At 36.2% G+C, this 208,509-nt stretch overlaps 3 protein-coding genes across 4 annotated transcripts; 1 reads left to right on the plus strand and 2 right to left on the minus strand.

Moving 5' to 3' along the window:
* Window positions 1–656: 656 nt before the first annotated feature.
* Window positions 657–51,799, minus strand: lmgA (anaphase promoting complex subunit lemming A). Its single transcript, XM_090400365.1, has 3 exons — window positions 51,608–51,799; window positions 33,048–33,167; window positions 657–883 (listed from the first exon to the last, which is right to left on the minus strand). The coding sequence occupies exons 1-3, from the start codon at window positions 51,624–51,626 to the stop codon at window positions 768–770; spliced, it is 255 nt and encodes an 84-aa protein (XP_090256491.1). The 5' UTR covers window positions 51,627–51,799; the 3' UTR covers window positions 657–767.
* Window positions 51,800–52,149: 350 nt separating this feature from the next.
* Window positions 52,150–192,222, plus strand: Hsp83 (Heat shock protein 83). Of its 2 annotated transcripts, XM_090400362.1 has the most exons (8): window positions 52,150–52,284; window positions 59,407–59,565; window positions 62,378–62,744; window positions 63,388–63,990; window positions 64,107–64,297; window positions 64,862–65,278; window positions 69,549–69,773; window positions 71,086–71,426. In XM_090400362.1, the coding sequence occupies exons 2-8, from the start codon at window positions 59,407–59,409 to the stop codon at window positions 71,296–71,298; spliced, it is 2,175 nt and encodes a 724-aa protein (XP_090256488.1). In that variant the 5' UTR covers window positions 52,150–52,284; the 3' UTR covers window positions 71,299–71,426. The 2 variants fall into 2 exon arrangements, with proteins under 2 accessions (XP_090256488.1, XP_090256489.1); XM_090400363.1 differs by lacking the exons at window positions 69,549–69,773; window positions 71,086–71,426 and adding an exon at window positions 189,950–192,222.
* Gnmt (Glycine N-methyltransferase) lies at window positions 71,418–173,522 on the minus strand. The gene is made up of 5 exons (XM_090400364.1): window positions 173,193–173,522; window positions 169,037–169,164; window positions 142,091–142,344; window positions 96,960–97,123; window positions 71,418–71,761 (listed from the first exon to the last, which is right to left on the minus strand). Exons 1-5 carry the CDS (start codon window positions 173,396–173,398, stop codon window positions 71,596–71,598), a joined length of 918 nt encoding a protein of 305 aa, XP_090256490.1. The 5' UTR covers window positions 173,399–173,522; the 3' UTR covers window positions 71,418–71,595.
* Window positions 192,223–208,509: the final 16,287 nt, after the last annotated feature.

Genomic DNA, 208,509 nt, shown 5'->3' on the forward strand with positions numbered 1-208,509 from the left:
ATGCTATTAATAGTACAAATCAGGTACAAATTTTAGTACCTGATCTCAAAAGATAATCAACCACTTGGAAACTGCAGCCAGATCAGTAAAATCCTAATAAATGATGAAAACAATTTCTTTCTGAAGATATTCTTGGAAGTAACACCATAGCCAGATCATGCTGAAGTTCAGGCTCAGCACACCAGTTATTCTTGCTTTAAGAAAATCACTTTGCAATGAGTATTTTATTCTTTTCAAAATTTACTTCAACCATATATTTGTCTGATAATTACATTTTTGATATCAAATTTTATTTTGTAACCTCACAGGGAAATCTCTCTCACACATACAAGTGTGCATGCCTGACTTCCCTCACATCTATCACATAAGGGAAGCCAATGACAATTTATGATCCGATATGCAGAATTTCCCATTATACAAGAATTTTAAAGAATGCGTTACTTCTTCATATCAAGATATAACTGTACATTAAACTCTAAAATTTTTATATTTATTCTTTCTTATTAAATACTGAATTATAGTGAAATAGGAGTATATTCAACCGACACAAGTTTAAATTTGGAACATCTTTTGTGAAAAATTATGAAGTTAAAAATATATTACAAAACAAAACAGTTTCATATCTTCATTAAAAATCTGTACATCTAAAAAAAAAAAAAATTGCAGATATCATTTATTTATACATTAATTATATACAGCAATATGATGAAAATAATGTCTATAAATTCTTCTTGATTTTATACATATATAAACAAAATTTCTTCCTTTTATTCTTTGAATTTCCATTCTTGTCTACACATAGGACAAAGCTGATGAACTTGTTGAGAATTCAGCCATTTCATAATACAGTGTATATGAAAACAATGAGAACACTGACCCCAAACTGAAGAGAAATAGGAAAAAAATTACAATAATATGATTAATATTTAGAATAATCAGGACACAATAATAATAGTGGATATATTTTCAAAACAGGATAAAACATATTTTAATTATAATATTTAAGTGTGATCAATTAAAGTTAATTCAGTGCAATATCCAGTGCATTTCTACACTTTTCATATGTTTCCTTCTCTCTCTAACAGTGATAATATTGATATTTTTTCAAATATATCATAATTTTCTGATATATAAATTTTATCTATCTCTTGCATTGTCAACATACACATCAACAAAACATGTAAATGTTGATGGTGCACACACAAAATTCTGAAGTCTAAAACCTAAAAAACAGAGTATTAGGTAATCATCTGCACTATTTCTTTTGTACATATTATGATATTCAGCCTCCATAGCTCAGTCGGTATAGAGAAGCCCTTTGGTTGGAAAGACCTGGGTTCGATTCCCATCCAAGACGTGAGGAACCTTTATCTGGTCTCTTTTGACTAAAGGTGAGTTAGCCTGTCTCATACGGAGGCAGAGGGTTTTTTACCCAGAAACTCGGGTTTTTCGTCCCTCAGAACAGGCAAACCTGTCCCGTGAACACACACGGATTACAGTCATGAATACTTACGACAATATCCGGAAGAGATAGGGTCCTCACCATATGTCGTTACACATGTAGTTAACCATGAATCACATCATGTAGTCAACCTCCTAGATAGGAGATGGCACGTGAATGGATAGATTATGATATTCCAACAGAAATTGTAAACATTAATAGTATCCTATCAAATATTTTCTTCAGAATCTATTATTTCTCAGGTCCTGGAGTTGATCTTTTTTTTTTTTTTTCATTCTCTAAAGCTGGTTTCAGGACTGTCACAAAAGGCTGAAAGGAACTCACTAATGATGTCATCAAAAAATCAATTTAAGATATCTATTTATATTTTCACAATTGCTTCAGAATACAAGAGTATACATGGATTTGAAACAGCATGTAAACGCTCCTCTTTGATCCTTAAAAAAGATTAAAGCAGAGCAGTCTTCAGAGATGAACTGTAGACTCAAATATGCAAATATTACTCAAGAAAGATGAAAGATTTTGAAAACAAGCATCAAAATTTTGGAGACTCAGTGGCAGACAGCATTAAATGATTCAGCCAGAGAAACATGCAGTGAAGTTACCTCCAAGAATAGAAAAATCACAACCCTGTAGTAGGCAAACCCAACAAGTTAAAGATAGTCATGGTAAAGAAGAAAACATACTGAAAGTTCTTCACAAGTAAGTCAGCAAGTGCTCTGAGAAACATCTCACAAAGATGGCAAAATTATTATTACTAACACCAGATCTCTATGGAGCCAAAAGACTCATTGTGTAAGGTATTCCATCATGTGCATTCCTTCAATCTGTCCTCATAATTCCATATCCCAAAGACTAGTTAACCTTAGTCTTCTCTGGACCCTTTTCAATATATCCTCATCACTATGATAACTAGGGGAAATCTGTGCACAAATAATCCATATAAGGCCTCATACAATGGGAGCAGAGTCTCTTTATTTCTGAAAGTCAGGGTCCTCCACATCATTGCCATAATCTGATGTGATGCCTTCACAACTTGTGCAACATGACTTCTGAACTTCAGATCCTTGTCCAGCACCACTCCAAAGTCTCTTGTCTCCTGAACTTCATCCAAAATTTCCCCAGCAAATGCATACTTTACAACCTATTCTTGCCTACGAAATTCCAAACCTAACACTTTACAACATTGAATTGACAGTTCCATACTGCTGCCCATTTACACAATCTATTCAAGTCCCCTGAAAGGCCATAACATCTGCTTGATTGCGCCTCACTCTTCCTAGTTTTTCATTATCTACAAACAGTTATATATCACCAGTATCTCAATACTTATTAAAAGTATTGAGACTGATTCAAGACTTGTTAAAAAATCTTGAAACAGGTAGGCCAAGACTGATGATATCTCCCTGGATCACTGCCTTATTGACATCTAGCTTAATAACTTCTCATATACCTCTTGCTTACTCATTCAACGTTAAATCTTGTGTCATTTCATTTTCTGCACTTGAGCTTCTGATTTCACACTGAAGATTTAATGCCCTGATAAAGAGCTCACTGAATACCTTGACTACATCCTCTGCAGCAGTTACCAATCTTTCACATTCATCCATTAACACCATCTTTCATAATAATAATTCTTCTTTTAAATTGCCACAAATCAAAAAAATTTCTGAGGGTTTTCTTAGCCTGATCTGCTAATTTCTGCTCATAAATCTTTGCTGTTCAACTTACAACTAAGTCACTCTCCTGGCCTACTCTTTATACTCTTTGAGCAACTGATTATTAGCATTATCCATCTTGTGCTATCTCCAAAGTGCCTTATTCTTCCAGATTCCATGCTTAATCATCTCATTCATCCATTTTCCACCTACCTGATTCAGCCTTTTGACCACTGCAATACATTCACACAATGATACTGTTATATATTTCTTGTCAGTTCCAAGCAGCATTTATTTCCTTTCAACTCCTCATTCCATGCTATAGCTCCAAGATGTCTCCTAAGTGTCATCAACAGCCTTGTACTTACTCCTCACAGAAGTCTTCATATGGCTAGCTACAACCCAGGTGATCACTGGTTTTGAAGACACTGAAAAAGCTTAGAAATAGAGGAAAGAGTACTGTAACAAGAATCTGAGATGATAAGAGTGACATAAAAACTGAAAATAAAGATATCTTAGATTCTGGAGCAATTACTGTGAAATTTCTTTCTTTCAAGGTTACAACATTCATTTGTTAGAATTTATGGAGACACAAAAACACATACGCTAAAGCAATTCCTTTACTTACGATTAAGAAAATAACACTCAACATTTGGACCTCTATATAGGTTATCAGGAAAACATACATATGAACAAGACAGGAGCTGCATTAGGTACTACATACAAGTGTGCTAAATCTGTTTCGGTAATTGTTTATACTAGCCTGACCTCTGGTGAGAAAAAATATATAAATAAAATTAAATAATTAAATACATTTATTTATTTATTTTTACGGAAGTATAATAATATATAGAGGATAAAAAAAATTAATTACATTAAAACTACATCAAATGCATCTCTAGTCCTGTGATCTTACAGTTGTCTTGTGTTGGGGTTCAAGAATTATATTCTTGGTTTAATCCTTTATACAAGTACAAGCAAACAATGTTTGCATGTGAAGTATCTTCATGACTGGGCTACTTGTATATAGAGACTAATGACTTCACATCAATTGCTTTACTATTCCATAATGCAAAGCATACACCCTTTCTGATTTGTATAATGGTATGTGTTATGGCAATGGCCACCAGACCAATTTCAACCTTTACTGAGGTATATTTAAGTGCAGAGATAGCTCACCAAAAACTGCGAGTGAACTACAAGATCATGCTAAATCTCACTGAGTGACGACCCTTAAGGATCACTACTAAACTCATTACTCCTAACCTAAATCACTCCAGGATAGGAAGCTCAGGAGTGGTTCCACCCAATGAGAGGCAAAAACCCCACCAGGTGAGAGCCTCCCTCCCACTCTCTCTCTCTCTCTCTCCTCCCCAGGAAGCAACCTAATGACAAGCATTAATAAATGTCATCAGTAGGAGCCAGACCCAAAAGATTATAATTATTATTCAGGCCTTCATGGAGTCAAGAGACTCATTGTAGGAGGTCCTTCTTAGGAAACACAAAAGTCTATCATACCACTCATTGAACTCATTGACCGTTCTTACTCTCAACACTCTCTCAGGCAATGAATTCCACAATTCAACCACCCTCCCCACAAAGAAACCACTCCTCACCCTCTTGCTCACAGTTTCCTTTCGTAACTTCCAGGGATGGCCTCTTGTCATCACTCCTTCCCGCTGTTCCACCAAACAAAAGAACTCCCCAATGTTCACCCTGTAAATGCCTCTCAACAGTTTAAAAGTCTCAATCATAATCTCTCCTTCTATTCTACAAACTCTGCAGTCCACATTCCTTCAGCTGATCCTCATAACTGATATTGTATAGTCTTGAAACCATCTTTATCATCTGCCTCTGTACCCTTTTCACAGTTAATTTATCCCCTTCAAATCCTGGGGACCAAATATGAGAACAATAGTCCAAGTGTGGTCTGATCAGCGTCTTATACAATGGCATGATAACTCTTTTATCTCTGCAGGTCAGTGTCCTTCTCAGTATTGCAGCAATCCTCTGGGTTACCTTCACCACCTTTGCAATATGCTCCCTGAATTTCAGTTTTCTATCAATCATCACCCCCAGATCTCTTGTCTCAACTACTTCCTCCAGTACAGCTCCTCCAATCAAGTATGCAGCCTCCCATCGATGTAATCCCAAACTTCAAGACTTTACATTTTGCTGCATTAAACCAACATACCCATTCATTTGCCCATCTGTCTAGTTTATTCAAATCCTCTTGCAGGGCTACCACATCTACACTATTACTGATGATCTTTCCCAGCTTCACATCATCTGTAAACAACTGAATATCTCCTTGCAATCCATACACAATGTCCTTAATATAAAGTTGAACAATACAGGTCCCAGCACTGAGCCCTGTGGAACCCCCACCTGTAATCTTCTGCTTCCTTGATATTGCCCCACCATACACAACTCTCTGATACCTATCAGAAGCCAATCTTGAATCCAGTTGACTAATCCAACATTTAAACCCATGTGCTGCAACTTAAATATCAGCTTACCATGTGGCACCCTGTCAAATTCCTTTGCAAAATCCAAAAAAATGGCAACATATGCCTTTCCCAATCTAATGTTCTTGTCACTTTATTATAAAAGGCAATCATATTACTAAAGCAAGAGCACCCCTTAACAAATCAATGTTGATTCTCACAGATAACATTACCCTTGTCTGCCGAACGCTGTATATAGTCCTGCACTAATTTTTCCAAGACCTTAACAACTACTGATGATACAAAAACTGGTCTATAATTAGACACTTCCTGTCTGCTATCACCCTTATGCAATGGCACATCTTACTTTCCTTCCATTCCTTGGGTACCTTTCCTGTAGCCAGACTTTCATTGAAAAGCTAGGTCAGCGGAGCTGTCAGTTCTTTAGTACATTTTCTCAAAACCCATGGTGAAATACCATCCAGTCTTCCACAGCTTTACTGACCTGAGTACTCAGTATTTGGAACACTCTCTCCTCTTGCACCTCTAAACCTGCCCTATCCCTCTAATATTAAAACCTTCTTCTCCAGGATGAAATATTCCAACAAAGTGCTCATTGAACAACTCCATTATGTCCTCTGCATCAGTCACTCTATTCCCATTTTTATCTTGCAGTGTCATTCATCCACAATCGTTTCTCCTCCTACTAGCCACATAGCTAAAAATTTCCCTAGGATTTTCTTTGGATCTTAGTGCCAATCTATTCTCATATTCCAGTTTCACCTTCCTCACCATATTAGTCACTCTCCTGGCCTGTGTTTTATATTCTTCATGAATCTGCTCTTCACCCCTCTCCTTATATCTCTTTTTCACCTACAGTTACTGTTTGTCATCCACTTTACACCAAACTGTGTCCTCTTCTTCACTCGTGGAATACGGTTTACTATTGCTGCTAATAAATATTCCTTCACAATTTCCCAAGCACTAATGATATCCTAGCCTTCCAATTCTGCCCTCCATGGAACTGCCTCAAGTTGATATCTAAGACTATTATATTCACTTGCCTTATAATTCCACATAAGTTCCCTTTTCTTTGATACTTCTGCATGTCTATTCATCTTCCAAGTCAGAATCACATGGTCACTCTCTCTCCAACTGGTGGGAGAAATGTCATCTCAGTTATTATCAGCTCTTCTGATGCTATGACCAAATTCAAAACTTTTGAACCTCTTGTTCCCTCTATTACATGTTGCCTAAGACATTTATCCCTCAAGAATTCTAAAAATTCCATTCCTGTATTACTACATGCATTTGCCTCTTCCCAGCTTATACTGCTGTAGTTAAAATCTCCCATAACAATCATTCTTCTTGCATTTGCCAAGCTGAACTGCCTAAACATCTCCTGCTCTCCACCTTTCGTGCTTCTTGGTTTGTAGCAACACCCTACTAAATATCCTGTCTTGGCCACTTCTACATCACAGCATATGATTTCAAAACCATTAGTGTCAATGCCTTCCAAAGCTTCCACTCTTAGAGGACATAAGTCATCACTTATCATAAGCAGTACTCCAATACCACATTTTCCTTTCCTATTCTGCCGAAAAATGCTGTATCCTGCTACTTTAATTCCTGTTATTATATTATCTTCCGTCAACCACGTCTCCGAGATCCCAATAATATTTGGCCAGGCTGATGCTAACAGATCCACCAATTCATCTCCTTTATTTCGGATACCTCTGGCATTAGTATAAATCATAAAGATGTCACTTAATTGCCATAACCACACTTTCTATCGTCCCTCCGGGCAAACACTCTTCTGGCATCTTATCTTGCATACCACAGGTCATTGAGTCTCTTACCACTCAGTTTCTTGATTGCTCACCTGAATCCCTCACTCTCTCTCTCTCTCTCTCACACACACACATACTCCCCCCCCCCTCTAACCCCTTCTCTCCTACTTATCTGCTGTCCTGGCATCATTCTCTCCTTGGTTCCAGCACTCCCTCGCATTCTTCTCATTCCCTTCCTCTGACTCTTTCATTCCCCTCTCTCCTACTGTTTCTATTCTCTCCTCTATCATTCCATAACTCTCACTCCTACTCTGATTCACCTTGCATTCATCTCTTCCATTCGGCTAATATCATCTTTCATACTTCTCATCTCATTCCTGAGACATTCCACCTCCTCTTTCAGCTCATCTATCTCTCTCTGCAAGTTAGTCATTTACTCGCCATTCATTCTCCCAATCAAGACCGTCTCCAAAAACTATAGGAATTCAAGCCTTCCACACTCCTACTGATTCTCTTATTTCGCTCGTCATTTTCTCCTATCACACTACTCATCTCCTGACATTGATTTCCCATTCCTGATGCAACTAGGTCGGTTATAAAAATAGCTAATTCATTAAATTCCTCCCATTGTCTACATCTGGTGCAGATACGCACTCCCCCCCCCCTCTCTCACCCACCACATATCCAACTCCCGGGATGCATACATACTGCAAGCACTGCATGCCACAAAAAAATCCTTTATTATGTTATGCAAAATACTGTCCTTACATGGCGGAGGACTTGGTGACACGTCATTTGTATTTGGAGCTGCGGCCGCCATCATTCACGAGGAACTACAAAACTAAACGCTAAATATATATAAACGCTATACATATAGATGCTAAATAGTGCAGACTTATCTTCTCTTCCACCGCTGATGCGTCCGACTCTGACCTCGTCTTCTCGGTAGCACAATATATAACAACGAAAATCCAAAAGCATCACCACCACTAAAGAACGCTTGTGTTACTGAGAAAAAAATGTGGTGCAATTCACAAAGGAATGCACAATATACAACATTTAAAAACACTTTTTTTTTCTTTTTTTTTTACCACCACTCAAAAGGTGTCACACTTTTTGAAAGATTTTTTCACTTGGTTATAATATGAATTAATGATGCCAAGAAATTATATTTTTGAAATTGAAAAAACTTGCAACATCTATCTCTAATCCAGAGTATTATAATAATAAAGGTGTGACACCTTTTGACTAATTGTATATGGGATATATATGAATCCTGCATTACTTGAACCTTGGTATCTCCCTGTGTGGTTGCCGGGATAAGAATAGCACCAACGTAGCTAATGCATATCGTACGAGGCGAATAAAACTGGTACCCAGGGAGGGTAATGGATGGCAATGCTGTAGTCAATGAAGTTCTAACTGAGGCTCGGCTATTGCTGTTACCCTCTTGCCATGATCAGAGCTTTATAGCTCAATAACACCTTATCCTTACACTGTCCTCTACAGACAACGGGGAATATGAAAAGCAATCCTGCTTCGCCCCTTTAAGCCAGTCCTTATAAGGACTATAAGGACCTTGGTATCTCCTCTGAGTCTGGGAAGTGGCCCTTTCCCATAAGCATAGCATTATTCATATCTGAAAGAGCATGTGCTTTGCATTAAGGGGGGATACCAATTCAATTGATGTGAAGTCATTAGTCTTTATATACAAGTAACCCAGTAAAGATACTTCACGTGCAAACAGTGTTTGCTTACACTTGAATAATAATAATAATAATAATACACTAGCATTTGCTTACACTTGGTCTTCCAGATTCTATAGGTCAAAAGTGGGTCTTCCAAATTCTGAGAATTTCTAATTCATCATTCTTGTTGAGATTAGGATGATGAGTCAGCATCTCACAAGTTTCCTTGAATTTTCTTTCAAACCAGGTTTTCGTGGGGTGTAGGGCCTTGGTACTACCTTTCCAGTTAATTCTGCGACAAGTTTGGAGTGAACGGTCTGATAGGCATGTTTTACCACAATGAAGGAATTTAACAATGTGATAATGAACTGCATTAAGCTTAAAAGAAAGTTTTCTTCAGCCAAAGTGTTCTGTATTTATGTCCTTATGGAAAAAGCCATGAGGAATGCAAAAATCTGGAACTAAAACTTCTCAAAACAATTTCTCAAAACAACATTTTGCAACTAAAATCAGAGCCATCTAAGCTACATGAATTCCGACATTTGGGATATTCTAGAGAGGTTTCCAGACTATTCGGCAAAGCATATTTAATGTATTAAAAAAACTAATAGCAAAGACAGAAATAAAGAATGAAAGCAACAGACAATCCAGATGCATTACTATGGGGAGCATCCAATCACAAACTAGCAATATAAGGTGTAACCAATGACAAACAAACAAAGTGAGGAGAGGAGCAACGAATCAAAGCCAAGGTATCAACATATCCAGTAAACATAACGATCGAGAACTCATGCTTCTGTAAAAAGGCTTAACATATGCTACTGCACTAAGGTCATTATGCATTTACTTCCAGAATTTATGGCCTGCCAAAAATATACAAAACAGCCACTCAATGACCTACCAACTCATTGAGTGGCTGCACTCAATGAGTTGGTAGGTCATTCTCCCTCCTACATAAATAAATACACACTTCATAAACAAAATTAAAAATCGCTCTCAACAACGAAGATTTATTAGTTTTGATGTAACTGCCCTTTTCACGAATGTTGCAATCAATGACACGATTCTTCTCATAAAGAACAAATTTCTGCCTGATATCATGGCCCTCTTTGCTCACGTATTTCATATGGCAAAATTATATCCCCAAAAAGGAAGGAATGGCCATGGACTCATCAATCCCCCCCCCCCCCCCAGCTAATTTTTACATGAAATACTTTGCGCAACGAGCTCTAGATTCAGGAAGTCTAAAGCCCAAAGTTTGGTTCAGATATGTTGACGATATATTCATCATTTGGTCCCAGGGTCGTCAAACATTAAATACATTCCTAAGCCACCTGAACAAATAACACAATTGTATCCAATTTATCATCGAGATTGAAAACAATAACTCTCTTTTTTAGACACACTTGTCACACATCTTTCCTTCACAGTCTACTGTAAACCTACACACACACACACTGGTCAATATATACACAATGATTCATACCACCATCCAACACAAAAACTAAGGGGTCATGAGCACCCTCAAACAGAGCCCGAACAATATGTTGCGATTAGCAGGTACTGAAGAAGGAATATGAAATTATTCACCAAACAGTTCTCAAGATTCACCGAACTGTGACATGAACAAACACTACAATAAATTACTTTGCAATGGTAAAACAGGACTATGAGACTATGCACTCCAAACTTATCACAGAATTAACTGGAAAGGCACCAAGTCCCTACACTACACAAAAACCGGTTTTGAAAGAAAATTCAAAGAAGCTTGAATTTCTTTCTTCTGCTGCTACCTCTGGAACAGTCTGCCATCTTATGTGTTTTCCAAAGAATACAATCCACATCTTTTAAAGATAAAAGTGATCAAATTCCTTCTTACCCATCCACAGTCCTAGCATACTATATGGACCAACTGCTTGTGGATGGGTTACCCATAAAAAAAAGCTTGTGAGATGATGAATCATTATCATCATTCTAATCTCAAAAAGAATGATGATGAATCAGTAATTCCAAGAATCTGGAAGACCCACCTGCAACCTATATAGCATTCAGAACATGATGGCAGAATCCCAAACACAAGAAAACCTTAAGACAACAGGACTGTAGAGTGCATATGATGTCGTTCCATTGTAAAAGATTTACACACACACATAATTATCCTCTGAATATTATTATATATTATTATACACATGTAAAAAAAAAAAAAAAAAAAATTATTTTACTTATATATTTTTTCTCACCAGAGGTCAGGCTAGTGTAAATGATTAACAAAGCAGATTTAGCATATTGTTATGTAGTATCATGTAGTTGTGTCTTGTTCATAAGTATGCTTCCCAGATGATAACCTTGATATAGAGGTCAAAATGTCTGTTATTTTTTTAATCGTAAGTAAAGTAATTGCTGTAACACGTGTTTTTGTCTCCATAAATTCTACCAAATGAATTGCTGTGAAAGAATGAAACAAGCTGTGACAGAACAGCAGTAGAAAATATTCAAGAGGAATGAAGTCAGGAGTAAATGATATTCAACCAAAGATGCTCAAATATTAGAGGAATAATTCAGAGCACATGGATGGAAGGTCAAATTTCAGATGAATGACCTGAGTAGCACTCTCATACTATCCATGTATAAAAAGAGTAAAACTGTGTAAGAATTACAGAGGCTGCTGACAGTAAGATTTATGCAACGATACTTGAGAAGAGACTAAAAAAAAAAACTTAGAGAACTCAGTGTAGAAGAACAGGAAAAATAGAAGAACATGTAGCAATGGTGTTGACAGAAAAAAATACATTTATTGTTGAGCATTAACATGTAAACAGACAAACCTACAGGTTGATTGAGACCTGAATTTGTTCAAGAGATCTTCACGACAAGAATTCACTGCATTGGAATTCAGTGAGTTCCCATGCAGTTTCTGGCCACAGCATAACTGAACCCTACTTCACCGAAGAGGATGGTGTAACCATGACCTTGAAAATGCTAATCCTATAGAAAATGCTACATCGAGAATGTGTTGGTTCTGTTCACTCAGGATTTGCATAGGATATGTGTCGTGCAAGAAACATTCCGTTTTGTGCACAGGTATTCCAACAGGACGAAGCAACCAATCACACATCATATGGTTCTAGAGCCTATTTATCAGAACTATTCCTCAGAAGCTCATTTTGAGGTTCACAGAATTCCTGTACTCTTCATGTTCTCCTAATCTCACATCACTTGATGCCTTCATTTGGTGTATGTTGAAGGAATGGGTATTCCACCATGACCCACCTTCAATACTTGATGAATTACCGTATATTATCGCGTATAATGCGAACTAGAAATTTTTGTTTGAAAACTAGCCCTAAAATGCCATGTCCACGTACAATGCGATCTGTTAATCTTGTTCCATAACATTATAAATAATACAATACGAATTAACGAAAGAAATATTTATTTAAAAACAAAATGTCAAAATACAAGATAAATTAACAAAAGAAATATTTATTTTAAAACAAAATTTGTTTTAAAATAAATATTTCTTTCGTTAATACAGTCAAAATACAATACGAATTAACAAAAGAAATATTTATTTTAAAACAAAATGTCAAAATCCTTTAAATTCTTCTTCATCTTTTGAGACGTCAAACATTTCATTTATAAATTCATCTGTAGGGATTGCGTCAGTGTAGCAGTTGTCGTCATCGTCTTCATGCTCTCCAATTTGTTGTGCATCATCCTCGCTTTCGTATGTGACGTGATCTTCGGATCCATCCATTGAATTACTTATTCCACATTTAAGAAATGAGCATTGAATCATTTCAGATGGTATCGAATCCCATGCTTCTTTAACCGAGCTGGTGACTTGGGTGATCTCAAGCTTCTGAAAATTCCCACCCTTTGTCATCTTCACCAAACCAGATGACATCCATTCTCTCCATTTTTCACGTAAGTGATCTTTAAATGGCTTATTTAAGCTGACATCAAGTGGCTGCAAAACGGAAGTTAGACCACCCGGTATGACTGCTAGGTCTGTACGTATCTCACGTGCTTTCTCTTTGCCTGCCTCTGTTAAATGTGTCCGGAACATATCAGAGACTAGCATGCTTTGTTGATGTAACAAGCTACCTGGACGTATGTCCAGGTAGCTTGTTACGTCACACTTGATCCAGCCACAATTGTACACCTTCTTCATCCATCCAACCTTTCTGATTGGCACGAACAATTACACCTGGTGGAAATTTCATATGCTTTGGAATTTTCTTCCTTTTAAATATCACTGTTGGCTTTAATTTGGTTCCATCTGCCATGCATGCTAGAACAACGGTAAAATGCGTTTTTTCATGTCCGTTGTTTTTATGAAGACACCCTTTTCACCAACTGAATTACTGTTCGATTCTCAGGCATATCAAAGTACATGGGCATCTCATCCATACTGCCAATTTGGGAAAGTTCATATCCGTGACACTTCCATAATTTTATGATAAATTTATGGAAGGACTGCACTTTTTCTTCAAGCTGCTTTGGTAACTTTGGCACAATTTTTGTTCGGTGTCGTAATGTTAATGCTTTGCGTTCCATAAATTTGTTGCACTACCCAGGCAAAGCAAGAAAAGATGAAATACTTGGTGCCCCCTTGAATTTACCATTCTTGAGTTGTAGAGCTCGAAAACGAATTGCATTTCTTGTTACTATAATGCCATCTTGTCGTTGCGTCAAAATCCATTCATTTAGCTCTTCTTCGAGTTCTGGAAAGGATGCTACATCTCCATGACGGGCACGTTTTGTTTTGGGGATTTTTTCAAGACTGTCTTTTTGCTTACGCCAAAGTCTAATATTACTCTCTGCTACACCAAATTCTCTCATAGCAACACTGTTATTATGTTCTTCTGCAAACTGCACGACACGCAATTTAAATCCTGCTTCAAAAGATGAATGAACGTTTACGTTTCTGTTGGCTCATTTTCAGGCTAGGTTTGTTTAACGAATAATATTTAAAATGAACTGCGGTTAAACCGATATACCTAATTGTGCTCTATCATTCGGCAACAGAGAGCGCATGCGCAGATACGATGCGTGCTTGGTCGCCGAATGCGAGTGGGTCCAGTAGATTTGGGTGCATAGGCATTAGGTAGTATATATTGTGTGTGCAAGTCTAATAAGATGTTATATTTTTTACTTTAAGTAGTATTTTTTACCATAATTTTTTTGCATTATACACGATAATATACGTAAGTGATAAAATAACACAATATGTCCAGCAGATGTCCCAACCGTTGTTCTCCAAGATGACAGAGAACCTTCACATGCACTATGAAATTGTCTTGAAAGACAAGGTACCCATTTCAAGCACATAATCTATCATTGTTAATGCCTTATTCGACCTGAAATAAGTGGTAGATCATAGATGATGATTTTAATTGCCTGGTGGAGGACCACCACTTGCTTATTAGAGGAACAAAGTGGGATGAAAAGAAGTTCCATGTTTCATCTATTGGAATCATTTCTAAATTATCTAACATTTAGACCACCCGAGGTAAAAATTATACACAAATCAAATTCCTGATTTGATTATGAGTATAATCAAATCAGGGAATGTACAGGATAATTATGATAGTACTACATGAAAAAAGATATACTATTACTAACTTCTGATCAATAATTTTCCTCCAAATTAATCTGTTATCTGTCAAGACTCCAATATTATCATATATTATATTTCTATCTTTTAAGGCACTTTTGACTGTATCAATCCATCTACATCTTGGTCTTCCTTTGGGTCTTTTTCCTGCCAACCTGACAAAGAACACTTGTTTTGCTAATCTTACTGCTTCAATTCTGATAAAGTGACCATACCACCTGAGATTAGATCTACTAATACAGTCCTGAATGCTAACAACAATTATTATTATTATCTGAGACCTCCAGGGAAGGCCATCGACCTCCCTCGATGAGTCCTTGACTCCAGGGAGTCTATAAATCACCCAAACCAGCTATTACCTTCCCTTAAATTCATTCACACTAGATGCACTCACTACCCCCTAAGGGTAGTGAGTGCATCTAAATTATTCCACTTGCATACTGCTCTGTGGAAGAAAAACCTAGCTCTTATCCCTTTTTGACTGTGAACAAACTTAACTTCTATGGATGCCCCCATGGAAGTTATGTTTTCCCCCACCTTCTATATAATGAAAAATTTCATCAATTGATATCCTATAACACCCATTCAAAAGTTTATAGTCCTCTATCATATCACCCCTCTTTCTCCTATTAACCAGAGTCTGCAATCCACATACTTGCAATCTGTCCTCATAATCTAAATCCCATAATCTGGATATAATCTTTGTAACTCTTCTTTGCGCCCTTTCCACAGCTCCTTTATCCTCTTGGAATCCAAGAGATCAAATCTGTGCACAATAATCCAGGTGTGGGCTTATCAAAGCCTTATAAAGAGGCAAAATGACTTCCTTATCCTTACATGTCAAGATTTGCTTCAACACCACAATTATGAGTTGTATTCGCAACTTTTGCTATGTGACCTCTGAACTTCAAATTCCTATCCACTATGCCAAGATCCCTTGCCTCTTCAGTTTCTTGTAGCATAACCCTGCTATATAATATGCTGCTGGAACTCTAATCATGCCAAAGTGCATGATTAGAGTTCCAGCAGCATATTATATTTCTGGCATTTATATTTAAGGCACTTTTGCTATCAGTTTGCTATCAGAAAATGGCTATCAGTTTAATGTTAGAACTAACATTAAACTGATAGCCATTTTCATTTGCCCAAATTTCCAGTCTATTCAAATCATTTTGTAATTGCTGAATATCACTAGTATTGCGCTGCCTATCTTTGCATCATCGGCAAACAATTGCACATCTGATGTTGGATCCTGCCTGATGTCATTAATGTATAGATTGAACAATAATAGCCCAAAGACTAAACCCCAAGGTACACCACTGGTCACCTTAAATCTGGCAGATTCACACCCACTGTATATGAACCATCCCCTGATCCAAGTCAAGAGTTTATATTCCAATCCCATATTCTCCAGTTTATGCAATAGTCTTTCGTGTGGTATCCTATCAAATATCTTAGAAAAATCCAATTTTATCATAGTGTATCCATTCCCTTTATCTAACAGCCATAACATTGTTATAAAATATGACCTTCCTTTAGTAAATTCATGCTGTTCCTTTCAGAGTATAGCTTCTTTGTCTGTCCATTTCTGTATGTGAGTTCTTACCAACTTCACAAAAATCTTTACTGCCACACCAGAGATACTGATATGTTCGTAGTTAGACACATCAGTTTTTGCATCACCCTTGTACAATGGAACTATCATACATTCCTCATACATTCCTTTCATTCCAATGGTATCATTCCTGAGCTAAGATTCAAGTTATACAAACATGTGAAAGGTGCAGACGGGCTCATATTCCATCTGTCCCTCTAGACAAATTCTTATTCATGTTAAGAATTTGTTCAGCATGTAACATCAGCTCTTCAACCTCATTTCCATGAACCTCTAACTCTTCATCCAATGTAGCAGTAGCACTGTGCACCATGTTACATGCACCTGTTTGATATATCTTAACAAAGTGAGCACTCATTAACTGAAAAATCTCATTAGTTTCCAACATTCAAGTATCAGCTGCATTCAATAAAGTTATTCTTCCACATTTTGCTTGCAGCATAATGATAAAATTCTTTTGGATTGCTTTTAGCTTGCATGGCCAATTTCTTTTTGGCCATGCCAAAAAGAAATTGGTTTAGTAACAATACTTGTTACTTTTCTGGTCTGAGCTTTATATATTTCATAACTCCTCTCACTCTTATTCTTTCACACATCATCATCTTCTTCTTGTGGATCGCTTGCTTAATAAAGTTGGACATCCATTTCACCAACCTATTTATTCTTCGAAAACTAGGGATATATTCAGACACTGCCTCATTTAAGCACTTTTTCAAAGATTCCCATGCATTGCTGACATTTTTCCCCATTCAGTAACTGATACCATGGGACCAAAGATAGTTTGGTCCCATGGTATCAGTTACTGAATGTTTCTTGGGAATACCATTTCAGTTACTGAATGAAGATTCTTGGGAATTCGATACTTCCCAAGAAGCACAGCATGATTACCACAGTGATAACGCTGTGGTAAAATAGCCATATTCTTAACAGAGACCCTTCTGACACTATGAGCAAATCCAACACTCTTTGACCCAGAGTTCTTTCTTTCACATGTTGCTTAAGAAAGTTGTCTCACAACAATTCAATAAATTCTTCTTCTTTCTTATCACGAAATTTCTCTCCTTCCCAATCAGTGTTTGGAAAATTAAAGTCACCCATAATGATAACTTATATTTTTTACCCATAAGTCTAAATTGGCAATGCATTTCTTTGTCCTCCTGCAACTGAGCCACCAGGTCTGTAGCAACACCAGATAGACTCAAACTCACCAATACATGGGACATTGTTACCATCATTGTATTGTTAAATTGTCGATGCATTTTTTTGTCCCCCTGCAACTGAGCCACCAGGTCTGTCACAACACCAGATAGACTCAAACTCACCAATACATGGGACATTGTTACCATCATTGTTTTCTTGTGTTTCTACCCTAACTGGACTTAAGTCATCTGATATCATTAGTAGCACTCCTCCTCCTCTCCTATCTCTTCTATCATTCCTAAAAATAGTATGCCCATTACACTTGATCCCATTTACCATATCCGATTCTGATAGCCAGGTTTCAATAATGCCAACAATCTTAGGCCACATCGTATTCAATAAAGCAACAAACTCAATCCCTTTATTTCTAATACTCCTCACATTTGTGTATACCCATAATAAATTAACACCTAGCATATTCTTATAATTAGATATGCAATCTATTTGGTCTTGTCTAGAATTTTCTCTTTTCCCTCCACAGACATGCTTAAAAGGTCTAAAGCATATTTTTCCACCCCTTTACCACATACATAACCATGTTCGAAGATATTCATATCTTTATGACGTTTGCATACCATTGCTGAACTTTCACATACATTTTTACCATTCCTCCCTTGATGATCTAGTTTTCCTGACTCTCTGCATTAGAAATTACCAAGAAGTAATTTCTCCAGGCTTCTGATGCAAAATGAACTCAAGTGCAGGCCATCCTTCTTATACAAGTCTTTTCTACCATCAAACACCCCCCCACCACCAACACACCTAAAAACTCATATCCATATCTTCTACACAACCTGTGCGTGAAATCATTTGCTATCATCGCCCTCCTTAACTCAGTGCTGTCATAAAATGGCAAAAATTATATTCACATTATATATATTTGTCTGTGAATCTGTTGTGAAAATGTATAGTTATATAAAAATATGAGCACAAACATGAACTGAATGTCAAACACACACAGGCCAACTGTTGAAATGTTTGTCGCTACTATTTAATTCATTCTTCTATTGCAGTGTCATCATACATCTGCAAGAAGCCTTTTCTTGTTAGAAATTGAAATCTAAAAGTAGGATATCTAACCATCATCCTCACTTTTTATTTGCAAATTCATGTTAGGTATTCATCTTTGAAGTAATTTCAGACCAAGTCCCAGAACACTGCCAATTTCTCTCTCTCCTTCAATGATCAAGGTTGTTGTTGTTGTTGTCTTGTCTTTTGAAGAGTCTTAGATGTTTCAGTGTGCTCCTTGTGCTGCTTTGGCTATGTCTATGATTTTGTTTGTATAGAGCTGTTGTTCAGGATTAGGATCTATTTCTTACAAGGCTGCTGTAATTGCTGGACAGGTAAAGATGTGAGTGGGTGTCAGTTCAGTATTGGGACAGTTGTTGCAGTTTCTATATGTTCTCGTATCATCTGTATTGATCTTCATTCCTCTATAATGTCCTGTTCGTAGTCTTGCTATCGTGGTGGAGGTCCTTCTGTCAGCACTGATTTCGGGAATTTGATGTTGTATCACTGATTTCAGTGGAATTAGTTTAGCTTTTGCTAGTGCATTGGCATCAGCAATAGTTATCATATGAGTTTCTTGGTTGAGTTCTCTGGCCTCTTTTGCTAATTTATCAGCTGCTTCATTGTAATCAATGCCTACACGAGAAGGAATCCATTGTAAAATGTAACTTTTACCTAAACACTTTAGTTGATTTAAGAGTTTATGGATGTCTTGTGTGAGCTTGTTATTGCCATTTTTGATTGCCTCCATAGCTGATCTCGAGTCACTGTAAATTATAATTCCTTCAGATTGTTGAGATTATGATAGATTTAAGTAGGCTTCTAGTGCTTTATTTATTGCGTAGAGTAAATAAATAATTTAAAATTATTGGAAGCGATTCTCCCAGATCCAACTTTTATTGAAAGTTTCTCACCTTTCGGGAGTAGAAGGAGAACACCAGCGCCTCCATTAATCATATTGGTGTCTGACAATCCATCGGTATAACAAATAACCTGTTTGGAGGATGAAAGAAGGTTGATAGTGTTTAGGCCTTTTTCTTTGAGCATTTCTTTTGGTTCTTTTTTTTGTACAGAGTATGGTAAGGTTTAGATTTATGGAGGTATTTGAAGGTAAAGGACTGGAAAATAGAGGTTCTTCTTTGTTTATGTGGGCATTTAGCTGATCAAGACCTATTTCTTTCCTGATAGTGTCATCATATTGTAAAGTTGATGATCTGTGAAGTCTGCATTTTTGGTTCCAATGTTCACAAGTTTTTAGGGAGATATGATCACTTTGGTAGCTTCCAATATTATTTATGAATTTTATGGTGGCAAATTTTCGTCTGTCCTCCAGCAGGTCAAGCCCACATTCCTGTTGGGCTAGTGGATGAGACTGCACCAATGATAATCTTGGATGCTTTTGCTTGTTTTTTGTCTAATGATCAAGGTATCCAAGGTCATTGAAGGAAAGAGAAACTCCTGACAAAAAACAAATTGCTGACCTTCATAGGTCAGCAATTTGTTTTTGTTTTTTTTTTTAAATTTATCACTGTCTCCTACTCAAGTCTGCACATCTTGTTTGTTTCATGAAGCCTTTTTTTTTTTTTTTTTTTTTTTTATGTGGTTCTCACCCACGAAAGGTTATTAGCAAACCAATAATATATTTCTATCATGAGTGGACTAAGGTTTGGCTATGCTAACTTCATTACTATATTCCCCTTGTTTCTCTACAGTTCTAACACCTTTTGCTCCTTCATGTCTTACTAATCTCAACTGTATCGTTCAGCATTATCATGCCACATTCACTATTTTGCTCAGTCTATATCACTTACACCATTCACACCATCACTGATGACTTTTACAAAATCATTCACCCACTTTTTCATGCCTTTCTTACCATTCAAATCATTGCTCATTCACATTATCTTTCTTTGCGATAAGACAAGAACTTGTTTTTCTCATTGCATTCTTGCTACTCACACATTTTATTATTAATTTGCTTTAGCTAATCCCTCTCCCCCTCCCACCAAATGCCAGATATGGTTGGATATTGCTACTTTTAAAGTATTCCTAAGCACATCAAATTCCATATATTCTGATCATACTTAAGGTCTTTTCCCTGCCATTTTTGCTTCAAACATGTGTTTTATTAATTTACTATCTTCCATTCTGTTTAAGTGGTCCTACCATTCTAAAGAATACTATGATCATCCTATAATTATTGAATACTAAATAATATCAAGTTCTTTTCCAACATCTTCATATTAACATGAGTTCTGCATTGATGTAATATGTTCAATCTTCCCATTTCATTCAAAATTCTAATATATGCAGCCTCCAGTCTCTGATCAACTGTTTTATTTCTAACCTCACTCTCAATCCATGTTAAAACTGAGTTGATCATTTACTCATATAGTGATAGCTAGCTCTTTGGGCTAATTTCTCTGTTATTTCATATAAATATCAACTGGATTCTTGCCATGGCAGTGGACTTATTCTAATATTTATTTCCATATTATTTTATCATTCTGTTCACTAACTATTATTTATTTCAAAGGCATGTCACAGAATACTACATGCAAATTATTCAAATTAGAACAAAACAAATGGGGATGGATATGAAACTGATGCAAGGACCTATGTTTGGACCACTACTATTTAATCTGTACGTTAAAATGATACAGGAAGTAATTTGACAGAAACTATGCAGTTGTTTGCTGATAATGCAAAATTGAACAGGGTAATAGTTAAGGTGATGTGGAGAGCTTGCAAGATGATTTAAACAGGCACTCAGTATGGGCAAAAGATAACAGATATCAGTTTAATGAAGAAAAATGTAAAGTTATGCATGTTGGGATAATTTGATTACAAGTTGTGTACCACATTGATGTAAATATACTCCAGGAAATTGATGAAGCCTGGGTAGTAACAGACAGAGTTGAAGTTTAAAGGTTATATTGCTACGGTTGCTAAATTAGCTCATAGGATTACTTGGTTATTGGAGAATACACTAACAAAGAGATAAGGACATTTTCATTCCGCTTTATAGGCCTTGATAGTGTTATATCTTACTGTTTATTGTTATATCTTATGTTTATTTGTCCTTTATATTTCGTTTTGTTTTGCTCAACTAATATTAACATAATTAGTCACTTCCATTAAACATACAGTCTCTAATAGTTCTTAGGCGTACTTTTAAATTAAATGATAATATACCTAAACTAGGACAAAAAAGGAGATAATCTTAAGAAAGAGTTGACTCCTCTATTCCTTCTGATGATTGATTCCCTTTTTGATACAGAGAAAATTTATTTTTAACTGCACCACTCCGCGTCTAGATATTTGCAAGCATAATATCCAGGAATCATCAATCAGTAAGTACAATATCACCCTACTTCAAGGTTTTGCAATGATGATTATTTTGCCTTGAAACATCTAACAATCGTGGTCCTATATCTTTAGTTTGGGTTCTCGCTTAGATTCGAATATTGTTATGAGTGGTGCAATGAAGCTAAGTCAGGCAAGCATATGGTTAAACTTATAACAAAACATTTATTACATTCAAGCATGAAATTTACACAAATCATGACAACATAATATCATGTCAATTGATCGAAAGTTCCAGAAATTACTTTAAAATGATGCAACTCAAGATTAACTAAGATATCTGACTCAGTTAAGTAATCTATTCAAAGAATATGCTCTACTCATAGTAATACTACATAATTCAATCTACTGGTATCAGATATTAAAACCGTACACTCTCAGCAGTCACTCTGCTTAGACATTCACATTAACATGGATCAATTTCCCTGCTCTACTACTTAGATTCCTAAAGTCCTTCAAATTTTAGTCATTACTCTAAGGAAGTCGTTATCTAATTCATAACACGTTCTCTGGGAACAAAACTAAGTTAATTCACACATTTCAAGGATTGAAATTGATCCTACACATGTTCTCTAAGAACAAACAATATACTATGACACGTTCCCTTGGAACAACTATTAAGACTCATACACATTCAGCATGAACATTCAACAAGATAATACACGTCCCTGCTATACGTTTCCATAATAGGAAGAAAAGAATTCCTTACCAGGGCAAGAAATACACTTGCCTATCATCTTAGTTCCTCTTCCTTGGTTCTCAGGACTTTCTTCCGGAGTCACTCATAAAACTAGAATCTATTCATTAGAAGGCAGTTCTTTACAGCATAATGCAGGTGGATACCGACTCCTCGTCACTTAGTTCAACATGGCCCTGTTGTGCCACATCTATTCTGGCTGGCTGGGGAGTGCATATTTCTTGGCTTTTAGAGCATCATTCTACAAGTTACCTCAGTAGCCTCTGTGAGCTTCGACACCTACAGACTGGAACCAGGAATCAGGAGCAAGAAGAGAATTTTTGGGCTCTGCCAACTGTTTTTGAACTTTGTGCCATGTTATCCTATTGGTTCCTCCTTTTCGTCAACAGCGCATGGTCCTTCGACAGCTAGCACCAAAATTGAGCACAGGTGGACGTTTTTGCTGCATCGTGCGATGATCAGCACCAAATAGGACTCTAGCGAATAACTCGACTTCTACAAGCATTACTCATTCTCTGATACACGTGTTTTGCCCTAGGCAGTTTTCCCTTGTAAGTGTATTAAGTTCCAAGTTCCCGTGCATAGTTTACATGGCATACATACAATTACTAAAAATTAGCATGAACAGTACAGCTTACAACTAGAAGTTTTTGCATATATTTTACATACATTTTACAATTCAGTGGCACACAGCAGTAGGTAAATTTACAGTATTTATTTTGATTAACAAAATTGGCCTTGGGAATGGTAGAGTATGTTAAACTCTGAATGAGATACTATTATGTTATAATTCTTCTCATTCAGAATTTAACAATAGATTCACATCTGGATTATGTGTGCTCAGGTTTGGTCAACTGGGTTTCTTGGGAATGAGTAAGTAGTGGAGAGGATCCAGAGGCACATGACAACATAATTAGTGGCCTGTGGAATGACTATGAGGATAAACTGAGGGTTTGTGAGTCAAAAGTTGGCTGACAGGAAAAAAAAGATGGGATATAACAAAAATATTTAGGTTACTTGAAGGGTTTTGTAGAACTTATACAGAAGAAATGTTTCAACGTTAGCTGCGAGTGCTTTATCTGTGAATGGATTGAAGGAGGGAATGATAGATCATGTGAATATTATGGACCAACCATGATGAGTCTCCAGGCTCCATGGAGGTGCCTATATAATAATAATATTTAATTTGTAGTCTTCAAAAAACTTTTGAAAGTGGCAGAACATTAAAAATTGTGCCTAAATAGTTAGAATGTGTAAACCTGTTTTATAGGTTTACAACCAAGAGCAACTGACATTTCCCATTTGCACAGTTTAAGCATCCCCCCCCCCCCAAGGTTCATATCAAATTTGTCACAACAATTACTTAATTTGGCAAGATTCTCAAAGACTTGCAGATTTATTTTAGAAGACAGCATCATCTGCACAGAGTCAAAACTAAGTGATGTAATCCATAAATATTATAAATAACAGTGGAGATAGTAGACAAATCTATCAATCGATGTTTTAAGTGATGATTTGCAGCTTATGTGTAAATTGTACACTGTTCTATATAACATTCAATTTACAACAAACAGATTTCACAGTCTTAATAGATTTCTCTTGATACCTTATCATATGCATTTCTGAAATAAACAAAAACTTAGATTTTTATTATAAAAGGTAGAAGTTGATAATTTTCAGCAGACAGTGTGAGACCACCATCCTGTTTACGTGACATATGAAGTGGCTTGAAAAAGTACCATGTCTATTCTCAAGATTGGAGTTCTTGAATTATCTGTTATCTCAACCACCAGAAAACAAATGTCCTACAGGTTAATTTTTTTTTCTTTCTTTCTTGTTACTGGGATTGCTAAAATATTCCTATGATTTATTGACTATTCGTTTATTAAAAAAAAAAAAAAGTTAATGGCAATCTATTTGGCCTAAACCCAGTTTGTTCTTTGACAATTTTTCATAGCTTTTTTTCATGTATGCCTGAATAGATCTTTCCTGGAATACTAAGTACGCAAATATCTCTTTTTAGTATAGGAGCCAAGCCATCTTAAATTTGCAGAGTGAAGCTTATTTATATCACAATATTTAAGCATTTCAGGATGAATATCTTGAAATGTTTAAAGATATAAACATTTCAAGTTAGAAAGAAGTTAGAAAGAGAAGTGTTCTGGTTCCATTGTATAAAGCCCTAATCAGACCACATCTGGATTATTATGCTCAGATTTGGTCACCAGGATTTGAAAGGATAAATTAACCTCGGAGAGGGTGCAAAGGCAGATAACAAAAATGATATCAGGAGTGTACAATGTTGGCTATGAGGACAGACTAAGAACATGCAGAGTTTGGTTGACAGGAAAGATGATATGATTGAGATGTTTAAACTGTTGAGAGGTTGTAACAGGATTGACATAGGGAGTTCTTTTATATGGTAAAGGAAGGAGCAAGAACAAGGGGGCCATCCCTGGAAGTGGTAAGAGAGTGAGGAATAGCTCCCCACTTCCCCGAGAGAATGGCTGGTTTGTGGAATACATTGCCTAATAGGGTAGTGAGAGCACAAACAGTTAAAGGAATGGTATGACAGACTGTGCTGCTTAAAATCGATGTCCAACGACCCCACAGAGATCCTGAATAATAATAATCTACTCCAGCTACCTTTCTACATTTCAGGTTTTTTTTTTTTTTTTTTTTTTTTTTTTTGTCACATACATACTAAGATGCAATCCTGCTTCTTTCTAGATATTTTCTATTATGGTTTTATTATCTTTATCATTAGTTTTTATATCTGCTTTATGATCTCTGATTCCTTTTGTAATCACCTGTTTCAATTATCCTCTATACTCAATATGCTGGACCAATTTAAAGATATTATTATCAAAATTTACTTAATTAAACAGGATTTTTTTGTTTCATGTTTGTTCTTTCCATGTGAATTCATGAACATTTTTATACTGGAAAATGGATGTTTTGAGCAGATATTTCATTACTATCAACCCTTTTCTCCAAATTTCCAAAAACATATGTTTGGAATTTATTATTTCCATTTTGTTCTTTAGGTCAAATGAGAACCAACTACCCCCCCCCCCTACTCTATTCTTCATATTTCCTTTTCTCATTAACAAATTCTTGTATGTCTTTCCTATCAGAAACTTCTATAAGATATATTCAAATAACTCTCCTTGTTCAGTTCCATTTTTGAAACCACTATATAAATGTTTTATTTCTTGTTTATAATGAGTTCACTTGTGGTTTTATTTTTATTTTTATTAATCCATTCTTGTTGGTAAGCTTTCATGTTCTGACCAGTGGAATGCAGTGCTCTGGAAGGCGAGGACTGGACTAGGTCAGAAACCATACTTCTTTCAGCATATATATATATATATATATATATATATAGACTTCCTCCTGGTTATCTAGCATCAACAGTCTACATTTTCTAAAAATATTATGTTTATTTCACTATACAAAATGCAGTTAACTCTCTCTGAAGAAAACTCATAGGTACAAAATTTTCAATGGAAAGTTTACTCTAGTTCACCTGGTACAGCAATGCATAAAGTATTCATATTCCTACAGGAAAACTTTTCCTTTATATATAAAGGAATATATAATATATATTTATTATACATAATCTTTATATATAATAAAGTTTATATATTATATATATATATAAATATATTTATAAATAAGATGAAGAAAATATGAGTGAATGGAATGAGATTTTGTATTATTCACTGATAACAAAGGAAAACTTATCATATTTTTCTGGCCCAAAGTTATTGGGATCACTGAGACGTGGTTGACAGAAGGGAATATAATAACAGGAATAGAAGTCCCTGGGTACAGCATTTTTCGTCAGGATAGGAGAGGAAATCGTGGTGGTGGGGTACTGCTTATGATAAGTGAAGACCTATGTCCTCTAAGAGTGGAGGCTTTGGAAGGACGTGAGACAAATGACTCTGAGAGCATATGGTGTGAAATAGAGATAGGCAAGACAGGATATTTAGTGGGGTGTTGATACAGACTCAGGAGCACAGAGGATGGGGACTAGGAGATGTTTAGACAGTTAAGTTTGGCAAGTGCAATAAGAATGATTGTTATGGGAGATTTTAACTACAGTAGTATAAATTGGAGAGAGGAAGATGCATGTAGCAATAGGGGAATGGAATTTCTAGAATTCTTGAGGGACAAATGTCTTAGGCAACATGTAACAGAGGGAACAAGAGATTCAAGAGTTTTAGATTTGGTTATAGCATCAGAAGAGTTGATAATAACTGAGATGACATCTCTCCCAGCAGTTGGAGAGAGTGACCATATGGTTTTGACTTGGAAAATGAATAGACAGGCAGGAGTATTAAAGAGACGGGAACTTATGTGGAATTATAAAGCAGGTGATTATAACAGTCTTAGAAGTCAACTTCGGGAAGTTTCATGGAGGGAGGAATTGGAAGGTCGGGATATCATTAGTGCGTGGGAAATTGTGAAAGAATATTTGTTAGCAGCAATGGTAAGTGTATACCACAAGTGAAGAAGAGGACACAATTTGGAGTCAAGTGGATGACAAACAATATTAAACAGGAATTGCATGCGAAAAAGAGGCTATGGAAGAGATTTAAGGAGACAGGAAGAGAAGATGCATGAAGAATATAAGACACAGGCCAGAAGAGTGACTAGTGTGGTAAGGAAAGCGAAACTGGAATATGAGAGGAGATTGGCGCTAAGATCCAAAGAAAATCCTAGGGAATTTTTTTTAGGTACATGGCCAGTAGTAGGAGAAATGACAGTAGGATAAAAATGGGAATAGAGTGACTGATGCAGAGGACATAGTGGAATTGTTCAATGAACACTTTATTGGAGTACTTCATCCTAGAGGAGTCAGTTTTAATGCTAGAGGGATAGGGCTGGTTTGAGGCTTACAGGTACAGGAGGAGAGTGTGTTTCAGATACCGAGTACTCTGGATGTCAGTAAAGCTTTGGGACTGGATGGTATTTCACCACAAGTTTTGAGAGAATGTGCTAGGGAACTGACAGTGCCTTTAACCTGACTTTTCAATGAAAGTCTGGCTGCAGGAAAGGTGTCCAGGAAATGGAAGTAAGGTAAGATAGTGCCATTGCATAAGAATGGTAACAGACTGGAAGTGTCTAATTATAGGCCAGTCTGTGTGTCATCAGTAGTTGTTAAGATCTTGGAGAAAGTAGTGAGGGAACGTATACAGCATTGTGCAGATGAGGGTAATGTTGTTCTCAGATTTGGTCCCAGGATTTGAAGGGGATAAATTAACTGTGGAAAGGATAAAAAGATGGTTTGAGGACTGTACAAGAATAGTTATGAGGACTGGCTGAGGGAAAATGTGGACTGCAGAGTTTGGTGGATAGAAGAAGGAGAGGTGATATGATTGAGACTTTTAAACACTGTTGAGAGGTGGTTACAGGGTGTTGACACTGGGGGAGTTCTTTTGCTTGGTTGAACAGCAGGAAGGAGTGATGATTAGAGGCCATCCCTGGAAGTTACGAAAGGAAACTGTGAGCAAGAGGGTGAGGAGTGGTTTCTTTGCGTGGAGGGTGGTTGAACTGTGGAATGCATTGCCTGATGGAGTGGTGAGAGCGAGAAAGGTCAATGAATTTAAGGAGTGGTATGATAGACTTTGTGTTTCTTAGGGGGGACCTCCCCTCGATGAATCTTGACAGACTTTATGTTTTTAGGAAGGACCTCCCACGATGAGTCTTTTGACTCCATGGAGGCCTGAATAATAAAAATAATATTTACAAAACAACTCTTGCAAATTATAAAGTTGGCAACTTAAGACGTCACTATAAAAAAAATCATTCACAATTTTTAATTCAACATCCACAATTCATGAATCAACAATTTAAGGAACTGCTGTGCACTGCCCTAACAAACTACAAGCCAGACTTTAAAAGCCTGCAAAAACTGATAAAAACTGACAAATTCAATAATTAATTCACTGTTTAATTTAAAAATATATATACCGTATATTCTGGCGTACAAGTCGACCTGGCATATAAGTCGATACTGGAATTTTTTGAGTTTTTATAGTATACTCGTAGTATAAGTTGATGCGAAAAATTTCTTTAAAAATAAAAATTATGACAGTTTTCAAGTAAAATTTTTATACCACTAGGATTATAACTTCCTTTTTAGTTCTTCCATTCTTTGTTTTAGCAAAAGATATAAAATACCTAGTTGACAAAAGAAATTTTATTTCGTATTGACCAGTTGACCAATAGTGAATTAAAGTGCAATGGCTCCTTTTAAAAGAATGAAATATGATGCAAGTTTTAAGTGCAAAGTGATTAAATCTGCAAAAGAATATACTGTGTTGCTGCACTCAGTTCAGAGTAAACAAAAAACTAGTTCACGATTGGAGAAAAAACGAAACTTTAATAATGAAAATGCCAAAAAATAAGTGCGCATTACGCAAAGGAATTTATAAGTGGCCTATTCTGGAAAATAATGTTGCGGAATGGGTTCGAGAAAATCGCCAAAATGGACTCATTATAACGAGAAATAATATTCCTTTATTTGCTTTGAAGTGCGGCAGAGCAAATAAAACGGACAGCGAAAACTTCAAAGCTGCAGTGAGTTGGTGTAGCTGGTTTATGGAAAGGAAAAATTTAGTGCTCCGAAAACCAGATACAGTAATAAAGTCTTTTAAAAAATGTGCTATATCTAACAAATTGGATGGCTCGGAAGATGATATTGTTTACAATGATGATGAAATTGATGCTAAATCTGATGGAGAAGACGAATACAATTTACACAACGACATACTGGAAGAAGTTATAGAACCAGAGTACAATGAACTTTTCATACATTCAGACAGTGAAAATTAAATTTTAATTATGTTGTTATCTACCTATTTTCTTTTGTAAATAACTAATTATATAACAATATAACATGTAAATAATTTTTTCTATAAATAAATGTGATATAAGTTGAAATATTTTTACTTATTTACCCTTTTTGTATATTGCTAATAAATTTAACAGAGTATGATACTTACTAGTTTTTTCTTGGAAAGCAATCAATTTTTGACCCGGCGTATAAGTTGACCTAAAAAATTTAGTACTTTTTTTCAATGCTGAAAAGTTGACTTATACGCCGGAATATACGGTATTTTTAATTTGCTTCATTCATTGTAAAATATAGTACGCAGCTACACAAAATAAATATATGTGAAACGTAACAGGCAATTTTTGAAATCATTGGTAAGATTACCCATCCAAAAAACTGATTACAGCTCTTGAGTCTTTAAGATTCGTGTATGTGGCTCATAGTGATATGAAGTTTGGCCACCCTGGCTATATATATATATATATATTCTCAGTATATATGAATTTGTATCATACTGGGACAAAGGCAAACAAGATTATTTATATATACAGAGTGATTCAAAAAGATAGACTCAATTTTGTAAGTCTATATATCAAACATAGAACTAGTGACAAATATGATGTAAAGTATATTTGATCTTCTTCTTCTTCTTCCTTTCCAGACTTACAGGCCAAGTGGCCTGTTTCGGACTCAAATTTGATTATACTCACAATAAAATTTATAGATGCTCAATGTGCCCCCCCCCCCTCTCTGGCCACATGTATAACATCAAGATGGTAGCTGCATTCATCTCATACCCAAAGAAGGATGTCTTGTGTCACTGTTCACCGCAGTTGTGATATAGTTTTTTAGGTCAACCAAAGTTGACCTCTTCCTCGTTGGAGGTTTAGTGTTGAAACGAAGGCGAAATGCACGCTGCACCGCAGTCACTGCCTCTGTTTTAATGAGCTCATGAACACAAAAAATTTTTGTGCTGCATAGTAGCCATTTTTCTCACAATTGACACTGCTGCACAGCTGTGTGCTAGGCAAGAGCTCTAGCAGTAGTATTTCAAACTTTAGGACCTCCTCTTTCAAATGTTATGTAGATCATTCATATATGATGTATAGTTTAGGAAATATAGCCATAAGAAATTGAATCCATCTTTTTGAATCACCTGACACACACACACACACACACATATATATATATATGTGATGTTTGTAGCAATAAAATATCAACTGATAATACTCAGATACAGGAATTCATGCTATGAAATAAACTTTAAGAGGTGGTGAAAAATATGTTGCAAATGATATATTTTGGAAAGTCATTAAAATTTCTAAGAATATGCCAGAGAACTGATTAAAAACTATTTTTTTTCTTCAATAAAATACTGGAAGTGACAACGCATGTGGCTTATAGATAAGTCTCTTGTTTTCATGAATATTAGTAATTTCAGTAATTGTTTTTGGCAGCATTTTACTTTAGACTGCAAAGTTGTGTGTATTTTCTTTACCTCAGCATCCATTCCTTTCCATGACTAGATTATTTTATTCATTCTCCTGATTCAAACTCTCTTATAGGTAAATCAGTCCTCATACACATGCAATTTACAGACAAAACATACTATTAGCAGCAGTAGATGGAGTTGTGTGCAGACACTGCTGTTGGATACACAGAGGACTGAATAGTGTGGAATGTCCTCCTGCAATGATTAATGATTACTTGGAAGTATCATGCAATAATAATCTCTACAGACCAAATAACAGAAAAATTCTTACAGGAATGAAGATCTTCATGCCAGTAATTCATCCAAAATTCCCAATCACCATCAAGCATGAGTTCGTGCCAGCAAATGTGTCAAGGCCATTTTACTGTTCAAATGGTACTCAGGCCATCTGGTCCCTAGCCAAGACTTACTTCTTTCTTTCTTAATCTTCCCCTCTTCTGCCTATTACGGTGTCAAGGTATGTATTCTTGTAACCGCAACCATACTCGAGGATAAAGTGATTAGCCCTATGCCTCCCGTAGCCAAGACACCAGGTGAAATTTCTGTCCATACATTTTTTTACCTCTTTCACATCCAGATACTACTGTTGTCACTCATGAAAGAAAAAGTGAACTACTGGCATTGTTCTCCAACTCCTGTGATGATGACCATGGCAAATCCCCCACCACCACACTACCAAGAACTGCTCAGGGCATGCTTCTCCCTATCTTCAGATCGAGTATCTTCATTTATTTCATCAGAAAGAAATCAGAAGAATCCTCAATCGCTTAGAGACACCAACACTTCATCTATCCCTGATGGTATCCCTCCTATCATGCCAGAAAGCTGGCTTCAAAATGAACATATTCTATATATTGTGTTTCAATAATTTTTAATCAACTGGTATCTACCTTACAGTAGCACAACAAGAGCATATTCAGCAATTGTAAAATTGAGAAGTGAAATAAGAGGTTTTGAATGATAGCTAGCCAGCTACTGTCTAACTCCTCTTACTTCAGTTCTCTCTAAAAATCATGGAAGTCATCAACAGTCAGCCTCACCAGCTGGAAACTCACCAGATGTATTTTGCCATTCTCAATCCAGAGCCAATCTACTTGCCATCACTGCTAATGTTTGGATACAAGCCCTAGAAAGGTTTAGAGAAACTCATGGTTACTCTTGACATTTCTACAGCATCTGATTGGCTGCACAGAGACCTGTTTAACAAACTACCATCATATAGTCTGCTTTCTACCCTTTGCAAATAGATAACCAACCAGCTAACTTTCTGGTCATTCACTTCATATCATGGTTGACAGCTCCTCTCCTCATATTTCCTCACCAGTGCTGGAGTACCCCAAGGCCCAGTACCTTCACCCACTTTCTTCCTCTTGTACATAATGATTTTTTCTCACTAACTTCAAATCTTCACCATAACTATGCTGATAATGATATTATCATTATCAGCCTTCTATAAGTAGTTTCCACATGGCTAAAATTTAAGAAAAGCTGGAATTATATACTGAAATACCTATGAGAACTAGGAGCAGTGGCGGCCTGTACATAAGCACTGTGACACTGCAGCACCCCAAGGAAAAAATGAAAAATTTAAATTTTCTTTGTGTTTATAAATAATAACAATGCTTACAACATGTTAAAGGTTACAGCTTATGTTTCAACATTGATTGAATAGTTAATAATTGGAATTGTTCGATTAACGCTTTAGATTACAAAACAAATACACTGTGATCTAATGCAGTGTCGTAATTATCACGTTCGACCAATCGCAGTCAGACTCGCCGATATTTGTTTGCGCTTGTGATTGAACATTACAAGTCATTCTGACACTGCTCGTTTGGGCAGTGTATCATATGTTTGCACGTGTTATTTCTATGAGATACGAAACTTTTATTATTGGTGTTTGTTTGTGGTGAGAGTGAAATATTTTTAATAAAGCAATATTTTAATATGTAAATTTATTTATTAATAAATTGGTTACTGATTAGGAAAAAAAGAAATTTTTTTTTTAAAATTTTGTATATGCAGCACCCACTTAAAATTTTCACTGGCTGCCACTGACTAGGAGAATACTTCTACCAGTTACATAACACAGGACTGAAAGATGAATTTAAGCAGATTTTTATTCCTGCAAATTAGAATTTTTTTTCAAGAACTTACCTAATGGACAATCATCACCTGGCATTTTGCAATCAGGACAGCAACCATCAAATGGCATTCTACAAATACCACAATTATCATCATTAGCAACCCAGCGCCATGTTGCAACACCAGCCCAACCTATTTATAAATAATACAAATGTACTTACTATTACAATGAAACAAAACATCAGTACAATTTATGAAGGCTTCATTTGTATACAGGAACAATTTAATATTCTACTTTTATAGTCATCTCGCATTTTTTTATATCTGTAAAGCTATCTGTGGTACTAGTGTACAGAGCTTATTCATGGACAGTTTGGAAGTGAGAGGCTAATTATTATTATTATTAAGAGAGACCTCCAGTGAGTCAGGAACTCATTGAGGGAAGTCATACTATTTGCATCAACTATCATACCTGTTCTTGAATTCATTCCTGCTACTTGCACACACAACATCCAACGGCAATCCATTCCAATCATGCACTACTCTATGAGGGAAAAATCTACCCCTATCCCCCTTCTCGACAGCATTCATTCTCAACTTCCATGGATGCCCTTGCACCCTTTCCCCACCATCCATAAAATGAAAAAATTCATATACTGAAATTCTGTATAACCCTTTCAGAAGTGTGTAAGTCTCAATCATGTCTCCCCCTTTCTCTAGTTTGCTAGTGTCTGCAGCCTACAAATTCTCAATTTGTCTTAATAACTTATATACCACATTCCTGATATTGTTTTTGACACTCTCTACTGTATCAGAATCACCACAAAAACCAGACCCGTGTGCAACATTCCAAGTGAGATCTTATCAAGGCCTCGTAAAGAGACAAAATAACCTCCTTATCTTTACATGTCAAGGTATGTTTCAGCATTGCCATTATTCTCTCAGTTGTATTTACAATTTTAGCTATATGATCCTTCAACTTCCTGTTACTAAAATTCCAAGATCCCTAAAGCCAGCCTCATCAGTTTCTTCAAGCATAATTCCACCAATATAATATGACATTGGATATCTAATCACACCAAAGTGCATGACTTTACATTTATTAACATTGAAATGACATCCATTTTCCAATCCCCACAATTCCAGCCTATTCAAATCATTCTGCAAATACTGCATCTCAGCAGCACTCCTGATTACCTTACCTATTGTTGCATCATCAGCAAATAGCTGTATGTTACCTGTCAAATCTTTCCCAATGTCATGCATGTACAGATTAAATAACAATGGACCAAGGACGGATCTTTGAGACACTTCACTGGTTACCTTGAATCTTGCAGATTCACACTCCTATATACCACTTTTTTGATATCTGTCAGTCAGCCATCCTCTTATCCATGCCAATAGTTTACAATCCAAATCCATATTCTCCAATGTATGCAACAGTATTCCATGCTGTATTCTGTCAAAAGTCTTAGCAAAATCCAAAAGTATCATGGTGTATCTAACTCAATGGTAACATTATTATAGAATGTCAACAAGTTGCTAAAACATGGCCTTCTCTTAGTAAACCCATGCTGTTCATTGCAAATTAGAGATTCTCTGTCAACCCTAACCAACTTTTTCAAAATCTTCACCACTATTCCTGAGATAATGATCGGTCGATAGTTGGATACATCAGTCTTTGCACCACCCTTGTGCAATGGGATTACTATACATTCTTTCCACTCCAGTGGAATCTTTCCTGTTCTCAAATTATACAGCCTGGTCAAGGGAACAGCCAGTTCACCTGAACACTATTTTATCATCTGTGCTGATATCCCATCAGTTCCTATTGCAGAATACTTATTCAGTTCATGTAACAGCTCTAGTACTTCCTCCTCATCCACGAGTTTCATCATATGGTGAAGAGGTAGTGGTGAGTTCAATGTTGCATGCACCAGGTTGATAATTTTTAGCAAAATGGCTGCTCATTAGTTGAACAATCACTTCTGTATCAGTCACCCGTATACCATTTGAATTCAGTGAAGCCAGTGCTTTTTTTCTGGAAAAAAAGGTGCCGATACTCACCATGAAGAGGTTATTTCAGCAACTTCCAGACTTTTAACATATCCTCCGATATACCCACGCTATCTCTAGATCGCGTCTTGCTTTTGGTATAAACTGCAGAATGACCTTGAAACAGCCATGAGTCCACATATTTGCTAGAGTTGAACTGAGTGAGAGGAAGTCCTACTATCCTGATGAACATCAGTGTAGGTTGTCCGTACAAGCAGAGATGACCTACTATAAGATTCATCTGAGAGAAACCCTTTCACATTCACTGGAAGATATTGCAATTGTGCCCAAAGTGTGCTTTAGAGGAAGTAGTATGTCTGGGACTTTATTTTTTTGAAGATATTCACGGAAACCACAAACTGCTTCTCTTTCATTTAAGCGACATTTGCATGCTAACTTTCTCATTTCAGCTTCACCAAATGTCAGATGCTTCCCAGGATTTTCTGGCCAATACTTGAAATCTAAAATCTTAGCACATTCAGGGAAATCAGCATCATCTCCTTCAAGCAGACGCTTTCCAACAGCTTCTTTCAGACTTTTATAGAAAGCAGATAAACTTATTGCAGGATTGTGTCTTTCATTTTTGTGGAGCTCAATCCCTTTGAACTTCATGATCTTCTGACTTCGAAGAGAAATACTGTAGTACGGACCAGGATTTTCAATTCTTTCTTCAAAATGTTGAACTGTATTCTTTATCTTCCTGTCTGCTTTGTACAAGTCAATATTGAGTTCAATTCGTGAACACAGTCGTAAATATACCATCTAATGGAATATTTATAATTTCTCTCTTGTAAATCTAGACTTAGTTCACTAAGTTCTTGAAGAGAACTTAGTGAATATAAGCCCAAATCAAGAACAAACTCACATGACGTTATTTTTCTTAAAAGGCCCTCACTAAAGAAAGCAATCTGTTTTACTTCTTCTGCTGTCTTCGTTTGCCTCCAGAAAGTGATGGATGAGGGCTTAAAATTCTTGCCAAACTGTAGAAGCAGTGCGAAAGCTAGATGCAACCCAGCGAGTGCTTAAAATTTTGCCAATTTTAAGAAGTTGAAGTTCTAGAGTCGCTGCACGTTCCTGTAGTTCCCTGGCATTCTTAGGTGAAGCATGATAAGTGACATAAAGTTTGTCCATGAAACTTTTAAAGCAATTTCTGCTTCTTCAGCCTTCCTTTTTTTTACTCATTGGCATAAAGTAACCACTTATTTTACTCATTTTGAACAATGATTGCACTGATTTAACTTGGATTAATTCAAAACTTATGTGAACACCTGCCTGTTGCAGAGTGAATATAGAACTGATAAACTGATATTGGAAGGAATCAGAAGTAAACAGAAATTCCTGTTTCCGGTTGCATGCCAACCTATGAAACAGGAAAGCAACTTACTAGTAAACCAAACAGAAAATTCAATTCGAGAACACAGTACCATTTACCAGAATATTTATAATACATTTTGCTGTTACTAAATCGCAAATTTTTAAAAACTTAAGAAAAAAAGATGCCAGAACTGTTGCCGGCCTGGTTGGCTGAGTGGTCAGCGTATCCGCTCTCCAGCCAAAAGGTTCGAATCCCGCCGTGGGCATGGATGCTTGTGATTGTCTGTGAAAGTGCTGGTGGTGGTAGTCGGTGGTAGATGGCGTTGGTGTTAGTTGGTGAAGTAGTGAGACGAAGAGTTGTAGAATAGATGCCCTCCCTCGATGAGTCTTTGGACTCCCTGGAGGTGTGATGTAATAATAATAACTGTGTACCGCCAGAAAAAAAGCACTGAGTGGAGCTATTCTTTGAAATTCATTCTTTCTTTTACTTGCAGCATAATGATAGAATTCTTTTGGGTTATCTTTAACCTTGCAGAGCCAGTTTCTTGTCATACTCAGACTTAGCTTCGATACAACACTTGTGACTCTTCTGACCTGTTGCTTATAATTATCATAACTGACATCATCCTTATGCACACGATATTCTTTCCACATCTTTTTCTTACGAATCTCTTGCTTAATTAGATTACACATCCATTTCACTTCTACTCTATTTCCAACATGATGTCCTCACAGCACATAAGCCTCAACACATGCACCCTATTTATTCTTTGAACTCTAGGGACACATTCTGATATCCCATCATTTAAATATTTTTTAAACACTTTCCACACGCACTGTCGATATCCTTCTCATCCAATAACTATTACCATGGCACACAACCCAGCAAATTATCATGGGAAATTGTTTTGAAAAAAACAGTTTAGAAAGTATGAGTAAAGAGGAAGAGAAGCTAGATCAGTTAGTTTGAACTCGGATTTCAATAGTAGTTAGCTCCCCCCCCCAGCTCCTCATCTTTTTTTTTTTTTTTATTAAATGATGATACACATGAATGGTCACAAGACCTATAACACAACAGTTCAATGCATGGGTGTGTGCAGGGAAAACAGTAATCTATTGGTATGTTACTTAAAGATTTGGAGGTTATATTTAGTAAGAAAAAACAATATGGGGGAGATTGTTCCAAAGAACAGAAGTGGGTGGGATGAAGGAAGATAATCAGAAGTTCATTCAGCATGTTTGGAGTTGGACAGTGTATATGGGTGTTGGTCTGTGCAGCTATAAAACAATTATAATAGTTGCTCTAATTGTTCTCTAGTGACCAGTTCAGCAGAGCAGTGCCCATAAAAGTACCTACTGAAAGAAAGTGACTGAAAGGAATGAATGTGTGATAGAGGGATCACCTTCTTCTGTATATCATCGAGAACTCTTAGGGATGTTTCGGGTACATCACACCAAAGATATAAATTGTTAGGAGTTGAAAGAAAGAAAAGATATTGTATGTTTGGAACAAAAAAAAAACACGAAGTTTGTTTTTTAGAGGCTGAAGAGGCTATGGATGTAATGTGTTTGTGCATATGTAATATGCACAAACATATTAAATTACACAATAACCACAGTAATTAACTTTAATGAAATGAAAGTACAGATATTCCATACTGAAAATAACAGTACTTCATCAGTGCGTAGAAACAAGCAAATCAAAGAAACGGGAATACAAGGTACATACAGCAGTCGGTGGTTTATCAATTAAAAACTGTTGCCGCATGTTAGAATTTAATATTAGTAAATAATATTATTAAAAACTATTTTTGATGGTTACATAAAATAAGAATCTCCCAAACTTTTGGAAGAGAGAGACGATCATTCCAATTCAGATTTGGCCAATGTAAAAGGGCTTTGCAACTTTCTTTGAAAAGCCATTCATATTTAAACCTGCTTCTATGGAGAAGATGAGCTTCATCCCACTGGATACTGTGTTTAGTATCAATACTATGTTGTGCCAGACCAGACTTAGAGGTTTCATGTATTCAATATAATATTGATGTTCATTAATTCTTTTTTCCACAGAACAGCCTGTCTGCCCAAAGTATGTTACATTACATTCACAAGGTATCTGATAAATGCCAGCTATTGATAGAGGTGACAGTTTGTCTTTTGTAGATGGCAACAGATGAGAAATTTTGTTGATAGGAAAATATGTAAGAATAAGATGATACTTCTTCAAACTTCTACCAATCAGTTCAGAGATGCCAGAAATATAAGGGATTGTAGAAGTTAATTATCTGCTGGATTTGATTAGGGTTGTAACCATTAAATTCCATTAACGTTTTGATATATTATCATAAGCTTTGATATATTATCAGTTCTCATAAGCTTGAGGGAGAGGAGCAACAAGAACTGTTTACAACAAGAATTTCTCACTATCAAAACATTAATGGAATTTACTGTGGTTATCGTGTAATTTACTGTTTATATCAGAACATTATCAAAAGTATGTGGGAATGAATTAGGATCTTTTTTGTGGGTAATAAGACAGGCCTTAGTTTTAAGGGCACTGAAATTCATAAAGCTGTCTTCACCCCCATTTGGTGATATTAATGAGATGAATGGTTATTGTATAGAGATTCTCTCTATAAAGAGATTGTGTTTGTGGAATGAAATATATCTCTAAGTCTCTCCTCCTTTTCCTTAACAAGCTGAAAACATTGTTCAAGATTTTTAACCTTTTTCTTGTATGCTGTTTTTTTCAAATTATCTTTTAAGGCCATGTCTAAACTGATTAAACAGCAACCATTCTAAAGAGGATCTCTCTTCAGATGAAACATTAAATTTATGAAAGAGACACCCTATTGCCTTGAATGCACTGATAAATTTTCCAAATGCTAGGCTCTAATTCTTCCACATTGGAAAATTCTGATATCAGCAAACTTTTAAATGTTGCATAACTATCAGTGTCTCTCAATAAAAGGGATGTATTTAAGTATGTCCCAATAATTTATTGCAAAGTATTATTAACAAATGGAAATCTGACCATTTTCCTAAATCTCTACTTTTATGGCAATGAAATTCATTAAGTTGTCTTCACCCTATTTGGGGATATTAATGAGATGAATATTTAAGTCAGCGGTTATGATATATCTTGAGGCTTCTATCATTTGAGTAGTACAAGGTTTTTCAAATGAGAAAGAGGAAATCGAACAAAGAGTAGAGTCATCATTTGCACTGTTAATAGGGTTTAAGGGCAAATAACAAAATAATTTGCCTGAATACTTCATGTGGAATAACAATATTATCATTATTATCTGAGAACAACAGGGAGTCAAGGACTCATCAAGGTAGGTCATACATCACCTAGACCAGCTGTCATACCTTCTCTTAAACTCATTCACACTTGATGCACTCACCACTTCAACAAGGAAACTGATCCACTTGCTTACTCCTCAGAGAGAAAAATCTAACTCTTCCCCCTTTCTTAACTGCAGACAAATGTAACTTTCATGGATACCCCCCCCCTTGTTCATATAAAAGAATTTCATCAGTCAATATTCAATTAATACCTAGTTAGAAGTTTATAGACCTCTATCATATCACCCATCTTTCACCTGCTTACCAGTCCACATACTCTCAAGCTGTCCTCATAAACTACATTCCATAATCCCAATATAATCTTTCACTCTTTCCACAGCTTCTTTAACCCCTCCTCCCCTCCAACCTAGGAAACCAAATCTGTACGCAGTAGTCCATGTGTGGTTGCTTCGAGGCCTCGTAAAGAGGCAAAAATTACTTCATTATTGTTATACGTCAATGTCTGTTTCAATGTCACAATTATCCTGTGGATTGTATTTGCAATATTTACAATGTGACCTGTGAATCAAAATACATCAAATCTATCCCACACCAGTACGAGGTATTTTGAGAAGTCATGTGGGTGATGACACCTAACCACTAGTGTGCCCTGCAAAGCTCTTAGAGACATGATCTTTATGTCTGCCGAAGTCAAGTCTTTGTAACTCTCATTACACCATACACCACGAAGTGAGATGGTCGTGTAAAATTCGATGCAGCAAAAAATTCAAGGCTCTTTGCATCGACTTTTACAGAGGTCACATCTAGAAAGCTTACCAAAATAACTTTGTTGTTTCTCTAAATATAATACTAAAAGCCTATGTATAAAGCTCAAGGGGAGTTAGCTTGCTCACTTGTATAAACTAAAGATGTCTAAAATGTTAAAGCCAAGGGCAATGCCTTTGCCATCGGAATCTTATTGATGTTAGAGCTCTGATTGAAGCGTAAGAGAAATCTTTTGTTTACAAACTCAGTTCTAAGACCACCTTCAAGGTCAGTGGAAAAAGGGGCAGCATGAATCAAACAGTGTTCCACAGTCTGGTAAAATGGATTAAAAGCACACTTAAGGGGAGAAAGAGAAGTCGGCATTAATAGAAGATCAAGAGAGTCATGCAGAAATGTTTGGGGGTCTTAAACCTTCATCCAAGATTCTGCGGAAGGATGAATATAAGGCATGGATCTTCAACCATCGAAACTGACATTTTTTCAGCTGGGACACACTGAGATCGGAAAGGGGTAAAGAGGAGAAGGAAGTCGATCCACAGCAAGATGTCCAATTCTAATGACGTTGTGATGGACAGTCGCCAGAAGCGATAAGCCATGGAGGGAGTAGCAGCGCTGGACCAGAATGCTTTGCCTCTTAGACGAATCTGCATATGCTCTGATCGTTGGACCCCTTCGCCCAAGTTTCAAGATGCTGGGAAATCGCGTTCCAGACACTGCCAACCATTTCAGATGGCGGTGCTTCGAGATTCTCTAAGGAAAAATCCAAAACCTGAGACGGAGAAGAAACTGTGAAGAAGTGCACTAAAGGGATAAAGAACTTATGCGAGTTGTTTATTACATATGATATAATAAACATACGTAAGAGAGCTTTCTTAGATGGATTGATACATTTACAGTCCTAAGATAGATATAGTCTGAGGGTATTTTATACAAGTTAATAGTTGGAATTTATAGATGTGTAGACCAGAGCATAATAATTTCCTAAGAAGTAATTGGGCTAGAAGTTTTCTTTTATTTCTGATTACAATGAATTCCAAGTTTCCTTTTGTTGCATAATTACGGAAGATTGATAAGGAAGTTTTGTTATATAATAGTTAGCTTAAACTAGAACTTATAAGTTTGTTGCAGTGATTCTTGTAAATTTATTGCATGATTGTGGGAAATTGATATTGAAGTTTTGTCATATAGAGTTTAGCCTAAACTGAAGTTAGAAGAAGCATTTTCTCATTGTAAGAGTTGTGCATTAAATCTTAGTATAAATAAACATGCTTGTTATATATTCATGGAGTGCTGCCTGATCTTTAACACGCAATGCACTGTTTCCAAATAAACTCAATCCTGTAAGTGGGAAATTAAATGATAGCTACAATAAGAAGCGCATAAAAGTCACGACTGTATATTAATCATTGAGAAGGAGTTTATGTTAGATAGAGGCCTACTGGAAGTATTATTATTTCTCATACCACGAAGAGACAACTAGTGGCGCAGTCGTTAATGAAAATAAATATCTAGTGTTCTCAGGTTTGAGAATAAAAATATGGAAGGTAGAGTAAATGAGAACATAGAGAATTGTATTAATATAGAATATGAAAGTATAAAATCTAAACACACAGAAGGAATAGGTATTGAGTAATAAGGGATAATTAAAGCTAGTAAAGAGATGGAAGGAATAGAGTTAAACAGAAATAAAGATAGAAAAGAGAACAACTACATGAAGTCTGAGGCTCAATTTTAAGCTACTGAAAACAATATAGGGATCAAGTGGTTTGCAGTCGTGGTTCCCCTTTCTTAGTTGCTAATGGATTCCCCTACTAATTATGCATGGTCCGAATTTTAACAAGTGGTAACTCAATTCTCAGAACAATCACAGACTCATGAGGTTTGAATTAAAGAAATACATTTATTTTAGACAAATACATTTATACACTTCAGTTAGAAAATTCAATTCTAAAGAACCTGAACTTCCCCCCTCTTAAATTTACATATCCAAAAAATTTTACTCTAAAATCTTATAGTATCAATCCCACACTCTTCTTTGTACAACTATATTCAGGCTCGGTTGTTAATTTCTACTAAGTTGCTCAGTTCCCATATATAGGAATAACACATATACATAGATACATTCTACAACCCTAGTGTGAAGCATATCAGACGTACTCCGTCGTGCAAAATTCACGAGACAATATTCTCTCGTATGTTCAGGCTTTATCCTCCCCAAAATTCAGTTAACATTTAAATTCAAATTTAATACAATGATAACAATGTTTCTTCTAACATAAACAGTCCGAAGCCTTGTTTCCCAGCTCAGCTTAAGCTTAGGGTGTCACTTGCTCTTTAGACGTAGATAGAATGTCCAAAGGATTACAGTCTTTAGATACAAAGCAGAAGTTGACTATATGGAGCTCCTTAACGTTCTGTTTCTTATACCCTCTTTGGTTATTATTCAACTTAATACGAAAACTTGCATCTTACCGTTCTTGCTTTTCTGGTAGTTATTGGGACTTCCTTAACTAGATTTTCGGGTTTCCTCACCATATATATATCTTATGGCGTCTGCAACATACTTCTATTCCTTTCGAAAGAGATTCACCTCTTTGCTGTTTTATACGTTGGCATGGCTAACCAACGGCTCTTTCTGGCAGCATTCCTTCGACGTGGCTACACTCGACATGGCACATACAGCAACCGGGAAAGTTGGTGCTAAGTATGGCGGCAAGCTTTGCAGCTGTCCAGGACTTCGATCAGGAACCAGGAACAGAAAAAAAGAGGCCGATTGAATTCCGTGCCGAAAGCTATATAGCTAATGTGAGCGCCCTCTCTTGGTGACTACGTCATGCACATAGCAGCGGCCGATTGGTCACCGCAGCTCCGAACTGTTTTTGACATGGCTCAATACATGTATTATCTTATATACATTTTTCAGTAATTATACATAATCTTCCTTTGTTAAATAATTCACAAACATCATCTATTTACATTATGGGTTTCTCAAAATTTACTTAATATCTACTAAAAAAATGTTTAGACATAGTTCTGAATAAATAAGATGCACATTTTCTTCTGGAGGCATAAGCATGTCCATATCCATGGCCTTTAACGTTACCTTATGTTGGGTCGGAAATAGGATGACTCATTAAAAGTGAATCATCACTTTTTCCGACACAACACCTCCTATAGGAGCTGCCAAACAGTGTGCCACCTTTTTATTAAATTACTCTGGATTTAGAGAAAGATGTTGAAAGTTTATTTTTCACTTGGTCAGGCTATAATAAATTTAGTTTAATCCTTTATCCAAGTGTGTGCAAACAAAGTTTGCACCTGAAAGTATCTTCAGAACTGGGGTAAAGTGGTACAACACCAGGCGACTCCTTGCATTATTATAGTCTGACCAAGTGAAAAATAAACTTTCAACATCTTTCTCTAAATCCAGAGGAATAAATATACTTTGCACAACATTAAAATGAATTCCAAAAAAAAAAAAAAAAAAACTGGAAATATAATAAATAATTTAATTGACTTATCTGATGAGAAAGTGAAATTTAGAAAAAACAGACTAGCAATAGATGGAATGTTTCAACAAGTTTGCTGTAACAGATTTCTCTGTTACAGCAAATAACAGAGAAATCATTAGAATACCATAAACCTTTTTACGTCTTTTATTGATTTAACTAAACCGTTTGATATAATACATCTAAAAGACACAATAACCACATTAAAAATAAGAAAAACATCACTAATTAGGAGCATATACACAAACAACAGTTCTATAATAAATACAGAATAAGTATGGACTGAAGAAATTAGAATAACCAAAAGAATAAGACAATGTGCCTCATTCACAGAACTGTTAATCCTAATTCTGAAAAAAAAAAAAAAATTATATATATATATAGAGAGAGAGAGAGAGCGAATACATACTTTTTAGTTGTACCTACATTATTATATATTAGCAAAATCTGGGCATATAAACAGGAGACACAAAGAATACAACCAAATTCTACAGTCTATAGGTACATCCAATTTCCCTGCCAGTAAATTGTCAACCATCATTCCTCTACTTTCTGTGGCATCTGTTAATACAGGAGCAGCAGCTGCACAGCATTCCTTTATTGCAAATAAAGAGATGCTGTGCAGCTGCAAACCCACCAAACTTGTTTCTCTTTTATTCTATCCATCTCTAGAAAAGCCTTTCTCATGAAGTATTCCCAAACAACTGCAACTCTTCAAAAAAAAATACATCAGTAAACTTCTATCTCAGTTCCCATCTGGACCACACACACACACACACAGTAGTGATGTGCTTATAAGTCTCTAGACCACTTAAGTATGGGATCAATATATAAAAAAAATGAAATGAAATTTATGAGAAGAACCATAAATACAAATTGTTAGACAAAAAGATATTTAAAAAAAAACTAAAAATAAAGCCAATAGGAAAAAAAAAAAAAAAAAAAAAGAAGGGAAGCTAGATAACACACAAATTAAACGGCCAATATCAACAATTAATGAAATCTAAAGCAATTAGGAAGAGAAAGCAGGATAGATCTCAAAAGAGGCTATTAAATTAAAAATGAGAACATATCATATGGTCTAAGATTCATAATTTAGCATTGGGACGAAACTGATTCATTAAGTTGCACCTTACTTAACTTGGGATGGATAAAATAATAAAAGAAATGAATAAAATGAAAAAATGTGGAATACAAATTAAAAATTAGAATAACTGAATATGCCGATGAATAATCCTACTAGCAGAAAATGAAGATGATTTACAAAGAATATTAAATACATTCCGAGGTACCGATGCTGGACCATGCCTTACTTCATGTAATATACATCTGTTATATTATCTGTAGACTGGTCTCTCCTCTTCCTCCCTTGCTTCTTTCTTTCTTCTATTCGTGCTCCTTCCCCCAAATGCTATTAGAGTATTCCAGGGGAATCTTTCCTATTTTGATGTGTCATTTCGTCTTGTGCTAACAGGACATTACCAAACACTGTAACATGATCAGGTCATCAAAAAATGGTCATACCACATCGTCTATCGCGCGGATTACCAAGGGACACGTTTGAAAAATATGTTACAGTCTCCCTTAGACACCACTCTGCTAGAGGAAACTCCACCAATGGGCCCGCTACACGTCTGGAGAGGTGTTCAGGGGCAGCGCAAAGAAATGGTTCTGCAAAAGGATAAAAATGGCAACGACAACAGTACCAGACTATGGCTTTAGGCAACTCAAACATCTTCTCTCTGACAGGGAAGGAGTTGGAACTGGTCGAGGAAGCCAAGCGCTACTGGCTAGACTTAGTCGGGTTTTCTTCGACCAAGAGGAGAGGCTCTGGAACTGTCGACTTGGATAAGGGATGGAAGCTCTACTACTCTGGTGGGAGCCTGACAATGTCTGCTTAGGCAGGTGTGGAGATACTCACAAGCCCCCGGCTGTCAGACTGTGTTGCTGAGTGAATCCTATTGGGGGACGGGTATGTGTGTTAAGGCTTCAGATGAAAAACCATGACTTGGCTGTGGTGCAAGCCTATGCACCTAATCTGGAGTCAGAATACTCTGTCTTCCTAGAGGAAGTGGATGCTGCATTTTAAAAGGTTGGCAGACATGGAATCAGTCCTGCTAATGGGTGACTTCAATGCACATGTTGGAATAGATGACCAGACGGTCATCTGTTCCAACATGTCGCCATTCCTCCTAACATGAGTTGGGAGGAACAGCGACCCTGACCTTAACGCGAATGGGTTGAAATTATTGGACTTCTGCTGTACTAACAGCTTGTCCATAATGAATACCTTTTTCCAGCACCGATTCTATTAGTATACCTGGTACAGGGATACACTAGAACAAAGGTCTCTGATTGACTTCTTTATAGTCTCAGCAGACCTATTTTCCTCAGTGTTGGACGTTTGTGTGAGGAGAGGGGCAGAACTGTCAACTGACCACCACCTTGTTGTCTGCACTTTACGGCTTCAGAAAAGATGCTACCATCAACACTGGTAGGCCTAAGCAGCTATACCGCATGAAATGGGAGGCACTGGAAAATGAGGCTGTGAGGAAGAATTTTGCAGATGACATTTCCTCCAGGTTCAAAGAGAGATTCCCAGGCATACTGCAGATGTTGAGGAGGAGTGGGAGCTGTTCAGAACAGCTGTCACTGCCTGTACATACTCATGCTATGGCAGAAAGCGGCTCAGTGTGGCAACAGTCAGTGAGAAAAGGACCACCTTGGTAGATCCAAAAAACTGTCCAGGCAAAAAAGGAGTACTACCTAACATGGCTTAGGGTCAGGTCACCTGAGAAGCGTTTCCGGTATGCTGAGGCACGAAAAGCTGCTGTTGAGGCAGTAAAGACAGCAAAGCAGAAGGCTTGGGAATCTTTTGGAGAAAGATTAGACTCATCCTATGCAAATGCAAACAAAGTATTCTAGCAGACCATCCACTGCCTTTGAGGGAGGAAATCGTGCACAGCAAGGGCAATTAAGGCCTCTGATGGTGCACTTTTAACAACTGAGAAGGATATCCTCCACAGATGGAGGGGAATACTTTGAGAGCCTTCTTAACCCGGGTGGCATAGCAGTTGTGGACAGCCAAGAGGTGCAGATCGGGGCAATGACTAGTCTCACAACAGAAGAGGTCCATTTAGCAATAAAATCGCTAAAATCGGGCAAGGCTGCTGGCGATAATGAAATTCGGCCCGAAATGCTAAAAGCCTTAAATCGAGATGGTGTTCTCTGGCTGACTCAAGTGTGTCAGGCTGCTTGGATATCTCGGTGAGCATCAAAGCAATGGCAGACAGGCATAATAATACCAGTCTTCAAGAAGGGAGACCAGAAGGATTGCAGTAACTATCTTGGCATCTCTCTGCTCAGCCTGCCAAGGAAAGTGTATGCTAGGTGCTTGGAAAGATGGTGCAGAAGCATAGTTGAGTCAAAGTTCCAGGAAGAACAATGTGGCTTTCGTTCTAGTAAAAGCACAACTGACCAAATCTTCACTTTAAGGCAAGTCTTTGAGAAATCTTAGGAATATGCCAAGAATGTCTACACATGTTTTGTGGACTTGGAGAAGGCATATGACCAGGTTCCTTGGGATAAGCTTTGGCAAGTAGTACAGGAGTATGGAGTGGATAGCCAACTATTAGCTGCCATCAAGTCCCTGTATGAATGCCCAGAGTTTTGTGTCAGGGTAAACAGCACAAAGTCTGAACCTTTCACAGTCTCCATTGGCCTCCGCCAAGGGTGTGTTCTGTCACCTCCTCCTTTTCATAATATTTATGAACTGGATTGATAGGCACAGACAAGGCAGTGAGTGTGTCAGAATTGGAAGATGTAGCATTGGATGTCTGCTTTTTGCAGATGACCTAGTTCTTCTTAGCTCTTCCACAGATGACCTCCAGCAGACCCTGGATAGGTTTGTAGCTGTTTGTGCAGATGCCAAAATAAAGATCAGTGTGGCCAAAACTGAAACATTTGTGGTCTAAAGACAACCATCCCAGTGCACTCTACATGTAAGGGAGTCCTAATGAGGCAGGTGGAGAAGTTTAAATACCTTGGGTCCATATTCACGAATGATGGAAAGTGGGATGTAGAGCTAGATACTCGAATTGGCTTAGCAAGCTCAATATTGCAGGAGCTTGGCTGTTCGGTAGTACTGAAGCGGGAGTTAAGTCAGAAGGCAAAGCTGGCTGTCTTCAATACAGTCTATGTCCCCATCCTCACCTATGGTCATGAGAGTTGGGTAATGACCAAAAGAATGCAGACACGAATCCAAGCAGCTGAAATGAGGTTCCTTCGAGGGGGTTGTGGGGCTGACAAGACTCGACAGGGTCAGAAGCTCTGCAATTCGGGAAACCCTCAATACTCAACCGCTGCTTCTCCATGTTGAGAGATCACAGTTACATTGGTATGGGCACCTGGTCAGAATGCCACAAGAGAGGTTCCCTCAGCAGGCCCTCTTTGACAAGCCAGAGAGTGGGAGGCCAAGGACTCGCTGGATAGATTATATTCAAAACCATGGGTGGACACGTTTGGGAATCCCACAAGAACACCTGAGCTTGGAGGCAGAGGATCGTGACCATTGGAAGTTCCTCTTGCAGCTGCTGTCCCCACAACCCAATTAAGAAAGGTGGGCCTTGAAGAAGTATGCATGTATTAAATACATTCAATAATGCAGCAGAAAAGAAAAATATGAAGATACCAAGAGACAAAACTAAAACCACAACAGTTCCCAGAGAACCCATACAATGAATTAGAAATCAAAGGAAAAATAATTGAACAAATTAGTAAAATAAAATATTCAGGAATAGAATTAAATATCTGGCACATGCACATACAAAATGAAGTAAAAGAACAAGCAATGAAAGCTAGTAAAGTATTTGGATATCTCAACAGCCTCATCTGGAGAAATAAGAACATAAGTAAAAAAAAACATTCAATTACTATTATTATGTACACTTCCAAGGAGTCCAAGATCTTATTGCAGGACACTCCACTCTATGCTACTTTAAACCTCCATCTATAAACCATGTCTCAATCCATCAACTACACATCATCTACCACTAATAGTATTTTTTTTTTGTCTAAATTGTATGTGTACTAGGGCCAATTTGCTTGTATGCAGCATGAAAAACCCTGCTACCTTGGTATGAGATCAGCTAACTTAGCTTAAATTGAAAAAAGCTCAGATAAAGATTTATTATTATCAACACCTGACCTCCATGGAGTCAGAGACTCATTGTGGGAGGTACTCACTGTTGCATACAATGCTCATCCAACCGCATCTTAAACTGATTCAATGTGTCCACATCCACAACACACTCAGGCAATGCATTCCACTCACCAACCTCTCTCCATGCAAAAAACCTGCTTCTCACTCCTTTGTTCACACCTTCCTTATACAGTTTCTAACAATGGCCTGTTGTTCTACTTCCCTCTCCAATTCTATGAAAAATCTCTTCCAGGTCTACCAATTTTTTCTTCGTGTGTAGAGGCTTAAGTGCTGTGAGGACATCATGTTGGAGGCTTAATGGATTTTTTTACAACACTCAAAAAGGATTAAAACAGAATTTAATACTTCCTATATTTCGTCCTAGTCACTAGGACATCTACAGGGATTACAAAAACAACTAATGTAACATGCACACAATTATCATACAATACAATAGATTTGGGAAACACTCATCACCAGAGGTCCCACCTTACATTCCAGGCCACCTATTACTGCTCTTAGAGGGCGCTCCACCTAGATAGGACTTTAGTGTCACCCACGTGGTTGGGCTTAGTATTGTATGATAATTGTGTGCATGTTACATTAGTTGTTTTTGTAATCCCTGTAGATGTCCTAGTGACTAGGACGAAATATAGGAAGTATTAAATTCTATTTTAATCCTTTTTGAGTGTTGTAAAAAAATCCATTAAGCCTCCAACATGACTATCAATTTGTCTTATGATGAGAATCGAATCCAGGTCTTTTTCAACTGAAGGATGAGTTCTTCCAACTATGGATTCTTAAGCATTACAGTGGTAGAAAGGAGTTGTTAGACCTGTACTAACATATGAAGGAACTACAAAAATTATACAAGTAAACAAATCCTATGAGATGAAAACATTAAGAAAAAACTGAAGTTGTGACAATATTAAAGAAAATCAGGAACTCATCAATCCATGGAAAACTGTAAAATACAGACAATAAATGATGAGATCAAAAAAAAAAAAAAAAATGAATATAAAAATCATAGAGAATGGCTACAGCATAACAGATGGGCAAATTAGACAAACTGGATACCAAAAGAGGAAGACCAAGGTGGAATGGTCTTGAAAACAGCAACACTATAAGAAACTAGGATTAATAGTGAATGAAGAGCGTAATGCATTTCCAGAGTAGATGGTGAATGCACCAATAATTAATGTAGAACATAAGACTTCCTGTGATAAATGTTGTAATAAATGATCAAATAATACTACACAAAATAATTAAAAACAAAATCAATAGAAGAAAAACTAAACAATTATAAACAAAAATGGATAGAACATGTAAACCAAATGGCAAACCTAAACAAATACCAAAATATAAGCCAACTGGAAAGAGAAGGCAAGGTAGACCTCAAAAAAGGATATTGGACGGATAATGAGACGAACAGACCAATATGGTCTATACCCGTAATTAGCGTAATGATGATAATACAACATTTCAAAATTAAACCTAATTCCATGATTATCAATAAAATAATCAGTGATGATGTGTAATTTAGTTTATAAGACGGTTTTAACTATACATGCAGAATTTGAGTTAATATTCTGGATGCTTTGTTAATATTTTTATAGCGGTAAAACATGACAATGGCAGCTAAGATATCAGGACTTTGTGATTATATTTATGATATTAGATTATATTTGTGATTATATTTATTAGCGGGAGAGAGGTTTGTTTGTTATAAATATGAATGAGACCGCACGTAGTAAGTGTTAATGCAGTAGGAAATGTAACAAAGGCACAAAAACACAAGCATCATTCATACATATGAGACCAGTTAACTCACTCACAGTGCACCACTACGGCGGAGGACTAAGATTTAGTAATATAGAAACGATAATCTAGCTCAACATAAAACTTTTTTGAAGCTTCAGGCAGTGAAATCAATCTAGCACCTAACGCCATTCACAAGCATCCATAATTGAATTTAGGACTAAGATTGCCGGTTATTCATTCTCCCTGATTTTCTGATGAAAAAGTAGAGCTGTGCTTTAGCACTAGGTGGGTACGAAAGTGCAACATAATTTTATTAATCATAACCACAGAATCTTAGCTTATTTATTAGATTTTTAATGTTTGATTAGTCTACTCCATTTTTCACTAATAACGTTTCGAATTTTAAGTTGTAGCTTTATTTATAACTCAAAATGAGTTGTTTGTTTTTTAAAGAGATTTACATTATTTTTTCCGCTTTGAATTCTTATGGGAAGCAATTTATTTCCTTTGAATCCTTTACTAACACAGCTAAATGCATTGTAGCATCAGCGGCGGGGGGGGGGGGGGAATCAACTATTATACTGCATAGTACTCTTTGTTGTAAACTGCAGAAAGTTCATAAAATTGCCTCGTCATCATCCAACCAAAAACAAGCTAAAATCGTTGTTATAGCAGCAACGATTAAAAATTGCAATAAATGCTACTAAGAAAGCACTCACTCTTTATTATGACTTTCATTTGTCTTGAATACACCTTTTTTAAAGTAAATTATAGGAGTGTATTAAGTAGAAATATTTTATTGCTTTTCAAATCTTCAGAAGTTTAATTTAATCGAACAACATATCTTTCCAACTAGTACCAATTTATTTACGTTCTTCACCCTGAAACAAAACGCCATTACAATAACAATTCAAAACTATCCAGGCAACGCACATAGATAATAGGAGTAGGAATCACAAAAATAAATAGCCGGATTTTGAATAGATGTCGCTAGATGTTACCGGAAATGATCTAGTAGAATGTGGAACAATCTAGAAATTTCTAGATCTTTAGCTATAACACATGTATCATTTCACTTCCGCTAATGAAACCCTTATATGCTTTTGAATATCTATAACAAATTTATTTTATTAATATAAAATATCATTCGTTTATACAATTAACAGTGAATGACTAACATTGGTTAATATGAAGTAGGATTTTTTGCAGTCCTTTCATTTATATATAAAACCTATAGAAGGAAATGCGTAGGAATACATACGGACTGCTCTCCCCCTCTTACTCTCGAATTTTCTTCAGCCTTTAAAACGGAAGCGTTGCGCCTTAGCAACCCTCAGATCCTCTTTGTTCGGTGCTTGGATATATAGCGTTCTTATAATTATAATAAAATTCAAAAGTAAGTTGAAAACGCAATTATGAAGGTAGTATATAAATTTTTTTTTATTTATGTATATATGTAATGCTTATTAATTGTATATTAAGTCTAATAATAGTTATTTTTCTTAAATGCTGAACGTAATCGAGAATATTCTGTTCTGTGTATATTTCGGTTCTTAAACGGAAATCCTTTAAATTTAAATAAGATCATTTCAAATATGATCAGAATGAAACGCTGCATTTTGAAAAAGTTAACGTTTTAACCGCATTCATCGTAAGTCTTCTGTTCTCGCAAGCTAACGAACCAGTACTCTCCTTTCAAGACTGAAATTTGTATAATTCATACATTCAAGCCAAAGCCAAATAAAATCTATTCGTAATTCTTGAGATCAGAAGACAATTGTTTTACTGATAATCTATGAAGGCAAAACACTATCAGCATTTTTAACGAAAACTTTTAACTATTTTCAGAAAGAGACCTTAAGTGCCTATTTGATATAGAAAATATTACCCATTAACGAAACACCATATCTGAAACTTCAAATTCCGACGAAATGGTAACGTGAAAAGTTTCGCTTCTGCGTGAGAGTGCCCGTTGCAATTCGCATGGATTTACTATGGTACGCCTGTGCAGTCGGTAAAGTTTCTCGACAACTGAAAAATAACTTTTGAACTTAAAATGAATCGCAAGCAGGCCGGAAATGTTTTAGCAAAACAACCTATTATTTATACTTCTGTTTACTAGAGACATAGATTATTATTATTTCGCATTTTATTATTATGTGAGACCTCAATTGAGTCCAAAGACTCGGTGAGGGAGGGCACCTAAACTCCTACACAAATGCCATCTACCGACCATCATCACAATCACTAGTATTTCCACAGACAATCGCAAACATCCATGCCTACGCGAGATTCGAACCTGCAGCCTTTTGGTCGGAGAGCGGATACACTAACCACTCGGCCAACCAGGCCAGCTAAATTTTAAAAAAAAAAAATATATATATATATATATATTATTTTACATATGACAATAAAGTAAAGTATTAGCAAGTATAAAAAATGCTGCTAGAGGAGATGGAATATGCAGCATGTAGAACAAAATACTGTCTGTACAGTAGGCAATTTAAAATCTATAATGATTTCCTCCCCCCAACAGTGCCATCTGTGGGAAGATTAATCAAAACTTATTGATTTCAGCAATACAATATTTATTGTATTAACTTATCAAGTTAATTCAATACATACATGCAGTAAAAGCCATACTTCTCTTTTTGAAAAGTGCCAGAAAATATCTCTACAGAAAGGATTAAAGGAGGCATAATCTCTTCATGGAGATTATGCCTCCTTTCACTTTCAATCAAAAATATACAAATTGAGACTTAAATGTTGATATAGACTCCTAACTCCTTAAATACTATGTGGTTCTGGTATCTTAACTACCTGAACTGTAAATAATGGTGAATGAAACATCTGCACTGCACAACAGCAGTATTAGCAATACCACTAAAAAGACTAAATGGAAAAACTCTCATAACTACCAAATCAGAATTGTCATTGGAGAAGCTAAACTTATTAGCAGCAAATATTAGATGAAATAGATGCAAGAAAGCTGTTTGGGAAAACTTAGCAGGTAACGTGCTATTACAAAGCATTGAAAAAATACAATCAATATTATATTATAATTATTTTACAGGCACTTGCATGGATTCCAAAGTTATTGTGGGAAGCCACCCAATCTATCCACACACTATCACTCCTCTCCTCGAACTATTTTTTTTTTTTTTTCCTCTCCCCAATTTTGCTAACAACTAGCTTATATAAATAGGGTATTTGCATAAGTGAATTTTTCAGTGTGCCGAATTCAGTAATTCGATTAGCTTCCTCCACTTCCCTAACATCTGAGTTCTCGTACCTGTGTGCCTTTTGTCAGAAACTGTACACCACTTGTAACTTTACATTCCAGGCAGGTTTTTGCTTTCTTTGCTCTACATATAATGGCTACTGGAGCCTCATCATTGTGCCAGTCCGGTTGACTGCATTTGATATATGAAAGCTAATAACGTGTGCTCAGCAAAACTGCCATGGATTTTTATATTTTTATAAATAACTTGCTTGTCATTTCATGTATAAGAATCTGTGGCCCTAACTAAAGCTTGTTTCATTAGCATTTAGCTAATGTACTAGCATCATCGAATAAGAAATTAACCGAAACTGCTGTATCTGAGTTAGGTAAAAAAAAAAAAATAAAGCACTTAATCATGTAGTACTATCCTGATATACACCTGAGGGTGTGTGTATATAGTGAAACCTCAGTTGTCGAACATAATTTGTTCCTAAAGGCTGTTTGAAAACCGGAACCAATTTCCCATAAGAATTAATGTAAAATGGAATAATCCATTCCTGGACTCCAGATGATTGCTTATTTAAACCTTTACAACAGTACTTCATGATTACGTATACAAAAATAATGAAAATGCATAAAATCTTATATAAAAAGAATAAACACAATAAATTCTCTTTCCATAAAACTTTGCACCTCACCCCATTTCACACACATTTCTTTGATCAAAGAACTAGGAATCCTCCCTTCCTCTGTCTCTAAAAACATTGTCTTTTACTGCTCCTTCTGAAGGTATTCCAGTTCTTCTGTGGTGAGCTCATTCCTGTGGTCCTCCACATCAGCATTGCCAACTTCTAAGCCCATGCTTTTGCCCAGAAACACATCATCGACAACAGCAACATACTCAGCCTCAATGACTGTGCTACACAGTCTGGCCACAATTTCCTCCAGGCAGAGTTTATGGTCCTGTAAATCACGTGCACCCAGGCTTTGTCAAGAATATTAAGCAACAGAGGATATTAACACCCAGAATTCTGAGTGTTTAATTCTTTGTCAGCTCACTTCAAAACATCTTTTGAAACAGTGCAAGTCAGAAATGATCTCCTGGTCCATGGGCTGGATTAGAGGAGTTGTGTTAGGGGACAGAAACTTCTGTGATAAAAATCAAACTCCTCCAAGCCTGGAGGGTGAGCAAGATCACTGTCCATCACAAGAAGGTATTTTAATGGCAAATTTTTTTTTTTCTTGAAGGTATTTTCTCACATCTGGGTCAAAGACTTCATGGATCTACTGAATAAAAAATTGTCTGGTTATCCAAGCCTTACTATTAGCAGCATTTATACCAGGGATTTTAAACAGATCATCATGTAATTGCCTTGCATTTTCACAAATTACAGCCTAAGAAACACTATCACCAGTGCTAACTTTCTCATTTTATCCAAATCTGCAACAATTTTTCCACTTCTTCAATCGTCTGAGATTTTGTTTAGTAAAAACTTGCTCCTTTTGCAACATCGGCTCCCTTGATTGCCTCTTTATTTAAGTCCTTTTTAGAACCCAAGAATGAGTAGATAAGGCACTCAAGCACAATGTTATTGATAGTCTGGATCCCTCTTCGGCATTCACAGTTTGGAATATCGGAGCAGTTCCATTTATGCAAGAGATGCTTGTGTTTCCCATGTCCTGTTCTGATCAGATTTAAAGTGGGCCATACATGTCTAGGGAGATTGAAGCCCTCCAGATGACATGTCGGATTTGAAGATTGGAGGTATATTGAAACCAATACTCTCCCCATGACTCGCATAGGTCGAAGTTGAAAGTTTATTTTTCAGTTGGTTAGAGTATAATAAAATTAGTTTAATCCTTTATCCAAGTGGGAGCAAACAAAGTTTGCACCTGAAAGTATCTTCAGGACTGGGGTAAGGTGGTACAATACCAGGGCAACTCGTTGCAAAGATGGAGCAAGCTACCAACACTCCTATCTCAGTATCTCCCATAATGCAAAACACATCTTGCGGATATGTCTAATGTTATGCATTAAGGGAAGGGCCACAACCCAGAATAGTTTACTTTCAGGCGCAAACTTTGTTTGCTCACACTTGGATAAAGGATTAAACTAATTTTATTATACTCTAACCAAGTGAAAAATAAACTTTCAACATCTTTCTCTAAATCCGGAGTAATTTATTAAAAAAGGGTGGCACACCATTTTGCAACTCCTATAGGTAGAGATGACCTACTAATGCTTCTGCCTGGTATCTCCACTTGGGCCTGGCTCCCACTGAAGAGACCTCAATAAAGGTCGAAACTAGTCTGGGTTGTGGCCTTTCCCTTAATGCATAACATTAGACATATCTGCAAGGAGATGTTTTGCATTATGGGAGATACTGAGATAGGAGTGTTGGTAGCTTGCTCCACCTTTGCAATGAGTTGCCCTGATGTTGTACTACCTTACCCCAGTCCTGAAGATACTTTCAGGTGCAAACTTTGTTTGCTCACACTTGGATAAAGGATTAAACTAATTTTATTATAGGTCGAAGTTCTGGTCGTTTATTTGTATTGCACTCCAGGCAGGGGTGCCTGGATTTCAGTCTTTGTGAAGTATGGAAGGAAATGTCTTGGTGGATAGGCAAGGAACTGTTTCCAATTATTTTTGTCCATAGTTTGCTTAATGCTTGGGTCCTGCAGAGCGAGGGAGGGTCTATATTACTGAGAGTTCGGAGCCAGGAGTAGATCTTAAAGTTCCAGAGATTATCCTCATAGTTTGATTCAGCTGGACATCGACCAAAGAAGCATGTGCACTGTTCAGCCACACAGGAGTACAATACTCTGCTGTGGAATAGGCCAAAGACAGTGCAGTAGTACGTAGTGTGGCATCAGCATCCCAAGAAGTACTAGCAAGTTTATGCATTATATTACTACAAGTTTTTTTAATTTCCCAGCAATGTCAAACTTCTATCTAGGGTAACTCCTAGGTATTTTGGATGATTGTTAAATTTCACCTGTTTATTTCTGAGGTAAACTTTTGGGATATAGTTGGCCTGGATATTACTTAAATGAAATGATGCCACTTCAGTTTTGTTCAGGTTAGGTTGTAATTGCCATCATCTAAAGTATTTATCAAGTACAGCCAGACCTTCAGTTAAGGTGTTCTCAGCTTTTTGGAATGTTGAGTTGCAATGGCAATATCGTCAGCATACATGAATCTCTGGGATATCACTAATATATAAGTTTAAAGAGCAATGGGACAAGAACTGACCCCTGAGGTAGGCCATTTTTAATCCTAAAGAATTTGGTTTGGGATTCGTTGAGAGATACTTGTATCCATCTGTCTGCTAGTATTTGATTAATTAGGTTGGCTAGTTTTGGTCATGGGATAGTTTCTAGGAATTTTACGATAAGACCATCTCTCCACACTGTGTCATAGGCAGCAGAGAGGTCCACGAATACTGCTATTGTTTTTTTTTCTCTATAAAGGTTGTCAAAGCCAGTACTTGATTGCAACAACTTCTGTCAGGTTTGAATCCAGCCTGTTCCTGTGGAGTTCCGTTATGTATACTTGAAGAAATTCTATTGTATAGCATTCTTCCGAGAAGTTTCAGGCAGATACTTAACAAGGCGATAGGATGGTAGTTGGAAGCAATTGTAGGGTCTTTGCCAGGTTTTAAGACAGCAATGATTTTAGATCTTTTAAAAATTGATGGAAGTATGTCAGAGTCCAGGATATTATTGTACATAGCAGTAAGTCATTGAATAGTTTTTGGTCCACAGTTCATAATGAATTCAGCATAGATTAAGAGTCCAGCTGCCTTCCCAGTGCTCAATGAGTTAACTACCTGAGATAGTGACGATGGTGAAAGATCTGTTTTGAGATTTTTCAGTTTTTGTTTCACCTCTCTCATAGTTATTTTATCTTGAGGATATTTAGTCATTGAGACTATGTGTTTTGGATCTATGGCAGGCAAGTTTACCAGAAGTCCTTGTATTAGGGTCAAGCTTTTTGACTGGAATGAGTAAAATTAAAATTGATCATTGAGAGCATAGATCATTGATATCGACATACTGAACTGCATAGCAAGATCCTAGGCACATGTCGTTCATGTTTAAGATTCCTTTTTCACCTCCGTTGTGGTTCTAACAACTTTTCTTTTCGCTTTGCTGCTATCACTATCCTTCTTTGGTCCCATGGTGGCTTATTTAAGAAAAATTTGTAAAAAAAAAAAAAAAAAAACAGCAAAACAAAGAAAAACCCGAAGAGGTGTCTGGATGGAAAGGAGGTTGCAGCATAAGTGATTCTCTCCTGTCATACATCTTAACCCAGGGATCATATGGTTGCCTGTTTGGAAACTTATTTGTTAGAGATGAGAGGTGTTTAACAACAGAGGTTCAACTGTGTGTATATCAGGAAATTAACTAGAGCCTTTTGTAAGTCTGGTTTGATGAAGCCCTTTGGTTAAACTCTGGGGTTCAAATCTCATGTGATGAACCCTTATCAGGGCTTTCATTTAAAGGAGAGTTTGGCGATCTCATGAGTGGAGGAGGGGGGGGATTTCTCCCTGAAACAGTCAAACCAGTCCTGTAAACATCTTTAAAAAATGCTTGCTATTAGGGAACATTGGAGGAATGGCAAGCAGGCTGCATTAATTGCCAATAGTCCTCTAATCATGAGACTTGACCCCTATTTTTGGACAGAAGAGATGACTAGTTGCTAGGTTTATGTTTAGGGTATGACTAGGGGTATTTTCCTGTGTTCGCATGCTATTCAAGCTAATGTTTTAATCATGTAGTTAATTTATTTTATTATAACAGCTCCTCATTTAACACTACTCTGTTCAATGCTGTTTTGTGTTCTGTAAAATGGCAATTCCCAGCATTCGGGCAATACTGAATGTACCATTAGTAATTTGATGCATTCAATATGATAAAACGAAATGTTGAATTGCTGCTGCTGCTTCATTGCAATGACTGATTCTAAAGACAACTTGTTACATGACACTTTGTAAAGTATTGGGATCAATTCTTAGAAAATGACCCCAGATTATGAAGAGCTTCATGGATGTAAAAGGAAATTGACCTTCATGACTACATCACTCTCCAGCCTGGTTTTTCATCTAAAATGTTATATAATGTTAAATAAAAGTTGCTTAGTACTGTTCTATTTATGTTTGTCTTCACCTTTTACCTTTGCATGAGGTTCTTGAACATTAACTAGTTTTATAGTTTGCTAGCCAAACTATTTCTTATAATATTACAATTAATATTTTAATACTTAACATTAATGCCAACTCTTCTTTTTAGATGCCTGAAGAAACCTCAGAAACTGTAAACATGGAAGAAGCAGAAGTAGAAACTTTTGCTTTTCAAGCAGAAATAGCTCAGTTGATGAGTTTGATCATCAATACATTCTATTCCAACAAAGAAATTTTCCTCCGTGAACTCATTTCAAACTCATCTGATGTAAGTATAAATGCGTTATAAGCTTAAGTACATAGTGCCCTTATGTCTACTGACCCAGTGATATTTCAAATCACTAATGCTGCTGTCGTTATTCATTTCACTAAACGTTTCTTACTTAAAAAAATTAAAAGATTTTAAAGATGGCGTAAGAGCTGTTTGGGATTTATACTTGCTCAGCTTACATCCAAATGAATATTTGGCACAGCATTCTAAGCTGAAGTAAAAGTTCTGATCAGGGTGACAAGAACCTTTTTGCTGCCACACCAATCATCTGGTGGAGAGAAAAAACTGCCCTGTGGCAATTTATGTTTGCATGTTGGCAGGCATGCCACATCTTGACAATTCAATTGTAAACAAATCTAAAGGAGGAGGAGACTTAGAATATTAGAAAATAATAATTAAGGAGAATGCTCTTTTATTGATATTTAAATTACTGAAAAGTTTGTGAATCATCAATGAGCTATGTGAAGATGGAAAATGACGAAGGAAAAGAACAGATGTGAATGTTGAAAATTAAGTTTGATTTTGAGTATTGAAATTAAGTAAAAATTAAAATAAATGAAAATTAAGATGCTAAGAAATTTTATTTATGAATTTATTAACATTAATTTATTTAACTAAAATTAAACTTAAGAATATAATTTCTTGGCATCTTCAATTTAACAGAAAATGCTTACATTACTGGCAAACTAATACTAACAATTAGTACAGGTTAATGTACTTGATTAATGCAATTAATTAATCCCTCGATATTACCGTGTAAATCAAATATAATAAGCAATGGTAAAAATTGCAATTTGTCCATGTTCAATTACTATAGTAATTTGTTTTTATATGGTACTCTTAGGGAAGGAAAAATGAATGTAAAGTAAATGTTTATACCTACATTAGTTACTTTTTTTAATCAAAAAAAAAGTTAGTCGTTTGAACAGAGTTTTTTCTTATCAGCATAAGTTCTACAGTAATAAGCAAAATGACTTGAGACCTTGGCAAACAAGCATTCTTCGATTAACATCTGGATCCATATCCATTACTTGCTGCTTAAGCGATTCTAAACTGTGAAATAGTCCATCCAGTTCTTTGATTATCTCCTTTGGAACTTCATCTTCACATTCCATTTGTTCGTCATCTTTATATGCATGATGTCCAATTTCAAGATCATTGTCGCTGAAATCTTTTCAATTTGAATCCAATAATTCTTTAACATCTTCTGCATCAAAACCAAGGTCTTCACCAATTGCAACAATTTCTTCAACCATGTTGTTCACAGGATTTTGAGTCATTAGCGCATTCTGACAAAAGGTTTTTCCAAACAGCTCTCCTGCAGCTAGAAGACACTTGCTCCCACGAGACATGAAATTGCATGTTTAATGTTAAAATTTTTCCAAAATTCTTGTAGCTTAATTGCATTTTCTCCTGTTATTGTTTCTACTGCCTTTTGAGAATTTCTTTTTAAGAAAATAGGCTTTGAAAGTTGCAATGATGCCCATGTACATGGGTTGTAACAATGATGTCGTATTTGGAATTTTGGTTAATTAAAACTCTTGCCGCATATATAAATGGATTCTCGCAATTAATTTTGCCACCTTAAGCAAGGGATGCATGCCTGTAGTAAAATTAACATTTCTGATATTCCTATAAATTGCTGGGTAAAGTGAATAACAGTGATTTTATAAGCTCTAGATGTGATTGGGTGTTTATGATAACAGTTGAGAAAATGGAAAGAATTATTTACTTTTAACTATGGAGCTAATGAATGATAAATAAGACTAATCCAGTGGACTAATGTTCATCAGCTGATTCATTTAGATGTGGCAGGAATCCATCTTGTGATATTTGCACTTTGTGTATTTCTGTTATTATATTTTGTTGGTTTTTTGTTTACCTGATAGTATTTTACATAAGAAATATTAATTTCTGATTATTGGATGTGTCTTTTTGCAAATACATTTCATCACTTTTTTTTTTTTTTCGGAGTGGTTTTTCTGTCTTATCAATAATAGATGTGTTAGTATTTTTAGTAATAGAATATTTACTTTTTTTATGAATAAATAAATTTTTACTGCATCTGTCTTTCCCAAGAACTATAATAACATGACAAAACATTCCATCCTCATCAGACTTTGTCCTGCAGAAGCAAGATAAATAAGTTTTTTATTTAATACCAGAGACATTTCAGTCTGTGATGTATCTGGCACCAATTAGTGTACGGCCATTAGAATGTCGTTTTAATAATGAAAAACTCTCCTCCCTAAAACAGATTATAAACACATTTGTTCTAACACCTTTTTAAATTTTCAGTTTGCATTTGGAATTAGGCCTCTTGAATAACGTACTTCCATATATAAATAAGCATTATCTAATTGAGTATATTTCAACTGCATTTAAACATCTCCAGTTTCTGATGTTTTGTCTCAAGTATTGATATGTACTTCTGATTGCCCTTTTTTGCCTAGTTTCTACCAGCATACTTTTTTCTGAATACTAATTTTTCATGTTTCATGAACATAATGGTTGTGAATTTGCTTCAGCATGTACTTAGTGGGTTTACATAATGAACTAAAGCCCATAGGTTTATACTGGTGCTTGTTGTAGTGAATATCGTGCATACTTAAACTAGCAAAATGGCATTGAATGATTCAGGAAAATTAAGTTAAAACTATCTTTCAGAAAACTAATATTGTTCATTGGAATGTGCCCAAAATATATTTGGAAAATGTTTGATCTTGCTCTGCATTATCATTCTCTTAGACTTGTATTTAATGAGATTTATACTTAACGTGCTCCTTTTACCTTGTGGTTCTTTATGTAGGCCTTGGACAAGATCAGGTATGAAAGTTTGACTGATCCATCCAAACTGGAGAGTGGGAAAGAATTGTATATAAAAATCATTCCAAATAAAGATGATAGGACCCTGACCTTGATTGATACGGGTATTGGAATGACAAAGGCAGATCTTATAAATAATTTGGGAACAATTGCAAAGTCTGGAACAAAGGCATTTATGGAAGCTCTGCAAGCTGGTGCTGATATATCAATGATTGGTCAGTTTGGTGTTGGCTTTTATTCAGCTTATCTTGTTGCAGACAGAGTGACAGTTACATCAAAGAATAATGATGATGAGCAGTATACATGGGAATCATCTGCTGGTGGATCCTTTACTGTGAAACCAGATCATGGTAAGTGATTACTGTATTAAATCTGAACATACAATATAAATTCAGTGTAACCTGTATAGTGATAGTACTTTTTTAGTTTGTCCTAGTAATACTGCTTTAAATTGAAAGATGCTAGTGGTAAAATTTTTCCCTGATCACTTTTGCTTAAATAGATTGGACTTAGAAATAACTGGCATCATCATCAGTGCCAAATGATCTTTGCTTGATATCCATAAAGCAAGTTTTGTTTAAACAGTAGATACTGTACCTGTTTAACATAAAATTCTATTTTGGTTTAAGCTAATATATTCAAAATCCAATCCATTGGATTGCTTGTGTGTGATTATATAAATTATGAGCTCTTGCCTTTAGAATTATAAGGATAGCATAAAGTGGGAAATACAAACTTCATATTTATTTTAAACTGACCTATGCTGACCCCTTTTTTTGTAAAGGAATTTAACTATTAGATCTTTGACTAATTCAGGATTTCCTTAAATTTTGCCTAATTTGGTGGATATGTTCCTTTTTTTTTATATCTTATTCTCTTTCCACTAATAACTGGTTTTTAGTTTTACTCACTTACTGTCATTTCATTTCATATAATTACTCATTCTGAAACCTTACTGCTATTAGTAAACTTGTTGCATTTAATTTCTTATAGGTGAGATACTAGGTAGGGGAACAAAAATTGTTCTACATCTTAAAGAAGACCAAGCAGAATATCTGGAAGAAAGAAGAGTCAAAGAAGTTGTGAAAAAACATAGCCAGTTCATTGGTTATCCTATTAAGCTAATGGTTCAAAAGGAAAGGGAAAAAGAGGTGTCAGATGATGAAGCTGAAGATGAGGAAAAGGAAGAGAAAAAAGAGGAAGAAGAAGATGCTCCTAAAATTGAAGATGTAGGTGAAGATGAGGAAGAAGATAAAGAAAAAGATAAAGATAAGAAGAAAAAGAAGATTAAAGAAAAATATACTGAAGATGAAGAATTAAATAAAACTAAACCAATCTGGATGAGAAATCCTGATGATATTTCACAGGAAGAATATGGAGAATTCTATAAAAGTCTGACAAATGATTGGGAAGATCATTTAGCAGTAAAACACTTTTCAGTTGAAGGGCAATTAGAATTCAGAGCCCTTCTATTTGTGCCAAAAAGAGCTCCATTTGATTTGTTTGAAAACAGAAAACAAAAGAATAATATTAAACTATATGTAAGACGGGTCTTCATCATGGATAACTGTGAGGATCTTATTCCAGAATACTTGAGTAAGTACACTTCATTACCACATTGTCATGTCACTTCTGTTGTTTTACACAATTATAGGCAATACCAGTAGATTTTTCATTTGAAAAATTAATTATCTGAACTTTATTTTTTGTAGACTTCATCAAAGGTGTGGTGGATTCTGAAGATCTTCCGCTTAACATTTCCAGAGAGATGTTGCAACAAAATAAGATTCTTAAAGTCATTAGGAAGAATTTAGTAAAAAAATGTCTAGAACTTTTTGATGAAATTGCAGAAGATAAAGATATGTATAAGAAGTGCTATGAACAATTTAGTAAGAACATCAAGGTAAGATGCACTTTGCATTAAATGGCTTATTTTTTTATCATAATTTGACTTCTAATGATTATATTTTTTATATATAAACCCTTGAATCCATCTAAAGACTAATTACTTTAACATGGTATATGATTGTTAAAAGCTAGCAACAGAGAAAAGGTGGTGGAAAAGATTGCAGAATAATGTTTGTTTTTCTGGAGGAAAACAATTTCTCACCTAAAGATAAGTGCTTATGTTCATAGTGGGATTCTAATCTCGTGATTGGAGAGTGAATGTTACTACTCGGCCAAACCAGGCTGGTCAGAAGATCGAAATGGGAAAGATCTTCTATAGCATTAATTCCATATCCCTTGAATTAACATTCAGTCACTAATCTGCACCTTTAAAATATTTTCTTGCCTTTCCATAATTTCATGGATAAAATTTATTCTTTGTTATGTTGGCTAAGACTCCAGTGATTAATTGACTAGTTTAATATTTAAAACTTCCCTCTTAATGTGCTTTCTAAAAATTAGTAAAACTGATTTTTGTTTGTAAACTCTTGCACTCATGGTTACTTTTTTTTTTTTATAGCTTGGTATTCATGAGGATTCTCAAAACCGAAAAAAGTTAGCAGAGTTTCTTCGGTATTATACTTCTGCTTCTGGTGATGAAATGTGTTCCCTTAAAGACTATGCATCTAGAATGAAGGAAAACCAAAAACACATTTATTTCATCACAGGAGAATCAAAAGATCAGGTAGCAAACTCTGCATTTGTTGAGAGAGTGAAGAAACGTGGATTTGAAGTAGTGTACATGGTGGAACCTATTGATGAATACTGCGTTCAACAGCTCAAAGAATATGACGGTAAACAACTTGTTTCTGTAACAAAAGAAGGATTAGAGCTACCTGAAGATGAAGAAGAAAAAAAGAAGCGCGAAGAAGATAAAGCCAAATATGAAAGCCTTTGTAAAGTTATAAAAGATATACTGGACAAAAGGGTAGAAAAGGTAAGATTTCGCAATCACTAATTAGTGCATAGCTTAAATTCCTAATTGCTTATTTTTTTAATTATAACTTTAAATTTTGGTTAATAAGTCTTAAAAATCCCTAAAACCTGGATCTTCAGAAGAAATATAAGCAGAACTTGCTTATTTTTCCATTCTAACATCTTAGTAAATTCATCTTCTACTCAAGCCATAAACTATAGAAAACCTCATTTGAAATATTTTTTTTCTAAAGTGGCAATTCAATGTTGGTTCCAAAATTGGAAATTGCTCACATGTAAGACATTAATCTCCACACATCCATGCTACTAACTCTTATGCTTTGATATTAACATTTAGTGTGAAAATCATTAGAATTAATATCTTGTAAAAGTTGTCTGGGTAAAAAAAACCTCTACCTCTGTATGATACCAGCTAACTCTCCTATAGTTGAAAGAAACCAGAATTCATCATGTCTTGGATGAGAATTGAACCCAGGTCTTTCTGACCAAAGGGCTTAGTCTATATCAACTGAGCTACAGAGCTATTATTTACCATATGCTGACAATTTTTCTTTAATTGTCATCATTTTGTTGAGAATCCATGAGATCAGAAATTCATGGCATCAAATGATGCTACCATAACAGATCTGGTTATAGCAAGATTGGTTAATGAGATGTCATACTTGCATTTGGTTTTTGAATGACTGTAATCCTTACTTGGATGGTGAAATGGAATGCAGAAGTATTAATGCAGGTTCTTATTGAGACTTGCTGTATGTACTAAGGTCATTGTACACCCTAAGTTATGCTTTCTTAGTGTACTGGCTAATTCTATAAACAGGCTCCAAAATATACTTGCAATAGGCAAGTTAGAAACAAATTTTTCTGTAAATGTATTTTTATTTTTTTTCCATATGCTTTTTTTAATCTCTTATTCACTGTCAAGTTATTTGAACTGGTGAAGTTGTTTTCCAGAGCAGGAAAGAACTTTTAGATCTGAAATCCTTAATTTGAACACAGCAGTTCCTGTTTTTATCAATTTCTTGACATGTGCCTTCAAGGGGTGTACAGGATATGATAGTACTAAATGAAAAATTTTACATAATCATCACTAACTTCCTATCTACAATTTTCCTCCAAATCAGTCTGTTACTTGTCAAGACCCCAACATTATCAGATCTTATATCTTCTAAGGCACTTTTTACTGTATTTTAGTAAAAAGTCGATCCATTTTAACTTGTTCTTTTACCTGGCAGAGAACACTTGTTTTGCTAATCTTTCCTCTCCCATTCTGTTTAAGTGACCATACCACCTGAGATTTAGCTCTTCTAAATGTTAACAATGCCACGTTCTTTCCTAATCTTGTTTTTAATATGATATTGCCATCTCTTCATGCCCCTAATCTTTCTCAGGACTCATCTGTTGTCTTTAGTCTCTGGCCAAGTGTTTAACTTCTAACCCAGCTCTCAGATCCATAAGTTAAAATTGGTTTGAACAGTGCCTTGTATATAGCTAATCTAGTGTTTTGACTAATTTCTCTTATTCCGTTGACTTTGATTCTGTATATCCATGTTTAATTTGCCATTTTCACTAAAAATCATGCCGAAGTTTTACTTGTTCTATAGGTTCTACATTCATAATGCAGTTGATATTTTCATTGTCTTTTTATATTGTTATTGCTGACCTTCATACCAAATCAATTATTCAATTTAGTCAGGGAATCTTGCAGACTTGTAGCAGATTTATTTAGAAGTATAACATCTGCATAGAGTAAAGAGCTGAGATTTTTAACATTTCCAATTTTGATATCAGGTTTAATACCACTATCCTTCATGTGATTCACGTAGATAACAAATAACGGAAGGGATAATGTACATCCTTGTCTGAAATCAGAGTTAACATTAAACCATCTTCCTGTACTTCAATTCTAACTGCTGACTTACAACTCAAATAAAGACTTGCTTGATATCTACTCCAGCTGCCTTTCCACATTCTGTTTTCAGAGAATCATAGATAAAACCAGCAACTAAAATTTCAAGTCTTAAGTCATCTTCACTTTCTTCCATTCTTTTATCTCCTTTTAGGGTTCAGAACTTTATTTATTTTTCTATCTATAAGAAATACTTCTGTCATAATACTATATGTAATAACTATTTTTTAAATTAATAATTTAACTCTTAAAAGTTCTGTTGTCATTATTGTAATAACCATTGATAATTAACTTTTCTTTAAAAGAATATTTTTTTTTCTTTCTGTATAAAGTATTTCCTACACATCCTCATTTCTCTTACAGCAGTATGTTCTTTTGTATATATTTTTTATATGTTCATGCATAATCCAGTATTTATCACATCTATAGTTTTGTCATGAAGTGAGAAATGACTTAGATATAGTTGCTTATTAAATCTTGTGCACATCAAGATTTTATGAATATTTAGTTCAATATTAACCTGACATATATATCACAGTATGCACAACATGCAATAGACAGTCTATTTAAAAAAAGACATCAGATCTTATTTACTGTAATATAGTATTGTCTTAAGTTTATTTTCACACCTCACCATGAATTAGTAAAGTAAGATTTAAGTGGACACTTCAGTAACTTTTTTATGTAATTGATCTACAAATCAAATATTGCATTATGATTACTGAGTGCATAATGAAAAAAGGCTAGCTCTACATATGCTACCTACTTTTACTTTCATATCTTATGTTTATTGGTAGTTTATATAAACTTGTCCTTCATTATGAATAGCAAACAAAAAAAAAACTAAATTGTGGCATACACTTTTTATAATTCTATATAGTCTATAACAATACTTATATAAGACTGGTACCTTTTGGGTGAGGTTTGAAGTCAGATTTTCAATTTAAGACATTGTTCAGAAATCTTGAGAATATAACAAGGATTTGTATTTAAGCTTTTAATTGATCTGGCCTATCAAAATTGTTAATATTAGCTCTTCACTTCATGCAGATGAAGTATTCTACTTCTAAATAAATCCAGTACAAATCTGCAAGATTGCCTGATGAAATTGAATAACTTATAATAATTTGGTATGAAAATAGGCAGAACATTTAAACAAACTGTATCTTGAATGAACCTGTACAATGTTTTGGCTATCTATCATACCTCTCCTTGAACCCATTAACAAAGCATTCAACTTACTCTACCAACCCATTCACCACTCTAAGCAAAAAAAAATCTAATCTTCACACTCCTACTAACCTTTTTATTCAACTTCCAAGGGTGGTGACCCCCTTGTTCTGGTCTCTCTAGCCAAGTGCTAAAACATTTATCCCGCATCTATCCTAAAAATCTTTTAAGCAATTTAAATGTCTCCTCTCCTCTCAACCAACTTCTGCAATTCAGCCTATCCTCATAAGGAACATTCCATGGACCATTCACCATCTTGGTCACTTGATTCTAAATCCTCTCCACTAGTTTCTCATTTCCAGGAAACTCAGGAGACCTGATGTGAGTGTATCAAGGCCTTCTAAAGAATAGCAACTTCCTTATTTCTACTTGTTAATGTGTTCTTCAATAGTAAAAGTAATCTTATGGGCTACCTTAGCAATATGTCCTCTAAACTTTTTAACTGTCTACCACCATCCCTAAATCTCTAATTTACTCTATTTCCTGGAGTACAGTTCCCATCAACGTGATACACAGCATGTCATCTGTTTATCCCAAAATGCATAACTTTAGATTTCTTGACCTGACCATTAAACTGACACCCTTTAACTTTTGCCCATGCTGACTGCCTATTTAAATCTTCCTGTAAGCTCTCCACATTGCGTTGATTAACTATTATTCTACCTAATTTTGCATCATCAGCAAACAATTGAATATTTCCCTTCAGGTTATTTCTTTTAATTTATGTATAAAATAAACAGCAGTGATCACAGCACTGAGCTTTGTGCACACCACTAATCGCATGCTTTTGCCTCAATTCTGCTCCTGAAACTTCGCATACTAAATATGCACACAGAAATTGAATCATAAGAATACTGATCATCCCTAATTGTAAAATTTATAAGGCAGTTGTGTGAACCAGACTAAGTACTTTTAACTGACCATATTCCTAAATTTTGGAGTTAGTGAACTAAAAGTCTAAATCAGATAACTATTATTTGATCTATAATCTTGCATTTCTCAACTAGCATAGAACTAGGGTCTTATTAATTGCTGATATGTAAATTACCATTATTGTTGGAACACCATTTGGCATGTAATAAAGCTGCCTAAGCATCTGTGAAACATGTTTAACTTTTTTTTTTTTTTTTAGGTTGTTGTATCAAACAGGTTAGTTTCATCACCTTGCTGTATAGTCACTAGTCAGTATGGCTGGAGTGCCAATATGGAGAGAATAATGAAAGCTCAAGCTCTTCGTGACAGCAGCACCATGGGTTACATGGCAGCTAAGAAACATCTAGAAATAAATCCTGATCATCCCATTGTTGAAAACTTGAGGCAGAAAGCTGAAGTAGATAAGAATGACAAGTCTGTCAAGGTGAGTTTTTTTTTTTTTTTTTTTTTTTTTTTTTAAATTGTTATTTTAAACCAGACTCAATATCACCTTGAACTTCTACTTTTGATTTATTATTAAATGTTTTTGAATCGTCTCCAGTTCCAAGAAACCAGAACATTGCAACAAAAAGTACCAATATAGACCTTTCGCATATCCCTTGGAGTATGCAGACTGCACTCTGAGAAATTTTACTCTAAAGCAGGGGTTGCCAAACTTCTTTGACTGTCAACCCCTTCAAGAGTTTCTTGACCTTTTATCAACCCCCTCTATTTTAGTATTACGTAATTTTAATATTACCTAATACATATGTTGATGAATTTTAGAACATTAACGTTCACTTGTATGTATGTCTGCGCAAAAATGAGACTGGGTTCGAATACATATAAGCAACCACACATGTGTTGCAATCTCGCGCTGGCGTGGGAACCACTGACATCCTTTTATTGGTAAATACGTCATTTTGGTCTCCATAACTATTTTCATGACCTTGCTCCATCTTGCAGGTCCTATTGATGTCACTGTTCCTACAATTCTCTCTTAATTGCGTTGTCATTCAGGATGGAGGCAATCCAAGTTAACCAAATTAAATATTACCCATACAGTGATGTCTTATATTTTTCTATCGGCCCCTGACAATGTTATATCGACCCTTGGGGGGGGGGGTCGATATTGACCACTTTGGCGACCACTGCTCTAAAGGGTGAAATTTTTTACATAGGATGAAACCCTGCTCTCTAGAGACTAAACAGCTTTCTTTTTTTTTTTTTCCCCATGTCACTACATTTCTTACCTAAAGACAATTGTAAACATTCATGGCAGGATTCAAATCCACAGCGTGTGGGTTGGAGAGCATTTAAGTTCAGGCAATCAGGCCAGCTGATTAGGCAGCAGTATTTATTGATCTGTCTACAGCTTTACTCCCAGCAGTGAACTCCTCATTTTTGCTTGGCATTGTCTTAAAAAAACAGCATGGAATTCATTTGAAAGTACTATCCTTTAGTAGATAGCAGTTAATTGAGTAAATATGTATTAACATATTTACTCAAGTTATTAACTGAAGCTCAACTTGCTTCAGTAAGCACCACTAAAATAGCTTTCTGGGAAAACTATTTTGCTTAAAATTTATGTTGCACTTAGTTGCCACATAACTTATCATACACAATTTTTGTGCTGTGTATAGAATATTAAAACTACATTTGGGATTTCCTGTTGTAAAATTTTGGCACTTTTTAAAGTTACTAACTTTTCTCACTAAAAGATCAATTTTATAATTATGCTTTTTTTTTTTATATAGGATTTAGTTATGCTGCTTTTTGAAACTGCATTGCTGTGCTCTGGTTTTACACTAGAAGATCCTCAAACTCATGCATCTAGAATCTATAGAATGATCAAACTTGGACTTGGCATTGATGAAGATGAAACTGGTGCTGGAGATACCATTACAGAAGATATGCCACCTTTGGAGGGAGATGAAGAAGATGCTTCCAGAATGGAAGAAGTTGATTAAGCTATCATACTTACATCCATCGTCACCGTCATTGTAGAAGTTGTATATTTATTTGTTTCATGTTGACATTCCTAGTTCTACATTTTTTGAAGTCTTCTAATAAAAACTTCATACCAAGATAAACTTAACTTTTCAATCTTTATTTTCTAAGAATTATACACTACACTTGCATGCTGAAAACAAATGCTTCACTACTTCAATTTAAATGTTTAAATTGCATACTGAATTAATTTAATTACAAAATGCCATCCATATTTCAAATAATCCTTATTATAAAGTTTTGCAATACCAAAACAATTACACTGGCTTCTGTATAACATGAATATAAAAGGCTGGTATTTCTTTATCACTTAGAGGCTTGAAGTCTCCATATACACTGTGTTTACTGCCACTTCCAAAAACTGTTTTTAACATTTCTGTGAACACTGAAAGTCTATGTGGATAATAAGAAAGGCGAAAATGGCTGCAAGAAGATGTAAATTTTTTTTGAACAAAAACTAGAGCATTATAATGTTGCAATGCAAAGTGGTGATTATTCACTTTGGAATTTGAATCTTTATACTTAATCTATATTATATATTGTAACAGATACAATACTAATCCTAGATATCTAAGCTTGCTAGTACCATAAATATTGCTCTGAGAGATATAATTTAAATCCCTTCTTAGGGAATTTATACCTACTGAAAACAGGCATAAATTCATGAAGCTGAATTCCATAGTATGAATGTTGGCAAGTGTTGTTTACTTTTCCTGTGAAACTAGTACTTTTTTAGGTAAATAAGCTAAAATTAAATCTGGAAATTGTGCTTGAAAGAACACTTTCAAGAAAGACCATGAACAGTGATCAAAACATTCACAAATGTCTGATTTCAAATAAAAACTCCTGAAGAGAAGTATTAATCAACTTGACCAGCCAGTTGTACAATTTCAACCTAAAATTTTAATAAAGGAGTGAAGTTAAAGTAGCTTTTCAATTTTTCTTGAAAGTGAAGAGTTATTTTCTATTTTAAGTTCTTATAATTTGTGTTACACTATAATTAAGGCAGATTTTATGGTTTAGCATGGCTTTAACCCTGCATATCCAATAAACATTGGTCCACATTTTATTATAAGGATAAAAAAATTGAGTCTTTCTAATGCATGGTTGGCTAATTTTCCCTTAGCAGGGAGATGGTTTTTTTTGATCAAATCACTTAAATATTCAAATTATGCTATGCTGCTTAACTTGTGGACACCATTACTTCTGGGACTAGATTTTCCCCATGAAAATCTAGTACTAGATATAATTTATCTGGTAACTTATAAAGGAATTGATAAGCTGAGGAATAACCTGATGTGCTTGAAAGGCTGTTCTGCAAACAGTATAGTTCAGTTTAGGAACATGGATAAAATTTATAGCAATAATGCCAGCAAATGAGATAAGTTCAAATTTATTTATGAAAACATGTCGTATCCCATTTTAAGGATGAGTTAATTTGATTTGGATACCAGCTGATCTTTAGGAAGTGGTCTAAAGGAGGAAGTAATGCCATGGACCCAACTTAACCTCTATGATTCAATCTGTCCTGACACCTGAAACTAGCTAAATGAACTTAGGAATACAGTTGCTCCTTTATGTGATGCTGGGCAGACTATATATCGCAGATTGCCCTTAGGCCTTTAGAGGCCTAAGGAATTTGCACTTAATACCATTGGATAACTGAACTATCTGTATTTTTATCCACATGTTAAGTCAGTTTTGTCTTAAGTATTATATTATTGATATGTCAGTACTACCTCAGTTTTAGACTGGTCTGACTTTGAAAAGCAAAACTAATCTATTAGTTTCATTTTTATTTACCCATTAAACAATGTTTATGCATGCAGCATTGTTTAATTACCTGATTTGAAATGTCATGGATGCAGATAGAAGTTCTAAACCAAAATTACTGCTTGCATATGAAGGTTCTGATTGAAATTTAATTCATTTCATAATTCAACTCTAAATGCTACTAGTAAGAATGTTTCTATTACCAGAATTAAAGTAGGACTTGCATTTTCTTTAAACTGAATGTATATGGTGTGCTTCTATTTAGGACACTGAAATTTAGAATGCATAGCTTAATACAATCCCTTCATTAGACTTCCATTATGCTTAAGTGATGTTTATGCAGTAATATATAACTATAGGAGGGGTACCCAAAAATAACATGAATCTTGAACTTCTAGTTACAAATGATGCATTGAGTGCAGTTTTCTGCACCAGTCTGGCAAAAGTGGTGTCATCCTGTATGAACTGGTTTGATCTGACTGCTTTTTTTTTTTTTTTGTGCTTACAAGCAAGTTTGATTTTGTGATGGCTGACCACAAAACTGAAAATTCGTTTTCTTTTGGGTAAAACTGCAGCTAAAACTTATGGTTCAGCATGCCTTTAAGGATAATGCTTTAGGTAAAACAGGTCTGTTTCAAAAATGGGGACATGTCAGTTGAAGGCTGCCCTTTAACAAGGAGAAAAGATAAACATCAAAGGTTTGCCAGGCAATCAATGAAGATAGTCGAAAGACCTGAGTTAAGTTTCTGAATAGATGAATTTGTCATGGAGTTCATGCCAGTGAATTTTGCAAGATTTGCAAATGAAATGTCTGCTAAATTTGTGCCTTGTTTGCTCACAGAGGATCAAAAATAAATTGTGAATGTTTGCTGTGATTTAAGGGAGGATTTTTATTACCATGGATAAAGAAAACCAGGAAGGGCTGTAGTTCATTGTGGATGAAATGAAAGAAAAAATGGAGGTCATAAACAGTTCCAGTTTGAACTGTTTCCAGCAGTGGAAAAAAGGTTGGGATAAGTGCATTGCCTCATGTGGAAACTACTTAAGGAGACTAGAACATAGTATTCTAAACTTGCATAAAAATTAAAAAATAATTTTATTCTTGGGTACTCCTTGTACATTACCAGCCAGTAAAAGTCGCACAGTTTATATGTGAAATAATTGGTTGAGTGCATTGCCAATTGTTCTAGGCAACTATTTAAGAATTTATTACTGCTAGTCAGTAATCTTCAATAGTGTTGATCAAAATAGGAAAAACAGGATCTTGTTTGATAAAAACAATTTTGAAACAGCTGATTGATTTCTCAAAAGGTGAGATATTCTGGGTATTTAATCAGTGGAAAAACCACTCAAATTGTATTTAAGAGTAACTGGTTTTAAGACAAGCTGTTGCCATTACTAATGACATTTGTCATTAGTAATGTGTTGGCAACAGCTTGACATCCTCTGTTACTTCTCATTAAGAAAATTGCAGCTATCAATATAATTCTGGACTTCAAATAAGACTTGAAACTTGATTTGTTCAGTAAAGCTAGTGATTGAAAACCATATATTATTCATTTGTGTGTTTGTAAGAATCTCTCACAAAAAGTAACATAGTAATGGGAGAAAGGGAAAGCCTGTTCCAAAGGTTCCACAAACTTCCAATTCTTTTTGGTCTCCATTAACCTTCCAACCAGCTAGGACGTCTATAGATGTCCAGCTAAATCTAGGTACGTTTTTAGCCTACCTGTTGAACAAACATGGATAAGTGAAATTTGGTCTTCATGTCATTTAGGTGTGATAATCCCTCATGCTCAAGTTCATAGCTGTGTCTCAGTTGCCTATAACAAGAAATGCAGTTCCTTGTTCTATGCTAGGTAACTGATTCTGTTATGTTACATATTGGATAGACTAATCTCTTACTAGACAAAACAGTTCTTGAAGAAATTAATTCATGATAATTATAATTATTTGAAATATTAAAAAAAGAAGCCGGCTGCAGTCGTTCCAGATTGTTTTTATTTTTTTTTTCCAAATCATATTTTGAATAATACTTCATAGATTTCCTGTAGGATGCTCTAGATTGACTTTGCTTTATAGAGTAACATGAATTTCTTTGTAATCTACTGTTCTTTGCACTTTCACCTTGATATAATTGGTCATTACAAAATGAAATTAACAGTTATGCTTTAAATTGAAGAAATTTCTGCCTGTAAAATATTCAGATATTGCTCGAGGCTTTTTAGTGTGCTGCCTACTGGACGTGTTCTGGGGGGTTAGTAATCTCCGTTAGCTTACAGCTTATATTAGGCAGAAAGGAATATTAGCAAATATACCCAAAACACCATCTCATTTAAGAGATGGCAAGTAGCAGTACATTCAGGGTAAGAAAAGGAAAGTTCGTGAGGTGCAGAAAAGTTGGAGCTTTGACCAAATTTTCTGCATCTCATGGATAATGCAACACCCATGGATAATAAAAAAAAAAAAAACCTGTATGCAATAAAAGAGTATCAGGAGATAAAAAAAAAAAATCTTGTGCCCTGAATGTAAAACTTTTTTACCCTTGCTTTTAGGGTGTTCCATACTGCTCAAGAATTTTAAATTCTGAACAGTATCTAATCAAAAATGTTTCTTTTCAGGGCCATCAAAACAGTTCTGTTTAGAACTACAAATATTAGTAAAGAGAGACCTCACTCTACTGTTTCCATTTCATCTTGAAGGCACATTTTTTTTAAGTTGTTATAGCAATCTTTCGAAATGTCTAATAATAGTATATTTTCGAAGGAATAAAATGTGAAAAAATCAGGTGTTCACTCTTGTTTTAGGGTGTTCCATACTGTTCAACATCTATAAATTTTGAACAGTATGAAATGAAAAATGTTTTTTTCAGGACTACAAATGTTGATAGAAGCCTGACTACTGTTTCCGGTTCATCTTGAAGGCGAATTTTTTTTAAGTTTTTGTTATAACAGAATGGTATTTTTGAAGGAATAAAATATAAGAGGAACTGAAATACTCTTTCCAGTTCCTCTTGAACTGGAAAGAGTATTCCAGGTAAACTCTCACCAATAAATAAAATTTATACGTAATTGCTGGCCTACAGGACGCACCCCCTTTTTTGTACACGTTTTAGGAAAAAAATTTTATCAGGAAAGAATAGCCACCTTTTAATCTTGTTTGTCAGAACCAAATTCATCTCCAGAGCTATAAATAAATAAGAGACACTTGAAACCTCTTGAGTCCTCATGCAACAAATTGTCTTCTGTACCATCCAGTGCATTACTAATGCCACACTTCTTAAATGATTTAACCACTGTCTCAATTTTCACAGCATCCCATGAAGCTTTGACCCACTCACAAACTTGCGAAATGCTAGGCTTCTTCGTGATGGTGTAACCTCAAAATCTGAAGACTGCATCGAGCAGTGTTCCACTTCTCCTTCAGAAATCCCATATACATATAAATGGTTTATTAATACAGACGTCTAAAGATTGAGGATGACTACTTAGACCTCCTGGAATTAGAGCTGAGTTTTCAAGTGGGTTTATTTTTAATATTTTTAACATCTGTTTTGTGAGAACGAAACTGATCCCATACTAGCAGGGTAGGCTTCTTCAACAGGGGCACCTAGACCAAATGTTATTTATATTTAACTGGAATGCACTCACACACCGCAATAAAGAAATTGTATATAACTCTGAACAGAGAAAATTTCCAGAAATGAAAGTAATAAAAAAACTGAGTATCGACGTATAAGATGCACCCTGTTTTTCAGACCTAATTTCAAAGAAAAAAAGGCATCTTTATACGCCGGCAAATACAGTAAATAATAAATGATAACGTGAACATTTTCACCTTGCCAACACGGCATTGATGTGATATGGGTTCCAAATTTCTTGTTTGGGAGATATAAAATTTTGTAATAAAAAAATTTTGCTACAATGAAATTCAACAGAATCAACAATATATTGTCTTATTTCTTTTTCTCGTGAGAGAAAAACGGTAAAATATCACTCTTATAACTTATTGGATGTTACATGTTACATATATTAAAAGTTTTGTAATGTAATATAATATAATATATAACATCTACTATATGACTCTTATAACTTATTGGATGTTACATATATTACAAAGTTTTGTAATATAATATAATATATAACATCTGCTATATAACTATATCAGATAATATAATATATAACATTTGCTATATAACTATATCAGATGTTATATACATATTACTAAGTTTTATTAATATACAGGGTGTTCGGGATAAATTTGACAGTTTCGTAAGGAAAAAGAAAATCTTCTTTGTATCTTTGTATCTATTAAATTTAATGAATTGACAAAAAAACATTACAGGCAGAGTTAATTACAATACTATCAACAAGATTTACTCAAAATAACCACCATTAGCATCGATCACAGCTTCAATTCTGCTTCGGAACCTCGAACAAGCTGATGCTACAGTCTCCCTGGGAAGGGCCGCAAAAACTGTTTTAATTTTATCCATTAACTGGGCTTTTGTATTACTGGAAGTGCGATTGGTGTCTTTTTCAACTGCGCCCCATACAAAATAATCCATGGGGTTAAGGTCTGGGGAGTTTGGAGGCCAAACATTTGGACTGGTGAAGTCGTAGAAATTTTCAGACAACCATTTTTGACTTTTCCCAGAGGTGTGGCAAGGGGCCGAATCCTGCTGCCATACATACGGCCTACCATTGGCTACCCTTGTTATCCAGGGCTTGACTACAGTTAGCAACTCCACGAACAAAGCCCGAATTCCAATGCCAGGGTTCTTCAACACCTGTTCCTGCAGATTTGCGAGGAATTCTGCTGTACGAACGCAATCAGATCATCTGCTAGGGATCTTTCTTCTTGCTACATCCTCGTAGTCACCATTGCAAGTCTCTAGTTCATGCCTGATTGTTTTTACTGTATTCAGGGAGCATTGGGCAGCAGTCGTAATATCCTTATTTTGATGGCGGGCACGAATCATCATGATACAAGTTATTCTCTTCCATGATTCAGGTGGGTTCCAGCTATCCATCCTTTCTGACATCTTGTATATGAATGAAGAAGGGTCCAAACTTTTAAATGAAGAGAAGTGTGTGTTAATACATGTAACTTACGGAAAAATATAATTAATTATAAATATGTCAAATTTATCCCGAACACCCTGTATATAACGTCTGCTATATATAGATTTTACAAAATCAATTATTTTTCTGCTACAATGAAGTTTGGCAGAATAACATCTGATATATATATATATATATTTTACAAAATCAATTATTTTTCTGTTTCATTGTAGCAGAAATTATTTTCTGCTACAACGAAGTTTGACAGAATCAACAATATTATATTGTCTTATTTCTTTTTCTCATGTGGGAGAAAAACAGTAAAATGCCACTTATACTATATCAGATGTTGTAGTGGCAAAAATAGTAAGAAAAAAATCATTTGCAATTTCTTTTCAAAACAAATAACATTTTAAATTCAGCCAGCCAATGAAAACAAAAATACTACATTTTTCTTCTGTTATCTGATTTTTTTTTCTTGTAGTACATAGAAATACTGCATATACATAACATGGGGTATGCAAGAGGGCAAAAATCTGGAAATTGATTACATTATTAACGAGTAGAAAAATCATGTCAGAAAAAATTATTCATGTAAGAGTTCTCTAATATCAGCAGACAATTCTTCAAGGTTAGATACGTGGCATTGTTGAAGTAGCTAAACCTTTGCTACTATTTTACGCTAAAATGAATGGGCATGTTCCACAAGTGATTTACGTTTGTAACAGTTGTCTTGCGAATGATTTATAAAATAAATTCTGAAATATCTGCAGATTGATTAGGTCTATCCCCCCAATAAAATTATGAAACACGTGCACCTTTTCTTTAAAAATAATTTGAATCCTCTTTTTCAAGATAATTGTATCGACTAATTTATAATTTTTCGATAATAAAACTGAAACTGATAATTATAAAATAAATTATTTTGATAAATAATGTATCGGCATGTAAAAGAAATGTCAGTATTTCTATTAGGATATCTGCTAATCAACAATTGAAAAGGAAACAAGACATTCTTGATGTATTCTGCACTACAGCTTGAGGCACTTTAGTATTCTCTCTTTTCTTTCTCAATAGCAGTGAGAGTAATAATCCTTTAGTCTTTATCCTTTTCCTCCAGCTAAGAGGATATTATCAAGTATTTCTAAGACGTAGATTATAGATTATTTCAGATATTTCAGAAATAATCCGCAACCAGCAGTAGAAGTAGTAGTATTTAGATTTTTTAAGAAAAATAAATAATACTCTGAACTTTCTTTTGTGTGGTATGCGATAAACAATTTTGCATGGTTAAAATAAAGGCATAGTATTTCAAATAATTTCAGCAGACAGTAGAGCAGCTCATTTTAGATTGCAAAGAAATAGTACAGAATTAGAAGCTTCACAGTACAACAATTTTATTGCCGTATTTCTTTTGTCAAAATGGTAAAATGAAGTCATAGATTTTGAATACTGTCTAGAAAAGCTTTCAAACCTGTAGAAATTTTAGAGTAGTTATGCAGTTGAGTTCCATAGAAGATAAGGAGTGTGTGTGTGGGGGGGGCAGTGAGTATTAGAAAATTTTCAAAATGAGCAAAGATTTTGAATCATTCTGTATATGATATATATCTTTCATATTATATCTTCAACATATCTATGAGGATATGCACTGGATATTATTGTAATGTGCATAATAAAAAAAAAAAAAAGATGAAAGTGAAGGTGAAGAATCACTGCTAAAATATTATTGGATATAAATATAAATTTTTGATACCAAAAAGACTCACAATTGGAAACTGAGTAATGCAATATAACATCATTTGTTGTTCATAAAAATAAAACAAAAATTATCGTTTCTAAAACTGAAATGTGATGATCCATGTCCATATAATGGTATTTTGCTAGGATAGAAAGCAAAAGGTCATATTTATTTCAATAAATATATTTAAAAATATAAATATTTCACATAATATTTTCAAAGCAAACATTTGAAAATTTGCAAAAAGAATTGTTTCTATATATGTTTGAAAAAAATATAGATTTAATGACTACTTTACTTATAATATATATTATAAGTAAAGTGAAAGAACAATCAGTGCAACTCTTCTGTTGCACTGATTCATTGCAAAGGCTGATCAGTGGTCATTTCAGGATTGATTATTTTCGCACATGTGAAATTAGTTTCAAATTATGGGAAGAGACACAATAAATCATTTTAGAGACAAAAAGGTCAAATATCTTAGGACAGTAAAGGAAATTCCAAGTAACACAATATTTGGAATTACAGACAGGTGACACAAAGGTCACTCATCAGCAGTTAATCTACTAATGGCTCTAGAATAGCTGTAAAAGGATTAACGGTGGAGGAAAGTAATGACATGATAAAAGATAGAATGTAGATGAAGTTTTGATCCATGAAAAATGCTGTGGTGGTCTGGCTATTTCATCCACCTCAGCCGGTTGGGGAGTTAAATAAATGTTAGTCTTGAACTAGCTGAAGTTCATTTGCCACCTAGCAAACATCTATTGCACAGGATTCAAACATATAGGCTACTCGCCAGGAAGATAGTCTTCAATTAGCCAGGCTGTCACAGAATGAAATACATTATCATTAAGAACTACATAAACTTCTTCCTGTCATTCATTATAACCATTTAATATTTGCATTCTAATGTAATATAATATCCTCTGTAATCAAATTGTAAGTCAGAATAATTGTATCAGTATAGCTAAATTTAAGTATTTTCGGAAATTTCTTAGTATAGTATATATACAGGGTGTCCCAAAATTCACACAAGAAGTAATTTTGATAGAAAACACAGGTTTTCAATTAAAAATTGTAATTTCTTATTGATTCATAAAGTATACAGTATAGGGTTATGCATGGAATAGCATATCGGGTAAATGGCCTCCACGGCTTTGCTGGCACATACGCACTCTTTTGTCGAAATTTTCTATGACCGTTTTGCATAAATGTGGCTGAATTTTGTTGATACAGGGCTCAATTTCCTCTTTCAAGGCGTGGGTGGTCATTGGCTTCTTGGCATAAACCTTAGACTTCAAAAAACCCCAAAGAAAAAAGACCAACGGCCAAATTTCTTAGTATAGTATATATACAGGGTGTCCCAAAATTCACACAAGAAGTAATTTTGATAGAAAACACAGGTTTTCAATTAAAAATTGTAATTTCTTATTGAAAACGGCTTTGCTGGCACATACGCACTCTTTTGTCGAAATTTTCTATGACCGTTTTGCATAAATGTGGCTGAATTTTGTTGATACAGGGCTCAATTTCCTCTTTCAAGGCGTGGGTGGTCATTGGCTTCTTGGCATAAACCTTAGACTTCAAAAAACCCCAAAGAAAAAAGACCAACGGCGTTAAGTCACATGTTCTGGGCGGCCAATTCTGATCACCAAAACGGGAAATTAAACGACCAGGAAATGACTCATGCAGTATTGAATTGTTTCTCAGGCTGTATGGCATGTGGCACTGTCTTGTTGAAACCACATGTCATCCACATCCATATCTTGCAATTTAGGCACAAAAAACTGGATTATCATGTTGCGATAGCGAGCACCATTAACTGTTATTGCCTTACCAGCTGCATTTTCGAAGAAGAATGGACTGATGATGCCTCCAGCCCAAAATCCGCACCAAACAGTGACACGTTGCGGATGCATTTGTTTCTCAACAATCACTCGTGGATTTTCTGAACCCCAAATGCGACAATTTTGTCGATTAATGAAGCCATCAAGATGAGCCACCAAAAGTGAGCCTCATCGCTGAAGATGATTTTGTTCGAAAAATAAGCATCCACTCGTTGTTCCATAATCCATTCAACGAACTCTCTTCGCTGTGTGTGGTCAGTAGGCTTCAGTTCTTGAGTCAATTGAACTTTGTAAGCATAAAGATGCAAATCTTTCATGAGAATACGCTGTAGAGAGTTTCTCGAAATGCCCAATTCAAGACCACGGTGCCGAATTGATGTTCCTGGACTCTCAGCAACACTCTCACAAACTGCTTTGATGTTTTTCTGTTGAAGGATGGCAAGAGTGTATAAGATCACTAATTGATCCAGTTTCCTTGAATTTTTTAATTAATCTTTTCAGAGTTGATGAAGTTAAATCACTATTCCGACCATATTTTGTACGAAAATTGCGAACTGTAGCTACCAAATCTTCATTATTTTTAAAATATTGCTCAACAAAGATGAAAATGCGTTGTTCTTTCGTGTAGCACTCCATTTTGAATAACCCTGAACTGTCAGCTGTCACGCTGTCTTTTTTTTCTTGTTGGCAACACTTTACCGCACAAATGGCGTTAAATTTAAATCTTGCGTGAATTTTGGGACACCCTGTATATAATGTGTGTGTGTATCTCATAAAAAGAAAAGCAAGTTGTCTTTTTATTAGGTACATTCTAGGAAATTTATGAATTTAATAAAAAGACTTGTCTTTTTATTAGATGGTTAACACTTCATGTTAACAAGCTGTTAATGATTCACTTATCAAGTCTTATTTCACAGTAGTTCTGAGAATTTGCAACACATGGCTTACATTATTTTATAATGACATAATACATTTAATGTTACTCTTATGTAAAGCACTAAGCATTGTGCTAAACTGGTAACATCAAATTTCAAAAGGAAATTCAATTTTAGGAATTTCAAAATCAGAACCACTTTAATATTTCCAGCCAAACCATGTGATTGCAGTGTCCTAATATTAAGAGAAAAATCATGAGAAACATATACAGAACAGAAGATCTAGTGCCTCAGCTCTAGCAGATATGTTACTAACATCATCCACATAAAGCAAGGAGCTGACATTAACATATCCAATTTTGATATCAAGTTTAATACCACTTTTATTCATAATGTAACCCATATAGATAATGAATAACAGAGTTGATAATGTACATCCTTGTCTGACACCAGATTTAACATTCAACCATCTCCCTGTACTTCAATTCTAACTGCTGACTATAATAAAGACTAAGTATTGCTTGATATAATGATCCACTGTGTTGGATTCTGAATATATAGAGATTGGAGTAATTATTATTTGCTTCAGAATCCAACATGATCTTCCATCACAAAGGCTAGACTTGTAAATATTATTTAATGTAAACAACTTATTTACAATTTAATATTCATATAACTACTTTAATTTTGTCTAATATCTAATTATGTAATCAAAGATATATGTATTAATAATGAAAAGACTGTATTAAATATTATTAAGCTATTTTAATTATTACTATGTTAATATTATAAGAACTTGTATTTGATAATTTAACTGCGCATTAATTGAAATGTTAATATTCTCTATTTATTCCTATTTGTAGAAATTTAACGTTATGCAATAGCTCAATTTTATTATGTTTTGTTTTGTTGTCATGGAGACATATGTAAGTAAGCGAGCACGAGTTTGGAACAGCACGTGAAGAGAATGTTGAAAAATTATTGAAAAGAGTTTTAGTTAAGGAGATTACGTGAACAATTTAGGCAGGAAGAACCGATATAAAAGGGAAGAACGCTGAAAATATAAAAGAGAGATAAATTAAGAGAGAGAGAAAGGAGAGAATTGGCATTAGGTTGGAATCGGAGCATTCAGCATTCAGGAATCACAGTGCGATTATAGCGAGTCGGCAAGTCACTCAAGCAGCTAATAAAGTCTACTAGTCGAGAAGCAGTTAGCTAATAAGTTGTAGAATAAATAACAATTATAGCTACGGAAAACAGCTGAGAGACTATTAATTAGACTAGCGATACTTGAATTGAGATATAATTTCAGGGCGGACCTGTCAAGGACACACAGAATCTTGAAATAAAGCATCGAGTAACTAGGGAATAGTAGAGGCTGTAAAATTGAGTTTACTGTTAGCTGTGTTGTGACCGATGATTAATTCAGTTATTACTGAGAATATTTGTTTAATGAGTGCCGTTAAGTTGTTTAAAGTGTTTACAATTACAAAAAATGTTCGCATAAAGGTGGATGAATAAAGAAGATTATCGGTAAGAATATTCCAACCATTAATGTTCCTATGCAGAGATGTGAGTGTGCTTCTTCCTAGAATTTCCTTATATTAACAGTAACTATTGCGGAGATTAGCTAAAGTGTAAATTTATAAGTGTTTGCTTGTGAAGAAGTGTTATTGCAATTTTTATTGTATTTGAAACTTAAAGAACTATGAGATATTGATGTGAATGATCATTAAGGAACTTTATTAAATAGTTATAAGGAACTGTGAGAAGACTGTATTAGAGATAACAGATTTACCATTGTCTGAGTTTGTATGACAGTATTATCAGAAAGACTGAAGTGTTTATAATAACTTATTTAGTATTTTGATCTTAAGTGTATAATTTGTGATTATAAAATTATATGTTTGTTTTTGTTAATCAAAAGTTGTATTTTGCCTGAATCTCTTTTACTGCACCATTCATAAAATATTCGAACCAAAGCGGGTGAATTAAGTTAGTTAAATATACTCGGCCAATATATGTATTAAGGAGAAATAGTTGAGGGTTGGTTTATCTTCAATTCTTGAACTAATTCAGATGTAAAGTGGCGCAGTCTTTAAATATAAATTTTCTTTATATTTGAATTAGAAATCAACTTACAACTTATCAATTAGTTAAGAACATCGTAATAGTAATCATGTCGGATCCAAGGTATAGATTGAGACGAAGTAGGATCCAACAACTGACACCATACAACTGTAGTGTTTTGAATAGCTTCTCACTTGGCAGCACCTTGTCATAAGCTTTTTTCAGATCTACAAAACTTAAATACAGATCTTTGTTATATTCCCATGACTTTTCAACTATTTGTCATAAAGTGAATATATGATCCTGAATCCAGCTTGTTCCTCACCAAGCTTCTCTTCCACAATCCTTCTCAACCGTTTCTCAAGTATACTGGCATAAATCTTACCAGGAGCGCTCAATAGAGAAATACCTCTGTAATTCTCACAATCAGTTTTATTTCCCTTTTTATATATGGGTACTATGAGAGCTCTACTCCAATCATCTAGAATTCGTCCTTCTGTTCAGGCCCTCTGAACTATGCGGTGTAGCCACTGTAAAACTTTTATACCTCCATACTTGAGCATTTCTGGTCTAATATCATCTACTACAGCTGCCTTTCCACATTTCAGACTTTTGATAAATTTTTCTACTTATAAGCATGGATATGTATTCCTGATGCATGCCTGGTCAGTGTTTGTTATCATTGTGCTGTCATCACTGCTAGTTTCATTTAGCAATTTTTCGAAGTAATTACTCCATACTTCAAGGATATCTTTTCTCCAGTTCTCATATCACCTTTATCATTTCTAATTCCTCTTACAGCACTCTTTCCTCCATTTCTGAGTTTCTTCAACATTTATTTTCTATATTCTTGCCAAAATCATCCCATAACTTTTGTTTAGCTAGTTTTACACTTTTACACAGTGTTTAGCTTTCTTACATTTGTCTCTGTATTCTCTAAAAGCACAAGCTGACTTACTTGCCAGGAACTTTTGATATGCTTCTTTTCCTCCACTGCCTCTTTAACTTCCTGTGTCCACCAGGGAGTTCTGATTTTTCTATCCTTGCAGATAACCTCACCACATGCCTCTCTGGCAGAATCGATCAATGTTTTCTTCAGAGCTTGCCACTGAATCTCCAAGGTTTGATTCCTGTTCTGAAACTCTTTCATTTTTTCTTGAATAATGTTTGTATATTTTAGTCTACAGTTCACATCTGAGAGCTGCTCAACTTTTATTCATTTTAAAACTTTCTTACATGTTCTTCTTTTCAATATGAAATTTAATTTTATCCTGCTTAAGACTAAATGGTGATAACTTCCAATTTCAAATCCTCTGTACACTCTAGTGTCCTGCACCAGAGAGAAAACATCACTATCAACAATAATATAATCAATGAGACTTTTCTTATTCCTTGCCTCTTCTCTAAATGTGAATTTGTGCACATTTTTATGTCAGAAGATTGAGTTAGTAATAACCAGTCCATGTACTGAGCAGAAATCCAACAGGTATTTGCCATTATTATTAGTTTTGCTCTTTTCCCCAAATTTTCCCAAAATATTTTTGTATGTCTGACAATCATTTCCTACTCTGCTATTTAGATCCACAACAAGGACCAACTTTTCATTGTGTCAGTTACTTTTTCCAAAGCCTCAAAAAATTCCTCCACTTCTACTTTAGGAGAACCTTCTGTGGGACCATAAGCACAAATAAGTCTCATTGTCTAGTTCCCCATTCTGATATTTGCACACATCACGCTACTTGAAATTGCCTGCCATTCAAGAAGATTAGCCTCGTATTTAGTGTTGAATACTATGGCTACTCCTTCTTTTCCTTAATTGTCATTTCCTGAATATAACATTTTGTATTTATTGCTCAGAAAGAGCTCACCAATTTTGGTCTTTTTTGTTTCAATCAAATGTCGATCTGGCACTTATCTAATTCCTCAGCTAGCTCCATTTCTTTGCCATTCAGGCTTCTTATGTTGATAGCACCGATCTTCAATTCTGGTGATATTGAGTTGGGGCGTCTTTTAGGATTTGATATTTGATCTCAACAGTGCTTAAACTTAAATACATGGCACAGTGCACACAGAACATTGTTGAATAGATGTAATCCTTTCTTACAGTAGTGACAGCCATTCTGATGTTTATGTATTTGCATTTTTCTGAATTTTCAATATTTGCATCCAAAGAAGGCCTTTAATAAAATTGATAATATCATTAAATAAATTTAATGGCAATAATTGATTCTTTTATACTTGATTTTATATTTGCATCTAAAGAAGTCCTTTGATAAAACTGATAATACTGATTCTTTTATACTTGATTTTATAATGTGCATTGAGTATGTAGTGATTTTTTCCTTTGTTATCTGATCTTTAATTAGTTGCACGGAGTCTATATATATATATATATTTTTTTTTTAATTTATATATATATATATAAATATTTATTTGACCCCAGCTGTCATTCAAGTTCAATTTCTGACCCCATGTGCCTAATTATGTAACAAAAAGAAAGGTGCAACTAATTAAGAGTTAATGTTTCTTGAATGGGTTAGTGTGTCATCTGAAGCTTGATTGAGCATTTAGATATACATTCACTTAAGAGTACTTTCAGTTAACTGACCAGCAAATCAATTTCCAAAAGTGACTGAAAATTGCTCCCCTCCCCTCACATATGAGTGTGACATAAAAATGTGTCTATACATACACACATTTCACTTCATCTTTTCCTTAATAATATGTTAGGCTCCAATGATTTGTGGTAACTTTACATAACCTTAATATTTAAGGACAGTCAATTCTGTATGAATAATTTACTGTGGCTGTCATTTTTGTGTTTCTTGCATGGTTTTTCAAGTGAAACATTGAACCTTGTAAGACTTGCTAACACTTTCAGCTGAGAAACTCTTATAAAGGTTTGTTTCTCACATCCTATATGAAGTCTTTCCAAACCAAAGGGCATTGCCATCAACTGAGTTGTAGATGCTTATATATATATATATATATATATATATATATATATATATATATATATATATATATATATATATATATATATATATATATATATATATATATATATATATATATATATGTGTGTAGCACACACACACTATCCTACTAAAATTCAGGATCGTAAAGTTTAATTTCAGTAGAAAAGTTATCTACCATAGATGGCAACACTACCGGCAAGAATTTTTTTTCTAAGTTGGTACATCTGTCATAAGCATCCACGTGAAATTGCAAGTCATTCTATCAAGTAGTTTGTTTCATACAGCTCTCTGAAGCAAAAGTATTGTCTGTATCCCTTGAAATGGATAAAATTGAGTATAGTGCAGTTATAAAATTCTTTGTAAAAGAAGGTTTAACGTCAAAAGATTCATTCAAAGTTCATAAAAGTTTATGGTCACTTTTCTCCTTCGTTTTCAACAATTAAAAAATTGGCTGCCAAGTTTAAACGTGACCGTACCAGCCTTGAAGATGATCCACGTGAAGAACGTCCAAAAAGTGTAACAACACCAGAAATCATTGATCAAGTACATGATATGGTATTGAATGACCGGTGAGTCAAAGTGCGTGAAATTGCTGAGACTATAGGCATTTCAAAAGAACCTGTAGGATATATTTTACATGAAGAATTGCAAATAAAAAAGATTTGCGCAAGATGGGTGCTGCGCTTACTCACAGCAGATCAAAAATGCACTTGCATGAAAATCTCTGAACAGTGCATTGTTCAGATGTTCAGTTGTATTCTTGTTGAAATGCTTGGAGCATTTCAACAAGAATACAACTGATTTTGTGCATCAATTTATTACTTTGGATGAGACTTGGATTGCACATTACACACCAGAATCCAAACAGCAGTCAAACCAGTGGACAAAAGCCAGTTGTTCAGCGCCATAGAAGACAAAGTTGGTTCCATCAGCAGGAAAGGTCATGGCATCAGTGTTTGGGATGCTGAAGGCATTTTGTTGATTAATTATCTTGAAAACGTTAAAGCAATAACCAGGGAATATTATTCCAATCTTTTAACCAGACTAAACAAAAAAATGTGTCAGAAAAGACCCAGTTTGCAGAAGAAAAAAATCATCTTTCATCAGGACAGTGCTCCTGCCCACAAAGGTGTTTTGGCAATGGGAATATTAAGAGATCTGCAGTATGAATTGTTGGAACATCCACACTATTTCCCAGATTTGGCTCCTTTTGACTTCTATCTCTTCCCAAAACTAAAACTTTTCCTCGCTGGTGATCGTTTTTTTGGGAATCAAGAAGTGATTGCAACTGAAGGGGTATTGTGCAGATATTACTGAGAACCACAGGGACAGGATAATGGTGCTGGAGCATCACTGGAATAAATGTATTAGTCTTAAGGTAGATTATGGTGAAAAATAAAAAATATTTTGAAATTATAAATTTGCTTTTTCATTGTTAGGCTGAGAACTTTTCAGACCACCCTCATACATATATATACACACACACACTATCCTACTAAAATTCAGAATCATAAAGTTTAATTTCAATATATAATATCTTTAATAACCTTAATAATCTAAATATCTTAAAAGTGCATTAAGGAAATTCTAATTTATGAAAGAACACTAGATGTTTTCCACTTTGCCCATTTAAAGCATTAAACTGTATTGAAAACAATACAGTGTAGGTTTATGTTGAAAATTAGCAAGGTATTTCACTGAAAATAACAGTACACCATCAGTATGCAATAAACAAATGAATTTAAGCCTGGCAGAATACAGGGTATTGGAAGTTTATTTTTCACTTGATTAGACTATAATAAATTTAGTTTAATCCTTTATCCAAGTGTAAGCAAACAAAGTTTGCACCTGAAAATATCTTCAGGACTGAGGTCAGGTAGTGCAACTCCGAGCAAAGATGGACCAAACTCTCATCACTCCTTGTCTAAGTATCTCCCATAATGCAAAGCACATCTCCTTGCGGACATGTATACTGCTATGCATTAAGGGAAGGGCCATTACCCAGACCTTTCTTTGCTTACACTTGAATAAAGGATTAAACTAAAATTATTATTAGGATACAGGGTAATATACAAATACTGTGAACTAGAAGGAATATTCTTCCTCTCTATTAAGCTTAGTTGCTTGCATTTTTAAGACCATCCTGCCATGTTATTATCCTTGATCTTTTTCCACTTCTCTTTCCCTTTAATGTCCTGCAGATGTTCTATTAAGTTAAGAATGGGGACTCTGTGCAAAGTGGCTTATGCCAATATTTCAGCAACATTCAACAAGTGGTTCAAAAAGGCTTCATAATTGTGATAAAAATTATGACAAGGAAATCGACAGCCACTGTGTGGAGGCTGTTGATTATGAAGGCAGCATAAGAGAAGTGGAAATAACCAATTCCATGAGGACTACAAAGACCAGGCAAGGCAGGTGACTTGGTTGGTGAGGGTAACTAAAGAGAGGTATGAACAGCAGTTAGCTAATGAAGCCAAAAAGAATCCTAAGGAGTTCTTTCAATATGTAGCCATCAAAAGAAATAATGATTATGGAAGGATGACATTGATTGGAGAAAATGGTATAAAGACAGCCGTTGCAGAAGGTGGAGATACTTAATAAGCAGTTAATAAAGGTCTTTCAATCTTGTGAATGTGACTTCATGGAGAGATTGAGAGCAGTTGATGATGGGGAAGAGAGACTGACTATAAGTGAGCAAGAGGTGTATGGGGAGTTGAGTAAACTGGATGTTAATAAGGCTGTGGGACTTGATAATATATAACCACGTATTCTGAAGGAATGTGCCAGGGAGTTGATGCCGGCCTTGACATATTTTTTTAATACGAGTCTTGCACTGGGTCAAGTTCCTAAGGAAGGAGGGCAGGATTGTGCCACTTCATAAAGCAGGTGATAGAACTCAAGCATCAAACTATAGGCCTATCTGTGTGTCAAGTGTTGTAGTTAAGTTGTTGGAGAAGCTTGTGAGAACTAGGATTCAGAATTGAGTTGACAACAGTGGTATTATCTTTCATGGACAGCATGGATTTCCTAAAGGGAGATCATGATCAAACAAAGTTTGCACCTGAATATTTGATGAGTGTGGAATGAGTTCGATGGGCGAAAGGATTTATAAAAGATGGATGGTTTACATTTGAATGGATTTAGTGTGCGGAGACTTGAAAAGGTGTTGTCGAACGTGGTGGAAGTGAATGTACAGAACCAGGGAAACTAGAGTTATTAAGGGGGAGGGGAGTAGATATGCAGAGTTTAGGGAGACAGTTGAGTGTGTGAATGTGTGTAATATGCCCAAGCGAGTAGGAAAGACCACAAATCAGAATGGGATAGTTAGTATAAGGCATCAAAATAGGGATGGGACAAATTGGCTTCTTCAGTTCATGTATACAAATGCCAGAAGTATTAGGAACAAGAAGGAAGAATTTTTCACCTTGGTTGGCACTTCCAGATCACAGGTTATTGGCATTAGTGAAACATGGTTGACAGAAGATGATACAGTTAGTGGGATTGAATGTGAGGGGTATGGTGTGTTCAGGAGAGACAGGGAGAATAAAATGGGGGAGGTGTGTTATTGATGATAGTGGATGAGCTACAGCCAAGGAGAATAGAAGTGGAACCCAGGATAGAGATAAGAACACATTTGAGGCTATTTGGTGTGAGATTGAAACTAGCAGAACAAAATATACAGTTGGGTGCTGCTATAGACCAGGTGATGGAATAGATGGTGGAGATAGTATGCATAAGCAAATAGAAGAAATGAGTGGAAGGAGGATAATTATTATGGGAGATTTCAACTATGGTAACATTGATTAGAAGGAGGAGAGAACACATGGGAGGAAGGAATTGGATTTTATGCAGTTATTAAGGGATAACTATCTGCAACAGCATGTAATGGAAAATACTAGGGGTCAGAGAGCGCTTGACCTAGTAATTGCATCTGAGAATTTGCCTGTAACGAATATGACCACGTTGCCACCAAATGGTGAGAGCGATCATAGGGTCTTGACTTGGGAGGTGGCTAGAGGTGTGGAATTTACAATTAAGACAGGGTACATGTGGAATTATCGGGCTGGTAAGTATGACAAGCTTAGGAGATTGATTGGTACAGTGCCATGGCATGTAAAACTGCAAGGGCTAGAAGTTGACAGTGCATGGGAGGCGGTTAAGAAGTGTTTGCATGAAGCAATGGCTGACTGTATACCTAGAGTCCGAATAATAAATCAAGTAGGAGTTAAATGGATGAATAACACCATTAAGCTTGAGCTGCAAAAAAAAGAAACTATGGAGGGAATTTAAGGAGAAAGTGACCGGCAGACACATGAACAGTACAAAGCCCAGGCCAGAAGGGTAACGAGTGGGGTAAAAAAAGCAAAAAAGGATTACGAAAGAACATTGGCCATGCAGGCTAAAGACAATCCTAAACAGGTTTTTCGATATGTTGCAAGTAGAAGAAAAAATGTATATGGCAGAATGATTTTAAAGAATGCTGATGGTAGGGAGGTAACTGAATCAGTTGATATAGTTGAATTACTGAGCGAACACTTTGCAAGAGTATATCATCCAGGTGGTGACATTGCAGAAATGAATGAACCAAAAGTTTATATGGGAATTGTAGTGAACGAGGTGGAGGTGAGTAGTTTATTACAAAACCTCAATGTCAATACATTTGTGGGATTGGATGGTATACCAGCTCGTGTCTTACATGAAGCAGCTAAAGAATTGTCAGTACTCTTGACCATTCTGTTTAATCTGAGTCTCGGGTCTGGGTTAGTCCCGAGGGGTGGAAAGAGGGGAAAATAGTTCCACTGCATAAAGGAGGTTCCAAGGCTGCTGTTGTAAATTACCGACCGATTAGTATATCAGGAATCTTTGTCAAGGTCTTGGAGAAACTAGTCAAGAGAAGAATACAGGATTGGATAGATGAAAATGGGATACTGTATGGGGGACAACATGGTTTTGAGAAGGGTAGATCATGCCTCAGTAATTTGCTCACGTTTTATAAACAGTAACGACTGAACTGGATAAGGGTAATGGGTTTTCAGTGATTCTACTGGACCTTGCCAAGGCCTTTGATAGGATACGACATGGAACTCTAATCAGTAAACTGGAGCAGATGGGGATGGATATAGCATTGGTGAGATGGATAGGAGGGTGGTTGATGGAGAGATACCAGAGAGTGGTTTATTCAGAAGTGAAGTCCAAAAGACGGCTTGTGACTAGTGGTGTGCCGCAGGGTTCTGTTCTTGGACCACTACTTTTCGATTTGTTCATTAACGATATAGGAAAGGATCTGAGAGGAAGTGTTCACTTGTTTGCTGATGATGCAAAGTTGGGTAGAGCAATTGTGAGCGCACAGGATGTCAAAATTTTGCAGGATGATTTGGATAGTTTGGAGGACTGTGCTAAGGAAAATGGATGTCAATTTAATGTGGCAAAGTGTAAGGGTATGCATTTTGGAGTGAAAAGATTAGCAGCAGTATATCACATTGGTGGAACCGTACTCCAGGAGATTGATGAGGCCAGGTATTTGGGAGTGTTGGTGGATAGGGAGTTGAAGTTTAGTGGGCACATTGCAAAAGTGGTTAAAACAGCTCATCAAATCACTTGTTTACTGAAAAATACTTTAACAAGCAGAGACAAACAAGTTATTGTTCCTCTATATCAAGCCCTGATAAGATTACTGTGCCCAGATATGGGTGCCAGGGTTTCTTCTTGATCGGGAGGAGGTGGAGAGGATCCAGAGACGAGTGACCAAGATGGTGGCAAGTCTGTGGAATGAACCTTATGAGAACAGATTGAAGATTTGTGGGTTGCAAAAATTGGTTGATAGGCAGAAAAGGGGTGATTATGATTGAGACATTCAAATTACTAAAGGGTTTCTATAAGATTAATCCAGAAGATATTTTTCAGAATAGGACTGGTGGTGGTGGGAGGACTAGGGGCCATACATGGAAGCTGGGCAAAAATGTGGTTAACAGGGGTGTTAGAGCTAGGTTCTTTACTTGGAGAGTGGTAAGTGAGTGGAATAAAGTGCCAAAGTCTGTTGTGGGTGCTATGACCATGAATGAGTTTAAGGCGAGGTATGATAGATACTGTGTGAAAGACAAATAGTTGTTCTTGACATGATGTTTGGGCCTCCCTCGATGAATCTGTCAACTCCTTGGAATTGCCGTTAATAATAATAATGTTTTAGTAATCTACTTACTTATTACAATAAGGTGACTGCTTCCATGGACAGAGGAGAAGGATACACAGTAATATACTTAGATTTCGCAAAGGCTTTTGATAGATGACCGCATGATAAGTTGATAGTCAAACTAGAGTGGATGGGATTGGATATTAGATGGGTGCATCGGGTTGGAGACTGGCTATCGGATGGGTATCAACAAGTTGTGTATGGGGGAGCGATATCGAGGAAAAGGAAAATTACTAGTGGCTTGCCTCGGGGGTCTGTTGTAGGGCCATTGCTGTTTAACTTGTATATTAATGATATGGGTGAAGATTTGGATGGAAAATATTCAGTTATTTACAGATGATGCAAAGTTTGGACAAACCAGGAAGAGTAGAGAAGATGTTGTGGCCTTACAAGAAGACTTGAATAAATTGAGTGATTGGGAATGGGAATGCGGATGTGAGTTCAATGTTGCAAAACGTAAGGTTTTAAAATTTAGAAAACAAAAATGGGATGTAGAATTTATGCTTGGTGAGAATATATTGCCGGAGGTGGAGGAAATAAAAGATCTGGGGATGATAGTGGATAAGCATCTAAAATTTAGGGGACACATAGCCAAAATTGTGAAGACAACACAAAGGCTTCTGGGAATGGATGATGTGGAGGACATTGCCTTGTAGAAGTAGGGAGATTCTTGTTCCATAGTATAAGGCTCCGATTAGACCACACATGAACTATTGTGACCCGATTTGGTCACCTGGTTTTCAGAAGGATGAAGAGATGTTGGAAAGGGTCCAGAGGCAACTGACTAAGGTAGTTTCTAACCTGTGGAACGTTGAGTATGAGGAAAGATTGAGAAGATGCAATTTGCAGAGTCTGGTGGACAGGAGGAGAGGAGATATGATAGAGACCAACAAGTTATTAAGGGTTTGTTATAGGATCAATGCTGGAGAGGTTCTACAGAAAATAGTGGAATATCAGGGGAGAACCAGAGGTCATCCCTGGAAACTGTATAAAAGGGGAATGAGAAGCAGGTTTTTTTCATGCAGACTTGTGAATGATTGGAATGCCTTGCCTGAGAGTGTGGTGTCTGCAGAGAATTTGGGTGTGTTTAAACCACAGTATGACGAGCTGTGCTTTAACTTTAGCTTTTTACGATGATAAAAGGACCCCTAGATGAGTCTTTGACTCTATGGGATCTTGGGTAATAATAATAATAATGTATTTGGTTTGAATCAGACTCAATGGCTGCCTTCAGTGTGAAGTCATCATGTGTGGTCAGTCCTCTCATGGAATACATGACCACCAAGTAATGCAAATTTTCTGAACTTTTTTATGAGCTGTGCATTCAGTCTATCTTGCTATTTGCTTGTGTAACATATGTGTCCAATTTATACTCAAATGTACTCGTATGTTTTTTTTTATTAATTTTTGGTCGCCTTATATTACCACATAATTCCAAAGATTCAGAGTTCTCCTGTTTTTTTTTATTATTCATTCATTCATATATATAGTGAGTGTGTGTGTGTGTGTGTGCACGCGTGTGTATGTGTGCATATGTGAATATAAAAAACCCACTCCTTGCATCCTCTTTCAATTATAAATGTATTTTTTATTTTATTTATTTATTTTTATGTGACTCCAGCTCATAAAAGCTTGTTAATCTGTAGTACATTAATAATGTGGACAGGCTAATGATTTTTATTTGTTTTTTTTATAGAACCTGGAAATACTACTCTAGAGAACAACCATGGAACTTTTTCAAGCTACTTCAGGGCCTCCAGTAAGCAAGACAGTGGTCTCACTCTGGACGATGAAATTCATCTCCCACCTAAAGACAATCACACACATCCATGCCCATAGGCAGGATTGAAACCCCATTCTAAGAGAAGCACGTGACTCGAACAGAAGATTTTTACTTATTATTATTATTATTATTATTATTCCTGATACCTCCAAGGAGTCCGAAGAACTCATCGCGGGAGGACATCTTCAACTGTCTCTACACCTTACCTCTACTACGAATCAACGCCATCTACCGCCCACCTCCAACACCACCACAACTAGTAATTTTTGTCTGTAAATTGCGTGTGTTCTGAAGGGCCGATTTGTATGTATGCGGGATGAAAAACCCGAGTTTCCGGGAGAAAAAACCCTGCTACCTCCGTATGAGATCGGCTAACTCACCATCGATTGAAATCGACCAGATAAAGATCCCTCCCGTCGCGACGAGAATCGAACTTAGGCCTATTCCAATCGAAGGGCGCAATGTACTTATAACTTGATAAAGTAACAGAGAGAGAGAGAGAGAGCAAGTTAAGAATTAGTGCATGAAAACAATGGATTTGGTAGATAAGGGTAAATCTTAAGCTTGTGAAAGTTGAACTGGTGAAGTATGTTACAGCAGGCTTTCTTGAACTTTCTTGAATATCACATTCTAGTATGATTTAGGAACTGTGCAACTTTTCAGCATAATGGCAGAAAAACACTCATCTGACAAACTCTGCAGTCCTGTGGAAAGACTCCTATTATCATCGATTCAGTTGTTTATTCTTCAAACTGACCCCACCTTTCCAGTATACTCTGTCTTGTTAAAACCCCAATTCAATGGTATATGCTAGCTACAGTACTTGACACATTTCCTTATATGTGGTAGTATTCCATTCAGTTGCCCTAGTGACACTGAGTTTGCTTTATGCAGCTGAGGAGAGCTTTTTCTCGTTATACTTTGCCCATAGTGTCTTGTTAATTTCATATTTCATCTCTTTCACCCCACTTCTGTTTATCCCAACTTTCTAAAGCTAAAAGGATAAATACATATTGCCATCAATAATTCTTCTCAAACTAAGTCCAAGGTACCACTGATTTTCTTTCCTGATCATGCCAAAGTAAGCCAATTGGTTTCTTGAATTTGTCATTGTCATAGATGTGAGAAACTTGCTTTGCAGTTTCTCAAATCTCTTGCTTTCAGCAAAACTTGCACCTCGGAGCCACATTCCATGCCAGAATGAAAAAAGAATTGCTCATCAAATGCTGCTGGAATCTAAGACTGAAAATTACTCTACTGCAGAATATACATATAAAAAATTAGCCTTAAAGACTTACTCAATGTATTCTCCAAAATATCTTCCCTTCTTGGTGTAAATGCTGTCAGTTTGCTCACATTTATCAGTGATATCTGAAACATCCATTGTGTAGTCAAGTGTAACCATTTTAGCAATGCCATCTACATAGAGAACAGAAGTCTGAATATCTTTCACATGTTTACTCTGTAAAAAAGAGAATCAGATACTTTTGATATTTGGCACACTAAGCGATTAATAAGAATTAAAGAATATATTAATGAAATATTTTAAAACAACACAAATTCTCTATTACTTTATTTAAAGAAAATTGTATGCAATATTACACCAGCAGATATTAGAAAAATAACTTCGTTAGTAATATATATATATATTAGATATATAGAGATATAAATATAAATCTAGAAATATATATATATATATCTTTCTTCAGTCCACTGCATGAATACCTCTTCATGTTTCATCCATTTTAGTCGATATTGTGAACCTCTGTGCCATAAATGTCCAAAATGTCTTTTTTATCTCACTGTCCCATCTTACTGCTGACCTGCTTGATCTCTGATGTCCATCTGGTGTCAGACATACTCATTACCATTTATTGCCATATATTACTGTTTCCATATCCACATTACCTTTATTTGCTTCCTTATCCATTTATTATTCTTTTTTATCTAACTACTCTGGCTCTTTCCATGTTTTGTTGTATTGCTTTCAGTCTCTCCAACTGTTTTTAGTAAGGCTACAAGGTTCATAACCAATGTCATTGCTCAATGGCTGTAAATCTTTCTTTACATATTTCTAAAATAGAGATATAATAACAGGATGGAAAGTTAAAAACTTTACATCCTGTTGTTATTGATGGGTTGCCAATCCCCCTGTTCCAGCTGATATTTCATTATCCAATTTATGGTTACTTGTAACCATTTTTCCTAGATATTTATATGAACTTACCATTTCAGCTCAGGGATCAGTAACTTTTTTAACTGAAAGGCTAAGTTGGTAACAATAGCATATAATCAAATATTTTGAGAATCACAGTTTGTATTTCAAAATATATTTCTGATTTAAATTTTGTGCATGTTTGCCGTGAAATAAAAGTTCATTTTTCATAAAAATAGAAACAGACTATCTAATTTTTTAACTGGAAAAATTGAACCAATCTCCGAATAGCTGCAAACATGCAGCTCATAAACTATGAAACAGCGATCAGCAACCCATGCTGATCGCTGTTCAAGCTGATATTTCATTATCAAATTTATGGTTACCTGTAATGATTTTCTCTATATATTTATATGAGCTCACTATTTCAGTCTGTTTCTAATTTATTTCTACTTTTTTTTTTTTTTTTTTTACAGTATTTCCACTAGATAATACTTTATTTCTGATTTGTCTATATTTATTTGTAGGCCTATCTCTACACTTTAATTTAATTCTGTAATCAAGGTTTTTTTTGTTATTTTTCTTTTGTTATTGTTCCTATTAGTATCATATCATTGGTAAATCTTAAATTACTCTCCATCCATATTTAATCCCATTTTCTCCAAGTTCAGTTTTCTTACAGCATATTCAAGAGTTATTGTGTAGGTGAAATAGTTGTCTGCCCACTTTTTATTTCTTTTTCATCTAAATTACTGCTAATCCTCTCATACATGAATAATATTCATATAGATACCATTTATTCCTACATGTTTTAAAGCATCTAATATATTACATAAGTCTACTGCAGTGGTGGCCAAATCCCAGCTTGCAAGCCACATGCAGCTAGTGAAGTTTTTTGATCTGGCTCTCTAGGCAATTTTAGTTTTTATTCTGTTTATCGTATAATAATTTTCACAGACATATAAATACATGCAATAACATACCATCTATCCATCCATCCAAACAGATTGAATCAACTGATATTAGGGAATTTAGGCAATTTAATGCAGCCAACTTGCCATTCCTCTGCTGCATCCCTCGGTAAGTATATTATGTCTGGAGAACTATGTGTTCATGGGGCTGGTTTGCTGGTCTGAGGGATGAAAAATCAGAGTTTCTGGGAGAAAAAAAAACATATGAGACTGGCTAACTCCCCATTTGATTGAAAACACCTGAAAAAAAGGTTTTTCATATCGTAAACGGGATTCAAACCAGGGTCTTTTCAACCAAAGGGCTCATCTATACCAACTGAGCTATGGAGGTTCTAAATAACATGCATAAATACATATAATATTTTTCTCATAATACATACAAATATAAAAAAACTAAGAAAATTTGAATTGATAATAAAATCCATCATGGATATTGCATTTGGATCTGTGCATTAAGCTCTGACTGGATAATGAAATCAATACCAATTGACTCAGCAATATCCCTCAACTTACACTGTGGAGGTTTGTTGTGATGAGTAATCGTGTTTTAAAATTAGTTTTTGGGAGAACTTATTACTGTGAACTCTCTTTTCAGTAACGAACTCTGTAAATTCAAACCATCATACTGCCTTATGAACAAATATCTGACAGCTTCACACCGTCTTAACATCACATCAGCCAGACTTGAATGAATTAATAGTAAAAAATGAAGATTCCCCCCCCACACACACACTTAAACCTTCTATGAGTAGTAATTGAAAGTGTAATAATGTGAGTATAATTATATGTCCAACAACAGGAAACAAGAGAAGCAATCCTAGCTCTAAGAACAGTTATTGAAAGATTCAAGAACTAAAATACTCTAATGGTCTTTCTTGACTTGGAGAAAGCCTTTGATAGTATTGACTGGAACCAAATGTTTCATGTCCTAAAAACAATAAAGGTAGATTGGAGAGATAGAAGGCTCATATTTAATTTTTACAAGCACCAAGAAGCCCTAACAGAAATACCAGCAATAAAACAAAAGCCGCAATAGCAAGAATATACGTAGAGTTGTAAGACAGGGTTACTCTCTTTCACCCATACTGTTTAATCTCTACATTGAAGATGCAATAAATAAATTGAAAGAACTAATAGAAACAGGAATTAAGATAAATGGAATTGAAATTAACTGGCTACAGTTTGCAGATGACATAGCAGTTATAGCTGATAATGAAGACAAACCCTGGCAAAGATGGAGGAAATTTTCACACAGTACAGCCTAAAAATTAATTATAAGAAAACAAAACTATTAATTACAATTAAAGCAAATCCACTGAAAATAAACCTGGAAATAAATAATAACCTAATACAATAGGTATCCTCCTTCAAATATCTTGGAAATCTTATCATGGAAGATGGAAGAAACCAATCAGATATTATAGCACTAATAATCTTGGCCAAAAAGGCATTCTACAATAGAAGAAACATTTTTACCAGCATCCTCAAAAAAAGGCTAGTGAAAATATACATATGCAGCATTGCATTATATGGTAAGGCCTGGACACTAACAAAACGTCACTAATGAACCACATCAATAAGAGAAGAAAATGCCTAATTGGACACCATCTGAGGCATGGAAGGAGCTGTAAAAGGAAAGAGGCAGACCAAGAATTTCATATATAAATAACATAATGATGCTAACCAGCGGTAAGAGTTATGAATAGATAAAAAGGAAGTCACAAGACAGGATGCTATGATGTGCTGCTATAATTAACCAATCTTCGGATTGATGCACTAGAGAAGAATTATATGTATCTGATTGTGTTTTTAATAATTAAATGTTTTAGAAAATACTGCAGCTCATGAACATCTGAAAAATGTCTTATGTGACTCTTGGACCTAGTATATAGGAAATTTAGCCACTTCTGGTCTATTGAGTCAAAGCCTTTTTCATATGCTTTTGCTATTTTGCTTCCAACTAATTTCTGATCTTTTCTGGCTGTTACTCTGTTTTTGATATTCATATCTTGTACAATATGCAATTTTATATATATATGATTATCAGCTATATTTAGTTACTGTTGTGTTCACTAAGAACAGGACATGGCTTGAGAGGGCACTTACTCTAGTTCTACTATAAGCGATGTCTCTCTGATGTTCTTCGAGACACAGGAAGATGGACTTCTCAGTTTGGCCATAATATGGCTTCCCACAGTAAATATACATATAAATTTATTGCACACTTGTTAGATCCAATTAAGTGTCTCTTCTTTTGAGATTTGTTATTATTTTTTGAAAAGTGTTCATAACTTTATGATTTCATTCTTCAGCACCACCTGCATTTTTTTCTCTTTAATTTCTGTCAACACCATTGATTCCTACAGATGATTCACTGGGATTTTTCTCTCTCTACCTCTGCATTAAAATCTTCCATCAAAATAATATATATATATATATATAGACTTGAACTATGTTTCAGGTGCAAACTTAATTGTTTGCATACTTGGGATTAGGAGCTAAATAACCAAGCTTATAAAATTACTTGGTAACCCTAATATACAGTATCCCCAAGTTAAAAAATTAATTACATCTATATCTCCTCCAGAGATTCTTATTAAAAATAAAAACACCTTGTTGCAACTTCTATAGGTAAAGTTGATAAGGCTCTGTATTACTAAACCATGGTATTTAGGGTCTAGCTACTCACTGAGGAGACCTCAAAAAAAGGTTGAAACCGGTCTGGATAGTGACCCCACCCATAATGTATTGCAGTATAAGTATATAAGTATACATCTTTTACATTATGGGAAAATACTAAGAATAGGGATCAGAGCTTTACCCACCTTTACAATGAGTTGCCCTGGTGTTGTACCATCTTTAGACTTGAACTATGTTTCAGGCGTAAACTTAATTGTTTGCATACTTGGGATTAGGAGTTAAATAACCAAGCTTATAAAATTACTTGGTAACCCTAATATACAATATCCCCAAGTTAAAAAATAAAAAATTAATTACATATATACAGTGGTGTCTCGCTAATCCGAACCAATAAAAACCGTGCTCGTTCGGATTAGCGAAAAGTTCGGATTAGTGAATTTTCCCCCAAGAGGCAACAATAACTAGCGTTTAAGACAAAAATAATCAGATTCTAATGGTACATCAATTTAATTCTGTAAATAAATGAAGTAACTGATAGAAAAGAGCTACTGTACTGTAATGTAAAAAATAAAAATTAATACAGCACACAAGTTTATTTTAGTAAAACATTTAGTTTGTATGTATCTGTATTGTTGAGGATTCTGATTTAATAAAATTGCATAGTTCAGTACATAACTTAATTTGCGTAAAAAATATCACTTTCTTGTAAACAACACAAAGAGGGTATCCCGGAAAATAACACAAAAAATTTTTTATTTTTTTGTAAAAAAAGTCACTGATTTTCTTTTGCTTCTTGGAAGCTAAACTTTTTTTCGAATGCTTCTTCTCGGAGCTGCATTAGCAATAAAATTTTGTGGAATAGCGTATCATTCAGCTTAGCCCATTCTATACGCATATTAAAACTGTCAACTGACTCTTCATGTTTTACTTTTATTCTTCGAGTCCTTTATTGTCAGCATCGTCTTCAAATTCATTCTGTAGGATCATATTTATATTTATAATTTCAGCGTCAGATTTGATTTCGAATTCACTTTCGGTTCTACCTGTAATCCATTCCGTAACATCTGTTTGTGAAATTTCAACATTTGAATTTATATTTTTAGTCAAATTATGCACGTTTTGAATTTCATCTTTTTGTGTATCACCGTAGTTATCTTGCCAAATTCTAGAAGGCCACAGTTTTTTCCATAACGCATGAATTGCCTCAGGTTCGACGGCTTCCCAGGCAGCAGCAACTGAGAATGCTACATCCTTAAATAGTACACGAAATAATATTACGTAATAAATAAAACGGTTTCTTTCTTTCAAACCGCAGTTCGGATTACTGGAGGGTTCGGATTAGCGAGATACTACTGTATATATATGTAATTCATTTTTCTGTTATGAATATATGAAATGCTAGACCACGGCAGTGAGTGAGGCAATTAGGATGTGTTCTTCAACCATCCAAAGTTGCTGACTGACTCACAAATTACAACCGACAATAAAACATTTTAATTAGTCTCAATGATTTCTAATATGTGAATAAGAATGGTTTATTTTTTATCCATGATTGAGTTTTACATAACAAATTATCACATATTATATATATATATTTGCATTAAAAAATAAAACATGTCTCTTTGCCCAGATCACTTCACCTGTGCACACTTTAATTATGGCCTTCACCTGTGCACAGGGGAAGTCCATAATTAAAGCAGACTTGTAAATTGCCTCCCTCTTCATTTATTATCAATTTAGCTTCAAATTATTTATAGTGCTGCATATTTTTGACTTCAAAAATGTCCAGAAAGAGGAAAAGTAAATTTGAGAACACAAAATCTTTAAAGAAATGGAAAGCATTAAGATCAGATGAGAAGCATGAAATTTGTTATATTATATTACAGAGTTCAGACTATTTCCAGAAGCATAATCAGTTCATTAGGAAACTAGAGTTTGATTTATGATGGCTCACTTAAATAATGGTTTTCTACAAACCAATTAGATCATACAAGTAGGCAACTACTGTATATTATTATTATTCAGGCCTCTATGAAGTCAAGAGACTCATTGTGGGAGGACCATCCTAGAAAACACAAAGTCTATCATACCACTCCTTCAACTCAATGACCGTTCTTGCTCTATCAGGCAATGCATTCCATGGTTCAACCACTCCTCACACTCTTGCTCAAGGCTTCCTTTCATGTTTTCCAGCAATGGCCCCTTGTCATTGGTAACTACCTCTCAACAGTTTAAAAGTCTCAATCATATCACATCTCCTTCTACTATCCACCAAACTTCAGTCCACATTTCCTCAGCTGATCCTCATAACTAACATTGTACAGTTCTCAAGCCATCTTTGTTATCTGCCTCTGTAACCTTTCCACAGTTAATCTATCCCCTTCAAATCCAGGAGACCAAATCTGAGAACAATAGTCCAAGTGGTCTGATCAGGATCTTATACAATGGAATGATAACTGTTTTATCTATACAGGTCAGTGTCCTTCTCATTATTGCAGCAATCCTCTGTGTTACCTTCACCATCTTTGCAATATGTTCCCTAAATTTCAGGTTTCTATCGATCATCAACCCCCAGATCTCTTGTCTCCCTTACTTCCTCCAGTATAACTCCTCCCATAGAGTATGCAGTCTCCCATCGATGTTTCCCAAACCTCAAGACCTTACATTTTGCTGCATTAAACCGATACACCCATTCATTTGCCCATCTATCTAGCCTATTCAAATCATCTTGCAGGGCTGCCACATCTGCACTATTACTAATAATCCTTCCCAGCTTTGCATCATCCACAAACAACTGAATATCCCCTTGCAATCCACTGACAATGTCATTGATATAAAGGTTAAAAAATATAGGTCCCAGTATCGAGCCCTGTGGGACCCCACTTGTAACCCTCTGCTTCCTTGAAACTGCTCCACCATACACAACTCTCTGATATCTATCGGACAGCCAATCCTGAATCCAGTTGACCAATCTGACATCCAGACCCATGTGCTGCAACTTAAATATCAGCTTAGCATGTGGCACCCTGTTCAATGCCTTCACTAAGTCTAAGAAAATGGCAGTGTATGCCTTTCCCTCATCTAATGCTTTTGTAACTTTATCATAAAAGACTAGCATATTGCTAAAACAAGAGTGCCCCTTCACAAATCCATGTTGACTCTCACAGATAACATTACCCTCATCTGCCCAATGCTGTATACGGTCCTTCACTACTTTCTCCAAGATCTTACTAACTACTGATGACACACAAACTGGCCTATAATTAGACACGTCCAGTCTGCTACCGCCCTTATGCAATGGCACTATCTTACCTTCCTTCCATGGGCACCTTTCCTGCAGCCAGACTTTCACTGAAAAGCCAGGTCAAAGGCACTGTCAGTTCCCTAGCACATTCTCTCAAAACTCATGGTGAAATACCATCCAGTCCCACAGCTTTACTGACATCCAGAGTACTCAGTATCTGAAACACACTCTCCTCCTGTAACTCTAAACCTCGAACCTGCCCTATCAATCTAGCATTAAAACTGACTCCTTTAGGATGAAATACTCCAATAAAGTGTTCATTGAACAATTCCACTATGTCCTCTGCATCAGTCACTCTATTCCTATTTTTATCCCACAATATCATTCTTCCACAGTCATTTCCCCTCCTACTGGCCACGTACCTAAAAAAATTCCCTAGGATTTTCTTTGGATCTTAGGGCCAATCTCCTCTCATATTCCAGTTTTGCCTTCCTTACCATACTAGTCACTCTTCTGGCCTGTGTCTTATACTCTTCATGCATCCTCTTTTCAACTGTCTCCTTATATCTCTTCCATAGCCTCTTTTTCACATGCAATTCCTGTTTAATATTGTTTGTCATCCACTTTACTCCAAATTGTGTCCTCTTCTTCACTCGTGGTATGCCACTTACCATTGCTGCTAAAAAATATTCCTTCATAATTTCCCACACATTAATGATATCCCAGCCTTCCAATTCCTCCCTCCATGAAACTTCCCCAAGTTGACGTCTTAGACTATTATAATCATCTGCCTTATAATTCCACATACGTTCCTGTCTCTTTGATACTCCTGCATGTCTATTCATTTTCCAAGTCAAAACCATATGGTCACTCTCTCCAACTGGTGGGAGAGATGTCATCTCAGTTAATATGAACTCTTCTGATGCTATAACCAAATCCAAACTCTTGAACTTCTTGTTCCCTCTATTACATGTTGCCTAAGACATTTGTCCCTCAAGAATTCTAGAAATTCCATTCCCTTATACTTTCATTCTCATAACAATCATTCTTCTTGCACTTGCCAAACTCAACTGTTCTAAACATTTCCTGGTCCCCACCCTCTGTGCTCCTGGGTCTGTAGCAATACCCCACTAAATATCCTGTCTTGCCCACCTCTACCTAACACCATATGCTTTCAAAATCATTAGTGTCACTGCCTTCCAAAGTCTCCACTCTTAGAGGACATAGGTCGTCACTTATCATAAGCAGTAATTCACGACCATGCTTTTCCTTCCTATCCTGTCGAAAAATGCTGTACCCAGCAACTTCTATTCCTGTTATTATGTCGTCTTTTCTCAACCATGTCTCAGTGATCCCAATAATTTTTGGCCAGGCTGATGCTATCTGTGCCACCAATTCCTCTCCCTTAGGAAACTCCTGGCATTAGTATAAAGCATATAGATGCCATTGTTTCTATACCCAGCATTATCCTCTCTAGACTCCACTGGGCTCAGTGTTACCTGATTCGTCCCCCTTCTCCCACCCAACTTTTGGAGTAAACATTTGTAAACAACATTTGGAGTAAAGCGGATGACAAACAATATTAAACAGGAATTGCATGCGAAAAATAGGCTATGGAAGAGATATAAGGAGACAGATGAAGAGAAGATGTATGAAGAGTATAAGACACAGGCCAGAAGAGTGACTAGTACAATAAGGAAGACGAAACTGGAATATGAGAGGAGATTGGCCCTACGATTGAAAGAAAATCCTAGGGAATTTTTTAGATATAATTATAGGTATTATATGGCCAGTAGGAGGAGAAATGACTGTGGAAGAATGATATTGTGGGATGAAAATGGGAATAGAGTGACTGATGCAGAAGACATAGTGGAATTGTTCAATGAACTTTATTGGAGTATTTCATCCTGGAGGAGTCAGTTTTAATGCTAGAGGGATAGGGCAGGTTCGAGGTTCAGAGGAATAGGAGGAGAGTGTGTTTCAAATACTGACTACTCTGGATGTCAGTAAAGCTGTGGGACTGGATGGTATTTCACCATGAGTTTTTGATAGAATGTGCTAGGGAACTGACAATGCCTTTGACCTGGCTTTTCAATGAAAGTCTAGCTGCAGGAAAGGTGCCCATGGAATGGAAGGAAGGTAAGGTAGTGCCACTGCATAAGGGCAGTAGCAGACTGGAAGTGTGTAATTATAGGCCAGCTTGTGTGTCATCAGTAGTTAGTAAGATCTTGGAGAAAGTAGTGAAGGACTGTATACAGCATTGGGCAGAAGAGGGTAATGTTATCTGTGAGAGTTAACATGGATTTGTGAAGGGAAGCTGTTATAATGTCATAGTCGTATAGTAGGTATATTATTTACTTAATATGGTTTACCTCCCTTACTTATTTGTCTCTTGAATAATTTGTCCTATCTCAGCAGCACCTATAATGTGTCTGTCTTTGTCTTACTATTATATGCTTCAGCCCTTTAGATTATCATGTGCGCAAGTCTGATCTACAAAGGGATTGTCTCAAGGTTAAGCCAGCTCCTTGGTAACAAAGCTTCTGAATTAACTTCTCTTAAGGTTCTGGGAAAATGTGTTTGTTCTGCTGCACCACCCAGAACCCTTATATTGGAAAAACTTCTCAGTCAAGAAGTGAACCTTCAGATATGCATGTGGTTAATCTAATATATCTATACTAATTTATCAACTATCAATACCTTCTATAATCAACCATGTTTACAGTCGTAGTCTTTTTTAACAATTATCTCCCGCTTAGATCTGAATAATTTATGAGTGATGCATCGGACTCTTACACACAGGCAACCAAATTAATAAGAGCAAGAGGTTTATTTAACATAATGATCATCATACAGAATAAAGAACTTTCAATTATCACTGTACTACTAGATTACAAATTAAAATTAATCAATATACATCACATAGTAATTACTACAAAACATTATGTTCAAAGATTCAAAGGTCGCATTCTTAGATTATAAAACCAATAATGACTTTTAGGTGTTAATCAAGCTGTCTGGATTAGACATCTCTACAGCTCTTAAACATAGCTAGCAATCAACACAAGTACAATTATAATATATAGTACATACTGCTCACAGACTACGATTAAAATATCACAGTTCTGTCTAAATTTTAGATAGAGTCTCAAAGCTTTATGAAGGTCTATGATTCTTAAGTTACACTTATCTTCCTCTCACACATTACTTGATTAAAGGTTTACTATATGAACTCGAGGATTCCTCATACTTGTCCTTTCGATTCTTGGATTCCTTTTCTTCCAAACATTTTCTTCACTCTATGTTAAGGCTAAAATTCCTGTCAGCTTAGGTTGGTCCTCATGGAGTCTGCATACCGATCATCTAGGCATAGATGATCGGTATGCAGATCATCTAGGCATAGATGATCTGCATACCGATCATCTATGCCTAGAATATTCTTAGCGCATGGTGATTCTGCATCCATAAGGCCACTATCTTTTCCGGGAGTTGCCCATTGTTTTTCCTGTATTCGTTCATCGTAGAGCTTGGAATCAGCGATCCCTCAAATCATGACCCAACACCTCCGACTTCTGCCACCAAGAGAGAGAACCTTCACTCCAGACTAAAGACGAAAAAGTCCTGGGAAGGGGGGTTCAGCCTTTTTATATCAACCCCTACCAGGACTCCTTGTAACCCTATATTTACCCAACATGTTATTCCTGCACTCGTGGGTCTTGCTGTTTTGTAGCGTCTTCCCTGAAACTTAGGTCGCCACGTGCCATATGCGTACGTGACCATTTGAGGCAACTTACTAATCCGGTGACTTGTCCATGTACTTTGACCTTATAATCTCAGTTGGTTATATGCAATTTACACAGTAATTCTTTTATATCAATTCTAACAGAAAATATTTATATAACCAATTCATTGTCTAACATACAATTTAGTAGGTATTGTACACGGGAATATTCACAAGTTTTACACTGATTACAGTATCCAATATTTGTCAGGCTATATACAGTCCACCCACAGAGAGCTGTCATTGGAAGGCTGCCAAGAGGAGTCCATTCATGGTGAAGGGGAGGAAGAAATAAGGTGATGTACAAGTTGGTCACCAACACGCGAAATCACGTGCTTTATACATAAAATTTTCCAACTGTTATGCAAGAAAATAGTTATCACTTTAAAAACTACAATGATCATAAAAGAGAAGTTAATTTTCCGATGTGTAGTAATAAACAACCCATCCCACAAGAAGGATTGATTACCCTAATATCGGAATGGATTCTCCTTCTTTTGACATGCGCAGAAGTGTTGAAGGGTCTCGAAACTGTGGGCCTACTATACAACTTATACTAAAATACAAGCATGTCCATCTCAAGGGTTTTAACTTGTCAAATTATGAATGAAACATTCTTTAGTGAATTGTATTCATTCACAATTTAACCATGCTCTTGTTTTAGCAATATGCTAGCCTTTTATGATAAAGTTACAAGAGCAGTAGATGAGGGAAAGGCATATACTGCCATTTTCTTAGACTTAGCGAGGGCATTTGACAGGGTGCCACATGATAAGCTGATATTTAAGTTGCAGCACATGGGTCTGGATGTCAGATTGGTCAACTGGATTCGTGATTGGCTGTCTGATAAGTATCAGAGAGTTGTGTATGGTGGGGCAGTTTCAAGGAAGCAGAGAGTTACAAGTGGGGGTCCCACAGGGCTCAATACTGGAACCTATATTGTTTAACCTTTATATCAATGACATTGTCAGTGGATTGCAAGGGGATATTCAGTTGTTTGTCGATGATGCGAAGCTGGGAAGGATTATTAGTAATAGTGCAGATGCAGCAGCAGCCCTGTAAGATGATTTGAATAGGCTAGATAGATGGGCAAATGAATGGGTGTATCGGTTTAATGCAGCAAAATGTAAGGTCTTGAGGTTTGGGAAACATCGATGGGAGACTGCATACTCTATGGGAGAAGTTATACTGGAGGAAGTAGGGGAGACAAGAGATCTGGGGTTGATGATCGATAGAAACCTGAAATTTAGGGGACATATTGCAAAGGTGGTGAAGGTAACACAGAGGATTGCTGCAATAATGAGAAGGACGTGACCTGCAGAGATAAAACAGTTATCATTCCGTTGTATAAGACCCTGATCAGACCACACTTGGACTATTGTTCTCAGATTTGGTCCCCAGGATTTGAAGGGGATAAATTAACTGTGGAAAGAGTACAAAGGTGGATAACAAAGATGGTTTCAGGATGATAGTTATGAGGATCAGCTGAGGGAATGTGGACCACAAAGTTTGGTGGATAGAAGAAGGAGAGGTGATATGATTGAGACTTTTAAACTGTTGAGAGGTGGTTACAGGGTTGACACTGGGGAGTTCTTTCGCTTGGTTGAACAGCAGGAAGGAGTGATGACAAGAGTCCATCCCTGGAAGTTAGAAAAGGAAACTGTGAACTGACAATGAGTTGAAGGAGTGGTATGATAGACTTTGTGTTTCTTCGGGGGGGAGGGGGGGGATCTCCCCTTGATGAGTCTTGAGAGACTTTGTGTTTCTTAGGAAGGACCTCCCACGATGAGTCTTTTGACTCCATGGAGGCCTGAATAATAATAATAATAATAAATACTGACGATGTCCTCGATACAGATTTCTGCTAATAAAAATTTACATAAGTAAAATCTGTATTATGTTTAACTAGTTATCATGTCTTACATTCCAGTTAGTCAAAGTATCTCTTATATTTGGGATACATATCAGATAAAATTGCTAAAATTCCTCATAATATATGCTTCATACTAATTTTAAATCATTCCAAACTAACAAGCTTCATCCATACACATCTTAGAGTGTATAATATTCTATGTGCATATTCAAAGTAGGTCTTAGCCAACTTTGAACTTAGCAATAGATTTGTTAACATCTGCTTGGAAGAAAAAAAAAAGCATTTACAATTACCAAAGTCAGCATTAGCACATGGGAAGCTTTTGGATATCCATCATACAGAATTACATGGAAGAAAAACTACTGTGCTGAATGGAAGTGACCACAATTATGAGAGACTATTTTTAGAATAAAAATCAAGAGTGAAGCAATCCACAAACCTCAATAAGTATTGAAAGTTTATTTTTCACTAAGTTAGACTATAATAAATTTAGTTTAATCCTTTATCCCAGTGAGAGCAAACAAAGTTTGCGCCTGAAAATATCTTCAGGACTGAATATAGTGTTGTACTATCTTACCTGGCTAAGTAGTACAACACCTTACCTGGCTTCCACTGAAGAAACCTCAATAAAGGTCGAAACTAGTCTGGGTAGTGGCCAATCCCTTAATGCATAACAGTATACATATCCACAAGGAGATGTGTTTTGCATTATGGGAGATACTGGGATAGGAGTGTTGGTAGCTTGCTCCACCTTTGCTACGAGTTGCCTTGGTGTTGTACTACTTTGCCAGGTAAGATAGTACAACACTATATTCAGTCCTGAAGATATTTTCAGGTGCAAACTTTGTTTGCTCTCACTGGGATAAAGGATTAAACTCAATAAGTATGGCTGCATTAAAATAGTATTATTAACATCAACTTTATTTCTAGATGGCATTCCACAAAATCAGAAGACTAACTGCAGGAAGTCAGCTCTTACAGACCACAGAATATCTTGCCTTGAAAACATTTAGCAAGGGAGTATTCACCAACCCACTCTGGTAATGCATCTCCCTCTCATTCACCACTCACCATGCAAACAAATCTTTTCACTTCCTTACTTTCATGATTCCTAGGGATAACGTTTCATTCTCTTATCATCTGTTAAGTATGAGATATTACATATAGTAACAGATGGTGAGAAAATGAGAGGTTATCCCTGGAAACCTAATAAGAGTCATGTCACTAGCCTCTGTACTCTTTAATGTTTCTTTATATATGTGAAGTTCAAGAGACACATTTAAAAAGTTGTACAGGCTCTCCAGAAAATTGCCACCAAAGGAGGTAACAGTTCCACAGTATAAGGCATTAATCAGGCCACATTTGGATTTCTGTGTAGCCTACACAACTTTTTCAATTTGTCCCTTGAACTTTAGGTTTTCATCCATTAAAACTTCAAGATCTCTTACCTCCACCTGCTGCAGTGAAGGTCCTTCAGTATACTACTTCTCATTCTATCTTCACTAGCTAAAGTGCATGAATTTACACGTAACAACACTGAACCATTACCCTCATCAATCTTCTTAAGTGCTAACTTAAAATCCTCTTGTAACAAATTTACACTTAACAACACTGAACCATTACCCTCATCAATCTTCTAAAGTACTAACTTAAAATCCTCTTGCAACCATATCACATCAGCAACTCCTGAAACTGCTCTTCCCAATTTAGTGTCATCAGCAAACAACTGAATATCTCCTCTCAAACCTTCAAATATATAATCAATGTAGAGACAACAATGATATTCTAGATATTATTATTATTATTATTATTATTATTACCCCAAGACCTCATGGAGTCAAAGACTCATCTGGGAGGTCCTTTTATCACACACACAGCTCATCATACCGTGTCTTAAACACACTCAAACCCCTTGCAGACATCATACTCTCAGGCAAGGCATTCCTATCATTTACAACTCTGCAATAAAAAAACCTACCTATCATTCCTATACTCACACCCTCTTTATGCAGTTTCCACGGATGACCTCTGGTTCTCCCCGATCTCCCACTATTTTCTGTAGAACTTTTCCAGCATTGATCCTATAACAACCAACCTGTAGGTCTCTATCATATCTCCCCTCTTCCTCCTGTCCACCAGACTCTGCAAATGACATCTTCTCAATTTTTCCTCATACTCGACATTCCAGAGGTCAGAAACTACCTTAGTCAGTCGCATTGGACCCTTTCCAACATCTCTTCATCCTTCTGAAAACCAGGTGACCAAATCTGGGCAAAATAGTCCATGTGTGGCCTAATCAAAGCCATATACAACGAAACAAGAATCTCCCTACTTCTACACGTCAATGTCCTCTACATCATTCCCAGAAGCCTTTGTGTTGTGTTCACAATTTTCGCTACGTGTCCCCTAAATTTTAGATCCTTATCCACTATCACAACCAGATCTCTTACTTCCTCCACCTCCAACAATATATCCTCACCAAGCATAAATTCTGCATCCCATCTTTGTTTTCCAAATTTTAAAACCTTACATTTTGCAACATTGAACTCACATCTCCATTTCCGTGCCTAATCACTCAATTTATTCAAGTCTCCTTGTAAGGCCACAACATCTTCACTATTCTTCATGGTTTGTCCCAACTTTGCATCATCTGCAAACAACTGAATATCTCCATCCAAATCTTCCAATATCATTAATATACAATTTAAAAAGTAATGGCTCTAAAACCGACCCCTGCGGCAATCCACTAGTGATTTTCCTTTTCCTGGATATCGCTCCCCAATACACAACTTATTGATACCTATCAGATAGTCAGTCTCCAATCCAATGCACCAATCTAATATCCAACCCCATCTGCTCTAGTTTGACTGTCAACTTATCATGAGATACTCTATCAAAAGAATTCATGAAATCCAAGTATATTACTGTGTATCCTATTCCTCTGTCCAAGGAAGTAGTCACTTTATTGTAATAAGTAAGTAGATTACTAAAACATGACCTCCCTTTAGGAAACCCATGCTGTTCATCAAAGATAATACCATTGTTGTCATCCCAACTCTGGATCCTAGTTCTCACAAGCTTCTCCAACAACATAACCAAAACACCTGACAGATAGGCCTATAATTTGATGCTCGAGTTCAATCACTTCCTTTATGAAGTGGCACAATCTTGCCTTCCTTCCACTCCTTAGGAACTTGACCGAGTGCAAGACTCGTATTAAAAAAATATGTCATTGCACGTGTCAACTCACTGGCACATTCCTTCAGAATACATGTTTACTCAACTCCCCATACACCTCTTGCTCACTTACAGTCAGTCTCTCCTCCCCCATCATCAACTGCTCTCAATCTCTACATGAAGTCACATTCACAAGATTGAAAGACCTTTATGAAATGCTCATTAAGTATCTCCACCACACATTCCTTTCATAATCATTATTTCTTTTGCTGGCTACATATCAAAAGAACTACTTAAGATTCTATTTGGCTTCATTAGCTAACTGCTGTTCATACCTCTCTTCAGCTACCCTCACCAACCAAGTCACCCTCCTTGCCTGGTCTTTGTAGACGTCATGGAATTGGTTATTTCCACTTCTGTTTCGCTGCCTCCACAATGTCCTTTTTTCTCTGTATCGCATGCTTAATCTCTTTATTCATCCATCTCACAACTACCTTATTTAACCTTCTCACCCTTGGAATACATTTAGACATTACAACTACTAGACAGTTTTTGAAACTCCTCCAAGCTGCATTGATCTCTTTTCCCACTAGCTTCTCATTCCATGCTACACCCGCAAGCTGTCTCCTCAGCTCTTCATAATCACTCCCCCCCTTGTAGTTTCACATATACCCTTTTCTCACAGAGGTCCTCACACTGCTGGCAACCACCCAGGTAATCACCTCACGGTCACTCTCACCAATTGGTGGGTGATTTGACACCTCATTTATAATTACATCCTCTGATGAGATGACCAAATCCAAGACCCTCAATCCTCGTGTGCCCTCTATTACATACTGTCTGAGGTAGTTATCCCTCAAAAACTCAAGAAACTCATTTTCTTTACTTCCAGTTGCTGTCTCATCATTCCAGTCTATATTGCCATAATTAAAATCGTAATTAAAAAATTGCATTTGATTTTAATGCCAAAATTAAAATCAAATATTTTTCTCACGCTGTATACCATAATGATCACCCTTTTCTTATTTGCTTGGCTAATTTGATTATACATTTCATTATCACCAACATCCACATTACCTGTTCTATGACAACATCCCACCAAGTATTTGATTCCATTCACCTCTATCTCACACCATACTGTCTCAAAACCACTGGCACTATTTCCCTCTTGCATCTCTACTTTGTATGGACATAACTCTTTCTCTATAATCAATAGCACCCACTCTCCCTTTTTACCTCTTCTATTCTCATGAAACACATCATACCCTTCCATCTCTATTCCTGTCAGGATGTCATCCTCTTCAAACCATGTCTCACTTATTCCGACAATCTTTGGATGAACAGACGCAATTAGTGCAACCATTTCATCTGCTTTGTTTCTTATACTTCTGGCATTTGTATACAAACACAACAGCTCATTTCTGGATCTACAGCTAGTTCCACTGATACCACTCGCTCGATGTGATCTCTCCATGCTCAACTGGGGCCATTTTCCTTTCTGATTATTCATTTTAGAACCCTTTTCAATTCCAACTGTTTCCTCTTGATTCTAGGTCATCCCATTCCTTTCCTGTCTACACATGCTCTCATCTCCTCTTGGAGCGTCCACCTTTCTCATGCTGTGTACTCCTGTCCACCCTGGGCTTCCCTGTTACTTTGAAAGACTGCTAAATGAAACAAGCAGTGTCAGCATGATGGTAAAAAACTCCTGGCAGGAATACACACAGGAAGTAGAGAAAGTCATCAAAAACCTGAAATGTGGAAAGGCAGCCAGAAATGCTCAAATCAGATATGGAGGTATAAAAGTTTTACAGTGGCTGCATTGCATAATTCAGAAGGCCTGGTCGGAGGGTCGAATTCCAGATGATTGAAGCAGAGCTCTCATAGAACCCATCTATAAAAAGGAAATAAAACTGGATGTGAAAATTGCAGAGATATTTCCCTACTGAGTATTACTTGTAAGATTTATGCAAGTATACTTGAGAAACAGCTAAAAAAAATTGTGGAAGGGAAGATTGGTGAAGAACAAGCAGGATTCAGGCCAAACAGAGTTTGTCAACAGAGGTATTTCTCTATAAGTGCATTTTTGAAAATTATGGAGACAACTACCATGTTTGAAAGAAAACTTTAGTTTAATAGAACTAAAATCTACATTCGATGTTTTGACCTTTATGTCAAGGTCATCTTCTGGAGCATACAACTATACACAGATAAGCTACACTAATTAAACTGGTTTGTTAAAGACATTGACCAACCGCTACAACAATTGTTGGCCTGACCTCTGGTGGAAAAAAAAAAAAATTATACATCAATGCTATCTATCTATATACATATAGATATGTATATAGATAGATACTTGTTGTTGTGCCCAATGTATTTCTACAACCAACAGATAACACTAATAATAGGACTCTAGCATTGATATAATTTTTTTTTTTTTTCCCACCAGAGGTAAGGCCAACAATTGTTGTAGCGGTTGGTCAGTGTCTTTAACAAACCAGTTTGATTGTAGTGTAGCTTGTTTTCTGTGTATAATTGTATGCTCCAGAAGATGACCTTGACATAAAGGTCGAAACGTCGAATGTAGATTTTAGTTATATTAAACTAAAGTTTTTATTCAAACATGGTAGTTGTCTCCATAATTTTCAAAAATGCATTCGGATCACCGTGTAAGCTTAAAAAAAAGGATTTCTCTATGAGGTTTTCACTTTAAGACAAATAGTTGAGAAATCTTGGAAATATAACAGGGATTTATATTTAAGTCTTCTTGATCCTAAAAAGGCATATGACAAGGTGCCAAGAGGAAAGCTCTTCAAAATGCTACAGGTATATGGTGTAAATGGGACATTATATCAAACAATATGTAGTCTCTATTTAAGCTGTAAGTCAGCAGTTAGAATTGAAGGAGGTACAGGAAGATGGTTTTAGTAAATAAAATCAGAGGTGCACATTATCTCCACTGTTATTCATGATCAATATGGATCACATTATGAAGGAAAGTGGTATTAAATCTGATATCAAAATGGTTAATGTTAATCTTTGTTCTTTATTTTATGCAGATGATGTTATACTTCGGAATAAATCCAGTACAAGTCTGCAAGATTCCTTGAATAAATTAAATGACTTGCAGTAATAAATTTGGTATGAAAATCAGCAATAAAAAAGACAAAGACAATGAAAATTCGCAAAAACATTGAAAACATCAGCTGCATCCTTAATGGTGAACTTATAGAACAGGTAAACCATTTCAGATATTTAGGCACAATTTTTAGTGAAGATAGGAAATTACCGTATTTGCCGGCGTATAAGATGCACTTTTTTTCCTTTGAAAACAGGTCTGAAAAAGAGGGTGCGTCTTATACGCCGATACTCAGTTTTTTATTACTTTCATTTCTGGAAATTTTCTCAGTTCCAAGTTATGTGATTTCTTTCTTGCTTCCTTACGGTGTGTGAGAGCATTCCAGTTACGTAGAGTTCAGTGGATGCACATGCATTGTCATCGACGATCACGGCTGTTAAATCACAGATCTGCCGTTAAATGTTCTGTAAATTTCTTGGCAAATTATGGCTGAAAAACGTCAGCATTGCTACAATATTGCATACAAGCTACATGTGATTGCATATGCTAAAGAACATGGAAGCAGGGCTGCAGAGACATTTCGAGCCATCTCCAACTGATAAAATGATAAGAACATGGCGGAATCAGGAAGTGGATCTAAACAAAAAGCAACTCACAGTAAATATAACCTGTGAAGTGGAACTGCAAAATGGCCAGAGCTTGAGGCAGAACTGAATACTTGGATTTTAGACCACAGAAAAGAGGGACTTTCAGTCCTGCTTTTCTGTGGCCTGCCCTGCTAGTATGAGATCAGTTTCGTTCTCCCAGAACAGAAGATGTTAAAAATAAACCCAAGGAATTGAAAACTAAGTTAGCTGTAATTCCAGGAGGTCTAACTACTCAGCTTCTATCTTTAGATGTCTGTATTAATAAACCTTTTAAGGGATTTATGAAGAAGTGCATGTGGTCTTCAGATTTTGAGGTTAAGCCATGAGGAAGAAGGAAGAGGCCTAGCATTTCGCAAGTTTGTGAGTGGGTCAAAGCTTCATGGGATGCTGTGAAAACTGAGACAGGGGTTAAATCATTTAAGAAGTGTGGCAATAGTAATGCACTGGATGGTAGAGAGGACAATTTGTTGTATGAGGACTCAGATTCTAATTTAGAAGAGGTTTCAAGTGTCTCTTCATTTAGCCCAGAAATTCATCTCCAGAGCTAAATGAAGAGACACTTGAAACCTCTTCTAAATCAGAATCTGAAAGTAGACCTACTTATTACTTCATATTTGAAATACTGTAAATTCATTATAATATTCAGTGATAAAGTTATTTTTCCTAAAAAATGTGTATACAAAAGGGAGTGCGTCTTATATGCTGGCAAATACGGTATATATGGAAACAGACAACAAAGCTGGTATGGTAGGAAGTCAGCTGAATATATAGAATAAGAACGAAATTAGTCAAAACACTAAATTAGCTGTATACAGACAGTGTTCAAACCAATTTTAACTTATGGATCGGGGAACTGGATTAGAAATAAAACACTTCATCAAAGACTGGAGACCTCTGATATGAGAGTTCAGAGAAAGATTAGTGGAGTGAACAGATGACATCAATGGCAGTATCACATTAAAAATGAGAATATTTGGAAAGACCTTGCCATTGTTAGCATTCAGGAATGTGTTAGTAGAGTTAATTTTTAGGTGGTATGGTTACTTAAATAGAATGAAAGAGGATAGATTAGCAAAACAAGTGTTCTTTGGCAGTTAACAGGAAAAGACCCAGAGGAAGACCAAGATACTTAGATTTTGGTGTAAATAAGATACTTATACTTCATCATCATCATCAAATTCCTGCCATGTACCCTCAAGGGGTGTACAGGATATGACAGTACTACATGAAAAAATTACATCATTACTAACTTCCTATCTACAATTTTCCTCCAAATCAGTCTGTTACTTGTCAAGACTCCAACATTATCAGATCTTATATTTCTATCGTCTAAGGCACTTTGTACCGTATCAATCCACCTATATCTTGGTCTTCCTCTGGGTCGTTTTCCTGCCAACCTGGCAGAGAACACTTGTTTTGCTAATCTTTCCTCTCCCATTCTATTTAAGTGACCATACCATCTGAGATTAGCTCTGCTAACGCATTCCTGGATGCTGACAATGTCAAGTTCTTTCCTAATATCCTCATTTTTAATATGATATTGGCATTGATGCCATCTGTTCACGCCTCTAATCTTTCTCAGGACTCTCATATCTGTGGTCTCTAGTCTTTGGTCAAGTGTTTTACTTCTGACCTAGCTCTCAGATCCATAAGTTAAAATTGGTTTGAACACAGTCTTGTATACAGCTAATTTAGTGTTCCGACTAATTTCTTTCTTATTCCATATGAATTTATTCAATTGACTTCCCACGATACCAGCTTTGCTGATTCTGTTGTCTATTTCTATATTTAGTTTACCATCTTCAGTAAAAATTGTGCCTAAGTAGCTGAAATGTTTTACTTGTTCCACAGGTTCTCATTCACAACACAGTTGACATTTTCAATGATTCTGCCTATTTTCATTGTCTTTGTCTTTTTATTGCTGACCTTCATACCATATCTATTACAACAGTTATTCAATTTAGTCAGAGAATCTTGCAGACTTGTAGCGGATTTATTTAGAAGTATAACATCATCCGCATAAAGCAAAGAGCTGACATTAACATCTCCAATTTTGATATCAGGTTTAATACCACATTCTTATACTTATACTTAGATTTTGTAAAAGCTTTTGATAGAATATCACATGATAATCGCATTAAACTAGAGCGGATAGGATTGGTTATTAGACTAGTGCATTGGATCAGAGACTGCCATATACAACTTGCTGATACCTATCAGGTATCAGCAAGTCGTGTATGGGGAGCAATATTCTAGAAGAGGTAAACCGTTAGTGGTGTGCCTCAGGGGTCTGTTTTAGGGCCATTGCTTTTTAACCTATATGTTAATGATATTGGCGAAGATTTGGATGGGGATATTCAGTTGTGTGCAGATGATACAAAGTTGGGATGAACTATGAAGAATAAAGCAGACGTAGCCTTACAAGAAGACTTGTGTAGACTGAGTGAATGGACATGCCAGTTCAATGTTGCAAAGTGTAAGGTTTTAAAATTTGGGAAACAAAGATGGGATGTGTAGAATTTACACTTGGTAGGGATATATTGTTGGAGATGGAGGAAATAATAGATCTTGAGGTGATAGTGGATAAGGACCTGAAATTGGGGACACATTGCCAGAATTGTGAGGATAACACAAAGAATTCGGGAATGACGAGAGGACACTAACTTGTAGAAGTAAGGAGATTCCTATAAGACTCTGATTAGGCTGCACATGAATGAACTACTGTGCACAGATTTGGTCACCTAGTTTTCAAGAGGACAAAGATGTTGGAAAGGATGCAGAGATGACTGACTTAAGTAGTTTCTGATCTCTGAATTGTCGAATATGAGGAAAGATTGAGAAGATGAAATCTACAGTCTAGTTGATAGGGAGAAGAGGGGTGATATGATAGAAACCTACAAGTTAGTAAGGAGTTGTTATAGGATCAATGTTGGAGAGGTTTTACAGAAAATGGTGGGAGATCAGGAGAGAACCAGAGGTTATTCCTGGAAGCTGTATAAGGAGGGTGTAAGCAGGGGAGTGAGAAGCAGGTTTTTTGCATGCAGCATTGTGAATGATTGGAATGCCTTGCCTGAGAGTGTGGTGTCTGCAGAGAATTTGAGTGTGTTTAAGGTACATTTCTCGTAGACAGGCTTATACGTTGGTTATGCATTATTAAAACACTTAAGGAATAGAACAACGTAGTTAAGGATATAAATTAAGTTAAACTTTAATAAATATTTTCCGATATTTAGGCAACGTCACATTGCCATTTTCTAAAGGAACTTACAAAAAAGTTACGTGCATGTAGGCACTACAACACAGAAACTGGGAATGAAGAGATGAAGCTATTGTTCTCCTAACAGTCCTGATGGTGCCCTCTAGCGGGCTAAGTAGGTGTTCTTGGCCGTTGGGCTGAAGGTCTGCAGATGTAGGTCTCCCAAATTTGGGGCAGTCGCATACACCCAAATTTATTGAGGTTTGGAGAATTTCTCAGGGCTGAGGCTGATTCCATAAAGAGTCTTTCAAATTTGTATTTGTTACGGTGTATCACTGTAGCTTTCTTCCACCGTATTCTGTGGCGTGTATCCAGAGCATGGTCCGCAAGCCCAGAATGACTGTATTTGTGAAAACGGATGTAGTCCTTGTGTTCCGAAAACACAAGGTTTTCACAAATCCGTTTTCACAAATACAGTCATTCTGGGCTTGCGGACCATGCTCTGGATACACGCCACAGAATACGGTGGAAGAAAGCTACAGTGATACACCGTAACAAATACAAATTTGAAAGACTCTTTATGGAATCAGCCTCAGCCCTGAGAAATTCTCCAAACCTCAATAAATTTGGGTGTATGCGACTGCCCCAAATTTGGGAGACCTACATCTGCAGACCTTCAGCCCAATGGCCAAGAACACCTACTTAGCCCGCTAGAGGGCACCATCAGGACTGTTAGGAGAACAATAGCTTCATCTTTTCATTCCCAGTTTCTGTGTTGTAGTGCCTACGTGCACGTAACTTTTTTGTAAGTTCCTTTAGAAAATGGCAATGTGACGTTGCCGAAATATCGGAAAATATTTATTAAAGTTTAAGGTACAGTATGATGAGCTGTTTGTATGACAAAAGGACCTCCTAGATGAGTCTTTGACTCCATGGGGTCTTAGGATAATAATAATAATAATATTATGTAGATGGATTAATACAGTAAAAACACCTTAAAGGATAGAGATATAAGATCTGATAATATGGGAGTCTTGACAGATAACAGATTCGGGGGGGGGGTGTACAGGATATCATAATTATCCTGTACGCCCCCCCCCTGAGGGTACATATCAGGAATTTAATGATGATGATGATAGATTAAACAACAGTGCTTCCAGAACTCTGTTGACTAACAAACTATATAACAAGGCTACTGACTGACCATTCATCCTCATGGTACTCAATTTCAGATAGTTTGTCATGGTTTTTTATCAACTGTCTTTGAGAAAAATTTCCATAGTTGTAACTATCCTCTAATACACTTGTCATTTTATTATAAAATATAATCATGTTATTGAAACAAGATATCTTAACAAACTATGCTGTTCTCTAGAAAGATGTCCATTCTTATTAATCCAAGTTAGTATTCTGTCTCAAATCAGCTTCACCACCAGAACTTATAAACAAACTGGCTATAGTGTAACACCACTGACTTGGATTCTCCCGTAGGCAGCAGCAATATTTTTCCCTCTTCTGAAATTGTTCTGTTGCACGGCATGTTAAACACCCAAGCAAGAGCACTGTCAGGCTCCTTTGTATATTATATCCTATCTGGTCTTACAGTCTTATTAACATCTAGCTTACTTAGAATTCTAAGCACTTCACATACTTGAACTGCCAGCCTTTACTCTTTCTTCCCATCTGCATTCAGTGCTACTCCCAACTCTTCCAACATGAAATACAATGACAATAGTTTGAAAGTGATAGGGGTGAGAAAGTGTGCCAAAAATGCTACAAAAGCATGGGTCAAAAGTGTGAGTTAGGTCACAAGAGTGAAGCAGTGGATGGAACAGAATATGTGTGAAAATGTCTGTGATAGTGTAACAGCAGATAGGATTGAAAGAGGGGGTTAAAAGTGACATGATTGAGAGAGAGAGTAAAAGTGTTGATCAAAAGAATAGTAGTAGTATGATGAATGTAAAGAATGAAGAGTTGGCCATAATGAGGGAGAAATCGAGGCATGCAGAGTGATACACAGGACAAAGTGGGAGCTGCAACAAATGTAGAAATGTTTGGTGAGTGAGTCAGCTGATATTAGAAAGAAAGAAGTGCAAGAAAAGGGAAGGAAATGCTTGACTGAGAGAGAAAGAAAAATCAAGGAGCAAGTCTTGTACAACATTTCTATCACAAGAGGTGTGATTGGCAAGGGACTGACCAAACTGTTCTCCCTGAGTGCAAAAATGAATGATGTTGGCGAGGCTATTAGAGTGCAAAAGGGTAAAGTGAAAGACCTGATTGCTTTGACTGGAATGAATGATTTGAAAGGAGAAAAGTATGACATGAGAGAGAGGACATGAAAGAATTACTGGAAGTACAAAAGAAAAAAGTGTGAAAGTTAAGATAGTGAGTTTGTTGCCACAGTATGACAGAGTTGAGCTGAGAAGGAGGGCCATAAAAAAGCAAATGAGCAAACATGCATGAGGATTGATGCAGAGTTTGATGGGTGAAAGGACTTATGCAAGAAAGATGGTTTGCATCTAAATGGACCTAATATTCAGAGTCTGAAAAAAGAGCTGTTTGAATGTAGTGAAAGTGGATGTGCAAAATCAGGGGCACTAGAGCTTTTAAGTGGAAGCTGTTGAATGGATATGCAGATATCAGTGAGACAATTGTGTGTAAGAATGTGCATAAAATGACTAAGTTAGTACCACTGGCAACAAACCAGAATGGGATAGCTAGTATAAAGTATCAAGGTAGCAGTAGGTAGGCCTAAGGGGATTTTGCACTTTATGTACACTAATGCTAGGAGCATTCAGAACAAGGGGTTGGAGTTTTTGACATTGGTTAGTTCATTGATAGACAGGAGGAAAAGATTGAAACATACAAATTGGTAGAGTCAAATGGATATAGGGGAGATATTTTGAAAGGTTATTATTTTGAGTTATATTTCGAAAATTTTGAGATATTAGGAGAGATGCATTGAAATGTGGTAAACAATGATGGGATGCAAAGTGTACACTTAGTGGGGAAATTTTAAAGGAGGTAGAGGAGATGAGAGATCTGGGAATGGTGGTGGACAAGGAGTTGAAATTCAGGGGCCACTTGCACAAGTTGTGAAGATATTACATTGGATAATGACAATGATGTAGAGCAGCGGTTCTCAACTTTTGTGAGACTGCGGCCTGGTAAATTCTTTTTTTATAAGACAAATAAATGAATGAATGAATAATAATAATAATAATAATAAAAAACAGGAGAACTCTGAATCTTTGGAATTATGTGGTAATATAAGGTGACCAAAAATTAATAAAAAAAAACATACGAGTACATTTGAGTATAAACTGGATACAAATGTTACACAAGAAAATAGCAAGATAGACTGAATGCACAGCTCATAAAAAAAGTTCAGAAAATTTGCATGATGGTCATGTATTCCATGAGAGGACTGACCACACATGATGACATCACACTGAAGGCATGCACTGAGTCTGATTCAAACCAAATACATTATTATTATTATTACCCAAGACCCCATGGAGTCAAAGACTCATCTAAGAGGTCCTTTTATAATACACACAGCTGATCATATCATGCTTTAAACTCACTCAAATTCTCTGCAGACACCACACTCTCAGACAAGGCATTCCAATCATTCACAACTCTGCATGCAAAAAACCTGCTTCCAGGGGCGAATTCTCCATGCTTGCTGCGCAAGCTCATTAATTGAGAAGAAGTAATATTTATTTGTTAATAAATGCATGCATTTATATGCATCCCATTTAAACTTTTATTTTTGTAGACAGAAGATGTCTTAAGCTTGCGCAGCAATAATTGAGCTTTGCATTGTGTATCGAAGGCCGATGCTTGCTCTTCTAGTCAACTACCTTGGCTTGCTTGGTTATAGGAGCGTCCAGGTCCTCGCAGCAGCACTGTGATTTCATGCGCGTGTGCATAGCCATTTCACATCGTCGCACTCTGTTGCTTAAACACAAGCCATACGCAGTCAACGTAGCTCTAGCCCAGGGGTCACCAAACTTCTTTGACCGTCAACCCCTTCAAGAGTTTCTTGACTTTTTATCGAATCCCTCTATTTTACTATTACGTAATTTTAATATTACCTAATATGTATGTCGATGAATTTTAGAACATTAACACTCACTTGTATGTCGATGCGCAAAAATGAGACTGGTTTCGAATATGTGTAAGTATAAGTAAATAAGCAACCGCGCACGTGTTGCAATGTCGCTCCTTCCATGCCGGCTGGGTGGGAACCACTACATCCGTTTATTGGTAAATACGTCATTTTGGCCTACTTGATTGGCCTCCGTAACTATTTTCATAACCTTGCTCCATCTTACAGGTCCTATTCTTGTCGCTGTTCCCACGATTCACTCTTAATTGCGTTGTCATTCAGGATGGAGGTAATCCAAGTTACCCGAATTAAATATTACCCGTACAATGATGTCTTATATTTTTCTATCGACCCCCAATTGACCCTTAACAAAGTTATACCGACCCCTGGGGGCGATATCGACCACTTTGGTGACCACTACTCTAGCCAGTGAGCTTCAGCCAGCCTTTACAAGTGAGCATATTGCTTGGGAAAATTAAGTTACAACCAACTTTTTATGACAATGTTATTGACCAGTTCATAAAGAAGAACCATAGGGTAGAATTTGTATTCAAGTAGCTAAATTGAAAAAGAAAGAATATCATTTGTAAAATGTTGTATTTGTATGATTAAATGTACATAAATTTCTAAATATATAGTTTTAAGTGGTCAGTAATTCATTATTCCATTAATCAGACTTCAATCACACCTCTCCCTCCCTGAATGATAACAAGAGCAAGCGTGAATTTCAAGGCCAGCATTCGCCCCTGCTTGCTTCTCACTCACTCCCCTGCTCATACCCTCCTTATACAGCTTCCAGGGATGACTTTTTAATTTAAAAACATAGCACTTTAACACAGTAATTATTATAATTATTACGGGTAACTCCATGGAGTCAGTAGACTGATCACGGGAGACCCAAACTATCAAAACAATATCTATCATATCTCATCTTGAATTCATTTATAGACGAAGAACTCACAACTGAGTCAGGCAATGCATTCCACTCATTCACCACCCTCCAAGCGAAAAACCTCGCTCTCACACCCTTGTTAACCACACTTTTCCTCAACTTCCAGGGATGACCTCTTGTTCTTCCATCACTATAACACAGCTGAAATATTTCCTTTGCATCAATCTTATAAAAACCTTTAAGTAATTTAAATGTTTCTATCATATCCTCTCTTCTCTACCTATCAACCAACCTCTGCAATCCACAATCTATCAATGTAGGGAGCATTTTTTACATCACTCACCAACTTAGTCACTTTCCTCTGAACCCTCTTCACAACCTCCTCATCCCCAAGGAATCCAGGTGACCAGACTTGAGCACAGTAATCCAAATGTGGAAGTATCGATGCTTTATAAAGGAGAATAATAACCTCTTAATCTCTGGATGTTAGTGTGTTCTTAAATAACCAAGTAATCCTATGTGCAATCTTGGACACCTTAGCAATGTGTCCTCTAAACTTCATCTCCCTATCCACCAACACCTCCAAGTCCCTAGCCTCATCAATCTCTTGGAGTACCATTCCATCAATGTAGTACACAGCTGGTAATCTTTTAATCCCAAAATGCATAACTTTACACTTTTCCACATTGAACTGACATCCATTACCTTTTGCCCATTTTGCCAGCTTATTTAAATCATCCTGCAAACTCTCAACATCAGATTGATTTTTTATTGCGCTACCCAACTTTCCATCATCAGCAAACAACCGAATATTTCCCTTCAAGCCATTTCCTATATCATTTATGTACAAATTAAACAATAACAGCCCAAGCACAGAGCCCTGAGGCACACCACTGGTCACCTGTCTCATCCTGGACTCTGCTCCTCCATAGACCACTTTCTGGTATCTCTCCCTCCCTGATCCATATAACCAGTTTAGTATCCATCCCTATCTGCTCCAATTTGCGCAACAGTATTCCATTGGGTATCCTGTCAAAAGCCTTAGCAAAATCCAGAAGTACCACTGTGTAGCCATTTACCTTGTCCAACTCAGATGTCATTCTATTATAAAAAGTTAATAAATTGCTCAGGCAAGATCGAACTTTAATAAAACCATGTTGGCCCCTACAGAGTATCATATTGTAATTCACCCATTCTTGAATTCTTTCTTTAACCAACTTTTCCAATACTTTTACCACCACAGTGATGATGATTGGTCTGTAATTAACTATCGCAGTCTTAGAGCCACCTTTATGCAAAGTAACTACTTTGCCTTCCTTCCACTCCCTAGGGACCATACCAGAGTTCAAACTTATGTTAAATAACCAAGTGCTGACAATTCCTTTGCATATGCATGCAACACCTGAGCTGATACTCCATCTAAACCTACAGCAGTGTTTGCATTTAAATTCTGCAATATACTAAGTACCTCTGATTTATTAACTTCAATTCTCACAGTGGATATTGCTACAGGTATTTGCCATGTGATATCCTCACTTGTGTGATAGACTTTTGAAAAGTAATCACTCAGTAAGTGTACTATTACATCTAAATTGGTCACGTCAATACCATCAGCACCCACTAAAGTTATCCTTCCTTTTGCTTGCCACATAGCAGAAGAACTCTTTGGGATTACCTTGATCTCCTTGGCTAAGGTCTTCTCATAATCAGATTTAGCTTTTCTTACTATGCTGGAAACCTTCCTAGCTTGAGCCTTGTACTGCTTATGGGTATACTGATCGCCTTTCTCCTTGTAAAAATCTCCATAACATTTTCTTTTTTTTCAGATCAAGCCTGATACTGCTACTCATCCATCTAACGCCTACGTTGTTTGTTTTCCTGACCATGGGAATACATTCTGATATTGCCTTCCTCAGATACCTGCTGATTTTATCCCATGCACTGCTAACAGCTTCCCCCTGCAATATGTTCTGCCATGGAATGGCTGCAAGCTCACTCCAAAATCTGTTATAATTACCTAACCTGTAGTTCCATATATACCCCTTCTTAAGAGAGAAATCCACAAATTTTGCAACCTCCCAAGTCAATACCACATGATCGCTCTCTCACCAATTGGAGGTAACAAGGACACCTTATTTATGTATATGTTCTCTGAACCAATGACCAGGTCCAACACTCTCACACCATGAGTCCCTTCAGTTATGTGCTGTTTCAAGTAATTATCTCTTAGAAGGTGCATGAATTCTATTTCCTTTTTGCCATGTGATATTTCCTCCTTCCAATTGATATCACCATAATTAAAATTCTCCCATAATAATCACTAACCCTGCACTCATTGCGCTAATTTGCTGATGCATGAATTCAATATCACCCCCTGTACCCCCTGGCCTATAGCAGCAACCAACTGTATATTTGGTTGTGTTGGTCACGAATTCACACCAGACTGTCTCAAATGAACTATCATGTACATGTCTATCCTCGTGATATACTACTTTCTTTGGCTGCAACTCATCCAGCATCATCTCATCAGCAGTACTCCTCCACCCGTTTCGATTTTCTCTATCCTCCCTGAAAATACTGTATCCATCACATTCAATTCCAGTAACCACATCTTCTGCTGACAGCCAAGTTTCACTAATCATCATCATCATCATCATACATATCAAGGATTTAGGCCTAGTATGGCCTGTTCCGGCCTTAGAAGTCATCGTTGAATCGTTTAAGAGGACGTCCTGGTTTTCTTTTTCCTAATGGCTTGTACTTTAAGGCTTGTTTTGGTAATCTTTCTGTTTTCATTCTTTGAACGTGTTCCATCCATCTATGTTTATATTTTTTAATTTTTTCAATTACTGGTTCTTGGTTTAATTCTTTCATAATATCTTCATTTCTTTTGTGATCAAATAGGATATACTTTGCAGTTTTTCTCATAAACTTCGTTTCTGCTGTTGTTAATCTTTGTTTGTCTTTTTGTTTTATTGTCCAGATTTCGCTTCCATACATTAAGACCGGTAGGGCTAATGTATTGTATACTTTTAGCCTGGTTTGTTTTTGAACTAGGTTTGGTTTAAATATAGAGTTAATTACTCCTGTTATTTTTAAATATTTTGCAATTTTTATGTTTATATCTTTTTCATTTTCATAAGTGATCATACATCCTAGGTAGTTAAATGAATTCACCTGTTCTAAGATCTTGTTATCTAATACTATTTTGGTTCTTGCTGGATCTTGTCCTTTAAAGGCCATAGTTTTTGATTTTTCCGTTGATATTATCATACCATAATCTTTGGATATCTCATTTAGATTTAAAATAGCTTTCTGTAAGTTATCTTCAGAATTTGTAATTATTATTTGGTCGTCTGCAAAGAAGAGACGACCAAATAATAATTACAAATTCTGTTTCACACAAAGTTTCACTAATGCCTACAACTTTTGGTGAGATTGCACTGACTAATGCCAAAAATTCTTCCCACTTATTTTGAATGCTTCTAGCATTAGTATACAAAAATTGCAGATTCCCTTTAGTTCTTGTACCAGCTTTAGAACTGATATACATGTCACTAATTTCAGTAGTCCCATGCCGATTTTTATCCACTCTATTCTGCAATTTATTCTGTGAATAAGGATCAATAAATATACATTCACTGCATAAGTTTCTCCCTCTTACACTCAACCTTTTCAATTTTAAGTTTCCCTGCCCAATTACTTCAACTTGTTCGGAAAACAGCAACTTCTTCGATCGCTTATGATCTTCCATGTTCAGATGCAACCCATCTCTTGCATACAGCTGTCTTTTGCCTTCAAACACACTCCTGACATCAACAAATTCCAGATCACTTTTTTTGCACATTCTTGCAATCATATCATTCATTATCATCGCTTGTCTACTTAACTCATAATTGTCAAAATGAGGTAGTATCCTCCCTTTGACACTTTTCTTCTTCATGATATCTAACAATGTTCTTAAATCTTTTGCTATCCGATTAATACTACCACTCAGGTCATTTGTACTCACCACAACTATCATCTTTTCTGCATCATGCCCTCTCTTTATTGGTAAAGTCACTCTCTCTATTGTTCCTCCAGCTAGGCATACTGCTCTCCAAACCCTTAATCATAGAATCACCATATATTGTACCACTTATAACTTCATTCAAATCCAAACAAGCATCATTCACTGCCTCATTTTCTACACTATTCAGCATGACCTCCCAGTTTCATTACTTTCCCCTCAACGCTCTTTTACTTACTCCCTCACTTTCACGACATCTCATTTCTTGTAAACCTCTTGTGCTTTCATTATGTCGACTTCCAATCACTCCCATACTATTTATTACTTCATCATTCATCAAAGACTCTCCCTTACTTAATCCTGTTCTAGTTACTTCAGCTAAAGTAATCTCCATAGTCCTAATTTCTCTATTCAATACATTTAACTCAGTTTTAATTTCCAGAACCTCCTTACCGAGCACTTTCAATTCCTCTTCCAGGAGATGAAAGTCACTTTTCATTTTCACAAACTCCTGCTGAAGCTCTTCAGCTACAGTCCCGATGTCTGCTTCCATTCCTAATTGCTCCAGTCTATCCCAACACTTCTCACATATGTCGACATTTTCATTCGTCTCATTTAGCCAAGCAGTCCACAGATTCTTCACATTCTTCGGCACATACATATAGCAGTTTCTGCAATGCATCTACTGCGAAAAATCCAAGGCAGAGCCAGACTTTCGTATAGAAGTCCTCCGAGCCACTAATGTACATCTCTTGTTGGACGCCATCTTTAGATGATGAAGTAGTGCAACAAATAGCAGCAAAAACACAATATATACAACAAAGTTTCAACAATAACACCACCAAAGGACACTTGTATCCAACCGAAGCAATTTGAGACAAAAAGCCACACTATGCTTTAATTTAAAAACACTTTTTCTAGCATAGCTCAACACGACTGCCATGTTCACTAGCGACACTCCTTAAACAATTATAAGTTATTGAAAAAAGTTAAACTTAGTTTGTTGGAAAGTTTTTTTAACTTGGTTATACTATAAATTAAAGATACCAAGAAATTATATACAGGTATCCCTTTTTGCTTAATGCGGGATTTGATTAACGCGGCGAAATTAATTGTGGCAATCCCTTGATATACGTGGCAAGAGTTTTGATTAACGCACCTTTAACTCTGTGGAGCTCACAGCTGATCTGACAGATATATGCGAAATATTTAATATAAATATTCTTACACAATTCGGTGTACAACTTGGAGGTCATGACTATCACTTGTAACATATGAATGCACAAAACATGTGCATTCATATATTACAAGTGATATTCCGACTGTTTTTTGCTGTCAGTTCTATGTAAAAGTTTGTGATATTTGACAGTAAATTGTATCTGAGAGATACTTCGACCTCCGATTTAAGTATACTATGGTTTAGTTTCTTTTTTCCTTGTTCAATAATTTCTAGATTGTAACTGAAAATAAATAAACCATATTACTGAAATAGAGAGCCAAAGGCTTATTTATCATACATGTACTCTAGGAGATGTGCTTTACTTTATAGAAAATACTAAGAAAAGTGTACTAGATCTTACTCCACCTTTACTACGAGTTGCCCAGAAGGTTACTTATGCTTGTGTTAAATTGTGAATGAAGAATTTTATAATTTATTAATACTTCATTCATGATTTAACATGAATTGCATTTCCTGAGCTAAGTTTGCTCCTAAATAAATTGTAATTTAAACACTTAATTATTTGTTTATTGAAATAATAATTATAAATTTTTTTTAGTTATTTTATCTTGTATAAATTATTAATATAACTTGTAAATGTATCCTAAGTGAACTGTAACATTTTATTTGTTGTTACGGAAAGTGAAAGTATTTCTAATAGACTATGCTAATGTGATTTGATTGGCTGCTGTCAGAAAACAGTTATTTCATGATAGCACGTGCCTTAGCATTGAGAACTATACAACGATCACGTGATAATTTCGTGGTTTGGGGCGAGAAAAAAAGAGAGGATTTATGAGATAGAGGAAGAAGGAACCAGAAGGAAAATGGAGTGAGTGTAGCGAGACGTGACCTAACCTGAGATCGAACGTCACAACAAAGATTTGGAAGCTTGTTCTGATTTTAATGAATCTTACTTCGAACTCATAATTATTTATAGTTTCCTGTCAGCTTGTAAAGGAATTTACCTGAGTGAATGGATAATAATAATATGATTGAGATTTATCATAAGACAAGTTATTGCAAGAAAATATCTTTTCCAAAATATCTTTAATTTTGGGAGATACTGAGACAAGGAGTTGGGAGCTTGATCCACCTTTGCTGCAAGTTGCCTGGTGTTGTACTACCTTACCTCAGTCCTGAAGATATTTTCAGGTCAAACTTTGTTTGCTCACACTTGGATAAAAGATTAAACTAAATTTATTATAGTCTAACCAAGTGAAAAATGAACTTTCAAATTTCATTCTTTCTTTCTGCAATCATATTCAGCCAGAGTTTGAGTTTCTTTTTGAATGATTCAATCTTGTTTCAAGCATTAAATATTGTTGTATCTGGATCTTTAAGTTTTAAATTCAACTTGTTTATGTAAGAAAATTTATCTCTGAGATATGCCAGCCTTGCTATCCATTTCTTATCCTGGAAATAATGGGACAGGTCACTTTTCTTATCAATTAGAAACAGTTTCTAATATATAACCTCTTGAGAACTTACTACAGGACAGTCAACGAACTTCCAAATGGAAAATATTTTGATGATCAGAGCCCATTTCATCACACAATGCTTTTAACAGTTTTGTATTTAAAGCACTATTTTTTATATAATTAGTAATTTTAACAGATTAAGACAGCACTTCATTAAGCTCAGTGCCATTTTTTTGGAGGCCAGGTTTTGCCTATGAATGTAGCAATGCATTCACAATAAGTTATTGCCCAATATCCTTAATTTTAGTGACTAAACCTGAATTTCTACTGTAAGACAGGCAGTTCCATCAGTACAAACTCCCATGCAATTTTTCCATTCGAGACCTCTCTCTTCAATGAAACCATTTAAAGCTTTAAAAATTTCACTGCTTGTAGTGTGCGTAGGTAATTCAGGAACACTTAAAATGTCTGCCTTCATGTCACTTTCATCATGGTCAAAATATCGTACACATGTAAATAAAATGCTGTTGATCTGAATATCTGTAGATTCATCCAGTTGTAATGCAAACAATTTCAATTTTTTAAGTTTTTTCAATGAGTTGCATTTCTGGATCTTCTGCCATATCTTGCTGTAGACTGGCCTAATACTTCATTACAAGCAGCAATCAAAAAAAACTTAATGAGTTCTTTGCCAATGGAATACGGTTTTTTACATTTAGCTATCTGCAATGATATTAAATAGGATGCTGTCAGAAGTGAAGTGTCAGTGGTTGAAGTTTGGGAAATAATTTTCTTTTCTATTTTAAGTGCATCTCTTTTACGCATTAAGAATTCAATGCATTTGTTAACTAGATTGGAAAGTTTTGTGTTGAGATGTTGAGTAAGTTGCGAAGGCTTCATAGCTTCATTTCCCAGAACAGTAGCACAAATGACACTTCGAGCTCATGGTCAGTGTTATCTTAATCTGTCAGTGTTAGGGCATTGTATGAAACAAAATTTTAAATAGCTGTCCATCTACTTATGAGTAAATGCAGACTTTCTCTTCTGCGTGTGTGTTGGTAGTTCCCCTCCTTTTGTACATCCAGGTGATCGCTCTGTAGGCTTGAGGTGGATGAATCACCATCTGTTCCATCACAAACACTTCAGTACAAGATTTCTTAACACAAAAATTAAAATAATGGGACAGGTCACTTTTCTTATCAATTAGAAACAGTTTCTAATATATAACAAAGTTCCTTGTCTCTTATTCATATTAAAATTTAAATCTGTAGGCCTATCACTTTTAAAAAATCATGGCAATCAGGTTTTGAAACAAGCATTTACATACTGCATTGTGAACTTGCAAAGAAACGGTATTCAGTATTACTAGTTGTAAGCGTAGGTTTCTGTGGTTTAGCAGTTCATAAGAAAGATTCTGGTAATTTCTGGACCACATGTTTATTAAGAAAAATAACAATAAAAAATAAATCCGACAAGTTTCGTAAGTCATTTGACTTACATCTTCAGGGGTCAAAGGTAACTAAAAGTTTAAACACAAGAAATGAGAAATGACTCAAAATAGTTCATCCTATGCAGTTGTGGCTGTCTAACTGTTCATTAAATTAAATATCCAAATGCAGATTCAGTGCAATGCTAAGTTTGAACAATGCTGGCTGCAGTCACATTCTGTTGTTTCTGTTGTTCACATTCACATTGTTTGAGGTCTGACTTGGGTATATTTTTTATCAATACTGACCAAAATTGGTGTAGAATTAGGCCATGGTTTTTGTTGCATTATGTTGGAATTTTCTAAGCATGTTTGCAGCTTCTTTAAATTTCCTTACGTAACAATTTTTTTCAATGTAAGATGTTTGTTTTTTGCCTGAGTACATTATGGCCAGTGGAAGTTGTATGGTATGGTATGCTTGATTTGTGTTCTCTTCTTTTTTGTATGTCTTTTTGGTGTTCGTTCATGTGAATTTCCCCTGATCTTCACGTCTGGCCTATGTAGCAGATGCCACAGGAACAATGAATTTTATAAACACCTGGTTTTTTTAAAGGATGATGTGGAGGTTTTGGGGGATGTAGAAATCTTGAAATTTTTTCCAGAGGTAGAAAAGCAACTTTAATGTTATGTTTGTTTAGTAATTTGGTCATTTTGTCTGTAACATTCTTGATGTATGGAAGAGTGATTGCGTTCTTGAAATCTTGCTTTTGTGAAATGCTTGTAGGAGGTGTGTTGAGGATTTTTTTGATTGTCTTAGGTTCATAACCATTATTATTATTATTATTATTATTATCATCACCCAGGCCTCCATGGAGTCAAAAGACTCATTGTGGGAGGTCGTTTTTAGGAAACACAAAGTTTATCATACCACTCTTTGAACCCATTGACCGTTTCCACTCCAACCACTCTCTCAGGCAATGCATTCCAAGGTTCAACCACCCTCCATGCAAAGAAACCACTCCTCACCCTCTTGCACACAGCCTCCTTTCGTAACTTCCAGGGATAGTCCCTTGTCATCACTCTTTCCTGCCATTCCACAAAGTGAAAGAATTCTCCAATATCTACCCTGTAACTGCCTCTCAACAGTTTAAAAGTGTCAATCATATCACCTCTCCTTCTTCTATCCACCAAACTCTGCAGACCACATTCCCTCAGTCGATTCTCATAACTCATATTGTACAGTCCTGAAACCATCTTTGTTATCCACCTCTATTTATCCCCTTCAAATCCTGGGGACCAAATCTGAGAACAATAGTCTAAATGTGATCAGGGTCTTATACAATGGAATAATAACTCTTTTATCTCTGCAGGTCAGCGTCCTTCTCAGTATTGCAGAAATCCTCTGAGTTATCCTCACCACCTTTGCAATATGCTTGCTGAATTTCGGTTTTCTATCAATCATCACCCCCAGATCTCTTGTCTCCCCTATCTCCCCTAGTACAGCTCCTCCAATTGAGTATGCATCTCCAATCGATGTTTCCCAAACCTCAAGAATGGGGGTATCAGTTTTGCTGCATTAAATTGATACCCCCATTCATTTGCCCATCTGTCTAGTTTATTCAAATCCTCTTGCAGGGCTGCCACATCTGTACTATTACTGATAATCCTTCCCAGCTTCACATCATCCGCAAACAACTGAATGTCCTCTTGCAATCCATTGACAATATCATTGATATAAAGGCTGAATAATACAGGTCCCAGTACAGAGCCCCATGAAACCCCACTTGTGACCTTCTGCTTCCTTGATATTGCCCCACCATACACAACTCTCTGATCCCTATCAATCAGCAAATTCTAAATCCATTTGACTGACCCGACATTTAAATCCATGTGCTGCAACTTAAATATCAGCTTATCATATGGCACCCTGTCAAAAGGCTTTGCAAAATCCAAAAAAATGGCAGTATATGCCTTTCCCTTATCAACTGCTATTGTCACTTTATTATAAAAGGAAATTATATTACAAAAGCAAGAACACCCCTTAACAAATCCAGATTTGTTAAGGGGTGTTGATTCTAATAGATAACATTACCCTCATCTCCCCCAATGCTGTATATAGTCCCTCACTAATTTCTCCAAGACCTTAACAACTACTGATGACACACAAACAGGCCTATAATTAGACACTTCCAGTCTGCTACTGTCCTTATGCAGCGGCACTATCTTACCTTCCTTCCAATCCCTGGGTACCTTTCCCACAGCCAGACTTTTATTGAAAATCCAGGTCAACGGAGCTGTCAGTTCTTTAGCACATTCTCTCAAAACCCGTGGTGAAATACCATCCAGTCCAACAGCTTTATTGATATCCAGAGTAATCAGTATTTGGAACGCACTCTCCTCTTGCACCTCTAAACCCTGAACCTGCCCTATCCCTCTAGTATTAAAACCTCCTCCAAAATGAAATACTCCAATAAAGTGTTCATTGAACAACTCCACTATGTCCTCTGCATCAGTCACTCTATTCCCATTTTTATCCCGCAGTGTCATTCTTCAACAATCGTTTCTCCGCCTACTGGCCACATAGCTAAAAAATTCATTAGGATTTTCTTTGGATCTTAGTGCCAATCTCTTCTCATATTCCAGATTTTTTTTTAGGATCTGTGTTAAAAGTGATATAAATTTGATCATAATATTATAAATAATATTATTATGAAATCTAGTATTACTAGATTTGAGAACCGGATAAGACTGCCTTGATCTTCAATTTCAGTGGAAAAATTTTCTTTATACTTCCTTGCTGATTGGTCACTGACATGTGACATTTGCAACACAGATGTTATTTCGTTCAGTTCGAGAACAGAGGATACACTACCCATTGTTGTAATCAGTTTGCAGGCCATTTTTATGACCGGTCATAAATAGTGGTTTTCCCTTTCCTGAATGTTGACAGATTTTGATGTCTGAAAATTCCCAATCATTCATGAATAATTCTATGTTTAAAAATACGCAGCTTGCTCACTAACATTTGCTACACAGATGTTATTCAGGCATTCTGGGTCTGAGCTTTTCAACATATTCACGAATATTATTATCCTCAGAATATTTCCATTATAAAATATTTATTCATGAAAAATGCTTAGAAAACTAAAATGACAAATTCCAGGAGAACCTCTCACAGCCTGGTATAACTGATGCCAGAGCCTAGTACTGGGCTGCAGCCGGGTGGTTAAGAAACACTGATGTAGAGGACCTTGACGTGCAGAAAGAGAGCAAGATTATGGCTATTGTATAAGGCCTTGATCAGGCCTCATATGGATTATTTTGCACAGATTTGGTCACTGGATTTTTATGGTGATGAAGCTGGTAATTAGTTTATGGAATTAACAACGCATATAAAGTATATAAATTAAAGGTAACTTTAATAAATAACTTCTATATTTCGGCAACGTCACGTTGCCATCTCCAGGAACATAAAGATATGGTATGTGCACGCAGGCACTAACAAAAGCAAATGAGGAAGAAAGCAAGAAACTAATTTTGTTCCTAAACTCCTAATGGTGCCCTCTGGTGGGCTAATTTGGTTGACTTGGCAGTTGGGCTGAAGTTCTCAAAATGTAAGTCTCCCAAATTTGGGACAGTTTCATGCACCCAAATTTGTTGAGGTTAGGAAAGTTGTTTAGAGTTGCTGAAGATTCCTTGAATAATCTCTCGTATTTAAACTTGCTGCAGTGTATTATTTTTGTTTTCTTCCAACGAATTCTATGGTGGGTATCTAAGGCATGGTCTGCCAGCCCAGAGCAGCTGTACTGGTGAAACCGGATGTAATCTTTGTGTTCTGAAATCCTGATATTTGTTGTTCTGCCTGTTTGGCCAAAGTAGGACAATTTGCAGCTGCAAGGGACCTGGTATACACCAAGTAGGTCTAGGGGAAGTGGTTGGTCTTTGGTAGAGCGGATAAGGGATGCCAACTTTTTATATGGTCTGTAACAGGAAGTAAGGTCATATTTTCTGAGGATATTGGTTATTTTCTCAGAGGTGCCCTGGATGTAGGGGATGGTGATAGATTTGGTAATCTTTATTGTGGAGGGGGGTGGTTGTGGTTTACTGGTTTGAGTATTTTTTGGATTTTTTTGGGGTTATAGCCATTGGCTAAGAAAGTGTTGTGGATGTGGTTTAGTTCAGTAGTTAGGGCCTTGTCATCTGAGCAGATTAATTTTGCCCTGTTATATAGTGTTTTTATAACCCCATATTGTTGTGGGGGGGGGGAGAATTGCTGGTGAATGTATCTGCCAGTATGGGTGGGTTTTCTGTAAACAGAGAAAACCAAAGATCCATCAAGCTGGCAGGTGATTAAAGTGTCTAGGAAGGGGAGGGTGTTGTTTTCCTCTTTTTCTAAGGTGAACTGGACTCTGGGGTGTTGGTTGTTTAAGTGTGTTAGGAAGGAGTGGGGTGAGTCTGAGCCATGTGGCCAAATAGCAAACACATCATCCACGTAACGAAGCCAAATAGTGGGTTTTTGTGGGGCGGAGTTTAAGGCTTTCTCTTCAAAGGTCTCCATAAAGAAATTGGCCAAGGGTGGGGAAAGTGGTGAACTCATGGCTGTCCCCTCTATCTGTTTGTAGAACTTTCCTTGCCAAACGAAATAGCCTGAGTTCATAGTGATCTCAAATAAGGCTGAGATATCGGGAGGAAACTTGGCTTGGATGAGCTCTATCTACAAACAGATAGATGGGACAGCCATGGGTTCACCACTTTCCCCACCCTTGGCCAATTTCTTTATGGAGACCTTTGAAGAGAAAGCCTTAAACTCCGCCCCACAAAAACCCACTATTTGGCTTCGTTACGTGGATGATGTGTTTGCTATTTGGCCACATGGCTCAGACTCACCCCACTCCTTCCTAACACACTTAAACAACCAACACCCCAGAATCCAGTTCACCTTAGAAAAAGAGGAAAACAACACCCTCCCCTTCCTAGACACTGTAATCACCTGCCAGCTTGATGGATCTTTGGTTTTCTCTGTTTACAGAAAACCCACCCATACTGGCAGATACATTCACCAGCAATCCCCCCCCCTCACAACAATATGGGGTTATAAAAACACTATATAACAGGGCAAAATTCATCTGCTCAGATGACAAGGCCCTAACTACTGAACTAAACCACATCCACAACACTTTCTTAGCCTATTTCTTAGCCTTTCAACCCAAAAAAAATCCAAAAAATACTCAAACCAGTAAACCACAACCCCCCCCCCCTCCACAATAAAGATTACACCAAATCTATCACCATCCCCTACATCCAGGGCACCTCTGAGAAAATAACCAATATCCTCAAAAAATATGACCTGACTTCTTATTATAGACCATATAAAAAATTGGCATCTCTTATCTGCTTTACCAAAGACCAACCACTTCCCCTAGACCTGCCTGGTGTATACCAGGTCCCTTGCAGCTGCAAATTGTCCTACTTTGGCCAAACAGGCAGAACAACAAATATCAGGATTTCAGAACACAAAGACTACATCCGGTTTCACCAGTACAGCCGCTCTGGGCTGGCAGACCATGCCTTAGATACCCACCATAGAATTTGTTGGAAGAAAACAAAAATAATACACCGCAGCAAGTTTAAATACGAGAGATTATTCAAGGAATCTTCAGCAGCTCTACAAAACGTTCCTAACCTGAACAAATTTGGGTGCATGAAACTACCCCAAATTTGGGAGACTTACATTTTGAGAACTTCAGCCCAACTGCCAAGTCAACTAAATTAGCCCACCATTAGGACTTTAGGAACAAAATTAGTTTCTTGCTTTCTTCCTCATTTGCTTTTGTTAGTGCCTGCGTGCACATACCATATCTTTATGTTCCTGAAGATGGCAATGTGACGTTGCCGAAATATAGAAGTTATTTATTAAAGTTACCTTTAATTAATATTCCTTATGTGCATTGTTATTTCCGTAAACTAATTACCAGTTATGTATGATCAATGTATAAGCCTTGCTACTAGAATTATGGTGATGAAGATATGCTAGAAAGGGTCCAGAGAAGATTCACAAAGGTGGTCAGTGGTCTCTGGCATGTGGAGTATGAGGAAAGATTGAGATAATGTAAATTGCAAAGCCTCGTGAATAGGAGGGGGATATGATCGAGACATATGGGTTAGTCAGGGGTTGTCATCAGGTTGGAATGGAAGAAATTTTTCATAGAATGGGAGAGGGGGGGGGATAAGAGGTCATTCCTGGAAACTGCATAAGGAGGGTATGAGCAGAGGAGTGAGTAAAGGGTCTTTACACAGAGTGGTTAGTGAGCTGAATGCATTGCTTGAGCGTGTTGTGAATGTAGACACATCGAATCAGTTTAAGGCATGATTGGATGAGCTTTGTGTGATAATGTATACCTCCCACAATGAATCCTAACTGCATAGAGGTTAGATGTTAATAATAATAATAATGCATAGGGTAATCAGTGCAGGAATACCAACAAATAGAAGACCAATACAAGAAAGGAACAACAAACAAGAAAAAACAACAGATCTTTTCAAAAAGATCAGAGAACTAACAGGGAAGTTTGGTGCCAAGGTGACAATATTGAAAAGTTAACACAAAGGATATCTTACAGAAGCTGCAGACATCAAAGAAAGATGGAAAGAGTATACAGAAGCCCTATACAGAAAGGACTCCAAAATTACTGAGAAATTTGAAGAGCAGGATTATACACAGCAGCCAGTACCACTGGGGAGTGAAGTGAGGTGGGCACTGCAACAGCTATCCAGTAAGAAAGCACCAGCAGAAGATGGAATACCCATTGAGCTCAAAGCCCTGGGAGAAGAGGCAGTTAAAATTTTAACAGCTCTATGTCAGCGAATTTGGATCATAACTACATGGCCTAGGGAATGGAAAAAATCAGTTTATATACCTTTATTGAAGAAAGGCGATGCAAGAGAGTGCGAAAATTACAGAACTATAGCACTGATTTCTCATGCAAGTAAAGTCTTACTTAAGATCATTCAGAAAAGACTGGAACCATTCATGAAGAGAGAAATGCCAGATGAACAGGAAGGATTTCGAAATGGCAGAGGAACAAGAGATCAAATTGCCAATGTGAGATGGATAATAGAAAGAGCACAGGAATATCAAAAGAATGTCTACCTCTGTTTCCTTGACTACAGCAAGGCTTTTGACTCTGTAGATCATGTGAAACTGTGGAATGTGTTAAGAACAATGGGAGTCCCAGAGCATTTCATTATCCTTCTGAGGAATCTTTATTATGAACAAGAAGCTACTGTCCGAACAGATCTTGGAGAAACTGAATATTTCACAATAGGTAAAGGGGTACAACAAGGATGTATTTTATCTCCGTACCTGTTTAACTTGTACAGTGAATACATTTTAAGAATGGCAGGGCTGGAAGAGTCTTCAGTTGGAATTAAAATTGGTGGAAAAAATATTAATAATTTGAGGTATGCAGATGATACCACCTTGCTAGCAGAATGCAAAGAAGATTTGGATGAATTTATTATGAAAGCTAAAGAAGAAAGTGCTAAATATGGTCTTAAACTTAACCTCAAAAAGACAAAAGTTATCGCAACATGTGAACTTAATGATTTTGAAGTAGATGGGGAGAAAATGGAAGCAATTAACAATTTTGTGCTCTTAGGATCCCAAATTGATAAAGATGGTTATTGTACTGAAGAAGGTTAGAAGAAGATTATTACTCGGAAAGAAAGCAATGACAAATTTAAGCAAGATCTTTAAAGATAAAGATATTAGCCTTGCTACAAAAATCAAAATCGTGAAAGCAATGGTATTCCCTGTGGTATGCATGTGAAAGTTGGGCCTTGAGAAAGAATGAAAGAAGGACGATAGATACATTTGAATTATGGGTTTGGAGACGCTTACTAAGACTACCATGATTGCAAAGCAAACCAATAAATCAGTGATAGACAGAATAAAGCCAGATTGCTCCCTCGAAGCTATGATCATTAAGCAAAAATTGTCAAACTTCGGACATATTATGCGAGCAAAACAGTCTGGAGAAGATGATAATGCTTGCTAAAGTTGATGGAAGCAGGAGAAGAGGAAGACCAAGAATTAGATGGGTGGATGGAGTTAAAGAAGCAATTTGAGTGTGCTTGGAAATTCTGAAAGACATGGTCAGGGACAGATCGGAATGGAGAATGCATGTTCAGGGGATCACCAGGAGTCAAAAACAACTCAATGGAACATAACAACAACAACAATCAGTGCAGGGAAAGAATAAGTGGTTATCCCTGGAAAATGTATAAGTATCTTGTGACTAAAGAAGTGAAAAGAAGATTGGTTTCATGGTAAGTGGTGAATGAGGGAAATGTGTTACAGAATGGGTAATGAATGCTCTTTCGCTGAATATGTTCAAGGTAAGGTATGATACATATTGTGGTCTGTAAAAGTATCTTCTTCTTTTCAGTCATTTTCTGTCCACTACTGGACAAAGGCCTCCTCCAGTTCTTTCCATATAAAGTAAATATAAAGCAGTATAAAGAAAAGTATGCTTTTATGAATGCAGCAGGAATTATTCATTACTTGCACATATAATAATACTTACATTATAATAGATATTCTCAGACTGGGTAAGTCCAGTTTCAATTGTATAATCATAGTTTCTATGGTCAATAAGAAGGTATCCTCCAGGTTTAATCATCTCACAAAAATTCTTAATAGCTGTTTTATGATCTTCTTGATTTCCTTTGAGATCTGGTAAATGAGCAAAAGAATTGCCAAGACAGATTACAGCATCAAATCCATCCCCTGGCTTGTGAATGTCATCAGAAAGAGTTAACCAGTTGGCTTCTTCAATTACTGAAATATAACAAAATGGTAATTAACATTTGGAATTTCAGTATTACAATGTGCAGTTAGTAGTACGTGGGTGGTCTGAAAAGTTCTTGGCTTCAACCATAAACGGCAACACTATTGGCAAGATTTTTTTTTCTAAATTGGTGCATCTGTCATAAGTATCGATGTGAAATTGCAAGTCATTCTATCAAGTAGTGTTTTTTATACAGCTGTTGAAAGCCAAAGTGCTGTCTTTTTATCCTTTGAAATGGATAAAAATGAGCATCGTGCAGTTATAAAATTCTTTGTAAAAGAAGGTTTAATGCCAAAAGTAATTCATTCGAAGTTCGTAAAAGTTTATGGGCACTCTCCTCCTTCATTTTTGACAATTAAGAAATGGGCTGCCAAGTTTAAATGTGACCATACCAGCCTTGAAGATGATCCACGTGTAGGACGTCCAAAAAGTGTAACAACACCAGAAATTATTATTATTATTATTATTATTACCCCAAGACCTCATGGAGTCAAAGACTCATCTGGGACTCATCTTTTATCACACACACAGCTTATCATACAATGCCTTGAACACATTCAAACTCCTTGCAGACACCACACTCTCAGGCAAGGCATTCCAATCATTCACAACTCTGCACGAAAAAAAACTGTCTTCACTCCCCTACTCACACCCTCTTTATACAGTTTCCGGGAATGACCTCTGGTTCTCCCCTGATCTCCCACTATTTTCCGTAGAACTTCTCCAGCATTGATCCTATAACAATCCCTTACCAACTTGTAGGTCTCTATCATATCTCCCCCCTCTTCCTCCTGTCCACCAGACTCTGCAAATTACATCTTCTCAATCTTTCCTCATACTCGACATTCCAGAGGTGAGAAACTACCTTAGTCAATCACCTTTGGACATTTTCCAACATCTCTTCATCCTTCTGAAAACCAGGTGACCAAATCTGGGCACAACATTCCATGTGTGGTCTAATCAAAGCCTTATACAACGGAACAAGAATCTCCCTACTTCTACACTTCAGTGCTCCACATCATTCCCACAAGCCTTTATTTTGTCTTCACAATTTTGGCTGTGTCCCCTAAATTTCAGATTTTTATCCACTATCACCCCAGATCTCTTATTTCCTCCACCTCCAACAATATATCCCACCAAGCACAAATTTTGCATCCCATTTTTGTTTTCCGAATTTTAAAACCTTACATTTTGCAACATTGAACTCACATCCCTATTCCCGTTCCTAATCACTCAATTTATTCAAGTCTTCTTGTAAGGCCACAACATCTTCTTTACTCTTCATGGTTCGTCCAAACTTTGCATCATCTGCAAACAACTGAATATATCCATCCAAATCTTCACCAATATCATTAATATACAAGTTAAACAGCAATGGCCCTAAAACAGACCCCTCAGGCACAACACTAGTAACTTTCCTTTTCCTCGATATCGCTCCCCCATACACAACTTGTTGATACCTATCAGATAGACAGTCTCCAATCCAATGCACCAATCTGATATTGAACCCCATCCACTCTAGTTTGACTATCAACTTATCATGCGGTAATCTATCAAAAAACCTTTGCGAAATCTAAGTATATTACTGCATATCCTTCTCCTCTGTCAATGGAAGCAGTCACCTTATTGTAATAAGTAAGTAGATTACTAAAACATGACCTCCCTTTAGGAAATCCATGCTGTCCATGAAAGATAATACCACTGTTGTCAACCCAATTCTGAATCCTAGTTCTCACAAGCTTCTCCCACAACTTAACCACAACACCTGACACACAGATAGGCCTATAGTTTGATGCTTGAGTTCAATCACCTCCTTTATGAAGTGGCACACAAATCATTGATCAGTGCACCATATGGTATTGGTTGACTGGCAAGTCAAAGTGCGTGAAATTGCTGAGACTATAGGCATTTCAAAAGAATGTGTTGTATACATTTTGCATGAAGAACTGCAAATGAAAAAGCTTTGCACAAGATATTTGCCACGCAGATCAAAAATGCACTCGCACGAAAATCTCTGAACAGTGATTGGAGTGTTTTAACAAGAATAAAACTGATTTTGTGTGTCGATTTATTACTATGGATGAGACTTGGATTCACTAGTACACACTAGAATCTAAACAACAGTCAAAACAGTAGACAGAAGCTGGTTGTTCAGGACCAAAGAAGACAAGGTCATGGCATTGGTGTTTTGGGATGCTGAAGGCATTTTGTTTATTAATTATCTTGAAAAGGGTAAAACAATAACCAGGGAATATTATTCCGATCTTTTAACCAGAGACTAGATGAAAAAATTCGTGAGAAAAGACCCGGTTTGTAGAAGAAAAAAATCATCTTTCATCAGGACAATGCACCTGCCCAGAAAGGTGTTTTGGTAATGGGAAAATTAAGGGATCTGTACTATGAATTGGTGGAACATCCACCCTATTCCCCAGATTTGACTCCCTCTGAATTCTATCTCTTCCCAAAACCAGAAATTTTCCTCACTGGTTCAGCGTTTTTCCTTTGAATCAAGAGTTGATTGCAGCTGTGGAGGGGTATTTTGAAGATCTTACTGAGGACCACTACAGACACAGGATAATAGCGCTGGACCATTGCTTAGAACTTTTCAGACCACTCATGTATGTTCAAATATATTTCAATAGGGGTCTTTCTTAAATATTCTGAAAGGAGAAATGAAGCTATTCACATATACAGTAGTTACATATTATATATAGTATATTATGCAAAATATATATTATATTATATAGATAATAACTATGTATCTGGTCTAGCCATAAATACTATTACAACTTGAACAGTGCATAAACCTTTAATCTATCAGTAAATCATTTACAGCTTTCAGCACATACAAATCATGTTTATAACATACATATAGCAGCACTCAGTGGTCGACATGTCCCCCTTTTGCCTACACATGTCCAAAGTCTGAGAGGCCACATACTGATAGTGGAATACACAACATCCAACAGAAAGAAACACTGCCACTGCTTACCTCTAATCCAACTTCAGTCTGGCGATGCAGTTGTCGTTGTAAGCTACTTTCTCAATCTCTGAACCACAATTTGAAGTCCAATGGATTCAGATCAAGACTTCCAGATGGCCAATCAGATGGCAATATGTGGTTGGGCACATTCACTTCCAACCACTGTTATGTGGTCCTCACCTTGTGTGCAGAGGCTGAGTCCTGTTGGAAGGTCCACTGCCTACCATGAAACAAGGTGTTGTGCAAGAGCCATACCACAGGTTCCAACACAGTATCATGAAATTTGGCAGAGTTTTTGACCCCCTGTCTTGCAGAAATGCAATTTGGATACCCTCTCGATACATCACCCCCCCCCCAACCACCACCACCAAACCATCAATGATGTGGGGATGATGACCTCTCTGAATCCTGGGTGCTATGGCATGTTCTGTGCAACCATCTGAGACATATACCCAATTATATTGGCAGTTAAACGACTCTTCAATGGTGAAAATCTCCTCTGTGAAGAGGATATCGCTATGTCTGTTGTTCATGTACTGCTGGAGAAGCGTCTTTGATTTTATCACCTTCTGCCGCATAAGTTGTGGTATTAGGAAGTGTCCAGTAGAACAACGATAGACTCTTATCTCCAGGTCATCAGTTAATACACATGAAATCATTCTCTGCGAAACATCCATCTCTCGCAACATCACTTTCTGTGTTCTCACAGAATTATGGCAGAGGCATGCCTTCACATCCTTCATAAGCTGTTGTGTCCTTATGCAGCATGGTCTGATACGTCTGGTGGTCCAATACATCTGCATTTTTATAATGCTTAATAGTCTGATACACAAACATCCTACTGATCCCAAGCATTTTAGTATGTTGAAAGCAACAGATGGCTGCATTCTAACCTTGTGAAGTGCTATTACAGCTATATGGCTCTCATAATCTCCCCACTGCATTTTAACCCATACTGCTAGACAACTCTCTTTCTCTACTGATAAACATGCAAATGTTGGCTGCACACAGTGCCACTAATGGAACCAGGCTCACACAATTCTTTGGGCAATGCTGGGATGTGTGGAAGTTATATCTATATGTATATTATACACAGTAATGGCAAGACTGTGTATAATATACACAGTAGATTATGCATAGTACAGATTATAGTACAATTCAGGTGTAACAATGAATTATTGCTGATGATGTATGTTGTGTTAATGATAGTTATGGATAAATATGTATAATATATATATATATGTGTGTGTGTGTGTGTGTGTGTGTGTGATCATATGCTTCTACTCAGTTGTTGTGACATTTTAAAAAAATAGATTTAATGACTTAAAAAAACTGAGATAACTTATAAAGATTTTAATGAGAATAATACAACTAGTTTCGGCTTATAACAGCCTTCATCAGGTATTCATAAAGGAAGAGAATAGTAATAAACATTGAAGTATCTAAAAAACTGGAAATTACAGGTAAAAATTGCCACATATAATTGATACATAAAAAACATATTTTTTTCAAGTTGTTCTAAAAGGCGTGCCATTGTTTATTGCAAGTGTGCGTGCAGGCTCACGTGAATGCCAATATTGAATAACTGCAGCATGGCTATCTGGGATGTTATAACTCAAATTGTTGTTTAAGTGGACAGGATTCAGCAGGATTTCCCTTGATTCTACAATTTTTCTCTCAAATTCATCATCACAGCAAAGAATATTTTCTGATCTATCCCAGCAAACGGAGTGGCTTTGTTGATCATCATTAGGATTGTTTGAAAAAAGAACATGACTGGATAACGCAGTTTCACGTGATCTTTTGTAAGAGATGTCTCTCTTATGCTCTTCTACACATTGTTCAATAGATTTGTTAGTTTGTCCAAAATAAGGGATATTGCAATCGCACCATAATTTATATACACCTAGATATTTTAGGTTGTGATGAGTAGGCTTTGAATGGCTGATTAGAGAACGGATTTTAGGAAGTGTGGTGAAGAACGTCCTGATGTATTTTTTAAGGACTTTACCAATTTGTTAAATATATATATATATATATATATATATATAAAATGGAGTAAAACCAGGTTTAAAATTACTTGGTATCTTTAACATATTTATACCCAAGGTAAAAATACTTCCTACATTTATATCTCCTCCAGAGATTTTTATTTAATAAGGTTAAAACACCTTATGGTAACTTGTTTTGGCGAAATACTTACAAGCTCGGTATGACTAAATCTTGGTATTTCTAGCCTAGCTCCCACTGACGAGACCTCAATAAAGGTCGAAACCGGTCTGGGTAGTGGCCCCTTGCCTTTAATACAAAACATCATATATCCCCTTCTTGGAGATGTGTTTTGGCATTAAGGGTAAATATTAAGATTAGTGATCGGAGTTTGTTCCACCTTTGCCACGAGTTGCCCTGGTCCTGCACTACCTGTGGGATCAGTTAGACTTGCATCAATTGCAGGCGCAAACTTGACTTTTAGTCTGTTTGTTTACTTGGGAAATGGAGTAAAACCAGGTTTAAAATTACTTGGTATCTTTAACATATTTATACCCAAGGTAAAAATACTTCCTACATATATATATATATATATATATATATATATATATATATATATATATATATATATATTTCTTTACTTATTTATCTATTTTCAATTTACCTAAACTTCGTTCAGATATCTCCAATGTTTATTGTAGTATGCAATTATTATTAATATTATTATACAGGCAACTCCATGGAGTCCGCAGACTCACCATAGGGGAGACCCTAAACATTATGCCAAACAGTATCCAATATTCACACAATATCTATCAGGCTTTGATTTGACCTCATTTATCAACTGGATGCTCAAAACAGACTCTGACAATCTATTCCACTCATTCACCACTCTCTAAAAACAAAAAAAAATCTAGTCCTTGCTAACCAGTCTTACTTAATTTCCAGGGATGGCACTAGTTCTCCCTGCCCACAACCAGAAGTATTCTGAAAAATTTCCTCTGTGTCAATCCTATAAAAATCTTTCAGTAACTTATATGTCTCAATCATATCATTTCTATAACCCACAAATCTTCAACCTATCCTTGTAAGGAGCATTACACAAACCTGCCTCCATCTTGTTCACTCACCTCTGCATCCTCTCTACCCCCTTCCTCATCTCCAAGAAATCCAGGCGACCAGATCTGTACACAGTAATCAGATGGAAGAAGATCATATCAAGGCCTCCTAGAAGAAAGTGAAGTGAATGACATGAGCAAGAGATCAGAGGGGGGGGGGGGGTAAGAGGTGAAGTGAAAGATCAAGAGTGGAACAGATGAGAATGACGTGCTTGTGAATGGAAATAACAGTAGTGTCAGAGATAAAGAGAGAATGAGAATGTGAATGCAACAGGAACAAGGAAACGTAGGGGGGGGGGGGGAACAGAGAGAGAGAGCATTGGGAGAGTTGATGTTGAAAGTAGCAGTGGATATGTGTATGGGGATGATCAGTATAAGAAAATGGATCGGAACATGAGGGAAGTAGTTGAGAGTGAGCAGATATATGGAGTAGGCAATGATGATAAAGGTGATTGGGAAGGGCAGGTTTGGTGGGGAAATCACAACCAATAGGTGGCTTGAGTAGGACTGGTTACATATCTAAAAGTGAAATACTGTATTTATTTACAAATGCCATGAGCATCAGTAATAAAAGAGATGAAATTGTTTCACTGATTGAGTTTATTTGCCCAAAAATTGTTGAATAACTGAAATATAATTAAATCAGGAAGATATCTCTGGTTGGGGAAATGGAAAGATAGAAAGGACAAAAAGTGAGGAAAGTGTGCTACTGATGATAGCACAGGAATTATATTTACATAAGCCAAAAACGAAAGAAGGAAATAGTTGCAATTGTTTTGAGGCAATGTAGTATGAGGTAGAGGTTGACAGGAAGAAATACTTCCTGTCAACCTCAAGAGATACTTTCTTCTTCTTATTATTATTATTATATGGGCACCTCTATGGAGCTCGAAGACTCATCGTGGGAGAGCCAATCTATCCACACAATCTATCATACCTCTTCTTGAACCCATTAACAGACAAAGCACTCACAACTGACTCTGGCAATCCATTCCACTCATTCACCACTCTCCAAGCAAAATATCTAGTCCTCACACCCCTACCGACTACACCTTTATTCAACTAATAGGGATGACTCCTTCAGATTTAGTTCTGGTCCCTCTAGCCAAGTGCTGAAACATTTCCAATGCATTTTATCATTATTATTATCATTATTATTATTATTATTATTATTATTCAGGCCTCCATGGAGTCAAAAGACTCATCGTGGGAGGTCCTTCCTAAGAACATAAAGTCTGTCAAGACTCATCGAGGGGAGGTCCCCCCCTAAGAAACACAAAGTCTATCATACCACTCCTTAAACACATTGACTGTTCTCGCTCTCACCACTCCATCAGGCAATGCATTCCACGGTTCAACCACCCTCCATGCAAAGAAACCACTCCTCACCCTCTTGCTCACAGTTTCCTTTCGTAACTTCCAGGGATGGCCTCTAGTCATCACTCCTTCCCGCTATTCAACCAAGAAAAAGAACTCCCCTAGTGTCGACACCCTATAACCACCTCTCAACAGTGTTTAAAAGTCTCAATCATATCACCTCTCCTTCTTCTATCCACCAAACTTTGCAGTCCACATTCCCTCAGCTGATCCTCATAACTAACATTGTACAGTCCTGAAACCATCTTTGTCACCCGTCTTTGTATCCTTTCCACAGTTAATTTATCCCTTTCAAATCCTGGGGACCAAATCTGAGAACAATAGTCCAAGTGTGGTCTGATCAGAGACTTATACAACGGAATGATAACCCTCTTATTACTGCAGGTCAGTGCCCTTCTCATAATTGCAGCAATCCTCTGTGTTACCTTCACCACCTTTGCAATATGTCCCCTAAACTTCAGGTTTCTATCAATCATCAACCCCAGATCTCTTGTCCCCCCCCCCTACTTCCTCTAGTGTAACTCCTCCCATAGAGTATGCAGCATCCCATCAATGTTTCCCAAACCTCAAGACCTTACATTTTGCTGCATTAAACTAATGCCCCATTCATTTGCCCATCTATCTAGCTTATTTAAATCCTCTTGCAGGGCTACCACATCTGCACTATTACTAATAATCCTTCCCAGCTTCGCATCATCCACAAACAACTGAATATCCCCTTGCAATCCACTGGCAATGTCATTGATATAAAGGTTAAACAATATAGGTCCTAGTACTGAGCCCTGTGGGAATCCACTTGTAACCCTCTGCCTCCTTGCAACTGCTCCACCATACACAACTCTCTGATACCTATCAGACAGCCAATCCTGAATCCAGTTGACCACTCTGACATCCAGACCCATGTGCTGCAACTTAAATATCAGCTTATCATGTGGCACCCTGTCAAATGCCTTCGCTAAGTCTAAGAAAATTGCAGTATATGCCTTTCCCTCATCTAATGTTCTTGTGACTATATTAAAAGTTTTATTATACTAAAACAAGAGCACCCTTTCACAAATCCACGTTGACTCTCACAGATAACATTACCCTCATCTGCCCAATGCTGTATACGGTTCCTCACTACTTTCTCCAAGATCTTAACAACTACTGATGACACACAAACTGGTCTATAATTAGACACTTCCAGTCTGCAATCTTATGCAATGGCACTATCTTACCTTCCTTCCATTCCCTGGGCACCTTTGCCGAAGCCAGACTTTCACTGAAAAGCCAGGTTAAAGGCACTGTCAGTAGCACATTCTCTCAAAACTTGTAGTGAAATACCATCCAGTCCCAAAGCTTTACTGACATCCAGAGTACTCAGTATCTGAAACACACTCTCCTCCTGTACCTCTAAACCTCGAACCAACCCTATCAATCTAGCATTAAAACTGACATCTCTAGGATGAAATACTCCAATACTTCATTGAACAATTCCACTATGTCCTCTGCATCAGTCACTCTATTCCCAATTTTATCCCACAATATCATTCTTCCATCATTTCTCCTCCTACTGGCCACATAGCTAAAAAACTCCCTAGGATTTTCTTTGGATTTTAGGGCCAATCTCCTCTCATATTCCAGTTTCACTTTCCTTACCACACTAGTCACTCTTCTGGCCTGTGTCTTATATTCTTCATGCATCTTCTCTTCACCTGTCTCCTTATATCTCTTCCATAGCCTATTTTTCGAATGTAATTCCTGTTTAATATTGTTTGTCATTCACTTTACTCCAAATTGTGTCCTCTTCTTCACTCGTGGAATACAACTTACCATTGCTGCTAACAAATATTCTTTCACAATTTCCCATGCACTAATGATATCCCAGCCTTCCAATTCCTCCCTCCATGAAACTTCCAGAAGTTGACGTCTAAAACTATTATAATCACCTGCCTTATAATTCCACATAAGTTCCCATCTCTTCGATACTCCTGCATGTCTATTCATTTTCCAAGTCAAAACCATATGATCACTCTCTCCAACTGGTGGGAGAGATGTCAACTCAGTTATTATCAATTCTTCTGATGCTATAACCAAATCCAAAACTCTTGAACTTCTTGTTCCCTTTGTTACATGTTGCCTAAGACATTTGTCCCTCAAGAATTCTAGAAATTCCATTCCCCTATTGCTACATGCATCTTCCTCTCTCCAATTTATACTACTGTAGTTAAAATCTCCCATAACAATCATTCTTCTTGCACTTGCCAAACTTAGCTGTCTAAACATCTCCTGGTCCCCATCCTCTGTGCTCCTGGGTCTGTAGCAACACCCCACTAAATATCCTGTCTTGCCTACCTCTACCTCACACCATACGCTCTCAAAATAATTTGTCTCACTTTCTTCCAAAGCCTCCACTCTTAGAGGACATAGGTCATCACTTATCATAAGCAGTACCCCCACCACCACCATGCTTTCCCCTCCTATCCTGACAAAAAATGCTATACCCAGTGACTTCTATTCCTGTTATTATATCCCCTTCTGTCAACCACGTCTCAGTGATCCCAATAATTTTTAATATTATTGGGATCACTACGCACACTATTTTTCCTCTCTCTGTCTTCTTCCCTACAGCCTCAAGCAAAAATCCCATATCTCTCGCTGCCCAACTTACATTACCACTCAAGTCATTTGTTCCTACCATCACAATCATCTCATCCACCCTTTCACCTCTCTTAATTGCCATAGCCACCCTTTCTATTATTCCTCCTGGCAAACACTCCTCACGCATCCTATTTTGAACACCACGGATCATTGAGTCGCCATACATTATACCTCTTACCATTCCCTCTCTCCTACTGTTTCCATTCTCTCCTCTTCTTTCCTTCCCATAGGTCTCTCTCATTCCCTCTCCTCTACTGCTATTCTCTCTTCTAGCATTCCCATACCTCTCTCTCCTACTGTTTCCATTCTCTCCTCTTCTAGCACTTCCATATCCCTCTCTCATTCCGTCTCTCCTACTGTTTCCATCCGCTCGTCTTCTAGGATTCCCATACATCTTTCTTATTCCCTCTCTCCTACTGTTTCCATTTTCTCCACTTCTAGCACTTCCATATCCCTCTCTCATTCCATCTCTCCTACCGTTTCCATTCTCTCCTCTCCTCTTCTAGCACTTCCATATCTCTCTCACATTCCGTCTCTCCTACTATATTTGTCCTATAAAATCGTGTGTAAAAGCTTAAGTGCTGTGAGGACATCATGTTGGAGGCTTAATGGATTTTTTTACAACACTCAGAAAGGATTAAAACAGAATTTAATACTTCCTATATTTTGTCTCAGTCACTAAGACATCTTCAGGGATTACAAAAAAACTAATGTAACATAAACACAAATAACAAACAATACTAAGCCCAACCACATGGGTGACACTAAAGTCCTAGCTAGGTGGAGCGACCTGTAAGGGCAGTTGTAGGTGGCCTGGAATGTAGGGTGGGACCTCTGGTGATGTTTATGAAAAATCCACAACCCAATTCCCCACAAAGACCTACAGTAGATGCCACTAATGCACCTTGCTACAAACTGTCAAAATAACTGGCCAACTCTCTGACCCCCCCCCCCTCACTGGACTTTCTATATCCTATATAAAAAACTCTACCCATTTTAAAACCCTCACAGAAAATTTAACTTTAAATAACACAGACATATTGGTAAGCTTTGACATCTCCTCATTGTTTATCAATATCCCCTTAATTGATACCTTAACACTCTTACAAAACGTTTTTCCTTCTGACATCTTAGATCTCTTTTCCTTTGCCATCAATTCTGGTTATTTTTCTTGGAAGAACAAGATCTACAAGCAGATAGAGGGAACTGCCATGGGTTCCTCTCTCCTCACCCCCCCTCTTGCCAATTTTTATATGGAAGATTTTGAAATACGAGCCATAGACTCAGCCCCTCTCAAACCTTCCATCTGGCCAAGATATGTTGATGATATGTTCTCTATTTGGCCTCATGGCCCAGACACATTAGACCCCTTCCTCAGTCACCTCAACAGCTTACATCCAACAGCCTACATCCAGTTTATGATGGAAAGGGAAAAGAACAATTGTTTACCCTTCCTAGACACCTTGGTTACACGCCTTCCTAATGGTACACTTTCCTTCACTGTATATAGAAAACCCACACACACACACACACAGGCAAATACATTCACAAACTCTCCCACCACCACCCAGCTCAACAATATGGCATTATTAAAACTCTTACCAAGAGAGCCCACATTCTTTGTTCCAGTGGAACTGCCCTTACAACTGAACCTGACCACATACACAGCACTTTCCTCTCCAATGGCTACAGCAATCACAGTATCAAAAAAATAATCAGTTCCTCCCCCCCCCCCATTCCCCAGTCTTCTCGTCAGAAAGAGTTTATAAATGACATCACCATACCCTACGTCCATGGCATATCTGAAAAAATAGCCAAGATGTTAAACAAGTACAACCTACACACAGCATTTAAGCCCCACCGAAAACTTGCTACCCTTATCCGTTCTACAAAAGATCAGCTCCCTCCTCTCTCAGTGCCTGGAGTTTATAAAGTACCCTGTTCCTGTAAGCTGGCATACTTTGAACAGACAGGCAGATCAGCAACCATCTGTCTGGAGGAACACAAGTCATACATCTGCAACCATGACTATGGTCAGTCAGGCCTTGCTGACCATGTCTTGGATACAACCCATAGGATCTCACGGAAAAAAACCACTATGCTCCACCACAGCAAATTCAAAAAAGAGGGAAGACTATTCTTAGAATCAGCAGCAGCTCTCAGAAATTAACCAAATCTTAATAAATACGGTTGCATTAAGCTTCCTAAGATTTGGGAAACACTTATGACCAAAGGCCCCACCCTACATTCCAGGTCACCTACAACTGCCCTTAGAGGGCGGTTAGGTTAGTTAGGACTTTAGTGTCACCCACGTGGTTGAGCTTAGTATTGTTTGTTATTTGTGTTTATGTTACATTAGTTTTTTTTGTAATCCCTGAAGATGTCTCAGTGACTGAGACGAAATATAGGAAGTATTAAATTCTGTTTTAATCCTTTCTGAGTGTTGTAAAAAATCCATTAAGCCTCCAACATTATGTCCTATAAAATCCTTTAAGCAACTTAAATGTTTCTATCATATCCCCTCTTTTTCTCCTATCAAGCAACTTCTGCAATCCACACACCTTCAATCTATCTTCATAGGAAACATTCCAGAGGCCACTCACTATTTTGGTCACTGGCCTCTGAATCCTCTCCACCGCTTCCTCATCCCTAAGAAACCCAGGGGAAGAGACTTGAGCACAGTAATCCAGATGTGGGTGTATCAAGTCTTTATAATGAAGAATTACAATTTCCTTATTTCTACTTGTTAATGTGTTCTTCACTAGCCAAGAAATCGTATGGGTTAATTTAACAACCTTAGCAATATGTCCTCTAAACTTTAACTCTCTGTCTACTACCATCCCTAACTTCATCTATTTACTGGAGTATAGTGCCATCAATGTGATACACAGCATGTCATCTATTTATCCCAAAATGCATAACTTTAGATTTCTTGACCTGACCATTAAACTGACACCCTTTAACTTTTGCCCATACTGTCAGCCTATTTAAATCTTCCTGCAAGTTCTCCACATTGCCTTGATTAACTATTACTCTAATTAATTTTGCATCATCAGCAAACAACTGAATATTTCCTTTCAGATTATTTCCTATATCATTTATGTACAAATTAAACAGTAATGGTTCCAGCACTAAACCTTGAGGCATTTTTCCATCACTAGTCACCTGTTTTTGCCTCGATTCTGTTCCCTCCATATACTGCTTTTTTTTATATCTGTTCAGCAGCCACCCTCTTATCCACTTAACCAGTGTCATATCCATCCCCATTTGTTCTAATTTGCGTAATAGTGTTCCATGTGGTTTGTCAAATGCCTTTGCAAAATTATCATGTAGCCATTTCCTTTATCCAACTCACCCATTACTCAGTTATAAAAAGTTAGTAAATTACTAAGTCATGACCAATCCTTCACAAAACCATGTTGACCCTCATACAGTATCATATTTTTATCTACCCATTCTTGAATTCTCTTTTTTAAAAATTTTTCTAGTACTTTTACCACCACACCTGAGATACTGATTGGTCTATAATTTGCTACTGTAGTCTTAGAACCTCCCTTATGCAAAGGAATAATTTTGCCCTCTTTCCACTCCAAGGGAGTGGAAAGAGGGCAAAAGTCTCAGCTTTTAAGCTGAGACTTTTGCCCTCTTTCTCAGATTTAAAGATTTAAAGATTTAAAGAAAAGTCTCAGATTTAAGTCTCAGCTCTACCAGAGCTGAGACTTAAATTAAACAGTTTAGTCAAAGGTATTGCCAGTTCCCTTGAACATTCTCGCAAAACTTAATGTGAATACATCTGTGGGATTGGATGGTATACCGGCACGGGTCTTGCATGAAGCGGCTAATGAATTATCAGTGCCCTTGACCATGTTGTTTAATCTGAGTCTCAGGTCTGGCTTAGTCCCGAAGGCGTGGAAAGAGGGGAAAATAGTTTCACTGCATAAAGGAGGATCCAAGACTATGGTTGCAAATTACCGACCGATCAGCATATCAGGAGTCGTTGTCAAGGTCTTGGAGAAAGTAGTCAAGGGAAAAATACAGGAATGGATTGATGAAAATGAGATACTGTACAGAGGACAGCATGGCTTTGTGAAGGGTAGATCATGCCTCAGTAACTTGCTCAAGTTTTATAACAAGGTGACGGCTGAACTGGATAAGGGAAATGGGTTTACAGTGATACTGCTGGACCTGGCAAAGGCGTTTGACAGGATACCACATGGAATTCTAATCCATAAACTACAACATATGGGAATGGATATAGGGTTGGTGAGATGGATAGCTGGGTGGTTGATGGAGAGATATCAAAGAGTAGTTTATTCAGGAGTAGAGTCCAAAACACGGCCTGTGACTAGTGGTGTGCCACAGGGTTCTGTTCTTGGACCACTGCTGTTTAATCTGTTCATTAACGATATAGGGAAGGGTCTAAGTGGGACAGTTCATTTGTTCGCTGATGATGCAAAGTTGGGTAGGGCGATAGTGAATGCAGAAGATGTCAAAGTCTTGCAAGATGACTTAGATAGATTGGAGTTCTGGACTAAGGAGAATGGATGTCAATTTAATGTGACAAAATGTAAGGTTATGCATTTCGGAGTGAAAAGATTAGCAGCAGTATACCACATTGGTGGAACTGTACTCCAAGAGATTGATGAGGCCAGGGACTTGGGAGTGTTGGTGGATAGGGAGATGAAGTTTAGGGGGCACATTGCAAAAGTAGCTAAATCAGCTCATCAACTCACTTGGTTGTTGAAAAATACCTTGACGAGCAGAGAAAAACAAGTTATTGTACCTCTGTACCGAGCCCTGATAAGACCTCATCTCGACTACTGTGCCCAGATTTGGTCACCTCGGTTCCTTCTTGATGGGGAGGAGGTTGAGAGGATCCAGAGGCGAGTGACTAAGATGATAGCAGGTCTATGGAATGAACCATATGAGAACATGTTGAAGATTTGTGGGTTGCAGAAACTAGTTGATAGGCAGAAAAGGGGAGACATGATTGAGACATTCATATTGCTAAAAGGATTCTATAGGATTAATTCAGATGATATTTTTGAGATCAGGACTGGTGGTGGGAGAACTAGGGGACACCCATGGAAGCTGGGCAAGAGCGTGGTTAGCAGGGGTGTTAGAGCTGGGTTCTTTACTTTTAGAGTGGTAAATGACTGGAATAAGCTGCCAGAGTCTGTTGTGGGTGCTATGACAGTGAGCGAGTTCAAGCAAGGTATGATAGATACTGTGAGAATGTTGAACAGCTGCGTGAACATGATGTTTAGGGCCTCCCTCGATGAGTCTAAGGACTCCTGGAGTAGCCCGTGGTAATAATAATAATAATAATAAAAAAAAAACCCTAGCTGATATCCCATCTAATTCCACAGTTTAGATGGACAGTGGTATAGGTCACAGAATGTGGAAGCTGGTGATGAAATGTATAAGAAACTTGGGTTAATGAACAAGGGAAGGGTGATCATTATGGATTTCAATTATGGTAGTATAGACTGGAATGAAAAAATGGCATTTGGAAATAAGGAAAATCAATTTCTTGAGAGATAACTATCTTAGGCAATATGTAAAGGAGGGCATGTGAGAATTGAGAGTTTTAGATCTGATCATTTCATTAGAAGATGTGATTATGAATGAGGTATCACACTTCCCTCCAGTTGGTGAGAGATCATTAAGTGATGACCTTAGCTGTGATCCACCTTAGAATTCAGCAGATGAAAAATTCTGTGAGGAAAGAAATTGTGTGAAATTGTGTGAAATTGCAAGACTTGTGATTAGGAGACAGTTTAGAGCTATAGCATGGAACAAGGAGTTAAAAAAAAAAAAAAAAGAAAGAAATAATTGCTGCTTGGGAATGAGGGAATTAAGCATGAAATCTTAGAGAAGAAGGCTCTTTGGAGGAGCATAAGATGAATAATGGTAATAATCAGTTGCACAAAAGGCAGGCTGGGAGAGTTACTCGGTAAGGACAACAAAATTGCAGTACAAGCAGAAATTAGCAAATCAGCCAAAGAAAAACCCCAGGGACTTTTTTCATATGGATCAAGTAGAAAGAAGAAGAATGATCATGGCAAGATGATGTTAATAAGTGAAAGAGGTAGAGCAGTAACTGCTGCACAGATCATAGTATTCAGTTATTCATCAGGGTGTTTGATTCTCATCAGTGCGAAATCATGAGAAGCTGAAGTGTAGAGAAAATGGGAGGACTTACTGCTGAGCAAGCAAGCAAGAGGTATATGAGGCATTAAGTAAGCGCAATGCCAATAAAGCAATAGTTCTGTATTAAGGTATTGGAGAAATGGGTGAGAGCTAGGATACAAAAATGGGTTGATAACAACAGCATTCTCTGTAATTTTCAGCATAAGTTTGTTAAAGAGAAGTCATGTTTTACAGGAGGACTAGAATAGATTGTATGAGTGGTCAATAGTACAATAGTATGGAACTTCAGTTCAATGTTGCAGTGTTAGATTCTGAATTTTGGTAAGAAACAATAATATGCAAAGTATATGCTTAGTGAGAAAATTTTGGAGGAGACAGGAGACCTTGGAGTGGTAGTGGACAAGGATCTGAAGTTGAGTGATCACATTGCACAAGTTGTGAAGTTATCACATCAGATTATGGCAATCATGTGGAGGAATGTTAATTTGCAGAAATAAAGATGTTATGGTTCCATTGTATAAGGACTTGATCAGGCCTCACATGGATTACTGTGCACAGATTTGGTCCACTAGTTTTTAGCGATGAAGATATATTAGAAAGGGTCCAGAGAACTGACTAAGGCAGTAACTGGTCTTTTGGATATGAAGACAGATTGAGGAATGCACTTTGCAAAACCCTATGAACAAGAGGAAGAGAGGGGGATATGATTGAGACGTTTAAGTTAGTAATAGGGGTGACTGAAACAAAAAAGACCAAAACTGGTGAGCGCTTTCTGAGCAATAAATACAAAATGTTATATTCAGGAAATGACAATCAAGGAAAAGAAGGAGTAGCCATAATATTCAACACTAAATACGATGCTAATCTTCTTGAATGGCAGGCAATTTCAAATACAGTGATGTGGGCAAATATCAGAATGGGAAACTGGACAATGAGACTTATTTGTGCTTATGGTCCCACAGAAGGTTCTCCTAAGGTAGAAGTGGAGGAATTTTTTGAGGCTTTAGAGAAATCAACTGACACAATGAAAAGTTGGTCCTTGTTGTGGATCTAAATAGCAGAGTAGGAAATGATTGTCAGACATACAAAAATATTTTGGGAAAATTTGGAGAAAAGAGAAAAGCTAATAATAATGGCAAATACCTCTTGGATTTCTGCTCAGGACATGGACTGGTTATTATTAACTCAATCTTCGAACATAAAAATGTGCACAAATTCACATGGAGAAAAGAGGCAAGGAATAAGAAATGTCTCATTGACTATGTTATTGTTGATAGTGATGTTTTCTCTCTGGTGCAGGACACTAGAGTGTACAGAGGATTTGAAATTGGAAGTGATCGCCATTTGGTCCTAAGCAAGATAAAACTGAATTTCATATTGAAAAGAAGAATATGTAAGAAAGTTTCAAAACGAATAAAAGTTGAGCAGCTCTCAGATGTGAACTGTAGACTAAAATATACAAACATAATTCAAGAAAAAATGCAAGAGTTTGAGAACAGGAATCAAACCTTGGAGATTCAGTGGCAAGCTCTGAAGAAAACATTGATTGATTCTTCCAGAGAGGCATGTGGTGAGGTTGTCTGCAAGGATAGAAAAATCAGAACCCCCTGGTAGACACAGGAAGTTAAAGAGGCAGTGGAGGAAAAGAAGAAAGCATATCAAAAGTTCCTGGCAAATAAGTCAGCTTGTACTCTTAGAGAATACAGAGACAAATGGAAGAAAGCTAAACATTGTGTAAAACTAGCTAAACAAAAGTCATGGAAAGATTTTGTTAAAACATAGAAAATAAATATCAAGAAGGAGGCTAGATATTCTGGAGGTAAGAGTGCTATAAAAGGAATGAGAGATGATAAAGGTGATATGAAAACTGGACAAAAAGATATCCTTGAAGTATGGAGTAATTACTTTGAAAAATTGCTAAATGAAACAAGCAGTGATGACAGCACAGTGATGGAAAACACTGACCAGGCATGCAATCAGGAATACATATCCATACTTGAAGTAGAAAAAGCCATCAAAAGTCTGAAATGTGGAAAGGCAGCTGGAGTAGATGATATTAGACCAGAACTGCTCAAGTATGGAGGTATAAAAATTTTACAGTGACTGCACTGCATAGTTCAGAGAGCCTGGACAGAAGGATGAATTCCAGATGATTGGAGTAGAGCTCTCATAGAACCCATATATAAAAAGGGAAATAAAACTGATTGTGGGAATTACAGAGGTATTTCTCTACTGAGTGTTCCTGGAAAGATTTATGCCAGTATACTTGAGAAACGGTTGAGAAGTATTGTGGAAGAGACGCTTGGGTGAGGAACAAGCTGGATTCAGGCCAAATAGAGGCTGTCAGGATCGGATATTCACTTTACGACAAATAGTTGAGAAGTCATGGGAATATAACAAAGATCTGTATTTAAGTTTTGTAGATCTGGAAAAAGCATATGACAAGATGCCAAGAGAGAAGCTATTCAAAACGCTACAGTTGTATGGTGTCAGTGGCTCATTATATCAAGCAATACTTAGTCTTTGTTGGAGTTGTAAGTCAGCAGTTAGAATTGAAGGAAGTACAGGGAGATGGTTTAATGTTAAATCTGGTGTCAGACAAGGATGTACATTATCTATATGGATTACATCATGAAAGAAAGTGGTATTAAACCTGATATCAAAATTGGAGATGTTAATGTCAGCTCGTTGCTTTATGCAGATGATGTTATACTTCTAAATATATCTGCTACAAGTCTGCAAGATTCCCTCACTAAACTCAATAACTGTTGTGATAGGTCAGCAATAAGAAGACAAAGATAATTAAAATAGGCAGAAGCATTGAAAATATCAGCTACATTGTGAATGGAGAAGCTATAGAACAAGTAAAACATTTCAGCTACTTATGCACGATATTCAGTGAAGATGGTACATTAAATATGGAAATAGACAGCAGAATCAACAAAGCTGGTATGGTAGGAAGTCAACTGAATAAATTTATGTGGAATATAAGAGAAATTAGTCAAAACACTAAATTAGCTGCAAGACAGTGTTCAAACCAATTTTAACTTATGGATCTGAGAACTAGGTCAGAAGTAAAACACTTGACCAAAGATTATAGACCACAGATATGAGAGTCCTGAGAAAGATTAGGGGCATGAACAGATGGCATCAATGGCAATATCATATTAAAAATGAGGATATTAGGAAAGAACTTGACATTGTTAGCATCCAGGAATGTGTTAGCAGAGCTAATCTCAGGTGGTATGGTCACTTAAACAGAATGGGAGAGGGAAGATTAGCAAAACAAGTGTTCTCTGCCAGGTTGGCAGGAAAAAGACCCAGAGGAAGACTTAGATATAGGTGGATTGATACTGTAAAAAGTGCCTTAGAAGGTAGAAATATAAGATCTGACAATGTTGTAGCTTTGACAGCTAACAGATTGATTTGGTGGAAAATTGTAGGTAGGAAGTTAGTAATGATGTAAATTTTTCATGTAGTACTATCATATCCTGTACACTCCTTGAGGGTAAATGTCAGGAATTTGATGATGATGATGAAGTTGGTAATGGCTTGTTATCAGGTTAATTATTATTATTATTATTATTCGTGACACCTCCAAGGAGTCCGAAGACTCATCGCGGGATGACACCCACTGTACAACTCTCAGTCTCCACTACTACACAGAACCTCTACTACCAATCACCTACACCAACGGCATCTACTGCCCACAACTATCACCAGCACAGCTAGTATTTTTTGTCTGTAAATTGCATGTGTTCTGAAGGGCTGATTTGTCTGTATGCAGGATGAAAAACCCAAGTTTCCGGGAGAAAAAACCCTGCTACCTCCGTATGAGATCAGCTAACTCGCCTACGATTGAAAAAGTCCATATAAAGATTCCTCCCGTCATGACGAGAATCGAACTTAGGCCTTTTCTAATCGAAGGGCGCAATGTACCATCGTTCTTCCAATTGCGCTACGGAGGCACTTAATGTTGAAGAAATTTTTCACAGAATGGGAGAAGGGAATAGAACAAGGGAACATCCTCAGAAACTGTATAAGGAAAGGGTGAGCAGGGGCATAAGAAGCAGGTTCTTTGTTTGGAGGCTGGTGAGTGCAATGCATTGGCTGATGTTGTGGTGCATGTAGATACATTAAATGGGTTTAAAGCATAGTTTGATGGGCTTTGTGTGTAACAGTGTGTACCTCCCAGAATGAGTCTTTTGACTCCATGGAGGTCTGGTGTTAATAATAATAACAGTAACATATAATAAAAGAGAAAAAATAACATATATGCATTGCCAGAATGTGCCTGTGAACACCTATAAGCATGAATGAGGTATGTTTGGTATGATGCACACTGATTGATCTCGCCCCAAAGAGTCTGCTGAAGGGGTATTTCTTATAATAATGGCAGTATATATATTACGTGTATGAAATTATAAAGGTACATTAATTCAGTAAATTATTTAACCTTTCTCATATATTTTTATGTTCATATGACACATCATATCGACCTAAATTTAACTGCACTATATGAAAGGTTATATACACATTATTGTCATGGCAGATAATGATTGAGAATGAAGCTATACTGAAGGCTATTATATTCCATATTATTATTATTATTATTATTATTATTATTATTATTATTATTATTATCCAATGACCCCATGGAGTCAAAGACTCATCTAGGAGGTCCTTTTATAATACACACAACTCATCATACTACACCTTAAACACAGTCAAATTCTCTGCAGACACCACACTCTCAGGCAAGACATTCCGATCATTCACAACTCTGCATGTAAATAACCTGCTTCTCACTCCCCTGCTCACATCCTCCTTATACAGCTTCCAGGGATAACCTCTGGTTCTCCTCTGATCTCCCACTGTTTTCTGTAAAACCTCTCCAAACATCAATCCTATAACAACCCCTTACTAACTTGTAGGTCTCCATCACCTTCTTCCTCCTATTCACGAGATTCTGTAAATTGCATCTTCTCAGCCTTTCCTCATATTTGACATTCCAGAGATCAGAATGTCAATTGCCTCTGAACCCTTTCCAACATCCCTTCATCCTTTTGAAAAACAGGTGACTAAATCTGTGCATAGTAGTCCATGTGTGGCCTAATCAAAGCCTTATACAATGGAACAAGAATCTCCTTACTTCTACAAGTCAGTGTCCTCTGCATCATAGGTATGACTGTGGTGAGATGAGGCAGAGAGGTATGGTATCGAATGAGTGGTATCAGTGGAACTAGCTGTAGATCCAGGAATGAGCAGTTGTGTTTGTATACAAATGCTAGAAGTGTAGGGAACAAGGCAGATAAAATAGTTGCACTAATTGATTCTGTTTACCCAAAAATTGTTGGAATAAGTGAGACATGGTTAGATGAGGACAACATCCTGAAAGGAATAGAGATGGAAGGGTATGATGTGTTTCGTGAGGATAGAAGGGGTAAAAAGGGAGGGGAAGTGCTATTGATGACATAGAAAGAGTTATGTCCATACAAAGTAGAGATGCAAGAGGGAAATAGTGCCACTGGTTTTGAGGCAGTACGGTGTGAGATGGAGATGAATGCAATGAAATACTTGGTTGGATGTTGTTATAGACTAGGTAATATGGATGGTAGTGACTATGAAATGTATAATCAAATTAGCCAAGCAAATAAGAAAAGAGTGATCATTATGAGCGATTTTAATTATGGCAATATAGACTGGAATGATGAGATAGCAACTGGAAGTAAAGAAAATGAGTTTCTTGAGTTTTTGAGGGATAACTACCTCAGACAGTATGTAACAGAGGGCACACGAGCATTCTTATCACAGCATGTAATTATAAATGAGGTGTCCAATCACCCACCAATTGGTGAGAGTGACCATGAGGTGATTACCTGGGTGGTTGCCAGCAGTGTGAGGACCTCTATGAGAAAAGGGTATATGTGGAACTACAAGGGGGGGGGGGAGTGATTATGAAGAGCTCAGGAGACAACTTGCAGGTGTAGCATGGAATGAGGAGTTAGCTGGAAAAGAGATCAATGCAGCTTGGGGGAATTTTCAAAAACTGTCTAGTAGATGCAATGTCTAAATGTATTCCAAGGGTGAGAAGGTTAAATAAGATAGGTGTGAAATGGGTGAATAAAGAGATTAAGAATGCGAAACAGAGAAAAAGGACATTATGGAGGCAGCATAAGAGAAGTGGAAATAACCAATTCATGAGAACTACAAAGACCAAGCAAAGTGGGTGACTTGGTTGGTGAGGTATGAACAGCAGTTAGTTAATGAAGTCAAAAAGAATCCTAAGGATTAGTTAAGGGGATAAAAATCCCTTATTGTTTTTCAGCCAGTAAGCGAAACTAAGATCGAAAACTATGATCTGAACGTTTCATGCCGACGAACTGTCGATGGATCCAAGCGTAAGTGACCACTTGGTAGTGCCACACCCGGGCAACTCATTGCAAAGGTGGAGCAAGATCCCTCACTATTCTTGATATTTTCTCATAATGTAAAAACACACAGCTCCTAGGAGGTGCAGTACTGTTTTACATTATGAGGAGAGGTCACTACCCAGACTGGTTTCAACCTTTTTTGAGGTCTCATCAGTGAGTAGCTAGACCTAGAATAAGGTCTACAATAAGGGATTTTTATCCCATTAACTTATCAACCTCGCCAGAAAAAAATAGCCATTTGGCTTTTCTTTTCAGAATCCTAAGGAGTTCTTTCGATATGCAGCCAGCAAAAGAAAGAATGATTATGGAAGGATGACACTGATGGAGTGGTATAAAGATAGCTGTTGTAGAAGGTGTGGTGGACATACTTAATGAGCAGTTCATAAAGGTCCTTCAATCTTGTGAATGTGACTTCATGGAGAGATTGAAAGCAGTTGATGATGGGGAAGAGAGACTGACTGTTAGTGAGCAAGAGGTGTATGAGGAGTTGAGCAAACTAGATTAAAATAAGGCTGTGGGACTTGATAATATATCACCACATATTCTGAATGGATGTGCCAGGTAGTTGACGCCAGCCTTGACATATTTTTTTAATACAAGTCTTAAACTGGGTCAAGTTCCTAAGGAAGGAGGGCAAGATTGTGCCACTTCATAAAGCAGGTGATAGAACTCAAGCATCAAACTATAGGCCTATCTCTGTGTCACGTGTTGTAGTTAAGTTGTTGGAGAAGCTTGTGAGAACTAGGATTCAGAATTGGGTTGACAACAGTGGTATTATCTTTCAGGACAGCATGGATTTACTAAAGGGAGGTCATGTTTTAGTAATCTACTTACTTATTACAATAAGGTGACTGCTTCCATTGACAGAGGAGAAGGATATGCAGTAATATATTTAGATTGCAAAGGTTTTTGATAGATTACCGCATGATAAGTTGATAGTCAAACTAGAGTGGATGGGATTCAATATCAGATTGGTGCATTGGATTGGAGACTGGCTATCTGATAGGTATCAACAAGTTGTGTATGGGGGAGCGATATCGAGGAAAAGGAAAGTTACTAGTGTTGTGCCTGAGGGGTCTGTTTTAGGGCCATTGCTGTTTAACTTGTATATTAATGATATTGGTGAAGATTTGGATGGATATATTCAGTTGTTTGCAGATGATGCAAAGTTTGGACGAACCATGAAGAGTAGAGAAGATGTTGTGGCCTTACAAGAAGACTTGAATAAATTGAGTGATTGGGAACGGGAATGGGGATATGAGTTCAATGTTGCAAAATGTAAGCTTTTAAAATTTGGAAAACAAAAATGGGATGCAGAATTTATGCTTGATGAGAATATATTGTCAGAGGTGGAGGAAATAAGAGATCTGGAGGTGATAGTGGATAAGGATCTGAAATTTAGGGGACACATAGCCAAAATTGTGAAGATAACACAAAGGCTTCTGGGAATGAATGATGTGGAGGACATTGCCTTGTAGAAGTAGGGAGATTCTTGTTCCATAGTATAAGGCTTTGAATAGACCACACATGGACTATTGTGTCCAGATTTGGTCACCTAGTTTTCAGAAGGATGAAGAGATGTTGGAAAGGGTCCAGAGGTGACTGACTAAGGTAGTTTCTAACCTGTGGAATGTTGAGTATGAGGAAAGATTGAGAAGATGCAACTTGCAGAGTCTGGTGGATAGGAGGGAGACCTACAAGTTAGCAAGGGATTATTATAGGATCAATGCTGGAGAGGTTCTACAGAAAATAGTGGGAGATCATGGGAGAACCAGAGGTCATCCCTGGAAACTGTATAAAGAAGGTGTGAGTAGTGGAGTGAGAAGCAGGTTTTTTCATGCAGAGATGTGAATGATTGGAATGCCTTGCCTGAGAGTGTGGTGTCTGCAGAGAATTTGAGTGTGTTTAAAGCACGGTATGATGAGCGGTGTTTATTATAAAAGGACCTCCTAGAGGAATCTTTGATTCATCTAGGAGTCAAATTTTAGGAATAATAATAATAATAATAAGAAGAAGAATTTTAGGAATAATAATAATCATTCCTAAAATTCTTTGTGTTCTCAAAATTTTGGCAATGTCCCCTAAATTTCAGATGCTTATCCACTATTATCCCAAGATCTCTTATTTCCTCACCTCCAACAATACATCCCCACCAAGCAGAAATTCTACATCCCATCTTTGTTTCCCAAATTTTAAAACATTACGTTTTGCAACATTGAGCTTGCATCCCCATTCCCATGCCCATTCACTCAATCTATTCAAGTCTTCTTGTAAGGGCATAACATCTTCTTACTCTTCATAGTTTGTCCCAACTTTGCATCATCTGCATGCAACTGAATATCCCTATTGAAATCTTCGTTAATATCATTAACATACAGGTTAAACAGCAATGGCACTAAAACAGACCCCTGAGGCACACCACTTGTGACTTTCCAGGATATTGCTCCCCCACATTAAAAATAAACATAAAAGTTATGTAACCGCATGACATGATGCATTCAGATATATGATAATCATTAATATTCTAAAGGGTGTCCCAAAATTCATGCAAGATTTAAATTTAGCGTCATTTGTGTGGTAAAGTGTTGCCAACGAGAAAAAAAAGACAGCGTGACAGCTGACAGTTCAAGGTTATTAAAAATGGAGCGCTACACGAAAGAACAACACATTTTCATTGTTGAGCAATATTTTAAAAATAATGAAGGTTTGGCAGCTACAGTTCGCAATTTTCGTACAAATTATGGTCGGAATAGTGATTTAACTTCATCAACTGTGAAAAGATTAATTAAAAAATTCAAGGAAACTGGATCAATTAGTGATCTTATACACTCTGGCTGTCCTTCAACAAGTCGTTCAACAGAAAACATCGAAGCAGTTCGTGAGAGTGTTGCTGAGAGTCCAGGAACATCAATTCGGCACCGTGGTCTTGAATTGTGCATTTCGAGAAGCTCTCTACAGCGTATTCTCACGAAAGATTTGCATCTTTATGCTTACAAAGTTCAATTGACTCAAGAACTGAAGCCTACAGACTACACACAGCGAAGAGAGTTCATTGAATGGATTATGGAACAACAAAAAGTGGATGCTTATTTTTCGAACAAAATCATCTTCAGCGATGAGGCTCATTTTCATCTTGATGGCTTCATTAATCGACAAAATTGTCGCATTTTGGATTCAGAAAATCCACGAGTGATTGTTGAGAAACAAATGCATCCACAACGTGTAACTGTTTGGTGCGGATTTTGGGCTGGAGGCACCATTCTTCTTCGAAAATGCGGCTGGTAAGGCAATAATAGTTAATGGTGCTCGCTATCGCGACATGATAATCCAGTTTTTTGTACCTAAATTGCAAGATATGGATGTGGACGACATGTGGTTTCAACAAGATGGTGCCACATGCTATACAGCCCGAGAAACAATTCAATTACTGCATGAGTCATTTCCTGGTCGTGTGATTTCCTGTTTTGGTTATCAGAATTGGCCGCCCAGATCATGTGACTTAATGCCGTTGGACTTTTTTCTTTGGGGTTTTTTGAAGTCTAAGGTTTATGCCAACAAGCCCATGACCATCCACGCCTTGAAGGAGGAAATTGAGCGCTGTATCAACGAAATTTAGCCACATTTATGCAAAACGGTCATGGAAATTTTTGATAAAAGAGTGCGTATGTGCCAGCAAAGCCGTGGAGGCCATTTACCCGATATGCTATTCCATGCATAACCCTATACTGTATACTTTAAGAATCAATAAGAAATTACAATTTTTAATTAAAAACTTGTATTTTCTATCAAAATTACTTCTTGCGTGAATTTTGGGACACCCTGTATAATGCTTAAAAATTTCAGTTGCATTACATCAAGCTGGATGAATTCGGAAAAGTAAATTATACTTTTATTTACATTTCAATTTAAATAGCTTTATTTAGTATGTGTGCAACATATGATTATGATAATGCAAACTGGACAACTCTTTTCAAAACTAACTGCTTACCCCATTTATCAAATGCTGACTCTTTTCTGCGATTCCATCTTTTTTTAAGAGCATATTTTAACATTTTATCACTAGCATCAACACTAGTTACCTGAAATCCTTCTTCCAATAGCATGATGGAGTCAATACTAAAGAAATAAATAATAACAGTGTCAGTTAAAATTTTAATAACAATTTTGACTTATAAGAGGTTCTGTCTGATTTGAAATGATATATTAAAAGGATAAGGAATTTTTTTTTTGGTCAAAATAATTTATAAAATAAGAAGAATCCTATATGTGAATGGAATTTAGAAAAAAAATCTTATATTTTCATTAAACAAGAATTCATGCATTATATTCAGGATCTATAGATTTTTTTAACAATTTTTATTAAAAATATTATTATGTAGGAGCCCAAGAATCATCGAGAGAGAGAGAGAGAGAGAGAGAGAGAGAGAGAGGGAGGGAGGGAGAGAGTGCCTTCTAAGTTACACAATGCCTAAATACCTATCATCTCCTTAGACACATTCAGTGAAGACTTACTATATCCAGTGACAGCCCATTCCATACTCATCGAATGGAATGGGCCCACATGCAATGAGAAGAATCTAAAGCCCTTATATGCTTTCTATCTACATCTCATACTCAGCTTCCATCTTTGACCAGGATTTCTTCTATCCACCTGCTGTGAGCTGCTCACTTGCATAGCTGTAACATCCCTCCATCTATTTCTCAACTTCGAAGACCACATCTCCTCAATCTAGATTATGGTCTTAATGGGTACATGAGATGCAATATACAACTTTTCCTGTAAACCTTGCCTTCTTGGGGTGTGGCCTGTTTCCGCAAAAGGGAGATATAGCAAATTCAGCATGTCTCCCACTATAAAAATAATAATAAAATTCTTCCTATTTGGAGGAAATTATCATTAGGCTAACTAAGTGGTTGGCCTAATGATCTCTCTCTCTCTCACACACCCACACATACACTTTCATGCATTGGTGCACTCAGGAAGAGGGGGAGGGTATGATTGAGACATATAAGCTAGTCAGGGGTTGTTATCAGGTTAGCAGGGAAGAAATTTTTCATAGAATGGGAGAGAGGATAGAACAAGAGGCCATCACTGGAAAGTGTATAAAGAGGGTGTGAGCAGAGGAGTGAGGAGAAGGTTCTTTGAATGGAGAGTGGTCGTGAGTGGAATGCATTGCTGAGTGTATTGTGAATGTAGACACATTGAATCAATTTAAAGCACATTTGGATGGGCATTGTAACTCCCATGATGAGTCTCTGACTCCATGGAGGTCAGATAATAATAATAATATATTTAAATATATTCTTCCAGGTGTTACTTCCAGCTCACTATGGAGTTACAGGGCTCATCATTAGAAGCCATCCTGAAAACATTCATTCCACTCATTCACCACTTGAGTAGGTAGTGAATGAGTGGAATACATATCTTGAGTAAGTGGCAAATGAGTGGAACGAGTAGAGTGCATTGCTTGGGTATATGACAAATGAGAGGATTGCATTGCTTGAATATGTGGTAAAGCCCAATGCTGAACGTTTGTAAGGTGAGACTGGTTTCTCATAATGAGTCTTGTGACTCCATTACTTCCCCCCCCACACACACACACACATACATGCAAACATGGAGTATCAAGTGAATTTGGCAATGCATTTCATCATCACCAGCAAATGATCCACTAGGTCTGTAATAATACTCCATCATGTGGTTTGATTTTATTAAACTTCACCTCACACCAGATAGCTTTGAACTCACTGCTGTGTGGACAATTGTTATTAACCTCCCTACTGGCCAATGTGGATGAAACAGCAACACCAAATTGCACTTCTTATCCATGTTATTTGGGTTTTAGAGCTTCATATCCAGATTTAGCTCGACGTCTATAGATGTCGTGGCCAGTTGGGGGGTTAATATTGCAATCATAGCTTTCTACCATAACTGGACTCAAATCATCCAATATCATTAGCTACAATTCCCCCCTCCCCATCCTCTCCTATTCTGTCTATCCATTCTTAAAATAATGTAGCCTTCAACATTCGAAACTCCTGAAACAGTTTTAATTACTCGGGTCTAAGACTGTCTCAGGATAATGTTTTCTTATCATATCTAGATGTAGTCTGGGTTATGCAATAAGTGGCACTATCACTTGTCATTGTCCTTTGCATTATGACAATCATTTTCTGGGTAACCATTACAGTATTGATCTTAACATCAACTATCCTATCCACTAGCTTATCCCTCCTCAGATCCCTTGCCTTCTCCACCTCCTAGGACAAAGTTCCACTAATACAATATACACTTTTCCATTTCATCTGGTAAAAGTGCAAGGCTATAAACTTGACAAAACTGAACATATATTCCAATTCATCTGCCTAAAGCATCAACCTGTTCAAATCCTCTTATCATATCAGAACTCTGCAAATTATTCCCCCAATTTAGCAGTATCGCCAACACAACTGAATGTCTCCTCTGAAATAGATAGATAAACTAAACAAAAGCTGAACAAAAGTGACAAGTAGTGTTCTATTGATACACTGGTTGTCACCTTTCTCTTTCAAGAATGACATTGAAATACACAACTTGCTGGCTTCTATAAGATAACCAAACCCAGTACCAGGTTACCAATTGACTATCCATTCTATTAGTTTCAATAGTACTTTAACATGTGATATTCTATCAAATGCCTTTGCGAAATCTAGAAAAATCACTGCAGAAACACCTCCTCTGCTCAATACAGTTGTCAATACAAAATTTTACTAGGTTACTGAAGCAAAACCTCGACATAACAAAAACCCATGCTAATCTCTGGAGAGATTCCTATTTTTATTCCATTTTGTATCCTATTTGTAATGAGCTGCTACTACTGTATTGATTTAGGATTAATTGTATTCCATATTATTATATATAAAATATAATAATATGGAATACAATTTAAAAATTTGTCCTTTCGTTTATTTAGAAAATATTTTATTTCTGCGCTATTTTCCCCAGAATTATAAGTTTCCACTCTGTTAGGATAAAAACTATGTTGATTAAGACATAACATTTAAAAAAATGATGGAATCTTAAAATAAGCACGAGATTCTTTCTAATCTGGACCGTACTTAAGCACAGACGCTCTAGCTCTAGCTGAGGACTCCGAAAATTTAGGGCCACCAAATTGAGGAAGGGGCCTCGGAGTAAAGCGCATCGGGTAAAGTGTAAGTACGGCCCTGCTTCTAATCACGAGTCTGAGGAAACGAACTTCAACTTACTTTCGAAGAGTAAACAAATCACTGTCTAAACTTTCATATTTAGTTATCTCATAAATTAAACTAATAAAGAGTGGATCCTCACAATTGAAGAGTTTAAGCTAAAATCAAATATTTCACACATTCATACGCCAGCAGTGAGGAGAAGGAAACGAAAGAATCACTAGAATGCTATTTTTAATAGACAGTGGGGAAAAAAGAAGTTATTTCAATCCCTATTGAGAGCAGTCACATAAAATATCTGGACGCAATGGTGTAACTAGATACTGTACATACTCCAAAACCAACCCTTCCCAATACGAGGGAGAACCTGTAAGCTGAAGTCAATATGACGAACGCTTTCAAACGCTCTTATTATGGTCAGCCCAAAAATTGTTAAGCCGCTAGTACGAGTTAAGTATGTATGTGCACTCTACAAATGATCTTGTATATAATGGATATATAATGGAATGAAAATGATACGAGTTAAATTATATGGGTGATTTATGACATCATTACAGCTACATTCTTGTAGCATCGGAAAAAACATGATCCATCCACAACGCCACGAACAGTGAAAAATGCTATATTCTAATAATGTAAAAGACAAGAATTTCTAGGCTATTTCATATACAAATGAATCATTAGTCAAGGACCACAAGATCTGCGATTAAGAAACTTCTCATAGCAAAAACCCATTTTCTTCTTGTAGCTCAAGGGGAAACCCTCTCAGAAAAATTCTTCCCAAAGCCAAGTGGCAATGGAAAGACTAGCCAGTTCTCTCTAAACCACAAAATCTTAAGATCTGTCCTTTCCCCTCTGTTGTGATCGACGGAGGGGAAAGAGGAAAAAGATAATGTTACTACGGCATCCTAAACATATATGAACATCACTTTTCCAAAGATATTGCTATATCTTACCCTGTTCCACAAGAAACGTCGAGAATATGATGGCAATTATGAGCTCTTAGCAACGAAGTAAGGAACCGTCTATAATGATTGGTGCGATCATCCTTATCCCCAATGTACACCTCCCAAACTTTGGCTGCTACCCCATCTGCATACTGATCTGGAAGCCCCTCAGTTCCGACACCAAGGGAGCGAGTACGATATATACTGTCAACCATTATAAGGGAATTCTGATATAATATTGTTTATTATTAATTTTTAGATACTCGCTAAAAATCTAACATTTCCTATTTTGCTCTGCTTAATGAAGTATTTTGCAAAGATTTATTAATATGATTATATATATATATATATGTGTGTGTGTGTGTGTGTGTGTGTGTGTGTGTGTGTGTGTGTGTGTGTGTGCGTATACTATATCTATACTACAGGAAGAAGGCGTGGTATAAGCACTTGACTTACTAAACGAACAAGACAATAATGTACTTGGAGCTAATATTAATGAAATGTGTTCATTTATGATTAGAAATTTCAGTGTAAGCTAATTGTTTATCTGACATTTGTCGGATAATGTGATGGTTATAAGAATATAAATACTAAATAGGGATGTAAGGGAAAAAAAATAACATCGATTATAAAAGCCTGGTAATCGGAACTGTGTGCGTCGGTAAGTAAAACACGTGCATTTGTTTACTGTTTGGCGAATGTTATCCAAACTCGTGTTGAAAGACGTAGCAGCGATTTACGTTTAATTCTTATCTTTTTTCAGACTGACAAATTTCTTAAGACTGTAAGGTCGGGTCATTGACGCCATTTTGATTATCAAAATATTTGTCAGATTTAATTAAAAGAAACAGAAAGCTGGGCAACCAAATATGTTATTTGCAATATGTAGTACATGCTTATGATTACTAGCCACCGATTACAAATCGCTTCTAGTTAAGCAAGGAGAGGTGTATTAAAGATTATATAAAGAAGTTGATATAATGAAATTTAGGCTAGATTTGACACAGTGTTGTTTGGAGTTCAATTAATAAAAATATGTTTCTTTGCTAATTGGGATGCGTTTCAAAATGTATATTAAAAATAATGCATATCATAGACAACAAAAATAAAACTAGCTAATTTCACTAAACGCAAATAGTCTAATTACGAAATGTAATGAAATTAAAGTTAATTAGTTGGCTTTAAATGAAATCATATATAGTTAATGCCCAGCCTTACGACGCTTTTCAATTACAACCAATGCCCCATTTTTTATTATTATTATTATTATTATTATTATTATTATTATTATTATTATTATTATTATTATTATTATTATTATTATTATTATTATTATAAATTTATTACTAGAAAAAGGTTTAGAAAATATAAAAGCCAGCTTGGTAGATCTTGTCCAAGAACTATTTGATAAACAGAATAAAGAAATAACAAAAAAAAATTAGCGAATATGAAGAGTTTGTTTAAATTTACTAATTTAAAAGTCGAAGAAGTCTTACAAACGGTAAAAGACATTAAAACCAGCATTAACGCATTAACTGACAGGCAGCACAAATTGATAAAAGACACATCGGAACTCCGTCAAGAATTTAATTCCCTGAAACTACAATACGAAGTTTTAAACCAACAACAACAAAAAGAAGACCTTGTCATAATCGGTCTTCCAGAAACTGAATCCACAGAAAATGTCAGAGACGTAGTTTTAAAGTTAGGCCGTGCAATTGACATCCCCCTAGAGCATAATGATATTAAAACCATAAATCGGTTCCCAGGAAGAACAAAAAACAAGGCTCACCACGACCCGCACCAGTCATAATTCGTCTGACAAGCAAGGCTACAAGAGACAATCTCATAAAAGCCAACAGACTGAAAAAAACCAGTAGTCAAGGATTTAAATGCATTGCAAGACAATACGCCATTCTTTCTATCTGAGTATTTAACACCTTTCAATCAGAATCTTTTGAACCAAGCAAGAAAAGAAAAAAACAGAAAAACAGTATCAATTTTTATGGATCAAAGACAGCAAAATATTCTTGAGAAAGTCACAGACTTCAAAGTCTATACAAATAAAAAGCTCGGAAGATATAGATAGGTTGCCAGAGTGAAACAAAAGACTCCAACTTAGTTCAATAAGAAGATCTCAACACAACAAAAATGAATGTGAACCATCAGATAGATGTAATTACACCAGAATACATCAGTAATTGTACTTTCGAATCGCTTGATGCATGGAAACAACACACAGTACAAGCGAGAGGTCTCTCAATCTTGCATATTAACATCAGAAGCATCCGAAAACATTGGTTATTGTTACAGGCTTATCTGAGGAATTACACTGATATTATTCATATACTGATTCTTACAGAAGTATCCATAACTAATGATGAAGCGACTGCTTTCCAAATTCCAGGCTTCCAACAACATAGATCATGCCGCCAAACAAAAAGAGGGGGTGGAATATTAATATTTATCAAACAAAAATTAATAGCAAAAGAAACGGCCTATCAGTTTGCGCATGCTGAAACCCTTTGCCTCGAAATCACTAATACCACTAATAGACAGCATCCCATAATACTAAATGCTATTTACAGGCCACCAAACCTAAACATGATAAAATTTTTGCATGAACTCAATTGCTGGCTTTCAAGCCAAGAAATATGCTCAACCGAATACCTAATGATAATCGGCGACATAAACATAAATATTGCAAACGAAAACCAGAACAACACCGTACAATACCTGGACACGCTATCCATGTATAATCTAATACCAACAATAACATTGTTACACCTGATATCTTGAGAATATAGTATTCCAAGTTATCATGGTGTAACATGAAAAATAAATAACATAAATAAAAACCCCTGCATAAAAAGGATAATTTAACTAATAAAATATTCTTGCATCCAGTATAAATTGAGTAAAATGTAAAGGTCTATTGTTTAGTTAAGATAACAAAAGAAAAGAATGTATTAAGATGTATTATGACTAAACAAGGAATTTGTATTAAATAAGTAGCTAACTAAGAATTAATGTAGTAATGCGATTAAGAATGAAAGAATTAAGTGCATAAGTATAAAAGAATGAGTCATGAAATACGCTATGTAAGAGGCTACAGATTAAGCATTAAGTAGAATTCTGAGAAAAGGTTTAAAAGGGGGTTAAGATAGAGGCTAACAAGAGAAATAACGGAATATCGCTTAGGACCTATACCCGGATAGAAACTTCGTTACGAGTTGCCGATCAAAATGACGTATGGCGGCAAAATGCTACCCAATTGGTAGACAGACAGAAAACAAGTAGGAGGCGGGAAAAAGAAGTAAGAAAGGGCGCCGTTAGGGATGCAGCTATAAAAGGGTTGGTAAATCCCCCCCACCCCCACCCGTGGCTTTTTTTCGAAGAGTAGGCTCTTTTGGGTTTGGGGGAAGACGTTTAGATAGTCAAGGAGGCTTGAGGCCTTTTGCCAGAGGAGAAGAAACGTTTGGATAGTCGCGGTGGTTTTAGTTTGGTTTTCTAGTGGATTTCACGGTGTTCCTGAGTGGAGAGATATGGCTTATATCCTCATGCCACAACAAGGAATCGAAGGTGAGCGGGAAAGCTATTCCCATATTCCTATATAGAAAGCGAAATATACCATAGAGTCATTAGAAAGCTGTGATAATATCCATGTCCTCGTTTCGGATAGTACAGCCGACAGCGCAGATGTTTATATAGCCCTGAATTGCAAGAAGTTATGCAAGCAAGTTCGTTCAGTAGAAGGTAAAGGCCCGTAAGTGAAGCTAAAGAAAGGTATTGTGAATTTTGTCTTATGTTAACTAGAAGTTGTTTGTGATAGGTACCATTGTCATAATACGGAACTGTTAAAGTGATTAGGGAGAAATTATAATAGGACTTTAGAATTTGATAGAGAGTGTTAAAAGTAAGCTAGCTAGTGTTGATAATTTGTGAATAATTAATTATCCTAAGAATCTTGAGTGCCTACTATATTGTAAAAGGAAAGTTAATGACATAGTTGTGTGTTAATGAAGTAAATGGTTTTATTGATATTGAGTTTGATTAGTGTGAATTGAGTAATCAAGTAGCCTGAGGAGTTTGAATGCCTAGTGTGATGTGTAGAGAATCGGAATTGTCATAAGTATGTGCTAAAGTAGTTAATGATTTTGTTAGTGTACTTGAAGTTGAATAATCTAATAATGTGTGGTGATCTAATTTGTCCATGTTAAGTGAATTCATGTTTTGTATGAAATTTTGTGGCTGCATGATCGTAGTAACTTTTGTCGAATCATAGCCCAACTACTTGTATTAAGCAAATTTTAGTGTGTAAGTAATTTAGTTGAGTATTTTGATATGTACCATGTTTAGAGAAATAATAAACCTTTTGCTTAATGAAAAAAAAAAAGTTGTCTGATATTGCTAATCCAATGCACCGCTTAGAAACGTTCGAGCCTAATCACGCGGGGAATTAATGTTAAGAAACGGGAAGTTTAAGGAATTAATGTTGAGTAACAAGAAATAGTGTCACGACTGCAATAGTTACACTCTCAGATATTTGAGTTCCTTTTCTCTGTTTATGTACAAAATATCTTAAACTAAATATCCCAAAGGGCGCAGTTAAAATACAAATACTAGGGATACTACGGGGAACAATAACTCAGATATTAGTAGAAATTTTGGTGATGTCTTGAAAGTAGAAGTTAGAAGAATATAGACGAAGGCAATTTGTAAGACAAACAAAAAATCGTAAGATAGAATAGGGACGTAAGAACATCATGCACTAGAGAAGAAATATTCGGAAATACTATCACTGCCTCCTGTCTAGATCATATAAACATCCGAGCACCACCAAACAGTTACGCTGCATCAGTCATAAAGTGCAAAGTAGCAGACTATCACTTCACCGCTCTAAACCTGCACACCAAGACAATATCCATGCAATGTCCTACAGAAGAAAAGCGACAGAAAACAATAATAGACGAAGAAATAGTCAACCACGAAATAAGAAAAACAGACTTGGAACACCTGGCATCAGATTCAGCAGATATCTTATACAACAACATTAAACTCACACTGGAGGAAATATATAAGAAAACTACAAAGAAAGTAGCATTCGTTCAAATACAACACAAATTCCTTGAATAACATAAAACTGAATCCTAGAAATACACAGAAAGGACGCTTTATGGAACGAATTAAAGCGATATCCAAATAACACAGATTTAAAAACTGAATATAAGATAACAAGGAATCGTCTTACAACACAAATCAGAAATGCAAAAAGAAGCTACTACAGAGACAAATTAACCTCTGCACAAAACAGTATAAAAGAAACCTGGCATCTGATCAACGAGATGCTAGATTGTGCTCCCAAGACCACCGCCTCCGAAACCATAAAACACAGCTTCATGAAAGATGCAAAACCTATCCAACAACTAGCAAGTTATTTTAACCAATACTTTGCAGACTCCATACAAGAACTGCACAGAAATATTCCCCAAAGACCCTCCACTTGGACCATAATCAAAACACATTATGGTTCCCAACCATAAAAGAAGCAGAACTTCTCTGTGCAATACATCCAATCAAACCAAACAAACAAAGGCCCAGGAATTGATGGTATCAAACCTAAAGATATAAAGCAACATGCAACTAGTGTAAGTCCTATCCTACTAAAATTAATAAATGAAATATTTAAAACAGGACAGATGCCAAATATGCTGAAGACCGTCGTAATCACACCCATATACAAACATGGAAAAAGAAATTTAATCAGCAATTACAGACCCATAGCAACATTGCCAATTATCAATCAAATTATGGAGCGGATCATATTGAAGAAACTCACAGCATACACTGAGAACTTTCATATTATCCCCAAAGCACAATATGGTTTTCAGAAAAATAAGGGAACAACATCTCTCTTGGAAGACTTTACAGACGTAATTAATACCTCCTTAGACAAAAACAAAATTGCCATGGTAGTCTTTATTGATCTAACTAAAGCATTCCATACACTCACACATCAAACCATGTTAGAAAAGCTGAGGCATGTTGGTATAGACGGGCCTCTTCACATTTTATTTACAAACTACCTTCAAAATAGAAAGCATATCACACGTATCGGGTCAAACCGAAGCAGAGAGCTACCAGTAACATGTGGAGTACCACAGGGAGCTGTACTCTCCCCAACTCTATTCAACATTTACACGCACGATATTAATCAGCTACCACCAAAAGGTAAGATATTCCAATACGCAGACGATACAGCAATAATATCCATCCATAATAACGCAAGCATAGCACAAACAAATATGCAACATGACATAAATCTGATCATAGACTGGCTCACGAAAACTCCATACACCTAAACTCAGAAAAGACAAATTTAATGATATTCAGAAATCTACTGATTCGACCAGTTGATAACAAATATATAACGATCCAACATCCACTTTCCAACATAAAAAACACACAGAAAACCACTACAATCACTCAGGTCGAAACAATACGATACCTTGTAATTTAATTCGATGCAGATATGAACTGGAATAGCCGCATAAATCATCTACACAACAAACTCCGAACAATAAGTAGAAAATATACAAAGTACTATGCCAAAATATACTAAGATACGCTAAAACAACGTATGCTTTCTGTGCACCCTACAAATTAAATACATTAATCGCTACAGTACAAAATGATAAAACTGATTTTTTGGGAACAAAGAGAAAATAACGACCTTATATACATTGCAATGTCAGAACACAAAATACTGACAGCAAAACATTTATGTCACCATGCAGCTTTGCTAAAACATTATTTCGATGCCAACTACAGGACAGTCAGAAATACATACCGTATAACAAGACCTCAGACTACTAATTATATCACATATAAATACAATAATCACAACGGAAAGGCCACGCGAAACTTCTACATCCCAGACATGATAAACAAATTACCTTTTGAATACAGAAACCTTACAAACTACAATAGCCTGAAAAGAACTCTATGGACATACTATGAACAAGAAACACGCACCCAAAATACCATACAAACTTAATGAAACACAATATGTTCAGGCTTCTAGTTCAGCAATGCTTCAATACATTCCAAGTGTGTGTGTGTGTGTGTGTGTGTGTGTGTGTACATGCGTGTGTGTGCGTGCGTGCGCGTGCATGCGTGTGTGTGCGTGCGTGCGCGTGCATGTCTGTGTGTGCGCGTGCGTGTGTCCGTGTGTGCGTGCGCGCGCGCGAATTTCTCAATCATAGATTTCGTAGCTTTCCAACACAGCAAAAAAAAAAAACAATAAATAATAACCAACATTGGTGTCATCCTCAGCTAAGCTTACATATAAGCTTCGAGGATGAAAGCAGAGAAATTAGTTCTCATCCAAGATGTATCACATATAACCAAGTGCATGTAATGTACGTATCACATGTAAACCAAAGTATGTGATGTGTGTATTATATGTAAACAAATGTATGTAATGTAAGTATCATATGTAAACAAATGTAACTAATGTATCATATGTATTCAAATGTATGTAATAACTGTAACAAAAGTATGCAATATAGAGTGATTATATCCATTGATATTGTATATATATATAGAGTGTAAAATTGCAAAGAAACATCTGTAATAATCATCATTATGAATATTATAATAATATACGTTGTAAACAGTTATTGTTATTATTATTATTTAAAAAAAAACTTTATGTACGAGAAAGTATTTGTTATGCATATTTGTTCTCATATAATGTATGTAATTTATCTGAGAAATAATAATAAAAAAAATTATTAAAAAAAAAAAAATTATTACCACGGGCGACTCCAAGGAGTCCTTAGACTCATCGAGGGAGGCCCTAAACATCATGTCCACACAACTATTCGACATTCGCACAGTATCTTTCATACTTTGCCTTGAACTCATTCACTCATAGCACCCACAACAGACTCTGGCAGCTAATTCCACTCATTTGCCACTCTAAAAGTAATGAACCTAGCTCTAGCACCTTGCATTTATACGATGGATTTAGTGATATTACGCTTCCCTAAATCAACCGATGCTCAGTTTTTGTGAACTGTTTGCTCTGTTTTCGTGAGCGGCGTCGTTGCTCGCTACATATCTCTGTGTTTTGATGTTTCGTTGTATGTATAAAATGTTTCGAACTATTATTTTATTTTATTCGTGTTAATAATGGTAGATAAAATTTAAAATAAGCGCTTTCAGTGAAAAGAAGAAGACACATAAATCTAAGATGTAAGATCGTTGGCCGAGTGGTTACCGTATCCGCTCTTCAGCCTGTATTTTAGAAATGAGTAAATATATGGAAAGAGAATAATAATAATAATAATAATAATAATTATTATTATTATTATTATTATTATTATTATTATTATTATTATTATTATTATTATTATTATTATTATTATTATTATTATTCGGAATATTCAGAAGTACTATCACTGCTTCCTGCCTAGATCATATAAACGTCCGAGCACCACCAAACAGTTACACTGCATCAATCATAAAATGCAAAGTAGATCATTACTTCACTGCTCTAAACCTGCACACTAAGATAATATCCATGCAACTCCCCACAGAAGAAATGCAACACAAAACAATAATAGAGAAGAAGTAGTCAACCACAAAATAAGAAATACCAACTGGGAACACATGGCATCAGATTCAGCAGATATCTTATATTATTTATTATTATTATTATTTGATACCTCCAGGGAGTCCAAAGACTCATCGAGGGAGAGTGTGCCAACAGCAGCAAATGATCGTTCCCCTTCCAACTACTAACCGTGCTCAAACTTACTTAACTCAGCCATTAGTAGCAGAGGCTCTACCAATCGACCAACCTTTGCCGGCGACAACATTAAACTCACACTAGAGGAAATATGTAAGAAAGCTGCAAAGAAAATCAGAATTCGCTCAAAAACAACCCAAAATCCTTGGATAAGACAAAACTTAATCCTAGAAATACACAGAAAGGACGCTCTATGGAAAGAATTAAAGCGATATCCAAATAACAGAGCCTTAAAAACCGAATATAAGATAACAAGGAATCGTCTTACAACACAAATAAGAAATGCAAAAAAGAAACTACTACAGAGACAAATTAACCTCTGCACAAAACAATATAAAAGAAACCTGGCATCTGATCAACGAGATGCTAGATTGTGCTCCCAAGACCACCGCCTCCGAAACCATAAAACAGCTTCATGAAAGACGCAAATCCTATCCAACAACTAGCAAATTACTTTAACCAATACTTTGCAGACTCCATACAAGAACTATACAGAAATATTCCCCCAATCACAAAACGTGATCCTCCGCTTGGACCACAACCAAAACAGACATTATGGTTCCCAACCATAAAAGAAGCAGAACTTCTCTGTGCAATACTTCAAATCAAACCAAACAAAGGCCCAGGAATTGATGGTATAAGACCTAAGGATATCAAGCAACATGCAACTTGATTAGGTCCTATCCTACTAAAATTAATAAATAAAATATTTAAAAAAGGACAGATGCCAAGTATGCTAAAGACCGCCATAATCACACCCATATACAAACATGGAAAAAGAAATTTAATCAGCAATTACAGACCCATAGCAACATTACCAATTATCAATCAAATTATGGAGCGGATCGTACCGAAGAAACTCACTGCATATACAGAAACCTTTCATATTATTCCCAAAACACAATATGGTTTTCAGAAAAATAAGGGAACAATATCTCTCTTGGAAGACTTTACAGACGTAATTAATACCTCCTTAGACAAAAACAAAATTGCCATGGTAGTCTTTATTGATCTAACTAAAGCATTCGATACACTCACACATCAAACCTTGTTAGAAAAGCTGAGGCATGTTGGAATAGACGGGTCTCTGCACAGATGGTTTACAAACTACCTCCAAAATAGAAAGCATATCACACGTATCGAGTCAAACTAAAGTAGAGAGCTACCAGTAACCTGTGGAGTGTCACAGGGAGCTGTACTCTCCCCAACTCTATACAACATTTACACGCACGATATTAATCAGCTACCACTCAAAGGTAAGATACTCCAATACGCAGACGATAGAGCTATAATATCCATACATAATAACGCAAGCATAGCCCAAACAAGTATGCAACATAACATAAATCTGATCACAAACTGGCTCACCAAAAACCCAGATAAGACAAAATTAATGATATTCAGAAATCCACTGACTCGACCAGTTGATAACAAATATGTAACCATCCAACATCCACTCTCCAACATAAAAAACACACAGAAAACCACTAAAATCATTCAGATTGATACAATACGATACCTTGTAATTTACTTCGATGCAGGCATGAAGTGGAATAGCCACATAAATCATCTACACAACAAACTCCGAACAATAAGTGGCAAACTCTACAGGTTAAAAGACATACTTCCCACATGCCTGAAAACACTAATATACAAAGTACTATGCCAAAATATACTAAGATACGCTATAACAACGTATGCTTTCTGTGCACCCCACAAACTAAATAGATTAATCTAGTTACAATACAAAATGATAAAACTGATGTTTTGGGAAAAAGAGACAATAATGACTTAATATATACACTGCAATCTCAGAACACAAAATACTGATAGCAAAACATTTATGTCGCTATGCAACTACAGAACAGTCAGTCAGAAATACATACTGTATAACAAGACCTCAGACAACTAATTATATCACATATAAATACAATAATCATTACTGAAAGGCCACACGAAACTTCTACATTCCAGACATGATAAACAAATTACCTTTTGAATACAGAAACCTTACAAACTACGATAGCCTAGCCTGAAAAGAGCTCTAAGGACATTCTATGAACAAGAAACACGCACCCAAAATACCATACAAACTTAACGAAACACAATATATTCGTTCAGGCTTCCAGTTCAGCAACTCATCAATACATTCCAAGTCATCGTGTGTGTGTGTGTGTGTGTGTGTGTGTGTGTGTGTGTGTGTGTGTGTGTGTGTGTGTGTGTGTGTGTGTGTGTGTGTGTGTGTGTGTGTGTGTGTGTGTGTGCGTGCGTGCGTGCGTGCGTGCGTGCGTGCGTGCGTGCGTGCGTGTGTGTGTGTGTGTGTGTGTGTGTGTGTGTGTGTGTGTGTGTGTGTGTGTGTGTGTGTGTGTGTGTGTGTGTGTGTGTGTGTGTGTGTGTGTGTGTGTGTGTGTGTGTGTGTGTGTGTGTGTGTGTGTGCGCGCGCGCTCGCGCACGCGCCGGAATTTCTCAATCACAGATTTCGTAGCTTCCTAACACAGCAAAAAAAAAACAATAAATAATAACCAGCTGGTGTCATCCTCAGATAAGCTTACAAATAAGCTTCGAGGATGAAAGTTGAGAAATTACATCTCATCCAAGACAAAATAAATAAATAAATAAATAAATACATGTATCATATGTAACCAAATGCATGCAAAGTACGTATCACATGAAAACCAATGTATGTAATGTATGTATTATAAGTAAACAAATGTACGTAATGTATCATATGTAAACAAACATAAATAATTTTGTATCATATGTAATCAATGTATGTAATGTAATTTTTTTAAAAAATATTATTATTATTTGTTGTTAATTTTGAAATAGAAATGTAATAGATAAAATGTAAAAAAAAAAAAACTAGTATATATATTTATACAAATTTAATCCATAACTAATATTGTCAAAATGAAAGAGATCACTCTTAGCATATTATATTAATCACTGTAAATATGTATGTGAAAAAAAACGTAAAATACATTGTTATTATTAATATAAAAAAAAGAGAATATTTTGAACCCCTTAACGTACCAATTAAAAATCAGAAAGCGGTCGTCTTTCCAATTTTTTGTGCGAGTTTTGGGCGAAGGTTATTTCCAGCAAATCACCTTCGCCCAGATCCAGCAAATCCATTAAATTCATAATTGTTTGAAAAATAATGATGAATTTGTGCAAACGCGAATGAAATAGCCGATTTACGCCGTTGGCAACTTTTCTCGGCTGAAAGGAAATAGGCACAAGATTGTCTAGCGTCTATATTCGGTTCTATTTATATGTTAAACCAAAATTCAAAATCAATTTTGGTGCAATAAAACAAAAGACGTGTCACAGACGTCTTTGTATGTTAAGGGGTTAATGTTATTTTCAATTTAAAAATGGCATTGTGAAAAAGTGAAATGAATCCATCCAGCATTCCCTGCAGATACCAAAAAAGAAACTATGAATATAATTTGAGAATTACATGAAATGCTGATGAAAATAAAAATGTCTTCTTCTTCTTCCTAACATTCTTCCTTCTTCTTCCTTGGAATTTAGGCCAAGTGGCCTGTTCTGGTCTCATGCCATCTCTTTCTTGGTCTTCCGATTCTTCTTTTTCCACTGATTTTGTATCTGTATAATATTTTTGGTAGTCTGCTATTGTCCATTCGATTTAAATGTTCTATCCATTTTTCTTTATACTGTCTTATGTAGAAATTACTTGGTTTTATTTTCAGGGATTGTAAGATTTCTTCATTTGTTTTGTGGTTCTACTTGGTATATCCAGCTGTTTTTCTGAAGAACTTCATTTCTGCTGTTTGAAATCGTTTTTCATCTTTCCTTTTCATGGTTTCGCTTCCGTATAGTAGAGTTGGTTTTGACAAGACATTATATAGTGTGATTCTAGTGTGTTTTTGTACTAGGGATGGCTTAAATATATTATTTATTATGCCATTTACTTTGACAAAGTTTGATATTTTAGTGTCTATGTCTTTTTCTTCTTCGTATGATAGATCACAGCCCAAGTATCTGAAAGTGTTTACTTGTTCTAGTATTTTATTATCTATCACTATTTTACTTCTTATTGGGTTTTCTCCTTTGATAAAAATAAAAATGTAAATGACAAAATGATTAAAAAAAATTATGTATATTTATCTTAAAAAAAATCCCACAACCAATATCGTTAATATGAAAAATATCTCTCTCTTAACATGAAATGAATAATTGTAAATATGGATGGAAAAATGGAAAATACATAGTTAGTTATTATTATTTATGTATTTAAATAAGATATTCACTTAACATTAAATAATTTGTGGATATTTGTAATATTTGTGATATCTGAATATTTGTGGTGAACAAAAATGTAATAGTAATACTTCAGTTGTATATTTGTAAATATTTTGTATAAATGAAGAGGATAATAAACTTTGTCAAAAAAAAAATTTAGATTCCAAGGAGTCCAAAACCTCATCGCAGGAGGGCACTCTATGCCACACTTCTACACACATCTCACCTTCTCGCCTACTACTTAATTCTCCTACTACCATCAACGCCATCAGCCTCCCTTCGCTACCACCAACAGTATTTTTGTCTGTAAACTGCGTGTGTTCTAATGGCCGATTTCCTGCATGCGTGATGAAAAACTCGAGTTTCCAGTAGGCAACTCGAGTTTTTCATCCCGCAGTAAGGAAACATTCTCATCATCATTCTCAGTAGGAAACCCCGCTATTTCCGTATGAGATCGACAAACTCACCTTCAACCGAAAAAGCTTATATAAAAATTCCTCTCGTCATGACGAGAATCGAACTCAGTTCTTTTCCAATGTGGAAAGTGCGAGTATCGTCGGGCTTGGTTATTGTAATGCCGACTGACACAGCTAAGGCTATAAGCTAGTATACTCTTTGTATACTAGATTTGCAAAGAACCTTTCGTGGGTGGGAGCAACATAAAAAAATCTAGGAGACTGAAGGGTAAACACACACACACATAATACGCCGAAACACATACAGTAATTAAACAATAATCCCACTGTTTTTACAAAAGCTTCATCTAGCTAGCTTCGAAGATGGTGGGGTTATAACACTGCATCATAACCCTATTACTACAATTAACATCCAGATCACATTATCTTAACTAATATCATCTATAGAACATCAATCCTCTACTTGATCCTTAATGATGTTATTTATTCTTATGAGAATGAGTATCATCCCTGGTTACATATACAGTACAACAGTTCACTGTCTTTGCACATATTATTATTATTATTACGTGACACCTCCAGGGAATCCAAAGACTCATCGAGGGAGGGCATCTCGTACTTTACAACTCTGTATTCACCACTCACTCAATCGACTAACTACAACGAAACGCAACTACACCAACGCCATCTACCGCTCACCAGCCACCACTTTCACAAGCAATCACAAATATCCATGCCCATGGCGGGATTCGAACCTGCAGCCTTTTGGCTGGAAAGCGGATAAGCTAAACACTCAGCTAACCAGGCATGATAATGCAGTTTTTGTCTTATTCCACATTCAAAGTATTCTTTAAAACTATACTTATCTTTAATATTTTATTAACACCTAATTTTATCACTACATGCTAATTTAATTCATAATAATAAATTATGATTCTACTGCTTCTGTTATTGATAATATGTATATTATCAGCAACATGTCAGCAATATATACAAATGAGCAATATATAAAAAGGCGTTAGCTAAATAATCAGCTAATGCCTTTTTATTCCGATATAGGAAGGCAAGACCATTTTAGCCCTGTCTAACTTTTGGAGACTGATGGGGATGAGTTCAGTCTCCACCGGTAGCCAATCAGAGATAGCTGATCCCAGGCTATCACTAATATCATGGCGTCCGTTGAAGAGAAGCGACTGACAAGTGTCACAATTTCGTTGTCTCTAATCCTAACACTATGTTTGTGAAAATAGTGTGGGTTCTATGGTCGATTTTCTTGAGTTTGTGGGACGAAAAACCAAAGTTTCTAGGAGAAAAAATACCCGCTTGTCCAGCCAGAGATCGACTAACTCGAGAATCGGTCGAAAAAAAGGCTTAGTAAATGTTCTTCTAGTTGGAGACTAGAATCGACCTTACGAGGCTCTATCTTTGGGAGATTTAGCACCATTGAAAGCACATGCCATCTCCACTGAGCTACAAAGGTGCCTAATACGTATATTCATCTAAGAAATGTATTTTCTAATGTATATTTGTACTCAACAGAAAATATAACACATGAATTCTATAAATACATATAGTCTGTATGAACACGTTATTATTGTTATTATTATTTCATTATTATTATAAGACGTGGTCTTAAAATTAGGCCATGCAATTGATATCCCCTATTGGAACCGTAAATTGGATTCATAGGAAGAGCAAAAAACAAGGCTTGCCACGACCTGCACCAGTCATAGTTTGTCTTACAAGCAAGTCCACAAGCGCCAATCTCGTAAAAGCCAGCAGGCAGAAAAAAACATTGCCAAGGACTTGAACGCATTGCAAGACAATACACCAATCTTCCTATCCAAATATTTAACACCATTCATCCAGAATCTGCTGTACCAAACAAGAAAAGCAAAAGCAGAAAAAAATTATCAATTTTTGTGGAACAGAGATGCCAAGATATTCTTGAGGAAGTCACAAACTTCAAAGCTGATACAACTTAAAAGCTCAGAAGACATACAAAGGCTGCCACAGTGAAAAAAAAAGTCTCTTAATTAGTTTAAAAAGTAGACCACAATCAAAATAAATGTGAACCATCAAGACAGATTGAACAACACCAGAATATATCAGCAATATCACTTTGATCAGACCTTTCAGATCATTCATTTGACCTTTCAAACATCGGCCTACTGATGTTTGAAAGGCAACACAGCAATGAAATCAATAAAAAATAACTGGTGTCATCCTCAGATAAACTTATTAAAAAGCTTCGAGGATGCAAGCTGAGACATTACATCTCAACCGAGGTCAACAGAAAAAAAATAGATATTTATTACATTGAAGTGCTGTAGTTACAGTGCTTAAATACATTAAAAGCAAAAATTGTAAAATATATATAACTTATTGTTATACTATAAATGCTGTTAAAAATGTAATCTTATTCAATTACAACCTATAAATTACCGTCTATAGTAACTATTATTAACACATTATACAAAAAAACGGAACATTTGTATGAAATTCACTGTTAAAAAAACAAAAAAAACTAGAACAACATGTTTTGTAAATACATAATACGCAATCATAATTTTAAGAATAAAAATCATTGAATTTTAAAACAATACTATTATTATTATTATACGTATGTAATTTCTATAATTTTTAAATTTTGTAATTTCCATAATTTTATAATGTAATTATTATATGTATGGAAGACATAATAAAATGTTAAAAATTATTATTATTATTATTCAAACATAAAACATCAGCCTACTTCCAACACAGCAATCAAACCAATACCTAACCAGTGGCATCCTCAAATAAGTTTAATAACAAAGCTTCCGAGGATGCAAGCTGAGACATTACATCTCAACCAAGATCAACACAAAGGGGAAAAAAGCCGTATGATACATTTAAGTGCCGTAGTTACAGTGCTTAAATACATGAAAGCATAAGTTGTAAATATATATAATTTATTGTTATTGTATAAATAACATACTGTAAAATATAAGTGTAAGTTTTATAACTTACAGTTATGTTTACAGTTATAAAATATAACTAAATAACATACTGTAAGTTGCATACTGTAAAAATGTAATCTTATACAACCGCAACTATAAATTACCAACTATAGTAACTATCATTAATATATTATCAAAAAAAAGAAAAATATGTATGAATTTCATTGTTAAAAAAGCAGAACAATATGTTTTGTAAGCGTATAATATATAATCATATTTTAAAATAAAATAATAAATCAGCTAATGCCTTTTATTTCCTTATAGGACGTAGGACATATATGGCGCAGATGGTGAAGACTGACGCTTTTCATATTCCCTGTTGTCTGTTTCGGGAGCAGTGATGGGAGAGATTTGTGAGCTATTTTAGCTCGCCCTGAGTGGGCAGAAATGGTTATTCGTCGTTGAGTGTTAGGATAGCTTTCGGTCTTTTATCTTTCCAGTGGTCATTACCGTCATAGTTTCCGGCTTGCTGTATTAGTTGGTTTGGATGCGTAGATGTCTTCATAAAGAATTTTTCTGCTAGGGAGCGTAGTAGTGGAGAGATGTAGGGAATATTTATGTCCCTGTGGATCTGGGCGTTCCTGATGAACCACGGGGCGTCCAGAATCATTCGCAGGCATTTGTTCTGTAGTCTTTGTAGCTTGAGGATATGGCTCCAGGCTGGGGAGGCGTATATAATTTTGGCACGGATCACTGTCTTGTAGAGTAAAATTTTGTTTTTTGAGCTTAGTTTGCTGTGTCTGTTGATCAAAGGGTATAGCTGGGCGATAACTTTTGAAGCTTTGTTGCATGTGCTCTTGATGTGGCTGTTAAAGCATAATCGCTTATCGAGACGTATTCCGAGGTATTTTGCTTCAGTTTTCCAGGGAATTTTAGAGTTGAACAGGGTGATGTCTCCTTTGGGGGATGCTCGTCTTCTTGTGAAGAGGTATCGTTTTGCTTTTCTGGGTGTTTAATTGTAGTCGCTAGTCTTTAAACCATTTTTCTAGATTCAGGATGGTGTCTTGTAGTTTTTTGGTAACGAGATGTGGTTGGCTAGATCTGGCTAGAATAACCGTGTCATCTGCATAAAGGGCGATGGTGGATGTGAGAGGATTTTGAGGGATGTCTGCCATAGAGATATCTTCCTGTTCAGCCATCTGAATGGCAGCACAGGAAGAACATTCATAATTGTATACATACAAACATATATATGTATGTTTGTATGTGTATAGATGTAGTCTTTCTTCTGGTGTGTGGGAGAGGGACAGGGCATCAATTATCAAGAATGCTAAGTGAACTTTAAGGACTCGAAATATGTAATCAAATAATGGTGTAGTAAAATAGCTAACAATTAAAATTGTAAATAACAGTAATATAAAGGTATTGAGATTTTAAAGCTGAATGTAATTAATAATGTAATGTCATGTAATTGTTCACTGTTAAAGACTATGAGAAGTAAATTCACAAAATGAATTACTTGTAACAAATGGTAATACCCTTAAGGCGATTAAAGCAAACATATGATGAATATATCTATCAATGATGTATCTAGTTTGCTGCTGTGTATTTATTTTTATTTGTGTAATAACAGAAAGGGGAGCCTGTGTAGCTCACTGGTGAGAGCCTGTGTAGCTCAGTGGATCACTTGCATCAAGTTGACCTAGTCAACTTGATGCAAGTGATCTCCCAAGGACTCCGATTCCTCTGCGTTCATCGTTTTCAACTGGATAGAATTCCTCATGATATCTTGCAAGTATCTATTGAATTTTGTTTGGATGTCTAGATAGTATACATTGTTATGATAATTATGATTGTTTATACTCTGCTTAACGTTTTTCATTTAGCCAAAATATTAGATTTTCATTAATTATTTGATTCTGTGGCATCCATTGTTTCACAATACTCCAGATTTCTTCTGCTTTTTTACAATAAATCATCATGTGATAAAGTGCTTCTGGTTCTTTACAGAATTGACAGGTTGCAAGACCATCTAGTGGTATTCCTTTTGCTACAACCGACATTTTGGTTGGCAAACATGCATGATGAACTTTAAAGAAAAAGGTTTTGTAGAACGGATTTATTGAAGACGAAATATATCGTTTAACACTGAACTTAGTTTTATCTCCCCTCTTTTTTGTTCTTGATGCTGAGGTATTGGAAAAATGGTTCTAGTTAGCTTTGTATATATTGTGCTTGTTTTCGTATAAAGTAATTTCTCAATGCCGTAATTTTTTTCTATAAACCGGTATCCTTCAGCCATTTCGGTGAACATTCTGAGTGGTCTCTTTTGGGTCGAAGGAAGAGAGCTGATGACCTTGTCAGGGAGGTACTTTTGTAGAAAAGCAATTGCCTATCTGTGGTATGATTTATTATGTGCTTTTACTGCAGTTATGACTCTGATAATCAGCCACTTCTGCTGAGCTACACAGGCCTCTAATCATAATTTTAATAATAAAAATTATTTAATTTTTTTTTTTTTAGAAACTAATGTGGAAAATGAACCATAATCTGCAGCACTTATTTGCTGACTTTGTAAAATAACATTGGAATGTCACTTAAGAAGATTATTGTATATATGTAAATATTTTGAGATCAATAAAAATTATTATTATCGATTTTTTTAAATTAGCAATGTGAAAAAATTCAATGAATCCATTCATCATTCCCTCTTGCTAACAAAAAAAGAAACTGTAAATGTAAATTGAGAAATAAAATAAACTCTAAATTGAAATATAAATGTAAATAATAAAATGCAGAAAAAAATGTACATTTATATAAGAGTATTCCATAACCACTACCGTTAAAGTTAAAAAGATCTCCGCAGTGCAATGGGAGAGCATTGCGCTCTTCGATTGAAAAATACCTGCTTTCCATTCTCGTGACGAATGGAAAGCAGGTATTGTAACCTGCTTTCCATTCGAATGCCTGTAACCACAGTGTGTTGTACCCACAGTAAAGTTTGGTGGTGGAGGAGTAATGGTGTGGGGTACATTCAGTTGGTTTGGAGTGGGACCACTGGTTGTTGTCTGTGGTTCCATGAAGGCAGCTCAGTACCTTGGATATTCTGGATAATCGGTGCTGCCTACCCTGTGGAATTATTTTGGTATGGACCTGTGCTACTATCAAGCCGACAATTCTCCCATGTCACAAAGCTGCAGATGGTATGAAGGGATGGGTGTTAAACGGCTGCCCTGGCCTATACAGTGTAATGACTTCAACCCCATCCCACACCTGTGGGACGATTGGACCAACAATTGATGTCCACAGCAGCATGTCCTTGGAAAGAATTATGTTTTTTCTGCACATAGCGTGATTATCGATCTTCACGACATTCAGTATCTCTACGTTTAAACAAATTATAGGATTTACTAAAATAAAGGGCCAAAAGGCTTCACTTCGGCGATACAAATTTATATAAGTAAACTAGATATTGAATCCAGCATTATTTCAAAGCCGAATGTAGAAACTATGAAGTTTCGTAAAAAAAAAAAAGTTGACCAGAGAGCTTACGGGAATACACTCACCGGCATTCACGAGTTGCAGCGTCAGAAGCACATGGGAAAATATTTCGTCATGTAGTATGGTAATTATTATTATCCTATTTTAACAAAAAAGTAAAAACTACTCGGCAATTTTTATTTATTGCCTTACATATTAAGTCTCAGTTGATATTATTGTTGATATTATATATCAACTTTTTAGTTTTAAGACGAACAAACACACTTTAATAATGGGATATGCAAATGTACCGTGTGCTAAAAAAATAATAATAATAAATAAAATAAAATAAAATGAATAAAATAAAAACATCAGCCATCCTCTCATTTAAATTAATATATCAATAACAATAATTTTATAATATATCAGTAAGTGATAACGGATGGAACTTTAAAATAGAAAACGGAACAAATGACTGATGTTGCGTAAAGTAAGCTTTTGTCATCATGCTGCAGCTGATCGTTGATCAAGCAGTTAAATTGCAAAGCATTTTTAGTGAGCAGTGTATAGTGTAAATACGATATTTTGGTCCAGTGCACAAAAATCTTTCAGTATTGTTTCAAGTACTAAGAAATTACTGCAAAAATACGTCGCTATTTTATTACATCTTGCATATAATCTCAGTCTAATTTGAATCACCTTAAGTTGAAGAAGCCGTGAAAATCTTGAAAACACAATGAATGACACAGCTTATATGTTTACAGAAAATTATCTTGTTTTACATATTTTATAGGATTGCACAGATTATTAACAAAATACAACAGAAATCTCAAAAAGATAGAGAAACGTGGTGATTGAAGAATTTGAAAGAAGCTAAAGCTTGTGTTAGTCTATGTCAAAAACAGAGACAAATTCTAGGCATTCCTTTTTTATTTTATTTGTTTTATTATTTCATTTTATTTTTAATTTTTATCCATTTTTTGACTCAATGTCAAACACAGCGAAAAATTATAGGCATTCGCGTTTTCTTTATTATTTTTATTTCTCACTAAACAGTTTTTTTTCTTAACAATAAACAAATAGCGAGCATTTCATTATAGGCCTGTTAATTCTTAAGTTAATATTACTTTCTGTAACTTGAAGCCACGTAATATTGTTATTATGATCTTACAATGTGACATGCTGCCTTATACCTTACTTCACCCTTATTTTGTAAACTTGCAACCTTACAAGTGACCCTCCACATAAAGCAACCACTGCAATCCTTAAAATTATTAGGGATAAATTTTTATCGCTAATTAAATATATTAAATACGATTTTCCCCTGCTTGGTTTTTTATTATTTATTTATTTTTATGGTCTCTTTTATCGATCCTGTATACCTCTGAATGTGTTCATAACTGAAGCAGAACATTATATGACCTTCAGGAAAACTGGGTTGTATAGCTTACGATAGCAAACAAAGTCAGGGAACTCATATCCTGATCATATTGTATCTAGACACACTGTTATTACTATATGTTATACATACGATAATAAATGCATAAATTACTGTACTATTTAATGGTGCCTTGTTTGGACTAGTACGGATCGACTGGATCGCTTCTTCGCACATATCCAAACGCTGTAGATTCGCATCCCGCGAATCTACAGGTTTTCCCGCCATAAGTATGTATATTCATAAACGCTGTTATGATAGATAAATTTCATTGCCTGAAGTGAGTTAAAGAAATTTCCTATGCAGTTTCTAAAAACATTTCTGGATTATCTGACCTTTATCACCAGAACAATTGAAAACGAAAACAAAGCAAAAAAGAAAAAAAAAAGTCCTTTGTATGGTTGGGAGACATTTTGCTACTTTTACCCCCCCCCCCCGAACTTGTTGCTCTAGGCATTGTCTTAGTTGCTAGTGGTTACGACGATCCCGGATGACTGAAAATTCTTGCCTCAGCGTTCATTTGGTATGCTACGGAGTTAGTTTGGACACATTCGTTATTAGAATATCGATAATTACCCAACGAGTAGTCTACCATGCTTACTTCTTTCCATAAAGATTATGCGTATATTAGACTCGAAGACCTTTATATACTCAAATCATTCCAAATTTTGTAACATTCCACAACTTTATTCTTTTTTCTATTCATAAATTTAATAAAAGAATTTTTTTTCTCTAGCGTTATGTCCCACTTGGTGCAGGGTCAGCTGGGGGTTAATGATGCGACTTTGGGAGACCCCCAACCGGCTTGTCGTAAAGCCTGGTGTTGGGGGAACACTCACAAACATCCATGCTCTAGGCGGGACTCGAACCCGCATCCCTTCCCCGGCTGGAGAGCAGACACGCCAACCAGGTCGGCATAATTATTGTTAGAATTAAGTAAATTAAATCAAGTGAACTAATGTTAGATGTTTTGATTTTAATAAAAGCATATCCGTATATGAAATTCTATGTCCATCTAATTATAAAGTAATGAAGAGGGAAACTATAGCTCTCTCATTTCGTGAAAATTACGAAATTAGAGAGTTATATCATGAAAATTCGCATTTTCATTTATGGGATGTATAAGTAGCGCACCATATCTGTCTGTTCTTAACCAATTCCACATTAATAATTAAATATAAGATGCACTAAGTGCACTTTTCGGGAAAAGAAGGGATGAGATCTCACCAGACAAACTGCCATCAATCACAACTATCGACGTTATCATCGGGTTGGCATTAGTTAGTTTTTCGTGCCCCAGAGTATCTGCACGAGGAAATTTAATAGGCAGTTACCTTTGGAATGAGACCTTGACATCTCGTATTGAATGTGCCTACGACTAGGTCGTGAGAACATGCCGTTAATTTCCTCATTTATTTTAACCAAATACCGACTGCGAAGGTTCATGCACTGCAGACTTTATAGATTGCACCTCCATAATCCACGCGATGTTATTGCACTGTTTTATTTATTCAAGTGCGCTATAATTTTTCTGGCTTTCTATTTCTACATTAAAAATGTTTCTTTGCAATCTTTCTTCATTGATTCCCTATGCCCCTTTCTTTTATAACGTATTCTTTGTACCAAAATGCCTGATAGACAAGTGTCTTGATAAGCCTTTATCCTTTAGGTTGACTATCAAATAGGGTGTACTAAAGAGAGAGAGAGAGAGAGAGATAGAGAGATGGATTAAAAGTAATAATTTTAAATAAATGCTATTTTTGTATTTTTCTTAGGTACTCCAAGTTTTCTTTATAGCTTTCTTCGTCACAGACTATGACTACAGGATCTCAAAGTGTTTATTCTAAAAATCTAAATAGTTGTTTTTATTATTTTTACAATAAATATTTGTTTATCACGATAAACAAATATTTAGATTTTCAGAATAAATTTTTAACTTTTCCCTTCTGTTAAGACTGTGTGTATAAAAGATGATATTTATATTAAGATTACTTGATAAAGCTGCATAGCTTCGTGGGAAATTTTATGACGCCATGTTTGCAGAAGAAAGGTCATTATACTGAAGATTCGATTTTATTCACCGGTCAAGGGCTGTATTCTATGTCTTTTTTTCCCCGGCCGATTATAGGATTATTTGTTAAGAGCAAGTACGGTTTTTGTTCCCAGAAGTAATTCGAAGTTTTATTTCTACAACTCAGTAAAATCTATCATAAAAGACTACACACACATGTCAAAAAACATACAATAATCAAGATTTAAGACAGAATTATTAAAAAGCCAAATACAGCTATCAGTCCAAAATTACAAACGAGAAAACAGAATCATTGAAAAAATTCTGTACTGTTTCAACCATATGGAATCCTTGGAACTGTATATATATATATATACATTAGCAGCAAGTATGAACAACACCTACATTATCAACTATTAAGAAAACAGAAGGCACCTACACTTAAAACTTAGCAGAAACAGCAGCATCACGATAAACAAGTTTGTTCCTGATGACGACTAATCAACAGCTGAAGGAATCCACAAAACGTACAGACAAATAATGGAAACAGACAAAGACACACCTAACGACGATTTATTTTATTTATTAATGAAATCGAGTCAATGTTAAGATCAATGGATCCAAGAAAAACTCCTGAAGGGGATGGAATAACCAGCGATATATTCCTACGAGTGTTTGTCGAATTCCCCGAATTCATAACAATTCACAACGAATGCCTAAAAAGACGGCAATTTCCTCTTGTTATGGAAATAATCTAAAATTACACCCATAATCAAGCTAGGAAAGGAAATATCCGACGGAATTAGCAAATACAGGCCAATCAGTCTCATAAATGTTGCTGGTAAGGTGCTAGAAAAAAAAACTTCTGATAAAACGAATAATATACTCTTTGTCTACTCAACAGACTTATACTGGCCTTATATTGATTCTTGATGGCTGGCCACTACGCAGTGGCCAGCCATCAAAAATCAATTAAATTATTTCAAATGTCCAAAAAACCTATTCTACCTTCCAAGAAAATATTTTACAGACAGAAGAGCACCCATGACATTAAAAACCACAACTCTAATGAAAGAAGTCAAACGAGGCTGTTCGCAAGGTTCCTGCTTTGGACCAGGTTTCTGGAACATCCAGTACTCCTCGCTTTTAAGACTTCCTTTCACTACTAAAACATCAAAAATCATAGCTTCCGCCGATGATGCGATGATAATGATTCGGGGACGCGACGTTTTACAATTCGAAGTAACGGACAACGAAGAACTCTTTAAAATTGCAGAGTGGGCACGCGAGAAGAACGTTACCGTTACGTTCTTAACGTTACGTTAAGAATGTCATTGGTGTTCGCAAATCATTTTAATCAGTTAAGTTTGGGAAAAAATTTTTTCCGCACTTGCTACGGTAACAGGAATTGTTAGCGTAGCGACGGCGCCTACCCCAATATGACTGAACGAGCGCCCTTATTAAGCGGTGCAGCGAGGCAGGCTGCCTCTATGGTACTGACTTCACATCTCACGTAAACAATCAAACTAACCTGTAACGGCCTTGTATATATATATATATATATATATATATATATACAAGGTAACGGCACTATATATATATAGTGGAGCTGTACTATTATTGATATCTTATGCAGCACCTGCCTGGAAACATTCACTAAAATCAAAGAAAAAACGACAAAAGCTACCACGAGTAATTAAATGATACAGTACAATATCTTTCGAGGCAGCTTGCACTGTTGCTGGTCTAACAACGATCTGCCTGAAAATATAAGAATTGTCTCTTATATATGAAGTCACTTCCGGAAGATATAACGGAAATTTCAACATTGATCCAAATTGCTACAAACACCCGCTTTACTACAGTAGGTGGCCTCACCCAGCAAACAGAACATATATTAAGGAGAAGAAAAGCTCTGAAAGTGACGATTTCCATATATACACTGAAGGAACTGACAAAAGCAAAACCGAAGGGAACGTCGGTTGTTCTTTCATTGTACACTACAAACAGTCCATTATACAAGAACGCTGCTCTAGACTGCATCCCCTCTATTCCAACTACCAAGCAGAACAACTTGTTGTAGTTCATTCGCTTGTATTTCTCCAGGAATTAGAACTCAATACCTCTCATCAAAAGACAACAACAATTTACAGTGACAGTAGAAGCACTAAAGGCTTCATAAAGAAGAAAAAAAAAAAAACAGAACAACCATATAGCGTTAATAGAACAACCATAATAGAACAGAAAAGAAATCTGATTTGGAATCTCACTATAGAGGAATGGGAAATCAAGTTCTGTTGGATGAAGGTGCATACTGGGGTAGTAGGAAACGAGAGAGCGGATCAGCTGGCTAAAGAAGCGGATGATAAACGAGCGGCTAGAAACAAGTTACCAAAAGTACTCGGAATCTGCTATAAAAAACACTTGCAGAAGAACTAAACTTGTGGAAAGAAGAATGGAAAAACATGAAAAAAAAAACGGATCAACAACAAAAGAATTCTTGCCAAGTATCAGAAGTAGATTTCGGCTGAAAAAACAAAAAACACACCATTTCTCCAGGTTTAGCCACGCTACTAACTGGAAAATTAAGACATTACCTACACAGATTCCATTTCCTATAATCCCCATCGCGCATTTGTTGACCGCAGCAGACTATCGAACACATAGTTTACGACTGTCAGCTACTAGACTCCTTCCGGATACTCCTAATACAACACATCATCTCTTCTGGAGACAAGTGGCCAGTTTCAAAACAGAGATTTATCCAGTAGTATTGCTCAGAATTAATTAATTTTGCAATAAGTCAACTTTCAGTAATTGTAATGTAACATAAATTACTGTGTTGTGTGAATTATATAATGTAAATATGTGTATATATAAAAATATAAATATGGATGTAAAGGTCTCAATACGCACATATAGATGTAAAAATATAAATATAGATGTTAATCAGTAATTGGAAGCTATGAGGACAGTCTGAAAAGTTCTCGGCCTCGACCATAGATGGCAACACTATCGGCAAGATTTTTTTTTCTAAGTTGGTACATCTGTCATAAGCATCCATGTAAAATTGCGAATCATTCTATCAAGTAGTTTGCTTTAGCTGTCTGAAGCAAAAGTGTTGTCTGTATCTCTTGAAATGGATAAAATTGAGTATCGTGCGGTTATAAAATTCTTTGTAAATGAAGGTTTAACGCCAAAAGAAATTCATTCAGTTTCATAAAGTTTATGGGCACTCTTCTCCTTCGTTTTCGACAATTAAGAAATGAACGTGGCCCTACCAGCCTTGAAGATGGTCCACGTGAAGAACGTCCAAAAAGTGTAACAACACCAGAAATCGTTGATCAAATGCACGATATGGTATTGGATGACCGGCGAGTCAAAGTGCGTGAAATCGCTGAGACTATAGGCATTTCATAAGAACGTGTAGGACATACTTTGCATGAAGAATTGCAAATGAAAAAGCTTTGTGTAAGATGGGTGTCGCACTTGCTCACAGCAGATCAAAAACGCACTCGCATGAAAATCTCTGAACAGTGCTTGACGCGTTTTAACAAGAATAAAACTGATTTTGTGCGATTTATTACTATGGGTGAGGTTTGAATTCGCCATTGATGATGATTATTAGTTTCCTTTCATCCATACGAATGGTAGGGGAAGCTACGCTACCATACTAAGGAAGGGACTATGAGCAAGGTGGTTTCCTTTTGCCTTCCTTGCCGTACTATATATTATGGCTGTATCCTGTATGTTCACGAGTCCGGTTTGCCTGTTTGTGGGATGAGAAAACCCCAGGATAAACTGGGTAAAAAAACCCTACTGTCCACGCCCAAGACTGGCTAACTTGGCTATGGCTGAGGAAGATCCTTCAGTTCCTCACTTCTCCGACGGGAATTGAACTTAGGACACTCCTTCCCCAGGCATATGGTTGCGAAGTGTACAGCCACTAGGCTAACCGCGCAGACGGATTCACCATTACATACCAGAATCCAAATAGCAGTCAAAACATTGGACAAAAGCCGGTTGTTCTGCGCCAAAGAAGACAAAGTCGGTTCCATCTGCAGAAAGGTCATGGCATCGGTGTTTTGGGATGATAATGGCATTTTGTTAATTAATTATCTTGAAAAGGGTAAAACAATAACCGGGGAAGATTATTCCGATGTTTTAACTAGACTAGACAGAAAAATTTGTGAGAAACGACCCGGTTTGCAGAAGAAAAAAGTCATCTTTCATCAGAACAATGCACCTACCCACAAAGGTGTTTTGGTAATGGGAAAATTAAGGGATCTGCACTATGAATTGTTGGAACATCCACCCTATTCCCCAGATTTGGCTCCCTCTGACTTCTTTCTCTTCCCAAAACGAAAACTCTTCCTGGTCAGCGTTTTTCTTGGAATCAAGAGGTGATTGAAGCTGTAGAGGGGTATTTTGCAAATCTTACTGAGAACCATTACAGGGACGGAATAATGGTGATGGAACATCGCTGAAATAAATGTGTTAGTCTTAAGGGATTATGCAAATTAAGTGGATATTGAATCCATCATTATTTCAAAGCCGAATATATAGAAACTACAAGAGTTTCTTGCCGAATATAGAAACTATAATTAGGCTATAAATTGTAATAAACTATAATAATAGAAACTATAATTCTATATATTCGGCTTTGAAATAATGTTGGATTCAATATCCACTTAATTTGTATAATTTTTGCGTCGCCGAAGTGAAGCCTTTTGGTTCTTTATTTCTGTTAGTCTTAAGGGAGATTATGTTGAAAAATAAAAATAATTTTAAATTATAAATTCCCGTTTTCATTAATTAATAAATTACCTCCTGATATGATTACAACTGGGAGGATGAAAACGGAAACACACACACACACACCAATTTGGGTGTGGAAATCACTTCTCGCCTGAATGAAATCAACCTGGACGGTGATGAGGCGGGGACAACTTCGTATCAGTGTCTGGTACAGAAGCGCCCTCTATTCCCATAACAGTAAAGAAAAAGGAGTTAGATTTTTATTTTTTTGAAAAAAATTATGTATTTATTCAAGTTTGTTGAGAATAATTTTGTGCAACGTTACGTGCTTTGATAAGCTTAATGATGAATTACAAGCTTCAGGTGAGATGGCTGCGAATTTCTGATAGTAGAAAGATGTATTCTATTAACTAGCTGAAGATTCACTTGATGTTAATATTAATGGGTTACCATTTTAGATTGCTTAACTTGAACGATCTTAATATAACAGCGAAAACACTGCGGTAGTTAGATATTTTCAACCCCCCCCCCCCAGTATATTAAGAATTAGTCAATCTTTGGAATAGGAAAATAAGTTTTTTTTTGTTTTGTTTTTTTCAGAAGAAATTTGCATTTTAATCTTTAAATCTAGCAAGATCAACTATAAAACGCATATTTGTTAGGATTAAGGCATCGTCGCTTATCTAGCATGCCGTAGGAATTCACACAATCTCTGGTTAAAGAAATGCGTTGCCTACCGACTTCAATAAATAAATAAAAATAATAATAATTCAGGACAATGATCGAAAGACAGCCCATTTTTCAACAGTTCATTTTGCTGTAAAATATTAGCCAAGACGGGCAATTATCCAGTATTCAGTATCGCAGAGGGAAGCTATCGTAGCTTTTCATTCAAAAGCATCAGAGAAAGAGAGTGAGAAAAAGTTGTTTTCATGCTTGTGTTTGTATGATTCATTACTTCACATTATGCGAAAGAAACCAAATTCAGTTACAGATAAACGAATAACAGGAAGTAAGCAGTCTACTCGTATACACCAGCGATTCTTAACCCTATGCCCGTCGGCGCAAATACACCCCCGGAACTATTTGCATGCGCCCGCTGTCAATTATTAAATAAGGAAAAAATAAAGTTAAAACTGGAAAATATGTCCTCTCCTAGTAATAATATTTATCGAAATCGTAAAAAATGTTAACATTTATATTACATTACGAACATTTTGCAATTCCTCCGTCTTTGAGTGCGAATGTCACCAGTGCCAATTTTGTGCTTACGTTTTATGTATTTAGTGTACTGGCAAGAGTGCGCTTGAGGGATTGAGGGATGTGTCATCACTTCACCGGTGTTGTCGGTACGCTTTGACCATCGATTGCTTTCTCGTGTTTAAAAATTTTGCCCAAAATGAGTAATCCAAATAAAAATCAACGACCCATAAATTCAGCAACGATTGGGAAAAAGACTATTGTTTTATCCAGAGGAAAGAGAAATGTTTTTGCTTATTGTGCGATGGTACTGTATCAGTGACGAAGAAACACAACCTCGAATGACATTTCAAGCGCAATCGTAGCTCTTTTGACGTTAGTCATCCGCCCAAGTCTGAGCTTAGAAAAAGAAAAATTGATTAATTAGTTGATAGACGTAGGAGAGAAGATATACAAGAGCATCTAAATTATTAAAAGGGTTTTATAGGATTGATACTGATAACCTTTTTAAGACTAGTGCAGGAAGGGAGAGAACGAGAGCTCATCCCTGGAGATTGTGTAAGAGTGTGGTTAACAAGGGTGTTAGGACTAGATTTTTTGTTTGGAGGGTTGTAAATGGGTGGAATACGTTGCCTGAGGTAGTTGTGAATGCTTCATCTGTGAATGAGGTTAAGGACAGTATGACAGGTATTGTGTGAATGACGGTTACTATGTCAATGTTGGGTCTTCCGCGATGAGTCTTTTGACTCCATGGAGGCACCTTATATAATAATAATAATAATAATAATAATAATAATAATAATTGATTCTACTAATGGTTCACGAAAAAACGTTAAGCAAGTTTGAGCGCGGTTAGTAGTTGGAAGGAGATCATTCGATGCTGTTGGCACACTTTCCCTCGATGAGTCTTTGGACTCCCTGGAGGTGTTACATAATAATAATAGTAATAATAATAATAATTAACTCAAATCAAGATTATCTACCTAGCAATCAATTTTCATTAGACAGCTAGTGAAGAATAAAAATTCTACCATTGCTTCCTTTAAAATTTCTCCTTGTTGGCGAAAAGAAAAAAGCCCTTTGTAGACGAATTAATTAAGGAATCGTTTCTAACTAATACCAACCTTGGCGATTGTTTACGAATAGAATCATCATCATACATACACACCCAACTATGTGAAATTAGTCAATGAAATGTAATACCAAAGATCACACTAATTTAATTAATTTAATGATATACAATATTATTTTTTACGCTTTTATATTTTTAACTGCATTTCTGTATATTTTAAAATAAATGTGAGGAAAAATCTCTGATGTATGAAATTGTGTTTTGTTACTTTTAATAATAATGACAAAGAATGATTATCAAATAATTTAGTTGTATAATAAATGTTACGTGTGTATTTATCCTGCTTTCATAGTTAATTAATTTGTTAATTGTTATCCTTTAATATGATGAGCAAGTATAAATTTTCATAGAAAAAAAAATATTGGTGTCTGCCACCCTCTTCCCAATCTCGAATGCGACCACAACCAGGTTGAGAACTCCTGGTATACACTAAGCAATGTTATTTCTTCAATTTCAATTTCTGGAATTAGAAATTTTCCAAACACTAAAGAAATTTTGTTTCTCAACTAATCCAATGCAGTATCCCTCTCAGAGCCTCTAAGTTAATAATGAAATGGGCTCTTTCAGTTAAAGGTGAGTTAGCCGATCTCATGCGGAAGTAGCAGAGGTTTTTTTTTTTTTTTTTCTCCCGGAAACTCGGGTTTTTCATCTTGCATGCAGGAAAATAACACGCACACAATTTACAGACAGAAATACTATTGTTGGTGATGGTGTTGAAAGGTAGATGGCGTTGTGTGTTAATAGTCGTGGGTGTAGTTGGAGGATTAAGTAGTAAAAGAGAGGGTGAGTGTGTGTAATGGAGTAAGGTAGAGTGCCTTTTCAGGGTGAGTCCTTGGACTACTTGAAGGTGTCGCGTAATAATAATAATAATAATAATAATATAAACGAATTCGAAATTGGAAATAAGATTAAACATTTTTGCATAATATCAGATTGCACAACTACAATGAATATTATGATTGACAAATAAGTATTTGTACATGCTATGTAAATATGATTGTATAATGCATTGTATAACTCTAACTAGCTAATAACAAAAATCCATCTTTCCTTAGTAGGTCTATATACTGTATATACCTGAAGCCCTGATATAATTATATTCGAAGGGGAATTCCCGATTTTTCCGTTACGCCACTGCTCCACTATATTTCACCTTCTTCCCACCCATCCCCACCAGCAGAGAAACTGTGACATTTTGTATAGTAACAGAAATAAGCAGACACATCCATTGCATAATTAAAAATCATTCAACGCCTTTTCATTTTCCAGAGAGAATATGAGACGACCTTTTTTTTTTCTCGCTAGACTTTTTTTTTTTCTCGGAAATTAATTGGCTTCCGTATTTTTATCATCTTCACTATAAGCAGCAATGTTCCTACCGGAAATAGAATTTATTTATGTATTTATACACAGTGGCTTACGGACTGGTCTGTGGTCAGTTTTTAGCGTCTGATGAGGAAAAAAAAAGTTCACGAAGTTTGACCTTAAGTGCATTAAATGCCACAACATAATACATTTCTGTTGTGGCATTTCAACAGATGGAATTTTTCATTTTATGAAGGGTGAGGAAAGGACGCGAGGGCATCCTTGGAATTTGAGAATAAATGTTCTCAAGAAGGGGGTGTGAGAGCTAGATTTTGATCTCATAGAGTGGTGCGTGATTGGCTTGCCGTTGGATGGTGTGTGTGTGTGTGCAAGTAGCATGAATGAATTCAAGAACAGGTATGACCTCCCTCGATAAGTTCCTAATTGCCTGGAGGTCTCGTTTAATAATAACAATAATATATTTGCAGGCGTAGACTGCGATATATAATAAATAATAATATATTTATTATTCAACACATAAGTTCCTGTTAATTATTATTCATTAAAAGGGTAATTTAATGAATAATACACCTCCCCCAGTACAAATCTGTGTAATCGGTAGCACCACTGATTAAATATCCATTCGAAATTTTTAATAACAATCTGAGTCAGGGGAGTCAGTGTAGCCTTCGTCGCGTAATTTAACATTTATTTTCATTCTCTTTATTAATAATAATAATAAGGTAAAATCACCATTCGAGTGTATAACACGAAAGTATCGACAGAACTAAATCACCCAATCTTTCTTGTGTCGAGTCCCTGGAAATACAACTCGAGATTCGGGATCTTTCAGAAATTTAAATTTACAAATCTGAAATGGAAAAGTGTGTAGTTATCATAATTTTAGTAAAATGAGTATTGTACCATAAAGATTATAGAGGCTGATTAAAATTTTATTACGAATTAATGAAACTATTCAACGACTGCAATAAATATGTTTTTTTTTCTCTCGTTTTTTTTTTTTTTTATACATATCTGTCTGTGTTTTTCCTTAACTGTAACCCAATACTGTCATTATATGACTATAAATCAAGTGCAACGAAACAGCCACACGCAATAGACTTTTTTGTAGCCACTCTGAGTCCGTTCTTTCTCAACGGTTGCTCCTCTTATCAGATAGTTTGTTAGTAATTAAAAAAAAAAAATCACTACCAGTAGCTAAGAAGCTTTATGCTTTTATGTATGTGAAGTTATTATTTGTCATTTTTTAAATTTAAATCACATTTAATAATTTGTTGGTAAGGTAAAAATTATTTTCTAAGTCCAATATTTCTTAATTTTCTCATTTTAATTTGTAGAAGTGGAGAATATTATTTTCTAGCCAAATATAGAAAGAAACTTTGAACAGTTTCGAAATTTAGCAGACAGCTTATGAGGAGACATTAACCTTCGGAATCGAAGTTGTCTTGGTTTGCACTACTTAGAAGACAGCTCTGCCCAGGGGCCCGTATGTGCTTCAATTAGGTTTTTATGCCCAAGGTTATATTCTCATACGCTCTCTACTAAATTTCGAAAGTTCATAAAATGTCTTTCTATATTTGGCTATAAAATATGAATGGATCCATAATATCCTCCATTTTTATATCTTACTTATGTCAAATTGAAGCTTTCGGCTCTATAATTCATGGAGATAGGATAGGCAATGCATAGGAAGACGATACTCTATGCATTTCCTGTACTATACCTGTTGTTACAGAGCCTCCTTAGCTCAGTCGGTATAGACGAAGCCCTTTGGTAGGAAAGATCTGGGTTCGATTTCCGTCTCCATGACGTGAGGAATCTTTATCTGGTCTATTCCGACTTAAGGTGAGTTTCCGTTCTCATACGGAGGTAGAAGGTTTTTTCTCCCGGAAACTCGGGTTTTTCGTCCTTTAGAAGAGGCAAACCTCCCCGTGAACACACATGGATCTACATTAAAAAAAATAGATACTTATTGGAGAGCATAATCTCAACCGGTCCTAAGGGACGGATGAGGAAAATTGGAGGAATTCCACACAATAACAGCCGGTTGTTACGAAATACAGTATCTGTAATGTGGTCAAATTGCTCTAGGAGAGGGGGGGGGGGGGAGAATCCATAAACAATTTAGAGCAGAAATTGACCAACAGAATATATGCACACTGAAATATTAAAAGTATTGTTTACAGATTAAAATCTAGTTAGATGAGCTTCGCCTACTTAAGAAATTCATATGGTTTAAACTATCACTAGAATAAAATAAAACCCACTTAAACATATCGGAGAATTCACGGCTGTGAAAATTTTTTTAATTTTATTTTTTTTTCTAATTTGAATTATTACATAATTCAAATGAGAAAAATAAAATCCGATCTACTCGTATAAAATTTATTAAAGTGTGTATTAAAGCCAAATATTGCACGTATTCAGTAAGTCATAAAGTTTTAGAATACTGTACTTGTAATATTTTATTCTTATTTAGATACTGTAATTTTGAACAATATCAAATTTAGCATTAAATGTCTGATATCCATTAGAAATGTCCACGCATACTTCCATCTAGTGCCGGATTTACGTATAAGCTAAAAAAGCTACAGCTTAGGGCTTCGCAACCTCCCGGGGCCTCAAATAAAAAAAAAACAAAAAGACCAGCTGATGTAATTTATAACAGTAGGGGGCCTCTGGGTTTTGTATAGCTTAGGGTCTCAGCAAGTCTAAATCCGGCTCTGCTTCCATCGATAAAAGAATATCTGTTATTCCTTTCCGGACTGAATATCCTGTCTAGGAATAAAGTGTAAATGTAGACTTTATTCTTTCTTTTATTTCAAGTTACATTTAAAGTATCAGAATGCAGATGCTGAGGGTATTTCACAAATAAGTACTTTGTTGTCTCTCTCTCTCTCTCTCTCTCTCTCTCTATATATATATATATATATATATATATAGTCGGGTCTATTTTTATGCGGTAGTACGTTCCACAGAAAACCGCATATAAAAAATCGCACAAAAAAGCCTAACTTACGTTGAAAAATTAGGGATACGTTCCATAATTTTCTAAAACCGCATAAAACCGAAGCAATGAATTAAAATAAACCTAAAATCGCATAAAAAAATTTATGAAAATTCAGGAAAATGAGAATGCCTTAATTTGTTTTAAAGCTTTATTGATTTAATTTTATTTAAAAGTAACAATTTTGTCATCAGAATTATCATCGCTATTAGACAATATTCGGCAACGTTTGCGAACTGGTGCAAAATCACTTTCATCACCAGAAGAGATAGTCAGTGCATCAGATCTGTATGGTAACGGCAAAAAATCACAGACTGAATTAGCTTCAGCCTCGTTCTATGCTGATTTTTTCCTTGTGACAATGTAATCAGTGATTAAACTTTGCGATGATGATTTCACTAATTTTTTATACAGCTCGCGATATCCAGACAATTTAAAGGCTCGTTCAGAATTTATGTCATTAACACGAAAATGATTTTCCAATTTATTGCACAGTTCAAGACCTTCTAGAATTATATTTGCGATGAGAGGG

The sequence above is a fragment of the Typopeltis vanoorti genome, chromosome 11 (assembly GCF_054136105.1).
Source record: "Typopeltis vanoorti isolate ZY-2024b chromosome 11, IOZ_Tvanoo_1.0, whole genome shotgun sequence".
Classification (NCBI taxonomy): domain Eukaryota; kingdom Metazoa; phylum Arthropoda; class Arachnida; order Uropygi; family Thelyphonidae; genus Typopeltis; species Typopeltis vanoorti.

Coding starts and splice junctions, on each gene's coding strand:
- lmgA (XM_090400365.1), bottom strand. Junction 884..33,047: donor AGGTGATGATTGTCCATTAG/GTAAGTTCTTGA, acceptor ATTTCTCTTCAG/TTTGGGGTCAGTGTTCTCAT.
- Hsp83 (XM_090400362.1), top strand. CDS start 59,407: ATGCCTGAAGAAACCTCAGAAACTGTAAACATGGAAGAAGCAGAAGTA. Junction 64,298..64,861: donor AATTTAGTAAGAACATCAAG/GTAAGATGCACT, acceptor TTTTTTTTATAG/CTTGGTATTCATGAGGATTC. Junction 69,774..71,085: donor AGAATGACAAGTCTGTCAAG/GTGAGTTTTTTT, acceptor TTTTTTATATAG/GATTTAGTTATGCTGCTTTT.
- Gnmt (XM_090400364.1), bottom strand. CDS start 173,398: ATGGTTGACAGTATATATCGTACTCGCTCCCTTGGTGTCGGAACTGAG. Junction 142,345..169,036: donor GTCAGCATTTGATAAATGGG/GTAAGCAGTTAG, acceptor GTTATATTTCAG/TAATTGAAGAAGCCAACTGG. Junction 71,762..96,959: donor TATTTTGGAGAATACATTGA/GTAAGTCTTTAA, acceptor ATCTTCTTGCAG/CCATTTTCGCCTTTCTTATT.